The 235,949-nt window shown below is 48.5% G+C and overlaps 7 protein-coding genes across 10 annotated transcripts; 3 read left to right on the top strand and 4 right to left on the bottom strand.

Moving 5' to 3' along the window:
- Positions 1-1,470: 1,470 nt before the first annotated feature.
- On the top strand, positions 1,471-31,614 carry FIBCD1 (fibrinogen C domain containing 1; the record flags this gene model as incomplete). Its single annotated transcript, XM_082657305.1, has 7 exons — positions 1,471-1,542; positions 10,795-11,274; positions 14,967-15,126; positions 15,537-15,673; positions 25,397-25,493; positions 30,565-30,744; positions 31,355-31,614. 7 exons carry the CDS (start codon positions 1,471-1,473, stop codon positions 31,612-31,614), a joined length of 1,386 nt encoding a protein of 461 aa, XP_082513431.1.
- A 15,017-nt stretch (positions 31,615-46,631) lies between these two features.
- On the bottom strand, positions 46,632-181,033 carry ABL1 (ABL proto-oncogene 1, non-receptor tyrosine kinase). 3 transcript variants are annotated; one of them, XM_082657392.1, is made up of 11 exons: positions 180,630-181,033; positions 75,935-76,105; positions 75,095-75,390; positions 67,828-68,100; positions 59,736-59,820; positions 58,898-59,075; positions 56,901-57,085; positions 54,363-54,515; positions 53,077-53,166; positions 52,568-52,732; positions 46,632-50,340 (listed from the first exon to the last, which is right to left on the bottom strand). In XM_082657392.1, exons 1-11 carry the CDS (start codon positions 180,763-180,765, stop codon positions 48,629-48,631), a joined length of 3,444 nt encoding a protein of 1,147 aa, XP_082513518.1. In that variant the 5' UTR covers positions 180,766-181,033; the 3' UTR covers positions 46,632-48,628. The 3 variants fall into 3 exon arrangements, with proteins under 3 accessions (XP_082513518.1, XP_082513517.1, XP_082513519.1); XM_082657391.1 differs by having other exon boundaries at positions 75,935-76,108; XM_082657393.1 differs by lacking the exon at positions 180,630-181,033 and adding an exon at positions 91,057-91,152 and having other exon boundaries at positions 75,935-76,108.
- Positions 118,634-119,556, top strand: LOC309824325 (S-adenosylmethionine decarboxylase proenzyme-like; the record flags this gene model as incomplete). The annotated part of the gene is made up of 2 exons (XM_082657143.1): positions 118,634-118,771; positions 119,125-119,556. 2 exons carry the CDS (start codon positions 118,634-118,636, stop codon positions 119,554-119,556), a joined length of 570 nt encoding a protein of 189 aa, XP_082513269.1.
- Positions 129,742-132,333, top strand: LOC309824281 (WW domain-binding protein 11). Its single transcript, XM_082657037.1, has one exon. It carries the CDS (start codon positions 129,889-129,891, stop codon positions 131,812-131,814), a length of 1,926 nt encoding a protein of 641 aa, XP_082513163.1. The 5' UTR covers positions 129,742-129,888; the 3' UTR covers positions 131,815-132,333.
- A 240-nt stretch (positions 181,034-181,273) lies between the features above and the next one.
- Positions 181,274-181,477, bottom strand: LOC309824570 (uncharacterized protein; the record flags this gene model as incomplete). Its single annotated transcript, XM_082657522.1, has 1 exon — positions 181,274-181,477. One exon carries the CDS (start codon positions 181,475-181,477, stop codon positions 181,379-181,381), a length of 99 nt encoding a protein of 32 aa, XP_082513648.1. The 3' UTR covers positions 181,274-181,378.
- A 4,261-nt stretch (positions 181,478-185,738) lies between these two features.
- EXOSC2 (exosome component 2) lies at positions 185,739-200,154 on the bottom strand. 2 transcript variants are annotated; one of them, XM_082656746.1, is made up of 9 exons: positions 200,027-200,154; positions 198,581-198,682; positions 196,784-196,829; positions 196,470-196,559; positions 195,326-195,391; positions 189,167-189,235; positions 187,830-188,006; positions 187,301-187,429; positions 185,739-186,779 (listed from the first exon to the last, which is right to left on the bottom strand). In XM_082656746.1, the coding sequence occupies exons 1-9, from the start codon at positions 200,146-200,148 to the stop codon at positions 186,699-186,701; spliced, it is 882 nt and encodes a 293-aa protein (XP_082512872.1). In that variant the 5' UTR covers positions 200,149-200,154; the 3' UTR covers positions 185,739-186,698. The 2 variants fall into 2 exon arrangements, with proteins under 2 accessions (XP_082512872.1, XP_082512871.1); XM_082656745.1 differs by having other exon boundaries at positions 195,278-195,391.
- A 9,079-nt stretch (positions 200,155-209,233) lies between these two features.
- On the bottom strand, positions 209,234-222,718 carry PRDM12 (PR/SET domain 12; the record flags this gene model as incomplete). Its single annotated transcript, XM_082656402.1, has 5 exons — positions 209,234-209,646; positions 211,030-211,141; positions 218,892-219,047; positions 220,532-220,722; positions 222,496-222,718. The coding sequence occupies 5 exons, from the start codon at positions 222,716-222,718 to the stop codon at positions 209,234-209,236; spliced, it is 1,095 nt and encodes a 364-aa protein (XP_082512528.1).
- Between the last annotated feature and the right edge of the window lie 13,231 nt (positions 222,719-235,949).

Consider the following 235,949-nt stretch of genomic DNA (forward strand, 5'->3'; position numbering starts at 1 on the left):
GGCAGGGAATAGGGGGGTCTATTCTGAAGCTGGGGGAGCAGAAGATAAGGGGCCGCAGAGAGGGACGGGCGTGGCAGTCGGTCAGGCCTCCGAGGCGGCCCGGGGAGGGGGCGGCCCGTCAGGAACGCGGCGTCGGGTCGTGTGGGCGCCTCCCGGTCAGAAGCCACAATGGCAGCTCGTTAACAGCGCAAATTAAGGACTTTGTCAATTACCTCTGAAGGCTGCACCGGGCGGATTAAATGCTTTTAAAAGTGCTGCCGATGGAAAGGGGCGACTAAGAAACCTCTCCCGGCACAAATCCCTCCTCTACCGGGCAGAGGAGGAGGCGGGGGCTGAGGCAGCACGGGGCGCGCCCGGCAAACGCGGGCGATCGGCCGGGAGCGCGGCAGAGCGCGGAGCCGCTGGTACTCGAGACCGCGGCGCCGGCGGCTGCCGCGGCGGCGGAGACCCCCATTCAGCCCGCGGGCCGCCTGGGCTGGGAGGCGTCGGGCCGGCTCACCGTCCGTGAGCGCCGGGACACAGGTCTACCGACTGTGGCCGAAGCGTCCCCAGAGCCGGCTCGCGGGTCGGGGTCCGGAGGGGTAGGTCCCTGGTGGCTGGAGACTCCGGGACTGGGCGCACTGGCCCCGGGGTCCGGACTCAGACCTCGGAGACCGGCAGGGGACGCACGCCGGCCGGCCCACACCCCAGGCCCAGCCCGGGTCTCAGGGTGAGCCCAGCGCCCTGAGGGGGCCAGGAGGAGCGCGGCGCCGCTCCTCAGACACGCCCGACGGCCCATCCCGGGCGCCCACGGGGCCCGCCCGGCGCCGCGCCCCCAGCGCACGGTGAGTTGGCGAGGGTCCGGCCCGGGAGGAAGTTTGCGAGGAGGCGGCCCCAGGGGCTCTCGGGCCCCTCCGGAGCCGGCGAGGGCCTGGCTGCCCGCGGCTGTTTACTGCCCTCCGGGCTGGGCCCGGGGGTCTGGGCCGGTCTGCCTCCTCTCTATTAGGCTTTGGGGAGGTGGAGTTTATCGCCGTCCGCAGTGTGTGCGTGTGTGTCAGAGGGAGACCGGGGGAGCAATAAAAGGCAAAGAGAGTACGAGACAAAAAAGACACGGAGATTGAGAAGGAGGAAGGGAGGAGGGAGGAGGGAGGAGGGAGGCGGGAAGAGGGAGAGGAGCGCGCAGGGGGAGGCGCGGGAGGCGGGAGCGGGGACGGCGCGCAGCGCGAGCGGCGGGCAGGCGGCTGGCTGCCGGCGGCTCTCGCGCTTCCGCTCCCGCTGTCGCCCGCACACACCCGCGCACACGCCGGCAGGCACACACACTCGCACACCCGCACACGCACGCCCGCTGGCCCGGGCCGCCCCGGCGCTGGGCACCGAGGCGGGAAGCCGGCGAGCAGAACGCGCCCCTCGTCCGAGCCCGCGCCCACGTCGGCGCCTTTGCGCTCCGCAGCGGCGCGCCTCGCCCGGCGTCCCCACCAGTCCTGCCGGAAGATGGTCAACGACCGGTGGAAGACCGTGGGCGGCGCTTCCCAACTTGAGGACCGGCCGCGCGACAAGCCGCAGGTACGCGCGGCCCGGATCGCGGGGACATGGGGCGGTGGGCGAGGCAGTGGCCTCTCTGGCCTGCGGGCTGGGCACCCGGGCTGGAGTTTGGGGCGTACCCCCGTGAGGCTCGACAGGCCCGGGTTGGGGCGGGCACCCTCCTCTCCTCCTCCTCTATAGGAGGCTTGAACTTGAGGTTCGGGCTGTGGATGGGGGCGGCACCCCTGCAGAAGCCCCTTTGCTCCACAACGGACTCAGGTGCACATCTGCGCAGAGGCAGTAGGGGACCTACGGAGTTTACAGTGTCACCGGCCCTTAAGTGTGAGTCTCCGTTTCCTCACCTCTACAATGGGCATCTGAACCACTAAAGTATTCACCCTGAGCACCCCCTGTGCTAGGCGGCTGGCATGCGCCCCATCACCCCCATCTCCTCTGAATCCTCACACTTTAGCCAGCCGACCCCCGACCCCATACAGTAGAGAATCAATAAGTATTTGCCTCATGTGAGAACCCTGGATATTGTGATTCTCCAGCTTTAAGACAAGGAAAGTAAGACTCAGCGAGGGTTGCTTCTGCCCGAGGCTATGCAGCTCTGCTGGGATTTGAACCTGGATCCTTGGGCTCCAGGTCTGTTCATTCCACCCTTCCTGCTGCCTCTTCAGGGGCAGTGGAGGGTGCCCAGGGCTGTGGCCTGGAAGGGGGTGAGGGCAGAGCTCCAGGGCTGGCCAGAGAGGGGGCTGGAGATGGGAAGCTGAATGGAGGGGCAGCCCTGAGGCTGCCCCAGGCTGGGCTGCCAAGGGACTGGGGCAGGCAGGCGAGATGAGGAGTCCGCTCGGCAAGGAGAGGAAATAATGGAGCTGCCCGTTTTAAATTTCAAATTTCTCCCAGACAGATGTCATTGGGGAAGGAACAGTTCTTGTTTGCAGTGGCAGGAAGGGGGTGGCAGGGGCGGGCCTTGGCGGCCCCTCACTCCCAGGAGCGGCAGCCTGCGCATTCTGTCTGGAGTGACACTGCCGTGGCATGCCTCCACACTTTGCAAAGCCCTTTCCCAACCGTCTGCACAATCTCACTTTCTGCAGCAGCCTGGGGGCTAGGCAGGGATGCACATGCCCACGTCACAGGGGGATGGTAGCTCAGAGAGGTCGAGGCATGCACCCAAGTCACACAGCATGTTAGCAGGAGAGCAAAGATTCAAAGCCAGGTCTGACCCCAAGCCTCTCCCAATGCCTTCCCGGGCTGGTCTATTCCTCTGTTAAATCAGGTGCACACCCAAGCCAGCCCCAGACAAAAAGTCCTCTCCTGCTGGGATCTGACTTTCTCCCAGCTTAGCAAGAGCAGTCTTACCTCCTCGACTTGTTCAAGCCATCTCCAGCCTGGCCCGCTCTCCCTTCCCGTTAGTTTCCTTACAGGTACTGGTTGCTTGTCATCTTGTCCTTTGCCAGCCTCTGGTCCCACACCAGACTGCCCATTTCCAAACCTTTGCTGTCTCATCTTCCCCCAAACACACACACACACACACACACACACACACACACACACACACACACACTTCACTCAGGAAAATCCTACATATACTTCAAAACCTACTCAGATGCCACCTCCTCCAGGAAGCCCTCCCTGATGCCTGGTGGCTCTGCCTTGAAGTCCCAGCAGCATTTAGCCTGTGCTTCTCAGCTGCCTTTATCTCTCCCTGCCATGTTCCCTAGCCTTGAGTCCCTATTCCATCAGGAGCTCCCTGTGGACATGCACTCCTTCTGGGCCCCCATCCTGGGGTCTCCCCCTGAGTCCAGTCTCCTGTCCTTCCATGCAGCTCAGGTTGGGAGCTGAGGGATATTTGCTGAATTGAACTGCATGAAGCCCTGCCAGGAGGAACTGTGGGAGAGGAGCCAGCAAGTGCTGATGTGTCTCAAGGGGAGGTGGCTTCAGGGGGATCTATTTGAAATGTGGCTTTAAGGCCTCCTGGGTAGGCCCCAGCCTCTCCGCTGCTTCCTGGAAAATATATTCCAGCTGACACCAGGCCAGAGCCCAGCCGTCTGCCCCTTGGCATTGGAGGCTGCCGAGCGCTTGTGGTCCTAGAGGCCTGGGCCAGTATCAAGCACCACTTCCCCACTCCACTCCTTTGGTGATCCAGCATATAGACAGGCTGCCCTGTGCCAGCTCCAGGCTTGCCTGAAGATTCAGATACGAGACCAGGCCTTTCCTGTGCCCACTGTTGGAAGAGAGAACCTCACCTGCCCTAGTTCCCTTGGGCCTGGCCTTCTCTCCTCCTCTGCTTCTCCAATAGTTTCATCTTGACTATTGACATGCTGTGTGACTCTGGGTAAGTTACTCCCCCTCTCTGAGTCTGGGCTTTACCATCTGCAAAACAGGAAGAGCAATCCCTGCTTCCTCCTCACTTCACAAGGGCTGTTAACGAGGGCCGAGTGAAATACTGGTGTGCTTTGCAAACTGTAAAGCTCTGTGCACCCTTGAGGAGGGTCGCTCTTAAAGTACCCTGTCCCTTTTTACAGGCTGTCAGCGTCCCGATCCCCCCTTTGCCCACCAGGGAAAGCAACTTGACCACCCAGTTCCCTCCAGAAGGGCCTGGCTGAGGTTCTTTAACAGGGCACTTCCTCCAGAAAAGACGCCAGTGCCACACTCTTGAGTGCCAGCTGGGTTCATTTGCAGATCTCTCCTTTCTTAGTCAAACCACCCTGGGAGGTTGGCGGCAGGAACGATCAACCCATTTGACAGACGAGGAAACTGAGGCTAAGAGAGCCGCAGCCAGGACTCGAACCTGGGTCCTCCAGGGTGGCCGATGAGCCTTATTGGGAAGATGCAGGGAGAGACGCTGACTGCCCTTGACTCAGCTCACTCAGGCATATTATGTAATTCCCAAGGAGAGGGCTCCAGCGCCCAGTGTGTGATCCCAGGGCATGCGCGGCACCCAGTGCCATTGAAGGGCCTGCATCCAAGTGTTGCTGTTTCAGGGACAGCCTTAGGCCGGCTCTGTCCCAGGCCTGTCTGGCCTCAGCTCCTTATTGGCTGGGTGACGTTGGACAAGGTGCCAACTTCGTGAGAACGTCCCTTCTCCCCTTGCAGAATGAAGGGGCTCTCACAGCCTTAGGGCAGGAGATTACGGTGGAATATTTGCCAGGAGTTTGGAGTTGCTCAGATAAAAGGATCTAGAAATAGACATGATTCTCCTAGTCTTGGAGTGTGGGGCAGGAAGTCACCCTGTAACCTTCTCCCCTGTTGCGGGGAAGGGAGGGCTTTTTTCTGAGCAGTCCCTGAGTCAAGCCACTCCACAGGGAGGTCGACCTCTGAACTATCCCAGGCCATGTCTCCTAATATTTTCAAAACTTTGAAAAATATTCCAGAAAGGAAAAAAAAAATTCTCGTTGGGAAGTTCTTCTTGATGTCTAACCTAAAGCCTGCTGCATTTAATTCACTTAGTGACTATTTATAGAGTCCCTGCTTCATCTAGGAGACGTAGCTGTGAACCTGTGCCTCGGGAGCTTAGAGTCTCATGGGAGGGACAAACTCACATCGTGGGATTATTACAAACCACGATGGGCACTAAAAAGGAAACAATACACGCCTCTGTTGTCTTGTTGCCTGGGGTTTGGGCTGAGGTCACTGTGCCTGGGTTGAGAGAGAAGGAGGGTGAAGTAAGTGAAGAACAGGGGCTACAAGTCAAGGACTCCTTCCTTCTCCTATTTCCTGCGCCCCTCCTCTGGCCACGGGCTGCCCCACGGAGCTCACCCGCTAGCCCAGTGGTGTGGCTGTGATGGGGAGGCCAGGAGGCCAGGGGAGGCCAGGGGTGGGAGTGCAGAGACCACTTCCCCGGGGAGGTGATGCTTAAGCTGAGCAGCATTTGCCAGATCTGTGCTCCAGGGACACCAAGGTGTGTTGGGGGAAATGACAGAAGCCAGGCAGGTGCAGAGAATCACCAGGCGGAGGCTGGAGGAGGGCAGCTATAGCTGAGGCTGGTATGGGGGAGGCGGGGTGGGACCTGGTCCTGGGCCTCCGCAGCCCTGGAGGGGTCTGAGCACGAGTGTCCTGGGCCCTTTGCCATCAGGAGCGTCCCTGGCCGCCAGGTGGGGAATTGGTTGGCGGGGCCGGGAGGAGGCAGGGGGCTAACGAGGAGATGGTTGTGGTGATGTAGGAGCAGATGACGGGGCTTGGACCAGGGCAGGGCTGGGGGCGTGGGGACAGAGGGGACCAGGGGATTAGAGGAGGTGGAGTGGACAGAGCCAGGTGCTGGCTGAGCGCGGGGGTGAGGGAGGGGAGCACAGGGAGGTTTTGGAGGGGGCGGCTGGTGAGGCTGGTACCATCCCCGGGTGGGAATCGCAGGAGGGCTCAGGTGTGGGGTGGAGTGAGCCTGGTTTGGGGCTCTGTGAGCTGGAGGCCTGGAGCTGTGGGGGGTGGGGAGGGTGAGCAAGACCCTCACAAGAAACACCTGGAGACCCTCCCGCATCTGAAACGGACCCGGAGCTGAGTGCTGTCGGGGGAGTGACCGAGCTTGGGTGGCTTGGAGCCTCCGGGAGGGGGCAGATGTGAGCCGCTCCCAGACCCTTCTCTTTGTCCCCTAGAACACCTCTGGCCACTCCCCCCAGGGCCTTCCCGGTGGCCTGAGGCTTCAGATGGCCCTCAGCATAGGTCACATTAAGAGGCAGGACAGGGCTTTCCTGGTGGTGCAGTGGTTAGGAATCCGCCTGCCAAGGCAGGGGACACGGGTTCGAGCCCTGGTCCGGGAAGATCCCACATGCCGCGGAGCAGCTAAGCCCGTGCACCACAACTACTGAGCCTGTGCTCTAGAGCCTGCGAGCCACAACTACTGAGCACGCGTGCCTAGAGCCTGTGCTGCGCAACAAGAGAAGCCACCGCAATAAGAAGCCCGTGCACAGCAACGAAGACCCAAGACAGCCAAAATTAAATAAATTAAATAAATGAATTTATTAAAAAAAAAAAAGAGGCAGGACAGGGCACTCTTCCTCAGGGCTCATAGAACAAGTCCCAAGTCTGGGACCCCAGAGTTTTGAGCAGAACATCCAGCTCCTCATTTTAAGGGGTCTCTGGGATCCCCCTTCTGCCAGGGTCAGGGGATCAGAGTCCAGCCCAGGTCAGGAGTCATTTGCCTGGCCGTGGGAGCAGATGTGGGCTCCTGGGGAGAGGCGAGGAAGACTTCCCCAGGGGCTCTAGGCTGGGCAGGGGCTGGGCTGCCTGCCCCCTACATGATCCATGAGCCCATGTGCAGCTCTGAGTCCCTGCTGGGCCCAGAGCACACACCACGTCCCCCTTGGATTTCCCAATCCAAAGCCGCACAGTGTGTTTCTGCCACGATGAACAGCCATGCTGCCAGTGGCTGGGGTGTGCCTAGGAGATGGGGGGCTGGGAGCAGCCTTGCCTGGCCTCCCCCAGGGGGGAGACTTTCTTCTTCCCCCTTTGGTACAAGGAGTGTAGTCTCAGCCTACCCAGGGGACCACGACCCAGCTTCCTTAAAAAGCAAAGAAGAAGAGGGGGTGCGGGCTGGGCGGAGCACGGTGGCCGTGAGCCTCTTCCTCCAGAGCTCTCCTGGCCTCCGCCAGACCCCATGGCCACCTCTGGAGGCTGGGAACTCGGAGGAGGCAGCTGGGACGGACGCCACCCCTCCACCGAGGCAGCTCTGGGGCTTCCTGCCCCCCACCTCCCCGGGCACGAGCCCATCTTGTCCTCCCCTTGGCTGGGACTTCCCGGGCAGCCTTGGACCGGGGGCCAGCACGGGGGGTCACACAGGGGACAAAACCACACCTCTCCAGCCGGGAGCTCACACGGGTGTTTAGTACCAGCAGTGGGTCTCAGACCCTGGTTCCTCTGAGGCTCACCGCCTGCGATACCTTCCCGATCTCCAGGCACCTTGCCCCTGAGAGGCGGGGGCCCTGTGTGCATCCTCCCGCCTCCCGCAGATCCCAGGGGTGTGGGCACCCAGTCTTCCCCAGCCCAGGGCTGATGAGTAAGCGCCAGACCCCCGCACGCTCCGCTGGGCTGCTCACGCCTGAAGCCCCCCCTTAGTATCTCGGGCAGATTTCTTTGCAAGGCACGTAAGCGGCAGCCTATAAAAGCGAACAGCACTTCACGTTTAAGGTGATCTCTGAAGACTGATTCTCCTCTGCTGAGTGGCCTGTTTCATCTCCAGGCTCGTCGTCCCCCTGCCCCTCAGGGGACACCTTGTAGCCTTCTCCAGCCCCTCCCCTCCCTTGTGCCCTCTGTCTTCCCGCCAGGGACCAAGGGCCTGGGTGGAAGTGGATGCCGAGAGGGCTGGGATCCCGGGACACAGGAGGGACGAGGCCGGCCACTCTGCCTCGCCAGCTGGGGACCTTAATGCTCTTCAGTGGAGGACGTCGCTCAGAGCAGCTCGGGGCATGGTGTCTCCCAGCGGACTCCGGGAGGAGCCTGACAGGGACTCACTTGCTGACACAGGGTTTGTCTCTCAAACCCCAGTCACACTTCTGGCAGAGGCGGGAATGGGGTCAGATGGCTCAGCAAACAGTCTCGGCACAGATGGGCGATTCCAGAGTCACCCGGGCCTGGGTTCAAATGCTGGCTCTACCGCTTGCCTCCCATGTGACCTTGGGCAAGGGTCTTCTCTCTCTGAGCTTCAGTCTTCCCATCTGCAGAATGAATCCAGCCACAGCAGGGGGGTGTTGGAGGTTTCAGTGGCAGGAACACAGTACGCGCTCAAGGATGAGCAGTGATAAGGCAGTGCCTGCCCGTGTGGAACGTGCTGACTCGCAGTGACAGGGATGGGGCGGCCTGGAGGTGGCCTTCATTCTCTGCCAGGCCATCCCAGGTGGGCACAGGGCTCAGCGTGGAGGTTATGGCCTCTGCCCTGCCAAGCACCGTAGGTCCCAGGGCCTTTGCCTCCTCCCCAAGCCAGCAGGGTCACAGAGAAATGACCTGGTCCATCTGTCTGTCCCTCCGTCAGTCCAACAACCAGCCGCTCTGCGCCTTTTGTGGGGTGGAGGGGCTCATGGTCTAGGGCAGGTTTCCTGGACCTGGGCATTGCGGGTCCCCAAGTCCCAGATTTCCTTGTATCCACAGCTTTCATCAAATCCCCAAGTCCCCAAGGGGATCCGTGCCCCCAAAGAGGGTAAGAATCACAGTCTACGGGACATGCGTTCCCTCAGGGCAGGGCTGGGGTGATTTTCCCTCCTTGTCCCCCAGTCAGGGACTGGCTTGGAGCCTGGCTCACGGGGACCCCGAGGAATATTGAACGGGTGTTTGAGTGAATGAATGAAGTCAAATTGGTAAATGCCACCGTGGGGAGAGGGGGGGCTGTGGGAACACCGAGGGAGAGCCCCACCCATACCGGGAGAAGGGCTGAGGAAACAGTCCTGGAAGAGGTGACATCCAGCTGAGCCCTGAAGGAAGAGATCAAGTTTAGGCCGGTGGAAGAGAAGCAGAGGAAGCGGATGTCTCGGGCTGGGGGAGCAGCCTGTGCGGAGCTGATGACACCTTAGGGTCTGGCTGGAGTAAATCGCGTAGGTGTGGGGAGCCCAGGATGGAGGTGCCCCCCGGGCCTGGGCAGGGGTGGAGAGGGCAAGGGTGGAGTGTTGAATCCCATCACTGCAGCGACAGGCTAAGGAATCCTCTCCCTCATGTTGCCAACAACACAGACCCCCTCCTTCCTCCTCCTCTGGTGCCAGGTAGGAGATTCAGGAGTGACTTGTAGAGTTTGAATTTATGGAAAAGAAGCTGTTTGCTCTACCATATTTTCTCATAGTAAGACGCGCGATGTAAGAGGCTATTTTATATATCACCGAGAAAGAAAGGAAAGTTGTCAATTACAATTGTAAGATTCCCCCCAAACGTCGGAGACGTTAAAATACGAAGGGAAAGAAAATAAAACAGGGAAGGTACGTCCTAGCATCAGTGACACAGAAATAGCACTTTGGGTGGAAAATAAAAAACCCAACACCTCCAGATGCTCTGTGCACATTGATCATGAGATAGTAAAAGCCGCTAATATTTATTGCCTAAACACAGCATGACAGGCACGGCTCCAAGTGCTTTAATATACTAATCCGTTTAAAGATGTGTCTTGGATTCAGAAAGTTGAAAATGTGGGGGAAATTCAGTGGTAGGAGTTGCCTGGCCCTGGGGAGGAGGCAGGAGGCTGAGGGTCCAGTCTGAGCTCTGCTTCTAATCTGCTGTGTGACTGTGGGCAAGACCCTGGCCCTCTCTGGGCCTCAGTCTCTCCGTGTGTCCAATGCTCAGTGATCGCTTTGCAAGTTCCTTTTGGGCCATGCGTGATTCGGTCTAGCGAGTCTGGATTTGCTATACATCATGGTGCCTCCCTTACTTACAAGCTGCACTGGGTTCCAGCTTCCTTTGTACTTAGTCCCTACTGGGTCTGGGGGGTGGAGGGGGTGCTTTGTGAAGAGGTGGGGGGAGGAGGAGGAAGGAGAGGAAAGGGGGAGGGGAGATGCTCAGGTGGCCACCCTCTGCCTGGGGACTTGTGGCAGCCTCGTGCGCCTGCAACGGCCTCAGGACTCAGGATGTGGGTGCTCTGGGTTGAAAGGGACCTTCAGTGACGGGCGCCCGTGACCCCAAGGCACTCATTCTGCTGAGACAGCGCAGTGATTTGTAGCATCGCTGCTGTCACTGTTACAGCTCTCTTCCTGAGTCTGCACAGCAGGTACCTGCATATGGGGTGGGCATGTCATTATTGCCCCCATTTTACAGATGAGGACAACAAGGCTTGGGGGGGTGAAGTCCCTCACCCAAGGTCACCCCGCAGGAAACGACAGCTTGGGGACCTGAGTCCAGCCCGTCTGGCTGCAGAGTGGGAGTCTCTACCTCCCGCCCTTACCAGACCCAGGAGGGCTCCACGTGGGGAGATGTGCCTACCCCAGTCGGGCCACGTGGGCCAGGACAGGGGCAGCGAGGGAAGGGTGCCTCTCTCTCCATCAGTCTCCCCGGCTCTGCCTCTGTTTCTCTTGTCATCCTCTCCATCTTTGTCTCCCTACAACTTTCGCTCTCTCCATCTTGCTATCTTTGGTGTGTTCCTGTCTCTGTCTCCCCTCTGGGACTCTGTTTCTCATCTCTGTGTGACTCCCTTCCCCCGTCCCCAAGAAGGGGACCCTCTGAGCCTCGTCCAGGCCTCACAAAGGCCAGAGGCCCCATCCTAGGGCTGCCTGGGCCCTCCTCACCGGGCAGAGCTGGAGGCCCTGGTCTGCCCCTGATGCTGCCCCCTCTCTCTCCCGTCTGTCCCTCTGTCTCTGTGTCCATGTGCCTCGGGCTGGCCCACAGCGGCCGAGCTGCACTTACGCGCTGTGCACCGTGCTGCTATCCCTGGCCGTGCTGCTGGCCGTGGCCGTCACCGGCGCCGTGCTCTTCCTGAACCACGCCCATGTGCCGGGCACGGCGCCCCCGCCCCTCGTCAGCACCGGGCCAGCCGGTGCCAACAGCGCCCTGGTCACCGTGGACAGGGCCGACGCCTCGCGCCTCAACATCCTCATCGACCCACGCTGCCCTGACCTCGCCGACGGCTTCGCCCGCCTGGAGGGCGCCCAGGCCTCTGTGCTGCAGGCGCTGAGCCAGCGCCAGCCTGAGCCGTGGCTGGCGGGGCAACAGGAGCGGGAACTGCTGGACACCTTGGCTGACCAGCTCCCCCGGCTGCTGGCCCGGGCCTCGGAGCTGCAGGCGGAGTGCGTGGGGCTGCGGAAGGGGCACAGCGTGCTGGGCCAGGGGCTCAGCGCCCTGCAGAGCGAGCAGGGCCGCTTCATCCAGGTAAGGGTGGGCTCTGTGCCTCGGGGTCTGGGCAGGGGTGGCGGGAGTCAGGGGCACGCCGGCCCGCTGGGTGCCTGAGGCCCGCGGCATCACTCAATCCCCAAGTGCCCCGGGGCCAGGGGCTGTGGCCATTCCCATCCACGGACTAGCAAATGAGGCCCAGGCAGGTGAGAGTGTCATCCGAGGCCACACAGCTGGTGTGGCCAGGATTCAAACCTTTACCTGAACGCCTTCCTGGTGACCTGGGTATTTGTGTAGCATCCATGGCGTCCAACAGTCGAGTCAAATCCAGGGCTGCAGGGGCTTCCCAGGCGCTCCAGAGCAGGTGAGACACCGGCAAGGCAGGACGTGGCCTCCGTCAGGCTAATGGAGGTTCAAGGTCATGTGGCTCGTCAGTGGCAAGCCCTCCCCCCAGTTGTGCCACGTGGCCAGAGAGAGCTGCACCCCCTCCCCAGATCCCCCCGTTCGCTGCCATTTGATGCCCACAGCTTTCCAGGGAAGGAGGGACCAGTTGAGGAGCTCAACCAGACCCGCAGACTGTCCTCACCACCTCCACCCCACCCCCGCGCCCGCCCCCTCCCAGAGCCGAGCCAGGTCCCAGCAAGCACCAGGTAGATCTGGGTGAAGGTTTCCAGCACTGACCACGCCTTGTGCACCAGCAAGAACTTCCCCCTTCATAGGATTGGAGATCCAGTATCATCTCATTGGCCCTCTGCCATTTTCCAGAAGAGAAAACTGAGGCCCAGAGTGGGGCAGTGATTTGTCCAGAGTCAGGCCTGGCATCTGGCCTCTGGAGCGCCGCCCAGCCTCCAGCCCTGTACCCCATGCCCCCCGTGACTTAGGTCCTTCGGGACTGGGAGGTGAGCCCCACCCCTGCCATTGGTCCCAGCCCCTTCCAGACACCCGGGGTGACCGGGCCTTTGGTCACCCAACAGCTCAAGAGCAGTGGGCCTTCTCCCTCCCTCTGAAGGCTGCAGCTGGAGAAATTACAGTCTTCCTCATCCTGTCTGTGACTGATGGGAAGGCGGCTTCCCCATCCTTGGGTGGGGTGTTCAGCTGCCCTCCTGCTGCCCCCCGCTCCATCTGCAACATCCTCGCCCTCGTCTGCAGAGCTCGGGGAGACCTCCAGACGTTTGGGGGGCTCTGGGTGCCCCACCCCACTCTCCACATGGCTCAGCCCCTGGTCAGCCAGACCCGCCCTCAAACGCTCACCCTCAGGGCAGGGGTGGAGGATTGGGGGCAGGGGCCCGGGGTCTCCCACCCACCCACCCATGCGGAGGCCTAGAGCTGCTCCTGTGAGACTAACAGTTCTGGGACCCAGCAGTGCCTTGGCTTCCCTGATATACTTACTTCTCACAAGAATGTTTAATTTGACTCATTTCCCACAGACTCCAGGTGATTTCAGAGACCATGTGTCTTGCACAGTTAGGTCACCATAGCTCCTAGTTCCCCTTCTACAAGCTGCCCAGACCCTTAGCTGATCAGCGCAGAGCCAGGTTTTTCAAAGCAATGGCCGGAGTCTCTTTTAACATATCTTGTTAAAAGATATGTCCCTAGACCTCACCCCCAAACCCCGCCAGGGCCCCAACAGTTCAACAAGCACCCACCCGGGTGACACATGCGCACGGATGTCGGAGGCCCGCTGGCCCAGGAGCGGAAGAGCTGAGAGGTTCTGTCCTCACGATTGGAGTCAGCACAGTGAAGGCTCCACCAAGTACCAGCTGTGGGACCTTGGGCATGTCAGGTGCCCTCCCTGGGCTGGGCCTCCTCACCTGTAACACAGGGATAGCACAGTCCATACCTGATAGGTTGCTGGAGCTCGTGGCTGTACAGGGCTCGGCTGGCGTATGGCACGTGAGAGGGGCTGTTTGCATATCAGCAGCTCTTTCATTATGATGGTGGAAATTGTCTGTAAACTGAAGTTTCAGCCCATGGGGGACCGCCACTGAAAATCTTTTTTTGGGTCCACACCGGGTGTTAATAAGCGCTGTGCAGCACAATAGCCCTAGGAGGTGGGGATCATTACCCCATTCTACGGAGTGACAGACTGAGGCTTGGCGTGGCGAAGTGCTTTGTTTAAACTCAAACCACTGAGAAGTGCTGGAAGCAGCAACTCCGATTTCACTGCCTCTAAAACCTGCCAATCCCTCTTTAATGCATCTGTGCGGCTCAGCGAGCAGGGACTGACTTTCCCCATTAATTCCGGGCATGTTTATATGTACATTTTCAACTTTAATCATTTGCTGGTTTAAACTGAGGTCTTCCTTGCCCGTTAGCAAGAGCCAGCCGTGCCTGAGTTTCTCGAGCATGTCTGCATTGTCACAGAAGGATGGGCAGTACTGATTCGACTTAACCAATGCACCCCGTGATCTTTGCTGCCCACACCCTGCAGGGTAGCCCCCTGCCCCCTGCTCCCTGGGGCGGCCCGCATCCCTCTGCAGGGCTCCCCCAACAGGGCCTGTCTACTGGACCCTGCAATAGAGCCCAGGGAGAAGCCCACCACCCTGCCCCGATGCTCCCGCCGTCCCTCTCAGAGCCTCTCCCCGAGGCCTCAGCCCCACTGAATCATCTGCTCAGTCGAGGAGAAACTGACAGGGCAACTAAAAGCTTTGCAGGGTCTCTGCTTCCAGACGAGCCGAGAATCATATTTTGTAAACTGCCGGCGCTGTAAATTTCTGCTTTCCTTCTTCCAACGAGCTATTATTATCTGACAAGTGACGGATTCAGTGTGTAAAACCCAGCATGCTTCCACGCTCGCTGGCTGCAGCCTGCCCGTGACCCTGTCTCCCCTCCTCCGGGTCCCATAGCGCTCCTTTCCCGCCAGGCAGCCCCGGGGGACCTCTCCTTCTGGGCCTCAGTTTCCCCATTTGTAACAAGCGTATGACGCCTCAAGCCCTCCCTCCTGGCAACACTGTGGGGGGCAGGTGAAGGGGTGGACGCCAGAGGGCCCTGGAAAGTCAGAGCCATGGGGCATGGGTGGGAGTGCAGTCCCCAGGGCCCCACCTGTCCAGTGCAGACCCATCACCCCTGCCTTCACAGCCTCGCTGGGGGGTCAGAAGAGACGTTGGGTGAAGGTGTTTTGTAACCTGGAAGGTGCCTTGCAGTGAGGTGGGCACCCAGGTACTGAGTACTGAGTGCCTGCTGTGGGCCCCACGCTGTGCTAGGTACTCCCCACGTTGTCACCGGTCCCCATAGCACTTGGGCTCGGGAGGCCAGGTTAGCCCCATTTTGAGGCTTGGTTAATCACTCACCCGCAGCTGTGTAACTGGCCAGTGGGTGAGTTGGGGTTTTGAGCAGCAGGGCCCCCTTTAGTCAGCTCACTTGGGCTGAAGGCACAGAACTGGATGAAAAACAGGGCCTGGGGGCAGCGGGGGCACAGGTGTCTGCTGAAGCCACTCTGTCTCCTCCCACCCGAGCCCCTGCCCTCTGAGCAGTGGGGCTGAGACAGCCTCAGATGGGGGCCAGAGTAGGGCAGGGGCTGCCATCCCACCAGGAGCCCACCTCCACCTTTGGGACAGCTGTGTGCCCACCAGAGCCCCTGCCACCCTGGCACTCCGCCCACCCCGGTGCTCCACCCTCCCAGAGCCCCACCCACCCGGAGCTCCACCCACCCCTGTGCTCCACCCTCCCAGAGCCCCACCCACCCGGACTTCCACCCACCCCTGTGCTCCACCCACCCCTGTGCTCCGCAGGTTCTCTCCGAGAGCCAAGGCCACATGGCTCACCTAGTGAACTCCGTCAGTGACGTCCTGGACGCCTTGCAGAGGGACCGAGGGCTGGGCCGGCTCCACGTCAAGGCTGACCTTCAGAGGGCGCCTGCCAGGGGATCGCGGCCCCGGGGCTGCGCCAACGGTGAGTGGGGTGGGGCTGCCTTCCTTGGGTGACCTGGGTACTCAGGTTCGTCCCCACCTGCCCCACTAACAAGGAAACACTGCTGCTGTTTGCTGAGGACTTCCTGCTGCTGGGCAGCACTGAGCGCCCTACCTACACCCTCCTGTTGACCCCTCTCCCAGCCTGATGAGGCGGAGCTCATTGTACCCATTTTCCAGATGAGGAAAGTGAGGCTCAGAGAGGGTGCTCACTCACCAGATTCACCCAGGGAGAGGCAGGACCACGGTCTGACCCCAAGCCCAGTGCTCTAGAGCCCACTTGACATTGCTGGATGGACAGACAAGTCAGAGAGACCCGGGGACGGCGCGGGGGGCCGTGGCGAGGGGACACGGGTGCCAGGCCCAGTGCCCTGACGGCCTTCCCTGTCTCAGGCTCTCGGCCACGCGACTGTCTGGACGTCCTCCTGAGTGGACAGCAGGAGGACGGCGTTTACTCTGTCTTCCCCACACACGACCCCGCTGGCTTCCAGGTCTACTGTGACATGCGCACTGACGGTGGTGGCTGGACGGTGAGTCTCCGGGGCTGTGTGGCCAGCTCGGCCAGGCCCCGCTTCCTTTGGGCCCTGCAGATGGTCAGGGCAGACCCTGGGGTGACCCAGGAGGCTGTGCACATGAACCTGGGGTGCTCTGAGAGGCTTCTCACCCAGCCTTCCACCCTTGGCCTGAGCAGAGACCCTGGTGGTCTCCTGGCAAGGAGCCGTCGTGATTTCCTTGCACCTTCTGGTTCCTGCCTGGGAGGGAAGTGGGAGCAATGGAAAGGCAGGGGTGAGACAGCCGTAGGTGGCCCTGAGACCTCCCCTGTGCCAGGAGAAAGGGGTGGAGGTGGTGGGGCAGAGGCCCTGGCTTGAAGACCTAGGGGTCATCAGATCTGCCAGCTGGGAAGCCCCTTCTAGAGCAGGGTCGGCCCACTGGTCTCCCACGGTCTCTGTCGCAATTGCTCAACTCTGCCTTCGCGGGGGCGGGGAACGTAGCCACAAAGCAAAAACGCCTGGGGGCTGCATGGTGGATGCAAGGGTGAGGGCGACATCGTTCACCATGCAAGCAGGAGGCGAGATGGGGAGGCCTGAGCGAGGCGGGTGGGCGGGGGCAAGCAGATTCTCTCGGGGGGCGGAGCCTGCTGTTAGGAGCTGGTGGGAGAGCCGCTGAGAATCCCCCGAGGACCCCGAGACGGATACACCTCTAAACCCCTCTTCGAGCTCCAGAGGAGAGAGTTTAAGTGTACTGGATCACATTCTGGGCCTAAAAGCGCTTTTGTTTTCCTAACTCGGAACATCTGAGTTATGGCCTTTGTGTCTGGGAACCCCTCGGCGGGCAGAACGGCTCCAATGCACCAGTCAGAGCCCAGAAATCAGAGTTAAGGGTTAGGACAGGCTAAATGAAACACCAAGACGCCGGCCTGGGCCATGCATCTTCCACTCCAGTGGACTTGAAGCCAGTCTCCTGGGAAGTCAGTCAGGATCGGGGCCGGGAGGCGGGTAATTCCTCGGGCCCAGGCTTCGGGGCCGATTAGAGGGGAGTCGATGAGCTGCGCCGGCCTGCTCAGCCCTCCCTCTAGGACATCTGGATCAGCTGGCCTGGAAGAAAGGCCATTCTCAGCTGAGAAGTGCTTGCGAGGCCGAGAGACGTTCATATCCATTTGGGATTCCATCAAAAGCAATCTCGTCCCAGATACCTCTGGGCGTCTGTCAGGCTTACCTCCCTGCCACACGGAATCGCTCGGAAACCCAATTGCTTGGGAGGGAGCTGGCCGCCGCCTTGCTGGACCCCGATACCATCCATCCTCATTAGGCTCCACATCCAAGCTGCCAGGCCTCAAGTGCCAACACCGGTGGACAGGACGCCTGGGGCCGCACACGTCAACCGGAGCCTGCTTCCCAGAGAGCCGGCCGCGCCTGGGCGAGGATGTGGCTCGGCGTCCCTGCCCCCTCAGGGACACTTTACAGTTCATATACCACGGCCCTGCCTGGCACTGCGCCAGCCCTCCTCCAGCCCCTGGAGGCCAGCCGGGCAGCCTCAGAGAGGGCAAGAGCCACCCAGCAAACACGCAGCCCAGCCTCACGCAAGTCCGTGGGACTGACTGTCACACGGTGTCACTTGTCAGTTCATGGACTCAACCACAGGGCGCCAACCACAGGCCAGAAGATTCCACAGCAAGCTGCCGGCCGGGCGGGGAGCTGGGCGCATCCGCTGACTTGTGTGAGGGCTGTGGAGCCCCTCACGCCACCTGGGGTTACCAGAGAGGCTTCTGCACTGGGAGTTTGGAGCTCTGGGAGATGAGGCAAGAGCAGTGTTGCAGGCAAAGGGAAAACGTGCGGGGTCAGCAGGGAGGTGGCAGGGCTTGTTCTGGGACCGCGGTGGCTCCGTTCTGCTGGTGTGTGGCGCTCGCGGGGCCAGGGCCAGGTGGAGAGGCAGGCAGGGCCTGGGTCGAGTGGCTTCTGCAGGTGCAATAGGAATCGGGCTTTTACCTGGGGGGCAGAGTGGGCTCCTGCTGCCCTCAGAATTTCCCCACGGAGGGAGTGACCCAGAAACGAGGGGCTGAGGGGTGGAGGGGGCGCGTGAGTTCCGCGGGCCCTGAACCCTTGCTGAGGGCGTGGGAGTCGCCACGTGGGAATGAGGTCGGGGACAGATGGACACACGCCTCAAGGTGGCCTTTCTGCTGATGTGGCCACTGGCCCTGGCTGAGCCCCAGCCCTGCTCTACACTCACCAACGACCCCAGTGACCCAGGCCACAGAGGGTCACGCTGATCAGCAAGGCCACTCCTGAACCTAAGACGTACACCCAACCCCACCCCTGCCCCAGAAAAGAAGGGGGAAGGCAGGAAGGAAAGGCCGGCCCCTGCTGACCTGTGACCCTGGGCAAGGGGCCCAGCTGGGTCGCCAGGTCCTTTGGTACAAGGCCTCCCGGGTCTACCCCTCATGCTCCCTTTTTGTACCTGTCACAGGTGCAGCTAAGCAATCGCTGCCCAGGTGTTACCTGTCTGTGTCCCAGCCAGGCTTGCGCTCCGCAGGGCAGCGACTTGTCATCTGGCGGCCACTGCAGCTCAGGGGTCTGCGCGGTTCCCGCACACCATCTGTGCTGCCTAAATACTTGCCGGACAGGTGACTGTCGGCATCTTCTGGCAGTGTAACTTCACCTTACGGATCCTCACTTTTCTCATCTGTTAAATGGGTTAATGTAGTGCTCTTCATGGTGGGAACAGTCAGAATCCTCCACAGGGTGCTCACCGGTAGGGAAGGAGCAGGGGAAGGGGGAAGGGACAGCAGGGGTCCACGGGAGCCCTGAGGAATCTGGCTCCACCCTGCAGGATCTTACAGTCAAGCAGTGGTTTTTTTTGTTTTTTGGGGGTTTTTTTGCGGTACGTGGGCCTCTCACTGTTGTGGCCTCTCCCGTTGCGGAGCACAGGCTCCGGACACGCAGGCTTAGCGGCCATGGCTTACGGGCCCAGCCGCTCCGCGGCACGTGGGATCCTCCCAGACCGGGGTACGAACCCGCGTCCCCTGCATCGGCAGGCGGACTCTCAACCACTGTGCCACCAGGGAAGCCCTCAAGCAGTGTTTTTAAAGGGGAAGAAGATTCGTAAAATCAGAGGCCAAATTTCCTCATTTGGAAGGTGACGCATGGGACGAAGCAGCCGTTTCCAGCTCATCTCCCTGGCCCTGTGGGACTGGGAAGGTCACCTTCCCTCTTGGGGCACCCCCTTCCTCGTCCAGCCAGTGGGGTGGCCCTTGTATGTCACGTGGCCACATTTCAGGGCCTAGGGAACAGGGTGACCATGCCCAGGGCCCCATGTGTGTTTTATGGTTGGAAGGAGGGTCCAGCCCGGCCTCAGCAGACTGGGTCCCCTGCTGTCCTGCCCCGAGGCACAGCCTTGTCCCCACCAAGATCCGCCTCCGCTGTGCGGCAAACTGGGCCTGATTGCCAAGCCCTCATCTTTGCATAATCACCAGTTGGGGCCAGAGAAATCGGGTCCAGTTCAGCATCTTCCACAGTGGGGACCTGCGATAGGATTGATTCTGCTCTGCGCCCCCACGCGGATCCACCGCAAAGCCAGCTTCCCCAGCGCCATGAGCGAGTGGCCCGAACCTGCGTCCTCTGCCAGGCACTTCACTGCCTTGTGGGGTCGGCGGCTCAGATAGGCCTCTAATTGGCCCCACTGCGAGAGAAACCCTCCCCTCCCACCGTGCCCATTCCTGCCCTACCTGAGCTCCCCAGGTGGGAGGAAAATCCTTCTCTCATCTAAGAAGCCGCCACCTGAGCAGAGCCCAGCCCAGCTGGGGGATCAGGCTCCGGACAGATGAAAAGCTCCCCAGCCCCAGCCAGCATGCCTCGGGATGTGCTGGGGGTGCCGGGACTTGGGAGTCCACCGGGGGTGCTGTCTCCTCCCTGTGTCCCACAGGCTGTGGTGGCAGGAGGACCTGCCGTGACATCAGTGCCCCAGGCTGTTGTCGGCTCCGAACTGCTCTGGGGAGTCCTCGGAGGCCTGCACACGCTGACAATGACCACGGCGACTGGTGACAGCACCCCTCTGGTCCTTGACCCATGAGGTCAGAGAAATCTGCCTCTGTCCGGAGCAATTTGGATTTCTCAAGCTTTGAACGTAGACGGGGTGATGCACGTGGAGCTCGGCCCAGGGCCTCGGCATCTGATAGATGGCAGCTCTGAGCGGTGTTTGCCAGGAGCCGGCAGGCACCGACTGCCAAGCCTGGGAAGCATGGCGGGGAGCCAGGCCCAGGGGTACCATTTGCAGTCAGAAACAAGGAGTGGGCCCACTTCCTTCTGGGCTTGGCACCTGGTTCTGAAGGGGAGGGAAGGTAGACCTACTGTGCTCTGTCCCCCTCACCCGCACCGCGCGTACACCTTTTTCTTCATTGAGTCTCTGCCGTGATCCTGCAGGGGTCACCAAGGCGTTGCTGGTGGGGCCTTTCTACAGAGAGGGAAGCTAAGGCTCAGAAAGGTCCGGGACTTGTGCGGAGTCACACAGCCCAGGAGAGGTAGAGCCGGGATATGAACCCAGCTCGGCCTCAGTCCAGAAAGCGTGCTCTTGCCGCCAGCCCAGGCAGCGGGGCTGGGGGGGGCGTGCTATCCAGAGGTGTCCAGAAGGGATTTGAGGGGTCACTGTCTCCCGGGAAAGCGGGCAGAGTCTCCCCAGGGGCCGCCCTTGAAGGGCTGCGTTTGCTCGCCTGTCCAAGTTCTCTACGCTTTAGAGACAAGAACCCGCCTCTACCACAGCCCGCCGCCCCTCCTCACGGGATCGCCTGCTCGGGAGGCCTGGGAAGCTGGCGGACGCCGCAGCCACACAGCCAACACGATTCTGCCCGTAATTGGTTTCTGCAGCAGCTTCACCAGAGTTGAGGGAAAATCTCAGATGCTGCTTCGTGGGGACACTTCTCAGGCGGCAGAGACACACCCTCCCCATCTCGTAGCGTTTGGACCCACCCCGCCTCTATCTCTTGCGCCTCAGCTCCTCTGACCACCTACCAAGACCCTGCTCAGTCTGCAGTTCAGCTGAGCATCTCCTCCTCCAGGAGGCCCTCTAGGAACACCCTCCCACCCACCCCAGCAGGTGGCTCATCCTCCTCTGAGCTCCCAACAAATGTAACAACAATTGTTACCCTTACGGAATGCCCCCTATCAACCAGCACATTTATCCTTGCGGGTTGGAGCTGTCATAATTCCCGTTTTACAGATGAGGAAACGGAAGCACAAGGATCAAAAGAACATGCCAGGTTGGGAGCTGCTCTACCCTGAGACTGCTGGCTTGTGCATCCGTCCATCTCTCCTGGGGCTGTGAACTTTCTGAGGGCCAGAGTCCCGCATGAGTCCAGGCACGCCGTACGGGGTCTGGAGCAGCAAACCCGTCATTTTGCAGAAGACAGAAGCCAAGACTTAGATGCTCATCCTGCCTGTTGGCTGGAGTCTGGCTAGAACTCGAGTCTCCTGAGTGCCAGCCCAGGGCAGTTTTTGGAGCAGATCTGGCTCAGCTATGATAAGGGCCACGGGGGCTCATGGGTGTAGGGGAGCAATGTCCACCCGCTCAGCCGTGGGGTGCCCCTCGGCTGCTCTCAGTCTTTGTGTACCGTCAGTCTCTCCTCTTCTGGTCTCAGTGGGCCCCCACCTTGAGGCACCCCCATTCAGCAGAGGTCACCCCACCTCTCCAAACCTTACTCTTCTCATCTGCCAAAAGAGGGCACGAGCCGCTCCCTCCCGGGCTGTGGCGGGGAGGGCTGTGACTGTCCTTGAAGGCACCGGGGTGACCACACAGCCGGGCCCCGACACTCGGGAAGACTCCACACTCTGGGCCGCGTGGCAAACAAGAAGCAGGTCGGACAGGGCCCGTCTGAGGAAGGGGCCCCCGGCAGAGACCAGACCTGCAGAGCACGAGACAGGCCCCGGGAGCCCGTCTGACACACACGGGAGAGTCAGCCGCTCTGCTGCACCCCCTGTCTCCTGCCGCCCCAGTGCAGCCGCTCCTTCCTTTGAAACCGCCCGGCACCATCTGCAGGACCGTGTGGGCCCAGCGCGCCCCTGGCAGAGCCTCACGAAGCGGCACTTGGAAGACGCCGGGCAGCAGGCTGCTGGCTTCTGAGAATCCGCACCAAGAAAACGCACCCCGTCTGTCTTCCCACTCGTGGCACCTGCCCAAGAGGCCGCGGAAGCGTTTCTACATCAATCACTTTGCAGCCGGAACCCTAGGGAGAAGGCCCCAGGAGCCAGACTGATGAATGTTTTAGCCCTAAAATTAACAGTTAGTTTCCCTACCTTTCCCCCACTTTTTGCCTAAGTGGGGACCCCTGTTCTGTGGGCAGCGTGGAGGAGGGGGATCAATCCTTTCCTCGCTTCCCTCTTCTTATCTGGCTGATCCTTGCTCTGTGGCTGAAGGCCTTCTCGTTGGTGACATCCTGCCATCTGGCGTCCCCTGAAGTCCAGCTGGTTTCCAGGAATCTGAAGCCACAGCTGCAGTTCACCCTGAGCCTCTGAATCAGAGGAAACACGCTCCTGGGAGCCTTGCAGGACCCGTGGATGACCTGTGCCCTGTGCTCACTTGGAACATGCTTCCGCTGACCACGATGCACTGCGATCGGCTCGAGGGCAAGGCCAGGGTTTCGAGTCTGAGATCCCAGCCAGGGCCCAGCATGCTCTGTCACTCAGCGTTTGAACCAAGGAATCAGGGCAGCCCGTGGCAAAGGCCGGCAACATCAAACTGCGCGTTGTGCTCCGTGGGCAGGTGGGGAAATCAATTTAATGGGTTGTGATCGACATTATTTTTTTAATCAAATAGAGTGGAATAGAATAGAACAGGATAGAAAATATTAGTGCCTATTCATCTTAAAGGCATATATCCTTTGGGAAGCTTTTGTTTCAGATACGAACAGCTGTGAGTGTATGTGTCGTGATGAGAACTGCATTTCCCTGGACCACGGTCCAAAAGTCTAAAAGCCACGCGGCGTGGATGTGTCTTCAAGGGGTGGTTCATGCTTCTTTACCACTCAGGGTAAAGCGCCCGTGTTAGCAAACGATGCTGTGGTCTCTGAGCTGCTGCGGACTCGAGCCATCTCGGCGGGATGCCTGCCGCTCGTGGCTGACTGCAGATACCTTCCCAGGTGGAGGAGAAAGGCAGGGAGGCCCAGGTGGCCTTGAACGTGCGCTCATCCCCTCTGATCATACACCCAGACCGAGCTCCAGCAGGGGCCCTGCCTGTTACTGGCGCCCAGCCCCGCAGGGCAGAGGGAAAGAGGGGCCGAGGACGGTGGCTTAGAGGTCAGCTCTTGCCTTGAGAGGCCTGGCGAGGAGGCAAGGGGGCAGGCTTGGGAAGCCCTGGCCAGTGACAAGTGAGAGCGTGGACGTGGGGGTAGGACATTGGCCTCCGGGTGTCCAGCCTGGCCTCAGGCTGAGGGGTGAGGTGTGGCTCAGACTGCCCACTCACGGCCACCTAACTTCTGGCCAGTTTCTGTCTCCTGTAACAAGGAGGGGGCCCAGGGGACACAGAACCAGCCTCCCAGGGTTGGGGTAAGGACGTGCGTGTTGCCGGGCAAGGAAGACTTACGCCGAGCATATGTTGTGGTCAGCTCTCAACCCCAGCCGGTCTTGGCCACTCTGCCCGTCCGTCCCCATTTCTGGGGTTCGGGTCCTGCCCGTGCCTGGAAGCGTGGTAACCCCACTTCTACTTCATAATAGCGGGAACAGGAACAACAATACCGATGGCAATACTACTACCAGCCACTCGGTAATTTATTCCTCGCTGAGGTCCCGGGAGGTGGGCTGGTCAGTAGGCGAGGAGAGCGTGGCCCGGGGCGCGGGGCGGCGGAGGGAGGAGTGATTCTCCCAGACCACACCTTGGGAAATGCAGGGCCCAGGACCCGGCCCTTCCTCAGGGCCACCCTGGATTCCTTCCCAGATGCCGGCCCCGCTGGCCACACGCCACTCGTCAGACCAGTCCTACTTCCCGCCTGGGTGGGGGTCCCCTGAGCCAGGCCTCTCCCCGTGCTCCTCTGCCCCGAGGGCCCTGACTTGGTCTCCCCACCCTGCTCCTGACATGGAGATGCTCAGTGGAACATTTGAGCAAATGAATGAGGCTTGGGGACGTGCCCTGGGACAGGAGGCTCGGGAGGAGAAGGGCCCAAGTCTGGAAGGAGGGACTGGGTGTGGCCTGGGGCAGGGGCCAGGGAGGGGAAGGAGGGGTGGCCCTGGCCCCCTGAGCTTACTCTCGGTGGGTCACCGATGGGGGAGGTGCTGCCGGGGCCCCCATTTTACAGATGTGAAAACTGAGGCTCAGAGAGGTGGGGTAACTGGCCGGTGCTGTAAGGGGCAGAGCCCGAGCTCTAGAGCCCAGGTTTGTAACCACTGCCCCCCCATGCCCCCTCCCCGGCCCCTCCAGCCCCCCTCTCCCCCGCCTCCTCCTGCAGAAACAGGCTCCGCTGTCCGATGTCTTCTCGGGGGAGCATCTGAGCTTCTGCCAGGATCAGGCCTTTCAAGGGGCGCGTGCTCAGGGTCCCGATCTGCAGCCATCAATACCTCTCTCCGCCGGCTCTCAGATCTCCGAGCCTGATCAAATTTCCTTCCGCGCCGGCCCTTCTGAGGGCTTTCACGTGTCAGGGCTGGGCCAGGTTGCAGGTAGCGGAACAAGAAAAAAAGGTGTCACCTCCCTCCTGCCACCTGAGGTCAGAGCTGCCCAAGCGCTGTGACGGATGGGTCCCCGCGGACAGATGCGGAGCTGCGGGCAGACGCAGCTCCGGGCGGCTGAAATCCGGCTGCTTAGGGATGAAACGGGCGGCTCGCGGGTGCCGCGGCCAGATCTCTAACACGTCCGGCGTGGGCGCGGATGGGGTGCTGGGGGCGGATGCTGCCTCCCTCTGCAAATGAGCAAGAGAAAGGCTTGTTAGAAAGGGTTGGGGGGCGGGGCGGGGGGCGAGCTGGGAACAGGATTGCCAGTGGATCTTGTAGAGACTCGAGGCAGCTCTGGCCTGGACCAGCGTGGTACTTATTTCAAAGCAGTTTAACCGATGGGATTCCCGACTCCCAAACCAGCAATGTTATTAAAATGAAGAACAGAGGCAGCCGGGCTGCTTGTCAGTACCCGAGTCACACCCCCGCTGGCTGTGGACCCCTGGTCCTCCCCTGAGAGGTGGCCGGGGCTCTGCTTTCCCAAGCCCCCATTCATCCCCTGCCCGGGCTCTTTATAAGGGGGGATGTGCAGTGCGTGACTGCAGCAGGGGCGTATCGAGAGACAGAGCTCTGGCGGCCAGGCCTGTGTGTGTGTGTGTGTGTGTGTGTGTGTGTGTTAGCGGGTTTTAAAAACTTGAGAATGGGGTTTTGTTCAGTTTTGTTTTGACCTGGGAAAAGATATAGGGACCCTTGCTCACCCCCTTATTATTTGACCAGTGAGGAAACTGAAGCCCCAGAAGGGATGGGACCCATCCAGGGTCCCACAGTGGGGCGGCAGAGGTGGGCCTGGAAGCCAGGCTTCCTCCACTGCAGCCCAGTCCACTCCGGTTCCCTCTTGAGGGGACGTTTCAGGGCCTGGGGGCATTCGGTCTGTCCCCCCTCGGGCCACCACGAGACTCCCGAGTCCCTGCTCTGCTCTGGGGCCCGGTGGGAGCTGTGGAGGGAAATGGAGGCCCAGCCCCTGCTGTCCCCAAGCAGGCAGGTGAAGGGAGAGTGTGGAGCAGGGGGACGCACGTGGGGTCCTGGGAAAGCTGGCGCTAGCTCTCCATCCTCCTCCTTGCTTCGCAGGTGTTTCAGCGCCGGGAGGACGGCTCCGTGAACTTCTTCAGAGGCTGGGAGGCGTACCGCGATGGCTTCGGCAAGCTCACGGGCGAGCACTGGCTAGGTGAGCCTCCTGATGCCCAGCCCGCGGGGTGGCCTGCCCTCTCCCTGTGCGCCACGCCCTGTCCCGTCCGAGCCCCGTCCTCATGTGGATGCCGTCCGGGCCTCCCTGGTGCTCCGTGCAGAGGGGGTCAGCACGTCCAGTGTGAAGGAGCTCCACGAGCATGAAACCAAAGGCGGTACGCTCGCGGGGGGGCGTGTCCCACAGAGACGTGTGCTTTTCCTGCCGGGGACGCCCTGGGACTTGGTCGCTGTCCCGGATCAGGCAGCTGTGGCCAGTGCAAGGGCCCTGTTCCAGGTGCTGGAGGACCAGGACGACCCCAGTGCTGCCCTGCGCTTGGGAGTCAGCACTGCCCGATGCTGTGCTCTGGACACCGCGGGCGCATCTCCCCAAAGAGCGGCCGGTCGGCGCTCCTGGCCACAGCTCCCACGGTCCCGGGGCCGGCACGTATTCCTTGCCTGGCACAAAGTAAGGGCTCAATGAGCTTATGTTAATATTATTATTATCACTATTATTTACTTGCTATTTATCTTGAAATTCACTCAGTATTTTAAAATGTAAATATCTCACATAATTTCATTCTAAAGAATGACATCTGTAAACATCGCAGGTCGGAGGTCATGTATATATTTGGGAACAAGCTGTGGCCTGAGGTCAGGTTTGGGGCTTTTTTGGTTTGTTTGAAATATCATTCACTATTTTAAAGGGCACAATTCAGTGGTTTCCATTATCATTATTTTTTTTCTCCTTTGGCCGCGCTGCGTGGGGGATCTTAGTTCCGCAACCAGGAATGCCCCCTGCGTTGGAAGCGTGGAGCCTTAACCACTGGACTGCCAGAGAAGTCCCTCTGGTTTTTAGTATATTCACAGAACCGTCACCACGATCTAATTCCAGAACATTTTCTCCACCCCCAAAAGAAACCCTGTGCCCCTTTAGCAGTCATCTCCCATTTATATTTTTAACATAAAATAAACACATGTCATTGGAGCCACGTACCCCCCCGCCCCCCGCCCCACCCCCGAGCATCGTTTGAATGACCTTGATCACCTCACGGCATACCTGTCCCCCTTCAGCTTTCTTGGGCACGGATTTCGGAAGTCTTCCCCAGCCAGGCAGGAGGGGAGAGCAAGGGGGAGGCATGTGGCTGGCCGGGAGCACTAACCAGGGGGCGCTGGGTGCCAAGGTCTGGGCTCCAGGTGGGGGTCAGAAGGGTCCCAGGTAGCCCAGGAGAAGGTGGGTCCCAGGGGCGGGATGCAGATGCGTGCCCACTCTCCTGTGCACAGAGGCACCTGCCTTGCACTGTCATTTGCTTAATGTCTATCTCCCTCCCACCTGGAGTCCATGAGAGGGTCAGGACCCTCTCTGCCCTGACCTCCACTGTGTCCCCAGTGCCCAGGCGAGCACCAGCCACAGGAAAGGCCAGACACCCCAAGATGGACCTTGTGACCTCAGCCCCTACGTACCGCACTCCTGCTGTGCGCTCAGCCCATTTTATATACATCAGCCCTGACACCGCATGCCCACACAAGGGGGATGGGACTGCTGTGTCCTCTCCTTTTAGGGATGAAGATACTGAGGCCCAGAGAGGTGGCAAGTAACCCAAGTCATAGGCTGGTGTGTGTGTGTGTGTGTGTGTGTGCACGCGCACGCGCACGAGTCAGGGAAGCCTGAGCCGGATTCACGCGCTGGAGTCCATCCAAGCTCTGAACCATACTCTGAACTGAGTGAATGAAAGCAGGGCAGGATAGGGGTCAGGGGAGAGAAGCTTCCAGGTGACGAGTCCCTTCCCCATCCCCTACACCCAGGTGAGTGTATAAAGATAGGGAGAAGTTGGCCAGGTGGGGACCCTGTTCCTGCAGCACCACCCACCCACTTGGAGCAGCACTGGTGCCTCTGCCACTCCCGGCATCTTAATTGAAATCTGTCGGCAGCCACCGGGTGTGGGAGAAGCATTTAAGCGGGGCCCTGATTAGCTCCTGACAGACAGGGAGCCCTGACGAGAATGTCAACTTGAGCCCAGCCCTCGACTGCCCTGCGCTGTTCCCTGCCTCTGCTTTTCCACACTCTCCTGTCACCTTCTCATCGTGTGTTTTGTCTTTTCCTATTGAGTTATGGGAGCTCTTTATATATTAAGGTTATTGATTCTTTGTCAGATACACATGATACGTAGTTACTCCTGGTCATTTGTCTTTCAGCTTTTTTTTTTTTTTGGTAACATTATTGCTTATTTCCTAGAAGTTTTCAATTTTTATGTAGTCAATGCTGCTAGTCGTTTCCTTCATATCTTCTGAGTTTTAGGCCCTGCTTTCCCCTCCTAGTTTTATATCAATAAAAATTTTTTAAATAGGAGTATTTTTAAAATGCTTTTTCAGTGTTAGGTGGTAGGTTCAGGTCTTTAATCCATCTGGGAGCTCATTGGGGTGATGATGGGCATCTCAGTATTCTTCCACCAGGATCTTCCTCCCCACTGTCTGTGATCTGAACTCTGATAGATGATGGGGTTGGATCTTGGCTCACCCCCAGGGCTGTGAGCATCCTGGCAGATCAACAAGGGCTGGAGAAACCCAGAGAGTAAAGACTGAGGGGGAGGTAGAGGCAGGGAGGGAGGTGGCCTTCAGGGGAAGAAGGGTAGAGGCGAGGGGGACCAAATCCCAGAGGAACCCGGCCCTCCCTCAGGGCACCCTCATGGGCACTGGGACTGCGCATGGAGCCCTGATTCGCCCGCAGGAGTGGGGTGCTAATGATGGGCACCAGCGGCCACTCAGTGGTGGGGAAAGGAATCTTCCAGCATCCCCACTGGGCTGCTCTCCCTCTTGCCCTCTTCCTGGATCAGATTACTTGTCCTGGGCAAGAACTGAAGGACATATTTTTGAAGTCTTGGAGTACGTCAATCAACTTGTTAACAGTGGTTAATTCTAAATAATTGTTTACAAAAGATGATGGGTTGGGAAGATACATTTTCACTTCATTGTTCACGTACTACTGGATTTTGTTCCTTTGTTTAAAGACCATGCGTTATTTTCATGATGATGATGTAAAGCAGTGTCCATTTTGAAAACATAAATAAATAGAGTTCTAAAATTGGGGAAGAAATACCTTAAAAACAAAAGTACTGAATGAGAGCACAGAGTCTGGGCAAGTCTGCCTGGGTTCAGATCCCAGATCTGCCACTTACCAGCTGTGTGACCTGGGCCAGTTCCTTAACCTCTCGGTGCCTCATTTTCCTCACCTCTAAAACAGGGATAATAATAGCACCTGCCGGGGCTTCCCTGGTGGCACAGTGGTTGAGAGTCTGCCTGCCGATGCAGGGGACGCGGGTTCGTGCCCCGGTCCGGGAGGATCCCACATGCCGCGGAGCGACTGGGCCCGTGAGCCATGGCCGCTGAGCCTGCGCTCCGCAACGGGAGAGGCCACAACAGTGAGAGGCCCACGTACCGCAAAAAATGAAAATAAAAATAAATAATAGCACCTGCCTCATTGGATCCTGACAGAAGCAGCAAACGCCTGGATAATGTGTGCAATGGGCCAGGCGCTGTTCTAAGAGCTGTACAGGGACACTTCAATTACGCTGGACTCGTTTTCATCCCACTGGCTTCACGAATCCACGTGCAGCGCTCACAGCAGTGCCTGCACTTGTAAGTGCCGTCCAGGTAGGGCGGCAGCTGCTGTCCTTGTTGCCTATAGTCTTCCCTTTACAGCTTGGAAAGCCCTCTGGCCCTCCCTCCACGGGTGTGCAGCCTGGGGCCCAGAGAGGGACAGCAGCTGGCTGTGAGCCTCCCGCCCAGGGAGGAGCGAGAGAGGCAGGGAGACGAGGCCCTTATGCTCCCCAGGCCGGGTCCTCGGTGAGGAGCGCGGGTGGCTGCTCTGAGGTGCTGGCGGGTCTGCTGTCTGTACGGCTGTTGCTCTTCTCATGGCTCCTTCTCCTTCGCCCTGGACCTGGACCCTGGACCAGAGGCTTTCCTCTGGGCTGGGTGGGGAGGGGGGCGCCGCACAGCCCTCACACCCTAGGGGCGTGCACACGCTGACCTGCGCAGGAAAGGAAAGCGGGGTGGGGGGGCGGGGGGGCGGCTGATGAAATGTCACTCAATGCTGATAACTCGTAAGGCATTTAATTAAATGCCCTCTTAATCAAGAGGTAATCAAACCGGCAGGGAAGCACCTTGAGTGTGAGTGAGTGTGGGGAGGGGGAGGGGGAGGGCCTGGTGTGAGACCCCCCAAGGAGGGCGCAGGAGAACTGAGGAGGGGAGGGACGGGGGCTGCGGTGGGGTGGGGGAGGAAGGGGGCCAGGGGTGGTGAGGGGCCATCCAGAGCCAAGCCCCAGAGACGGCAGAGGGCACGGTCTTCTGCCTCTCATCCACGAAGCCAGCATTTATTGAGCACCTACTGTGCGCTGGACCCACCCTCAGATGCTGGGGTTCTACAGTGAGCGGGACAGTTGTGTTGCTCTCTCATGGAGCTTCCACACGGCGGGGGAGGCCCGACAAGGAGACAGGCGGCCAGGACCAGAATGATAAGCACCGATGGGGCCACCTGGGTTGGCAGAGGTCCTCAACCTCCACAGGAGGTCAGGCAGCCTTCCTGAGGAAGTGAGACCTGAAAATGAACAGAAGGTAGCCAGGTGAGGAGTAGGGCCAAGTGTCCCAGGCAGAGGGAACAGCATGTGCAAAGGCTCAGAGGCCAGGGAAGTGCATGTGAGTACCAGATCCCGTCTGGCTGGAGCCCAGAGTGTCAGAGAAGATAAAGGTGGCATCACCCCCAATCCAGAAGAGTTTCCAGACTCTTCCTGATTCCTGCAGTCTTTCTACCAGCCTTCAGCTTAAAACATTTGGAAGGCACAGTCTGACTTAAAGCGAGCACAGAGAACACGAAACATGAAAAGCTGTCAGTCCTGTTTCCTGCCAAACACAGGCCTGCAGGAAGAAGGAAGTAGCCCAGGACTGACAGCATACACTTGGCGGTGGTTGTCTTTCTCTCAGCAGCCACGTGAGCTTAACTCGTCTCTCCTTGGTTCTCTCTGGGGAGGTCGCTTCCTAGGCCCCCCCAACGTCTCCCACCGTTCTCTCCCTCGTTCCAGGGCTCAAGAGGATCCACGCCCTGACCACGCAGGCAGCCTACGAGCTACACGTGGACCTGGAGGACTTTGACAACGGCACAGCCTACGCCCACTATGGGAGCTTTGGCGTGGGCTTGCTCTCCGTGGACCCCGAGGAAGATGGGTACCCGCTCACTGTGGCCGGCTACTCGGGCACTGCAGGTGGGGCTCCAGGCTACGGCGGGGATGGGGAAGGGCAAGGGTAGCCTAGCAGTCTCCCCAGCTGGGAGGACAAAGGCGGTCTTTCCCCACCAGGATCAAGGCTTCTCACTGCCACCTCCCAGTCCCCACTGGTCCTCACACCAGCCACATGAAGCTTGCAGGGCCTCGCCTGCAAAACCACCCATTTTGCAGATGAACAAAGTGAGCCCAGAGCCAGGAATCAGGACAGCTGGAGTCTGGGCTCTGCTGAGCCTCTAGACCCCCTCTGGGCTGTGTCTCTCCTCTCAGGCCAAGGCAAGAAAGCAAGGAAAGGGAGTGTGTGACAAAGCTAGGAGGAGGGAGAGGCTGCCTAGACGCAGGGACAGCCTTAGGGACCACCAAGGCGGCACCGTGCGTGCCTGTGAGCTGCGTGGACACCGAGCGTGGCGGCGGGGCAGGTGTGCACGCACAGGTGTGCACCAGTGTGCCTGTGGGGGGGCGCGCGTGTCTGCATGTGTGCACGTGCACAGCCTGGACGCACGTCCAGGGGACTGCATTGTGTATGGGAAGCTGTGACGCATGCACGCCCCTGTGCCCCCGTGAGTACACACCTGTGTGTGCACCTGCGCAGGGGACTCCCTCCTGAAGCACAGCGGCATGAGGTTCACCACCAAGGACCGAGACAGTGACCACTCGGAGAACAACTGCGCGGCCTTCTACCGCGGCGCCTGGTGGTACCGCAACTGCCACACATCCAACCTTAACGGGCAGTACCTGCGCGGCGCGCACGCCTCCTACGCCGACGGCGTCGAGTGGTCCTCCTGGACCGGCTGGCAGTACTCACTCAAGTTCTCCGAGATGAAGATTCGGCCGGTCCGTGAGGACCGCTAGACGGGCGCGCTGTCCGTCCCCGCCCACCGCCCGCCCCCGCCCACCACCGCCCACCGCCCGTCTCCGCCCCCGCCCGTCCCCTCGCCATCCCCACGCCCACCCCGAACTCCGCTCCTGCTCAGACGCCCGCCCGCCTGCCCGCACATGACTGACCCACTCTCGCGATGGAGTGGGCCAGGCCAGCCCCGACACTAAGCACCCCCTGAACAAGTGAGGCCACACATCACCTTCGCACTGTCCCCACCCACAATTTGCCCGGCTGCTGCGGGCCGGGCGAGTTTGACCACCCCAAATTCCGCCTGCCCAGACTTTGGCTCCTGGGCTGTTTGCCTTCCCTGGGCCAGGAGTCTGCCACGTGCTCCTGGCAGCCCTTCCACTTTGCCAGCCCAGACACCTGGAGTGATGGGCACACAGAGGAGGGGCAGATGGTACCCCTGGAGCCCTTTGAGCAGAGGGAAGGGTCAGATCTTTCTGGGTCACGTCTGAGGCCAGCCTCCCTGGACCTCCGGACCCCCCCCACCTCGTTCCTCTGGTGCCTGGAGGTCCGCCCTCTCTCCCAAGGACTGGGGAGTGGCTGCTGCTAAGGGCTGCCTGTGCCCATGGGCTGGGTGGCCACATCCCGCCATGCCCCTCGGCCAGGCTGGGGTGCAGCTGCCTTCGGGAACTCGCTCCCCAAGGTGACTGAGATCAGTTCCCTGGAGCCCTTCCCCACCCCCGAGCCAACCCGCTGTCTCTGCAGGCCTGGGACGTCCCCAGTCCCCTTGGCCGTTGTGCCCGCCCGCCTCCTGTCTTCCCCGGGCGGCTGGAGCCCCGCCCCACCCCACCCCGTTCCCCTGCCTGTGGAAGGCAGGGGCGGGGCCTGCGCCGCTGGGCTGGGCTGGGCTGGGGCTGGGCTTGTACCACCCGCCCTCCGATTTCCAGGCAGGGACTCTGGGACCCTAGGACCTCCTAGGAGCAGGCCTGGAGGGTGAAGCCTGGACCCAGATGGGTTTGGTGGCTGTTACCGGGTCAGCCCGGACACTGCTGTCTCAGTGGGGAGGTCGGCCCCTGCTGGTGACTGGGGGTGTTGCCACCTGGAGTCGGGGGCAGGGAGGGCCTCGCCGGGCAAGTGGGGAGCCTGAGGTGCCCGCCAGGCACTCAGAGACATTTCTCACTGAATCCTCTCAACGCCCGATGTACTGTTACTGCTGCCCCCAACAAGAAGCACAGGTTCCCAAGGCCAGCGGCCAGGACGAGCAGGGCTGCTTTTCCACGTTCCCGCCTGAGGGGACCCGAGGGGGCCAGGAGGTCAGCCTGGAGAGCCGCCCAGAGGGTGGGCAGCCCAGCGACCCCTCCTCAGGCAGGGGGGAAGCCCTCCTCTGGCTTCCGATACAGGACACCTGAAGGCAGCCAAGTGGGGGAGTGCGGGGTTCAGCTCTCCCTTCCCCTCCCCCCAAGCTTTGTGCTTCAATAATAATAATTCAGAGACGGCCAGGGAAGCAGGAAAGGCCCCAGGGGAAGCAGGAAAGGCCCCGAGCGCCGCTGGCTGGCCACGTGACCTGGCCGGTCCCCTCTAGCCCCACCTGGCTGTCGGCGTTTGGCAAGGTTTGCGGGAGGAGACGCCATCCCTGCCCTCCTGGCCCTCAGCTGACATCAGAGACGGCCAAGGAACAGGTGATGACAGCTCAGTGTCACCAGGGCGGTGACGGGAGCACACAGGCGCGGGCGGGTAGGGGCAGTGTGGCAGGGGTGTGTGTAAGAAGACCCCAGAGACCTCCTGCTGGCTCCTTTCCCATCCTCTAGAAGCCAAGAGAAGCAGCCCACCTGGGCCGCTGGGCCCCAGCCACGAAGCAGAGGCTGGATGGGCCCTGCGTCCTCATCCCGGGAGCCCCTTTTCCCCCTCCCTCCTGCTCCAGGCTGGGGCGAGCCGCTGCTGCCAGCCTCACAGTGCCAGCCACTGTTTAGAACGTGCCAAGCGCTTCCTGATCTGTCATCAAACACACTCCTGGTGAGCGTGATGTTCATGGATTCACAGATGCGCATGCACATCAGGAAGCTCGGGCGTTCGTGCCAGGGCTTGGCCGAGGAACAGACGTGCCACCGCTTGGGCCTGGCAGGGGGCTGGGTGAGGGTGTTTCAGGAGCGTCTGGCCGACCTGCAGACACTGGTTCCTTCCCGCCGGAGAGCACCAGCCCCGGTCCCAGCCCAGGCCTGGCACCACTGGGGACACGGCCGGACCAGATGCTGGCTGAATGGGCACAAAGCCCGTCATGGTGAGGACAGTAAGGCCAGCGCACCCCCCTTCCTAAAGGGCATCCCTTCACAGGCTGGCGCTGAGCACACACAGTACCTGGGCCGGGAGGCTGAGGGGAGCGAGGCAGGCCTGGGCCCTGGCCTGGAGGAGCTCCCAGTGTGATTTCAGCGCAAATGGCTATCACTGGAGATGGGAGCGACCACAAAGGGAAGGGGGCCCTGGGAAAGCCGGGGGGAGCGGCAGCTCTGCCGAGACCGAGGGGTGACAGATGGGTGCAAAGGTCACCCAGGACCCATGGTCACTGCACCCGAACCCTGACCCACGATGCCCGAGTTGATGGCTTGATGGTGGGGTACCTGCGGCCCAGTTGTACCACGTGACGGGGCTGACACCCCACCTCCCCTTTCCTTCCTTCTCCCATGAGGAGAGAGCCAAGCAGGGGAGGGGTGCGCTCTACACTGGGATCCTCAGGCAGTGCATTTATGCCCCCAAAGCTTCCGAAAGTTCCTTTCCACAAGCACAGGTAGGTTCTGTGGGATCAGCCAATGGCCGCATTCCTTGTCCTGCAAACTTCGGATACATCTCTGGGGCGCCACCCAGCTGGCCACCCCTGCTCCCCGAGTCCAGAGGAGGGACGGACGCTGGGTTTCCACCCTGATGGCCTCAGCACAGTCAGCAGTTGAGGACAGAGCTGTGGGCAGGTCTCAAATTGCATGTTCCCCCCGCAGCCGCATGTAAATAGGTTGTATAATGTTTGCCTTGGGGCAGAAGGGATATCCATATCCCAGGGCCCACCTCTTCCTGGGTCCCCCACGGCCACCCACCCTCATCCACGCAGGCCTCTGGCCTGGAAGGTGGGAGCCCCGCCACCCAGGATTCGGAGGATTCGTGGGGTTCATCAACAGGACTGCCAGCTGCCTCTGCTACAGCAGAAGGGGAGGGCGGAGGTGGGGGCACGGGAGCAGGGCTCGGACCGGCGGGGTTTAAGGAGCCACACGCCCACCAGAGGACACATTAGAGGATGTACAGACAAGGACATGAGGCTTTGGTCCGAGTGCTGGGGCCTCCCCAGGGCCTGTCTCTTCATCCGCTAGCAGGGAGAGGGCCGTCCCCAAACCCTGAGTGGCCACGCAGCTGGCAGGACTCGGCAAACCCGGAGGGCTGAAGTTGGACCTCGGCGGGACTGGGGGGCAGGGAGTGGGGAACCGGGCTCTGACCTGCTGTGCCCTCAGGCTGCCTGACTCCACACAAGACCTGTGGTGGGAAGAGGGGCGGGGCTAGGAGGGAGCTAGAGGCCAGCGCAGCTTGCGATGGACAGATGCTAGTGCGGCCTGTGTGCACTTGTCGTGTGTGTGGTCCTGTCTCCAATAAAGTCTCGTGGTGACCGACGCGGGCCTCTGCCCCCCACCCTGCTCAGCGCCCCACAGGGTGGATCAGACACCCCAGCGTTCCAAGACGCCTCCTGTACCATTTCCCCAGACTCCCCAGCGCCTTTATTTCTGCATGGGAAAGTGTTCCCTAGACAGCTTAGTGCCCCCAGGAGCTGCCCGAGACCCTTGGGCAGAGCCGGCTCCACACCTGGCCAGCAGCCCCGGGGGTTGGCGTGGGTGGAGGGGAGGCCGCTTCCCATCACGGTCCCCAGGGTCACAGTCGGTCCCTGTGGGTCTCCCTTGTGGCCGGGGCTGCAGTCCTGAGGAGTCGAGACTCTTTATTAAGAAAAACAGTCCCTGATGCCTGTTTATTCATAAAACCAACGTGAAGCTTAAGGACGAAGCAAACTCCTGAGGTTATGCGATGAAATCCAATATTTATCGAGTGCCCGTGTGCAGGGCCAGGGGAAGGGAATGTGCCCCACGTCCTGCCTCGGGCCGACCTGCGAGGGCACCCGTGGCTGGAGCGTCCGCACTGCCCGCCTGTGCAGACAGAGGTCTCTGCCGTGCGGCCCGAGGTCTCCCAGACCATCCTCAGCACTAACTACTCCCCTCCAGAAAGTGTTCTCACCAACAGGCGTGCCCTCCTGCCCACGGATGGCTCGTATCAGGCCCCCCGGGACGCCTGGGGGTGACACCACTGAGCCAGGCCATGGGAAGTCACTGAGGTAATTGTGGCCACCCTGCTCCCCAGGGGCCACCCCCTCCCCCCCAGGTGGGTCCCTCTCCTGCCGCCGCCAAGCCAAGCTGCTCTGGCCCGGTTCACGGAATCTTTCCCAGATCCAGTGAAGTGCGCTTGCAAACCACCTTTTGGGTCAGGAGTTCTGGAGATCACCTGGCAGCCCCTGGAGTTGGGAAGCTTGGCACCAAATCTGGCATCAGACTTGGCTCCAGGTGCCCCTACTTGAGGGCTGGGGCCGAGGAGTCATACTCGCCCCCAGTCTTGCCCCCCCAGGCAACCCATGCCCAACGCTTGAGACCTTCTATGGCCACTTCCCAGAGCCCCAGGCCCCCGTCCTGAAGGGAGCCAGGCCAGTGGTGGTTTTCACAGCAGAATTTTCTTGGGGTCCAATGTGTCAACGGCCAAGCGGAGCTTTCCTCCTGGGGGTGTGTGTGGCCCTCGGGGCTCGACCTCACCTCTGCCCTCCCCACGCTCCACAGCTGTCCCTGAGGAATTCTGCAGAGCGCAGCTTGGGAACCAAAACCTCTCATTTTACACCCGAGGGAACGGAGGCACAGAGAGGGCAAGCGTCTGGCCCAAGGCCTCACAGCGACTTGGTGACCCACTGCAGGCTGCATGCCATCGTTAACCAGCACCCGGTGTCTCAACAAACCAGCACTAACCAGGGAGATAAAATGACACCGCCCCTCCCATCTCACGTGCACGCATGCACACACGTGCGCACACGTGCATGCACGCGCACGCCAGCCCCTCAGAGGCAGCCCTGGCTCTGCACCTGCTCCGGTTGGCCCATGGGTGCACCCTCTGCCCTCACCTGCTCTCAAAGTCCTCACCCTTGCCAAGGGAGGCCAGAGTGCACGCCACCCCATCCCGAGGGGTCCAAAGGCAGCCCACGCTCTCTGCCTGTTCCTGACCTCATTCCTGCCGCAGACAGGGCTGGAGAGGGGAGCGCAGGACAGGGCTCTGACTTGGGGGCCTCGGTCTCCCCACTCTCTCACCATGAGGGGGTGAAGACTCCGGCCCCTCCCTTAGGGCACTGGGGGTGGGGAAGGGTCTCCGAGGCCGTCTATTCCCGTGGGGGGTGATTTTCCGCCCCTCAGTCCCTCCACTGCCTCAACCCCACAGGCAAAGGTGACAGGCCAGCTGGATGGGGGCCCTGGAGACGGAATGCTCTGTGCTCAGTCCCCGGCCTGGCCTGCGCAGCTCCCCCCAGACAGCTGCAGGGCGGCCGCAGCCTCACCGAGCACCTGATCACTCTCAGCGGAGGGAAGATCCAGGCCCGGCGAGCAGCAGAGGCTGGGGCAGCGCTGGGCCTTCTCGGTCTGCTGCTGGCCTCCCAGCAGCGGTGGGACAGGAGGAGGGGATGGGCAGGGGAGGGGCGCTCCTGGACCAGTCAGCAGGGCACCCATGGGCAGCGCTTCCCCATCCTGGGCGCCGGCCCTGCCCCTGGGCTGGTGGCTGGAGAACACTCTGCTGAGCGCTCCGCCCAGCCGGGACCCGCACCCTGGCTTAGCCGCACAGCCCCCTGTGCCCGGAGCAGACTCCAGGGACGCTCTGCGATCACACGGGTGCAGGGGGAGGGATGCAGCAGACTTTGCTGTGAACAGTTGGGGGGTGGGCGCCCTGAGGCGTGAGCGGGATGCACGGCCGTGGCCACGCCTGGACCAGCGTGGATCCCACAGGGACTCAGCGCCCACAGCACAGCCCCCTCCAGCCCCAAAGCCCACTGTGGGGGTGCGGTGCAGGAGACAACTCGTGATGCGCCCCATCCTGGCCCGTAAGCTCACCTGGGGAGATGACAAGCGCTGGTGTCCTCCGTGACCAGGACCTTCACCCAGCCCTTGGCAAACCCCACAGTGGGTTAACAGCCTCATCTCCGTGAGTCACATCAGAGAGGCAGAGGAGTTTTGAAAACACTCGCTGGTCCGTCTGTCCTTTCCCAAGTGGGCCGCAGACACCGAGCCAGGCCCTGGGGCTCTGGTGATGGGAAGACTGAGCTTCCCTTCTAAGGAGCAAACCTACCACGGCTCGGGGGCCATGGGCTTGAGGGAGGGGCTCGCCAAACCCCTCTGCGCGCTCTCCCACTGCCCAGCTCAGGCTCTGGGCACCGGATGCCCCTCTAAGGCTCTAGAGCAGGTGAGCTACGGCACCGGACAGAACTTCACACCGAACCAGAGTGAAAGGCCAGGGCCGGCTCCACAGGCATCTGACCTCCGGAGCCCACGGCAGCGGTGGTGCTGGCTGGGCGGCGGGTGTGTGAGCAGCGAGCGCAAGGCGGACCCCACAAAGGCAGATCCCTGTTAGGATTCTGCAGGGTGGGCTCGGATGCCTCTTCCAAGGGTACTCAAGGGCCATGCCTGTGGCTCATAGTTAAGGATGCTGCCTGCACTCCTCCGAACAAGGCGGGCCTCTGGGCAAAGGGCAGCCCAGTCTGGCCCTCTCATCAGACCACATCCTGTTTGTGTTGGGTCTTCTATCAATGTGGTCCACACTGCGCCCTCCTTCACCACCAGGTCCCCAATGGAATCCCAGGGTCAGGAATGTGCAACAGTCAGAGCGCGCCACACAAGTGCACCCAGGGGGCCTCTATGAAGCAGGGAGAACCCGGGAGCCACACCTCCTGGGCAGGGAATCCAGAGCAGCTCTGCCCAGCCCAGCCCAGGGTCCAGCGGCCCTCCTGGCAGCAGGCCTACAGCATGGTGAGTACAGCCGCTCCATCCCCAGCAGGAGCCCCACTCAGGCCCTCCTCCAGGTCAGGAGCTGGGCATGGGCAGTAGGAACCACGGGGACCCACCGGGCTGGGAAGGCCCAGAGAGGCGGAGACCAGCACCTCATCTTGCAGCCCAGGGCAGCACAGAGATTGGCCACAGGTGCCCTCCAGGGCTTGGCCCCTGGCCTTGTATCTGTGCTGGGGCCCAATTTTCGGTGTTGAGTGTCCCAAGCTTCCACTAGGTTCTTGAAGAGGTCCATGGTCCCCCCAAAGGGGAGAAGTGTCACTTCCGTCTGTGTATCAAGACGCCCCCCTTCTCGAGACCCAGAGGGCATTCCCAGGTGGGTTCATCCACCAGACGGAACCCCACCCAGTCCAAAAGCTGTCTGCATTGCTTTCTATGGGGAGGAAACACCTTGGGAAAAGCCCCCGCTCCATCCAGGCTCTGAAGGAGAGGCTCCCCTGAAGCAGGTGAGAGGGGATGAGGGAAGCTTAGGACTGCATTTGGGAAGAGGAGGGCTGCCTTTATGAATTTTTTTTTTTTTAAGCTTTCTGGCTGCGTATACTTCAAAATGTCTTCAAGGGAGCCGCTTCTGGAAAGAGCTCTGGGGGGTCTGCGCCATCGTCTCCAGAACCCACTCTCTTTATTCTAGCCTCGGTTCTACGCCTCAGAGGACCAGCCAGCATAGGCTCACCGTGGTCGTTACCAAAAAGGCTTCCTTTGCAAGGGAACGAGCAATTATTGCCAAGGGAGGGGCATTTTGGGAAGCTCTATTTCTGTTTCAAATCCCCCATGGACCGCCATCTTTGGGGTAGAGCGGCAGTTCCTGCATCAGGCCCAATTAGACCTGGGCTAGCATCCCAGCTCTGTCACTTACAAGACTGTGACAAGTTTGGGCAAGTCACCTGTTTTGAGACCGCTCCCTCCTCTGTAAATGGGGATAAGGGATGCCCTCCTCTAGGAGGGACGGTATCAGGTACGGACGGAAAGCACTGCCCACAGGCCTGGCACGCCAACAAGCCCCCTGGCCGTTAGGATCAGGAACCCTAGAGCCCCCACTTTCTAGCTGTGTGGTCTGGGCACAATCTCTTAGCCTTTCTGACAGTGCTCTTGCCTGAAAAAAATGGGAATAACCGTGCTTAAAATAAGGTTTATCGTGAAGATAAAGTGCAACCGTGCACGTAGAGGTTTCGCTCACAGCCTGGCACACAGGTGGTGCTCAGCAGGGACTGGCGGCCACTCCTCTCCAGGGGGACGTCTGAGTTAGGCCTGCTTGCAGGAGTAACTCGTTTCCACGTCAGGGAGACATTAGCAGAGCGTCCCGGCTAAACAGCTTAACCAGACCCATCCATTATCAAGTTGAAAACTACGAGGGATTGATGCTATTAATTTTCTAGCCCACGGCTCTGAGATGATATGGCCCAAGAATCAGTAATTATAATACAGGAAGAACGAGCCCAAATTTGCTTGGCTCTCCCAGGGCTGTCTGTAAGCCATCCCAGCAGCAGTGGCGTTCCAAGTGTTCAGTTGCCAAGGCCGTCAAAGACTGCAGGAGAGGCAGAGCCAGCCTAATTGGTGCGCTGGGCTCCTGAGCCTGCGAAGACACCCGACAGGGTGACACTTCCTCTCGCTGCCTGCGAGCGGGGCTTAGCCGAGCCACCAGCTTCCGCCGTTGACGGCTGCCTGGGCCCTGGGAAGTGTGCTGCGGCCCAGGAGTGCAGCATGTAACCCTCCCCTCTCTCCCCTGGTCCAGAGGGCGAGCCCTTACGCGCTGCCCTACCTCCTCTTGCTGCCGCTGGCTGCCTGTTTTCCTGTGCTGGACACAGAAGAGCCTGTGGACGCCGTGGGTAGCATCGGAGGTGAAATATGCTGGGCCGACCCGGCAGGGGGACGCCACTTCCCCTGGGGCTCCCCTGGGTGGCCCAGAGTGCCACACCCACACGCCCTGCTTGTCATGGCCGAGGAGCCACCGACGTTGGGCAGAGCGTGTGCCGGCTTCACGCTGAGGCTCAGGAGGCAGCAGGACGATGGCAGTGAGGCCACCGGCTTCCTTCTGGGTGACGGCGAGAAAGCTGGTGGCCTGTTAGGGACCCTGGCAGAGGAGCTCGACGGCTACAGTAGGGAGAAAGGCGGCTTCAGCTTCTGCTTCGGCCGGGGATGAAGGGGCCACAGCACCCCAGAAAGGGCTCCTCTGCGACCCGCACCCCCCCCCCCCGCCGTTTCCATTCCCATCTTCTCCTCGAGCCTCAAAGACCAAGACGCTGAGAAGGTGTAGGTATTAGTGTAATGAATTATAACAGGAATTATAATAGCGGTGGGTTTGGTTAGGTGGGTGCTTACTTTTGATTGCCAACTTTGCTGAAGCAAAATTCTGGATGGTGTCAAAAACGAGGTGACCAAAAGCAAGTCCCAGTTAAGAAGAGAACACTGCTGCTGGTGTAGCTCCCTGGCGGACTGTTGTGTTTCAGTCCCGTCCGCTGCGGCGCTGGCTCTGAGCAGTCCCCTGGCCGGGGTGGCATGGAGCCGAGGATGCCTGAGGATGCCGTTGGGCCGTCAACATGAATAGGCAGAACTGGCTGTGCTGGCCCCGAGTTGAAGGTTGGTGGACCGAGCGATTACAGTGGGATAATCAAAGTTTTGACCGCCTCCATCGGGACGTCAGTGGTTGACATCCAAAGTGCAACTGTGAGCGAGCACGTTCCGCTGGGCACAGAGTATGGTTCTGAAAGTTAACAATGGAAAAGAGAAATCTTGTTCTCCATTCCATTACCACAACATCCCCCGGCAAGAAAACCTCATCCCGCTGGTGTTGAGATGCCATTCGGAACCACCTGCCCATCCCCTTCTGACAGCTCCCCTCCTCGGTGGTGTAGCATTTGCCAAGCCAGGAGTCCCGTGGGAGATGGACGAGGAAGGAATACGTTTTTGCTGTAGCAAGGTTGCATTTCCAATGTTCAGACTATGAATGTGTTGTATCTTTTGAAATAAAAGTGGTAACAACTGCAAAACTGTAATGGAAAGCCTGCCTGACTCTTGGCTACAGGTCCTCTGTGCCCCAGGAACTTCGCTTTCCTGAGCTGCAAGTGCCTTAACTTTGGGGAGATGGAAATCGTGTTGCATGTACCCACACACTGCTCCCAGCATCCCCTTAATTGGCAGTTGGTAAAATACCCATGGCCAAAAGTATAGGGAAACACACAAAGTGCATTTTCCTCTCCCACTAGATTGCTCTCTCCCTGGTTTTCTCTAAGCAGGGAGTATTCTGAAAACAACTTCTCTACCCTGAGGGAAGCCGGCGCTGGGCCTGGAGTGGCAGCAGCCCGGGGCGGGGGGCGGGGCCAGAGCACCTCTTTCAAACGCTGCTGCTTCGGTGTGTCCTGCATCCCATCCCGAGTCAGATCCAGCAGTCTGATGCTGTTCACTCCTAGGCTGGCTTCAACTGCTGAGATGAGAACCTGTATTGATGTTCCCATGGCAACATCTCCCCTCCTCCTTTAGAGCTATTGCTTGCCCCTGGTTCACAACTGAGTAATTTTCCATTGGGCTGTCACAATTAATTGGTAGATTTTTATTAGCCTTTTAGAACCACAGCAGGCAGGGCCCAGCTTGGCACCTTGGAGCATTTCACAGGGTTTTCCATTCTATTAGAGACTTTTCCCCAGTAGCAGCTCTCAGTCCTCGACAGCCAGAAAGCCACTTCATTAAGGGGTGACGGGTCTGAGCCACACAAGAGGCGGGCTGACTGGGGAGCAGTAATGGGCTGGAGAGACGGGACGGGAACACAGGAGTCAGAACATCACCTTATGCTGAGGCGAGCCGCCTTCTCCTGGGGCTCCTCCCTGCTCCCCCCCCCCCCATGCCTTGGTATACGGGCCCTGGGGCTCAGGGCCACTGTGACAGGGGCCAGACGGTGACACTGAGTCTGGGAGGCACATCATACTCTTTGTCCTCTGCCACTGTCGAGGAAGGGATGATCCAGGATGCCTCCTGCCAACGTGACAGACAGGGGTGGGTCTTTGTCTGTTGGTGAAAGAGGCAAACACTGAGCCCTCCAGCCACGGAAGGCAAATCTCAAGAAAACGAGCCCCAGGGTGTCCATAAAGGACAGCCCTGGTGCTGAGACTGTGCACTACAGGGTGGTCGGATGAAGGAAGTACGGTCCCAGCTCAGGCTCTGAGCCAAGCATGTGCTCATTTCCACTCTGTAAAGGGCGGTGCGGGGGCAGCAACCTGGATTACCCCACCCCTTAGCTCATCTATACACACAAAGAAGCCAGAGAACGTGCTCACGAAAGACCAGGTGAAACAGAACAGACCAGAGGCCAAGGGCAGAGGGACGCCCTGTGGCAAGGTCCCCTGGCTGACGTTCTCTCGCCAACTTCTACTCTTAGGACAAAAGGAGCCGCCCCTGTGGTCACTAATTGTGAGAACTCGGAGGTCACCGAGGTGGAGACACTCCTGCATGTGTTTACAGCCACTCTGGGTATACACGGGCTGGTTTTTAATTTAGTAGGATTAGATTAACCTTGATGGAGAAATCTGAGATAAAGCGGGGAGGGGGAGAGCCTTCAAAGCAGAGGATATCCTGTCATTAGTCTTTCATCATTGAACAGAAATCAACAACAAAGCTGTTCTTTCCAGTTGCTTGTATATTTGAGCTCAATAACCCTGGAAGTCAGAGCAATCAAACTGCTGAGGGCATTGATCTGTTAGATCCACTCCCACTACATTTGGCTAAATTTCCTCTTTACCCCCCCCGCCCCGCCCCAGCCCTCTCCACCCTACTGGCTCTGTCAAGGTTTGGGGGCCTCTCGTGCCACCCCACACCCTCGCTCTCTTCTTGGTGGGGAAGTTTCCTCCCCAGATTAATGAAGGTGAGGCTCTTCGGAGAAAGCACTTCTTTTGGAAGCGGGGAGATGAAGCTCCCCGGGGCCGCCAGGTCCGCTCCACCTGGCGTGGCAGTGCTCGCTCCTCCAGCCCAGGTACCCGAGAGCTCTTTGCATTCGCCCATTTTATACATTCAAGGCACAAAAAAGGCTTCATCTTGGTGTGTAGATCTCAAGGTATTTAGCTATTAAAACGGACAGGGAATATTTGTCTATGTTTTCTTGTATGTTTGAAATGTTAATAAAAATGTCTAAGAAAAAAAGAGATTCACGTGGCCAGCAAGCCATCAGGGCACTGCTGTAGTAAACAAGAGGCCACCTCGTCCTAACTTGGTGCTGGTGCCCAAGATGCTGCACGACACACTCCACTGGAGACCCCGACCCAGGCAAGGGGCTTTCACCCTCCAGGCAGGGAGCTGGGGCCCCGCCCAAGATGGTGGGCGACCAGGAAGGAGGGCAGACATGGGCAGGGGATACGGTGGTTGGGCAGTCTTATCCCACCTGATGTCTTCTGTACCGAGATGACATTTAGAAATCGATCCCCCAGAGCACTCAGTTGGGGAACCCTGTCTATTAAATATCCCCGACACCCAAAAAGCTGGGCTAGCTGTAATTCTGAATTCTTCTCTTCCATGATGAAGGGAGGAGCCTGGCCCTGGAGCCCAGGTCTCTGCTAGTCATGCTGGGGCCATCTGGACCATCGACAAATTCGTCTGGCACAGCAGATGTTAAGCTGGCACGTGCTGTGTGACCTCGGGCAAGTTGCTTCACATCTCTGAAGCCAGCTTTCTCACCCATTAAATGAAGACAGTGACAGAACCTCCCTCATTTAAACAAAAAAAAAGGTGTGGGTGTTCCACGTAGTAATGCAGAGCGCGTCTATAATATCTAAAAGCACTCACGTGTGAGCTGTAATTCTAAGAAAACTTTCATCGCGATATAACACACATCCGGAACGTGCCCCAATTCTAAGTGTCGTCTGATGGGTTTTCACCCAGTGACATACCCATTAGCCAGCACCTCCCAGACTAAGAGGACATCGCCTGCCCCCAGAGCTCCCTTGTGCCCCGACCAGGCACGAGCCTCCTTCCCGCACCCCGATCACCCGCCCCCTGACTTCTACACCAGACTACATGCCTGTTGAAGTACGTGGGAGCTGACGCATCACCATGTCGCCTGGCGGCTGCCCGGCATGACACACCATGGAGTGGGGCGAGTTTATCCCACCCCACTGCTCCCCGACATTCCACGGAGTGAACACCCCGCACGTACCTATCCTCCCTGCTCTTCATGACCTTGGGTTGTTTCCCGTTTGGGGTTCTTCAATGTTTGGGGTTCTTTTTTGTTATGTGTATATATATATTTTAACATCTTTATTGGAGTATGATCGCTTTACAATGGTGTGTTAGTTTCTGCTTTTTAACAAAGTGACTCAGCTGTACGTATACATATATCCCCGTATCTCCTCCCTCTTGAGCTCCCTCCCACCCTCCCTATCCCACCCACCCCTCTAGGTGGTCACAGAGCACCGAGCTGATCTCCCTGTGCTATGAGGCTGCTACCCACTAGCTAGCTATTTCACGTTCGGTAGTCAGAAAGAGCAAGTGTTTTGTTTTTAACACTCTGACACTCGAGGCTTGTATTTTGCGGTAGCGCCAACAGCGGCTGCCCGCCTGCGGGGGGCGGGGCCCTCGGGTACTCACTCCTCGGTTCTGCACCTTGAGGGCGGGACTCAGAATCCTCTGAACACCGTCGTGTGCGCACACGGGTACGTCTTCCTGGGGCTAAATCCGCAGTCCTCATTTGGTCCTCAAGGGTTTCTCTGACCTAAAAACAGGTTAAGGACCGCTGTCCTAGAATGGCTAGACCCAAGAAAGTTTCTTGGGCTCGGGTGACGTTCATGGAAGATTCTCACTTTGGAGAAGAGTCTTCTAAGACCCTTATTTCACACCGGCACAGCCGCCACGTGGCGAGCGTGTACACGAGGCTGCGTCCCGGCCTCACCACGTGTGAGCTGTGGCTGGACAGGTAAACTCCAGTCATAGAGCGTGGGGAAAACGGGACAACGCACCCTGCCTGAGAGGCTGCTGTGAGGATTCCGTGAAGGGCCCACGTCAGTGTGGCTGTCAACACAATCGCTCTACGCCCTCTTTCAGATTGCGAGCTGTCACTCAAGGGAAGAGCGCGTTGCCTGTGGAAAAGCCCTGGACTCGGGAGGTCTGGTGTCAAGTGATGGTTCAGCCACTAACAGACTCTGCGGCCTGGGCCTGGGTCCGGGTCCTGCCTCTGTGAGACGAGGGAAGAAATGGGTCCCGGGGGCCGTCTGCAGCTCCGGCTCGAGCGCGCCGCCTGACGTGCAGCACAGCCCGCTGCCGAGGTCTCCAGGGAAGAGGCTTCACGGAACCGTGTTCTTCAACGTGCTTTGGTGGACAGGATCTGTATCCTCTGACAAGGCTGCTGGCTTAATAAGTACCATTATCAGAGGGTGCTACTCACTCCCCCCGACTTCCACAAGCTGCCAGCTGGCGTTAAATGGAGACCAAGACGAGGACTCGTCAGCACCCTCCTCGACAGTCCCCTTGGGAGAGGTCACAGCCCAGCCCGGGCCAGCACACCCTTTTCTTCCTCATCCACACAAAGAAATAAGGTGCCCGGGGCGTGGAACACAAGCGAGGGGCGCTCTGGGGACTGATGACAGTGGCTCAAAGTGAGCTCAAATGTAAAGAGAAAGAATGCACGTGGGGAGGGATTAACCCTTTCAGGCCAGAGAGAAATCCGGGACGTGACCTCCCTCCCCCATTTCAGTGACACCGTGACGGCCTAACAGGTGGTACAGCCCACTCTCAGTGCCGCCGCCAAGAGCCAGGCTGCTGGCAGGTAGGTGTCAAGGGCACAGGAAGGGCCTGAGATGAGGACAGGCTTGTGAAACGGCCGACGCGGGACCGCTCTATTCTGTAAGACCCAACACGGAGACCCCGGCCCCTTTGGGAAAGCCTGACTCCTTCCCTGCCCACACGCACGCCACGGCTCTGAACAACAGGGAGGAACTGCAGACCAAAGCAACCTGCCCATGTGCTAGTGTTGTAAACATTTATTTAAAAAATACTACGGAGGAGAGACGTGGATTCAAAAAACAGAGTCACATACAGAAACAAAATGTATTGGACTGAAAAAAAAAAAAAAAAGACACCATAGGCATTCCGGAAGGGAGGACGGTGGAAAACTATTTACACATCATTTATAAAAGAGCAAGTCTATAAAAAGAGTGTAATACCAAAGTATAAATGCAAAATATAGTGGCACATCATGTGAACAGGAAGAGACCAGTACCTCACAGAAACAGGCAGCGGAGGGAACCTGGGTGGGCTTTGTTCTGCTTTGTCTGCAAGGCCACTGGCGGTGCCCTGGCGCCTCCCTCGGTCTGTGTAGCACAGCAGTCTGGGGGGCAAAGAGGTGACGTGCTGTGAAAACAGCGTAAAACGACTCAGAGGACACCACCTCTACCAGAGAAATAAAATACAAATTTAGGTGATGAGCGTAAAAATCGGGCCTGTGCAGGTCACGGGCCCTAGGAGCCCTGGGGAGCGGAAGGTGGTTTCCTCCTGGTTTCTCCAGGGGGCGCTCCTGAGCGCGCCGAGGCCCAGACAGGTGCCCGACGGCCTGCTCTTCAGCAGCCGCTCTAGGTCAAGGTCAAGGACACCGGGCTCCTCCTGCCCTACGAGCCTGGTCCTGGACAGCCTGGGGGAGATTACGCTGCTCTCTGAGACCCTTTCTAGGGGTTCATTTGTTTGTGATTTTCTTCATCCCTGATGAGCCCAACCGAAACATTAGGTTAAGTGTTGCTCGTGGTAATTAAATAAGACATGTGCCCGTCAGGGTGCAGCCAGCGCTGGCTGGGCTTCGGTGCTCCAGTCCCTTTCCTCCTCTGCGTGCACTGGCGCCCAATGGCAGCTCCTTCTGGATCGGAGGCAGCTGTGCTGAGGGCCGAGTTCTGAAAGGCTTCAAGAACTCCAGAAAGCTGAAGACTGGCTTGTCACCAGGGAAAGAGCCCTGCAAGCATCTACTTTGCCTTAGAGGAGGACAACAGAGCGGAAAGAGGTCAATCGGAAAGCGAGAGCAAGCGCCTCTCCAGGGCACCTGGAGATTCGGAAGGAAGGTAACCCTGCGCTCACCGCAGACCGGCCCAGCCCTGGGCTATCTCAGCAGCAGCTGCTCACCCACCGCCACCCCTCCCGCCTCTGGAGCCCCCCTACGCTGACCAGCGACCCTGCTACCCTTAAGACTCAAGCTTTCTATCCAGGATTAGCAGTGCATGTCACAAGAGAGCCGGGAACTGGGCTCTAAGGACACGGAGAGAGTGGGTGACAAGGGGCCTCTCCCACATCACGGGCCTCCTCGGCTTCCCCACCTGTCCCGGGACCCGGAGGCTGGTTGGTTTTAGCACCCTGTTTTACCCCCCAAATCAAGAGCTGTCCTTCACGTGAGGAAATGGTGAGGGCACCAGCCCGCGGCAGCAGTGGAGGGGAGGGTGGCCAGCTGGTAGCACTTCCCAAGATGCAGTTCTGCAAACGTGTCTTCGGCACAGGAGGCACGAGGAAGGTGAGTGCACAACCTCTCTGCGCAGGGTGAGTGGAGGCGACCGTTCCCAAGGCCTTGGTGACACAGCTCCCATGCAGGGTACTCGTTCTTGGGGTGAAATGGAGGCGAAGGCATAGCCAGGGGAGGTCCTCCAGAAAGATGAAAAGGAAGTGCTCATCCGCCTTCCCACCTGCCCCCAAGAGCTCAGTTTTGAAGCACGATGTGGGAAAGACGCTGGCGTGCAGTCCACAGAGCAGGAACTCCACAGATAGAACTCGGACAGATGGCTCAGGGAGCCCGGGCTGAGGAGAAGGCAAGCGCAGGAGAACGGCGGGGCCAGGACGTAGGTAGTAGGGCTGCACTCCACGGCGGCCTCGGCCCTGCCCAGCGCAGAGCTCCTGGGCCAAGGTCCCAGCTCGCCGGTCCCGTCTCAGCCACCGTCACGGGCACGGGGGGAGCCCTCACGCGCTGCAGGCTCCCGACGCCCGGCTTCTGCTACCTCTGCACGATGTCACTGATCTCTTTCACGGAGCTGAGGAGTTTGCTGAAGTCCTGGGTGGCCGCCGGGCCGCTCCCTGCCGTCGCCGGGCAGATCTGAAGCTCCCGAAGATTGTTCTCCAGTTTGTTGATGGCCTCGCGGAAGGCGAATTTGTTCCTCATTTGCTGGATGGAGTCCACATAGCTCACGCAGAACGTGTAGAGGTTTTTGCCGGCTTCCAGCACGGCGCTGTGGCTGGCCATCTGCTCAGAGTTCTTGGAGACGGCCAGGCACAGGGCCTCGGCGCCGCCCAGGACCACGCCCCTGGTGATGGTGCCACTGGCAATCCGCTCCGGAGGCTGGCGGGTTTTCCGAAGAGACACGCGGGTCGATATGAGAGGGATGAAGGCGGTGGAGGACGGCTGGTCCCCTGCCAGGGCAGAGGATGCTGACGGCAGCGCGGAGGGAGCAGGGGCTGGGCTGGTCGGGGTCCCCGCGGGCTTGGCGGACGACTGGGGCTTTGGCATGGACGGGAGCGCGGGCTTTTTGACGCCCTCTCCCAGCTGGCTGGGTTTGGCAGCGTCACTGTTCACGGCATCCACAACCAGAGCCATGGGTTTTGCTTTCCCACTGGCACCCATCTCCCCGGCTGCTTCCTGGCTCGGGCTCTGGGAGGCCTTCCCGGCTTTCCCCACGGAGGCTGGAGGAGGGGGCGGCGGGGCAGGTTTGAGCTTGGACAATTTCCCCTTGTCTCTCCCTGGGGACTCGGAGGAGGCCTTGTGCCTCCTCACTCTGGACTCCTCGGCAGGGGCCTTGCTGGTCCCTCCAGAAGCACCTGGCCCCGCCCTGCCGGTGGGGGGCACCGGCTCAGCAGGCGTCCCCAAGGCACTGGACTTCCCAGCCTCGTCCTTGTGGGGAAGGCTGGAGGAAGGCGCGACCACAACCTGCCTACGGAGGAGTTTTGGGGTCAGGCTGGGAGGGCTGGAGCCCGGGCTGGACTCGGCCGTGTCTTTGAAGACCTCGTCGGCCACTTCCTCGGTCTTCTTCACCAGCCTGGGTGGGGGAGTGCCTGTGCCTCTGGTCACCTGGTCAGACCTGTTCTCACTTGCCCGCTTCCGAGGCAGAGCTGGCTTCTCACTCTTGTGCCCTCCAAACGTGGACGAGTCAAACTGTCTTCCCGTGGACTGCAGATCCCGAGGCAGCGTGACCGAGCGCCACTCGGTGTCCTTGGCCCCGTGGGGCACGCAGGAGGCGGAGCAGGAGCGCAGGAAGCGCTTGCTGGAGCTGCCGCCGCTCTCCTCCTCACCGGCCGCCAAGCGGCTGCTGGTCAGCGTGCTGGACTTTTTCCACAGGTGGGGAGACCGGAAGCCTGCACCCCCCGACTCCCGGAAGGCTCCATTGGGGACGCCGGCCCCGCTGCTGGGCTTCAGGGACTTGGCTGGCTCGGCTGTGTCCGCGGGCGCGAGCGCCAGCGCCCCGTTGCTGATGTCTCGGCCTTCTTCCTCCGGGGCCCCCTTACGCTCCGGCTGGCCGTCCATCTCCCGGAAGGAGCTGCTGCGTTTAGGAGGGGTTGGGGCTGTTTTCTTCTTCTTCTTGATCAAGGCACTGAACAAGTTGGTCTTCTTGTCTTTGGGGAGGAGGCGCTCGTCTTCGTTTAGGCCGCCATCCTGAGGACCGCGTTCTTTTCGCGGGAGCAATGGAGACACGGTGGGCTCGTGGTCCAGAGGATCTGAAACACATGGGGAAGAGTTTAGTGACTCCAGGCCAAAGGCGACTGAGCGAGCGGGGAACCCGCCTGGATCGGCCGGCCTGTTCCTACAGGGCAGCCAGGGGTCCGGGCACTGGGCTCTGACAGGCCTGCGTGCGCTCCCGCTGCCAGCCACCGGGGCGAGTTAGTTCTCTCTGCTCATCCCCGGCTTTCCCATCTATAACACGGAGGACATTAAACCTATCCACAGCGCTGCTGTGAGGACGTAATGCGGTAACGAACGTGGAGCAACCACAGCTCTTGGCACGAAATTTCTCAGTGACTGTTGTCACTGTTGTTGGTATTATTATTAGGAAAAGCTTAGGTCTCTCTCCTTGAAGACAGCACAGCAAAAAGCGGGGACACCCCCAGTCCCCTCATCTCTTTGCTGGTTTCCTTTAAAGTAGCAGAGTCCCCTCAACACCACTATCTGGAGAGTAAAAAGCACGACAAGGCCAAGCCCAGGGTCAGAACCTGTGCCTCTCGGACCAGTCAGCCGCTTGAGGCTCCCACGAGGACGGTCAGGAGGGAAGGGGCCACGTACCACACGGTGCAGCGACAATGGGCCATTATGCTTGGGAAACAAGATGGGTGACCTTTTAAAATTTTTAAATGGTCATTCTTTAAATATGAATAATAGCTCCTAAGAAATCTTTCTGCTGTTGCCAAGCTCCCCGCGAGTGAATGACAGAACTCTCCCTCCGAGGGCGGCTGCGAGCACGGTTGCCGTCAGCGCCCTGGAACTCAAAGCTGAGGTAGCGGGGGCCTTTGTGAGAACACCAGGCGGCACACAGGGCTTCCGAATCAGGGGAAGCCAAGGACCTCCCCAAACCCTCATCCAGCGGAAGAAGGTGAAGAAAGTGAAACTCTAATGAATTATGCACAGCTCTATTTCAGGGCTTAACAGCTAATTGACACTCCTGGCTCACCATGAGATTACGTCTCAAAATACCCGTCAGATGAATACTGATGGGCATAAATGAACACAATTGCTTATCAGTGGGCTTTTATAAGCTGCAAGTTTTCATAGCAGCCTCTCCTCCCCACACCGTTCCACGACCTGAAATCAGGGCCACTAACAGAAGGACGTGGGGTCCAGATTCTGGATAGTCTACATGCCATCAAAGCGGGGTGAGCTAGGTGAGCTAGACGGTCTGAGGGCGCGCCAAGAACGCACTCGAATTTAGGTTCATTTCTTATGTAAACCTTTCAAGTGTATACTTTTGCTATATTTTATAGTATACATGTCTGTGCAGTAGTACATACACATACCTATGTATAAGACCTGCACACTCAACTGTTTTTTTTTAACATCTTTATTGGGGTATAATTGCTTTACAATGGTGTGTTAGTTTCTGCTTTATAACGAAGTGAATCAGTTATACATACGTCCCCATCTCTCTTCCCTCTTGTGTCTCCCTCCCTCCCATCCTCAACTTTTTAAAATTAATATGGGTACATGATGAAAAAAATTGGGAATCATGGGGTCCACAGATTCCGGCTTTGTCCTGCCCCTTCCCATTCACCCAGCGTGTGGCCCATCAGAGCATCACCCAGATGCTGGGCCTGCCTCAGACACCTCCTTTCAGTTGGTCTGCTGTAGAACCGAGGCTTCTGTATCTTTTCTTTTTCTTTTTTTTTTGTTGGGGGAACTGCTAAGTCAGAACAGTCTCGCTTAGAGTCAAGCCCGGCACGTGGGAAGCACCGGATCAGTGTTTGCTAATGTGACCCCCGATAGCACCTTTAGAGCCCTTTTTCACCACTCCCACCGCCCTCGCTAGTCTAGGGAAGAGCCCACGAGGGGACACCAGCTCTCCAGCTCTCCGCAGGTGTCTCCTGGCTCCGTGGGTGCCAGTGAGTGTCTCGTATCAGCGCTTTCACAACGAGCTGCTCTGCGTTTGGTTCAATATTTTATCATTGCTGTATCTGCCGCAAGAGCAAGCACAAATGCTGCGAATGATACACGAAAAGGTGGGTTTGTTCTCAGTAGGTTTCATAAGCACCACCGCCTATGCCAATGGCTCCTAAATGACGGGGCAGGGGCTTGCCGCAGGAAAAGGAGAACCTTCCTCTTTTCGAAGCTGGACCACTAACACGGGGTTTGCCTGTCTTTCTGCGCAGTTTCCACTCACTGCTTCCCATCTGCCTGCACTGGCCCTGAGGGCCGACTCCCCCAGGCCTCAGGCGGGTGCGGGTGGTGAGGACGTACCAGTCTCTCCTGGGCCCTTGGAGTGGGGCGTCTCGGGCACGTCGGGGGCGTCTTTGTGTTCGGCAGCTCTCCTGGAGGTTCTCGTCTTGGTGGGCAGCTCTGGGGCCTGCAGCAGAGTACCTGCAACCCCTCGCATGCCTTTCTTCCCCAATTCCTTTTCCACTTCTAAGAATCACCAAAAAAATCAACAACAAAACCAGCAGTCATCAGTAACGACGTCATTTTGGTATGTTGGTTTTCTTTTTCTTTTTAAGACAAGAGTAGTCATCTATACACAGTTACAGGAAAGAGATACGCATCCTGAGGAAACAGTACTTGAGTAGTTTTCGGAGCCCTGGCTGCGAGAGACAGAGGGCCACCCCCCGCCCAGCCTTCTGGTCTCAGGTAAGCTGCTGGCCCATGCACTCTAGCAGGAAGTGGACTGAAGGACTGGGCTGGGTCCCACACGGCCGTCCCTCCCATCCCAACCTCTCTCCCCACTGCAGGCACCCTAAGGACCAGCACTTTACCATCTGATATGCTGGATTCCTGGAACATTGTTTCAAAGGCTTGGTGGATTTCAGCGAAGGAGGGCCGGTCAGAGGGGTTCCACTGCCAACCTGGACAGATGAGAACCAAGTCAGACTACCCATGAGGCCTTGCTAACAAGCAGGGGATGAGAAGTTCTCAAGGAAACGTCCGGAAATTAAAGCAGCATTCCAATCCTGCTAACCATCTTTTGCTATGACAAGTTAAAGTGACAAATGCCATTGTGCCCTGTTGCAGACATTAAGCATTTGGGAAGACTTTAGATACTGGCAGGAATATGGATTATAAAATCCCAGGGATACGCTGACAGCAACAACTACACTTACAAATATATTCTTCCCAACCTGCCTCCAGCAAATGCAGAAAATTACTCAACCAAGTAGCCTGCTTCCTATCTCACCCTTACGTCATGGTTATCGAAGTCCGAATTCCTCATCAGTAAAGACGTGCTAATTAAAACAAGTTGAAAATGAGGATTAAGGACTGACTGATAAGCCCAGTGTAGGTGAGGACGTAGGGTCCCTCTCACATGTTTCTGGTGAGAATATAAATTCATATAAACTTTTGGGGAAAACAATTTGAGAAAATCTATCAAAACTTAAAATGCACATGGCTCTGAACCAACAGTCCAACTTCCGTAAGTACTAGCATAACGCACAGAGGTATGTATGTGTGAGGGCGCTGGTTCCTGCCTTGTTCATAACGGCAAAAGACAAACCAATGTCCATCAAAAGAGGACTGGATGAATGAATAAATCATGTAATAGATGCCAGGCAGCTACATAAGGAAAGACACGAGGCGAGAAAGTGGGAGAGAGAGCGAGAGAAAGAAAGAGCACAAGCTCTGAATTACGGACACGGAAAGACACGCCTGTTACACTGCTAAGTGCAAAAAAAAAAAAGTTGAAGGAATAAATTTTTATACATATATATAAAAAAACGAGTGGATAAAAGTCACCTGGAATGTTTGCCTACTATACCAGAAATTTGTATTTATTAATAAGAAACCCAGGTTTGGTATCTATCAATCTCATTTTTGCATTAAAAACAAAAAACACTCACACATAAAATACTATGGGTAAATAAAGGCATACTGAAAAAGTGAAAAAAAAACAGGTAGCAAACTGTTACATTAGTTGCTTCTGAAGAAGGGGAATGAAGAGAGGAAATGGAATACTTCGATATTTTTTACTTTACATATATCCTCCTGCCCTGGGTATATGTAAAGTGCCCACAGAGACTTCTAGAACTGGCGGGGGAAGGCTCACATGCTCGCATGAGTTCGTAGACCTTCTCTGGGCAGCCTTCCGGGCGCTCCATGCGGTAGTCTTTCTCTAGGAGTTCATACACCTGGGACAAGTCAATTCCTGGGTAAGGTGACATGCCGTAAGTAGCAATTTCCCAAAGCAAGACTCCAAATGCTAAAAGAAAAAAGAAACAGCAGGATCGTTCGAGATGTGTAAGATTTAACTACACTGCATTTAAAACTGGTGAACTGTGCAGCAGACATCAGGAGTTACACCCTCAGAAGCAGGTCAGACACTGACATTCTACCCGGCTCTTAATTACCAACAGCCCCGGATAGAACAGCTCAGAATGAGGCTTTCCGTTTACTCACTCCCACCGACTAAAACAGAAGGAGAGAAGAGGCCTGGGTTGCTCAGCCGCTCCAGGGTCTTTTAGGGAGCCTAGCCATCTTGTTGGGAGATGTGGTGGAAGGAACGTAGGACTGGAATTGAGGAGGCCATGACTACTCATGGCTCTGTGAGCAACTAGTCATGTGCCTAAGACAGGCCACCTCTCCTTTCTGGGCACATGAGATTATCTCTAAGGGCCCTTCCAACTCCAAAAATTTCATTAAAATCTTACAGAATCGTTGAAATTCCAGGTCCCATTTAGGAACCAGAACTCCTTGGAGAAACAGGTGATTCAGGTCTGGGGCAGAGAATGAACCTGGAATATTTATCATTCCAGATAGCAGAGATGCTATAGAAGGCTACAGGGTTTTGTCAAAAGGACCAGGAACCATTTGAAGTCCCCACTGGCCAAAGATGAGACAATCTGAACGTCAATTTAACAAACAACTGCAGTGGATTAATCAATAATATACTCAAATATATTAAAATCCAAGAGCTTATAATAATATCACAAAAGAAAAACAACAAAAACCTGGTCACCGTTGGAAGGTATTAAGAAACCAATTTGTTATTGTGGAAACCGGTAAATAATGGCAAGGAAGCAAACATTTATCCTATCTTTCCTGTATGAACTGTACCTCTACTATAGCCAAACAGTAGGGGAGAAGAAGTTTCTTCTTATAGAAGCATTGAGCTAATAATAAATGCATAAGGAATGAGAATTATCATTTGGCAACCCCTAATAAATCAGCGGATCTAGACAAAGGGAGAAAACTAAGAATTATGGGCCTACTGATGAAAATGTACACCCCTTCCTATGAAGTACTCTTACTAAAAGAAAAACAAGTCAAACTCGAATGTGATCAAGCTGTCTCGATCCCAATACCCATTATCTAGGGAGAGTGAAGACTGAAGAACATGATGGATCTCACCACAGGGGTACGGTGAGCAGATACCAGAGTGTGGGAGACTTTAAAGGACAAATGACGGGATTTCTTCAACAAATAACTAGCAAGGGATGCAGAGGGATAAAGAAGGAATTTACACTGCAGAGGAGACCTAAGGGCCACTGTCAACTAACAGCACTGTGAGATTCCTATTTCCATCCCAATTTAAACATACTGTTTAAAAAAAAAAAAAGGGGGGCTTCCCTGGTGGCGCAGCGGTTGAGAATCTGCCTGCCAATGCAGGGGACACGGGTTCGAGCCCTGGTCTGGGGAGATCCCACATGCCACGGAGCAATTAGGCCCGTGAGCCACAACTACTGAGCCTACGTGTCTGGAGCCTGTGCTCCCAACATGAGAGGCCGCGACAGTGAGAGGCCCGCGCACCGCGATGAAGAGTGGCCCCCGCTCACCGCAGCTAGAGAAAGCCCTTGCACAGAAACGAAGACCCAACACAGCCAAAAATAAATAAATTAAAAAAAAAAAGAAAAAAAGCATGACTTTCATGATTTCATTGGAAATTTGAACGCTGACTAGATATTTGATAATATTCAGAAATGAATCTCAACTTGTGGTTATACAAATAAAGTCATCTTTAAGAGACTTATATGAAATATTCATGGACAAGATATTATGCTGTCTGGGATCTGCTTTGAAATAACAAGGGTCGGGGGTGGTGGGCAGGTGTACAGGATGAGAGGCACCACGAGGCGATGACAGCAAAGCTGGGTGATGGGTGCCTGGGGCGCATTAGGTAACTCTGTCTTCTTTAGTGTATGCTTACAATTGGCATAATAAAAAGTTCTTTTCAAAAAAGTAAAAATAAAATACTGTCACACGAGGCTTCAGAGGGTAATATTCTACTTGAATCCCAAACCAAACTATACAGCATTCTCTCCACAGAGGAAGACTCTGGGTGCCTGCAGGGTGGGCCGGCTGCCCCTGCAAACCTAGGCAGCAAACTAAGAGTGAAGACATAAAGATGGTGAGTGGGGGAAAAAAAGCTAATCTGAATTATTTTGGAAGAAAAAAGCTCACTTTTACTTCCTTTTGGACAGAAAACAGGGGAGAAAAGACTTGAAAAAGAAGTAAGGAAGAGAATTAAGTAGTGAAAAAGAAATGAAAGAGCAAGAAAGAGGAAGTGAAAAAGCAAGGAGAGAAAGAAAAACAGGGAAACAGCCCCACCCTGCACGGCCGAGGGCGAAACCGGAGCAGCAGCCCTTACCCCAGACATCCGACTTGATGGAGAACTTGTTGTAGGCCAGGCTTTCGGGTGCCGTCCACTTGATCGGGAACTTGGCCCCGGCGTGGGCTGTGTAGGTGTCCCCTGTCATTAACCTGCTCAGGCCGAAATCAGCCACCTTCACCAAGTGGTTTTCCCCTACCAGGCAGTTTCGGGCAGCAAGATCTCTGGGAAAAGAAAAAGTTAATCTGTGAGAGTTTCCGGCTAGCTTTCCAGCTTCACAAGTCCACCACCGTTGTCTATAAAGGTGCAATAATGACAATGGGAAAATGGAGTCCGGGCCCCCTGGGGAGCAGCGCCCGTCCCTCAGCACCCACCGCGCTCCCACGCGCAGAGGGTGGCACAGGGAGCAGCCTCCCCGGCCCCATGACCTGGAGCAAGTTAATCACCCTCAGATTCAGTTATGCCATAAAACGAAGGCGATAATGACGGCGCTTACTTCTTAGGGTGGCTGTGGGTGGTAGTGAATTAACAAGTAAAGCACTTCGAATGATGCCTGGAGAACAGTGTCATCTAAGCGTCTGTTCAGTTATTATTGCTCCGTGCCAGGCACGGGGCACAAACGCATAGGCCAGGCCTCGATCTCGAGAAACTTAAATCAGACTGAGCCTCGTTTGTCCTATTCAGACTTGATAGGACAAAATTTTAAAAAAGCCCACGACATCCTTTACCCAAATGTTATTTCCCACTGTCCTATTTCTTCCTGATGCTTATCCAAATGCGTCCTATAAATTCTCCCCTGTGTAATCAGCTTCCTCTCGCCTCCTGACTCTCCCTGGGAAGTAGGAGTCTAATCTTTGGTTCACGGACATTAACCACGAAATCGCAAGGCAAACTGGAATGAGGGATGAGAAGACGCACCAGCTTAACGCGATGGCGGCGTAAGATAGCCTGATCATCAGCGATCAGAGGGGAAGGAAATACAGGAGAGTTGGGCCTAATAGGATTTTGGTAAAGCACTTTAAGTTTGCTTGAACGAAGAGAGAACGAACCTAGCCGTGCAAGGCAAACCAGGAGGCAAGAAATCCCAGTCTGCAGCCTCAGAGGGTTCACTTTCTTGAGTGACAGGAGCATCTGAAGGAGGCTCTCGTGGAGCAGAGAAAATCCGTCTTACGAGGAACCGCCAGCACTTCACACATGCTACCCTCACTCCTCACTAGGAAGTCTCATGTACAGGTTTCATACTTGAGTTAATTGGGTAGGAAAGGTCACCACGGTGGCGGGGAGAACGTCTTGTGTAACAGACTCCGGCAAAGCCCATCAGGCTCTGTCCTGCAGAGGCCGTCACTTTGCTAGGACGCCATTTCCACCAGCAAAGAATGCAAAGACCAAGATAATTGTGGCACACTTGAAGGTCAAAACACTCCAGGCTTTAAAGCAGCAAAGACGCTTAATTCAGAACTACGTATACACAATTCTGACAGTAGTGGAAACGTCCCTGAACCAGATGACAGCAAGTTAAGCGGAGAATGAAATGATAATAATGAAGAGAAGGAAAACCACGCAGCACAGAAACAAAACCCACGCACGGCTGTTACTGAGCGCTTGTGTAAAAGCAATGCCAATGGCTCCCAGGAAGAGGTCATAACTGATGAACCCCGGCCCTGGAGGAGCAATGAGCGCTCTATTCCAGAGGGAGCCGTGATGAGTAGAAGGGGCGCCTTTTATAAACTTCATTCAATATTCCTCTTAGCCCAAAATGGTTCCGAAGTGAAATATTCAATACTTCTCAGGCTGGGGATGAAGCGCTCTGGCGGTCCAGGGGCCAGGCCGGGCTGAACTTAGTCCCGGATGCACGCCCGAAGCTGGCGGCGTCAGGAACCTGGCGTCTGCCTTTGCTCCAAGGTCTGATGAGCTGCCAGCACTGAAGAGAGAGGCTGAGCCAGAAGACCTCGCGGGTTGGGGCTTTGCGTCGAAGGATGCCCGCGCCCCACGCGCGCCCCGCAGGCCCGCGGCGGGCAGCTTGGCCCGGCTCCTACCTGTGGATGAAGTTCTTCTTCTCCAGGTACTCCATGGCCGACGAGATCTGAGTGGCCATGTAGAGCAGCACCACGGCGTTCACCTCTTGCCGGTTACACTCCCTCAGGTAATCCAGCAGGTTCCCATAGGTCATGAACTCAGTGATTATATAGAACGGGGGCTCCCGGGTGCAGACCCCTGCCAACAAGACAAGGCTTCAGTGTGCTGCCCTGCTCCCGACTGAACACATATCACAGGAGACGAGCCCTGAAGAACTAGGCTTCCGAAACGGATTCGGACTCTGCCCCTGCGTCCTGGGCCCAAGTTCTAAGATGGTTCCATGCACTGGTGCGTTGAGATTATGTTCCTGTGGGAGGGACGTGGCCCCACTCTTTCCTTCCTCTCAAGCCAATGAACTTCAACAGGAAGAGGCTGCCACTGAGTTCATAAACAAAGGCCGGGCCACATCAGACAAACTCAATCACTGTTAGTTTAACACCCACCGCCCACCCCCCCCACCCCCCCAACCCCGCAATCGGATATGTCTACGTACAGAATCACTTCCGAGAAGGAACTCTTGAAATTCTTAGGTTTCAGATGCCAATTTGCATTTGACTGCTTTGGGTATCAATTTAAAGTAATAACGTTCTCCCTCGCTCGCGTGGGCACACGGACGGACACACACACGCCTCCCTCCCACACAGGCCTCCTTTTACCAAGGGCTGGATGCTGGTGGGGGGCAGATGTACAAATCAGAAACCTCAGTGCGGTGAGCCACCCACCTCTTCTCTAACAGCACCCGTGTCACCCCAGAGGGTTTAATTAAGAGGCCCTCTCTCCAGAGCTCCACGCACTCACCGAGTAACTGCACTAAATTGGGGTGCTTGATCTCTTTCATTACTGCGGCCTCTTTCAAGAACTCTTCCACCTCCATGGTATCCTCCTGCAGGAAACAAAGAAGTGATGACATTATCTCAGCAGGGCAAGTGCTGAAGTGGGGAAGTACGACCTGAATGGTTAATACAGACAGGAGCTTCCACGAACCATCATCCCGGTCCACCAGTCTCCACCACGACATCGCTCTGGACAGGTTCCAAGGTGGCCCGATCATCACCCCCAACAGCACAAAGAATTTTCCACTTCGGTGCTGAGCTTTGGAACTCTCACCCTGAGCACCACGTCAAGGCTGGCTGTATATGCTGGGGACTTGCCCTGGTGGCTCTATGCAGACTATACTTGTTTCCATCACCCGTGGAGTTTGTGGGGAGCAAGGGAGGTGTGTACAGGCAAATACCACAAACTTGGTGCCCCTTCCCTAAGGAACAGCTGGCTTCCAAGGCCTCCCAAAATGCTTAATATATAAAAAAAGAAAAATCACTTGAAGAATCCGAAATGTACTTGATTTAAGAGAAGAGACCTTGGGGCTTCCCTGGTGGCGCAGTGGTTGAGAGTCCGCCTGCCGATCCAGGGGACGCGGGTTCGTGTCCCGGTCTGGGAAGATCCCACATGCCACGGAGTGGGTGAGCCCGTGAGCCATGGCCGCTGAGCCTGCGCGCCCAGAGCCTGTGCTCCGCAGCGGGAGAGGCCACAACAGTGAGAGGCCCGTGTACCGCAAAAAAAAAAAAAAAAAAAAAAGAGAAGAGACCTTGATGACACAAAAAGATGTATAGCACTACTGAAGAACGATGCCTCAAGATATGGCAGAAAGAGAGGATGTTCAACTTCTTAAGAATGCGGTCTCATGGGGCTCTCAATGAAGCAATCACCACTACCTGTCAGGTCAATTACTCACAGATTCTAAAGTAACCTTCACTAGCAGCTCCCCTAACAACGGCTTCACAAGTATCATCAGTACACATCACGTTTTAGGCAAGTTCACAGTATTTAAATGCCAAGGGGAGACAAAGATATCAGCAAATGCCCAGAGCAAAGGCGATAATGTTTCTGCATTTCCTCACGTATCAGTCTGGAGTGCTGTTGTCGGCTCTGTTTTCAGGAGCCTGGCTGTGGGTTTACGTCGGGTAAACCTCTTTTTGACTTAAAGAACCCGCTGTCCTCTCAACTGACCATCAGAGCAAGAAGCAGGTGGGTGATACGTGACACAGTCTGTTGCTATAAAAAACCAGCAAGGGAAGCAGGACCCCAGCCTCCACGTTTCAACATGGAGTCTGAGTGTGTCTGAAGAGCAGGCCTGCACGGGAGATGGGGAGAGAGCTACTTGGAAACTAGGTTCCCCAAGAGAAGCTTTATCAGCTGTACCTTAAGTGTGGAGCCGTATTTCCACCGTACCTGCCCCTTCGGGAAACAAAGCGCTAAAGTGTCCTACTCACTGCGGCTAGTCGGTCCCTACCTGGCACGTGGGGAAGGCTTCCAGAGGACGGGCCGCCCTGTACTTAGTGCTGTCTTGCTTTGGTCAAGCGTGTTTACAAGCGAAGCGTGACCAGTGAGGAGATGTGTCAGCCCGCTATCACTTAGCTTAGGGCTCGACGGGACTGAAACTCAGACACAGTTTATTGCTCTTTAGAAATGGTGAGCTGCTCCTAATGTCAACTGAACATCTTGGGTAGTCTCTGTGTCAAGCTGCGCGGGCGGGAAAAGAACACATCGCTGCCGCCACCTCACTGGCTGTTTACTTCTTTGGAGACCTGCATGCCCCTGAACATGCTCAGCAGACCACACCGTTTCTGGCGTTCAGTGCTCTGACCCACCAGGTGCCGCTACTGTCAACGGCTGGAGAGCCAAGTGCCTGCCGGAACTAGAGGATTCAATGCTGCTCATGGAAGGACCAGGGCCTTTAAGAACCTTGCTCAGCCAACAGTATGTTCAAAGAGTAGCTCTCAAATGAAGCTTTCTACATTTGAGGCACCACACAATGAGCCTCGCACAGTGAACTCGTTTCCGATATAACACTGCTCTTATAGCTACTGACTCTTCTCTACAAGAACCATGTTCTAGGTCTTGAGAGGCATGGACATGCAAAAGGAACACTATGGCTCTCAAAGGCATCCCTCTTCTGCCTTTCTCTCTTCATTCACACACACACACACACACACACACACACACACACACACACACGAACCGCACGCACATGATGTGTGGACAGTATAAATAATTCCCTGTTTTTTCTTTCAGGACAATCAGTGTGAACTTGTCTCCCCCTGCTGGAATCAGACCTGGTTCAATTTATAATTTAAACTACTAACAGCATCCTACATTTCTAGCTGTGTTAAACTGGAAATATCCCTGATGCTGTTCTCCCTGTTATATTCCTTTACTTTTATTTTTTAAATTTCCATCATCTTTTTGAAGAGGATTCTTCCACTTACTTAGTGAAACAGAAGTAATTCCATATGATTTGGGCAAAGGCAACGCTCTGAACAAAAGCTGTGAATTTCAGTCTGGTCTGTCAGGGGGGAGTTGGGTCAACTGCCCTCTCTTCATGAGGACTGACTGGCCTGGCCAGATGTGGACCAATGCTTTGGCTGGCACAGAGGTTAAGAGGATGATTGTGAGTTATACCGACCAAGCTCTGCTGCTGCGAAGCCATGGTAAGTTGCCTACGTAATAGATAACAGATTACCTGCGAACTTGTTTTCTCATCTACCAAATGGAGAGAACAGCGGTATCTGCCTCACGCACAAAGAGTGCTGAGTGCAGTGCCCGGAACACGGTCAGCACCCACTCAGTGGGACTCACTTTTATTATTATTAACACAGTTGATCTCTACTCCTGAGAAGCAGACTAAACATATTGCTTGTATGGAAGACAGGCCGGTTCTTTAATTAACTCTGGCTTTTTGGTCTTTCTCAAAGACACATTCTTCCAGACTCAACATCTCACAGGTGTTTTCTAACCAGCTTCGCCCTTTTTGCTCACTGGCCTCATCCCCAAGAGTAGGAATTCTACAGCATAACAAAGAACACTACTTTTAAACACAGCTCAGCGCCCCGCTGCCGCGGCACAGCTTTTAGAGCTCTCCATGCCTCCTCTCAGCAGGGACCCCTGGCCGCAGTGCTGGGCTCGTGTCTAAGATAGATCAGTTTCCACATGTTTCCGGTTCTTACCCGATGCCAGGGGAGCAAGGTTACAAGCACAGCGAACTGCCACCCTGCACCTATCAGCTCGACCAGGGTCCACACACTGGAGAGATGGGGCAGTTTCCGAGCTAGACCGAGGGAGGCGGATGGTTCACAAACCAGGTGGGGGACTTGAAGCTCAAGTGAAAAGGCCACAGGAAACAATCTCACAGAGGAGCCCCCATGACTCTGGTTCCCCAGTACTGCGGCCGTATCCAGCTCCACGGCCAGAAGGGAAGCCGCTGCCCGAGCGACTGAGACATGGCAGTAGCCTCTCTCCCCAGCGCACACCCCCCGTCCCGCCGTGAAGTGAGAGCCACCGCGTGCGACGGCCCAGTGTTCATGCTGTCCAGGAGCCCTTATTTCCTGCGGGGGGAAAATAACAAACATAAAACCCAAACCAAAACATACTGTGTTGGTGAGGGTAGGGAAAACAGGCCCTTCCTCCACACCAGTGGTGGAGTGCAAACTGGTTCGAGCTCTTTGACCCAGCAGTTCTACGCTGAGCTGACCTAACAGGACACTCTCCCACGTGTGCCAACAAGGAGAATCCCTGTGCACTGCCTGTAACAGCAAAGTAGTGGAAAGAAGACAAACGTCTACTGAAGGCTGGTGAGATATTAAAATAGATCCATACAAAAACAAGGCCACCTTACACGTACCGTCAAGGAGTAACTGCCAAGACACATTAAGTAAACGACAGAGGGCACAGAGCAGCCGTGTCTACAGCACTGCCACACGGTTAAGAAAGATACGTGCGTGTGGACTGTTTCTGTAAAGACGCCAAAATCAAGGGTAGTTGAAACTATCTGTCTATATTACCTATTGGAAAAACAGGTAAAGAATTGAGTACAGTGCTAAGTTTTAACTTTTTTCAGCAGCGTTAATTTCTGCTATTTTAGTAAATTTGTCAGCTAGCTTATGAGTCAATTTTAATAACACAATTAGATTAACAGTAGACCTATCCAAATTCTATTACGTGCACAACTGTTTCAAGAAAGAAAACTGACTTACAAACTTACTATACAGCTCATCTGAAACTTGGGGCTTCTTGTACTTGACAGTTCTCTTAGGCACATCCTGCCTTTAACAAAGAGAGTACGTGCCTACGACCTGCTGAATAGTGTCAAATTCAAACTAGCCGGTCCCCGTCAGGGCGCCTTTGTTGTAATGCCAGTTTCCCATCCACAGGGGTCAACCTAGTGCTCCCTTTTCTTCTCTTCGGGTCTTCCTTTTGCCCTGAAGGTACAGGGCCCAGTGGTGGATAAAAGTAGGGCTTCGCTCCCCCTGCTGGTTAAGGAGAGTCTGGTCCTGACCGCTGAGGGTCCGCAGTGCCAAACACCAAGGACAAGGAGGTCCTGCACAAAGAGGGGCTCAGTGAGAACCGGCTGAACAAACAAAAGCTTGGGCTAGAACTGCAAGGGCTTCCCAAGTAGTCCTCAAGAGAGGCAGATCGCAGCTGCAGCCTGTGAGGGGAGTGAACGGGGGCGGGCGGGAAGGTGAATTTTAAAATGCGTAACTGTGGTTTATGCTTATTTTTCATGCTATGTGAGAAATCAGAACCAGAGGAACAATTTAAAAAAAGACCTGGGCTTTGGAGCGGGATGCCTGGGTTCAAATCCTGGCTCTGTCACTGCTGCCATGGAACTAACGCTAGGTCGGTTACTGAACCTCTCTCTGCTTCAGTTTTCTCAGCCTTAAATGGTGGTAACATCAGTAGCCTTCTCTTAAGGTGGCTGGAAGGATTAAATGAGATGCTCTACGTAAAGCCTAAAGCACTCAGACTCCGGCACGCAGTAAGAATCAATAAATGTTAGCCATCACTGCTACCTGGAACCCACTCAAACCCTCAATGTCTGTAGTGGAGACGAATGCCCCAAATGTTGATACTAATCTTATTTGCCAAGTGGGAAACATACTGTACAGATGTTTTTTGTGCAGCGTGGGGTGGAAGGAGGGATAATTTATTTAGCAGTTGCTCAGTACCTTATTTTGGGTTAATATACCTCTAGAAAATGACACAGTCCCTTGGGACTTCCCTGGTGGCACACTGGTTAAGAATCCACCTGCCAATGCAGGGGACACGGGTTCGAGTCCTGGTCCGGGAAGATCCCACATGCTGTGGAGCAACTAAGCCCGTGCGCCACAACTACTGAGCCTGCGCTCTAGAGTCCGCGAGTCACAACTAGTGAGCCCGTGCTCCACAGCAAGAGAAGCCACCACAATGAGAAGCCCGCGCACCACAACGAAGAGTAGCCCCCGCTTGCTGCAACTAGAGAAAGCCTGAGCGCAGCAATGAAGACCCAACACAGACAAAAATAAATTAAAAAAAAAAAAAAGAACCACGTTCACAAGTTAAAAAAAAAAAAGAAAGAAAATGACACATTCCCTTTTCCCTAATTAGCTACCACTTGGAGTGACCATTCACAGAAATCGATGCTACTATATTCTGTAATTTTTTTAATGAACTATGGGATCACAAGTTAATAAGGCTCTTAGGAAAAATAATTAAACGTATAATAAAAAGCTTAATAACACATCTATGTTCTAGAAGGCACCCACTTCCAGATAATAACACATCTATGTTCTAGAAGGCACCCACTTCCAGATAATTCTGATGTATTGGTATAAAAAAAAAACCACCACCGAGCTCCACGGGGTCCCTCCTCTAGAATCATCTTATTCAGTTATTTGGAAAATAACGGCACAGCATCAGCTACCAGACTCCGGACGCGCAGGCTCAGCGGCCGTGGCTCATGGGCGCAGCCACTCCGCAGCATGTGGGATCCTCCCGGACCGGGACACGAACCCGTGTCCCCTACATCGGCAGGTGGACTCTCAACCACTGCGCCACCAGGGGAGCCCTCTACCTCTTTTCAAAGTTTTCCAACAAGCCTTTCCTGGACTGCTATCTACTGTATTTTGTACTTTTACTCTTGTTTTGTTTCTGCAAACCCTGGCAAACGTGTGGGTAGCGCCTGCGCCTTTAACAGTTCTGCAAGCTGGTCAAGGCCCAGTTTCCCTGGGCCTGGTCTTCGGCCGAGTGCCGCCCTGGGACACTGGAGCGCACGCCTCCCCGTGCCCTGGCCTGGGCTCTGGGAAGTGGGGCAATGGCTGTTCAGCTCATTCGAGGGCTCGCCAACATAGGCGTCCCCGAGAACAGCGAATCCGACCACCTTATTCCCGTGCGTCAGACCCTTCAACACGCCCCACTACCTCCGGGACAGCGTCCCAGCTCCTCAGCCGGGTTCAAGGCCTCTGTGACTCGGCGAGCCCTCTCTGCCCTCTACTTTCCTTTCCTGGCCCCGTTCCCTTGGCCAACTCCTGCTCGCCCCGCTCACAACTCCCGTTCTGCTTCCTCCCTGCTGAGCAGAGCTCACCCGTCCTTCCTCTCGTCCCCATGTGGTGCCACAGCTCTGAGCTCGTGCCTCTAACACAGCCCTTGTCACACCACACCGCAATTATGGTCATACTTGCCTGTTTCTCCTACTAACTAGACTACTACCAACCAGATGATTCTAACCACCTAGACTAGCCTGAGGTGAAGAACTCTGTCCAATTTGTTTCCAAAATCCCAGTGTTAAGCTCAGGGTCCGGCAAATAAAAGTGAGGAGCTTGATAAATGCTTATTAAGTTAAAGAAAATCCTATCTGAAAAATATCCAGGGGTCCTCGAAATACCCAGGCCACCACCATTCCCCACCCCCCTCCCCAAGCGTCAGTCCTGCCCCAAGGACCAAGCTAGCTAAGGGGACACAGTCAACATGAAGGGCAGGAAGCCACCTTTGGTTTCTGGGACTAAAGAATGCAATCTTTTCTCTAAAATGTCACTTCCTATCAACCAGAGATCACAATTTCCATTTTATGGTGCCTTTGAGTGAGGGCCGCAGGGAAATGACCGAGGCCCGGAAAGGTGGGCTCTCTGGCTGCGTGCACCTGACCGACCTTCAAGGAGCACGCACACACTCAGGTTCATTTTTCCCAGTGGTGGGTGTTGCAGTCCTGCTTCTTTGTTAACGGCTGCAAAACGGGGCTCCCTCTCTCAATTTCTGTGCACAGGTCAACATAATGGGAGTTCATTTAAAGCAAGCGAAAGCCACACAGGGCAACACTAGGGGACACTCTCACCACAGCTAACAACACGGCTCACAGTTTGAAGGAGGCGAGGCCTGCAAACCGAACTTCCTTCCCTTGGCGCGCCAACAGCCGCTAGAGACTACAAACGCCAGGCGTCAGCTGAGAGTGGAAGCCGCGGTGATCGACAGCGGGCAGGCAGCATCCGAGGCCCTGCGAAGCTCCCATGTCTCCTTGGTGCCTTCCTAGAGGAGGCAGCCCACGCCTGTGCTTCCAGAAGTTTGGACATACGATTTGGGGAATGGGAACGTGCTAGAAACACCCAATGCACCTGCCTCTCAAATCCACCAACAAAAATCCACAGAAGAGTCAAAAGCATTTTGGTTCCATCTCCTACAACTCAGAGACCCGCCCCCCCCCCCCCCCCCGCCTTCTCTTAACTCAGTAAGAAGCGATCCAAAGGCCAAACAAAACAGCACAGAACCCCACGGCTTTAAAACACCCTGCCACAGAGTGAAAAACTCCTCCAAGTGACTAACCTTTTTACACCAAAAGACCCACAGCACTCCTCAGCTCTCGGCATATGTGGAAACACACTGAGAATAAGAGGATGAGTCAACCCGTACACAGAAACACAGCCGGCTCGAGCTGCAGAGTGAGGCCCCGGGCTGCGTGCACAGGCAGGCGTCGCTGCGCCCCAGCGGGCAACGGGCCACCCTGAACTAAGGTGGTGCGCCACCTTGAGGCGCTGTGAGCAGCGAGGCTCTCACTGGACGGACAGCTGGGCGGTCCCGGGCTTACCTTCAGGGTCTTCACGGCCACCGTCAGGCTGTACTTCTTCCACACGCCTTCGTACACCTCCCCGTACTGGCCTCCGCCCAGCTTGTGTCTCATGGTGATGTCCGTGCGCTCCATCTCCCACTTGTCGTAGTTCGGGGACACGCCGTAGACGGTGGGCTTGTTGCGTTTGGGGGCCGGATAGTGGAGAGTGGTGATGAGCCCGTCGGCCACCGTTGAGTGGTGATGAACCAGCTCGGCCAACGTGTTGAAGCGGCTCTCCGAGGAGACGTAGAGCTGAGGGGACAGGGACGGCCTTCAGCCACAGAGCGACACACACGCCAACCACCCCGGAGGCCAGCTTCGCTGAGCCTTAGTTTAATGCACAGCAGAACCTCAGATAAACGACTCTCCACACAGGGCCGAGTGTTCAGAAAATCACTTATGTTGTGTTCCTCCATGACCTCCTCCACCGGCCTAATAGTCACATGTCTGGCTCTCTGTAACCATTCTGAGCCCAGCGTAAATGTCCATGACGTAGTCCCTGACCACCCAATGTGCAGTCATCACCCGGCACCAGTTAGTCATCATATCACCTGCCTTACTTCTCTGCGTTGCACTTACCACCAGCTGACAACTCCGTGTTTATCTGCCTGCTTACTGTCTGTCTCCAGCTACTAGAATGTCAGCTTCATGAGAACAGAGTCCTAAGCTGTCTGCTTTTATCCTGTATCCCCAATGTCCAGAACAAGAAATGAGCACATAACAGGTACTCAATAAATGCTGTTGAGTAAATTAATAAAGAGTAGAACTTAATAAGCGTTTGCTGACTGGAAAAGAAAGTAATTTTTAATTATTATTACCTAAAACCTATAATGATATCATTATCTAGAACTAAACAGTGATCAGAGATGAAAATCACTATAAAACATAAACCTCCTTCTCATTCCTGCTCCCTCGATTTGGGCTGAGTACGAAGCATCGGAGGGCAAGACTTGCAAGTCCCAGCACTATGCCCACGTGAGATGCCCCCGCCAGTGCTCTCCCAGAACAGGGTGGGGACTGAGAGAGCTGCACAGAGGCCGTACAGCCTCGTCCAGCACAGGGAAGTCAGGAGAAGGGATATGAGACACAAGTGCACGTGAGTCTCTAACTGAGACCTACGGCGGGTGAGAACCCGTGCAGGGAGCCCCTCCCTGGGTCATTCGCGTCTGGACGCTGCGAAGGGGAGGAAGGCAAAGGTGCAGGCCGGCAGAGAGCAACAATGTGGATGGTGACGGCTACCTTTCTTCTCCTCTCCTTTTTGTTTGGTTCGGTGATGTGGTGAAGGGATACTTCCTTACCAAAACCAGGTCACATTAAAATTCACATAGAACATCTGGACTCCACGCACATAACTGAATCTGTTGGCTCACTAAGGGCAGCCCATGATCGCTGAAGGTGGAAAGGATACTAAGAATCACGACTAGGTGTTCATTTAAGACGTGCCCAAACTGCAAAGACACGGGAAGGAGGAAACAGATTTGGGACAGTGGTGATGCCTGAGGCCAGAGGGACAAAAAGGGACAGGATCAGTCAGCTGTAGCTGTAATATCTTTTACTACTTAAAAAGAAGAAACAGGAAGAAAAAGCCTGAAACACATCTGGCGGGGCCAAGGCCTTGGCTGCTGGCGATGGCAGGCTCCATTACCTTCTGCATGTTTGCAATGGGAGATAATAAAAATACTTCAGAAGAAGGAAGTAACAACAAATATACAATCTGAACCATCTGTAAGTCTCAAGAGGGTAAACAGGAGTCTTTAACAGGAGATTTTTTTTTTTCCTTTTTTGCTTGGGGAGATGACAGACAAATTTTTAAAAATCATGCAAGCCAATGGCAAACTCTGGCTTAGAGATTTATAATTTACAATCTTTCTGTAGCAATCCTACTAAAATAAAATTCTGAGCAACCCAAGAACTGTCCAGAAAGATTCTGCAGCCCTGGGGACCTCGTCCCTCTGGAAGACGGTGCCTCTGAACAACGGCAGGACCTTTCAGGGTGAGGAGGCAGCCCGCGAGGAGGCCCTACTTTTAGACCTCAGGGCACCGAGGAGAGACCTCTAAGTGAACCACTCAAGGGAGAGGCCATGAGCCTCACTCAGGCCCCTGAACGTGCCGGGGGCTGGGTCGGGGTGGGGGGCAGAGGCGGGCACCGCTGAGCCTGCCCTTAGCTTAAGGCCCGCACGTGGACAACACGGCACTCTCCTTGGTGTTAGTCACCAAGGCACGTGCAATTCACAAAGATGATGGAGTGGGGGATGCAGGGAGAGTTCCAAATCCTCGCCCCTCTCTGGAGAAGACAGCTGTCCAACTGCTTCACTACAGGCTGCAAACGCTCCAAGCCCTCTTCTCTCTGGCTACTCAGCTGGTGGGCACTCTTCCTACTAAGGAGGGACGAGAGGAGAGAAAACCCACTCCAAGAAGGCACCCGCTGGAGCCACAGCACCCCTCCCCCCTTGGAAATCACGGGCACAGTACACGCAAAAGAGCCTGTTTCACTTGCTGGGCTCCTGGGGCAGGTCGCCTGGGAGCAAGGCTCATTACCTACTTCTCCCCGTCAGCCTGAAAGGAGCACTCCCCAGCCCCAAGATTAAGTTCACTCAACCGCCCAGAATGCTAATGGCTCCCGGAAGCCCTAGTTTATGCAGAGTTTGTTCTTGGTCTCAGCTGATTCCCTCTCAGGCTCCTTTATTAGAGGTTTCAGAGTTATGGGAGGTTTCACTGAATGGGCAAACTTCATCTTTTTCAATAATTAAATTTACAGACCCCCAAACTTAGTTCATTTTTCAACATAAAATACCAACATACCAACACGTTAAATATTGAAACTCCCTTAAATGTACTGCGCAGCCATCTTCTAACAGTCAAGTCTGGTGGCTCCCTTCTGATTACTGCTAGTTTGGGAGCAGCATTTTGCTAGCGAACTGGGTAATCTTCATCAGGAATTCACGGCATGTTCACAGAAGAAAGTGAAATTAGTGTTATGAATGGCATGTCATTATGCTATGCACCCAGTTACATAAACACCCTGGGTGCTCAGCCAGGGTGTGCCTCTTCCTAATCACGCAGGGACCCGAAAGATACGACCTGTCAAAGAAACTCACCAGAAACAGCTTTCCCCCTGACAGCCAGACTCACAGGCTTATCGGACGTGTGCAACCTTTGGCTGCCTCAGACCCTGGAGTCCCACCTGGGACGTAGTATGTACAGGCTGCAAGGCCAGGAAGTGACCCCCACCCCCCAACCAACCTCCAAGCTACTCAAATACCAGCAGGAAGGCAGTGTTTAATAATGAAGCAGTACTTAGTAATAATGCTCCCGGTCTCCTCGACAAGGGAAGATCAGCTACGGTTTAGCAGGCTTTTCACCAGATGCCTGCACCTGCTGACCAGTGTCCTGCCACCTCTGCTAAAGCTGATGCCCGAATTCCACTCCTGTCAACTCAAACCTGTCACTTTAGGAGACCATGAAAATCAACGTCAACTGCACCTCCTGGAGAAAAGGAAGGACAGGAAAGACTATCAAGGGCTATAATCGTGGGGCTTGGTGGCAGCATCCCACCCAGGTACATACGATGCAGGCACAAATAACCACAACAAGTGAAGAACGACTGGGGGTGGGGGGTGGAGGAGGAAAATCAGTCTTTAATTCCACTACATTGGCAGAGGATTCCAAACTTTAAGAAAGCAGTAAGAATGAAAACCAAATCCCAGGGTATCTGAGGGCTGCTAAGACTCTTGGGACACCTAGGAAACAGCAATGGCTCAGTTTGCTATGGTGCTTTCAAGAGTCTAGCCTGAAACTCCCAGAGTCCTAGGCTCTGGGCCCTGAGCCGGTGGCCCCGGGCTGACTGACCAACTGACAATGGCTGCTGAAAGCTCAGAAACATGGGAGGGAGGTCAACCAGAGCCAAGAGGGTGGAGGCAGAAAGAAATCCTTTGGGGCCTTAGAGAAGAATCTTCTAAATTCAGTTGTTTTCTAAAGATTAGCTAATTTGAAAATAAGAATTAAAACTTATTCAACCCCAGCCTATTCCTCCCACCAAACTTTAAATTTTCCCTTTCGAAATCCAAAAAGGATTGCATCAAAGCTCTGCTATGTGAGCAGCTTTTTTTCAACGCCAGGCCACACTGTCCCATGCGTCGTTATAATACCCCCGCTTCCCGATTCTGACACTGTTCCACTCATTCCAGGAATATAATCCCACCCAACAGAGCCCCCTCGAGTGTGGCCTGATGACCCCGTGGGTTGAGAAATCTCCAGGTGCTCGGACAGCTGAAGGGAGAGTCTTTGCCGGGGAGGGAAGGAGGAGGGCAAGATGCCCAGGTCACTTTGATGAGTAGCGGATACAGCCTGATCAAATGGGTTCCTTGTGCTCTACCTGGAATGAAGGGAACCACCTGGCACACATGAGATTTTAGACAGAGGGCTCAGCTTCCTCGTCAGATGACTCTCAAATTCTGCAGATCATGTATCCACGTAGGCTTTGCTCTCCCCCTTTTAACCATATTTTAGACCAACCCCCAGCTAATGAGTTGTCAGACTAGATCATGCTTGCCTGCATCCGTTCCAAGGATGCTGATTAAACAACTCCAGGGAAAAGGAACCATTATCCTGTTCAGGACAAACCTCAACTGATTACCGTGGTGCAGCGGGGCTCGCCCTGGATAAACGGCACAGATGGGAAGCAAGCTGTCAGCTCCAAGAAATCACCTCCCTCATGGGCGGTGCACTCTGTTGTTCTAATTCACTAAAAGGGCACCCTTGTGGTCTGAAGCCAAGGTTTCAAAGGGCCCAGCACCCTGGAATACATCCCCCAGAATGGAGGACCTAGTTTCGCATCGGGGATGAGAACAGTGACCTGAAAAGCACGCTGATGAGGCCGACCTCTGGTCACACGTCAAAGGCAGACTATGCTGTCCGTCCTACAGACTACAGTGCTGGTATAAGGACACGTGCAATGACGAAAAGGATCAGATACTGGCAATAAGGACTCTAGCCAGGAGACTTTGAGACATGTGGAAAAAACAACAGATAAGAACACTGAAAAAAGAAACGCATCGTGCATTTGTATGGTACAAATGAATGTGTGAGGAGAGCCATGAAAATGCTAGCAAGATTAAGAAATGGGAACTAGGGACTTCCCAGTCCCCAGGAGTTCCCACTACTTCCCAGTAGTTAGGACTCTGTGCTTCCACTGCAGGGGGCGTGGGTTCGATCCCTGGTCATTGGGGGGTGGGGGGGCTAGGATCCTTCATGCCCCCCCGCATAGCATGGCCAAAAAAAAAAAAAATAAGGGAACTAAACTAGCCCTATTAAAACATATTATAAAGCCATAACAATTAAAGGTCTGATTCTGGCATATGAACAGACAGACCAATGGAAGAGAGCAGACCTAAATACATATGCAAATTTGGTGTACCTCAAATACACAGGAAAGGATGAGTTTAGTAAATGGCATAGGAAGCACAGGTATATTAAACATAATGAGATGCCATCTTTACCAATCAGTGACAGGGATGTTTTTACAAGTCTGAGAATACACTGCTGATGAGGGGAAGGGGAAACACGCACTCTCACAGCATTGCTGGTGAGAAAACACATCTGTACAATTTCTGAAGAAAGTAATTTGGCAATATCTACACAAGCTTTAAATACACATGAACCCCAATCAGTTCTAGCAACTTACCTTGCATATGCTTGGACTGTACACAAAGAAGTATGTGCAGTGTATTTTCAAAATGCCAGTCGTGACCCACGAGTGGGTCTATGAAATAAACTCAGTGCATTCTGACCAGGAGTTTCAAAAACAATGAAACAGAACAGAATGGTATATAAAGTATCAGAATGCGTTACGTACAGTAAGAGTAAGTAGGGTTTCGTGAACCTTCTGTTCCTAGTGTGTGTACCGGATGGTGATGTAAAACTTTTTTTTTTACAGTGGGCTATTTTTTTTAAAGGTTTGAAATCCACTTTCCAACAGCATTATTTATAATAGCAAAAGACTGGAAACAGCCTAAAAGTCGGCCGGCAGGGGACTGCTTAAATAAGTGATGGTCCATCCGCGCTAGGCAGCCATTAATCAGAGTGCGGCGGCTCTAACTGTGCTGCCGTGAAACAACCTCCCAAATGTATTACCAGGCGGGAAAGGCAAGAAGCAGACAGTGCGCATTATGCATCGTTTGTGCTTTTAAAAAATATAAACATATATATACTGGGGAACTCTGGGAGAAACTGGTCACAGAGGTTGCCCCTGGGCAGGGGAACTGAATTAGGAGACAGAATTATGTTTCACGGCAATTCATTTTTTTTTTTAAACCATGTGCATGCATTACATATTATTAAAAAAGTACATACACCATGTGGGCCCATCCCGACAATCCACCTATCTGCACCCTCAACGACAGCGTGGTGCAGCGGAGCAGACAGTGGAATCGGAGCCTAGTTCCCATCAGTTACTCACTATGTGATCTTCAGCAAGAAATTTTATCCCTCTAAGCCTTCATTTCTTTAATGCAAAAATGCGGCTGAAAGCAGTATCTGCCCTGAGGACTAAGGTGAGGTTTAAAAGAAATGAAGGTTGAAAAATGCCCCAGCAAACAGTAGGAACTCAGTACATGTTAATTTCTCCCTTCCCTTCATGGACTCTTAATGACTGTTTATATGATGACCACAAAATCATATATATCAGCTCCTTTACAAAACTACAGTTTGGGTTTGGAAATACACGGGTATGACGTGATCCCATTTTTGTTTAAAAACTGTGTGTATATATGTATTATATACACACACACACACACACACAAATGTGATTTTATCTATAGAAAGAAAGCCACGTACCAGACTTGTTTTGGGGAGGTGCTATTAAGGTGGTCTTTCACTTTAAAAATAACCATCTACTGTGTGAATTTTCCTCACTTAGGATAAATTACTTTCATATAAGAGATTTTTTTTAAAAAGGAAGAGTCTTAGTGTAAGAAATATGTCCAAAACCCAACAGACGATCCACTTGTCTTATGAACCTGCTGATAACCAAACTCCAGCAGGACAATCAGAGAACCACATCAGCCCGTGGACTTGTAATGTCACATGATCGGTCCTCAACGGAGGGTCTTTAACAAGGCTAGTGGGATGATGCCTGCTGTTTCAAACATCTTCTTGGTTGAGCTTTGTCGCAAAACCTTATCAACCTAGCGGCAGGACCTCTTGTCCCCACCCTGGCCCATCGGCTCCCCTGCCTGGGGCCCCCTACCTTGCCATCAGAAGCAGTGTTGATCCTGTAGTGGTACACCCTCCCTTCGTATCTCAGCGAGATGGACCTCTGCCCAGGACTGCTCTCGCTCTCCCGAACCAAGAAGCTGCCATTGATCCCACTGCTCAGCAAGTACTCAGCGGCGTTGCGGGACACGGGCCCATGGTACCAGGAATGTTTCTCCAGACTGTTGACTGGCGTGATGTAGTTGCTTGGGACCCACCCTTGGCCATTTTTAGTTTGGGCTTCACACCATTCCCCATTGTGATTGTAGCCTAAGACCCGGAGCTTTTCACCTTAGAAGAAAAGAACCAAATCAGACATATCAGTTTTAGAAGCTAATTCGTTCACTCTCATGTACTCTTCTATGATTACTAAAGATCTCCAAGTTCCTAAATACCCATTTCATTTTAACAAGTCCACATAAATATATGTATTTACAAGCGCATGAGTATGAAGCTTCCTGTTTATATTGAATATGCAGGTAAATATATAGCCTCAGTTTTTATAAATCTATTACTCAAGTGCTTTGTTGCTAATATAAGGAAGCTTTTAGTGGAAAGATACTTTTTCTTAAAAAAAAAAAAGTGTTTTCAGTGTTTGGTCCAGATGTCTTTTTCAATATAAAATAGGGAAAGCTCTGTTTTTGCCAAGAACTATGCAGGAACTCTTCTCCTTAAGGAAAAGTGACGCTTGTAAGGATGCTGTTAGTTTTTCGGGTCTCTCTGCATTCCAAACTAAAGCTGCTCTTTCCGCCAGCAAAGGGGCAGCCAGTCCGGCTCCGGCTTCCCCGGATTTCTGTCTCTTGCAACGATCACCAGCTGCCCACAGATCTTTTACCTTTAGTTATGCTTAAAGTGTTATCCCCACTGGCCACAAAATCATACAGTGCAACGAAAAGGTTGGGGTCATTTTCGCTGGGACCAGCGAGAAGGTTTTCCTTAGAGTTCCAACGAGCTGCTTCGCTCAGACCTTGGGGCTCGAAGTCAGATGCTACTGGCCTCTGAAGGGCTTCTGGAAGAGAAAGAGAGAAACAGAAGAAAGAAACAGGGAAGAAAGTTTTATTCTCAGGAGCAAAAAAGTCTGTGTATCCAACATTATATATATTCTTAATTTATTTCATTTCTTAACATCTGCACGTATTATCTATTAATCAGAAAGGTGATTTAAAAAAATGGACTCTTCCTTTCCCAAATCTTGTGAAAAACCCTAAATATTTACATTCCGGAGTGGTAACTACTATTCCCAAATGGTTTAAACTTTTTAAGTTTACTAATTCAAAAAATTCAACTAGAAATAGAGACAGTCCATCCTCACACGTCTTTGCCGTTGCTTATGTTATAACATGGAGCAAAAGTTTCTTGCTTTAAAACATTTTTAAATGTAGGAAAGTTAATAAACGTGCATAATTTAAAAGTCAAATAGTGCTGAAGAGCTTATAATGAAGGACAAACAGTTTCCATCCCACTCCCCTCTACACCCAGAGGCAACAGCTGTTTTCTTGGTGACCACCTCCATCTCTCTGAACAGAAGCTATATCATTATAATCGCTGTTCCCTCTCGCCCCATCTCTCCTGCACCAGCCTCTACTGGTCACCTTTGCATTTTCAGTAACAGACTTACACTTTTATTTCTTTTTCTTCCTGCTAGAGACCGCATCTCTCAACTATTTACCTCACAAGATAAGGATATTAACATCCTACCCTTCCTTCCAGCTTTCCCCCCTCTACGCTCGAAGTACGGCCTTCTTTACATTTTCTTCCACTTTGTGTAAAAGAAATTCTGTTCTTCTATTCGTTAATAAAGTCTTTCATTTTTGTCTATAGGTAGATTCTAAAGGTTGAAAACCAATCTGCATCTTTTACGTTAGGAATGTGTGACTATTACTCACTACAGGGTTAAATACAGTTCAATATTTTTTCCTGAAGTTTTTTCTTGTCTTTTTTTTTTTTGAACTATGTTCAAACTCTCCATGGGTCCTTTCACACCAGCAAATCTACTCCAAGTAGACCTTAACAGTTATAGAATATTATGGCTAAGAAATCAAACTTTTAAAAAGGGGGAAAGGGGAAAATTCTAATTTGAGAAGAATGGAAAGACTTACCATCTGTTTACACCAAACATAAATGGCAACAGAACAAAATTGTTTCAAATTTCCCTTTTTATGGATTTAGAGGACCCCCAAACATCTTTTCCTGGGCAGTAACACCCAGCTCAGGAATGGGCGTGATTCTGCAGTACTCACTTCAAAAAAGACACTGGAGGCACCTGATACATCTGAGAGACTAGCCTAAACTTCCGGAAACACAACTGGAGAACTTTCAGAAACAAACATTGTTTAAACTATCTCTTTGGAATAAACCAATAGAACATAAATAAGAAGGCCTCCCAATTCTAGCTTTTGTACTACTGACTATAGTGAACCTTCAGGAATTGTTTTTCTAAAAGAGAAAATCTCAAATTATGTCACTACTATGCTTGGTAATTTTGTTTTATGAATCTTGAGGGCAAAGATAATTTCAAGGAAGAGCATCTTGTAACACTACCATTTCCTAGAATGTGCAAAAGGCTTAGTGATGCGTTAGGCCCTGTTCTCTGAGTACTTACTTACAGCAGCTCTAAAAGTGTATCTAGTGCCATCGTGATCACAGACTGACCGATTAACCAAAAAAACCTGGTCAAAGCAGGGAATTTTTGAAAATTAAAATCTGTGATCCCCTAACCCCACCTGAATGTACACTGATTTGCTAGTCTTGACGACAGGGCCAAGGACTGTCCTTTTGAGTGTGGGTACGTGTTTACAGTTGGATGTTGTCTTACCATCCTACCTATAATGCATCATCTCACTTCAGCTTCCTACAGGTGGAAGAAGAAGCTGGAGCCATTCGATATGTCAACCCAGTACAATCCCTTCCAATGTTTACAGGTGTGTCACTCACACCTAGTCCTGTAGCAATTTTTAAAAAGTTACCGGCGTTTACAGAGGCTATCTAAAACATTCACTTAAATTTTCATAGAGACAAATCTCTGTTCACATTTGGATTTCACTGGTTGCATATTAACCAAGTAATTAAAGCAACAAGTGTATCTGAAATAAAGAGGTGTAGAAAGAAACACAAGTGGCTCTGGGTGTGGCTGTGACTCAGGTGGTGGGAGCAATGTGTGGTAGTGGAGTGGCTGCCCTACCCCGTGGGCACCAGAGAGGCTTGTGTTATGAAGGAAGCCGAGCTGCTGGGCGCTTCAGCAAGTCAGTTCGGTGAAAGCAAGTCAAAAGAGCTTCTACTGTCGTTACGTCGATATTAAGTAAAATTATTAGGCAAAGCATTCTTTTTTTTTCTTTACTCATTTATTTTTTTTTAACATCTTTATTGGAGTATAATTGCTTTACAATGGTGTGTTAGTTTCTGCTTTATAACAAAGTGAATCAGTTATACATATGTTCCCATATCTCTTCCCTCTTGCGTCTCCCTCCCTCCCACCCTCCCTATCCCACCCCTCTAGGTGGTCACAAAGCACCGAGCTGATCTCCCTGTGCTATGCGGCTGCTTCCCACTAGCTATCTATTTTACGTTTGGTAGTGTATGTATGTCCAAGGCAAAGGATTCTTAACATAGAAGAACTCTTGCATATCAAAAGGAAAAGATAAAACCCTCCTCTATGGAAAAATAGACCAAAACTATGAATAAGCAGCACACGGGAAATTTAAATTACCGTTAAACACGGAAAGCATGTCTACCCTCCTAATAATCAAAGAAATGCAAATTCTCCATGAAATTGGGCAGGGACATTTTCTTGAGGCTAACAGGGTAAAACTTCAATGAAATGGGCACTCTCATACAATGCTAATAGTTAGTATAGATATTGCTGTAACATTTTAGGAGAAAAACTGGAAATGTGAACCGAACTGAGTCTTTAAAGAATTCCATCACCTTTGACATTCTGCTAGGAATTTATCCCAGGAGACCCACACAATGATTTGTATATAGTGATTTTTAAGTAACAGCACAGAAAAGGAAAGGTACACAATATTTAGCAACACGAGATAAGTTAGTTCGTGGTCCATCGATAAAATAGAATACATTCGTAAAGCCATTCAAAATATTTTTGGAAAAAATATCTAATAACTTGGAAATATACTATAACAATCCCCCATTTCATAAAAATTGAAAAAAAGTCCAGAAGGAACTATATCAAAATGTGAACAGTAGTTAATGCGTGGTAGCATGTTAACAAGTACCATTAACAGTAATTTAACTTGGGGTGGTGGGATTACGAACATTTTAAGTTTTCTTTATTCTTTTCTGTATTTTGGCATATGTCTCACAATGAATGTGGATTGTTTTTATAATCAGAAAACAATTACAAAAATAAAAAAACCTGTCATATATAGAAGCCAGCGGACACTTACATAATTGATCATCTAACATGAAAAAGTACACAGGGTGGGGAGGGAATCTCCTCAAGCTGTCCTGAGAAAGTATGTGTGCATTCCCCTCCAGTGTCCCAACTTCGTGGCCATGAGCACACGACTTGCGCGGACCAGGCCTACACAGGAAATTAAAGCAAAGTCATGAATACAGAAATGCTTTTCTTCTCAAATGCCATTTGACCTCTTCTATCAAACATTCTGCAGCATCTGGATTTGATCAAAGTTACATAATCAGGGGAAGTAGCCTGGAAAACACCTGGAATAGGCAGAACACAGATACTGGCTCAGGGGTGACTGTCGACTTAAAAGTATGGGTTAAAGAGGGACTGTCCCTAACGTGGAGACAGATGCTGAGAATCTCATGTGAGGGGATGAGGCCTTTGTCAGGAAGGAAAGGGCCTCCCACAGCTTTTTGATTCAACAGGACGTCAGGAAATCCAAGGCAGCCTTTCAATTTTCCTCTCCAATTCTTGCTCCATTCCACAAATTAATGGCCAAAGCCCAAAGGGAAGTATTGCTCATGCTTGCCTCTGGATCGAGACACTGAAGTGTAGCCACAGTCGAACACCAAAACCTTCCAGTGAATTCCCAATCCAGGCTGATGTCAAAATTGACTCACAATGTATAAATGCCAAGTTCCTTGCTTCATTTCACAGTGAACTATGCTTGTCAACCTTAAAAATGATCACAGTTTACAAGGCCAAAGTTGCAGAATGTACTTAAATCTTCCTTGCTTAATACATGAACTTCCTGCCAGTCCCAGGTTAGACCCCCTAAAGAAGCTCAAAGGATTCATTAAAAAAGGATGCCCCAAACAGCTCCCCTCTTCTGTTCTGCCAATGGAAAAAGGAATCTTAGCATCTACTATTCTTAAAAAGTTTAGTTAACGTTTTCTGCAGCATCCTGAGTTATATTTTTAAAATATTTTTTATATCTTCAAAAATGTCTCCCATCTCACTGAAAATCCTTTTGTTATTTCACCACATCTTTAATGAAAAGGTTCCTACTCACCAACAAAACTCAGGAAAAGTCATATACCAAGAATGGTGCTATCTAAAGACATGCCTCCAAAGCTCTAAAAAGCTATGGCTCCAACTATGAGAATAGCAAACTGAAAATTCTGTAAGAACAACGCCACAGAATGCACTGGATCTGTGCGTGATTAACTTATTTGGACAGTATTCTAAGAAAATAGCTTGGGTCTTTAAAGTACAATTTAAAGAGCATTTTATACAAAGATAATCCTTTCTTAAAGTTGTGAGTCACTGATCAAAAATGTTTACAAAAGATTCTCCCATATGGCATATCTGTCTAGACTTTCAGGGGCTGCTGCTGGAGCTGCCACTGGCAAAAAGCAGGAGGAAGTAATGTGCTACTGCAGTCCCGAGGGGACGGGAGGGGAGACTTCACCTCCAGGAAAAACATCCCTGGGAAGCTTCCTACCTTCCTGTTGGCGCTCGTGCCCAAGGTCACGGTTCCTTCTAGAGTGAGAGCAGCCAGCTCCGTGGCAGTCATTACTAGCCACACTGGGGCTCTCACTGGGGTTCAGGGTGGGGGAGGGGCGCGAGGGTGGGGCGTGTCGCGGGTGATAAACATTCCCTTCACTTTTGCTCACATTCAATCATTGAAACCCTGGTTGCTTCAGTCTCATTTCCTTTGTGGGCCCTGCATTATTACGCTCTAGCTCAAGGAATCTCTGTAATTTAAAAATCTATAAAACAGATCCTTCAGAAAAGAAGGAAGCCTTCGTGTTTTATTTCATACTCGGTTCCAGCTGATGAGATCACGCTCAGACTATTTAACAGTCTAATACAACTTTTTATGATATGAGCTTAGAGGAAAAGTATTATTTCCCACAATCTGAACTCGATGAAAGCCATTTTATCTACATTCTACATGGTCCTTTATTTTGTAATTTACACCCTCACCCGGAGCAGTTAAAATTATTAAAAAAAAAACAAGTTTAGCTGAATATAGCCTTGGCATTAAGTTCTCACTCTGAACAAAATGTTCCCAGAGCCCCAAAACACTGTGTCAGCTGCTGGGGAGCAGGGGTAGGGCAACGTGGTAACGATGCAAGGAATCATCACACAGCCTCTGCTCCTTGTGGGAGAAACACAGTTCATGAAAACTGACACACCCTCAAAGCAAAAGTCTAATAGAAGATGGGCGCTGTCCTGCGGATTAATTGATAAGGACACAGACACTGAGGGCCAGGAGTTGTGAGGGGGGCGAGCTCAGTAGGAAGGAGGTGGACCCTGAACGAGACCGTGCCTGGCAAGAGAAGCAGGGTTATTAACACAGGGACCCACGGCTAGCCTGACACATCAAGGCTACTAAGGGAGGGGTCTTCAGTTGGGCTGTGTTGTGGACCCTCTGGTGATGCCCAGGGACTCCTTCCCAGAATACAGTTTGTAACTGCATCAAATACATATGCAGCACTGCAAAGGAAAACAACTCTATTGAAACAGTCCTCAAAATATTTTTAAAGAAGTAATTTGTGATACGGTGCTTCTTTATTAATGCATTAAATATATGCTCCTTTATTAACACCTTAAATAACAAGCTCTAGTAGTAGCTACTGTCAGTTCAAAGTAGTGATGAGTGTAAGTAATAATTACAATTGTTACATGATATGAAAATATCTGATTTCTACTGGTGGCAAAGTCACAAGTACTGCTAATATTACTGTGGTTTGTTACCTACGTTCTCAAAAGAATAATATACTAATTTTCAGTTATGTTTAGTGAAATAAAGTTTTAATATTTTTCCATCCAAGGACATGGAGGCTCCGAATTCCACGCCAGATCCCGAGGGCCTTGCAGGTTCACAACTGCTACACGACAGATTTGGTTCACTAGAACCCCAGTAACCTGCCAGGGAGAAGGGCCTAGAAAGGGCGCTGCAATAAATTAGCGCAAAGCCCGCATTATTCAGTTTTCTTTTTAGATAAATGCAGTTGTATTACTTCCCACTTAGGGGCATTGTAGGTAATAAATTGAATGGGTTTCTTAGAGAAATCTCCTTTAAAAAATAAAAAGTTAAAAAATAAAGTTATTTAAATTAGCCCAAGGTCTAACTGTGTCTGGGAATCTTTTTACATTATAATGTTCTAGCCAATTTTAGAAAACAGAATTCTCCATCCTAACCTCTGTCCCCATCGGCAGTCCAGATACACAGTGCTCCCTTCTGAAGGTACACAGTCCCTGCCCCCCTCCCTCCACCAGAAAGCAAAAAAATAAAAGGAATTTTGTGTCACCTTCTAAGATTCTACTGTCAAAGAAGTCTACAGTTACTGCCAATGAAGTATAAAGACCACTATAAAATAAGACCCTACCGTCTTCAAACCATTCTCAACCCCATCATTCACACACACCCCCTCTCCCTCTCATCCCAGTAAGTGCACACCCACAGCCTGGCCACTTTCCCTCCTAAACCTCTGATCAGTCCCGTACTTTTCACGCCCCACCACACCCTTGACTGGTTACCCCCTTCGACCCCCCCCCCTTCATTCCACCTCCACACTGCCACCAGAGCAGTCGTTCTAAAATGCAGATCTGACCAAGTCACTCTTCTGTTAAAACCCACTGAGATGGCTGCTGGCCAAGAGGCAGAACAGAAACCTTGGGAGGCAGCTCTGCCTGTCAACGCTCAGTCACATTTATCAATACTAGCGCTGTCACCTGTGGCAACAGAAGGAACAGTGCTATCATGTGCCTCGCAGGATAGCGGCAGTTTGCCCATAATGCAGGCGACACTGCTCCTAGCGAGTAAAACGGGCCCTCAGAAAACGGCTGGGCTTGTTACTGCCACCACCTCTACAGGAGAAGTCGGCGCTCCAGAAGCAGCACCTTCCCCCCGCCGACACCCACTCTTCACCCAGCCTCCCCAAATGCCTTGCAGTTTCCCTGCTGCTGCCTCAGCTGTGTGCACCTGGACAAGGGCCAGTCACTCCCCCTGGAATGCCTTCCCAGCCCACTCCGTATCCTGCGCCCTCACGCCCTCTAGGAAACCTCTGACGGGTCCTTCTGCCTCCCTACCGCCTCTCCTCCCGTTGACTACTTCCCCTTCACCTCATCTGGGGAGCACTTGGTGTCTGATAGGGACACAGTAAGGAATCTGTTCCCATGTCCCTTGCAGTACAGTAAGCCTGGGCTCCAGGGTGGACAAGCCTTGTTCAAATCTCAGCCCACCATGTCTTTAAGATATTAACTTCTGAGCCTCAGTTTCTCAACTGCACGATGGTTTCAACCTAGCTGGGCTGTCAGGAGGGGTCAACGCATACCGCATGCAGAGAATTTTTGCACAAATGCGGGAGTGGTACCTGGCACCAGGGCACTGCACTACAGGATAATTATTCCTTCTCTTATTATTGTTACCACAATAATGTGAATTCCTTTGGGGCAGAGACCAAGCATTCTTATCACAGTCTTCAGCACCTGCCTAATGCAATGCAGGACATACAGCACCACCGCTCAGTGTTTCTTAAAATGAACTCAGGTGTAAGAACACCCTGTACTTGTTTGTCTTTAGCAAGAAGGTAAAAATATTAAGTCATGATTGAAGAGTGCACCTTAATTATCTGTTAACCTGAATTAAGAAAAGCAGAAATGACAGACAGTAAAGATGAAAAGCAAATGCAACCTGACCAGGAAAACTTATAAAGATCTAGGAAATACAGTAACTTTTTAATGGAATGTAAACCATGGCCAAGATCCTAAAACAAGATGTAACAGGAAAGTACATTTCTCTGGGCTTTCAAAAGAAATAGGATTTGTTACAGTCTCCTAACAGGCAGACACCCGGTGAGATCCGATGCGTCCACACACTTCTTGTCTGTGGGCGAAGAAAGGTTCCATGAATCCCTGTACTGGCCCAGATGCAAACTGTCCACAGTGAGCCTGCTAACCATAAGAGCATTTTTATTCTGTCACAGGCCATTTGCAACAGACTGAAAGCCTTCCCCTCTGCCTGCCAGGCCTGGGATGGTTTGCAAGCACTCATTTCACAATGCCTGTTCTCTTTTGAAGCATCATCAAGGCTCCTGGGCCAGTTTAGACCCGACTTAAGTGAAGGGGCTGCCCAATGGCAGGCAAGTTCCCCAGAAGGTCTCATTAGCCATTATTATTCCTATTGCTAACTGGAATAAGTGAACATGACCCCCAAACAGGCATTTTGGCTCCAAAAAGCAATGGCTAATTCTACTCATGGCCCGCCTTTAAATTAAATTTTAAGGTATTCAATGTACAATGCTATCAGGTAAATTTGAGGACTGGTGAGACTGATAAGGATTAGGTCTCCAAAGAGAATTTAAGAGTAATAAGGCTAAAGTTTATGTCACCGAACGTGAGTGAATAACAGCTAGTACCGAGTGCAGTTGAGAGGGCACGAAGTGGAAGCAGAGGTGAAGTGACTCACCTGCTCTCCCTCCAGTTACTCATCCACAAGCCACCTGTCTGTCTGTCAGTCTGTCGGTGTCACTCAGTCTCCAGCACTGCTCTCTCATGATCTGGCTCTTTTTCCTTCTCATCTCTGGATCTCTTCCCTGCCAACCCCCATCCCCACTCTGCCCCTGTCCCAGCCCCCACCCTTTCCTTCCCTCTTATCTTGACTTCTTGCCTTTGTCTCCCAGTCTGTCTGTATCTCTCCCCTCTGTCTGTCTTCTCTATCACCACCACCCAACATACAGTATAACAAAGTATCGAAGGTGTGGATTAAGAAAGAAGGATTTGAGGGCTTCCCTGGTGGCGCAGTGGTTAAGAATCCGCCTGCCAATGCAGGGGGCACGGGTTCGAGCCCTGGTCCGGGAAGAGCCCACATGCTGTGGAGCAACTAAGCCCGTGCGCCACAACTACTGAGCCTGCGCTCTAGAGCCCGCGAGCCACAACTACTGAGCCCGCGTGCCACAACTACTGAAGCCCACGCGCCTAGAGCCCGTGTTCCACAACAAGAGAAGCCACCGCAATGAGAAGCCCACACACCGCAACGAAGAGTAGCCCCCGCTCGCCGCAACTAGAGAAAGCCCGCGCACAGCAATGAAGACCCACCGCAGCCATAAATGAATGAATGAATGAAAAAGAAAGAACGATTTGAAAACCAATTTCAGAGAATAACAACTGTCATTATCCGAGGACGAAGTTAGTCTCGCAAAAGTCAGTAACTAGCAAGCTATTCTTCCAAATGGTTTAGGCAAGAAAACAAGACTGACCATAAGTGATAAATGTTAAAGATGGGCGATGAGTTCAAGGAAGTTCATTATGCTGTCTGCTTTTGTTACAGGTTTAAAAGTTTTCCACTAAAAAAAAGTAAAAAACAAAACAAGCGTTTCCCTGGTGGCGCAGTGGTTGAGAGTCCGCCTGCCGATGCAGGGGACGCAGGTTCGTGGCCCGGTCCGGGAAGATCCCACATGCCGCGGAGCGGCGGGGCCCGTGAGCCATGGCCGCTGAGCCTGCGCGTCCGGAGCCTGTGCTCCGCAACAGGAGAGGCCACAACAGTGAGAGGTCCGCATACTGCAAAAACAAAACAAAACAAAACAAAACACAACTAACCTAAGAATTTATTTTATAAGTCATTCTTCTGGGTGTTTAATTATGATTCACCATTACAGAGGAAAAGTTAAATCCTTCCAATGTCTCATCTGATCTTCAGTTCTTGTTATACATATTTTTGGTTTTACTTTTTTCCAGTTTTACTGAGATACAATTGACATACAACATTGTATGAGTTTAAGGTGTACAACATAATGATTTGATATATGTATATATTGTGAAATGACTACCACAAGAAATTTAGTTAACATCCATCACCATACATAGTTACAAATTACTTTCCTTGTGATGAGAACTTTTAAGTTTAAGATCTACTCTCTTAGCCATTTTCAAATAAATAGTACCGTACTGTTAACTATAGTCATCATGTTATACAATGTTATGGATTTTAAAAACCTACCCATCAATAATTTTTCCTGTTTCTATTTCAGACCAGTGATTACACTGGCAAAATTACTATTTGATTTTGCAATAAAGGTAATAAGTAGTATGAAATTTTCAGTTTTAGTATGTTTGGAGCTGTGGAAATACTGCCTCTAGAGAGAAGAAATAAGATGCCAACCATGAACCAATGGGATTTTTCTTCCACAATTAAAATATTCACCATGGGAATAAGAAAGGGTCAGAGGACTTCCCTGGTAGCGCAGTGGTTGAGAGTCCTCCTGCCTATGCAGGGGACGCAGGTTCGAGCCCTGGTCCGGGAAGATCCCACATGCCGCGGAGCAACTAAGCCCATGCGCCACAACTACTGAGCCTGCGCTCTAGAGCCCACGAGCCACAGCTACTGAAGCCCGTGCGCCTAGAGCCCGTGCTCCACAACAAGAGAAGCCTGCGCACCGCAACAAAGAGTAGCCCCCACTCACCGCAACTAGAGAAAGCCCACATGCTGCAATGAAGACCCAACGCAGCCAAAAAATAAATAAATTTATTTTAAAAAAAAAGCGCCAGAGGAAGGGAAGATACTTTCCCTTAAAACCAAGGACAGGGAGTATTAATTATATGCATCAAAGCAAACTTGGAAACAAATTGTTTTCTTAACAACAAGAAAAACTATGGGTGGGTTTAGCTCTATTCTACCATCACACTTCAGCCATTAGAGAAATTGGCAATGCCAACAGTTTAGACTGTGAAATATTTACTTAAAATGACAACAGTTAACATTTGCAAACATCTTGCTCTGTGCTAAACAATTTAAATGAAATCTCTCATGTGAATCTCCCAACTCAAGAAGGTAGGGACTACTCTGAGCCTTATTTTAAAAATGAGAACACCAGGCTCAGACAGCAATGTGCCCATGGTCACCAGCATCTGGGCCCCGGCTGGCATCTGAGCCCAGGCGGGCTGGCTCCAGAGCTGCGCGCTTCACGTGAGAATGGGACCTTGGCAATATCCTGGCCATAACACTGCCTTGATTTAAGGACATCTCAAAAGAACCTCACATCAGTATAAATACATACGTTTAGCACTTCATTGGTCTCAACACTTTCCCCTGAATCATCTCCTAGATCCTCAAAACAATCCTTGAAGGTGGGCTGGACAGAATGTTTGTTCTCTCGGTCTTTAGAGGTAAGAAAACAGAAAAGCTGAGAGATGAAAACTGGGATCGCCTGACTCCAAATTCAAAAGTATTTCCAACCAAAGTGAACTGGGGCCCTTCTTCCTCCTCTTCTCTAGAAACCTCATAGCGTTGGTATGAGAATGAAGTGAGCATGTCTATGAAGTGCTTGGTGCCAAAGAACTGTCGCATCATAAGCGCTCAACAATTTCAACGTAACCCCAAATGAAGAGGACTGACTGGCTTTCTATTTGGTTACAGAAAGAGCTTCAGATTTTCTTTGTTACTAAACAAGGGAAGTATCTGATGACCTCAGAAGAGAGCATTTAGAAAGAGAGCTTAAGCTTCTCTGAGGCATAAGTTCTAAAAGTGTATCTGCGTGGCTGGCGCCACATAAAGCATTCACCAGAAAGTTAACTGCTGAAAAGAAGCGTTTAAAAGTGGGCCCTTAAAATAAATTTTGAAAGTTCAGGAAGAGTTCACTTCACAGACATTAGTTTTTGATTCCACAGTACAGAACTAGCATGCCCATGTACAACATTCATGCACAATATATGCAAACACAAATACATGAATAAATAAAAGTAAACTGGAAAAAAAGAGAATTCAATTGGCTAATGTTCATGTTTTCTTTCACACCTCTAGGAGAGGGAAGAAATAATCAGAAAATTCAGTGCTTGAAGTAAACCTAAGATTGTAAAGCAAAATGTGGTCATGGTGAATACTTACTGCTATAAACATATACTTTCACAAAGTTGGAGCACAAAATTTACATGCTATAAATGCTTATATATGCATAAAATGTTTCTAGAAGGACACACAAGAAACTCAAGTGAGGCTGCTGGGTAGGGAAACTGGATAAAGGACAGAATTTTCTTTTCACTCTCCTATTTAGAATTTTTTATGATGTACAGCTATTTTAATATACATCTACTGCTAAAGGTAATCATTTTTATCAGTATTAGGCTTCTAGAAGAGAAAAAAAGAATATCCTTGTTTCAGGCTTTAGAGTGTTTCTGAAGATACCATTTTAACATCCACAGAGAGTTCCAAAGGATATAAACAGTCACAGCTGGTAAAGCATATACTGGCTAAAACTGGGCTCTTTGGAGCCAGACAGCAAGGGTTCAAATCCCAGCACCACCACGTGCTAGCTCTGTGACCTTAGACATGTTTCCTAACTTTCAGATGCCTCAGCTTCCTCATCTATAAAATGGAAGTAACCAAAGGGCCATCATGAGAAATAAGCAAATTAAATCATACAGAATGCTGAAACAGTGCTTGGAACACAGTAAGCATGTAATAATTGTTGCTTTGACAGCTAGGCCCAAGTAGCAACAGATGCGTGATCAAGTTGCATTTATGGCTGAACTTTCTCTGATAGAATGGAAAACTTGACCATATTCAATTTTCTCCGTGACTTGGGATGCCTGGGTCCCTAGTGCATGTCAATTAAACACTGACTGATTGATTGAGGATGTCAGTAAAAACAAAAAGCCTGGATTACTTATCCAGATGTTGGCAAGTGTTTTTCCCAAGCGGCTAATAGCACATCCAGTCTTTAAGAAACGATCACTGAGGTTTGTTAAATTCTCTCAACTACAAAACAGTAATTCCGTTTCCTTTCTCCGATTAACCATAACAATGAAAGAAGGAAAACTCAGTCACAAAAAAGAATTCCTAGAGTGATACCTTCCTAGATGAAGCCTTAATGCAAGGCAGTCTGCTGTAATCAGGATTTTTTTTTTTTTTGAGACTTGACAGTCAACATTATTTCAAGACATGCTGGAATAAGCATTGGATTTTGTCTCCCCTCCCCCAAAACAACAATTAGACCAGCCAGGTAAGAACTAAATCTCCTGTTTACTCCCAGGAAAACAAAACAATGTCACAGCATCGCTGTGACCTAACCTTTCTTCCATCACTGCAGTTACAAAAGCCCATTCATCTGCTCTGCCTTAAGTATCCATCTGCAAAATGGAGATGGTAATGCCTCACACTAACTCGTTACAGATGTAAATGAGAATGTGTCCAGAATTTTGAGCAACTTGGAAAGTAAGCAACATATTAACTGAAGATGATTTTGGCTGCTCAGATGCCAACTTTTAGGGACAAATAAACCATCTTCCCCTCTAAACGCTAGATTTTGTGAGCCCACTCCATCTGGATGCATCTTCTCCAAGGGACTAACCTTGGGCTAACAATATACACATCTCATGGCAAGAGGGGCACCTGTATCACTGGAGTTTATGGTTTGAGCTGCACATGTATGTGACTTCAGGCAGACCCTCAAGTCAAAAAGTTGGAAAGAAAAGAAAACTAGGTTAGACGATTAACAAGGCCTCCGTTTACTTCGCCTTCATTTTAAAAAGAAAAACATTAAAACTTCATGGCACTACGGCAGCAGAAATTCTACTTGTTCTAAAACGAGCTTTACACTTCTATTCCTATTTCAAGTCCTGAATGAAAATGACAAACAAATGCAAGCAGGATTACATCTCTGAAGTACAATTAGCCTTTCTGCTGAAAGCAAGCAGTCTGGGATGACCAGTCCCCAAATCAGATAAATTTCAGATTCACCCTGAAGCTACAAAATGAGGTCCACTCATCATACTCAATTGGCGCTTTTTTTTTTTTTCCAGTTGTCACCTTACTAAGACAGAAAACAAAGACAAATAAACAGGAAAGAAAAAAATGGGATTAGAGAAGAAAAGGAGAGTAGAATGGAAAGAGGGCGAAAGTGAACCGCTCCGGGCTCTGAGGCTTTACCGAAGGAACTTAACAGGAGGTTATCCTCCTCCCTCCCAAGTACCCTGGACTCATTCAAAATACCTTCTTAAAATGCGGTGTAACTTTTCTTTTCGCCCCGCAAAAGTGAGAGAATTCCTAAGACCTCTTCGTGGTCCGTAGATAAGGGTGGGGGGGGGGGAGTAGGAAGATCACTTGAAATTCTGTATCCATAAATGGTAGAGCCGTGTGCTCTTTGTACACGAGACTTAATGAAAATCATATGTTTCACAAACATGGGTTGACCTTTTTGACACATAATTCCTAATTAACGGTGGAAATTCCACAACGTGGGCTCACAAGGCCGTTCAGGCCTGTAGAGTTTGCTTTCCCCAACTTTCGGGCAGAGCCCCGCAGCCCGGGGCCCGCGACTTCGCCCTCCCGACATGGGCTCTGCCGCGGTGAGTGCGCGGGGGCCGGAGCCCCGCACCCTCCCGGCTCGCGGCAGCGCCCAGGGGCGGGCGAGGGAAAGAAAAAGAAAGAGAAAGAGTGAGAAAGAGAAAGGGCGAGAAAGGGAGAGGGAGGGAGAGGGAGGGAGAGGAAGAGGAGGGAACGCGCGCGGGCGGGCGGGCGAGGCCTAGGAAGGCCCGGCGGCGGACACGCGGCCGCCTAGACCCAGTCCCGGCGACGGCCCCGCGCTTACCTTCCAGGTAACAGCTGGAGGAGGACGAGAGCCCCTTCTTGGATTTGCAGCCCACCAACTTCAAGCAAATTTCCAACATTTTCGCGTGCCGGCGGCGTCGAGGCCGGCGCCCTGGGCTGGCTCCGCGGCGCGGCTCAAGCCCGGCTCTCCCGGCTGGCCCCGCCTGCCCTCCCGGGCCCCCGCGGCCCCGCCATGCCGCCTCCCCGCCGCCCCGCGCGCCCGCCCGTGGCCGCGGCCGCGTCTCGGTCTCCGCTCCGGACGCGCCTGTTAACAAAGGGCCAGGAGCCCGGCCCGCGAGGCCCGCCCCCGCCGCCTTAACCCTCTCCGCGCCGCGCCCGGACCCAGAGCTTCCCGGCGTTCTCAAGGCCTAGGCCGGCCCTGGACCGTTACCGCGGTCCGAAACCGAGGTCCCGCCAATTTCTAGGTTAAGGAAAGAGAGGGTGGTTATTTTAAGCGCGGCATTCACGGGTTCTCAACGTTGGGAAGTGCGGTCCTAACACCCCAAGAAAGACACCGACAACTACGGCCGTTGGGGAGGGCAGGCCTGCATCTCTGTGGCAGGAGGTGCCCCCAACCTGCACCACTTAAGGCCAAGTGAGTTCCACTGGGCGCGGTGCCCTGGCGAACCCAATGTCCCTAGACTGTTGGTGAATAATGCAAATTCCTCTGGAATTATCAATTCTCGTCTCATTTATACTCAGTGAGCTTACTGTGATTCAGGCTAACTCAATGGGTGTCTGAGGAATGAATAATCAGAGCTGCAACCACATTACAGCTACACAAGTTTGCAACACATCTGTCAAATCGCACATCCAGACTAGGAGACAAAAGAGATGGGCAAGTTCAAATTCAAACATAACTTCTGATAATTTGTAAAGGGAGCTTAGTCTCCACAATGAGATCTCATCAGGGTCATGGCCTGTGTCCCTTCTTTAAGAAGCCTCATGTTCTTCAACAGAGAAGTCTTCCCTTGTTTGGTGTGTGCCACGGGGGGCCATTGTTTAAAATCCATTTCATTGCTGTACTTGGCTCAAATCTTTTTATAACTAATGATAAGACAATATCATAAAATATAACAACATAATAAACAACAGTAATCACAATAATGTGTTCCTTGGCACAAAACTGGAAATCCAGATCAGTGGGAAACCATGTGGAATCCAATCATATCAAATAATTTAATAAAAATCAGATAGGGACTTCCTTGGTGGCGCAGTGGTTAAGAATCCACCTGCTGGGATTCCCTGGTGGCGCAGTGGTTGAGAGTCCGCCTGCCAATGCAGGGGACATAGGTTCAAGCCCCGGTCCAGGAAGATTCCACATGCCACAGAGCAACTAAGCCTGTGGACCACAACTACTGAAGCCTGCACACCTAGAGCCCGTGGTCTGCAACAAGAGAAGGCACCGCAAAGAGAAGCCCGTGCACCTCAACGAAGAGTAGCCCCCGCTCACCGCAACTAGAGAAAGCCCGCTGGCAGCAACGAAGACCCAATGCAGCCAAAAATAAATAAGTAAATAAAATCAGATAAATTTCAGTAACTATAGGAAAGTGAAGTTATCTAAACAGTGTTAGATAACTAAATTGCAATAGGGAGAAAAATGAAGTTAGTACACATCTTAGAGCACATGAATACTAAGAGCTGACATATACTGAGATCTTACTATGAGTCAGACTCTTGTGAGAAGCACCCTCTGTTCATTACCACATTGCATTTGCACAACTGTCCTGTGAGGAAAACAGAATTATTATCTGATTCTTCAGGTAAAAATCTGAAGTTTAGAGAAGTCAAGCACCTCGCCCAAAGTCCTATGGCTGGAAACAGGCAGAGCTGGACTCAACCCAGGTCTACCTAGCTCCAAGGATCAGGCTCCTAACCAGTGGATTATGCAGCCCCTTCCCTCCAAGAATAAATTCCAAGTAAATTAAAGCTTTGGATATCTGTATCTTTGGTTAAATAACTAAGGTTGTCATATGTTTCAGAAGCAGCCTTGGTCAAGAGACCCCAGCTACGGTGATCAGCTCTAGAGGCAAAGCTGGACTCGTTCGTGGTCTAGCCTAACCTGCAGTGACAAAAACCTGGGTATCTTCAGTACACCAGGAATGGCTAAGTAACAAGATCTTCACTCAGGTCTGCCAAAACTAGTACAGGACAGTTCAAGATTAGACTGGATGTGACTAGTGTATATCACAGGGTTTCTCAGCCAGGGTGTCATTAACTTTTTAGAGATGTCCTGTCAGATTCTGATGCATGTACAAAATGTGTTTCTACTGCAAGTAAGGGACCTATGGTTTGTGTTGTAGTACCAGGTCAGGCCTCATAGGCACCTAAGAAGACACAGCAGTTCCCATCGCCTGGAGACACAGGGCTACAGGGCCACCAGGTGACAAGTGACTGTGGATGCTATCTAGATTCTGGGAGACATTATCATTCTGCTAGAGAGCGTGTTTGTAATGATAGCCAATTTGTTTAGTGTTACTTGAAACTTTCAACCTCCAGTGTAATGCCAAAAATAAAACCCCAAAGGGTGCCACCAGTACAAACAAGCTGAAAACTACTGTGTTGGTGCCAGTTTAGAAAGTTAAAGGTCTTTGGACCAGACTATAATAAAGTCTGTCATTATATAGCATTTAAGATTTAATGGGCTATATTCAAATAGGCACCTTAATGCAAAGGATTATATGTTAATGGACATTTTTGCAATTCTAACCATATCCTTGAATTCTATCAATTAATACAGGCCCAGGTATTTGTTTGCATGTGCTGTACTTTGTATTAGGATGTAAGTTTATTTTAAAAAGCTAATGACTGTTACTAATATTCTACTCGAGTCTAAAATGACCATAGCCCTTTGGGGACTTCCCTGGTGGTCCAATGGGTAAGACTCTGCGCTGCCATTGCAAGGGGGCCCAGGTTTGATCCCTGGTCGGGGAACTAGATCCCGCATGCATGCCGCAACTAAGAAGTCCGCATGCTGCAACTAAGAGAAGCCCTCATGCCACAACTAAGAAGTCTGCATGCTGCAACTAAATAGATGCCGCATGCCGCAGTGAAGGTCAGGCGCAGCCTAAATAAATAAATAAATAATCAAATCAAATAAAATGACTTTATCCCTTTAAAAACTCTTAAAATGAGTAATGCTTATAAACTGTGTCCAAATCTTTTAAAACTTAGTTATAAAACCATACATGAACAGGTCTGGCAAAACACTCTGAATTACCAGCAACGAATATTGAAAACATCGTCAAGCTGCACAGCACCAAATTAAACCAGTACTTTTAAATTAAAATTAAATTTAAAATTTAATTAAATTTAAAATTAAATTTAAAATTTAATTAAATTAAATTAAACCAGCTCTTTCCAGATCTGGCTTTTGATGCTCTTTGAAGCTTATTCACAAGATACAAAAACCATTCTGTTACAAGCAAATAAGAGAGCTTCAATCTCCTGACTAGAATGAAGAAAGGCCTGAGAAGGATTCCCTCTAAGCAACCTTAAACCTAAAAGCCATTAACTTAAAGAAGAAGAAAAAAAAAAAGGAAAACAAACAAAGAAATTAAAAAGACTGTGAACTAACGTGTTTGCTACATTACATTCAGTTTGGGAAAGGAATAAACTTTTAATATGTGCCTAATATGTGCCAGGGACAAGCCTCCCCAAAACCCTACGAATTTTGTGTAGTTTAACTTCATTTCACAGGTAAGGAAACAGGGGGGTAAGCAGCGATCGGGACAGGTAAGTATTCTGTCCAGGTTCACAGACCTAGAAGTAGTAAGGTCTAAAGCCCTTGAACTTTCCAAAATGGACATAATTTGCAATTTACGTGAACGGTGGATAACTGTAGCAAAGCCAGAGGATGAAATAAAAATCATTAACTATTGAAAAATAGGTCTTAAAACAATTCAGGGAATTAGAACTATTGATATTTAAGAATATTTTAAAATATATTAAGAATATTAAGAAAGAAAGAATAAAGGTCCTTAATTACATTAAAGTATGGGATCTGAGCTGTATGTTTCTAAAAGTCCATGGACAACCTATTTTCAATTGCCTGGGGTACTTACTTAAAATGCAGACTCTTGATCTCCGTTCTAGACCTACACAATCAGAATATGTGGAGCGGGCTGTATCTTAACATGTTCCCCAGATGATCTGTGTGCATATATTAGACATTTAAAAAATTATATTTATTATTTTCCTTCTTTCTTCTTTTTGGCTGCATTGGGTCTTAGCTGTTGCACGCGGGCTCTCTTGCTAAGGCGCACAAGCTCAGTAGTTGTGGCGCGCGGGCTCAGTTGCCCCGCGGCATCTGGGATCTTAGTTCCCCGACCAGGGATCGAACCCACGTCCCCTTCATTGGAAGGTGGATTCTTTACCACTGGACCACAGGGAAGTCCTCACACTTAAGTTTAAAAACCACTGTTTTGGAAGTGGGAAGAGCTGCTTCTTATTTTCTCTGGGAATAGGACAAACAGGGACGGATATTTCTAAAATTTATTCATTTGAAAGCAATTTGTGAGTTAAAGAAATTGTATAACTCTAAACAAGTTACCAAAAGAGAACTCTTCTCTGAAAATTTTGGATACAGATTGAATTTTTTTAAAGTTTGGAGTTCAGTCCTATTTTTTTAAAAGCAGGGTGGGCGGGTGGACAAGGGCCCACCACAGAAGTTGGTCAAGGGAAGAAAGCAGGACACAGATGCAGGATGCGGAATCTCCACCTGGGAGCAGCAGGATCGGGGTGGGAGTTTAAGGCAGACAGATGAATCTGATATGGTGCCTGGTTTGGGGCCCCCAGGACCAGATGGTCCCAGATCTGACTGATCCCTTCACTGTTTCCAGCCCAGTTAATAACTTTAGGAGGAAAGAGCAAAGATCTTGAGGTATGTGTATGCTGTTTCACATGCCAACAAAGCCCACATCCTCTGATTCTGCAGACACTGTCCAGTGAGAGACTGCCAGGCTCCCTAGTGATGTGGGCTCAACCCACTGGAGAATGCAGCTTAGAATATCACATCAATCATACCCACTTTCGCCCCCGTAAAGGGCATACATGCAACCCTTTAAGTATCATACATTTTCAGTGAGATAACACTGTTTATTGGTCAAGTGTCAGAAAGGTCCAGGGACTCTGGTATGGGGAAACCAGGTGAGAGGGGGAGGCAACACAGTGGAGACTGAATGAGGTATGACATCTCGCAAACTTATTCTCAGTCTCAAACTTGCCACTCACTGTGATAGCTTGGGCAAGTGACTCAATTTTCTAGTCTGTAAAATTGGGGGATGGTCTTAAGGGTAGCTCTCTCACTGGGTTATGAAGATTGGAAATAATGTATGGAAAGTGCCCAATGCAGAGAAGGTGGTCAATAACTATTGTTATTTCCAAAAGAGGCCTCTTAACTATATCAGGTCTGTTTACCTGCCTAAGTCTTACTCCCATAAGTCAAGAACTAAAATTAACAAATGTGATATGTGCAGCTGCTTCCAGAAAGCACAGTCTGAGGGAGTGAAAGCAGTCTGGAGGTTTTCCAAGGGACGAGGAAATCAACTTATTTTATTAAGGGAAAGAAACACTAGCTGTGGGGTAAGAGTAGCAACCAAGGTTCAATGTCACACAGAGTCCTATCTTTAATCCTAAAGCCAAAGTTTTACAACCACAGCTTTGTGGCAAAACACAAACTCCACACCCCACGTCTTTAGTGGGGGCCTATTTCAGGCCCAGAACTTAATGTGCAGGCCACACATACGACTGTCTTTCATATAACACTGCTTGTTTTGTTAGGCCCTTTGGTATTTACAGAGCTACAATTCTTTTTTTTTTTTTTGCGGTACGCGGGCCTCTCACTGTTGTGGCCTCTCCTGTTGCGGAGCACAGGCTCCGGACGCGCAGGCTCAGCGGCCATGGCTCACGGGCCCAGCCGCTCCGCGGCATGTGGGATCTTCCTGGACTGGGGCACGAACCTGTGTCTCCTGCATCGGCACGTGGACTCTCAACCACTGCGCCACCAGGGAAGCCCCAGAGCTACAATTCTTAATGGGGGGGGGGGGGCAAATCTAAACTGCTTTAGAGTAATTACATCCACTTTCTAGAAAATCTCATTTTAGTCAGATTTTACTATATTTTTTATAATCAACAAGTCAAACATAATGATTAAACAATTCTTCTCCTGGAAGAAACCAATATTGTTGGTATGCCCTAAATATTTTTTATTAATTTTTCTTAATCAAAGTAATATATCAATACATACATGGTTAAGAATCAAATAGTACTAAAAGTCTTATAATAAGATCAGTAGTCCCCTGACTCCATCCCCTTGTCTGTTTCCCCACAGGCAGCCTTCTTCAGCTTTTTAATATCCTCATATTGTTGTTTCTGATTCATCAGCTTTCCACATTATATATTAACTTATTATAGTAGTATTATACTATCACCATCTCCAACCTCCCATAATAAAATCACAATTTTTGGTTAAATCATTGGTCAGTGTTGATATTATTATGATGATATAAATATTGTTCATTGCTCCACCAATAATATACTATGAATGTCTCCTTTATTATATAACTTTGTTTATCCTGGGGATATTAATTGCCTTGATTTTTTCATTTGATTAGTCTTCTCTATGCCTATTACTGTTTTTTCCCCAAACATTTCAAATATCTGCCAAACACCTAGTAGAATTTTTTCCAAATACTAAGACACTTAAAATATCCTCAGTTCTGTGTACTGACTTACATCCTTATCTTGCTGGAATTCATCATCCAGTAGCTTCCTGGGGGGGTAAGGGGAGGTGCATGTCTAAAAAATGCCTTTCCATTCCACTCAGTTTGGCTGGGTATAGAATTCTAGGTTGAAAATCATTTTCCCCACTTAATTTTGAAGGCATTTCTCCACTATCTTCTAGTTTTCAGTATTGTTGTTTAGAAATGCAATTCCACTCTGACTCCTGATCCTTTATATATCACCTGCTTTTCTCTTTGGAAGCTTTTAGGATCTTCTAATATTCTTGGTGTTCTGAAATCTTACAATGATATGGCTTGGACTCTCTCTCTCTCTCTCTCTCTCTCTCTCTCTCTCTATATATATATATATATATTCTGTGTACTCAGGGAGCCAATGCAATTCAAAGATTTGTCATTTAACTCCAGAAAATACTCACTTCACTAAGCTCTGGAATTTTTCTGATACTTATTGTCTCCTAAATTCTCCTCCATTTTCTCTCTTTCTGGAATTCCTACCAGATGTATACTGAAGCCCTGGGATTGAGCTTCTAATCTTCTTATGTGTTCTCCTTTGTTGTCTAAGTCTTTGTCTTGTGTTTTGCTTTCTGAGATGGACTATTTGCCAAGTCTTGTGTTGAATTTTAAATTTTATATCATGTTTTCAGTATTAAAGAGCTCATTTTATTCTGATTGTTACTTTTTAATAACACACTGTTGTTTGATGTTTGCTGTATTTTTCTCTGAGGAGAGCAGTGAGTAGTTCTTCTGAACTCTTCTTCTGTTTCCTGCATTGTCTTTATTTCCACCACGTTCCCTTTCTCTGTGGATTTGTTTTACCCTCTATCTATCATGTAGAGACTTTTAATTTGGCTGTCCATTCATTATACATGAAAGAGGAACTGAAAAAATATGCATGGAAGTGGCACAACATGTGGACTTCAGTGAAGGGAGGTGGTGAGCTTACTTTTCCATCAAGAGAACCCCCAAATGGGCTTTTCTCTGGGACCATTCAATTTTATTTTTTTGTTTTTTTTCTCTAGAAAAGAATCTTTCCATCTCTTCTCTGTTAGGGCTCTGGCTACCAGGTATTGGAAGAGGCCTGAGAATCTCACTATTCAGCACGCAGACTTAAAAAAAAAAAAAAAAAATCTGCTCTTGCCCACCCCACTGTTTTCAGTCCAATGGCTAACCTGCACCCCAGCTGGGGGTAATATCCGTGAGTCTGGAGCCTTTATAGGGTAATTTCTCAATAATACTTCTCTCTCACGTAGGTGGGAAACAGAAGTGGTCATCTGGCTGTACAGGGATGGGGAAGGGTGTGAAGAATCTAAAAAGTCCTTTACAGACTTCCAACTGATCCCCTTGATTTCAGTTAAGGCCTCACGACCCCCTGCTTTCTGTGGTACTAATGCCCCTAATTTCTGACTTTTTCTCTCAGGTTCTTACAAGTAAACTGGCTTACTTCTAATCAATGTCTCTCTTAGAAGAGGTCAGGCTTCAGCTTCTTCGATTCTGCTAAGTCTATTACCACGCTTTTGACTGCCTCTCATTTTCGAAAAATGTGTTCACCTTTCTTATCTACTTTCCCCTTTGGGTTCATTTTGTCCTTATGCATTTTCACTTTTCAAAAAATCTTTTTATTATCATTCCAGTGGGGCTTGGGGGAGGTAATAGAAATAAAAACAAGTCTGCAAACTTTAATCATTTTAAATTAGAATCTAGTTTTGGGACTTCCCTGGTGGCACAGTGGTTAAGAATCCGCCTGCCAATGCAGGGGACAAGGGTTCGATCCCTGGTCTGGGAAGATCCCACATGCCACGGAGCAACAAAGCCCGTGTGCCACAACTAATGAGCCTGCGCGCTAGAGTCCGCAAGCCACAACTACTGAGCCCGCGTGCTACAACTACTAAAGCCCGCGTGCCTAGAGCCTGTGCTCCGCAACAAGAAAAGCCACCACAATGAGAAGCCCGTGCACCGCAACGAAAAGTAGCTCCCGCTCGCCACAACTAGAGAAAGCCCACGCGCAGCAAGGAAGAGCCAACACAGCCAGAAATAAATAAATAAATAAATAAATTTTTTTAAAAAATAAAAAAAAAAGAATCTAGTTCGACCATTTTACAGATGAGACAACTGAGGCACAAACAGGCTAAGAAAACTTGTACAAGGTCTCATAGCAAGTTAGTGGCAGAGCCAGGAAAAGAGCCCAGATCTCCAAACCACCTTGCTAGATTTTTTCGATTATGTGACACCCACTAGGCACCCATAATGAAGAGCTGACAGACTAGTTTTAGGATACCAGGCTGAAAAAGTATTTAAAATTTGTTGCAAACTACAGGTCTCAAATCTTAATATTGCTGGTGGTGAAGAAACAACCAAACCCTGAATTCTTAAATCCAGTCACATAACTTAAAGTCAAATTATAAACAGTTATGTTATTAAACAAAAATAGTTTGAGATATTCTTATTAAAATCTAAGTGCTTGAATTTAGCTTAAAGAGGTTTTGCATGATTTCATGAATTGTCTTTGTCCCTTTTACTTTGGTTAACTTTTGAAATAAATGCCACAGAATTTTATTTTAAATCGTGGAAAGTCTTGTTTGTTTGTTTTAATCTGAATACTGAATAAAGATTAAGATATCTACAAAACACACAAGTCAAAAGTAGCAATGTTGCAAAAATCTAAAGGCGATAAACTATCATCATTATAATAAGGTAAATTTAATCTGCCTTAAGTAGAACTGGTTGATAAAAGAAAAGCCCAAGCACTGGTTATCTACAAACAATACTTTTATTTTCAAACACTGGTACTGCTTTTGGCTTTTATAGTTTTGTTAAGTCTGAACTGGAAAACCAATGGTTAATTTTTTTCCTCTCTTTCTCTAAGACTAAAAGAATCTGCCAAAGCAGCAGACCAGGCCTAGGAGATCACGTTACTTTGGGGGTGGGGGAAGGAAGGCAGCTGGAGGGGAGTGTAGAGAGAAGGGCCAGAAGGGAAAGAAAACAAGTTGTCTGAACCTCCCCACAGTGTAAGACCCAGCAGGGATTAGGAGGTACGTGGAGGAGCCCATGTTTATCCAAGTTATCTCTGGGGCGGCTGAAGTGGGCTGTAAAAGTATGGGCTCCTTTGATATTAAAATCTTCTCAGCAATAGAGCTGCACCCGGGAAAGCAGATTTCTTGGTAATGTTACCAAGGCCTGAAAACCTAGAAATGAAACACTCAGAGAGCGTTAATGTTTGTTTCTTCAAAACATTCAGTACCAATTTGTTTTGTTGTCAGGGTTTTAAACATACAAAGGACAAATGGATCCAGAAGATTGCTTCCCTCCACGTGTTAGAAATTACTGTTGTCCTTAGACAAGTAATGACATCTCTAAATGAAACAGTACTGCTCTTTTTCTTCCTAAAGAGACAGATCTGGCATATTGATCCAGAACTACATACTAACCAGACAAGAACAGCTACGGTTAACATTGGAGAAACTGCTCATTAAATGGCACTGTCAGGAGGAAAGAGCCACTTGAAAAGAAAACTGCAAAACAAAGTCAACCTGGCAGAAGCTGTCCTCTTGTTTGCTACCCTTCCTACGAGCTGGTATATAAAATCTGTATTCAGTAAAGCAACTCCAGAATTGTATTTAATCACTAAGGTATCTTCACATTCCCTAAGCAATAGTAATTCATATTTATGGCTACTTCACCACTAAGAACATTCTAGTGCAATTCTAAAACAAAAGTAAAATGAACTGCTCCAAAAGGTTTAGGCCAATAACCTCATATCAACTAGACTTTCTTTGATGAAAAAGTAATGGGAATCCCACAGAGACTAGTTACAGGAACTGCCAAGCCCAACAATGTCCCCTAACATCTGTTCTCCTCTCTCACCATCAACCCTTAAGTTTTAGATGGACATATAGCCCCAGAATAAAGACCACATTTCCTAGTCCCTCTTGTGCCTAGTCATTACCATGTAACTAAGTTTTAACCAATGATATGGCGAGCAGCACCGATACATGCAACTTCCGGGTCAGGTTCTTAAAAGGAATGAGAATGCTCTCCCTCTCTTTTCTACTTCCCACTGCCTGCAAGGGGACAAGCTTGCTGGAGTGGCCATTTGGATCCTGAGGTAGAATCCACACCTTAAAAGTAACAACATAGCAGGTGTCTGATTCTGTGGAGTCCCCGTACACATGCAGGACTGCTAATGTCAGCCTGTTAACAGAAGCAAGAAATAAACATCTAGCTGTTTTAAACCGCTGGTGTTCTGCATCTGTATAACAGCCATTTAGTCTTTACGGTAATACTAAAAGACCAGTTTTAACTCCCGTAAATCTAAGAATTTCCCAAATCAATTGTTTCTTTTCTTTATCTATTAGAAACTGTTAATTGAAGAGCAAGCGTTTGAAATTATCCTATAACCTTTAGAAAATGAGAAAGTGTCTTAAATAATCGCTGTGAAACACACAGTCCAGTATCCAGCTCATAACAAAGACTCAAAAATTACACATTAATTATTATTGCTACCTTAACTGTCCCTTCCCCTTTCCAGCGTCTCTGGTACTGGTGTGAGGAAGATTAAAAAATTCTGTGTTCTATCACATATCTGATAAAGAATTTGTATCCAGAATACAGAGAACTCAACACACAATAATAAGACAGTAAGCAAACCAATTAAAAAATGGATAAAAGATTTAAATTGATGTGCCACCGAAGAAGAAATATGAATGGCTGATAAGCACATGAAAAGACGCTCAGCATCATTAGTCATTCCAGAAATGGAAACTAAAACCACGAGGTACTTCTTCACAGCCACTCAAATAGTTATGATCAAAACGACAGACAAAACCAAGTGTTGGTGAGGATGTGGAGAAACTAGAACACTCATACGCTGCTGGGGGGAACATAAAATGGTGCAGCCCTACTACAGAAAACACTGTGGCAGTTTCTTAAAAGGTTAAACATAAACTTACTATAAGACCCAACAACTCTACTCCTAGGAATCTACCCTAGAGGAATGAAAACATATCCACACAAAGACCTGTACATGAATGTCCACAGAAGCATTATTCATAACAGCCAAAACTGGACACAATCCAAACGTCCATCAGTTGATGAATTAATAAACAAAATGTATATCCAAAGAATGGAATAATATTCAATAATAAAAAGGAATGAAGTACTGATATGTGCTACGATATAGGTAAACCTCAAAAACACACTGTGATATGAAAGAAGCCAGTCACAAAGACTACATATTGTATAATTCCATTTATAGGAAACGTGCAGAAAAGGCAAATCTATAGAGACAGAAGGCAGGTTTAGCGGCTGCCTGGGCATGGGGGTGGGACTGACTGCAAAGGGGCACAAGGGATCTTTTTGGGATGATGGAAATGTTCTAAAACTGGACTGTGGTAATGGCTGCACACTATATAAATTTACTAGAAATCACTGAATTGTACACTAAAATGGTAAATTTTATGGCATGTAAATCTTACCTCAAAAAATGTTAATAAAAAAAGGGAGAAAGCAATGTGTTCTAAGAGTTTGACCCCATTTCCTGATTGGATGTCATAGAAAGGATGAGACAGAGGATTAGAAATGCAATACATTTGGCTGCTCAGTTCCATGCTGTGAACCTAAAAAGACCATACTCTATGTGTTGCAGGTACGTGGCATCTTATTTAGAGATGCTTCTAATAAGAGCCACATTCCCGGAGAGAAAACATGCACCAGTTCCACCCAGCCCTGACACCTCTACTGACTCCCAGCATACTCCTGGCTAAGGAGTGTATGTGAGGGGGAGGACTGTATATACAACTAAGATAATCAAGACCTGGGTGGGAGTGGGAGATGTAGCTCAGGTTGATTAAAATAGAGACATCTGAGAACGCTGGCAGCCTGGCACATCAAAGGCTGAAAGGCACAGGAACACATCTCCCACTCATAGGAAGCACCTGGATACTCTCACAAGTAACTGCAGCTCTCCAGTCTGCAGCCTTCACAGAGGCCTGAAGGGCTGCAACTTTAAGAGTTCCCAAATATACACCCTGGCGCCACCCATCTTCTGGACAAACAGTCCAAACTGTTAAACTTCTCACAGAAACCAAGAATCAGAGTAAATTAGTTGAGATCAAAACGTTAAGAAGAATATTTAAGATCTATTGTAGGAAAATTTCTAGGTAGCAAAATTTCTAGGTGGTAAATATTATGTTTCCAAAGTACTAGGGGAAGGAGAAGCAACCAATGAAATACTGGAATTAACAATAAACATTTCATGAGTCTTAGGGTTCTGATAAACAAATGAATTTCAAAGGTTAATCAGTCAATAATTCTCAATACTGCCCAGCGTTTTCCCTTACTTTTTCTTGTCCGATCTCCAAAACAACTCAAGGGAAGGTAGTTGTATTCCCAACAAAGCCACAGTGACTGAAGCCCAGCATGAAAGAATCCCAAAGGAAGAGGGACTCAAGAAGCCAGGCATGCTCTGAAGCTGAGATTCCACCAATAACCCAAATGTGCCTGGTATGACAGACCCACCCTACGCGTCCCTGGCAAAACAGAGGTCACATCAAAGTAGAATAAGAAACAGCTCCTGCTTTAAAGAGAACTGGGTCTTTATCTTCACTTCTTGGTCCTCATCTGACTGGTATAGCTCTCATAAAGCTCTTGACTTGTCATCACTTGTCAATCAAAGATGTGACTTGTCAGAGATTTGAGAATGGGCCATTCATTCAACAAACATTATAGAGCCAGTGGTGATGAAGATGATAAAAAGGAAGAAGACACACTTCTGGGCCTCCAAGGATGCTTGGTCTTGAGAGAGAGGTGGGAAGGAGAGAGGAGCAGACCCTGAAACAAGGAATCATAAGGGTGAGAAAAATTCCATAATAAGTGTATGCATCATAGCTATAGGAGCCCAGGGAATGCCCTGGCAGTCCAGTGGTTAGGACTCTGCACTTTCACTGCCGAGGGAACAGGTTCAATCCCTGGTCGGGGAAGTAAGATCCCGCAAACTGTGCTGTGCAGCCAAATAAATAAGTAAATAAATAAATAATAATAAAAAGGGGCCCAGAGAAGTGGATAATTCTGCCTACAGATGTTAGGAGAGGCTTCCTAGTGGAGAAATCAGTAGTATACAAAGACTGGAAGATTCTTCCTTTTACCGTTCTCCTTTTAGAATTTAGAAATCAGTTAAAAGCGTAAAGGTCGCCCACTCATATGTGCTGAATTGATTCTCCACAAAGGTGCAAAGACAATTCATTGGAGAAAGGATAGTTTTTTGAACAAATGGTCCTGGAATATCACGCATCCATATACAAAATGATGACACTTGGTCAGTATGCGCCACATATAAGATTTAATGCAAAATGGATTATAGATCTAAATGTTAAATAAAACTTCTAGAAGAATATCTTTGTGATCTTGTGTTAGGCAAAATTTCTTAGGTACAATACCAAGTATGAACCTTAAGAGAAATAACTCATATATTGGACTTCCCTCAAAATTGAAAATTTATGCCATTCTTTTTTTTTTTTGGCCGTGCCATGAGGCTCGCAGGATCTTAGTTCCCCCCAACCAGGGATTGAACCTGGGCCCATGGCAGTGAAAGCGTGGAGTCCTACCCACTGGACCGCCAGGGAATTCCCAAAATTTATGCTCTTCTAAAGACACTGTTAAGAGAACGAAAAGAACAAGTCAAAGACTGGGAGAAAATATCAAGTGCTGGTAAAAATGTGGAGCAACTGGCATGAATGCAAACTGGTAGGAACTGCTGGTGGGAATGCAAAATAATACATTCACTTTGGAAAACAGCTGGGCAGTTTCTCATAAGTTAAGCATACACTTGACATATGGCCTAGCAATTCCATTCCTAATTATTTAATCAAGAGAAATGAAAATTAATGTCTACACAAAAACCTATATGTGAATTTACAGCGGCTTTATTCATAATCATCAAAAACTGGAAACAACTCAAATGTCCTTCAACAGCTGAATGGCTAAACACACTGGGGTATCTTCATACAACAGAACGCTACTCAGCAATAAAAAGGAATGAACCACGTTGACTACATGCAACAACACGGATGAATCTTAAATGCATCCTGACTCAAAAGGTTATACACTTTATAATTCTATTTATGATACTCTGTAACAGACAAAATCCTAAGCACAAAAAACTGAAAAGTGGTCGCAGGGGCTGGGAGGATGCATTGGCGACCAAAGGAATTAGGGCTGGCGGGGGAGGGGCTGGGAGTGATGGGACAGTTCTAGATTTCAAGGGTGGTGGTAGTTACATGACTGTAAGCACTGTCAAAACTCATACTCTGAAAGGGGCAAACTTTACCATATGTAAATGATACCTCAATAAACGCACTGTTTTCCTTCTTCAGATGTCCCATTCCTCAGGGGAGCCCACTCACCGCCAGAGCCCCTGCTTGGTGCTTCCCTGTGAATGGGCCCCCCTGGGGCTGTGAGAGGGCACTCCATTGCGGGACTGGATTCGGCTGGTGAGAACGATATTAGTGGTCCTAGAGTGAGTACAGTCTGGACAATTCGGTTTCTTTCCCTTTGCTCCTTCTGCTCTACAAGACCCCAAGTGGAATGTATATCAGAAGCACAAACAGCACCGATAAGTAGCTTTACCCATTGTCATGCCAGGTGGTAGAAATCCATGCTAAAGGGTTGTCTTTCTCTAATGCAAACCTCCCTGTACCTGGATAGGAAAGCACTGGTGACCGTGGAGGAGAGGCAGCTGTGGGTGGTAGACAGAAGCCCTGCAAGAGGGCAGGGCCCTGGGTTCCAGTGGGAGGCTCGGGGAGGCACTTCCCCCACTCTGGGCCTCATTCACCTGCAAAATGGAGGCTGAGCTAAATGCCTGTTACCATCCGTCTAGGCTCTCAGTCTGTGAGCTGATTCCAGGTCTAAGGCAAATTTTTCTTTCTCCTTGTCAAGGGCTTTTAAAAAATGACATTTTCAGGCTTCCCTGGTGGCGCAGTGGTTGAGAGTCTGCCTGCCGATGCAGGGGACACGGGTTCAGTCCCCGGTCCGAGAAGATCCCACATGCCGCGGAGCGGCTGGGCCCGTGAGCCATGGCCGCTGAGCCTGCGCGTCCGGAGACTGTGCTCCGCAACGGGAGAGGCCACAACAGTGAGAGGCCCACGTACCGCAAAAAAAATAAAATAAAAATGACATTTTCCTGACTAGAAAGAGTAAGTTTGCTAACTTACAAATGCCAGGACTTGTACCAAAAAACTGGCTTCCCTTATCTACACTGTGCCCACAACCAACCAATCCTCACAAATGGATTTAGGAGCCTTTGGGCCACAGGAGGATGAGGGGCAGGTCTCCAGCAAACCACATCAAGAACATGGACAGTCAGCCCTGGCTGGCTGCAACTGATTCCTGTCTCAACATTTCCAGAGCAAGTGAGCCAGAAAGCTTTATGAAAAACAGTGTCCAGAGCCCTGGGTGTTCAACTTCCTGCCAGTGAGTTGTACGAAGACAAGGGGCGGGGGCTTATCAGGTTTGTACATGGTCTCCTAAGGACTGAAAGCAGCGTTTAATTAATTCTGCAGCGTTCCACTATTTAAGGTGACAAAATTGCCTTTAACTTTGTTCTATAGTTGCTAGCTCTTGACTCTGCCTAGGATTTGCATATCTGATTCCTGGTTCTCAAAAAGTCCCATAAGTGAAATGTGGCAATATTCAATATCTCTCAGAACCTCACATCTATTTACCCTTTGACCCAGCAATTCTATTTCTGGGAATTTACAGACTTGCCTACACATACACATACAAGTGAATATGAATACACATATATTCACTGCAGATTGTTTAAATAGCAAGGATCTATCATTAAGTTAAATAAACTTTGGTCTTAGCCTTCAACATGGGGTACACCGATGCCTGGATGGGGGTTCACGTAAGCTTTCCAAGAAGTATGCAAGTACTTATTTAAAAAGGAATCAACTTTCAAAGCCTCAATCTCATACGTCAACCTTTCTAGAACTGATCTGCCTAAGGACTCCTCTGACAGTTCTCCTTTCCTCATGTTGCTTTCGTAATTATCCCTCTCCTTCCCCACAAAGGAGAGGAACACCTCTTGTAAATCCATGGGTTAAAAAATTCCTGGTCATCAAACTATGGGACAATCTGAGAATATATCACTTTAGACAGGAAGGTGGTTTTCTTTTTCTTTCTCTTTTTTTGAGAACAAAGCAAAGAGAGCACCATTAAGAGAGAAATATTCTGCAAATGTTTACAGAGTACATACTAAGAGCTAGGTACTGTCCTACGCTCTAGGGTTACAACAGGTAGAATATGGGGAAAAAATCCCTGCCCCCTCGATAGTTCACTTTCCATTGGGGGTAGGGGAGACAGACAACAAAATAAATTAAAGAATACATAAGAGGGTAAAAACCACTAGGGAGAAAAAGCAGGTAAGAGGGATGGAGTTGCTGAGGTTGAAGAGTGGGGACTGAGATTATAATTTTAAATAAAGTTGTCAGAAACACCATCACTGAAGATGACAATTGAGCAAAGACCCAAAGGAGGTAGCGTGAACTATGGGGGAAGCACTTTCCTAGTATAGGGAACAGCAGTTGCAAAGTCAGTGGGGCAGGGAGGATGACTGGGGGAGGTCCAAGGAAGAGCAAAGAGGTCAATGTGAATGGAACAGAGTGGGTAAGAGGGAGAGTAAAAGGACATTAGTCAGAAGCTGCAGGGAGGTGGGGAGATCTTGTCTGCCTGAGGTGATTGCCAGGGCTCTGGCTTTTACTCTGAAGGAGCTGGGAAGGCACTGGAGGTTTGGGGCAGAGGAGAGACTGGGATTTGATTAGATTTAAAAGGATTACTCTGGCCGCACAGGGAGAAGAGACTAAGAGGGAACATCTGCGCAGTAATGCTTACCTGGAAGAATGAGCTGGGAAGTGTTTGTCCCCTCTTTTTCTCATTTCTGGAAAGGCAGTATAGAATTTGTAATATTTCTTTCTTAAATGTTTGGTAGTATTCACCAGTAAAACCATCAGGCCCTGGCATTTTCTTCGTGGGAAGGTTTTTAACTACACTACAAACTCAGTTTCTTTAATAGATTTGGGCCTATTGTGGTTGTTTCTTCTTGAGTGAGTTTTGGCAGTTTGTGTGTTTCAAAGAACTTGTCTGTTTTTTCTAGGTTGCTATTTGGTTTACTTATTAAAATTTTTGTCTTCTCTTTTTTCCCTGATTGGTCTGGCCAGAGGTTTATCAATTTTATTGCTCTTTTCAGAGAACTGGCTTTTGGTTTCATAGATTTCTTCATGGTTTTTCTGTTTTCCATTTCACTGATTTCCACATTGACCTTTTTTTCTGCTTAATTTGGGTTTCACTAGCTTTCATTTTTCTAGTTTCCTAAGATGGGATCCCAAGGTCAGTTATTTGAAGCTTTTTTTCTTTTCTAATACAGCGTTTTAGTGCTAAATATATTTCCCTTTAGCCCTATCCCCAAAATTTTATGTTGCATTTTCACCTTCATTCAGTTCCAAATGCTTACTAATTTCACTTTTGATTTTTTTTCTTTGACTCATGGTTTATTTAAAAGTGTGTTATTTCGTTTCCAAATAATTGAAAGCTCTTCCAGATATCTTTCTGTTACTGATTCCTTATTTAATTCCCCTGTGGTCAGAGATCATACTTTCTATGACTTGAATCAGCTCACATTCATTGAGACTTTTTTAATGGCCCAGAAAATGATTTATCTTGGTAACAGTTTCATGTGCACTTGTAAAGAATGTGTATTCTACTGTTTGGGGTGGAGGGGTAGAGTGTTCTATAAATGTTAATTAAGCCAAGACAGTTGATTATATTGTTCAAATCTCCCATATCCTTATTGATTGTCTGTCCATGTGTTCTATCAATTGAGTGAGATGTGTTAAAATCTCCAAATATAATTGTGGATTTCTCCTTGCAGTTCTATCAGTTTTTGATTCATGTATTTTGAATCTCTAATACATATATAAACACTTAGGATTATATGTTCTTATTGGATTGACCTCTTTACCATTACGAAATGACTCTCTTTATCCTTGGTAATATGCTCTGTTTTGAAATCTACTTTTTCTGATATAGACATTCAAATTAATCTTTTGATTAATGTTGACCTGGTACAACTTTTTCCACCCTTTTGCTTTTAATCTATTTGTATCTTTATATTAAAAGTGGGTTCATTGTAGGTAACATATAAATGGGTCTTACTTTTTTATCCAATCTGACAGTCTCTGTTTTTTATTGGGACATTTAGACTTTTATATTTAATATAATATCAATATGGAATTTAATCTACCATCTTGCTATTTTATATATATCCAATCTGTTCTTTTTTAAAAAATAAGTTTCAGATGTACTGCTATGTAATCTGTTCTTTGTTCATTTTTCCAAGTTTTTCTGTCTGCCCTTTTTTGTATTAATTAAATATCTTCATTATTATAATTTATCTCTGTTGGCTTATTAGCTATAACTCTGCTGCTTTAGAGTTTATCATATACATCTTTAACTTATCACAATCTACTTACAAATGCTATATTACTTCACATATAGTATAAGAATCTTACAACAGTATAATTCCATTTTCCCACTCCCATTTGTGCTACTGCTGTCATAAACTTTACTTCTACATAAGCTGTAAACGCCAGTGTGTTATTTCTGCTTCTGTTTAAAAGACATATCTTTTAAAGAGATTTAAATAATGAGAAAAGGGCTTCCCTGGTGGCGCAGTGGTTAAGAATCTGCCTGCCAACGCAGGGGACACGGGTTCGAACCCTGGGCTGGGAAGATCCCACATGCTGCGGAGCAACTAAGACCGTGCACCACAACTACTGAGCCTGCGCTCTAGAGCCCGTGAGCCACAACTACTGAAACGGTGTGCCACAACTACTGAAGCCTGCATGCCTAGAGCCCGTGCTCCACAACAAGAGAAGCCACCGCAATGAGAAGCCCACGCACTGCAACGAAGAGTAGCCCCTGCTCTCCACAACCAGAGAAAGCCCGCGTGCAGCAACGAAGACCCAACACAGCCCAAAATAAATAAATAAATAAATAAATTTTAAAAAAAATAATGAGAAAAAAATGATATATTTACAAGGTAGTTACCCTTCTCCAGTGTATCCCTTTCTTTTTGGAGCTCTGGTTTCCACCAGGTATCATTTTTCTTCTGCTTCAAGGACATTCTTTTACATTTTTTTTTAGTGCAAGCCTGATGGTAATGAATGCTTTCAGTTTTTGATGTCTGAAGAAGACTTTATATTGCCTTTGTTTGTGAAAGATACTTTCACCAAGAAAATAATTCTAGGTTGATGATGTTTTTCTTTTGTTAGTTTAAAGATGTCGCTCCACTGTTGCCTGGCTTACACTGTTTTCACAGAGGACTCTGCTGTCATCCTAACCTTCATTTTCTCTGGCTGCTTTTAACATTCTTCTCTATCACTAGTTTTATGCAATTTGAGTATAATGTGCCTTGATACCAGTTTTCTTCATGTTTCTTGTGCTTGGAGCTCCTTGAGATTCTTGGATTTATGGGTTTATTACTTTCATTACATTTGGAGGGGTTTTTTTCAGTCACTTTTCTCTTCTGTTATTTCTTCTATCCCTCACACTTCCTTCCTCCTTCAGACACTCCAATTACACATATAATTGGCCCCGCACTTCACTGATGCTTTGTTCATTAATTTTTTTCAGATTTTTTTCTTTCTGTGTTTCATTTTGGACAGTTTACCTTGTTTTCAAAATCACTAATCTTTATTTCTACACTGTTTATTCTGACATCGATTTCATTCAATGTATTCATCTCAGCAATTGTAGTTTTCATCTCTAGAAGTTTATCTTCCGTGTCTCTAATTAACACAATCTTTCCTCTAGCTTCTTAAACATATGGAATACAATTACAATAATTATTTTAATGTCCATATTTACTAATTCTACCGTCTGTGTCATTTCTGGTCAGTTACTGGAATATTTCCTACTTCCTTACATACCTAGTAATTTTTGACTGGATGCAGACATTGTGTATTTTACCATGTTGGGTCCTAGATATTTTTGCATTGCTAAAAATATTCTTTAGCTTTGTTGTGAGATACAGTCTGGAAACAATTTGATCCTTTTGGGTTTTGCTCTTAAACGTTGTTAGGCAAGACCAGAGTAGCATTAATTCTTCCATTAATTGGGGCAGGACCCTTGTGATGGTTAATTTAATTTAATTTAATTTAATTTTATTTTATTTTTGCTGTACGCGGGCCTCTCACTGCTGTGGCCTCTCCCGTTTTGGAGCACAGGCTCCAGGGCTCCAGACGCGCAGGCTCAGCGGCCATGGCTCACGGGCCCAGCCGCTCCGCGGCATGTGGGATCTTCCCAGACCAGGGCACGAACCTGTGTCCCCTGCATCGGCAGGCGGACTTTCAACCACTGCGCCACCAGGGAAGCCCATGATGGGTAATTTTATGTGTCAGCTTAACTGGGTCACAGAGTATCCAGATATTTGGTCAAACATTATTCTGGTTGTTTCCATGAGGGTGTTTTTGGATGAGATTGCCCTCCTTAATGTGGGTGGATTTCATCCAATCAGTTGAAGGCCTGACTAGAAAAAAAAAAAACGCTGATCCTCTCCCAAGTAAGACAGAATTCCTCCTGCCTGACCACCTTTGAACTGGTATTCTAGCTTCTGTGTAAGAATGGGATTTAAAAGTATATGAATTCATTTTTGCTTGTATTTGCACAAAGAAACAATGGAAAGACATCTAAGAAACTGATTATAGTGTTTATTCATGGGAGAAATGAGAATGCAATAACAAAGTAGATATGCACAAGGGTCAGAGTAAGACTTCTCAATCTACACTTTTTTTTTTTTTTTTTTTTTTTGCGGTACGCAGGCCTCTCACTGTTGTGGCCTCTCCCGTTGCAGAGCACAGGCTCCGGATGCGCAGGCTCAGCGGCCATGGCTCATGGGCCTAGCCGCTCCACGGCATGTGGGAGCTTCCCAGACCGGGGCACGAACCCATGTCCCCTGCATCGGCAGGCGGACTCTCAACCACTGCGCCACCAGGGAAGCCCTCAATCTACATTTTTATATATTAATTTTTAAACTAGTGAATGCATTATTTTATTAAAAAAAAAAAGTCATCACAGAAAATAGGGCTGGCCTGGCTTACCAACATAAGAACAGGAATCCTAATATCTTGCAGCATGCTGGAATCCAGTAGGGGGGTTCTCTGGAATTTAAGTCTTATTGGTGTAACTATTTCACAGTAATTAAATCACCTTGGATCAATTCCAAGGCAGATTTATCCTACCATTAAGGCAACAACTTAAGCAATATTTTGCTCAAAAGAAGAGCTAGACTGTGAGCTCCCTAGGCAGCTGAAACTATGTCTTATGTCTGATCCATCTTTGTATATACCTACGGCCAAGTCCTGTATACAGTCGCTCATTATTGATTGCTTGGGTTGGCTGAATTAAGAACCTAATTCCACCGTTAAGCAAATGGTGTTAAAGTGAATTTCCACAAGCCCTGTTTTCTAAGGGTAGTGATAGACATCAATTGTTGGGGAGTTCATTGGAACTCCACTTGGTGACTCCCTGGCCTTTGACCAGATTCTGGAGATACGAGGTTTGCATAAGCACCAGTCTCTCTCTCTTTTTTTTAAATTGAGGTATAGTGATTTATAATATTATATTAGTTTCAGGTGTATAACACAGTGTTTCAAATTTTTTTATAGCTTATACTCCATTTAAAGCTATTATAAAATATTGGCTATATTCCCTGTGCTGTAAAATATATCCTTGTAGCTTATTTATTTTACACATAGTAGTTTGTACCTCTTAATCCCTTCTGCCTTCCCTCTCCCCACTGATAACCACTGGTTTGTTCTCTATATCTGTAAGTCTGTTTCAGTTGTTATATTAATTCGTTTTATTTCTTAGATTCCACATATAAGTGACAACATACAGTATCTATCTTCCCCAGTCTGACATTTCACTAAGCATAATACCCTCCAGGTCCATCCATGTCACTGCAAATGGCAAAATTTCATTCTTTCTTATGGCTGAGTAGTATTCCATTATACACATATACACACACATACACCCCACATCTTCTTTATCCATTTGTCTGTTGATGGACACTTAGGTTGCTTCCATATCTTGGCTATTGTAAATAATGCTGTTTTGAACATTGGGGTGTGTGTATCTTTTCAAGTTAGTGCTTTTGTTTTCTTTGGATATATATCCAGGAGTGGAATTGCTGGATCATATGGTAATTCTTTTTCAGTTTTTTGAGGAACCTCCATATTGTTTTCCATAGGGGCTGCACCAATTTACATTCCCACCGGCAGTGTACAAGAGTTCCCTTTTCTCTACATCCTTGCCAACAATTGTTATTTGTGGTCTTTTTTGATGATAGCCATTCTGACAGGTGTGAGGTGATATCTCACTGTAGTTTTGATTTGCCTTTCTCTGATTAGTGATGTTAAACATCTTTTCATGTGTCTGTTGGTTATCTCTGTGTCTTCTTTGGAAAAATGTCTGTTCAGGACTTCTGCCCATTTTAATTGGGTTGTTTATGTTTTTGATAATGAGTTGTATGAGCTATTTATATATTTTGGATAATAACCCCTTATCACTCATAACATTTGCAGATATTTTTTCCCATTCTGTAGGCTGTCCTTTCATATTGTCGATGGTTTCCTTTGCTGTGCAAAAGCTTTTAAGTTTAATCAGGCCCCATTTATTTATGTTTGCTTTTGCTTCCTTTGCCTTAGGACAGATAAAAAATATATTGTTACAATTTCTGTCAGTGTTCTATGCTTTCTTCTAGGAGTTTTATGGTTTCTGGTCTTACTTTTAATCTGAGTTTTTGTATATGGTGTAAGAAAATGTTCTAACTTTATTCCTTCATATGTAGCTGTCCAGTTTTCCCAGCACCACTTATTGAAGAGACTGTCTTTTTCCCCATTACATATTTTTGCCTCCTTTGACATAGATCAGTTGACCATTTAAGTGCATGGGTTTATTTCTGGGCTCTCTATTCTGTTCTACTGATCTATATGTCTGTTTTTGTGTCACTACCATACTGTTTTGATTATTGCAGCTTTGTAGTAGTCTGAAGTCAGGGACTGTGATACCTCTAGCTCTAGTCTTCTTTCTCAAGATTGCATAAGCACCATTCCTACTGACACCATTCTTGTGAGGTCTTCTTTTCCTGGCCCTTTGGGCCAAATACCTGCTCTCTTCATATTTGAACGCATATGTATCTCTCTCTAACTGGTGTAATTTTACCAATCTGAAATTGCAGTTGCCATTTTGAAAATTTTGTTATGAATAAGGTTTTTCATTTAAGAGACACATTAAACACAGAACAAAAAGGGAAGAAACCTCATGAGGAGAGTCTCTGTCTTGCCCATCTAAAAGACAGACCACCTTTTTAAATTGGGAGACCTCCTCTTTTCTACCATACTTACTAAATGCCAGCTTTTAAAGGACATGACTTAATAGGATGCCAAGAATCTGAATTACTATTTAAATGAGCTGTACTGACTTTAGCTCTGGTAGTTTTTTTTTTTGGCCATGGCTCACGGGCCTAGCCGCTCCGCGGCATGTGGGATGTGGGATCTTCCCGGACCAGGGCACGAACCTGCATCCCCTGCATTGGCAGGCGGACTCTCAACCACTGCGCCACCAGGGAAGCCCTAGCTCTGGTAGTTTTGAGTGGGTCTGTCAAAATGGGTTTTGCCTTGTCTAAGTCTTCTCCTCTCCTTACACAGAGAAGATAATCAGCCACTCGTATCTATCTGCAGTCAGCTTGCTCTCACTTCTTTCTTCCTTCCTTTCCCATATTTTCTCTTTTCTTGGGAAAGTCTGGAGATTAACTAATTATAAATAGTTTTTCTGTCCTTATGTTCAGACTCAAGAAATACTAGTACAGATTAACAGTCCAAAATTTCCATAAGAAAGAGAGAAAAATTAAACTATTTTTGCTTTTACTTTTCCTTGCTGAAATTATAACCCAAAAGTTTAAATGTGGGTTTGGGTAATAGTTTTGTTTCCTATACCTAGGCTTAGTATATCCAAGAGTCTTAAAAATCTTTTTGGATATATGACCATAGGAGGTTTATTTATATTAAAATATTTATGTAATATTCCTGATAATTAGATGATTCTTTGGACTATATACAAGAGTGAGATAAAATTAGCTTAAAAATAACTATGCCTCCTGATTTTATCATGATATAAAAATAATGCAATAATTAAATCAATGTAAGATTTGGGGTTAATTTCTCATGGTTTAAACCTTCTAAATTAACTTTATTAGTTCTATGGATCCAGTAAGTTATCACTGTTTCCACAAATTGTTTAAAATTATAAAAAATAAAATTGAATTTAGTTGGAAGAACTTATATGATAAAATATCTTTTTTAAATGACTTAATCTCATGAATTCTTATAATGCTTTAAATCATAAAGATTTGATGTGTTGGTCTAAGTTTCAATTTCCAGATGTTTAGTCCACTTAAAGATCTCTTAGGGCTTCCCTGGTGGCGCAGTGGTTGGGAGTCTGCCTGCCGATGCAGGGGACACGGGTTCGTGCCCCGGTCTGGGAAGATCCCACATGCCACGGAGCAGCTAGGCCCGTGAGCCATGGCCGCTGAGCCTGCGCGTCCAGAGCCTGTGCTCCGCAGCGGGAGAGGCCACAACAGTGAGAGGCCCGCGTACGGGGAAAAAAAAAAAAAAAAAAATCTCTTAAACAAATGATAAATTGAGTTAATTAATAATCTTTGGATATATGGATAATTTCTAACTAAAGGAAAAGATCCAAACATTGGGCACCACGTATAGTTTTAAATTACCCTTTTTCCTTATTTTTATATAAAAATTACCTATAAATTGATTAACTGGATATGTAAATTTCTCTAAATGATATATCCATGCTTATTTTGCCACTTTAAAATTTGTTAAAGTGATATAAAATGTATGCTCATAGAAAAATTTGCTAGACAGTTATGGTTTCCAGTCTTCTAGTTTTCTCTTGTGTCTAGAAACTTTAACTTTAAAGTTGGCTAATATAAATGGTTACAGAGAAATAGGAATAGGTACATAAGATAAATGTGGTTTGTCTGTTTTTTTCATTAAGAAAATTATTAGTTTATTAAGACAGTAAACCAATATAATCTATGCATTGTTTTATTTAATGTGATATAATCAGTTAAATTTTACAACTAGTTAAGAGGTTTAATTTTATCATCTATGGGACTTCCCTGGTGGCGCGGTGGTTGGGAATCCGCCTGCCAATGCAGGGGACATGGGTTTGAGCCCTGGTCCAGGAAGATCCCACATGCCGCAGAGCAACTAAGCTTGTGCGCCACAACTACTGAGCCTGTGCTCTAGAGCCCGGGAGCCACAACTACTGTGCCCACGTGCCACAACTACTGAAGCCCACGCACTTAGAGCCTGTGCTCTGCAACAAGAGAAGCCACCGCAATAAGAAGCCCGCACACTGCAATGAAGAGTAGCCCCCGCTTGTCTCAACTAGAGAAAGCCTGTGTGCAGCAACAGACCCAAGGCAGCCAAAAATAAATAAATAAAAAATTAAATTAAAAAAAAATTTTTGTCATCTATTCATAAACACATACCTAAGAAGGTATATTAATTAATTCCAAGTTTTATAAATGATAAAAGATACCAGAAGACAAATTTGATGATAAACTATTAATGGTAAAGGTAAAGGGTCTGAGGAAAATAAACTGTTTGTCTAGATTTATAATGCCTACAGATAGTGAATTTGAAGAAAATATTGAATTGTGTTTAAAAATACTGGAAATCTTGGCTCAATGTTAATAAATTTATTTATTCATTAAGAAAGGGACTTATAAATCTTTATTGCAAAATTTTAAATGAATGATAGAAAAAAGTAAAATCAGAATTTGGGTTTTCTTTCTGTAAAGTGACCAAGTTATTCCATTGCCAGATAAAAGATTCCTTTCCTTTTTATCAACAAAATATTATGTTAACTATCTGAATTTTCTGTCATTACTCAAGAATCATTTTGAAAAGAAGTTCCCCCCCTTTTTTTTTTAAGTTCCTATAATCAACAATTTCTTGTCTTTGGATACTATGACATGTCATATACAGAGAGGGTTGGAACATGCATAGAGAAACTCACAGCATTTCTGACTTGGTGAATCAGAAAAGTGAAGCCAGGAAACTACGACTGCTGAAGAGTGCAGAGTAATCTTAGAAGGGACAGAGGCGGGTGATCTCCAAACTCTGTACACTCATCTCTCACTGACCCTTGAACTACTCATACTCATATGTGGGACAGACTTAAAACAGCTCAGCTAAAGACAAAAGATCTAAAGATAGAAACAACAACAAAAAACTCCGAGTGTTTGGAGAAAACCCTAAGCAACACACAAAAAAGCTACTAGAACTGATAAGTGAATTTAGCATATTGCAGGATACAAGTTCAGTGTACAAAAGTCCTTCTTACTTCTAAACATTAGCAATAAAAAGTTAGAGGCTTCCCCAGTATGACCGGCGACATTAGCTAGTGCTCGCTCTACTCTCTCTAACGCGGAAACAGCGGACTACAAGGGACTGAGCTGTATCTGCCTCTATTTCCAACAGACTCACGTTCAACTTTCGCTCACACACACACAAAAAAAAGCCGGGAAAATTTTATTAACCCTTTAAAAAAAAGTTAATATAAAATTATAGCAAAAATGGGACCTGAACTTTAGTTAACACAGCTGGAAAAATTCGCAGCTGCGGCAGCACCGGTGGGAGAAGAGATTTAATTTAGTTGATTTTCTGTGGTTGTTGGTTGTTCGCTAGTCTCATGGTGATGGAAGTTGCACATTTTTTCGAAGGGACCGAGAAGCTGCTGGAGGTTTGGTTCTCCAGGCAGCAACCCGGCGCAAACCAAGGATCTGGGGATCTTCGCACCATCCCAAGATCTGAGTGGGACATACTTTTGAAGGATGTGCAGTGTTCAATCATAAGTGTGACAAAAACTGACAAGCAGGAGGCTTATGTACTCAGTGAGAGTAGCATGTTTGTCTCCAAGAGACGTTTCATTTTGAAGACATGTGGTACTACCCTCTTGCTGAAAGCACTGGCTCCCCTGTTGAAACTTGCTAGGGATTACAGTGGGTTTGACTCAAAGCTTCTTTTATTCTTGTAAGAATTTCATGAAGTCTTCTCACCAAGGGTACCCACACCGGAATTTCCAGGGAGAAATAGAGTTTCTTAACGCAATTTTCCCACATGGAGCAGCATATCGCATGGGAGGCATGAATTCTGATTGTTGGTGCTTGTATACTTTGGGTTTCCCAGAGTCGGGTAATCAATCAGCCAGATCAAACCCTGGGAATTCTGATGAGTGAGCTTGACCCAGCAGTTATGGACCAGTTCTGCATGAAAGATGGTGTTACTGCAAAGGATGTCACTCATGAGAGTGGAATTCGTGACCTGATACCAGGTTCTGTCATTGATCCCACACTGTTCAATCCTTGTGCGTATTCAATGAATGGAATGAAATCGGACGGAACTTATTGGACTATTCACATCACTCCAGAACCACAATTTTCTTATGTTAGCTTTGAAACAAACTTAAGTCAGACCTCCTATGATGACCTGATCAGGAAAGTTGTGGAAGCCTTCAAGCCAGGAAAATTTGTGACCACCCTGTTTGTAAATCAGAGTTCTAAATGTTGCACAGTGCTTTCTTCACCCCAGAAGATTGAAGGTTTTAAATGTCTTGATTGACAGAGCACTATGTTCAGTGACTACAATTTTGCTTTTTTCCCCCCAGTTTTGCTAAGAAGCAGCAACAACAGCAGAGTTGATTAAGAAAAATGAAGAAAAAACGCAAAAAGAGAACACACATAGAAGAAGGTGGTGGCTGCTTTTTAGATACTGATACCAAGGGCCATTCTTTTCATAACCACCACCTTGTAGTTGCAGAAAGCCCTAGATGTAATGATAGTGTAATCATTTTGAATTATAGGCACTATTATATCAAGGAGTTAGATATCTTGCATGAATGCTCTCTTCTGTGTTTAGGTATCCTATGCCACTCTTGCTGTGAAATTAAAGTGCATGTAGAAAAAACCTTTTACTATATGAAACTTTACTACACTTGTGAAAACAATTCAATTTGGTTTCTGTACAGTGTAATATTTCTCCAGGTACCATCCAAAATTCCCCACAGACAAGGCTTTCATCCTCATTAGGCGTTGGCCTCAGCCTAGACATCTGGGACTATTCTATTAAATTGCTACCAGGATTTTGCATCCAGTTACCTCCACTTACTAGAACATACTGTCTACTAATGTTACTGAAACCAATTTCTACTTCATACAGATGTTTTTGCAGCACCAATCAAAGTTCTTTTTCCACGAGTCGAGTCCTCTAAGAAAATGACTGCAGTTATCCATTTTGTGTATTACGGGCTTCCCTGGTGGGGCAGTGGTTGAGAGTCCGCCTGCCGATGCAGGGGACACGGGTTCGTGCCCCGGTCCGGGAAGATCCCACATGCCGCGGAGCGGCTGGGCCCGTGAGCCATGGCCGCTGAGCCTGCGCGTCCGGAGCCTGTGCTCCGCAACGGGAGAGGCCACAGCAGTGAGAGGCCCGCGTACCGCAAAAAACAAAAAAACAAACATTTTGTGTATTACTATCTCACTGCTTCCTATACTTGTGTGACTTTAATTGATTCATTCCTCACCATGGTTTCTCCCTCCCAACCACACCCCCGCCATAAAACAATACACTGTTACACTGTGGGTTTACATTAACCTTATACCCCAGAGGGGGAACGGGGTGGGGGGGATGGACTCTGGGCTTAATTTTCTTTTAAGGTCAAGGGAGTTTGGCATTTTTCGTTACTATGAGCTCTTTTGGAATAAGCTGGTGTTGATTAGCAAAGAAGGTGTAGATTGATACTAGGGAATATTGGCAGAACTGTATGGAAACCGTATGCCATTCTGTGCCCCCCGTTAAATGAGATTAGCCTCTCATGAGTACCATGGCTTTATTAACTTGCTAAGTAGTAGTATAAATGAATTATCACTAAATTTGTTAGCAAGGAGATTTAAGATAAAGGTTGTATTGGATTCAACAAATCAAGTCAGCTCAGATGATGCAGCCTTTTCCACTAATTTCTATTAATGGTAATGCCATAAACTTTGGTTCAAAGCAGAATCGATGTCTTTGCCATCTTGTGACTTAAAAAGTTCTGTGACTTTGTGATGCATGTGATAGTGTTCTGACGGTTCCTCTTACTGGTATTTCTTTCACCGTGGAGTAACATCAAGTGATGAATGAGAACTGTTCAGATTACTCAGACATACTACACAGTGAAGCAGAATGCTATCCATAAAACATAACATACAAAATTCCAAAATGGTCAATGGGAAATGACTAGAAATACAGGCTTAAAAGACTTGGCATCTTTTAGCTGTATTTGCTAATATGGACATCTAAGCAGCTGAGAAAAGAGCAAAGTTGACTCAATTTTGTATTTCTTCTTGTCCTCAAACAGTTTTTGATTCTTTCTGGATTGATGCAGTGATGTTTTTGTTCCTTCCATATTTATAAATGAAACACTTTTTTTTTTAGTGTTTCTAAACATAAATTCTACTTGGTTTGAAATCAAGTGGTTGGAACACTTTTGACTTTTAAACATGTTGTTGATTCAGAGCTTCACTGAAGAAGCTTTCGATCAATGGATCAGTCCGATTCTGTAATTAGCGCGCAGTACCTAATGTTTTGGTGCTGTTATGAGGACCAATGCTCAAAGTGGATTTTCTTCTTGAACAGTGTCCCAGTAGATTTGATGAACATTTATTGGCTTGAGGTCTGATTCCCCCCACCCCAACAGATTCAAGATTTCTATTTAATGTTGAAAAACGGCACAAATTTGTATGGAACAAAGCCTAGAAAAATGAAAACTAGATTGAATGGTAATCTAAATTAATCCTAGTGTGTATGACAGAGGAGGGAAAATTTTGGTGCCATAATTTCTCTCTTCGTGGTGTTGGACTTAAATCAGTTGAAATGTATTTCTGTACCACAATTTAAGCTTCAATAAAGGTTTGCTTAATTCATTGTCTAGCGAAAAAAAAAAGTTAGAAAGATTAAATGACAATTCTATTTACAATATCGTTTAACAATACTATTTATATACTTAATGAAAGATGTGCAAGCCCTGTACACTGAAAATTATTAAGACATTGGAAAGGGAAATTATAAAATACTTAAATACACTGAGAGACATACTCATGGATTGTAGAATATTGATTCCTCATGAAGCCAATATTAAGACGGCAAGCCCCTCCAAATGGATAATAGACAATGCAATCTCAATCAAAATCTTCACTGGCTTTTTTGAAGAAATTGACAAGGTAATTCTAAACTTTATAAGGACAGGCAAAGACCTAGAATAGCTGAACAATTTTGAAAAAGAACAATAAAATCTGATGACACCTTAATTCAAGATACATTATAGAGCTACAGCAGCCAGGATAGTATGACATTGGTAGAAGAGCAGACACATACCAACAGAATCAGAATAGAGTCCATCTGTAGGTCCATATTTACACTTGTCCTATGACCCAGAAACTCCATTCTTAGGTATTTCTCCAGCAAAAACAAAAGCATATGTCCACACAACGACAAGTACAGGACTGTTCATAGCAGCAGTATTCATAAGAGCCCCAGCAACGGAAGCAATTCATATGTTATCCACTGATAAATGGATAAACAAACTTAGCAAGGAAAAGAAAAGAGACAGTATACACAACAACATGAATGAATACCAAAAAGTCATGCTATGTGGAAGAAATCAAATACAAAAGTCTATGGTTTTTGTATTATTCCACTTACATGAACTTCTTGAAAAGGCAAAATTACAGAGACAGAAGGCAGATGGATAGTTGCCTGGAATCAGTGGTTGGAGAAGGGAATTAACTGGAAAGGGGCACAGAAAAAATTGTTATAACGAGGGAACTGTTTTATAATCTCAGTTGCGACAGAGGTTCCATGATTACGCACCAAAATTCATCAAAACGTACACTTAAAATGGGTGGACTTTATTACATGTAAAGAATACCTTAATTTTTTTTTAATTACTTAAAAAAAATCTCCCAACCCAGGCCCTAATATTCTATACATATCCTCGCCTGACTAGGACTCTGTCAAGGTGCTGTTCAGTGTTCTCCATTTACTTCACTAAGATTTCCTTCCTTGACAGGCTTCCCTGAAGGTCTGTGAGGAGTTGATGTTAACAAAGTTCAACTATATTTCACTTACAAAAACCATTATGTTACAGATTTTCTCATCACGATATCAATAATGGTTGACACGTAACTTTTTACTTACTGTATCAAGCACTCTATATGCAATATCCCACTGAAATCCCATCAAACCCTTTAGGGAGGTGGCATTATGATCGACTTTCTTACTGAGGCCATAAGACTAAAGTTATTTGTCCAGGGTCACAGCTAATACATGATAGAATCTAGATCAGGACTCAGACTGGAGTATGTGTACCCCTTGGAAGTAAATGAAGATTTTCCAGGGGTTATTAGACACGGATCACTTTTAAGAGAATAAACTCCCAAACCTCAGCCTTCCTGTGTACTCTTCGTACAACCAATCTGCCTGAGCCAATGCACCTGCAACCCTCCCAGTAATTCTTTCCCATGGCCCTTTCACTATCACCTGTCATGCACTTTACAAAGGCAAAGCTCACCCTCACCACGGAGCACTGCTTACCAGTACGAACACCTCTGGGAGGACAAACACAGCTCCAAACATTGGCGTTACTGAAGCCTCCTTTCCTTATGGCACCTTAAACCCACAGTTTTATGACTCTCCTGGCTGCATTCACATTACTGTTAAGGGTGAAGCATGGGGCTGGAAGAGGGGCCTTGGAGGTTGCTCTGAACTCATGTACATCACAGAATGGGCTGGTATGTGTAAAGACAATTTTTGTTTAACCACCTTGCTTCTTCTATCCCCCTGCTATTCTTAAAGAATTCATTGTTATTATAGGAAGAGGCAGAGAACAAAGTCAAGAAAGGGCTGGTAGGAAATACTGAAGGCACAGGTTTCTCATTTCATCCAGGTAACAAACCGTGGCAAAGTACTGTACAATTTTCAAGAAATAGGAAAAGCACGCTGGGAAATACCAAGCAATCTCATGGCGCGTCTCCTCTGCATTTCCACTATTCTCAAGTGGTGTGAAAGAGCTTGGTGGTTATTCTTTTCTTTTCTTTTTCTTTTTTTTTTTTTTTTAGAGATTCTTATTTTTACTTGAAAAGTAAAAATAAAAACAACAACAACAACAAAAAACAACTAAGGTACACATTGGGAATTGAACTACTATAGCTTTTCTTTCTAGAGATGTGACATCCATGTTTTCTGGTCAGTAGTGTTCTACCAAATATTGTACTAAACCAGTGTACCAAAGCCAAGCAGACAGATGACCAGTAAAGCTGTTTGCTATTGGTGATCATTCTTGATTTGCCAAAAGATTCTTAGATGCTGTAAATCCACATTTATTTTTTACTTGGGCACAAGTCTCCTGCTCCTTGTTACTTATCTACCTTTTCTGATTATTGGAATAATACACTTAGCAATTTGAGATTAATTTAACAGGAATATGTTACAGGTTCCATTGCGAGCAATAACTTAGTAACAGTCATTAATATACGTTTTGTAAGTTCCACACTTAATGTTGGGCCCAGTGTCTTCTCTGCCTTTCATTAATAACATCTACAAAGTAAATTAAATTGTACTCTGAGAAGCAGAACATCCACTTTAACATATGGTGTAGGATACAGTGTTTTCAAATGCAACCTTCTTCAACATGCAAGAAGCCAGGAGAAAAAGGTCTGATGAATATTCAACAAACAACAGGGGTTACTCCTAAGGGGGGTGATCAAGAGAAAGAGACATTTACTTATTTTAAAATAATGAGTAAATACTACCTTTGTAATAAAAACAATTACAACCAAAAAGTATTCATCAGAATAAGAATTAAAAGGTAATCATTTGTTTACTGGAAGCTTCTGGAAGCTGTATCAATTCTGACCTGCTGAAGAGATGAACACCAAAGGGCGGGAAAAGGAGAGAAAAAAAGAGGGAAAAAATGAAAAGGTACCTGGTCTAATCTCTTGATGTAGTGTTTGAACTTTGAGAACAGGTCCATGGGTTCTGGCAACAGAGATTTGCACCTGGAATCACAAACGCACTAGTCCTGGGAGTGGGAAGAACATCCTGTGTTCTTTTATTACCAAAATATTCCTATATGGAAAATGCCTGGAATAACTGTCAAACACAAATAAGAATGGTTTTGGCAGCAAGATTTAAATGTTAACCATCACGTTGTTGAATGCTTTGTATGCAGTGACCACCCAATACTTACGGAGTACATAAAGCACTCAGAACAGGGTCTGACATAGTTAAGAGTAATGTAAGTTTGCTATCGTTATCATTATACTGCATTCTAGTAGTAGAGAAAGGTGAAAAGCATTTCACTGATTCATTCATTCACTCAATAAGTTTCTACTAAACATCTACTATGTGCCAGGTAATAGAATATGTACTGAGATTTAATAAAAGCACAAGATAGGCATGTTCCTGTGCTAAGCGAGCTTACAGTCCAGGAGGGGAGGGGCAGTGAACAAAGTATCACATTAATTAAAGTATAATTATAAATCAGAATAAGTTCTCCAAAGACAAGAATAAATCCTATGAGAGAATACAACAAAATGAAAGTTTATATAAAAAATTCTTGATGACTTGCATATGTTTTATAAATTCCTGTTTTTAAAAGATTCTCTCATTAAAATTCTTTTGATAAAGTAAAAGTCAGAGTAGAAACTACCAGTATCTTATTTTTTATTTCTATTCAGTTTTTTTAAATTTTTTTAATATTGTGGTATCATACCTAAACTAGAAATTTATATCCCACTTGAAAATATACTGATTGCTTAATCAGCCCAGCCATGGCTTTTTGTTAAGAATTTTTCATGTTTACAAAGTGAAAACCACTTATTCTCTAATTTATCTATTTAGTCAGTCAGTCGTGATTTCTAGACATCAGAGTCCCTTAAAGAGAAATATACCTAAACAACAAAAAAATGTGGCCAGTTATGCAAAATAAAGGTAACAAATTAAATCTTTAAGCTATGAATACGATAATATATCATATCTGGACACAACTCTATTCATAAGTGCAATAACTTTAAGCAAATTTTTTTTTTTTTTTTTTTTTTTTTTTTTTTTTGTGTTACATGGGCCTCTCACTGTCATGGCCTCTCCCGTTGTGGAGCACAGGCTCCGGATGCACGGGCCCAGCCGCTCCGCGGCATGTGGGATCTTCCCGGACCGGGGCACGAACCCGTGTCCCCTGCATCGGCAGGTGGACTCTCAACCACTGCACCACCAGGGAAGCCCTAAGCAAAATTTTTGTATCTGTCAGGCTCATGCGCTTATGATATCGTTGGGAAAACATTTTTAAAAATAAGAGCAAAGGAACAGCTACAAGGAACAGACTATTCCGAAACCACTTCCAGGAACAGGGTTTGTTTAAACAAAATGTATTAAGTGAAACCAGCTGCATTAAGGGTCGATGCCATCTGAAGTGGAATTCTAAAACCACCCACTTCATAATATCTGGGTAATTATTCCTTCCTGTTGCTATAAATGAAATACTCAGTGGCCAACGAGCTACATAAGACAGCATGGCAAGGAGCAGTTCACCAATGAACAAAAAGCCCAATTGTAGTACAAGTGGATGCTCACAAGAAACCCTTGGGTCCTCTAGCTAGTCCAACTAGCTTTACGCTTCCTTATCACACATTGGACAAAGTGCTAAAGCAATGTGAAGAGAGTCGCTCTTTTGAGGGTACCAGGAGAGAGGTGCCTACAGTCAGGGGTAATCATATTCTGCCAGTGGGTCAACTGATGACGCTTTCACACAAACTGATGATTTAAAAAACAAACAAACAAAAAAAACACTCCAGGAATTAAAAATATGCTTTAGGGAATTCTAAAATGCATACTTTTTTTCCAATCTGAAAACTAAAACAGATCTGAAGAAAAATGGAGCCTGAATCATAACCAAGGTTTCATTATTTAAAATCATTTTCCTTAACTTATAACAAAAGCATACGAAACGGCTTGCCCCTTTGAAGACTTCCTGGTGGCAACATATCAGGGGAACCCTTCGGGAAGTCATGTGACCCAGTCAAGAAGATCATCCATTTTGAAAGTGTTTCCCAGTGTATCATCAGTACTGGCGGTAGGACTGTAATCAAAACAATGCAGTTGAGAAACGCAGCCATTAATCATTTTATTTTGGAAACCAATTAGGGGATGATGAAGGAAGAAAAAACAGTGATTCATTTGTTTTGATGAAATCTGGCCTTCAAAAGATAGAATGGGCCAGGAAACACACATATTTTTATGTTCTAAGGTATCTTAAACTTGGCCTTTAAAAAAAGATTCTTCCCAAGCTCAGTAAATGAACAAAATAAATCAGCTAGTTGATGAACTTGACTATGATATATTCTGCTAACTTTATGGATGTAAGCTTGCAGGTAAAAAAATATATATGACCTAAGGGCAGTCACAAACTTTGCTGTTTGAAGCACCAAACTCAACAAGATAGCGATGGACCATGATCCAAGGTCACCTGCAGGATGATGGTGGCTCACGTTTGAAACTGCATCATTAGCTGTGTTTACCTGACTCTTTAAAAAGCAGGCAAAGCTCAGTACTAAAACTCAAGTCAAAATGTGCAGTTCACAACACAGCTTGTATGGACCAGATCTGTTTCTTAGAAGAAACAGTCTGAAACTTCTAAAATGCACGGAGAGGATAATATAAACAATGCTCGGAAAGGTTTAAGAACATTTCAATGACAGGAAATCCTTATTATTATGACTACCACCAGTTAAAAATGCAAGCACAACTACGTAGACAGTACAGTATTATTTGAAATATCTCTTAAAATATCCTATTTCTTTTTAAAATATCCTTTTTTAAGTTTTATTGAAGTATAGTTACTTTTCTCTTAAAATATCCTATTCAACATTTTCCACACACCTTAACCCATCTTATACCCTCCCCCATTCAATACTTCCACTCTTTGTGCTTCCCAGGACCCCACATCAGAAATCTTATTTGACATGGTTACTGGTTTGTTATAGAGAAGGGGTACAAGTGGAGGGCTGGAAGGATGAAGAAGTTCTTGAAGGACCAGTCGGTGCAGGAGGTAGCTGATGGAAACTGGAAAGGAAAGAGAAGAAAATCAAGAGACAAGCAGTGACATGAAAGGGGTCACCTCACTGGAGAGGCTTTCGGTTACTTGTGGCCTCAGGCTACCATGTGGCCTCTTGAAGGGCAGAATGTAAAGTTCTCAGTTTGACCAACCAACTCAGTGTCAGGAGAAAGGAAAAATGACACATTAGCAATGGGAAGCTCAGAGCGAATTCCCAGAGGCTGTCAAGACTCAACCTAAGTGATGGTGTGTCCTCGCACAAATGCAGGGCTTACCTCAGAAGTGAACCCCGAGGCAGCCTAGGTCTACTTCCTAGATGAAAATGCTATTCTATTTTCAACTTCATTTCTTACTTTCATTCTGTCTGGATGGAAGAAAGATGATTTGGGGGTTTAAGTCCTGGCTTGGTTCTAAACCAACTGGGATATTTAGGCAAGTTAATCCACATCTCTGGGTCTATTTAACTTCTTAAATTCTAAACCTTCTTTCTTAGAGTCATTTCCCTTCTTGAAATATATCCTTGAGAATGTCCTTTCATGATGAGTTCTCAGTGGTAAATTCTTTTTGTTTTTATTTATCTGAAAATGTCTTTATTTCATTCTCATTCTTGAAAGACTGTTTTATGGCTATACAATTCTAGGTTAATAGCTATTTTCTCTGCCTACTTTGAAAATATTATTCTACCGTTTTAGGGCTTCTACTCTTGCTGTAGAAAAGCCAGCCGTCACTCTAATCCTTTGTAGGTGATCTGTCTTTTCTCTCTAGCTATTTTAAGAGTCTTTTCCGTCTTTGATATTCTATAGGTTCACTATGTATTTAGACATGGGTTTCTTTCCTTCTTTTCCTTTCCTTTTTGACTGTGTTGGACTTTGATGGGTTTCCTGAACCTGAGAACTTTTATCTCTCTACCACACTTAGAACTTAGGACAAGAGAGGACCCCGTCCTCAATTCCACAATTTAACAGACTGCAGCTCTCCCCACAAGGCAAGGGGTCTGAAGGCTCAGGGGATGTGCCCACCAAGAGCCTAACTACCATATTCTAGGTATCCAGGACCCTGGAATTCCCTACCTAATCAGCTCCAAGCCCACATTCAGGGCTTACATGGATCTCTTCCCAGGTCTACTCTGAAGGTGGAATGCACCAGCAGTGTGGGGGGCAGATTAAACATGCCAGAGGTGTCCTCTAGTGGCATGTTTGTGAGAAATGTGAACAGAGATTATATAGGCAGGCTGAAACATCTATACATGTGTGCTTGAGGCCCCTCACAGTGCACAAAAAAGCTGGGGGAAGAAAGAGAAGAGGGTCAGGCCATAGGTCAGGGTCTGGCTCAGTCTGTGCTGCTACATGCCAGTGCAAAACTCTGTGAAGTTCAAACACTCTAAATTTCTAGGTTACTATGGTATATTCACCAAGGCAGGAGTATAGAACATATTTTATTTAGTAATTTGTTACACTTGTAACTTTTAAATATTTAGACATATAGTTTGTGGGCCTCCATTTATACTGATGCCCTAACTTCCACAAATGACAAGGGATGGCCTGCTGTTTATCAATTATAAAAATTCTCACCAGTTATCTCTTTCAATATTTCCTCTTTGCCATTCCCCCTAGCATCCTCTTATGTTCTTGGAACTCCAATTAAACATAAGTTGGGAGAGGCAGAGGTGAAGGGCCCTACGAAGTCAAAGAGGCCGAGAATCGTCCCCTCCCCGCTTCTCATAGCCCCAGGAGCCCAGCAGAAGTGTTTTTAGGTTTTGTTTTTGTTTTGTTTTTTAAACAAGCAAGTAAACCACACAAATTGTCAACATGGGACGGAGATCTACATCATCCACCAAGAGTGGAAAATTTATGAACCCCACAGACCAAGCCAGAAAAGAAGCTCGGAAGAGAGAATTAAAGAAGAACAAAAAACAACGCATGATGGTACGAGCTGCAGTTTTAAAGATGAAGGATCCCAAACAAATTATCCGGGACATGGAAAAATTGGATGAAATGGAGTTTAACCCAGTGCAACAGCCACAGTTAAATGAGAAAGTGCTGAAAGACAAGCGTAAAAAGCTACGTGAAACCTTTGAACGTATTTTACGACTCTATGAGAAAGAGAATCCAGATATTTACAAAGAATTGAGAAAGCTAGAAGTAGAATATGAACAGAAGAGGGCTCAACTTAGCCAATATTTTGATGCTGTCAAGAATGCACAGCATGTGGAGGTGGAGAGCATTCCTTTGCCAGATATGCCGCATGCTCCTTCCAACATCCTGATCCAGGACATTCCACTTCCTGGCGCCCAGCCGCCCTCCATCCTTAAGAAGACTTCAGCCTATGGACCTCCAACTCGGGCAGTTTCTATACTTCCTCTTCTTGGACATGGTGTTCCACGTTTGCCCCCTGGCAGGAAGCCTCCTGGTCCTCCCCCTGGTCCACCTCCTCCTCAAGTCTTGCAAATGTATGGCCGTAAAGTGGGCTTTGCCCTAGATCTTTCCCCTCGTAGGCGAGATGAAGACATGTTATATAGTCCCGAACTTGCTCAACGGGGTCATGATGATGATGTTTCCAGCACCAGTGAAGATGACGGCTATCCTGAAGACATGGATCAGGATAAGCATGACGACAGTACTGATGACAGCGACACTGACAGATCAGATGGAGAAAGTGAAGGGGATGAATTTGTGCACCGTGATGATAATGAGAGAGAAAACAATGAAGAAAAGAAGTCAGGTCTGAGTGTGCGATTTGCAGATATGCCTGGGAAATCAAGGAGGAAGAAGAAGAAGAACATGAAGGAGCTGACTCCTCTTCAAGCCATGATGCTTCGAATGGCAGGTCAGGAAATCCCTGAGGAGGGACGAGAAGTAGAGGAATTTTCAGAAGACGATGATGAAGATTCTGATGATTCTGAAGCAGAAAAGCAGTCACAGAAACAGCATAAGGAGGAATCTCTGTCTGATGGCACATCTGCTGCTGCCTCACAGCAGCAGGCTCCTCCACAGTCTGTTCCTCCTTCTCAGATACAAGCACCTCCCATGCCAGGACCACCTCCTCTTGGACCACCACCTGCTCCACCTTTACGGCCACCTGGACCACCTACAGGCCTTCCTCCTGGACCACCTCCAGGAGCTCCTCCATTCCTGAGACCACCCGGAATGCCAGGGCTCCGAGGGCCTTTACCCCGAATTTTACCTCCAGGACCACCACCAGGTCGACCCCCTGGCCCTCCCCCTGGTCCACCTCCAGGTCTGCCTCCTGGCCCTCCTCCTCGGGGACCCCCACCCAGGCTACCTCCCCCTGCACCTCCAGGTATCCCTCCACCTCGTCCTGGCATGATGCGCCCACCTTTGGTGCCTCCACTTGGACCTGCCCCACCTGGGCTTTTCCCACCAGCTCCTTTGCCGAACCCGGGGGTTTTAAGTGCTCCACCCAACTTGATCCAGCGACCCAAGGCGGATGATACAAGTGCAGCCACCATTGAGAAGAAAGCCACAGCAACCATCAGTGCCAAGCCACAGATCACTAATCCCAAGGCAGAGATTACTCGATTTGTGCCCACCGCACTGAGGGTACGTCGGGAGAATAAAGGGGCTACTGCTACTCCCCAGAGAAAGTCAGAGGATGATTCTGCTGTGCCTCTTGCCAAAGCAGCCCCCAAATCCGGTCCATCTGTTCCCGTCTCAGTACAAACTAAGGATGATGTTTATGAAGCATTCATGAAAGAGATGGAAGGGCTGCTGTGACAGCTTTTGATGCTAGAACAGGCTTCTGTTCACATCAGTGGTTCATGGAGAGAGAGGCCCTTATTCAACTTAGGTGAAAGAGCCACTTTCACTGTCAGGGTATTTTTAATTTCAGTTCAAGGAATATCCTAAAGTTTAGCCTTGTTCAGAATTTACTGCATATAAAAGAGGGTATTTCATTCAAAATAGATTGGTTATTGAAGCAGTGCTGCTAACATCCATCCCCTTTCATACCACCATTTTCATCCCACTTCTTCCCCTACTCCAGTTCCTTGGAAACTTGTCATCAAGGGGATCTTTGTGACTTATTTGTTTTGATTCTCGTGTGCTGTGGACACTGGAGTAGAGATTTCTAAAAAACCAGTTTATTTCACCCCATCTTGCCTTTCATGTTTGAGTTATTTTTAATGTTTTCTTGTAAATATTTTGTAATATTGTAGTGAAATGGGTCACAATGTCATTTCCTAATACAAAGCAAGATATGTGGGAAGAAAATGTACAATTCTTTGATTAAAATTATTTCCCACTGACCTAAAAAAAAAAAAAAAAAAAAAAAACATAAGTTGGATCTTCTCACTATATACCCTGTCTCTTAACCAATCATATTTTCTATCTCTTTAAACTGCAAGCTGTGTTACTTCTTCAGATTTATCTTCCAATTCATTAATTCTCTCTTCAGCTATATCTATTCTGATATTCAACCCCTCCTTGAATTTTCAAAGATTACACTTTTCACTTCTTGACATTATATTTGGTTTTTAAAATAAATTTGCCTGGTTGTTCTTGATGATATCTTTTTCTTTACTCATATTTTCAATTCCTTCTTTTTTTCCAAAAATTACTGAGTGATTTTATTTTATATTCAATATCCAGTATTTCCAGTATCTGAAATCTTTAGACGTCAGAGTTTACTATGATTTCTATTGACTCTTGCTCATGATATCCTGTCTCTGTGTGTCTGCCTGTCTCTTTTGGTGTGTTCATTTTAGTTGGAATGATCCATGGGAATTCTTTGAGTCCAAAGAAGACTTCAATTTGCTTCTGTCATGTGCCCACGGACACTAAAAACCTAGGTCCACTTTAAATCAAGATTTCCAACTTGCAATCATGGGGGAGCAGTGTCACACAAATAGTATAAAATCAATTTCCAAACCCATGTGAGAGCTAGTCAGTAGCCACAAGTTCTCATGTGACTTTTTTTTTTTTACTTTGTCCTCCACCCAAAGCCAAAAGTGAAATGGAAAATTTTCTTTGCTGCTTGATACTGTGTAAAGTACTCCTCTCCTAGTCCACCTTTTCTCTGAGAGTGTAACCTCTCTGAAGTCTTGGCTTTACAAGAAATCGTCTTGGATCAGCAAGCCCTTCCTCCACCCTAAGAGAGCCCAAGCTTGTCACAGGCACACTACTCTCCTCCCTCACCCCACCAGAGTTCTGGGTCATTTGAATCTGTATACCCAGGGCATCATCAATTTCTGGGGTTAAAGTTTTGTGAGGAGCAGATTATTTACATGGTCAGGGAATGTCTTCCCCACAGATTGCTTTTTAGTTGCAAGAGGAAAACTAGCAACTGATTATCCAATGGAGGAACCAAACCACACCCTTGACTAGATAATCAAAATTAATGTCACTAATGACAGGCAGAAGGACACTGTGTGCACCTGGATGATACCATGAGAAAGAAATAACATCACTCCTGTAGTATTCTAACCAAGAATGTGTAACCTGAATCTAATAGTAGGGAAACATCAGACCAAAACTGAAAAACATTCTATAAAATAACTGGCCTTTACTCTTTAAAAATATCAATGTTATGCAAGACAGAAATACTAAGGAACTGTTCCAGATTACAGGAGATTAAAGAACATGACAATGCAATCCATGATCCTGGGCTGGATCCTACACTTGGGGGTGGGGGTGGGGGGATGCTATAAAAGGCATTACTGTGAGAAAACTGGAATATGGATGGTAGATTAAACAAAATTATTGTTATCAGGGTTAAATTTCTTAAAATTGGTAATTATATGGTAGTTAAATAAAAGAATATCCTTGTTCTAAAGAAATACATTTGAAGCATAAGGGACAAAATGTTACAACCTAATCTCAACTGACTCAGAAAAATGAATTTTCTATCCACATACACATACAGAAAGAGAGAGAGGAGCGGGGAGAATGATAAAGCAAATGTAATGTGGCAAAATGCTAAAAGTTGATGACTCTAAGTAAAGAGCATGTGGGAATCTCTACTATTCTAGTAAATTTTGAAACAATTTCAAAATACAAAGTAAAAACCACGGTTGGTCAAACTTGAGCCAATGGTAGATGTGGAAAACAGAAGAAACAAACATACAATGTTTGCATTAGCAAACTGTACTGATCTATGAGGAACCTAGAACTCCATTTTACCAAATATTTCTGCTGAGGAACAGGTGAAGAAATAATACAGAGTTCTGCTCCTGCTTAAGACATAGAAAGCTGTAAGAGAACATCCATCCCAACCTAACAAGAAAAGGCTAGATAATCTATAAAATCATAACATTTCTTGAGCTAATCAGAGAGCTGAGGTCACAAGGTAACCAAGTGAACAGAATTCTAAAGAGTGACAAGTCCCTCCAAAGAGAGACAAGACATACAAACTGTGTGACCTTTCACAGAGCACAGGAGGAACAGGTGGCTGCCATAAAATTAGGTAAGAGGAAAACAGCTTAAATTTTAATAAATTCTTATAAAGCCGAGTGTGGCTTAGTATAACATATCGAATCTCTGGGAGTTCCAGACATCACAGCTGTCTGAACTGACTTGCAAGCTCTTTTCCATGGGGCCTCTACTAGATGCTCATGATAAAGATTGGGAGCAGAGAAGGAGACTAGAGAGAGCCCCCCAATACTGAACTGGGATTAAACCTTGCCCACTTGCGTGAAAACTTTAATCCATTGGGGGGAGGGCAGGAAACCCTCCCTGCCCCCCAGGATCCAGGCAAAGATCTACTGCTTCTGGGGGTGGAGGAGAAGCAAAGCCATTGTCAGCTGGATCGTGCACTGATACAATATAGAGGTCTGCTATTGCTGGGGAGGAGGGGCCCATGAGAAATTCTATCCCACCCAACCAACACCCACCGCCCCCGGAAGGTAGAGTTTGGGTGACACAGAGCACCGGTGGAAGTGCTGGAATGCTAAGAGAGCCCCACCACAGGACATGTCTAAGACTAAAGACTAAGAGGATCGAGAAAGTCTCTGCCCCGACCAACCATGAGCCAGGCTCCAGGTAAAAAGCTACAGCAGGGCTCCCCTGGTGGCGCAGTGGTTGAGAGTCCGCCTGCCGATGCAGGAGACACGGGTTCGTGTCCCGGTCCGGGAAGATCCCACATGCCACGGAGCGGCTGGGCCCGTGAGCCATGGCCGCTGAGCCTGCGCGTCCGGAGCCTGTGCTCCGCAATGGGAGAGGCCACAGCAGGGAGAGGCCCGCGTACCGCAAAAAAAAAAAAAAAAGCTACAGCAATTTACCACTAGGGTAATAATAAAGGTAGGTTAAAAGTAAAAGAATGGGGAAAAAATATTACGCAAGCATTATCAAAAGAAAGCTGAACTGGCTATCAGAACAAGAAATATTACCAGGGATAAGGAGGGATGTTACATGGTGATAAAAGGGTCCATTCAACTAAAAGTCTTAACAATCCTAAATGTGTATGTACCTAATAACAGAGCTTCAAAATATAAAAAGAAATAATATAAATAAAAGTAATTTAGTCTTCCCTTTAATCCTGACTAGTCATTTCTTTGCTTTTCCTCCATCCTTACTGGTCCAACTTTTATTACTTACTATTATATGATAACCAGCTTTTAAAGCTAATTATTTACATAATTGTTTACTTATTATTATATGATAACCAGTTTTTAAAGCTAATAACTCATTTCAAAATATGCCATATTTTCACTGCAGCACTGTTTGTGTTAGCAAAATAACTCAAATGTCCTTCTATGACAAATCGGCAGAGATGTTTACTGCATTAGGGAAGAGGGAGCAAATGATATGAGAGGAGCTCCATCCCACCAGAAAGAAGTAGAAGGTCCAACCCTTCCATCATATCAAAGTGTGAAGAGAAGAAGAGAGGAAGAAGCAAATAGTCAAACAAGTGTCATTACTTCCCCTCCCTGCAAAATTCGGAGGGAAGAGATGATGTATCAGTCAGGGTCCAGTCAAGAGATGGAAACCAAACCAGTAATTTGTACAGGGAAATTTTAATATAAAGAATTAACTAACAAAAAGTTGTTAACTAATAAGAGGATTTTCTGACTGTGTGTTCTTAGGAGTCCATATTTGTCTATTTGGCCTCCATTAATTACAGGGCCAACTTGCTTAGATCTGCCCTGTGGTCCAGAGCCAACACTCGAAACCACCCCCTTATCCGCGTCTCCTACACCCAGCCAGTACTTCCCCTGCCCTAAGTCATCCAGGGCCAAGCACCAGACAACTAGGGCTGAGGGAAAGCAAACAAGGAAGGAACTAAAGAACTCAGAAGCACCTCCCCTCCACTCCAAAGACTAGGTTCAGATCCTGCAGAGAGGTCGTGCTCCGCAGGAACACACAGCCTGCTGGCGGCAAGGACGCCTGCCAGAGCGAGTAATCCACAGAGGTCTATGAAAGTGGCCCACCGTGCAGTGGAGACATTTGTTGGAGGGTGTGAAAGGGTTGGCGTCAGTCCACAGTACGGCCTCCCGGGTGGTCTGTGAGGGACGCTGAGTGTCACTGGGCATAGCCCACTGAAGGACATACCCCACTGAAAATCAGCACACCGGAAATAGGAAAGGAAACCCCTTCTCCCTCGATGGCCTTGCAGTGTCCCTTTAACACTGTCCCTCTGTTGACAAAGCCTAACATTAAGCCAGCTGGCAAGGGAGAAGTGCTTACGGAGTCCAGATCCTACGTCACAAAGCAGAGCGAAGAAAAATGGATTTGGAGATGAAGGGCAATAAACTGGTAACTGGCACACTGAGGGGAAGGGAGGGCAGACTGGTAGATTGAGGGGGAAATAATGAACTTTTGCCCCACCTCCTAATTGAAACTCCGAGAGAAGATCACCTTGCGGGATGCAACCTCCCATCCATATATACACGGATGGCCACAGAATAAAAGTTGGGAGTAGCACGGCAGGTAAGGTAGAGAGACCTTGTTAATTAAAACGCTTCTCTTTACTTCTCCCCACTACAACATGGCAATTTATGAGGAAGGCAGATAGGTGACTTTTTTTTTTTAGACTATCATAGCTCTGCACAGCTGGGTAGTAGAGTAGTATACAAATCTATGACTCTTCTACGTTACTGTATGTCTTAAAAAAAGAGGAAAAAACCAAAAAGAACACACAAACTTGTAAATGCATAGAATATTGCACTTCATCAAATCTAAGATGCCACTGTGAGACACACCTTTACTTTATGGTCCATTACACCATGGCATTCTATTATAAGAGAATTATTATAAGATCCACCCTGATTTTAGAGATTTTTTTTCTTTTCAATTTTTAATTTTTTAACTATTTTTTTAAACTGAAGTATAGTTGATATATGTTCCAGGTATACAATATAGTGATTCACAATTTTTAAAGGTTATATTCCATTTGTAGTTATTATAAAATATTTGCTATAGAGTTTTTTTAATGTGAAATAATGGACATTTTGGAATTAATTAAAGTAGCTTTGAAAAAATACAGAAGAAACCAGTAAGGTAGACCTTACTTCTACTGAATGCCTGCCTTTGTTGCTTTAATCTTCTTACTGTGTGTGTATGTGTATTTAAAAAACACACAGGTAAAAAAAAAAAAAACACACACACATGTACAAACTTCCATACTATTCACCTTAAATTCTCTCCTTAAAAAACATCCTTGTCATCCTCAATTTGAGGGAAGAACTTAAATTCCTACCTGGACACATTCTAATCCCAACAAGTATGTGTTTCCAATTCACAGCCGTTTAAATTCAAATGTAACCTACTGCTCTACCACTTTGCATTCCGGCGGGTATCTTCTTGGTGCCTCATTTTATTACCAGAACACATCTGTGTGAACCGGCAAAGTAAAGGATGCAATCTCTAAAGCAGGTGTGTCGACTGTCCCACACAGAGGAGACAACCACAGCCTCCATCCCATCTCACCAGCTCTCTAAGGTTCACATAAAAGGATGCCAACGATTGATTTGATATTCCACGTGAGAGTTACACTTTTGGTGGTTACTTTCAACTTCGCAGGAGTCTTCAGCTCCATGAGGAACTTCATAGGCCATCTAGTTCATCCGAAACTCTTTGAGGGGTTCATGTTTAAAACATTACTGAGAGCTGGGGAATTCTGAATATGGACTGCATGTTGAACAATGTTATTGGGTTAATGCTGGTTTTCTTATGTGCTGCAACGGTGCTGCGGTGGTGTAAGAGAATGTCCTTATTCTTGGCTATCATGAGTCTACAGCCAATTTCCAGGTGGTCTGGTAAAAGGGAAGTGTTTTATGTAAAGAGAGATGGAGAGCGTGTGGCAAGTGTTAAGAGTTGGAATCAAGGTGAGGGATAGATTGGTAGTTCTTTGCACTATTCTTTCAAGTTTTTATACGTTTGAAATTTTTCATAATAAAAAATAAAGAAAATAAAATAATTGCTCTTGATAAATACAATCTATCCTTCTTAACATCTTCAGGAAAGGAAATTCCACGACTTCCCATGAAGCCAATACAGCTACAGCACCTTAGTAAGGACAGTCACAACTACCACTGCAGCAGCTACAATTACTGGGGGTTCTCTGCAGGCACCGTGCTAAGAGCTTCAGTGCACTGCCTCTTCGCATCCTCTCAATAATCCTTTGAGGTGGGTGTGTGTTATCTCCATTCCTATCTCACAGGAGTCAGAGCCAAAGCTTTCAAGGGCCAATCCAGTAACTGTGTGATCCCACTCAAGTTATGGTAGAGTCAGGATTTCTGGATAGAGAAACTCTGGAGCCCACACTCTTTGCACTACCATCTCTTCAAACCTAGATCAGGACTCATTCTTGCTCATGAAATCCAGCAGTAAGTCACAGCCAGCATTTTTCAATATGAAATAAAAAAGAACAATCACTGTGCTGTATAATGAGTATATGTATTAATTCAGAGACTTTCTTCAGATACACACACACACACTCACTCAAAGTAGAGTATTCCCCACGCAGGTTGCAATGCTTGAAAACCACTGCATTATTCTATATTGCCTCCTTCCACCTCTTTCATTTCCTGCCCAGAAGGCTCACTGTTTAGGAGACTAGAGGGAAAAAAAGCAAAGCAATGCAGATTTGTATAGTTAAGGGAAAAATTCTATTGAGAATTCTCTAATCTCAAAGTAAGCCAAAATAATTTACTTGTAGTGCACACTATCAGATAATCATGCAGCTGGCAGATTTGCTAATATAAAAGACATTTGCAAGTAGGAATCTGGATAATCCCCTTGATGTTTATTATAGGAAGATGCTATCTGCAATCCTATTAAATAATATCAATTTAAAATCCTGGCTGAAATAGTACCTATAAATATGCTCAATTGGTAAAGGTAAGTGAGGATTCTTCTCCGGCGATTCTTCCCCACTGAAAATCCCACTGCACGTCAACATGACTGAGGTCAAGAATGACCAGGGGAAACCATACTGAGAAGTCCAAGTTGAGGAGTGTATGTATGTGTCTGTGCTGTTTGGGGGGTGGGGGGAGGTGGGCAGGGCAAGTGAGCGGTAGAGAATTTTATCAATAGAGTCTCCCCAAACCAAGCACCCAACTAGATGTCCTATTTTTAAAGGTTAAATGACAAAAGTGAAGGGAAAAAAAATTCCATATGGGTTTAAGGCCCACCGTTAAAGGAGGGTTATCTGAATTAATCTTACCATTACCAAATGAAGTCATAGGAAGAAAGTACTATGTCTTTAAATCCACAGCAATTTTTCATTCCAAGTTTCTGTTTGAGGCCATTACTGCTCCCTTGGGACTGTGTTGACTCACTGCATCTTCAGAATGACGCAAGTGAGCTTCTCTGTACAACTTCAAAACAGACTGTGAATATATCCAGGCAAAGGCTGTCTTAGGAGCCAAGAGATCAATCAGGCACCCATTCACAGAACCGCTAGGACCGGGCAGGCGATGAGAGTGTTGCGCTCCGCATCTTCAGTTTCATCACAGTCTAATCACTTTCTTCAACTGGTAAGATGGCTTGACCATTTTTTCTAAATCTTTTCTTAACTTGCCCATCCTCTCTGGGACCTCACATCCATCTTCACTGCCCATTTAGGGGCCAATCTACTTTCTTGGACTTACTTGATCATGTCGTAAGAAAAGAATGAAAACAAGAAATCCACTTCAAATTTCTCCAGTGCTGGGTATCTCACACATCTCCAGTTCCCTCCTCTAATTTTTTTCTTTATCTAAAAAAAGAAAACTCATTGTGGGGGGTGGGAGAGCAACTTAAATTATCCATGCTCTCCTGCCCCATTATTAGAAATAACTGAGAGCTGGCTGTAAGTCTATATTTCTTCCAGCACTAGTAGAGATGACACCGAATGGCTCACCTAATCTCCTAAATCAGTCCCCATCTGCATCCACCAACCATGGGCATAGTGGATAACGGAAAGGACTGGCAATGGCAGACCTCCACCCAGCCATTCAAAATGAAGAGCCTCAGCCCATGGCATGTGCCAGGCTCAATGCAGGCGCTGGGGACACAGCAGACTGACTAAGACAGTCACAGCCCTTCCCTGCATGGAGCTGACAGTATAGTGAAGGAGGAAGGCTTTACATAACTGCCACACTAATAGGGTTCATTATAAGTAAGGAACATGCCAACACAGACTAACACGAGTGCTAGAGAATCTGAGAGCGGAAAGGTCTCTGTGAAAGTGACAGGTAAGATGAGACCTGGAGGAGGAGGTGATGTTAGCCAAGGAGAGGAAAGTGTGAGATATGGGAAGTGGGGGGAACAGTTCACCTAGAAATAGCAGGTACAAAGGCCTGAGGCAAGGAAGGACCTACTACGAGAATCAATATGAGGTGAACAGAATCCAAAACTGAAGCTTCAAGGTTTCATCTGGGGACTGGTCAGATACACACAGTCCCAAGATCACCACCAATATGACAAAGGCAAATAAGGCTGCACCTGCATGGCCTGTAGCCAGATAACTCTGGTGGCACCTGGTTCACCACATTTCCAGCCCTACAGCTTCCTTCCCAAAACACACAACCAAAAACCAGAGACTGAACCAACGTAAATGTGTCTGCTTTTTAAAAAAGTGGTTTACATTTGGGGCTGATCATTTGCACACAGTGTTCTTTTGAGAACACTCAAATTATAAAAGGTGTCATCCGTGGTGCCAGAAAGCAGAGTGGGCTCTTTTAGTACAACAGCTGAGCAGCTGTAGATAATAGAACCTCTAGCAATCAAGCTAAATGTCAGGCTTGGCCAGTAGCATCTCAAAATCAAATGCAGCTTGACCGTATTTCAATTTTATCCTTACCAAGACATCAGCCACCTGTAAGTATCAAAAGTATGACATTGTTTTAAACCCAAAGTAACTCCCCACATAACTACTCATATGAGATACATATTGTTGGTTGCTTAGTTGAGGCATTTCACTATCAAACGCACCACTTCAAACTCATTTCTCTATATAAGCTCCCCCTCTCCAAGCATAAAGGGATAAACAGTACAAGATCCTTTCGTGATTTACTGTTGGGGACTAAAGTCTTTAATGTACCTCGAGACTTTACAGACTGTGCTTCAGAGGTGAAATTGTACCACATTATGCCATAAATCAGCAAGCTCTAACATAAAGTAAAAAATGGCGGAGGGCCGCAAAGAGGCAAAGGAGGATGGAATTTTTATAGTAAACAACTTTGCCATTGTGAATAATGACTGTTACTAAAATGTGCTGCTGCTTTTCCAGCGTCTCTCTTTTTCCCTCTGTTGATCTTCGTTGCCATAACTACCATGTGAATCATTTTAACAACTGCATACACATCTCCAGTGCTGTTACTGCCACTCTGTCACTCCAGGTCAGCTTTCACTCACCTGGCAGCTGCTTAGACCAGAGGCTGTTCTCACATCACACAGGGGGGCTGTTTTGTGAACAAGTAACTAGAAATTAATTCTTAGATTTTTAAAAAAGTCATAGTTCTCAATATATGATAATATTTAAATCTCATTTAATCGTAATTCTCAATTAACTAGAAAGTTTTTTCCTCCCAAATTACCAGAAACTTTTTTTTTTAATTTTCAAGGGGAAAATGACAAATTTTCAAAATATAAGGAACTTAAAAAAAATTCTAAGCTCTGAATAATACCCTAGAGGTTAATATATATTTGGCTTCATGGTCTATGTTTTCTCTATCTTAAGTAATCCATAATCATCAAAGGTGTTAAAATAATGACTGGGTTTCTGGGGAAAGATGGTGGACTGAGCACATGTGCTTATCCCCTCTCCTGACTGTGACTCCTTTAAATTACAATAAAGGAATTTTTTTTAAGTCTAAACCCACAACAGTGAAGAGAAAAGAAAGGGGGTTGTCATCATACAACAAATTTCGACAAATTTTTTGGAATCTGAAAGTGGATGGGTGCACATTGCCTACTGAAGCAGAGTGGAGGAAATCCCTGCTGCAGAGTCTTGAAAGAGTAGAGTGATAGAGGGAGCCCATGTGCCAGGAAGAGCTCCAAACATGAAGACTGCAGGTGGAATGCAGGTGGAAGTGAGACAGAGGGGTGAAAACTGATGATTCTACATCTGTTCATGAAATGGTCGACGGCCAAAACACACACCTGACACACCTCTGCATGCCCAGACATTTACCACCGGTAAGGAGGAATCTCCTCTAAAGAAATAAAAGGAGGGACTCCCCTGGTGGCGCAGTGGTTAAGAATCTGCCTGCCAATGCAAGGGACAGGGTTCAACCCTGCTCCGGGAAGATCCCACATGCCGCGGAGCAACTAAGCGCGTGCGCCACAGCTACTGAGCCTGTGCTCTAGAGCACCTGAGCCACAACTACTGAGCCCTCGCTCCTAGAGCCCGTGCTCCACAACAAGAGAAGCTACCGCAATGTGGAGCCCGTGCACCGCAACACAGAGTAGCCCCTGCTCGCCACAACTAGGGAAAGCCCGTGCGCAGCAATGAAGACCCAACGCAGCCAAAAATAAATAAATTAATTAATCAAAAAAAAGAAATTAAAGGAAAGTCTGGAAAACACTAATGCAGCATGTTGGTGCCCCAATGTCATATAAGCCATCTGAGAAGATTTCTTAATTCCCCTACTCGTTAATCCAGAAATGGAACCGGCCAAGCTACAATCCCACCCACATACATAGAACTCCTAATCAACCTTCCCATTCCCACTTTCTTAAATAGGAATAGACAACAAGGATCATCAGACTTTTAAGGAAAGCGTAGAACATCACAGAAAAAGACCAAGACGAACAGATTAACCCTGAAGGAAACAGATAATTTTGGAAACTGGAGAAAATTTTTTAAAACACCAAAAAACAAACCCCCACAACTCCTCTAGTTTATATCCTCAGAGAGACTCATAAGGATTATATGTTCAGAAATCAAGAATGTCATGAGAAAGATTTTTAAAATTAATAATAAAAAAAAACCTCTGGTAGTTAAAAATGTGACTGCCAAAATAAAAAATTAATTTAAAAAATGAATGAAAAGTAGTCAAGGAAATTTCCCAAACAGCAAAGGAAAAAAGGCAAAGGTCCAGGAGGGCAAATGTTAAATTAATACAAAGAGCCCCTTCTAAGAAACGTGACCCTGTTTCATCGCTCTGTAGCTGTTGGCACTATCCCTGCCTGCAACTCTGCCCATCCCCTCCAGGGCTTTCTCCTGCATACCATCCTTGGCCATCAATGTGCCTGAAAATCAGTTTCCAAAACTTCTTAATTTAGGTTAACTTAGAGCTCACTTGATTCAAATTTCACAGCGGACACCTAGAGCAGACTGACAGAGGACTCTCACGTTTAACTCCTTTATCTCAGAGTGGCTTTATCATTCAAGGGCTAGTCTCCTGGGTATTGCACAGACATTCTCTTTTGCATTGCAGACATTCTCCCTTTTGGGGTCATTTTCCCTTTTTTTAAAGTATAAAAGTTCCTTTGTGAGTCTGTTGGAGGTAAAAGCTCAGTTTTTGTTTAACTGAAAATGTTATCATTCCCTCATTATTAAATTATATTTTAGCTGAGTTTAAAATTCTAGGTTGGCGATAATTTTCTCTCAGCACTTTAAGATACTATTCCTCTGTATTCTGGTTTCCATCGTTGCTGCAGAGAAGTTTCCTTGCAGTCAAATAGCACTCCTTGGGAGGTAATCAGTTTCTCTTTGATGCTTTAAGATCACCTTTATGTCTCTGGCGTTCTATTATACTCCAGTTTGTCTGGATACGGTTTTTTTTAAAAAAATTCTACTTGGGATTTACTCTGATTCCTAAATCTAAAGATTTCTGGTTTTCAATATTTTTGGAAATTTTTAGCATAATTTCCTCAAATACTGCCTCTCCCCTATTACCTCTATCATCTTCTGCCTCACCATTTTTTTAAAAATATTTATTTATTTATTTATTTTTGGCTGCATCGGGTCTTAGTTTCAGCATGCGGGATCTTTCATTGTCGCGTGTGGGCTCTTCGTTGGGGTGTGAGGGCTTAGTTGCCCTGTGGCATGTGGGATCTTAGTTCCCCGACCAGGGATCGAACATGCGTCCCGTGCACTGGAAGGCAGATTCTTAACCACTGGACCACCAGGGAAGTCTCTCACCATTATTTTAAATCATCTCATTCTGTTCTGTTTCTTTAGATTTAATTTTCATACTTTTCATCTTTGTCTTTCTATACTGCATTCTGTGTAATTTCTTAAGCTTTATCCCCAATTTACAAAATCTCTCTTTAGCTGTGTCTAACTCATTGTTTGGCCCATCCATTAGGGTTTAAGTTCACTGATTATATATCTCTGTTTTCAATTCTTCCAGGTCTTTCTTCATAGGATTTTAGCCCTCACTTGTTTTCTACTTCACATTTTACTTATTTAAATGTTTTTAAGCCATTATTTTATATTCTGAACCTGATAATTCTAATATCTAAAGCTCCACTCTAGTTCTGCTTTTTTCTCTCTCTCTCATTCATAGTTGTTTATTTCCTTGTGTTTTTAAGTTTTGGATTATGAGCTCATGTTTGGCGAGGATTTATCTGTGGGAATCCTGGGCTAAGGCTGGATAAAGGCAGGAATATCCAAAAAGGATATGTTATTGACTACTGCCAATATCTGGGAACTCTATCAACCTAGCATCTCTTTAAGATAATTTCTCTTCTTGGAAATACCCAGACTACATAGGTCAGGTAAATTCAAACAAAGTTCAAGAGAAGGCAGGCCTAGGGTAAAAACTACCTGAGGAGACTTTTTTCCCCCATTCAAAGTACAGGCCAAATCAGACAAGTTTAAAAAAAAAAAAAAAATCTGCCAATGGGCTTATTTTCTCATTCTACCATTTTGCTAGAGATATGGACAGCACTTCAAAAGTCCCAGCTTTATATGGTAGTCTCAGTTCCACCTCCATGTTTAACACAAGCCCAAGACTTTGTCTCCTGTGCCCAAATAGCCTTTAAAATCCAAGTCTCACAGACACCCACCATATGACTGAACTGTTCCACTCCTAGCTCCTTACCAAAGGGAAATAAAAGCATGTGTCTGCACAAAGACTTGTTCACAAATGTTCTGGCAGCTTTATCTGTAATAACCCCAAAATGGAAACAACCCAAATGCCCACCCACAGGTGAATAGATAAACAAAGTATGGTACATCCAGACAATGAAATAGTACTTGGCAATAAAAAGGAACAAACTATTGATACACACAACACAGATGAATCTCAAAATAATTAGGTCAGCAGATAAGAGTATATAGTACATGACTGTACTGTCTAGAATTTTATATAGATGAAAACTAATGTATAGGGATAGAAAACAGCTAAGTGGTTGACTGGAGATGGAGAGGTGTAGATGAGCAAAAGACTGCAGAAGGTCATAAACTTGATCATAAACTTGGTCATAAACTTGATGATTGATATTTTCATTATTTTAATTATGGTGATGATTTCATGGGTATACACACGTCATAATTTATTAAATTGTACACTGTAAATATCTGCAGTTTATTGTATGTCAATTAACCTCAATAAAACTATCTGGGGGGAAAAAAAGCCTCTTGGTTACTGAAATCAGCAAATGACTCCAAGACAGCTGTAGTTTGAGCTTGCACCTCAAACTTCCAGTTTGTCCTTTATTTTTTAGGCCTTGAGGAGGTCCCCCTTTTCTTGCAAGTTCAGCTATTCATTAAAAAGATGTCATATATTTAGGCATCATGCCTAAGTGTTTTTATCAGGTGGATTTTCAGAACAGTTAATCTGTCATATCGCCAGCAAAAGTCTCCCTCATATCTGTGTTTGAAGGCAATGCTAAATCTCCCCGAAGTTCTGTCACATTGTCCCCATTTTATCCCAAAGGCTTCAACAACAAAACCCCTTAGGCGAGCATACAGAGTTGGATCACAACCTAATTCCTAAGGACCTTGTATTTTCCTTTCCTCAGACTCTTGTACAGGAAGGACATGCCCTCTGCCCGGAATCTGTGTCACTGTCCTGTACCCTTTACTCCTTTTAATAGTCAGATTTGGGGTGGGGTGAAATCCTACCTCCTTACTCCTGGCCTCTTCATATGCCCAAAAGCTCTCCTCATCTCCCCCCACCAAATACCACTCCCAAGTTTCTCCCTGACCATTCACCCTAGTGAAGAGCAGTCTCTCCTTCTCTCAACCACTGTAATTCTTCTTACCTATATTATTAATGTGAACAAAATAAGGCGTAGCATTTGAATTAAACGTTTGGGTGTTTCATCTCAATTTGATCCCTGAAAATTAGGACCATCTTTTTTTTTTTTTTTTTTTTTTTGCAGTACGCGGGCCTCTCACCGCTGTGGCCTCTCCTGTTGCAGAGCACAGGCTCCGGATGTGCAGGCTCAGCGGCCATGGCTCACGGGCCCAGCCGCTCCGCGGCATGTGGGATCTTCCCGGACTGTGTCCCCTGCATCCGCAGGCGGACTCTCAACCACTGCGCCACCAGGGAAGCCCAGGACCACCTTTGAACCTCCCACAGTTCTATAGCACAATGCCTTGTGCTCATGTGAGCAAACAATAAATACCTGGCAAGTGAATCACTGAACACAGGCGGGAATGAAAATCCTGAAGGGAAAGTAGTATAATGGGAGGTAGCTCCCAAAGGTGCAAAGGTCAACCAGCCTGACATTCTGATGTAACTGCTTAGAACTGCTTAGAAGCAACCATTTCAAATCTACAAGGCATGTACCCTTTGCTTCAAGAGAACGACACCTAAAATGTTAAAACTGCACTCCCTACAGTAATTATCAGGCAGCATTTTTAAATACCAATTCTTGAAGGAGAAACATTGGTGATATTTTCTTTACAGATGTACTTTTTTCCTGCTAAGCACACAAGCTTCTGAGTGAAGATATCCGCAACACTTTAAAAGTATAGCATTGGTTAATGTAACATGAATATGTCACACTGTTTAAGAAAGAACAAATGCGCCTATATTCTGACATCTGCATAATTTCCTGAGCCAACAGAATGCAAGGATTCTATGTCCCTATTTGTCCCCCCAAATTCAAGGCACAAATGTACAGAACATAAACTGGCACTCTAGCTGCCTGTACTCAATTCCATGCCCAAACCTATAATGCTTTAAATTTCATTTTTTAAGGGAGTGCCACCATGTGGTGACTAACTTTAGTACACTTTTAACATAGATACCAATAGGATGTGTTATGTACTTGAAAACAGTAGGGGAAGGAACAAATTACCCAGGCCACATTTTATAGGATATTTTATAACATATTACTTTCACAATGATCAAACTTTAGAGTTAAAATATTAGAGTTAAGATATTATCTGCTCCTTTCAGGAGGATTCAGATTGGGACCCTTATTTCATGTTAGTGAGACCCAGAGTCAATTAATCACCCACGGTACCAAAGCCTGCAACTGGGGCAGGGGTGAGAAGGGGAAGGAATATCGCTAGGGCTACCACCCTGGTCTCCTGCCTCTCTGTACTATCCCACAGCCCTGCTCTTATATATAAAATGCAAGTTAGGGCTTCCCTGGTGGCGCAGTGGTTGAGAGTCCGCCTGCCGACGCAGGGGACACGGGTTCGTGCCCCGGTCCGGGAAGATCCCACATGCCGCGGAGCGGCTGGGCCCGTGAGCCATGGCCGCTGAGCCTGCGCGTCCGGAGCCTGTGCTCTGCAATGGGAGAGGCCACAACAGTGAGAGGCCCGCGTACCGCCAAAAAAAAAAAAAAGCAAGTTATTTGGCAACTTAAAATTTTTTATTTATTTAACAAGCATATATATAGCACTTACTATGTGCCTGCAACTGTTGTAAGCACTATATGTGTCAAATAAACAAAAAATTAAAGCCTCCAAATAATTTGTATTTAATGCAACTCTTCTCATCTGAGGATTCTGAAATAACACCTATATTATAAAATCTCAACAATCTTCTAGGGTTAAAAAAAAAAAAAAAAGGAGGCACAATTGGCAGAAATAAAGCTAACAGCAAAAGCCAGAAGTCTGTTTGTGCTCCTAAAGGCTGGAGCACTGTCCTTCAACTGGTGACTGGATAAACAAGCAGCGGTACATCCACACAAGGGGACACCACTCAGAGATATAACAGGAGGAACTGTGATAACATGTAACACTGTGAATGACTTGCAGTGCACGATGGTAAGTGAAAGAAGCCAGACTCAAAAGGCCCTGTACTGCATGATTCCATTATATGTCATCCTGTACATATAAGGACAGAAAACTGACTGTGGTTGCCAGGAGCTGAGGAGGGGTTGAGGAAGGACGACTATAAAGGAGCAGCACAAGGGAATTTAGGGGGTCATAGCACTGTTCTGTATCTGAATGAGGTGGTAATTTCACACCTGTATGCATTTGTCAAAGTCCAGAGAACTGTACACTAAAGAGTAAGTTTTATACTAATAGAAATTATAACTCAATAACCTGACTATAAATAATAAGATAAAATACAATAAAAGACTAGGTCCATAGTTTGGCTTTCCAAATTAAAAACTGGTTATGCTTTCAGAAGCTAAAGAAGTTGCATTCCATAAAAGTTAAACAAAACCTGATTAGATTTTTTCTCTGTAAGTGACCTACTCTAATGAGACCTCTAGCCTTTATTAACTTTATAACTACCCTTTATAATAGTTATAATTTAGGGGCTTCCCTGGTGGGGCAGTGGTTGAGAATCTGCCTGCCAATGCAGGGGACACAGGTTCGAGCCTGGTCTGGGAAGATCCCACATGCTGCGGAGCAACTAGGCCCATGAGCCACAACTACTGAGCCTGCGCGTCTGGAGCCTGTGCGTCTGGAGCCTGTGCTCCACAACAAGAGAGGCCGCGATAGTGAGGGGCCCGCGCACCGCGATGAAGTGTGGCCCCTGCTTGCCACAACTGCAGAAAGCCCTCGCACAGAAACGAAGACCCAACACAGCCATAAATAAATAAATAAATATAAAAAAAATAGTTATAATTTATTGAGCTAACTATGTAACAAGTACTATTCTGTTTCTTTAGGTTTACTGCTTAATTTTCTATGTCAGTTACAGATGTATGTAAATAAAGAGGGAAAAATGCCCCCTCACCTCTCCACACCATGCTCCACCATCCAATCCACTCCCAAGAGATAACAGCTATCAATAGACTTTTTTCTACACGCGTACAGACCCACAGCTTTCCCTGTAGTATGAATGGCACTGGAGTACACTTGCTTTTCTATTGGATGCTTTAAACATCTCTCCGTGCCAATCCACGTAAAGCTCCCTTCACCTCCTTAACAGCTGCAGAGTGTCACACAGAACCCTGGCCACAGTTTATTTAGCCATTCCCTAATGATGAATATTCAAGTTATTCCAAATGCTCTAAGCTAGGTTCCTCACAGAGGGTTTAATTCCCCCAACGACCCTGTAGAGTGGACCTGTTACAGGTAAGTCCCCCAAGACTAATTCGTTCCTTCAACAAATACTACTCTGTGCCAGGAATACAACAGTGCACAGGGTCAGATACTCCCGGGCGTCATGTAACTCACTACTTTTCTTCTTCACTGGCTGTAACAGGCAACAACCCTCTCAACCCCCCTGACCATAAAAGCCAGGGTTGATGAGAGGAGGGCTCTGGGGCCTGCAGAGGGACTCTCAGCCCGGACTGGGCGCAGAGTGACCACCGGGGGAGGGCTTCCTGTTTCTGCTACTTGGTGCTGCCTCTCCTCCATCCCCATCAGATTAAGGACACACAATGAGAGTCAACACTGGCTCTATCCTAGAGAGGCTTTGCTCTCGAAAGGAAAGGAAGCATAAGCTGCATGTTGCTGCTAAATGCCAGTTCACACCAAGCCTCCGAGGAAGTTGTATACTCAGCAAATCGTGAATTATTTCACATGTTCACAAATGTAGCCACCAAGTAAATCCTGCCACCAATCTTTCTATCAAGAAGGAAACTTCCCTGGTGGTCCAGTGGATAAGACTCTGCGCTCCCAGTGCAGGGGGCCTGGGTTCAAGCTCTGGTCAGGGAACTAGATCCCACATGCATGCCGCAACTAAGAAGTCCACATGCCGCAACTAAGAGTCCGCATGCCGCAACTAAAGATCCCACACGCTTCAACAAAGATTGAAGATCCCGAGTGTCACAGCTAAGACTCGGCGCAGCCTGCCTAGATAAGTAGGTAGGTAGATAGATAGATGGATAGATAGACAGATATTAAATTTTTTAAAAAGGACACAAAAAGAGGAGATCGTAAGCTCTGACAGTTGTACACACGAATGAAATGTACAGGGAGAGCTCTTCCATTTTAAGAGATGCTACTTAAGAGAAAAGCAGCCACTCAGCTCCAGCAGACAGCTGCAAGTAAAAATGCAGGGGATAAAAATCTCCCAGTTAAAAAAAAGGATTATGGAATTTAAAAAATATATCTCAAAGTAGAAGAGCATCAGAACCTCCATGCACTCCACATACCCCAGGTACCCATGTACCCATGTCCTACTCTTCCTGGCTTCAACAAGCATCGACTCATAGCTCACCTTCTTTCACCTAGACCCCCACCCACTCTTGCGGCCCAAATAATTTTGAAGCCTATGTCTAATATTATATAATTTATGGATTTCCAACACCGCAATTTTTATACTTTGTTTGAATTCAGATCTTAATAAGCTCCATATATTGTGATTATGTCTCCTTTAATCTACAGGTTCCACTTAATTTTTTTCTTCCAATTTACTCATTAATTAAACCAAGTCATTTGTTCCAGAGTTCCCCTCTGTCTAAATTTTGATGACTGAGCTTAACATGGTAGGAGCTATATTTTGATGTTTCCTTTCGTGGCAAAACTTTCCTTGCTCAAATGCAGGTGACAGTTTCTGTTTAGAAGAGATGCCTTACTTCTGCGGGGGGTGGGGGAGGAATGGGTGTACGTGTGCACTTTAGTTTGGAAGGCTGTGCCGTGGCTGGTTTGAGGAATCAAATGTGTTTCTCATACGACCTGCAGCTCTTCCGGAACTAAAATTTGGTATTTCCTCATGAGGTCAGACTCTCCAGGGCATTCGGAGGCCAGGTGAGCCTTCAGAAGAACAGGAGTATGAAGGGATCCTCGGCGCTCCAGTAAGAGTGCAAACAACTACATCCACAACTAAACAAGGTGATTGCAGACGGCATGAACTGCGAAGAAATTAAAGGGGGACAGCAGATAAAGAGCTGCTGCCGGCATGGGTACTCTGCCAGCACAGGCACTCTGGACTAGGTCGTCAGGGGACGCCTTTCCTAAAGGTGCCACATGAGCTGGGGCCTGCACCAGATCTGGTGTAACAGTACCCAGCAGCGGGCAGGGCAGGGCCTGGGGCGGGCACTAACAGAGAAGAGCGCCCCAGTAGACAAAGGGAGTGACGGGAGGGGAAGTCCAAGAGGGAAACCAGGTCCAGATCTCACAGGGTCAACAGGCTGTGGAGAGAAGTTGGGAATTCTATTCTGAGATGAGTACCCAACGGAGGCTAAAAACTGGGTAGTGAAAAGGTCTGAGATAAATGTCCGAGGAAAGGTCTCTGCTGGCAAGAGAGCAGACATAGATGGGAACAAGACCAGGCTGGAAGGCTGAGACATTTTTCAGAACAGAGATGGCGGTGGTGAGGGGCCAGGGTGGTATTTATTTACTCTAGCATGTTTTCTAGGACTCCAGGGTTATCCTAAGATTTACTGTAGGATTCATTATTCTGGAGTGTTTGCTGCTGCATCAGATGTGGGAGGAGGAGTCAAGGATGACACCTACGGGGGTGGCAGGGTACCTGGGGATATGATGCCGTGGTCACAGGCTGTCACCCTTTCCCCAGGTCCTAAGCCATCCAAAAAAGGGCAGGACGACAATGTGAAGACCAGGTTTGGTGAGAACCCGTTAACGCGAAAGAAAAAGCCCCTGAAAGACCTGCCCTTCCTCCTCGTCATAATCACAGGGCACATTCTCATCCGTGCCCTAATGAGCCACGTCCAACACAGCGACCCCGGCGGCCTACCTACTCGGCCCTACAATTTCCTATCAGAAGCCACCGTTGGCTGGGGCTGCCGTTCACAACGGGTTTTGCATTCTTTTCTCAGGGTCCTTCTCAGAAGTCTGTCTAGGATCATCCTTTCTCTCCCTGAGCCTGTAACCGTGAGGCGTCTGTCCTGCCCGGCCGGCCCCACTTTCCATGCTGTGGTCACACGGCTTGCTCTGTTTATGCAGCCTGACTGTGAGCAAGTGGCAGGAGGCGCCGGGGGAGGCCGAGTGTGCTCGGTATGTGCGGGTGGAATGCCACGGCCACGGCCGCATTCCTCAGAGCACACCAACGCACTGGAAGCCCCGGGCAGTCGTTTCTCCACAACCCTGGGAAACTTGTCGTGGGCGATGACCCGCACCCACTTGGTCTCCATGCTGCCAAATACAATCTGATGAATTGACCCAATTCTTTGCTTTATCTTTTCTCTCCTCGGAGAAGTGCTCAAAAGGAGACCAACACCCAGTCCTGTGACAGTCTCCTTACCTAACTCTGCTGACCAATGGTTTTTCCACCAAGCCACCGCATACAACTGATTTTTTGGTCAGTTTTTCCCAGGATTGGGAAAATGTGCCAGACTGTGATGCCCTATTGGATTTATAACACTTTCAAAAATTTCAACATTTGTTAAAGCATTAAGCTATGGTGTTTAAAAAAAAAAAAAAAAGCAAAAAGGGTTCTTGGTGGCCTAAGAGACAGATCAGAAACACAGGGGCTGTCAGGTGGAAGTATGGCTCTACGCCACAAACTGACTTGGATTTCCTCCTTGATAAAGAGAAATACATACTGATCTGTCCTTGTCAGCGCGCAGGTAAACTGTTCTACTGGACACACCTTCCAGAGGGGCAGTTCGCAGTATGTCTCTAAATCCTTTAAAGTACCTATTATTTCAATGCAGAAATCCCACTTCTAGAAACTTATCCTAAGGAAATAATAAGAACATACAAAAATGTATCATGAAGAAGATTCTGGGGAGAAAAACTGCAAACATTGTTAAGTGTTCATGAATAGGGGATTCGGAGAATAAATCATGATATATCCACATCTCTCACATGGCAGATTTCCATTCTGCCACACGTTTGTATGGCACTCCCTCCTCCTGCAAGAACTCAGCAGAGAAGCAGGTGAGCAGCACACAGGTGGCCCCAGGCTGCTGGCTGCAGCGCTACCATCACCGCGCCAAAGCCTCGCCTAGCATCTCCGGCAACCGCCTTGAGAAGCCGGTAAAGGCTATGGACCTTCTCACCAAAATAAAGGTCAGCAACGGAGTTTAGTCTGAACCAGAAGACCCAGATATACATTCCCCCCAGGGTAATGAAACAAAACCACTTAAAGAGCTCTGGGGAGATGCATGGTACACAAGAACCTCACTTTGCAGGATAAATGCAATCCAGAAAGCTCGGCTCTTATTTTCTCCACTGGTTTCTGGATAAACTCAGCTATACTCCTAGAGAAGAAGATCTCCCTAAAGAGCATGGTGATGACCGCATCCTGGCCTCGGCAGCTGGGCATGACGTGATCTCTGCCGCCTCGTGGCCACTCTGCCCTCTCCACTCAGCAGCCTGCCCGCTCAGCACCTTCGCATATACTGCCCCTCGGCCCGGAATGTTCTTACTTCTCCAAAGCCTGCCCCTTGGTCCAGTCCCGGCTTAAATGTCTCCTCCTCTTGCCCTCCCCACCCCCCGACCCCATTACGTTAGGTTCATTTCCCATTGGGCTGGCAGAGGAGGTAGTAGTGATGGTAATGACAACACACAATTGCAACTAAGATTTCTGGAGTGCTTACTAAGTACCAGGACTTTTCCTCATTCACTTTACGTGTATTTCTCATTTAATCCTCCTTATAAACCAAGGATGTGGGTACCACTGTGATGGTCACCATACAGCTGGTATAGCAGTCAGCCTCCAAAATGGTCCCCAGTGATTCCCATCGCACTTGTTTAGTCCTCTCCCTCACTGAATAGGGCTGACCTGTGTAACCAACAGGATACTGCAGAAATGACAGTGTGACTTCCGCCGCCAGGTCATAAAAGACAAGGTGGTTTCTGCCTTGTGGTCTCTTGGATTGCCTGCTCTGCAGCCACTCAAGCAGCCTGTGGAGAAGGCCATGTGGCCAGGAACTAAAGCCTCCTGCCGACCGTCAGCACTGCCTAGCCAGCCCTGCAAGTGAGCCTCCTCGGAAGCGGACCCTCCAGCCCCAGTCAAGCTGTCAGATGACTGCAGCCCCAGCTGACATCCAGCCTGCAATCTCAGTGAAGCCCACAAGCCAGACCCAGGCAGCTAACCCACTTGTAAATTCCTGGCCCGCAGACACTGTGAGATAACACATATCTGCTGTTTTAAGCCACTACATCGTGAGGCGATTTGTCATGCAGAAATAGCTAACTAGTACTGATGGGAAAACTGAGACTCAGAGTGTAACTAGCTTACAGTTACACAACTTCTAAGTGGTGGGACCAGAAGTTTTGAATCCTGCTAGTCTGACTCCAGAGCCTGAGTTCTTAACCATTACACTAGGCAGCCTTCTCCACAGCAGGATTAATGCCCCCAAAGACCTCACAAGGCAAGAATCATGACTGTCTTTTTAATACTGTAACCCCACCAAACACTAGTACAATATACCTGGCATATAGCAGATATTTTGTCAAAAGAATGAATAAATGGAGTGAATGAAATGAAAAGAATCACAGAAATGTTAAGAGTCAATGGTGGGATTATAGGTGACATGTCCTATTCTATACTTTGCTATATTTTAAAAATTTCTACAAAGTACATGTATTATGGGGTTCACCTCACTTGAGTTCAATTTGAACTGGGATCTGAAAGAAAAGAAAGCCAATCACCCAAATGCCCCAGGGCAGAAGAACTAGAAGGCAGTGCAAAGACCCTATGGTTGAAATAGATTTGTCATATTTAATGAATAGAAAGATGGGCCAACGTGGCTGTGAGGGGATGCTGGGGACACAGGCCAGATCTCAGTTAGGCATTTGGCTTTTAGTTGAAGTGAAATGAGAAGCTACTGCAGGGTTTTTAGCAGAGGAGCAATATGATCTCATTTGCATTCCTGAAAGATTATTCAGGTTTCTGTATGAAAAATAAGTTGTAAAGCAGAAAGTCTGAAAGCAAGAGGAGGCCATTGCACAAGTCCAGATGAAGTGAGGATTTGATGAGATGATTCCTAAATAAGTGCTTAGCACAACGCCTGGCAGACTTTAGGCACCCAACTGTTAGTTTTTCTTTGCAAATGCTCAATTTGAAAATCACTATAAACATATGCAATCACTATAAAGTACACATGGACGCAACACAGAATAAAAACTTACCATATTCTACATTCAATGGCATGGAAAAATGTTTACAATGTATTGTTAAAGGTCTTTTAAAAAGCAAATGAACAGTTTCTATGCATGAGGGGCATGGCTCTAAGCAGAGAAATAAATCTGAATGGTTTCCACAAAATAAACAGTGGTTACCTCTAAATAGGATGAGAGATCTCAGTGCAGTTGTGGGTGATTTTTTACTTTCTTCGTTATCCCTTTCTATACTTCTGAATTCTCTTTTTTAATAATGAACATTCATTTATTTAATAGAGATAAATATAAAATTGTTTTCATTTGTAGGAAAACACTTAACTTTCCTGTATACTTAAAGAAAAAGAAAGAAATCTGAAGAAATGGCTGGATCGTCCACTAAATGAAGATTTATGTCATTTCAAAGGAGAAGTAATATTAACTGGGAGAATCTTCTGATCACATTGCAACAGTGAAATGCAACGTTCATGATAGAGCAGGGAAGAAATGATGCTCTCGATGCTGGATAACAGTGAACGGCTTCTTGTCTGTTAACGTCTAATGATGACTTTTAAAAAATTAAAGGGGGAGTTGGTTAAAACAGGATATTTCAGCATTTCTTGATTTTTGTTCTCCTGGTTCTAAAAATGCTTCAGAACAAAGACCTTTCCTTCGCAAAGAAAAAAGGCTGTGAGAGGCTTCAGGGTGGGGAAGAACTGACAGGTTGGAGAGAAGATAGATGTCACTTTGCTAACCAGAAGTCAATTATCAGATTTTAGTAATACGCCAGACCGTGACTAGTCACAGAAGTAGGAAGAAATACATTTAGCCACCAAAAGAAACTTGTAAGAGAAATTTTCTTCCTTAAAACGTAGAGAAGCAGTATAATGATTTATTATCCTAACATTTAAGCAAAAAAGTCATCTCCTAGTATTTTTGGGTCTTTTTACAAGGATCAGTTATGCAGCCCCTTGGAAAAGATCAGAATATTTCCTGCTTTCAAGAACCCCTGACATTTGTAAGACTGGGAAGGGTGTATGTTAAGTGAACAGAAAGAAATCCAGGAACAACAGGCCTCTTGTGACAGGATGGTAGTGTCTACTACAAACCCAAGAATACCAGGAATCCATTTGATAACAATGTTCCAGTCCTTAATAGTGCGAGTCCCCACACCAAAGGACTGCCTTTAAGGAGGGGGGAAGGGACCAAACACAGCAATTGCTTCTCCCTGGTACAGCAAAATGACATCCCAACGGCACCAGGGAATGCAAGCAAGGCAATGACAATTGGTTCGTGACCCAAGCGTAAGGAGACCCATTTCAGCCAGGTTCAATCATGAAAACTAAACAACTGCAACGTGGCCTGGGGTGAGCCTTCCAAGTCTGCAACAGGAGCCTGGGCTCCCGTCCTGGCCTCACCACTAAGTGAGAAGCGTGGCTAGTGAGTAATCCTGGCCCTGCAGTGCTATTGGGAGGATTAAGCAAGAGACTAGGAGAATCCCAGACACACAATATACTCAACAATTATTACGATAATGGCAGATATCCTGGGAAACGCTCACCCCTTGCTCCTGTGCCTGCAAGTTGTACAGGTGCCACAGCTCTGGAGAACGGCTGGAAGGCACCTTACCAGGCCTCCCTCTCCTCTGATGAATGAGAGAATGTCCTCTCTTAGTCACCCTCCCAAACCCAATGAAACAGGTATGATTTGGCCCCCACGCCACAATGAAGAGTAGCACCCCGACTCTGCAACTAGAGAAAAGCCCATGCACAGCAATGAAGACCCAAACACAGACCCGAAAAATTAAAAAATAATAAATAAACCCATTCTTCTTCATAAGAAAAGCAGTTGCCCCTTTTCTCACGGAGAAGTATTATACTAAATGGCTTACACAATGGGCCAACTACAATGTTTACAAATCACTTCTAATAAATAAGAAGTGTAATCGACACTTTTCTGTATTTTGACAAAAACTTATCCTGACACTAAAGAGTGCTCTTTCTGTACAATCAAAGTCCTGAAAAGCATAGGTCCTGGAGCGTGTCCTGGTCCTCCTCAGTCACCTGAAGCGGACATCTACAGATGGCAGGTCATAGACCCCATCTCTGGGGACTAGGCAGAGGCCCCTCGCGCTGGGTTTGCGCAGAGTGCCCTTATTCCACAACCCCACGTGCGCAGGGGAAGGACCTCCAGGGCTGGCGCCAACGACTCAGCAAAACAGAGCTTTGTTTGGCTTTTCCAAGATAGCAAAAAGGGGAGAATGGGTCAAAAGGGTCTCCGAACTTACCCACTACTACAGCTAGCACATCGAGTACACCTTATGAGTGAACAGGAAAACCACATGAAGGGGTGTGTCTTACTGAACCTACGGGAAATAAGTTCTACCAGGCGCTTACTCTCATCATTACATTTGATCCTGTCTAGAGACCCAGACTTCCAAGTCATGGCGAGAACCGTGAATAACATGGAAGTAAGTGAGGAGTGAGTGACACATGCGTACAAACTACAGTGGGAAGAGTGGATAGACATGGTCAACCCAACACCATTACTGAAGCATGTCCAGAACCAAAAGCCTTGCCTCCTGCTTACATAAGAACTACAAGAAACCACCCTGTTTCTGTGAATGTCACTCCCATTTCTGGTCACCAGACTGAAGTTCAGAGAATCATTTTTACCTCTTCCCCATCTCTGCCCACTTGACCAGTCCAGTCAATCCCATATCCAAGATGGCTCTTGGTGTCATCTTCCTTTCTTCAGGCTCTCCTTACTTCTACTTAAGTGTCCTCCCTTCCACTTGCAACCTAAACTTACAGATTAATTTTGCTAAATCATGGCTCTGATCTTTTGACAAACTCCTTCAACAAATATTTATTGAACATGTACTATAACTGTTCTAAGTACTGGGGATATTTTCATGACGCTAACATCTGTAACTTTCATTGGCCACCAGATATCTCTGGAATCTCTGGCTTGGCGCTCAAGGTCATCACTGAAGTAGACCGAACGTGCCTTTCCATTTTAATCCATGTACCCTGAATAACCCAGCCAAGCTATTCCTAACATACTTTGCCCTTTGCCACCTGAAGCTAGCGTCTCTCCCTTACTAGATAATAACCTCCCTGAGACTGTTCCCTAGTGTACTCAACAAAGATACTCAGAGAAGGAAGAGCCCTGAGAAGCCCCACTGTGTTCAAATCCCTCCTTATTGTCATATCTTGCCTCCTCTTGAATATCCCCAGTGACAGAATAATCATGGTCTTCCAAGGCACCATTCTATTGCTTGCCTGCTCTCCTCGTCTGAAAGCTCTTTCCGCGCTCAGCTCAAACATGTCTTATTTTGTGACTGCCATCCACTTCTCCTAATTCTGCTTTCCAAAGCAGTGCAGGGTGAGACCAACTCCCTCTTATATGACCATCCTTTAAATATTTTCAGACAGCTAACACACCTTCCCTTCGTCTCCTCTTCTCCAAGCTCAAAACATCACCTAGTTTCTTTAACTATTCATTATGCATCCATTCATTTAATATTTACTGAACATCCTACGTGATAGGCACTACCACACAATCTCTGCTCTAAAGGCATTTAAGAGGAAGTGACAGGGAGGCAATTATAACACAGTGCGATAAATACCATAGTGATAAGCAAAGAATGCTGTGGGAGCAGAGGAAGTGATACCTCTTTGGAGGGGGCGGATTCTGAAAGGTAGCAAGGAAATGACAAGTAATACCATTTTCTGAGCCATGACCATTTTTAGGTTAAATAACGGGTTCTTCAATTTTCAGAGCCTGAAACTTGGTACTACTTATTTATATTAAACCCCAAATGTCATATTAAAAAGAGCACAATTAGAATAACTTAATAATATAAAGATACGTCATTTACTTTGCATCAGTTCATTTATCCTACTCTGCCATGCCTTTCTGAACCAAGGTTTTAAATTCTCAGATAATGGTTACCAGCATTCATTTAATTGCCCATCATAACTCAATAAGAACTCAAGCATCAGAAGCTACTGTGTTGGACTTAATCAAGGACCAAAACACAACTTAGCACAATTTATTACTATAAACCACTGCTTCAAGAGAAGATAAATGGTCAGGACTTCAAATCTAGTCTAAGTGATGATTAAATGTCCCTAAAAGTGATCTACAGCAACATTAAACCAGCGTGAACTGCAGCCTGACAGCAGCAAAAAGATAAGCCCATATCATGCTTGGGATCATGGTGGTGGTGAGGCTTGGTAGAGATTTTTCATTTAAAAAGATAATGTGGTAGAGAATCAGCATGATTTAGATTTTTTATTATTCATTAGAAAGCTATATAACACTTGCCTCTTAAAATAGAACCAAGCATATCAACAACTCAGATAATACTTTATTTTAAAAATTTAAATTAAAGAAATTTAACAGAAGACAGATTAAATGGAATAAAAGAGACTTGGAACGTGTTATGGTACTGTACTGTATAACAATGCTGTTAGGCGAGATTCTGCTATAAGACTATAATGTTCTTCTTTCTTTAGCTATGATTCAGTTCACGCTTTTCTTCCCCATACTTATGAAGGCAACAAAAAGACAAAAATTAAAAGGCATGAATTTTTCTTTTCTTTCTTTTTTAAAAAATAAATGTATTTTATTTATTTATTTTTGGCTGCAGTGGGTGTTCGTTGCTGTGCGCGGGCTTTCTCTAGTTGCAGCGAGTGTGGGCTACTCTTCTCTGCAGTGTGCGGGCTTCTCATTGCAGTGGCTTCTCTTGTTGCGGAGCATGGGCTCCAGGCACGCGGGCTTCAGCAGTTGTAGCACGTAGGCTCAGTAGTTGTGGCTTGCGGGCTCTAGAGTGCAGGCTTAGCAGTTGTGGCACACGGGCTGAGTTGCTCCGCGGCATGTGGGATCTTCCCGGATCAGGGCTCGAACCCGTGTCTCCTGCACTGGCAAGCAGATTCTTAACCACTGCACCACCAGGGAAGCCCCTGAAGTTTTCATATGGAAAGATGCTCATCATCATTAGTCAGCAGGGAAATGCAAATTAAAACCATAATGAGTACTCAACAAGAATAGCAAAAATAAATAATAATGATAATACCAAGTGCTGGCAAGGATGCCAGGAATTCTGGCATGGAAAAGTGCTGGTAGGGATGTAAAATGATAGCCACTCTGCAAAATAGTTTGGAAGTTTCCTATAAAACTAAATAAACTTATCACAAGAGCCAGTAATGTCTATGCCCAGAAATAAACCCATGCACTTATGGTTAATCTACAACAAAGGAGGCAAGTATATACAATGGAGAAAAGACAGTCTCTTCAATAAGTGGTGCTCAGAAAACTAGACAGCTACATATAAAAGAATAAAATTAGAACATTTTCTCACACGATATACAAAAATAAACTCAAAATGGATTAAAGACCTAAATGTAAGACCAGAAACCATAAAACTCCTGGAAGAAAACATAGGCAGAACACTCTTTGACATAAATTGTAGCTATATTTTGGGGATCTGTTTCCTAAGGCAAAAGAAGCAAACACAAACACAAACAAATGGGACCTAATTAAACTTAAGATTTTTTGCATAGCAAAGGAAACCAGTGACAACATGAGAGGACAACCTACAGAATGGGAGAAAATATTTGCAAATGATATGACCAATAAGGGGTTAATATCCAAAATATATAAACAGCTAGTAAAACTCATTATCAAAAAAACAACCCCATTAAAAAATGGAAAGAAAAACTGAATAGACATTTTTCCAAAGAAGATATATAGATGGCCAACAGACACATGAAAAGATGCTCAACATCACTAATCAGCAGGCAAATACAAGTCAAAACCACAATGAGACACCACCTCACACCTGTCAGAATGGCTATCACCAAAAAGACCACAATCGACAACTACTGGCAAAGATGTAGAGAAAAGGGAACTCTTGGACCTTGTTAGTGGGAACGTAAACTGGCCACTATGGAAAACAATATGAAAGTTCCTCAAAAAACTGAAACTAGAATTACCATATAATCTAACAATTCCACTCCTGGGTATACATCCAAAGAAAACAAAAACACTAATTCAAAAAGATACATGCACCACAATGTTCATAGCAGCATTATTTACAATAGCCAAGATATGGAAGCAACCTAAGTGTCTATCAACAGATGAATGGATAAAAAAGGTGTGGTATATATACATACAATGGAATACTACTCAGCCATAAAAAAGAATGAAATTTTGCCATTTACAAGGACATGGATGGACCTCGAGGGTATTTTCCTTAGTGAAATGTCAGAGAAAGATAAATACTGTATGTTATCACTTATACGTGGAATCTAAAAAATAAAACAAGCGAATGAATACAACAAAACAGAAAAAAAAACAAGAGGGAGGCTGGGGGAGATGTGACTACAAAACAGGAGAAGAAGATGTAACAATGGAAGTGAGAGGCTGGAGGGATTCAAGGAAGGGGTCACAAGTCAAGGAATGCTGGTGGCCTCTAGAAGCTGGAAGAGGAAAGGAAGAGGTTCTTCCCTAGAACCTCTGAAGGAGCAAGGCCCTGCTGACACCATGACTTTGGCCCAGCAATACTAATTTCAGACTTCTAGTTTCCAGAATAGTGGGAAAAGAAATTCCTCTTGTTTTAAGCTACCCAGTTTGTGGTAATTTGTTACAGCATCCATAGGAAACTAAGATGCTAAGTGAAATGAAAGTGTGTATTCCCATAAAAACTGTACACAAAGATTTATAACAACTCTCTTCATAAGCATCAGTAACTGGAAACAACCCAAATGTCCTTCAACAGGTGAATGGATAAACAAACCGTGGTACATCCATACCACAGAATACTACTCAGTAATGAGAAGGGACAAACTATTGTTATATGCGACACTCGGATGCATCTCAAAGGCCTTATGCTCAGTGAAAGAAGCCGGTCTTAAAAGGTTATACACTTCGTGGTTCCATTTATATGACATTCTCAGAAAGACAAAATACAGTGACAAGAACAGATCAATGGTTGCCAGGGGGCAGGGGTGAGGGGAGGGAATGACTGTAAAGGGATCACATGAGAAAGGTTATTGGGGTTATGGAAGTATTTTGCGTCCTGTTGTGACGGGTGGTAGTTACACAAATCTTTAAGTTTTATTTATAGTCTATTCTATATCTTCCCTGCTTAAATCAGCACTAGCACAGTAACAAAGGAGAATTAAGTAACTTCTGAGCCAGAAGAATTCTCCAAAGACGTTTGCGTCAGCCCACTTTCATTGCACAATTAAATATAAACTTAAGGACTATAAAGTCAAAAAATGCTCCTACAGGGGAAGAGCCTCAAAGAAATTCACCTGTTCCCTTCATCGTATGGGTAGTGAAGATGCTGGCAAAAAATAACATGGCTAAATGGCATAAGAAGGGAGGAGACTGAAAGCAAGGGCCTGGAAGACCAATCTCCAAATGACCGGCACAGAGCGTAAGGTTTACTTTAAATTCCTATAAATTTCTTTAAATTGACAGATTCCCAGAAAGTCACGAGGAGAATTAGCCGTCACAACAACATAAAGAAAAAACACAAATACTCTGGTAGACCAGTAAATTTCTTAGGCTATTCTCCACACAAGAAATCCTTCGGACCAAGGAAAATTAAAAGCTTGCCGGGTTGGTGACCACACACACTTGTAAACCTCAGAACTCACCTCTAGCCAACTAACCACAATATATTACACCAAACTGTGCTTCACGAATCTGTCGTCTACACAGGTTCATAAATAAAACCTATGCAGACTGTGAGAAAAGAGCTGAAAGAATGTGTGCTGAACAAGCAGCAGTAGATTTAAGGATCAGGTAACTTTGTCCTGAAGAAACAATGAATTACACGAGGAAAAGAAAAGCAGCCATCTGGCCGGAGGATGCTGCCTCTCGCAGCAAGAACTGCCTGAAGACCCAAACGACATGGAAATCCTCAGGGCAAGTCATGAGAAGCCCGGACTTCATGCAGCAGGGGTGGAAAGATCTCTACAGCTCACATCCTCCAGTCACCCTATAGGAAGTACTTTGAAAAAAAAAAAAGTATTTACAGTTTAAGCAGGGGTTTTCTCTAGAATTTTCTTGAGGAGTTGCATTCCAGTGTCATCAATGTGTTCAGATATAACCCACGGGTTTTATAGATAATCCATAATTACCAACACTGTACAACCTTGTCTCAGGCAAACTGCTCATCACGTTATTACTACTAGAGTTTCTTTCTTTTTTTTTTTTTTTTTTTTTTTTTTTTTGCGGTACGCGGGCCTCTCACTGTTTTGGCCTCTCCCGTTGCGGAGCACAGGCTCCGGAAGCGCAGGCTCAGCGGCCATGGCTCACGGGCCCAGCCGCTCCGCGGCATGTGGGATCTTCCCGGACCGGGGCACGAACCTGTGTCCCCCGCATCGGCAGGCGGACTCTCAACCACAGCACCACCAGGGAAGCCCTAGAGTTTATTTCTCAGTCTTTCTCTGGTGTACTCTCTTTTGGCCTGCTCCTTATTACTGACAGGTATATTATTCTAGAATTATAAATAATAATAGCAGCAATAATTAATATTTGTTAGAGGCTAAGTGCCAGGCATTGTTAGATATTTTTTACTTATTATTTCATTTAATTCTCTCATCAACAGCACAATCAAGGTAAGTACTATATTCCCATTTTGCAAATCAGGAACCAGAGACTCCGAGAATTAAAACGACTTCTTGTACTGCCAGTTGCTAGCAATGTGCTCAACTAGTATCTACTACGTCAGTCCTGATGCCTGCGGTCACACTGCTGTTAAGTGGTAAACTGGGATTTGAATTCAGATAAAACCATGATTTCAATATCACCCCTGTCTCCATTGGACTAGGAGATAAACACAGAAGCAGGAAACTGTCAGGGGACAAAATGACTATACATTCTACAGTCTGTACTTGCATTTCTGGGAAGGTTTGGTTTAACATATACTGTCACACTGTCAAGCCTTACTTTTCCAGGTCCAGTTTTATTTATTAATTTGATCTTCAATTTGCTGGGAGCACATTCTACTCTTTTAAAAACAGAATTTAGCCACAACCAAACAAGCAGGAATTTAATAATCAGCCAAACTGGGAGTTTTATGAAATCAAAAATGCTAAATTTCAACACTGATAAACATTTTTCCATATGCACTTCAAAGAACAGAGCTAAGGTCTGTTATCAAGAGTTCAGGCTGAAATCTGAGGGAAAGAACTTTAGAATGAGAAACCTAAATGTGAAAGTCATTTCCCGCTCACTCCGGGAGTTTCCATTTCCTATCATAAGCCGGAGTATGTAGGCAGAAGGAAGGGAGAAACGAGGAGGTTTGATTTTTATTTTTCCTTCTACCGAAAACTGCAAATCAAAACAGCAGAGTGCTCTATTAGGTAGGCCAGCAAAAACCACCCACACACTAGACAATTAAAGGTCCCAAGGAAGGGTAGTACCCTCTCACCTCCCTACCTTTACTCCTTGCCCACTTGGTCTCCATAAAAGCAAACAGGTGAGAAAATTCAACTCCAAAACTTTAAACACAACTTTGGGAAAAAAAAAAATATATATATATATATATATATATATATATATATATATATATGGTTTGCTTGCTCAAAAAATTTTCAGATGAGTACATAATTTTGGGGACTTCCCTGGTGGTCCAATGGTTAAGACTCTGCACTTCTACTGCAAGGCGCGTGGGTTCAATCGCTGGTCGGGGAACTAAGATCTCACATGCCACATGGCAGAGCAAAAAAAAAAAAAAAAAAGAGTACATAAATTTTTACAATAGAAACTGCTGCACTATATAATGGGAACCACCAGAAGTTTTTGAGCTACAAAATGCCAAACAGACTGCAAATTAGCATAAGGGCTCTGACGTTAATTGGTAACTATAATTTGCTTGCTCAAAAAATTTTTAGGGATAAAGGTATGTGATGTTTTACAAAAATAGAGACTGTTGCTCCACACAGTGGGAACCACGAGAGGGTTTTAAGCTACAAAACCCCAAACTTAGATTGTTCTTAGCATAAGGGCTCTGGCATTGTTTGGTAACTTTTAAAAATAATATGCCAAGGGCTCTGCACAGAGTCTAGCCCAGAGAAAGCACTCAAAGGGCAGCTACAACAGGTAAGGAATGTATGACAACACCTGGTGTCTAAGATGGGTTATTTAGATGCAACCCATTGTCTGTGAATCAGGGACAGCCTCCAGTTTTCCTAATGCACTTCAGAAGAGATGGAAGTGCTTTTGCTGAAATAGGGCTCAACCTCTGGCCAGCGGAGGAAAGCTTTTAAATGTAGTCACCAGTACTTCTCAGAAGTCTGTCAGGAGAGTGCACTGTATTGGGTTAATAACTGAAAAGCCATGTGTGCATCCCAGCTGACTCACTGCCAAGCGTACATCCTCAAAATGACATCCACTGCAGCTGGAGCACATAAGTGGTAAAATGTACCAATATTCCTCACAAATGGCCATCCCTTGAGTTCAGCCAAAACCAAAGACAATCAGAGAACACACATGACACTGTAACCTTGGTGGGCCTAGGAATGAGACTCACACCACAACAGAGGACTTAGACTAGGGGGCAAATGGCCGAGTTCCTCCCTCTTGTCTGTAAAGCTTTTGATTTCTCCATCGAATCTGAATGAGATCCTTGCCAGTTAGAGTAATCTTGGTTGTAGGTTCTTCCCTTTCATCACTTTAAATACATCAAGCCACTCCCATCTGGCTTATAGAGTTTCTGCTGAGAAATCAGCTGTTAACCTTATGGGAGTTCCCTCGTATGTTGTCGTTTTTCCCTTGTTGCTTTTATTAATTTTTCTTTGTCTTTAATTCTTGTCAATTTGGTTACTATGTGTCTCGGCGTGTTTCTCCTTGGGTTTATCCTGCCTGGGACTCTCTGCGCTTCCTGGACTTGGGTGGCTATTTCCTTTCCCATGTTAGGGAAGTTTTCAACTATAATCTCCTCAAATATTTTCTTGGGTCCTTTCTCTCTCTCTTCTCCTTCTGGGACCCCTATAATGCAAACGTTGGTGCGTTTAATGTTGTCCCAGAGGTCTCTTAGGCTGTCTTCATTTCTTTTCATTCTTTTTTCTTTATTCTGTTCTGCAGCAGTGAATTCCACCACTCTATCTTCCAGGTCACTTATCCGTTCTTCTGCCTCAGTTATTCTGCTATTGATTCCTTCTAGCGTATTTTTCATTCCAGTTATTGTGTTGTTCATCTCTGTTTGTTCTTTAATTCTTCTAAGTCTTTGTTAAACATTTCTTACATCTTCTCGATCTTCGCCTCCATTCTTTTTCCAAGGTCCTGGATCATCTTCACTATCATTATTCTGAATTCTTTTTCTGGAAGGTTGCCTATCTCCACTTCATTTAATTGTTTTTCTGAGGTTTTATCTTGTTCCTTCATCTGGTACATAGTCCTTTGCCTTTTCATTTTGTCTATCTTTCTGTGAATGTGGTTTTCATTTCACAGGCTGCAGGATTGTAGTTCTTCTTGCTTCTGCTGTCTGCCCTCTGATCTGGGTTCCTCTCTCTTGACAACTGGTCTGAAAAGGGCACAGAGTCCCGTGCTCGAGAAGGTCTGGGTCAGATGTACTGCAGCCCCCAGAGCCCCGGTGCTATGCAGTGGCAAGTAGCTGGGCGTCACCAATCCTAACCAACCTACTTTATCCCTTTTCTTAGGCCCTCATCCAATTTCCTTTTTACTACATTTTTCTTACCTCTCTCTTGTTTTTCTCTGTACTGGATTGTAAATGCCTGAGGACAGGTGTGGTCTTGCCCTCTTCTGGGTAAGCCACACTTCTTGGCCAAAACATGCTCTCCAGTGGGTTAACTGGCATCCCTGCTCATGGGTCTGCAACGGCATCTGTGGGCACAGGCAGACCCATGACTAGCACTCACACAGAGCAGAGCAGCCGCCCACTTAGCCTTAGCTTAGGAACTTTGTACCTGAGCACAGAAAAGGAGGCAGTTTCCAGTTCTTTCCAGCCCTGCAATGAAAGGACATCCCAAAGAGCAAGGACATGGCTCTTTGGACTGTGTATTTGTGACCATTCATTACGGGATTCATTATGAATTTACTGATAAGTTCTCCAACAAGCCAATTTAAACAAACACTTCATTTCTATTAAAGAATCGTAAGTTACTGGCCCTTCTGACTCACTATCAACATCATGATTACACATTCTTACAAAGCAATGATGTGAACTTACACAGAAAGTCATACCAGGATTTGATCAACTTATAAAAATCCATCCAATAACTATGACTTCATAAGCTGGAAACACTGTAACCCAAATGCACCCTGAAAACTGCTCTTAGGACACCTACATTTTTCTTACTTTGATCATGTATTACTTTTACTAAGAAATGATTACTTTTCATTTGAATAGGAATTAAAGTAACACTGATCATGCTGACTGAACTTCGAATTACTTTCTGAATCAAATCTTCTTTGAATAATTTACAGAAATGCATGTTTTTTAATAAAAAACAATGTATCTATTTTAAAAATAATACATCTTTCTTATATTTCCTGAAGGCTTTTCTCTATTACGCCCCTATCTTAATTAAACTTAAAAAAAGCCTCAAAAATTGTTTTCAGGAAACACTACGCATTTAACTGACAATGACATGGTGGCATGTTCGTGAATTAAGCAACACCAAGGAGGGCGCTACTAATTAAACGTCACATGTCATGGCTCAGCCGAAGTAACGCAGGGCTATGCAGGCAGCTTACTGTGAACACATAACAGAGGCAACGCACTTTTCTGTATTTCAAGAGCTCTGTTTTCCCTGCTACACTGAAAAGGCTCACATATCACCCCCCCACCCAAAAAAAACCCAACACATTTCTCTGAGGGTAAAAATTTTTCCTTACCTTGTAGCCACTGAACAATATATTTTGTTTTGAATAGTGGGGGTGGAGAGTAATAACTGTTACTATTACTCATAATAGCATGTTTTAACATTTTTATGTTATCGTTCATTCACACAAACCACCAGATCCCAGCAACTACCTCCAATGCGATTCTCAAACAGAAACAAACCTTCCAGACTTGCTAGTAATGATCACTTCTTAATTTCCATTTTTTCGTTGCTGTTAAAAATATCTGAGGGCTTCCCTGGTGGCGCAGTGGTTGAGAGTCCGCCCGCCGATGCAGGGGACGCGGGTTCGTGCCCCGGTCCGGGAGGATCCCACGTGCTGCGGAGCGGCTGGGCCCGTGAGCCATGGCCGCTGAGCCTGCGCGTCCGGAGCCTGTGCTCCGCAACGGGAGGGGCCACAGCAGGGAGAGGCCCGCGTACGGCAAAAAAAAAAAAAAATATATATATATATATATATATATGAAATTGTTGTTGTATTAAATAACTTAATATATTACAAGTAATTGGACTAGTGCCTGAATATAGTACGCACTCATCAAATGTCACCTGTTAGTATTGTTAGCCTCCGGAAGGAAGGGCAATTGAAAGACAAACATTATCATGACATTTCTTTCCCCTCAGGCAATGTTCTGACTATATCTTAGGCTATGAGGTTCTTAGCATTGGGATTTTTTGTTTGTTTGGTTTTCCTCCTAATTGACCGTCATTCCTCAAGAACAGACACTGTTGTGAGGTAGAAGCTGTTTTAACATTTAGGCAAACAGGAGCCAGAAGCATTCTTCAAGGGAGATACCGCAACTGAGCTGAGTCCTTGACCAGTCTTTCCCCCGGGGCACTCAGCACTTACCACTCTCCCCGTGGCTTCCTCGCAGCACAATCTGGAACAAACATAAAAGGTCCTTAAGCCAGAAGTCCTGCGTTCTTCAAAGCGGCCTGGAGTTCAGCACGTTAGCTGGAGATGCCAACTGCAGGACAAGCCAAGCTGTAGGGGCACAGGAGGGCTGGCAGTGGCTGATGCAGTCAGTCCCCGAGAAGTGGCGGCAGCCAGGCCGCACTACCAACCCAGGACTGGGTTTTAAGACAATATAAATAACGCATTATCTTTAACAAAGTGGTGCTATAACATGGCAGTCCAGCAATACACCTCAGGGATATAATTAGTACCCTGTGGTAGGGAGAAGTAAGAATATCCTTATAACACAGGATTTTGCCAATTTTACAAAACATAAAAACAAGTGTGAAAGTAGTATGTAAATTAAGAGCCTAACACATGTAAAGAATTATAACATCATTTGTCAATGGAATCTGTCATTTTTCTCTCAAAAGACGGAAAGGTGAAATAATTGATCGAGTTAAAATGTATTGCTTTTTCAGCGAGAACACCAGTGGTGCAAGTAATAGTAAACCCAACACAAAATGACTTAAACTATAAGGAAACATACGACGTCACATAATTCAAAGTCCAGAGGCAAGCTGGCATAGCAGCCCCACATTGTGCCCACTCCCTCCCCCCACTCCACCCCCAACACCAACCCCGCCCCAAGGCTTTCAGGCTCCAGCCTGAGGCTGGCTGCCCTCTAGGTTTACATTGATGACCAGAAGCAAAGATGGTCCACCCCCAGCTCCAGGGAAGAAAAGGCCTTGCTTTCCATCAGACTGGGTCAACTCAGAATGCTATGATTGTCTTAGACCAGGGGTGCTCAATCCTGACTGCCTGTAAGAATCACCTGGAGAGTTAAAAACAAAAACAATGGGACACTTTGCAGCCCTTACGATCAGAGCGTTCTCTCTATTTCAATAGTCTCTTACCCTCCCTCGCAATAATCTTTTTGAATAAAATCTCTCGTTAATAGAAAAACAGGCAAAAAACATGCTCGGGCACCTCCCCGGGCCAATTAAATCCTCCCCAGGGGTGGAACCTGGACAGAAGTCTTTTTAAAGCTCCTGAGGAGATTTTAATGTACCGCTAGGGCTGAAAACCACCTAATCAGGCCCCCTCCCAGAGGCTGGGATGGGGCTGTTTCTTGTGAGACACACGGGCAGTGACAGATCAGAGGACAGTGGATGCTGTGCAGGCAACCAACCTGGCCCTGCACAGTTCCCTACTTCAGCATTTGCCACATAATGGACCTGGTGAGATGGTTCACAGCAAGATAAATATGTCTGTCCATTAAGCATCTTCAAAATGCTCAAGGTTGCTCATAGGAGAGCTACTAATTAAATCCATAGTAAATCCAAAATACTATCACTTACTTAAAAGTCCCAAAACTTGGTAACACTCTCTCAGCTAGGCTCTGGGGATATAATCACTCTTGTGCATTACTAGTGAAGGGAATGTAGCCATCAACACAGTATCCATATTAATATCTATCTATCTGCTACTACTATCTACTAAGTAATATCTAGCTATTAATAAAAATTACAAATGCATTTACCCTTTAGCCCAGTACTCCCATTTTTAGGAATCTCTCCCACAGCTATACCTGCACAAGGATAAAATGACAGGTATAAGGTTATTCTTGCAGCTTTGTCCGTAATAGCTAAAGACAGGAAACAACGCAAATATCCAGAAACAGAGGACTAGTTGAAAAACCAATGGTACTTCCAAGACAGTGGGATACAACAGAAGCCAATGGAAAGGATGAAGATATCTATATTCCAATATGGAGAGATCCTAAGGATACATTAAGTGAAAAAGTTTAAAGTGCAGAACAGTACATACTGCATGCTACCGTCTGTTTAATAAATATATATTTGCTCACATTTGCAAAAGAAACACTGGAAGGCTAAGAGAAACTAATACAACTGGCTTCCCAAAGGGAGTAGCAGAATAAAGAGGATAGAGGACTGGGATAGAAGCAAGCTTCTCAGAACAGACGTTTGTAATATAGTTTTATAGTTTAAATATATGTAATGTAGTTTTGTAGTTAAATCATAAATTGTATTGTCTATTTGAAATTATTAAAAATTTTAAAATAAAATTTAAAACTGTCACAAAGCATGGAAAATTTACAGGTTTCTAAAATTATGAATAATAAAATTAAATTTATTAAAGCATAAATTGTAAGTTATAAATGCCTAAATAAGGTATTTTGTTATGTACTACCATCCCCAAACACCCAACTACCAAAAGGTAAGAATATTCAATATAGTGTCAAAAACATATTCCACAAAACAGTAAAAAAATAAACTTCTTGATTAGATGCATTCTAAATCTAAACACCCCCCCCCGCCCCATTTCAACATTGTGAAGATTTTCAAAAGGCATTAGTCCATCTTCAAAAAAGTAATGTTTTTGACAGAAAAAATACTCAAGCTATCAAAAAACACTTGATTTCAACCCCAGCTCTATAATGAATCAGCAATAGAATCCTAAAAACACTACTTCACCACCCTGAACCTCAGTTTTCTCTACTGAAAAGGAGGAATAACATCTATCCTATCCACATTATAGATTTCCCCAAAAAAAGTATATGAAAGTGCTTTTAACATATTTAGATCTTTACACATCCATAAGAAACACCCTCTGTAATTCAGGATTCTACAGAATCACCAATAAAACCATGAATTACTTAATGATACTACAGAAGCAGAAAGTACATAAGTTAATGCTGAATCTACACAATACCAGGGCAAATTCAGGAGTTGTTTGTTTTGACCAAATTCTTAATACTGGAATGGCTGCCTTTCTTTCTTTCTCATAAAAGTGAAAATGCCAAAAAATAAAATCTATTTAAGTGAAGGTTCCAATTAAGTTTAGGTATTACTATAAATTCAGTCCAATACTCCTGTACTATACTGTATTTCCAGATTCAGTTAGTGGCCACAAGCAGTCCTTGGCATAAAAAGATAAGAACCTAGGTGAAAGGTACTATTGGCTCCAGCAGGGAGCTCCCCACCACTTAACCACCAAGATCAAATTGAACAAGTACCCCCTTACTTCAGCCTGTTTATTGGACCTATCCCACACTGTTGATTCAAAGGCAATAACTACTTTCCCAAGCAGATGGCCAATGGTGGTCCTCAGGATTGTAAACTAGACACAGAGTCTTTTGTTGGCTAGCTACCTTGTCCCCTTGTTCTGGGGTAGTCTGCTGTCCTACCCCAGACTGACACAGTTCATGATACAGAGGGGGCATTGAGAAAATCACTTAACTAGATTCAATTCCATATTTACTGAGCATCTAGCCTGTAAAAAATATAGTGCTTGACCCATGAAGATGTATGAACTTGGTCTCTACCATCAAGGAACCAAGTACTAAGTATCAAAGAAAATCTGAAAGAAAATTTTTAATTTAGAAGAATTTTAGGACTTCCCTGGTGGGGCAGTGGTTAAGAATCCGCCTGCCACTGCAGGGGACATGGGTTCGATCCCTGGTCCAGGAAGATCCCACATGCCACAGAGCAACTAAGCCCGTGCGCCACAACTACTGAGCCTGCGCTCTAGAGCCCATGAGCCACAACTACTGAAGCCCATGCACCACAACGAAGAGTAGCCCCCGCTCGCCACAACTAGAGGAAGCCTGCGCACAGCAATGAACACCCAATGCAGCCAAAAAAAAAAAAAAAAAAGAATGCCCCCTAGAGTAAGGGCCATGCTTCTGGACTAAGGATAAGTCCAAAATAGACTCAATCTAACAAAACACAAACCAAACTTCAGGGTCAAAAGAGTATGTCAGTAACTTAACTTCTGTCAGAACAAAACGAAAACCTCTCTAACGTAAGACAAGATCCAAAAATCCCTACAATGTAACATCCACATGTCTGACATATAATAAAAAATGATTAAACATGCAAAGAAGCAGGGAAATGTGATTCATAATGTAAGGAAAAAGCAATCAATAAAAATAGACCCCAAGATGACCCGGATATTTAAATTAACAGACAGATCTTTATCATAAATACCTTCAAGGATTTGGAGGAAAAGATGGACCTAATGAGTGAAAAGATGGTGAATCTCAATAGAAAAATGCAAACTATAAAAAAGAACCAAATGAAAATTTCACAATTTAAAATGACAATATCTGAAATGAAAATTTTAAAGAAACTTAAGACTGGAAACTGCAGAAGAGTTAGTGAACTTGAACACAGATCAACAGAAAGTATCCCAACTGAAAAGCAGAAAAAGAAAACTAAGTTTTGGTTACATAACAGAGCTTCAAAATACATGAAACAAAAACTAACAGAATACTTATAGTTATATTTTCATTCTCAATATTGCTCGTGTATGCCTTTATCAATCTTGCTAGACGTTCGCCTAATTTACAAATTTCTTTCAAAGTCAGCTTTTGGTATTTTTATCATTTCCATTTCTTAATTTCTGTTTTTTTTTGGCTGTGTCAGGTCTTCATTGCTGCACACGTGCTTTCTCTAGTTGTGGCGAGTGGGGGCTACTCTTCATTGTGGTGCTGGGGCTTCTCATTGTGGTGGCCTCTCTTGTTGCGGAGCACGGGCTCTAGGTGCGCAGGCTTCAGTAGCTGTGGCATGTGGGCTCAGTAGTTGTGGCGCATGGGCTTAGTTGCTCCATGGCATGTGGGATCTTCCCAGACCAGGGCTTGAACCTGTGTCCCCTGCGTTGACAGGCAGATTCTTAACCACTGTACCACCAGGGAAGTCCTTTAATTTCTGTTTTTATTTTTACCATTCTCTTCCTTCTGTGTACTGTGGGATTACTTTGTTTTTCTAGCTTCTTTAGTTAATTGCTTAGCCCCCCTCCTTCCCCCACCCCTGCCATCTTTGTTTTCTAACAAACACTTTAAAAGCTAAACAAATTTTAAGATAGAATTAAAAGCAAAGAAAACCCAAAATCTATCATCACAGCTGTGATTTTTAACACCCCTGCTCAGTAACAAAAGAGACCAAAAAGAAACTTAGCAAAAGTACAGATAAAAAAGTATACAAAAAATAACTAAGGCTGTAGAAGATTTTAAACAGCACTGTCAACCAACTTGATCTAATTCACATTTATAGAAAATTACAACCAACAACTGCAGAACACATATTTGTTTCAAGTACAAATGGAACATTCAGTAAGACAGGTCATAGGCTGGGCCATAAAATTAATCTCAGTAAATGTCAAAAAACTGAAATTTTACAGAGGATGTTCTCTGACCACATGGAATTAAGTTAGAAATCAGTAAGATATCTAGACTCTCCCAAATATCTGGGAAATCAACACTCCAAAAACAACACATCAAAATTTGTGTTCAAGAAGGAGGTGGGACCCAAGCAGAGTTTTGAAAGGTAGGTGGGTTTTGAACCCACAGAAGAGTGATGTCAGGGGCGCAACCACCAAAAAGGCAAGGAGTCAGGGAACTGCAGAATACGCACACAGAAGACCTTAAGGGAGTGCTTCTTTTTACTGATACTCATCATCTAAGTAGCAATTTTAATCTTTTTACCCCGCAGACCCAGATAATATGCCTGACATACTCCTATGGGTATAATTCCTAACTCAATCATGTTAGCTCATCCTTTTCCTCCCACTCATAAAGTGTATCTCTTTGCAACACACTTCACAACACACCAGTGGTTATCACACGGAGATCTGAAGCACAGATCTTAACCAATACAATATGATTTCTTGTTTTCTCCAATTTCTATTATTTTCTTTAACAGGATGTTTCATTTAAATAAGGTAAAAACTCTTTTCGTTAAACCATCTTTGATCATCCTCCATTACTTATCCCATGACTGAAATTTCTGTATTCTTCTATATTATAAGCATATTTCTTAAAGTGGCAATAAGATTTCATGAAAAACAAGAAAGCCATACAAAATGTATTAGACTATGGAAAATAACAGGATGCCTTAAAAAAAAATGTACAAACATAAAATTTTGCATTTTCTTAGTTCATGTACCACAACCCAATACCTAATAAATACAGGGATATAATCTTTCCAAACAACCTCTTTTTAAGGATCTGATTGAACTTTAATACCTATAAGACTCAATAGCTGTACGTTCTCCCACCTCCTGATGCGTTTGAATGCTTAGTATAACTTAACAGTGATGAGAATTACAGTGTTGATCTATCAAGTTCCTATTCGATTACCTTGAATAAACTTTTATTTGAAAAGAGTAGTTTTAAATCGAGAGTAAACAATTTCTTAAAATCATTTTTCAGTTAAGGTCATAGCAAAACGTCTGACATAAACAAATTAAATAAGTAATACCTTGAAGGACATAGATGTACTAAGTTAAAATTAGAAAATCCAGAAATAATTTATAGAGAAAAAAAAGCTTCAATTTTTTAAAGCATTAACTAGAAAAGAATTACAAAACTTTAAAAATTGAAATGGTTTTATATTAAAAATATTCACTACCAAGAAAAATAGGAAAAATTGTGTGCAATTTTTTTTTAACTCTGAAACTTTCTGATTTAGGGGGAAAAAAATCCACAGAGATATAGGATTTAAAAATCATTCCCACGCAAAATTTGAATGTCGCCCCCCCCGCAAAAAAAAAAAGATTCAAACTAATCCTGTATAAAAATGTAAAGTCTTAATATCATAAACTACTGAATAGCACCTTACTTATATGAAAGACACATACATGGAGATTTCCCTTGGGGACGTCATCCATTCTCCTAGCTTTAAATACCATCTAGAACCTGGTGACTCCCAGGTTCTCTCACCAACCTGGATTGCTTCCCTGAATTCAGACTTGTAGACTCAACTGTGTATCTGTCACATCCACCTGGATGCGTAACAGGCACTTCAGCTCCAGATCTTCATTCCCCAACCCATTTCCCCAAACCCCGCGCCTCTAGTTTACATTTCAGTAAAAGGCAACGCCATTTTTCCAGTTATTCAGTCCAAAAACCCTCCACTTCCCTCACACCCCACGTCTCATATCGAACATAAGAGAAAACCTAGTCTGCCGTGCCTTCAGATATTCCCAGAATCTGACCCCTCCACCACCGCCACACCCTGCGCCAAGCCTTCACCATTGTCCTCTAGGGTACTGCCATCAACAGCCAAGTGGAATCCCTCCTTCCTCCTTTGCTTTCCTTCAGAACGCAGCAGCCAGAGAGATTTTGTTAAAGCGTAAATCAGGCCCTGTTACTCCTCCCTCAAAATTCTCCCAACACCACGAGTAAAAGTCAAAATTCTTGAGATGGACAACAAGGCCACATTCTTCTGCAGCCGCCTGCCCCCACCGCCCATCTCATCCCCTACACCTCTCCTTCTGCCCTCTCTGCTCCAGCTACTCTAGGCCTCTCCGTGAGCCTGCTATGCACGCTCTGCCTAGGGCCCTGTGCGCCCTGACTCCCCTCTGCCTGAAAGCCATTATTTCCATGGCTTGCTCCCTCACCTCCCTCCTCAGGTCTTTATTCAAACGCCACCTTCTCAGTGGGGCCTCTCTAGCCACCCTAATGAAAATCACCCCCCTCCAATATTCCCTGCCCCCTTTCCTATGTTATTCTTCTCCTCAGCACCTACCACCACCTAATATACTCTATATTTTACTTATTTAGCTTATTTATGGTCTGTCTCCACCCACTAGGATTTAAGTTTAAGGAGGGCAGGGAAGTATTTTTATTCACTAATATATCACCAATGACTAAAACACTACCTGGAACATAGTGTGAGCTCAATAAATATTTGCTGAAGAAAGAAGGACACACTAAGGTGAACAGATTTACTAGTGAATGCTTTCAGGCCTGCTTTACCAGCTTTCATAAAAGTGAATTTTCTTAGTCAAGACACCGAAATTTGGAAGGAACATATGGTCCCTGAAATAATATCATGGTTTCCTTTTTTTTCCCCTGTACATATGACCAGCCCTTTGACCCTGAAAGATCCCAGCAAAAAGCTGCCATCTGCCCACTCCTTTCAGATTCACCACCACCACGCAACATTATTCTTGGCTTCCAGATTCATGTCTGGTTCAACGTTGTATGTTATGGCTGCAAGTTTTTTAATCCAATCTATATGGATGTTAACCAACTCTAGAAAGATCAGCCTGTGAGAGATCAAGAACCATTTGTTCCCCTAGAAAAAGTATACCCGAAGTCCAAAGAAATTGATTTGTCTTCAGTAAAACATGATCTAGGCAACTTCTTTCATTAAAAGGTGCTACAAAGAAGTGATTATTTGGTTGGGCTCCCATCGATTTGGTTTTTAAACCCTCATAATTTGGGTATTACAAAATAAAACAAATTTGCTGTAAAAGGTCTGGAATATCACAAATGCAAAGTAAAAACTGAAAGTTTTCTGCTGTTCCACCTAAATCCCAATTCCCTAGAGATTAACAACTATGTCAGTCTAAATCCTTCCACACTTTTTTCTGTGCATGTACAAATAAATAGTTAATTTTTGTTTTACAAAAATAGGGCCATACCATGCAGACTGATCCCCAAATCGCCTTTTTCCACTTACCATTACATGGACATCTTTCAGTGGTGGTACTTTACAGTATGCTGGCAATAAACATCTTTATATGACTTTCCGGGCTTTTTTGTTCTTTTTTTGCGCACACCCTTATATGACTTCTTGATAGACTTTCTGTAGCAGCAGTTCTAAAACTTTTTTTATCTCGTGACCACTTTACTCTCTTGAAAATTATATAGGACCCCAAAGTGCTTTTGTTTATATAGGTTATCTCATCAATATCTACCACAGTATAAATTTAAACTGAACAAGTTAAGTCATTTATTCATTTGTTCACCTAAAAATAAACAGTTTATTATCACTGGAAAATAACTTGTTTTCCCCTGTTTATAAATAATTGTAGGTATTGTTCTTTGAAGCTACACCAAACTCGCCAAGTGGTAGTTTCTTAAAGATTAGTTTTGAGTAGAATCTAAAACTCTATCAATTAATTTTTGTATTCTGTTACATTAAAATCCAATGGTCCATCTTGCACCTTGAATGAATCTTTTGTACCTGTGCCTGATTTTATAACATCATGTGTTGATCATTTAGAAAATATCAGTTCACTGAACTATGCAGATTTTCCAAATAATACATTCCATTATAAGATATCAAAATAGCACATTTGTAAATACTACCACCAATCTCTACATCACAGTAGCAGATACAAGTTTTCCAAAATCCTAATTTTCGCTGGAAAGCAAGCAAAAATTTTATCATTGACAAGAGACACTACCAGTTGTCTTCCTTGAAAGACTCTGTTATACATTTTTTAATCTGAATAACCATAGTTTGTTGGTAAAAATGGTAGTCCATGAAAAAAGCGGCAAGTTCAGCTTGCAACTAACCACTGCCCAAGCACTCTTCCTAGAGACAACCGGCACACAAAATTACTTCCCCGTTCATCCACAGAAGATGAACAAGATATAAACACAAGAGTCAAGAGTTAGTAAAATTAATCATTTTTGCTGCTTCACCAGGAACATTAAGTGAAAACCAAAAAAAAAAATTTTTTTTTTTTTTACTATGAGTGCACAGCATGAAGAATACAACGGCTACTATAGTTAGTCGCCACAGCCTCGATTCATGCTTAGGAGCCTGCATTACTTTTGCACCAATAGAGCAGAGAGTGCAAATAACGTCTTTCTTAGTGTTGTGTTAATACGAAAAGTTTTAACCTCTGGACCCCCCGGAGGGGTTTAAGGCACATGTAAGGCACTACAGTGTTCTATACCAGGACAGTTTCCTAGAAGTGAGATTACTGGGTCACTGGTATGTACATTTTAAATTCTGATAAGTTTGGCCAAAGCTCTCCAAAAACTCTGTACCAATTTTCACTAAGGCTGCATGATCATCACTATTTAAAAATGTAAACAATTCACTTTATAAATCCTGAACTTGGGAAGCGCCGTAACATATTACTATATTTGCCTGTCTAAAACCAATGCTAAAATATAACTAATGTTTCAAGGCGAGGTAAAATCCAAGTACTCAGGTTATTTAGATGACGATTTCCGTTAAGAAAATCAACCTCAACTGTCAAATGCAAGTTCACTGAATAGAGAACTTCGTTCGTTGTAGTCACCCACTGTTAAGGGCATTTGTGATGGAATTTCAAAGTATATGCGACTTGCACACGTCCTACGTTTGCTTATAGGGTGGGTGGGCTCAGCTGATATTTTAATAAAAAGTACACAGTCTGAAAAATGTCAGGCTGTGACAGTACAAACAGGACCCTAATTAATTGGTGCATGGCTGTCCCCTGTCCCAGACATCAGTCTAAGCTGACCCTTAGCTTTAAAACTTCACGCAAAATTACTGGACATGACCAGTATAATATGTACTGTCAGCACTCAAATGCCAGTGACGTTCATAAAAATGTCAAAGACAACCTTTCTTGTCCCAAATGTCATATGAAACAGGGAGAGAGGAGGAGGAAAAGGCTCCGTCCATGGCAAAGGAATACTCCTGGTGTAAGGTGAAATAACTAGAAGCTGGGGATCCTCAACTCACAAGGAATGCTGCCTCCGCCGCCTCGACTGTCCCCACATAGCTCCAAAGTGAGTATTTTCAAGTTCTACTTATGATTGAAAAGGTCAAGAATATTCGTGTCAACTAGGACCTGTGGTTTTTAACTTTGAGGGGAGCACAAACCCCTTCGAGGACATGGGAAAAGCTCCCTGTAGATAAAGCAGTAAAAGATCCCCGCGCCGCAGGGGAAGGAAGACCCCGTGCGTTAGATCAGAGCAGAATCGTGGACTACGGGTCCTGAGAAACCACTTAAACCCAACCTCCTCAGGAAGGTGGAATAGTAAAATGGCTTGCCCAAGGTCAACAGTGAGTTAGAAGGGGAATCAGGCAAGAAATAAGCAACTCAAAGAGATTTTGAATAAAGCCATCCAGTGTCACCAAGTAACTTTTTCTTATACAAAGAAAGTTCCACCAGAAACTAAGAGATAACTACAGAAACAGAAGTTTTAAGTAAAACTGGAGAGAACTGACACAAGTGCTGTGGTTCAAAAGTTCCTTAGGCATTCCCGAAGCTGAAAACAGGACCAGAAAGCTTGAAAAGCACTCACCATGTTCCACAAAAACATTGCAGTGTGGACCCCCATGCCTCGATGATTCTTTCTTGCCTGCTCCTTTGATAAAGTGCAGGGCAGGCAAACTTGGCCTTCTCTGGTCCCCAAGAACTTTTCCAGGCTGCTGCCCCATAAAGTAACGATAGGCACCCCTTTCCAGAAGAGGGTTCAAGATCTTTCAGAATGATCAGGGAGCTTAGAAGGAAAACGATCTATATGTGGGATTTCACATTCACCGCATCTCCACAAGTCAGTAATTGAGGTCAATCACAAGACATCTTCCATAGTGAAAGGAAGCGAAGATTTTAGGTTGACATGTGTAAACAGAGGAGTTCAGATTATATTCGCAGTTTATCAATTCGAAGTAATGTAATTGCGATGTGATCCCAAAGTTTCTTGATTTTAAGTGTCTTTTACTGGCTGAGTAAGTTTCTTCCCTTTCAAGCAGAAAAACCTAAACAGAAATATTCACAGGGTATGCTGTACAAGGGGCAGTAAGGCTAAAGTCAGGTCGATTTCCACACATCAGGGAAACGTGGATCGTGTTTGAACGCTCCTCCAGAACTTTTCCTGGGGAAGTCACCCAACCCCTATCTTGGTGTCTTCATCTTCCGACAAACTTCCTGCTGCCCTAGCTGCCGCTCCTGCTTCTCTACCCTGCTCTCCGGAAAAGGACACGGGTCACCCCGACTTCAGCGAGAGCTGGCCCTCCACTCAGACGAGAAGGAATGCATTGCCAGCAACTTTTAAGTCCGCTTTTTAAAAGGCCTGTGAAACCAGTCCAAGCTTTTCCTTTGCATTAAAGTTTTTGGCTGGGCTGAGACTAAGGGGGCCGTAGGTGACATTGGAAGAAGTCAGGGCATTAGAGGCTCACGGGAGCAACCTGAGGGGAAGGGGAGGCCCCTTGACAGCAGGGATAGGATTTGAATGGGGGGCTCCGAGGCCAAACCTGGGGCCGGGAGTCGGAGCAAGGAGCGGCTCGGGGGCAAGAGAGAGGCTGCCGGGGCGAGGCACGGGTGGCTTACTCCAGGGGCGACGCTCCTCCACGCCTCAGGAAACGGGGTGTCCCAGGTCTGGGGAAAGAGACCACCCCGAGGGTCCCAGAGCCCGGGCGGGGCTGTAAGGGACGAAGGACTCTCGCGGCCCCGAAGGCGGGTCGCGGGCAGAGGGGGAGAGGAGGCCCGGCCGCCTCAGCTGCTCCGAGCCTGGGGGTCTCTGCCCGAAACACCCCCTCCCCCGGCCCCGGACGTTGCTTCGGCCACCGCCGCCAGGCAGTCACATCCCCCGGGCTCCGTCGCAGGACCCGACCTCCCCCCGCAGGTAGGGGCCGTGGACAACGGAAGGGCTCCTCAGCCGCAGGACCCGGGAACCGGCTCCGGCTCCAGCGCTGTTCAGGGACGGTCACCGACCCCCGCGGCCGCCATGATGGATTACGAGCCGCTCACAACGAGGCCAGGCCCCGCCTCTGGCCCCGCCCCCGGTGACGTCCGGTGCGCGCCGCGAGGTGACCGGGACCCTCCCGGCGCCGCTTTCTGGGACGCTGCACCTTTTGGCTCTAGTCTCCCTGCCCGCCGGAGCCCAGCCCCGCACGACCTGTTAAACGTGGTTTTTCCGAGCGCAAGGTGAGTGGTAAGGAAGCTCCCGCCTCCCCTGTACTGCCATTGGTCTCCGAAAATCCGGGTCAGATCACTCTCCTGCATCCCATGGGCCGGTAGGGACAGTACGGCTAGAGCCCCCAGCCAACCACTTTTGGCGTAGCCCGCGGAGCGTGCTGGGAGTTGTGGTCCTGCGGCGCCAGCCCCTGTCAGCGCTCGCCGGGGACTTGCCTTCTACTCCCAGCTCCTGAGCTTCGGTCCGCCCTCCTGGGAGCCGGTGGACTCTATCCGGCCGCGCGTAGGGCTGGCCGATGGCTCCCCTGAGCGGGTAGTTAAGACCGGCGAGGAACCAAAGCAAGGGGAAATCTGCGGATTGGATTTCCCCAGAACTGGAGTTGGATTACTTCCTTGAGCCTCTTTAGGAGAGAAAATTTAGCTCGCTCCTGGAAACTGAGGTATTTGGTGACTTCACCGCCCCCCCTCACCCCCAGCTTCCACCTTTACTCCAAGAAGCATAAATATTAGAACCAGCGAAAAATAGACAACTGGAAAGCGTCCGACATTCTGCTAACGAATTCTTTCTTTGGAGTATCAGGAAGCTCACCCATTAAAGAAACAGCATTTAAGAACCTTTCGGAGGCAAAACCAAACACAATCTTAGATGTCTGGGTGAGAAGGAACCTTTGAGATTAATCTCAAACTCATACAGTGAGGTATGTTAACTTCTGGGGGCGGGGGAAAGATTAAACAATCTAATTTCAGAGGTGTACACATATTTACATGAAAACATGTTAGCCGAGATTGTTCAGTAGGCCTACAGAGCTAGCCGATGACCCGGACACAGCAAACCCACACCTGCCATAACCCATTTTATGCAACTAAAATGCACCCTTGTCCCCAGTTCTTCACTCCATGTCTCCCCAGAGCAGTGCACCTACCTTCCCCGGATATACCCATTCCTAAGAGGATCCACTCATCACAACACCTAGTCTATACTATGCTGTTATGCTTTTCATAAACTGTATTCTCATTTAATCCTCACTCTAGCCCAGTGAGGCATGGATTGCTAACCCCCATATACAGATGGGGAAACCGAGTGAGATGTGACTAGGTCACTGGCCTAGTGATGTGTGACAAAGTCACTGTTTTTCCACTGTACCATTCAGTATCAAGTAACTGTTGACTTAATGTCAGACAGTTGATTTTTTTGTGTGTGTGGTACGCGTGCCTCTCACCGCTGTGGCCTCTCCCATTGCGGAGCACAGGCTCTGGATGCGCAGGCTCAGCGGCCACGGCTCATGGGCCCAGCAGCTCCTTGGCATGTGGGATCTTCCCGGACCGGGGCACGAACCCGTGGTCCCCTGCATCGGCAGGCGGACTCTCAACCACTGTGCCACCAGGGAAGCCCCAGACAGTTGACTTTTTAGAAGTTGCTACTGACAGTAGAGGGAAACCAGTTGCATTACAGGTGGTGTACATTCAGTTACCGAGTTGTGTATTTTAGAAATACTTTTGCTGGATTGGGAAATGGTGCTAATTTTATAGATACTGGCTTGAAGAAAAAATAGTCACTTGGAGGTACTGAATGTGAATCATATGAAAATGTGTGCCCAAATTTAGAAGTGGAATTTATATTTACATGTTAATTGGGTTAGCTTTGCTCTATCACTAGTCTGGCTGACAGACTTGGTCCTTGGCTTGTAGAACACTCTTCAGACTTCAACAACTTTGTTCCCTTTAACTCACCCCTTTTTTTTTTTTTCTTTTTTTTTGCGGTACGCGGCCCTCTCACCGTTGCGGCCTCTCCCGCTACAGAGCACAGGCTCCGGACGCGCAAGCTCAGCGGCCATGGCTCACGGGCCCAGCCACTCCGCGGCATGTGGGATCTTCCTGGACCGGGGCACGAACCCGCGTCCCCTGCATCGGCAGGCAGACCCTCAACCACTGCGCCACCCGGGAAGCCCTTTAACTCACCCATTCTTATCCTGGTCATCACCCTAATCTTTCTCTTTGAATTTGGCTTTTTATTCCTATTAATGCTTTAATCATTTCCTACACATCTTCATTCTTCTCTCTAGTTTAGCTTAAAATTGAGCAATCAAATCAGAACTCTTACTAACCCACACTTCTTAAACTAATAATTCATTCACAAGCATTGTGGAGCCCCTGTGTACCACTGTCCTGGGTGCTGGGATAAAATTGAGCGGGGGACACAAACGGATTCATCCTTGTCCTCCCAGAGCAGACATGGGACGGACAGGCAATAAGTAAAATGAGTAAAATCCGAAGTATTGGTCTCAATGCTGGAAATAATATTTCTGGACCCCATAACCTTTCACAATCAGTCCAACCCATTCTCTAAAGGGCTGCTTTATGACGCCTCTCTAGAGCTTAAACCTACAGATTCATAGTTGCTAATGAGCTTTAATGAAGTCACTTTAATTCTGTGAATGGCTTTCATTTATAAATGGGGGTCATATCAAACTTTACAAGGTTATCATGAAGATCAAATGGGATCTTGTTTCCCACAAAGATTGAGACTATGCTTCCTAAACTCTGGGTAGAAGCCAACGGCACTAGTTTTAGGTGAACCCCAAGCCCAGACTGTAATATTTCCTTCCACAGATGCACGGTATAACACTGTAGAATGATACGCTCAAGGACTTAAAACTAGAATCCTGAGCCCAGCAAATGCCTGACAGTCAGAAGTAAATAAATGTTGCCAAATTTGAATAAATCCCTTTAAGCTCACATATTCTATTAAAAGTGATTCAGTTCAGTCTAATTTTGTCCTCATGTTTATAAAGCAAAGCAACCCACAAGTTGCTACAGGGATTCAGTACCCGTGTAAAAACTTCAGCTTTTTTTTTTTTAAAAAAAAAAACACCTACTGGAATTACACTTAACAAGGGCACCCTCTAGTGGGCTACAGAAAGTGGATAATCACCAAAAGGTGCTTTCAGACCTTTATATATTTCCACTTAGTAGGTAATCACTATTCAGAATATACTGAATGAACAGCAGGGGCTGGCAGCTTGGGAGACCAAGTGAGAAAGATAAACTTTCAACGAACCTCCATATGTCCTGGTCAAAACCAACCCAAACCAGGGATGCAGGCTCCCATCCTTCGCCATTGCCTTCTCTTAAGGGGCACACAACCTGGAATGTGTTTCAGAAACAACAAGGGAGCAAATCCAAAGTTGCAACATAGCCTATACAGTATTCAGTTGTCTGCAAACTCCTCAAAACAGGTGATACACTTGGGATAGGGGAAAAAAAAAAGATAAAATTTGTCTGAATAATGTTATAAAGAAAAGACATACAATTTAACAAGAAAGAGCTGAGCTATATTTCAAAACTGTCAAATGCTCCACCTTACTCCTGAAACTGTCCTAGGTTTAAATTTTACTAGGTGACTCGAGTAGTTAGGTCTCTGTCAGAAGAGTTCCTATCTCCCAAGCCTGCCTTCAACTGTACTCAGTTCCCACGTATTACACAGAACACAAGAACAGAAACAGTGATGCCACATTTATAAATATAAAAAAATAGTTCACCAAATAGCACTCTCATATACTGACTTTAAAAGAATGTTTCCCCAAAACCCAAATCAGGGCATCATTTTTAGATAGTCATCCGAAAAACAATGCACAGACATTCTAGCCCTTTCCACTGAGAACTAAAACATCTTGTTTTTACCTTTTAACCCTGAATTATTGAAAAGTTAATGTGTTACTCCTTCAACTGTAGGAGGAAAAACACCTTTTCTTTTCCCATCTCCATTTTTCTTACTTTGTTTTCATGTTTATCAGAGCACCCAAAACATTCATTCTCTTTTATCAATAATTCAACTTCTTACAAATCATCCTTGAAGGCAGGACAGATTAAGGCAACCTGGCGGGAATATACTCGCATCTATCACTAGGAGGAACATGCAATGGGAAATAAGATTCCAACCAAGCAAAAGGCTGCTTGGTTGCTTTATTCTTCCATTTGATTCTTGGGTTAACTTTACCAACTATATTCTTCAGTGCTGTACTCGCACTGTAGGAGAGGTGGGAATGGAGGCCAAAGCAGACAGTTTGGGGGTCAGGGAGGCCATGTTTTCTATACAGGCAATTTCATGGGGCATTGTGCCTGGTGACGGTTGATGGTAAGTACAGGACAAAAGATTCCTTGTATTATTCCAGGATAGGAGTCCACTCGGCTGGAACACTGAGTGCTTTTAAGGCCTGAAACTACCCCAAAACTCTGTGGGCAACCCAAAGGGCCGGCAGTGCTGTTCACCTTCCCCCAGGCTTTGCCTTAAAACAGGAGAAAGCAGGTCTTCAGGGTGGAGGCAGCCCCTTGCAGGTAAAGTGATGAGCTCCCCAGGTCTTCACTGAGCTGCACGTGGGGACCACCAAGCAAACTGTTCACTTTCAAGGACTGCTCCGGTCAGGTACACACAGTCCTGTCCTTCAGGTGTCTCTCCTTATCCCTCCTGTTCTAAAAGCCTCTGGCGTGTTTCCATCACAATTTCCTCCATTATTTCTGGCTTTAAGATGTCTTTGATCTGAAAAAGAAAGGAAAAAAGGTACTTGTTCTAAGCACACCATCAAGCCAATCCAAATGCAGAAACCAAGCATGGTTAACATGAACCTTCTGTTTTCCTTTCGTGTATCAGAGGCTAAGTATTTGCAAGATATGATCTGCTAGAACCAGCTTAATAAATCAGCAAGGTTCTATGAGATATAGCTGACAAGAACAAAGATGTTACTCTGGCAGTCACTAGAAAGACAGCTAAAACTTGGGATGGGCAAGATGAAGTCCAGGGGGTTGCTGTTGTAAATTAGCCTCACCTGGCACCTCCAAACGCCCACAAATCCTTACACTGATGTTAGACATTGAGAACATTACTAACATCTTGCGAAACTCTCCAGACACTCAACAAGGCTGTCCACCAGATCAGTTCACACCGATGGACATGGTTAAGGTATGTGGGAGACATGCTTGCTGTCTGAGGAAACATGGAGCAGATGACACTTAAGGCTGCTCACAGATCAACAAGGAAAAGGGAAGCCCCGGGGACAGTACCTGATGTGGAAGGGACGCTTCATAGCAATACAGGATACTGGTATCATACAGCATCATTCTCTGAGTTGCCAGCGAGACGATGCAGTTCCGAAGCCGGGAGATCACCTCTCGATCAGCAAGGGAGACAGGCTACCAGGGAATGCCAAGGGGAAGGGGAGGGAAATAGAATCAGGACCAAAAGAAGCAAATGGTTACAGCAAATCCCGGGGATCATTTATAACTGAGGCAGCATCACTCTGGGACTCCAAACCAATCCAACTGCTAGCTCCAAGAGAGATTAAAAAGGACAGCTGCTTCAGTGGCTCTTAGGCTACTACCCTGCAACTTTGCCATCTCTGCCAAGAAAGATCAAACCAGGCGCTGATTTCATCTCTTCAGAACAAGAGAGGGCGACACAATGTTTCGATGGAAATTCAAACCAACTCAAACTATAGCAATGCGGCAGATAGAGAGCGTCCCCACCTGCCACAGAAGCACAGCACCGACTAAGTGCCACTCCATCCCAACAGTGACAATGGCGTTTACTCGCCTCCAGGTTTGCAATGAAGCCCCCTGCATCCTCTTCTTTGTGCTCAGGTGTTGGGTAGATCCAGACGAAGCCGTTGTTGCCCAGAATCACTGAGGCACCGCATGGCAAGTCATGGAAGTGAGTCTTCTGCCGTTTCACCAGGGAGGGGGAGACCTGAACCAAAACGCCCTGACCTAGCTAAAGAAGTATATCGTAAATTAAGTCACTGTAGGATCATCAGTGAGGCAACTTAAAAGCAGAGTACAGGATGTGTCCTAGTTAGACTGGAATCAGGGTCCTTCCTGTTGATAACCGCCCCTACATGCACATACACAGTAAATACACAGAACACTGCCGGATGCATTAAGCTGTTTACATATCCCAACAGAAGGTAACTTTCCATCTCTTCTCTTCTCTACCATTTATTTTCCTTTGCAGTCGTCTTCACATTCTAATCCAGGGCTGGTGCCACAGCTGTTAGAAGCTGGAGCCAATGAGGACGTGGGCTCGAGCCTCCTGTGGGTCAAGGAGCACTATTCTGTTCCACCTTTACCTCAACCACCCATCCTGCCCACGAGATACGCCATTGGACAAGGTGACTGGCCTAGGGCTGGGTGCCAATCCATCCCTGGTCCCGGCAGGTGAGCTCAAGCCCCACATCCCGCTGAGGGGGCGTCTATTACAGGACCCGGGCCCACGAGGGTCCGCACGTGCAGTGCAGCTGTGTCCTCTCCTGCTTCAGGGACGTGAGCGTGATTGGCTGTAGCCACTCCACTGAGGAGAGAGGTTTTTGTTCCACCCAGAAAATGAGAACGTTCACCCAGAGAAAGGCAAGAGACTGATAAATCATAATTTGTTTTGGGAAGTATGCTATCATTAAAAAAACAAAGAGCCTCCACGCTGTCACCTTATATTAGAAAAGCGGTACAATTTCATTTAGAGGCTCAAGAGACAAGCCCATCTTTCCCAACAATAATATCCATTTTATTGACTGGACACGTGTCTAAGGGCTGAGGCCATCCTACTTCATCAGTCCATGACCTCCCTTTGTTCTCAGCACAAATGCAAGGCGAAGCTGCCACGCCCCTTGGGAGAGAGCAGAGACAGCAGGGCCGCAGGGCCCAGGGCCCAGGGTCATAGGGGCTCTTCTGCCAGAACAGTCTCCGCAGAAAAAGGGTTAGAGTCGTCATCCTTCATGATGCTACCGGCCCTCACTGTGTGAATCAGTGTGGAGGATGCCAGCCTGTTAAGGCTTGACTTCTGGGAGGCTTTAGGTCAGCATTCCAGAGAGCACTGGGGATTGGGAAATGGATCTGAAGTCCCAGTCAGCAAATGAGAAGAGCCAGAGCCCAACTTACTTTCCCGTATTTGAGACTCCTCGTGTGCAGAGAGACAGCTCCATCGGAGAACACTGCCTGGACCTCAGCCTGGCCGGGTGATGAAGGAACAAACACTTGCACGTCACCTGCGTCCCTGGTTCCCCCCTCCATCCTTTCCTCTAATGGCCAAGAGTCCCGCCCAAAGTCGCAGACGGACCCGGAGGTCACACTGCTGTGACCTAACCTCTCCCCCTTGGCTGTCATGAATACTCTGACATGAACACCACCTTTTCTACTCCCTCAGATAAAAGTTAACATCGCGGCTGGGGTTAATGGCGGGCTCTGGGAGGGCTCACACCAAGGAGTACTTCCCAGGACTTCTGCTGCCAGCGTCCTTGTCCTCACGGTGAGACACAGCCACCCCCCGCCTCTGCAGGAGACCCTCCAACACTAGCAGATCGAGATAGTCTCATCCACCAGAGGGCAGACAGCAGAAGCAAGAAGAACTACAATCCTGCAGCCTGTGGAACAAAAACCACACTCACAGAAAGACAGACAAGTTGAAAAGGCAGAGGGCAATGTACCAGATTAAGGAACAAGATAAAACCCCAGAAAAACAATTAAATGAAGTGGAGATAGGCAACCTTCCAGAAAAAGAATTCAGAATAATGATAGTGAAGATGATCCAGGACCTTGGAAAAAGAATGGAGGCAAAGATTGAGAAGATGTAAGAAATGTTTAACAAAGACCTAGAAGAATTAAAGAACAAACAGAGATGAACTATACAATAACTGAAATGAAAAATACACTAGAAGGAATCAATAGCAGAATGACTGAGGCAGAAGAACAGATAAGTGACCTGGAAGACAGAATGGTGGAATTCACTTCTGTGGAACAGAATAAAGAAAAAAGAACGAAAAGAAATGAAGACAGCCTAAGAGACCTCTGGGACAACATTAAACGCACCAACATTCACATTATAGGGGTCCCAGAAGGAGAAGAGAGAGAGAAAGGACCCGAGAAAATATTTGAGGAGATTATAGTCGAAAACTTCCCTAACATGGGAAAGGAAATAGCCACCCAAGTCCAGGAAGTGCAGAGAGTCCCAGGCAGGATAAACCCAAGGAGAAACACGCTGAGACACACAGTAACCAAATTGACAAGAATTAAAGACAAAGAAAAATTAATAAAAGCAACAAGGGAAAAACGACAAACAACATACAAGGGAACTCCCATAAGGTTAACAGCTGATTTCTCAGCAGAAACTCTACAAGCCAGAGGGAATGACATGACATAGTTAAAGTGGTGAAAGGGAAGAACCTACAACCAAGATTACTCTACCCAGCAAGGATCTCACTCAGATTCATTGGAGAAATCAAAGCTAAGAGAATTCAGCACCACCAAACCAGCTCTACAACAAATGCTAAAGGAACTTCTCTAAGTGGGAAACACAAGAGAAGAAAAGGACCTACAAAAACAAACCCAAAACAATTAAGAAAATGGTCATAGGAACATACATATCGATAATTACCTTAAACGTGAATGGATTAAATGCTCCAACCAAAAGACACAGGCTTGCTCAATGGATACAAAAACAAGACCCATATATATGCTGTCTACAAGAGACCCACTTCAGACCTAGGGACACATACAGACTGAAAGTGAGGGGATGGAAAAAGATATCCATGCAACTGGAAATCAAAAGAAACCTGGAGTAGCAATACTCATATCAGATAAAATAGACTTTAAAATAAAGAATGTTACAAGAGACAAGGAAGGACACTACATAATGATCAAGGGATCAATCCAAGAAGAAGATATAACAATTGTAAATATTTATGCACCCAACATAAGAGCACCTCAATACATAAGGCAAGTACTAACAGCAATAAAAGAGGAAATTGACAGTAGTACAATAATACTGGGGGACTTTCACACCTCAATTACACCAATGGACAGATCATCCAGACAGAAAATTAATAAGGAAACATAAGATTTAAATGACACAATGGACCAGATAGATTTAATTGATATTTATAGGACATTCCATCCATAAACAGCAGATTACACTTTCTTCTCAAGTGCGCACGGAACATTCTCCAGGATAGATCACATCTTGGGTCACAAATCAAGCCTCAGTAAATTTAAGAAAATTGAAATCGTATCAAGCATCTTTTCCGACCACAACGCTATGAGATTAGAAACGCATTACAGGGAAAAAAACGTAAAAAACACAAACACATGGAGGCTAAACAATACGTTACTAAATAACCAAGAGATCACTGAAGAAATCAAAGAGGAAATCAAAAACTACCTAGAGACAAATGACAATGAAAACACGACAATCCAAAACCTATGGGATGCAGCAAAAGCCGTTCTAAGAGGGAAGTTTATAGCAATACAATCCTACCTCAAGAAACAAGCAAAATCTCAAATAAACAATCTAACCTTACACCTAAAGAATCTAGAGAAAGAAGAACAAACAAAACCCAAAGTTAGCAGAAGGAAAGAAATCATAAAGATCAGAGCAGAAATAAATGAAATAGAAACAAAGAAAACAATAGCAAAGATCAATAAAACTAAAAGCTGGTTCTTTGAGAAGATAAACAAAATTGGTAAACCATTAGCCAGACTCATCAAGAAAAAGAGGGAGAGGACTCAAATCAATAAAATTAGAAATGAAAAAGGAGAAGTTACAACAGACACCGCAGAAATACAAAGCATCCTAAGAGACTACTACAAGCAACTCTATGCCAGTAAAATGGACATCCTGGAAGAAATGGACAAATTCTTAGAAAGGTATAGCCTTCCAAGACTGAACCAGGAAGAAAAAGAAAATATGAACAGATCAATCACAAGTAATGAAATTGAAACTGTGATTAAAAATCTTTCAATAAACAAAAGTCCAGGACCAGATGGCTTCACAGGTGAATCCTATCAAACATTTACAAAAGAGCTTACACCCATCCTTCCCAAACTCTTCCAAAAAAATTGCAGAGGAAGGAACACTCCCAAACTCATTTTATGAGGCCACCATCACCCAGATAGCAAAACCAGACAAAGATACTACAAAAAAAGAAAATTACAGACCAATATCACTCATGAATATAGATGCAAAAATCCTCAACAAAATACTAGCAAACAGAATCGAACAACACATTAAAAGGATCATACACCACGATCAAGTGGGATTTATCCCAGGGATGCAAGGATTCTTCAATATACACGAATCAATCAATGTGATACACCATATTAACAAATTGAAGAAAAGCCATATGACCATCTCAACAGATGCAGAAAAAGCTTTCGACAAAATTTAACACCCATTTATGATTAAAAACTCTCCAGAAAGTGGGCATAGAGGGAACCTACCACAATATAATAAAGGCCATATACAACAAACCCACAGCAAACATCATTCTCAATGGTGGAAAACTGAAAGCATTTCCTCTAAGATCAGGAACAAGACAAGGATGTCCACTCTTACCACTATTATTCAACATAATTTTGGAAGTCCCAGCCACGACAATCAGAGAAGAAAAAGAAATTAAAGGAATACAAATTGGAAAAGAAGAAGTAAAAAAACTGTCACTGTTTGCAGATGACATGATACTATACATAGAGAATCCTAAAGATGCCACCAGAAAACTACTAGAGCTAATCAATGAATTTGGTAAAGCTGCAGGATACAAAATTAATGCACAGAAATCTCTTGCATTCCTATACACTAATGATGAAAAATCTGCGAGAGAAATTAAGGAAACACTCCCATTTACCACTGCAACAAAAAGAATAAAATACCTAGGAATAAACCTACCTAGGGAGACAAAAGATCTGTATGCAGAAAAGTATAAGACACTGATAAAAGAGATTAAAGATATACAAACAGATAGAGAGATATACCATGTTCTTGGATTGGAAGAATCAATATTGTGAAAATGACTATACTACCCAAAGCAATCTACAGATTCAATGCAATCCCTATCAAATTACCAATGGCATTTTTTACAGAATTAGCACAAAAAGTCTTAAAATTTGTATGGAGACACAAAAGACCCCAAATAGCCAAAGCGGTCTTGAGGGAAAAAATACGGAGCTGGGGGAATCAGACTCCCTGACCTCAGACTATACTACAAAGCTACAGTAATCAAGACAATATGGTACTGGCACAAAAACAGAAATATAGATCAATGGAACAGGATAGAAAGCCCAGAGATAAACCCACGCACCTATGATCAACTAATCTATGACAAAGGAGGCAAGGATATACAATGGAGAAAAGACAGTCTCTTCAATAAGTGGTGCTGGGAAAACTGGACAGCTACATGTAAAAGAATGAAATTAGAACACTCCCTAACACCATACACAAAAATAAACTCAAAATGGATTAAGACCTAAATGTAAGACCGGACGCTATAAAACTCTTAGAGGAAAACATAGGAAGAACACTCTTTTTTTTTTTTTTTTTTTTTTTGCGGTACGCGGGCCTCTCACTGTTGTGGCCTCTCCCATTGCGGAGCACAGGCTCCGGACGCACAGGCCCAGCAGCCACGGCTCACGGGCCCAGCCGCTCCGCGGCACGTGGGATCCTCTCGGACCGAGGCACGAACCCGCGTCCCCTGCACTGGCAGGCGGACTCTCAACCACTGCGCCACCAGGGAAGCCCGGAAGAACACTCTCTGACATAATCACAGCAAGATCTTTTTTGATCCACCTCCTAGAGTAATGGAAATAAAAACAAAAATAAACAAATGGGACCTAATGAAACTTAAAAGCTTTTGCACAGTAAAGGAAACTACAAACAAGACGAAAAGACAACTGTCAGAATGGGAGAAAATATTTGCAAACGAATCAATGGATAAAGGATTAATCTGCAAAATATATAAACAGCTCATGCAGCCCAGTATTAAAAAAACGAACAACCCAATCCAAAAGTGGGCAGAAGAGACCTCAATAGACATTTCTCCAAAGAAGACATAGAGATGGCCAAGAAGCACATGAAAAGCTGCTCAACATCACTAATTATTAGAGAAATGCAAATCAAAACTACAATGAGGTATCACCTCACACCAGTTAGAATGGGCATCATCAGAAAATCTACAAACAACAAATGCTGGAGAGGGTGTGCAGAAAAGGGAACCCTCTTGCACTGTTGGTGGGAATGTAAATTGATACAGCCACTATAGAGAACAGTATGGAAAAACTAAAAATAGAATTACCATATGACCCAGCAATCCCACTACTGGGCATATACCCAAAGAAAAACATAATTCAAAAAGACATGTGCACCCCAATGTTCACTGCAGCACTATTTACAATAGCCAGGACATGGAAGCAACCTAAGTGTCCACTGACAGGTGAATGGATAAAGAAGATGTGGTACATCTATACAATGGAACATTACTCAGCTATAAAAAGGAACGAAATTGGGTCATTTGTAGAGACGTGGATGGATCTAGAGACTGTCATACAGAGTGAAGTAAGTCAGAAAGAGAAAAACAAATATATTAACGCATATATGTAGAACCTAGAAAAATGGTACAGATGACCGGTTTGCAGGGCAGAAATTGAGACATGGATGTAGAGAACAAACGTATGGACACCAAGGGGGGAAAGTGGTGGGGGGGTGAGGGGTGTGTGTGATGAATTGGGCGATTGGGATTGACATGTATACACTGATGTGTATAAAATGGATGACTAATAAGAACCTGCTGTATAAAAAAATAAAATTCAAAAATTCAAATAAATAAATAAATAAACAAAAATATAGATCAGTGGCTTTCAAACTTTTCTTTATACAACCCACAGCAAGAAGCATATTTTACTCAGAGTACATGTATGTGTGTTTGTGTAAGCAACTGAAACAAAAGTTTTACCAAACCATATCTTTCTTATAGTTTCATTAAAAAAAAAAAAAAGTTAACATCGCTAAGAAAATTTGAGCTAGCTTAAAGCATGGGCCACTGTAAGTTACAAGACCCAAAGACACGACTGAGCAGCAGCAGGTCTGAACAAGAGCTGGAGGGTCAGCTGGGTTAAGGAGACAGAGAAAGGCTGTAGCAGAGCCCTTCACACTCAGTCAAGGACTCAGATCCCTGCCAGGATTCCATGTTTCTCGTGTGGGAGACCTACAGTTTAAGCCCCAATTACCAGCTCCACAGCAAACATAAAGATGCTGGAATGCAAGGTACAGGATACACTGATAAGGTCCCCTTCCTGCAAGAAACCTCTCATCGCCAGCTCATCCTCTGCAGATCTTCTCCTCTGAAATACACAAAGAGATGGCCACGTTATGGAAGTCAGATCCTAAAGGAAGATCTCTCTCCATCCGTCTCTTCTCTTTCACTTCCTCCCGAGATCTCTGAAGGCAGCCACAATGTTCACACACCAGAGTAGGTAACCTGTACCACTGAAGGAAGACAAAGTGACAACCACTACTTTCCGTCTTACAGACCTTCCCACGGCTCCTCTTCTCCTTCCTCTGAATGATATTCAAACTCCTTACGTGATATTCAAAATCCTCCCAATCTAGACCAGGCCTTTTCCGCGCTTACCTTCTGTGGCGGCCCTCCACGCTCCAGCAGAACCAGACTGCCTCCAGCGTGACTGTATCTTTGCTCACACATTTCCCTTTATCTCAGATTCCCTGAACTCATCATTAAAATTCTACCCATCCTTCAAGGATCAACTCCAACACTCATCTTTCCTATGAGCTTCTCTCCAGGAACTTAATCACTCCTTTTGTACAATCACACGCCTGTCTATTCTTGGACTGCCGGGTATTCAGACCAGTTATCTCATATCCCCTGCTAGTCTAAGCTCTTTCAGGAACTCAGTCGTGCCTCCTGGATCTTGGCATTCTCCAGACAGCCTAGCACAGTGAGCCTCTCTATAGATAGATGCTGGCCTGAAGGTAAAGCGGAACCACTGCGTTTTATAAAAGGAGGCAGCTCAGGTCCTGTGGTTGTCTGGAATAATCAAATGCCACTCAATTCATGGAAAGCTAATCTAAACACAACTTTTCAAGGAACACTTTCATTGAGCAAAGCTGATACACCCAGAGAAGGAAAATTATTAGCACCAAGCATCTGAGAGCTTCTCTCAACTCTCTTTTGGGATCGCTCCCCATGGACATTCCAGATCCTACCATATACCGGTTGCTGCCTAAGTTGGGAGGCCTGGGCCAAGTGAAAAGCCTATGTGTACATCAAGGCAGCAAACTTCACAGCAGACAAACAGGAGTAAAGGTGGCAACCTCAGGGTAAAGCAAAGTTCTCTGGTGGAGCAAAGGACCCCAGAGCTCTCGCCAGCAAACTATACAGTCCCAGCCGCAGACCCTTACCAGCTCTCCTCCGGGAAGGTTCATGGATGAGAGAAGCAAGACTGAATCCAGCCTGGAGTTGGTCTCCACCTTCCACCTCTTCTGTTGAACCTACAAACAAAGAAAGCCCACTCCTGGACACATACGCCAGGGGCCAGAGCTCACACTGTAAATGACCAATAATTCCAAACGTTATTAACTGTTTACATCAAAGGTCCCAGGAGAGCCAAACACAACGAATGCCTAGTTCGCATAAATGCATGTAGAATGACTATGCCATTCGTTAGATCACCAGCCTGCTTTTGCTTTGTAAAAACCAATCAGATAGACTTTACCTCTGTGATTCTCCCCACTACAATGTCTCCCACTTCACCATTGTACCTGAAAGATGAAACAGAAGGCCCTCCATCAGTGAAAAGGCTTCATTACAAGACTAAGTTACCATCTGAGATTTCAGTTAGACAGGGTGGAGGCCTTGATGAGGCACCACATTTAGTCAATTCACATAGTTATGCCGTTTGGACTTATTCTCAGGAACTGATAACGTCAAACATCCTGTATGTATAAAGTCTCCATTAACTAACTATTCTTAAACCATTTATTGCAAACAGTTCATCAAGCCTGAAACCCCTATTTTGTTAATTACATGAAAATGAGGGACTTCCCTGCGGTCCAGTGGTTAAGACTCTGCCTTCCGATGCAGGAGGTGCGGGTTCAATCCCTGGTCGGGGAACTAAGACCCCACGTGCCATGGGGTGTGGCCAAAAACTTAAAACAATAAATAAAAAGAAAATGATAAGCATGGAATCTTTTCTGGTGGGCTCTGGAACACAGATGGGTTCTGCGTCAGCCAGAGGAGTAGAAAGGAAAATGAGACAGGACGCCGCCCAAACCAGCCTGCTCACTGTACCCCCACCCACTGGCTGCCTATCTCAGGCCCCTCTGCTAGTTCCTCATCCCAATTCTAATGACGACGTGTCCCATGTCGAAGGCGCAGTCCCTGGACCTCTTCTCTTTTCAGCCCATACTCACTTGGTGAGCTCATCCAGCCTAATGGCTTTAAATACCACTGATGAGTATACCACTCCCCTCAATTCCAGAGTCTAGTCAACTGCTGGCTACCCAGCACCTCCATTTACGTGACTAATAGGAATTTGCAAAAGTAACACACCTACAACAAAGCTTTCCAGCAGCCCCCTTCACTCCCCCATAGCAAACTGAAACTCTCCCAGTTGTCACGAGCTCAGGAAATGGCAACTCCACCCCTCCAGTTGCTCAAGCCACAATCCTTGGAGGAACCCTCGATCTCTCTCAATCTCTCGCTCTCTGTCTCTCTCTCTCTCATGCTCCAGGACAAGTCCAGCAGCAGATCCTACTACCTCTAACTTTACAATATAGGCAGAAAATAAAAGGCATCCAAATTGGAAAGGAAGAATATCTCTTCTCACAGACATGGTCCTATATATACAAAATGCCAAAGAATATAAAGTCCAACAAATTTTCATGATTAAAAAAACACTCAGAACACAAAACATACTCAAAACAGTACATTAATCTGTCTCCCTAACCCTGTCCCTATCCCCCCACCTCCCCGGCCACCCACAGCAGCCAGAGTGATTTTATTAAAACAGAAGTCAGATCATGTCCCTCCTCTGCTCCACCTCCTCCAGTGGCTTCCTAGATTACACAAAGTGGAAGTCGAAAACGTTTACTGTGGCTACAAGGCAGACAGACTGCCCACCTCACCTCTCTGTCTGCGTCTGCTCCTACCCCACTGGCTTACATTCTGGGGCTAACCTTCATTGAGCCCTTCTAGGTAGGAGGCTCTGTGTAAGTACTTTACATGCACTGTTTCAATGAATTCCAATGAAAATCCTACAAGGTAAGTCATGCTAGGTCTCATTTTGCAGAGGAGGGAACCAAAGTTTGGAAAGGTCAGGAAACATAGGGAAACTTCTGAAGCCCGCGCTTACCTGTAGCCATCTATACCCTTCCTATAGCCATGTTCCCAAAATCCCAGACCTACAGAATGGTACAGCAGGCCGGGATGGGGATGGAGGGTATGTCGTGGCAGAAAAGACCTGGCTGTGCAACTTGGATGCCACAAGAGAATACACACCTTTTGTTCTCACCTGGTTTTCAAAGCTTTCACGCAGACCAACTTGTTTACTCTCTCCACAGAGCCAGCCACAGATGCAATGAGCTTCTCTTCCCCCATATAGGTCCCATGGCCCCTGTTGCAACAGGAAGATACAAAGAATACCAGGGTAACACTTGAGGTGACCTCTCGCATCAAGACCAATGTGTTCCTCAAACCTAACAGACTCCTCCTGCCTTAAAGGCAGGCTTTTGCCCTGGTTGCCATCTCTTCCTAAAACACTCCTTCTTTAGACAGCTACATGGACATCTCCCTCATTCTGCTCAAGTCTATTCAAATGTCACTTTCTCCACCAGGCCTTCCTCGACTATCTCATTTATAATAGTCACCCACCCTGCTGCTGCCACCACTACCATATCCCAACTACGCTCCACTCACCCTGCATGGCTTTTAATTTTTTCTATTGCATTTATCGCCAAACATTCTGAATAACGTATTTGCTTGTTGTGCTTATTGTTATCTGTCTCTCCCAAAGAGAAAATAAACTTCACCAGGACACTGATTTCCACTTTGTTCACTGTTGTACCCCAAGCACACACATACTGAATGCATGAATAAAGGACTGAATCTTAAGATTTCCTGGGATCCAACAACCCCAAACTAAGAGATTAAAGGGCAACAGTATAAATGCTGTACCTCTCCTGTATGTACAAGTGTACCCCCTCCCCCCAAAAAAAGGCTGAGATAACCACTAGTATTTCTCTATGATGGTGACAGAACGGTGAGTTTTGCTTCTTTTCGTAATCATTACCTAATTTAATCCTCACAGCCTTATCGAATAGTTAATGTTATTATCACTAGTTTACGGATGAGGAAACTGACCTCGGAGAGACAGTACAGCCAATAATATTTGTGATGGCAGCAGGACTCGAACTCCAGCTGTCCAACTCAAGAGCCTGCCCTCTTAACGACCACATACGGTACTGCCCTCAGTTTCAAAGGCGGGTATTTGAGTGCATATAACAATGTATTTGTACGCCTAAGCCCAAACAATGACTCGTTCCAAAACCGTAACCCCTGGCTAGGAGACGACGCGGAGGGATAAGGGGCCCAAGTCAAAAACGCCCACCGTCTCCCCGCCGAAAACTGTTAAGAGGCCCCAGCTCCTAACCCACCCCAGTTTTCCAAGTCCTCAACGAGGAAGGCTCAGGATCTGGGCCTCAGGCAGAGGACCCACGAGTCGCGGCCACCAAAGGTCAAGAGAGGAAGGTTTCGGGAGACTGGGGCAAATGCAGACAAGGACACACAAGATGCAGGGAGTAAGAAGTCCGAAGCCTAGAAACCTAGGCGACCGAGATGCTCAGCAAATGTGTCCCGGGTACCACGGGAACTTAGATGCAAGAGAGCACAGGCCCGGGTTTCACGTGGAGAGCAATGTAGCCGCCCCTTGTGGCCCAGAGTCCCCCACGTCCCCACGTACCGCATGAAGCCTGTGTCCGTGGTGATCGTGTCCCCCGGCACTACCAGGTGTTTTTTCGTCTCACGGCCCAGGCTCTCGCTAAGAGGTTTGCGAGCGACGGGAAGCCTCATCTCCATCGCCATCTTGACGCTAATAACCTGCGCAGGCGCAGCCCGACTCGGACTCGCAATATCCGCCTCCGCAATTCCCGTTCTTCGCTCTTAGGGGCGGGGAAGGGCGGGGCCTCAGAGGAGCGGCCAATGGGAACTCACGGTCTGGCTGCCATATTGACTATTGTAAACCATTAGGTTAACATGAAGGGAAGGAAGGAGTCGAGTTGCCATTTTTATTATTGGCAAGGCTGCCTTTGTGGAGTAATAAAAATCTCAAGTTGTATGATGTATTGACTTTTCACCAAAACTCTCTTGTACTCATCATCCCAGTTATTGTTTCACAGTGTTAGTGATAATTGAGAAATGGGCCTCAGAGTTTCCTTCCAACTCTAAGCTGCTAAAATCTAATTTTGGGAGGACTTCCCTGGTGGTACAGTGGTTAAGAATCCACCTGCCTAATGCAGGGGGACGCAGGTTTGAGCCCTCGTCCTGGAAGATCCCACATGCCGCAGAGCATTGACTGTGAGACAGTCAACGTCACAAGCCCATGTGTCACAACTACTGAGCCCGTGTGTTGCAATTACTGAAGCCCGTGAACCTAGAGCCTGTGCTCCACAACAAAGGGAAGCCGCCGCAAGGAGAAGCCCATGCACAACAATGAAGCTTGTTGCAATTAGAGAAAGCCCGCGGGCAGCAACGAAGACCCAACAAGGTCAAAAATAAATAAATTAATTAATTTTTTAAAAGTCCTTATCTTTAAACGAAGACCCAACGCGGCCACAAATAAATTAATTAATTTTTAAGAAGTCCTTATCTTAAAAAAAAAAATCTAAATTTTTGGGCATGAGATTGCCCAGAGGATCAGGAGGGGGGATATACAGAAAACACCATTTGGACAGAGAGAAGAGCCCCTTTTCATACTGTTACTAGTGGTCCCTGTGTTCTACATACTGCTGCCTCGTGGGCGCTGGTTCAGCACCAACTATCACCTACAACCCCAAACAACGCTCCAGGTGCTGTTTCCATTCTTTCTTAAGTGAGCTGATTTCCCTAGTATTTCTTCTGAAAGAACAAAGAACCATCTAAGACGTTCAAACCTTGCCAGAAGGGTGTATTTCGCAGGGAGGACAACTGCACACATGATACGAAGATCTTCACTTGTATTTACTCAAACAGTGAATTGAGCCAGGAGCTGTTCTAAGGGTTCCGTGATGAACAGATAGATGGATGTGTGGCTTTATCTATGGGCCAGGAGCATTTCCCTCATTTCTCTCCCTGCTTCCCACTACCCTCTCCATCACCTTTCCCCTGCATGGTTTATAGCATCCACAACAGACTGAGTTTCAACCTCAGGGAACTGGAGATGATAATTCTTCATGCACAGAGACTCTAAAGGGGATTCAATGAAGTAACTTGTGTCAGCACCACACACTGAGCCCAGTAAATCAGGTCTGCTGCCTCCTGACGGTCCAACAGACCAACAGATTGATAAATCTTCAAAAGGACAGCATTTCTTTCACCTAAGCACGGCTCACAAACTACACTTGTCAAGAAAGCCAACCCTGTGAGACAGTCAATGATATAAATTCTAATGCCCCACAGGTCATGGGTAAGTGGACAGACCAGACACTTGCCCTCCTCCTTGCCTGGAGGAAGGGGCTAGAGCCAAGAAAGCATGAGAAGGGCCCATATGTGGAGTCTGGCCTCAGCCAGAAGAGGGCGGTGCTGTCCTTTGAACCAGCATAGCTCTGTCCGCTAGGCAGCTAGGCCTGGAAGTGCCCCTAGACCAAGGCTGGGGTATAGTCTTGACATCATTCAGTTTCCAGGAGGGATGGACATAACGTGAACCCCTCCCATTCTCACAGCACTTACATTTAGGGAGCTTGTCACAACGTTGGGATTCTGGATCTGTCTTTGTGTAGTGGCGGATTCAGTGTCTGGTGAGAGCTCACTTCCTGGTTCAGATAGCTGTCTTCTCCCTGTGTCCCCACATGGTGGGTGGGGCTGGGGACTCTCTGGGGTCTCTTTTATAAGGCACTAATCCAATTCATGGAGGCTCCACCCTCATGACCTAATCACCTCCCAAAGGTCCCACCTCCTACTACCATCACCTTGGGGTTAGGATTTCAGTATGTGAACTTGGGGGGGGGACATAAACATTCAGTCCCCTGTAGGTACCTTTTTAAAGAGGAGGAAACCGAGGCCCAAAAAGGACTAGAATTCATACAGCAGTTGGTAGCCGGGCCATGTTCCTTCAGACTGCACCTGCTCTATCCTAGAGCCCGCACGTCCTGAGGGACGGGTCCTTGGCTGGATGCTTCACAAATATTACGTTACGAACTCCTTATACTCAACCCATCTTGAACGTCCATCCTCGACGTTGGACGTCCATCCTCGATGGACGTTTGGGGCCACTGAATGCACATCCTTAAGGGGCTTTTTAGAAATACAGATTCCTGAGCCCAGATTTAGGCACTGGGGCTCTGCAAAGTGGGGTCCACAAGTCTGTGAGGGTGTCTTAACACCCAGTGTGATTTTTTTTTTTTTTTTTTTTTTTGCGGTCTCACTGCTGTGGCCTGTCCCGTTGCAGAGCACAGGCTCCGGACGTGCAGGCTCAGCGGCCATGGCTCACGGGCCCAGCCGCTCCGCGGCATGTGGAATCTTCCCGGACCGGGGCACAAACCCGTGTCCCCTGCATCGGCAGGCGGACTCCCAACCACTGCGCCACCAGGGAAGCCCCTCCCAGTGTGATTTTAATTGCTGATCAGGTCTAACATTCACCACTTCTTCCCATATCCTTCTACCTCCCCATCTGTGCATGTCCAGGGCCATCTCCCCAAGCCGATCAATGTCATCTCTCACCTGGGCATCACCACCTAACTCAGCTCCCTAATTCTGTGTTTGCCCCTCCTACCACCCAATGTCCATACAGCAGCCAGAGGGAGCTGAACTTATCTACGGAACAGGAAGAAACCCACAGACATAGAGAACAGACTTGTGGTTGCCAAAGGGGAGGGGGAGAGTAGGAGAAGGATGGGTTGAGATTTGGGGATTAGCAGATGCAATCCCCAGATGCAATTATATATAGAATGGATAAACGACAAGGTCCCGCTGTATAGCACAGGGAACTACATTCAATATCCTGTAATAAACCATCATGGAAAAGAATAAAAATTAATAAATAAGTCTTTTAGGATACTCATAAATAAATAAATAAATAAAAACAGATCAGATTAAACCACTTCCTTGCTTAGAACACTTCTGGCAGCTTCCCTGTACACAAGAATGAAATCCAAACTCGCATTTCCCTGGCCCTGCCCATCTCTGACCTAATCTGCTCTATTACTCACCACAGACGCTGCAGCCAGAGGCGCTGGCCCCAGGACCTGCGTGCTTTCGGTGCTCTCTGCATGGAATGCTCTTCTCCCAGTCTTTGTGTAGCTGGCTGCTCTTCCTCACTTAGATCTCCGCTCAGATATCACCTCCTCAGAGAGGCCTTCCCTGACTACCTTATCTGGAATAATCCTCAGTCCCTCTTTTACCACTTGATCCTGTTTTATTTCTTGTCACTGAATTTTCTTTTTGTTTGTTTGTTTGTTTATTGCAGTCTTCCTCCACTAGAATGGGAATACTCTGAGAATAGGGCCGTTATCTATTTTGTTCATCTGGTACCTAGAGGGCAACCGTAAAACATTTGTCGAAAAAATGACATATATTTACTCACCATGTATCTTCCCCACAGGGTATAAGCCCTGCAAATGCCCAGACTTCTTGTTCACTGTCCAGTCCCTAGCACTGTCTGGGTACAGAGTAGGCTCTTTTATTAACCATATCTTCCATGGTAGTCTGATGTTTGGACATTTTGGGGCTTCCCAGAGCCTGGAAGGACTGCCCCTTCCAGGGTTAGCTGATCCCTAGAAATGGTAAACAACTGGCCCAGGAGTGTGCCTTTTGAATGCAAACCAATCAGTCCAGAGCCCATGCCCTCCACCACCTCTTTTACGGGGCTCTCAGACTCTGGACCCCTATGCGCCTGCCCTAACCCCCCCAGGGCCCTGTACCAGACAACTAGGGACAGGCCCTGTGCCTCAGAGCCTACTGAGATTATTCAAACCAGCCAATCCTAAACCTGCTTCCCCTGCTTCCCCTGGTCCTTCCTTTTGGAAACCCCAGCAAAGGCTCTTTCCCACATTTTCTCCTCATTCCCGCTGCCTTCTGATCGGCCCCCCGTGTGCTTCCCCATGGGCTCTGCGTGGTGCGCCGTGCCTCCTGTTTCTAGGCAATCTTAAGTATGCTGAACTTCTCCCTTCAGGACAGTCATTTCCATGTTTGCATGTCTTGCCATCCTTGATTAAAACACATCCCGGGCACCCTTAGAACAGCACTCAATAAATGTTTGTGGAACGAATGAATAAACTTATTCGGCAAGCATTTCTGGAGCATTTCCTGCCCCAGGCATCAAGGTGCTCGGTCAGGAGCTCAGGTTTGGGGGGTGGGGGGCGGGGAGGACAGAAAAGGCCTCCTGACAGCAGCGGCAGATGAGTGAGCCTTGAAGGAAAGGAACTACTGACACTGGGGAGCGGGTTGAGAGGGACAGATGAACTTCAAGTGAAAGTAAACAACAAGGAAATCTTGAAAAGTGTGAAAACAGGCAGCAGGAACGCTCGGGCCCTGCGCTCTTGCCCGATCCTGATCTACCCACTGGCTTCACCTTGTGTTCCATGAAATGGTAAAAGTAACTGCAGAAGTTTTCTCTTTTTTTTTTGGTCGTGCCACGTGGCTTGTGGGATCTTAGTTCCCCGACCGGAGATCGAACCCATGCCCCTGGCTGTGGAAGCATGGAGTCCTAACCACTGGACCGCCAGGGAAGTCCCTTTTTTTTTTTCTTCAGAAAATTTCTATTCAGAGATGTGCACAAAGATTTCTGCCCAAGGACCCTCATCAGAGTATTACCTTCTCCTGAAAACATAGAAATAGCCTTGATATCTGCGGCAGTTTTTATACACGGCCACAGAATTTTTGCTGAGTCTTCAATTAAGAAGTGCAGTCAGAGCCTCCTCGTCTTGCATCTGGGCAGGCTTGTGACTGCTTCGATAGCTAGCGCATGTCAGAAGTGCCTCTATGGGACTCCGAGGACTGGTCAGAATAGATCATGCAGCTTCCACCTGGTTCTCCTGCAAACACCTGCCCCTGAAGCCCTGAGACAACATGCGCGAAGTCTGACTTCCCTGAGGCAGCCATGTTGTAGGAAGCAGTCAGGATGGGTGCTAACCAGCTACCAGCCATAACCTTTCCCACCCCTCGCGGCCACACATCCCAGCAGACCAGATTCAAGGTGGGAAGGAAGCTGAAAGCTTAGGATATTTGTTCTTCCGCTTCAAGAGATCTGAGGATAATGGCTATAGGAAAGGGCAGGAGAAGAGGAGATGGACAGCTGCCTTAGATGCCCTCTGGGGGATGTCCAGTGAGGTAGGCGATAGAAGCAGCTACAACCCTTCTTACCCACCAAAGGCATCCATATGCTAACAACAGCTCCCATTTATTGAGCACTTACTACGTGCCAGATACCGAGCCATGTACTTTATTCATTAATTTATATTATCCCACCTAATCCTCACAGTGTCCTGAGGAGCTAAGTATCACCCCATTTTTCATTTGAGGAACTTGAGACACAGAGCCATTAATTGACTTGCCCGAGGTCACACAGCTAGTGAACGGCCGAGCAGGGTTTCAAACACAGACCAGTGGCCTCTATCTAGAATCCTCTACACCTGGAGGTCCTGAACCATGCAATAAAAAAGGCATCTTGATTGAAAAGGAAGAAATAAAACTGCCTTTATTCACAGACAACATGATCATGTACATAGAAGTCCTAAGGAATCTACCCCAAAAACCTACGAGAATGAATAAGTGAGTTTTGCAAGCTTGAAATATACAAGGACAATTTACAGTGCTGGTCTACACTGCATCCCTATGGCATACGCAGCAAGCCCTTCTGGCCGAATCTGCAGGCTGACTGGGCGGTGGTGTGGCCTGCTGGTCATGAGCATCGCTTCTAAGGTCAGTTGCCATGGTGAAACCTGCTCTGCCACTCATTGGCTGAGTGACACGGGCAAATGACTTCCTCTCTGCCACAGTTTTCTCATACTTCAAATGGACTTTAATAGAGCATGGGGGAGAAACAAGAAAAAAGAGTACCAAGCTCATGGGTTCACGGGGAGGATTCCTGGAATGCACGCATGTAAATCTCTAAACCCCAAAATGACTGTGGCTGTGTTTGCATGCCTTTGTGGGGAGGAGGGGGCGTGCACTCTTGGGAAAGGGGCCCGAAGCCTCTTCTGGGAATGGGAGCAAGGTAGATTAGGCTTTGAGTACCAGGCCTCCCACCAGCGTGCAATTCTTCAGAATGATGATTCCTATCTGCTCATCCTAGCATCTCCAGCGCCAGCACACTGCTGGAGGAGAAACAGGTCAGCAGCCAGCAGAGCACGTGCACTTTCGTCTGCAATTACAGCCTGCTGCCACCAGGTGGGTTCTGGAGCCCGCGCTGCGGCCCTGTGAACTGTAGCTGAAACTTCACAGAATTACCTAGAGAGCGATTTAGATTTTTGATCAAGGGCCCCACTGACTTCTCTGAAGTCTGACACCTGCACTGCAGTGAGAGAAGGGTAAGGCCAGGGGCCACCAGAGGCATCTGAGGCCTCATGGTGAAGAATCAAAGGAGAGGCAAGATTTGTAATGGGAGGAGGGGCAGTACCAAGGGTAACATCCCCCACTAGCCCAAGGAGGAAACCCCAGACCCTAGATGGGACCTACCAGTGGACACATCAAGTGTACATCTCTGCCTGTGCCCCCATCTGCCAGGGTGCAACACCAGTCCCCCTGAAGCTCCAAATGGGAATACCTGAAGCTCCAAATGGGGATGGTCTGTGTGTACAAGTGTGAATTCCAGTGTCTTCAGGGGTGTGTGTGTGTGTGTGTGTGTGTGTGTACAGCTAGATGAGGGTGCACAGAGAGGTGTGCCTGAGGGATGTCAGTGGGTTGGAAGGGTGACAGCCTCACAGCCTTACATGCCGGAGCACAGGTGAGAACTCACACTTCCCAGTTTGTACACCTCCTCCTGGTCAGGAGGTCCTGGAGAGGAGAGCCAGGGCCTGGCCCTACATTGATGGCCTCCTTGCTCTTTGGTCTTCCTCAAGGAGGGTCTGGAAATGGGTGCCCAGAGCATTTGGAAATTCTAGGCTTTGGGAGTGCACGTGGCGCCCATCGTGGTCCACCCACACTGGCTGCTTGGATTCCTCAAGTTGTCCATGAAAATGAAAAAAAAAAAAGTAAGTAAAGATTTGGGGCAGTAACAAAGCAAGACACTGATATTTGAGAGTCAGCTGGAAACCACGAGGAATCTGCCAGCCCCGTGGGAGATTTCTGATTGCTCTGTGCTGTGGTCATCTCTCTGGGAGCTGACACCCAGCTGTGCCAAGGGTGACTTTCAAAACCAGTAAGTGGGGCTTCCCTGGTGGCGCAGTGGTTGAGAGTCTGCCTGCCGATGCAGGGGACACAGGTTCGTGCCCCGGTCTGGGAAGATCCCACATGCCGCGGAGCGGCTGGGCCCGTGAGCCATGGCCGCTGAGCCTGCGCGTCTGGATCCTGTGCTCCGCAACGGGAGAGGCCACAACAGTGAGAGGCCTGCATACCGCAAACAAACAAACAAATAAACAGTAAGTGGAACAACTCTTCCTGCCCCCTCTCCAACTTCTAGACATTTTTCCTTTTCCATATTTCCTTTTCCTTTTCCATATTTCCTTTTCATGCAGACAAAAGCGTCAATCCATTCAGATGCTAAGTGATAAATGTTCCAAGTAATTTTTATTTTAGAATACAAGAGAGGTACAAATGTATTTACAGTTGTACATATACAATCAAATAATATATATCACAGTTTCGTAAATATCATTTTAGATAAATATTTACAAAGTTAAAGTGACCATTTTCTGGAAGTAGAACACAAGTTTTTGAAAATTCTATACATTTTGTACTTTTCATTAATATTATAATGGTTTATTTTACAAAACGCCCTACAGGAATTCTAGTAAATGACTGCAAGGTGGGAAAGGCGACACCAGAGGGCGCCCACGGCCGGAGCTTGGGGAAACTTGGGACAGAACAAGGGCGGAACCTCCCGGGATCCCGCACAGCTCGGAGATGCTTTCCGGGCTGAGAAGCCAGTCTTGGCCTCCTCGGGTCGGAGAGTGGCGAGCAGGAGCAGGAAACTTCCTCTTTCCAAGCTTGATGTCAGAGCTGAAGGGGAGGAGGCATTGGTCCAACTCTCTCATTTTACAGACGGGGAAATGGTAAACGGAGGCCCAAAGAAGGGCTAGGCCTTTCCCGGGGTCCCCATAGTGGATTTCCGTTTTGCCTTCATTCTCAGCCTACCTGGCACATTTGTGCCTCGTCCATCCCCAAGGAGCCGACTTTCGGGGGAAGGTGGCCCGAAGGAGAGAAGGGCCCGCTTGGCAGGGAAGGGCAGGTCTCTCCGGCCTCTTCTGGCTGCCCCTGAACCCCTTCAGTCCCCAGATCTCAAGGTCGCGTCCTTAAGTTCTGACGTTGCAAGATACCAGTCTCAGAGGCGGGAGGAGGAGACAGATGCGCGTAGTGCCCGGGCCCGCTGCCCACACTGGGACAGGGAGCTCCAGCCCAACACGCAGCTCTCTGTGGGGGTGGTGAGGGCCCCCTTTCCCCGCTGAGGGCCCTCGGAGACTTTCGGTCCCCTCTCCTGGCACCCACCAGGGGGCTATCAGCCTGGACAGCCGACTCCACAAGAGAAGGGAGACTCAGGGGTGAGGCCGAGCATGGGGATCCCCTGAAGAGGAGGCGGCCGAGCAGCTGCACCAGCTGCGCGGCCCGCGAAAAGGACGTCGCCTCTCAGTGTCCTCATCTGCGAAACGGGGCGAAGAGTGTATGCCTGGGCGTCATTTCTGGGGCGCACCTACAGCGCCGCGTCCGGCGGCCGCGTGCCGCAGGGAGCGCGAGTCGCGAGGGAGAGCAGCCCCGCCGCGCGCCCCGTCGGGCTGGCCGGCGGAGGCGCGCGCGGGCGGGAGCGGGCGCGCCGCGGCGCTCACAGCACCATGGCCGGCAGGTGGTGCGCGGCGGCGGCGGCGGCGGCGGCGGCGAGCGCGGGCGCGTGCGCGTGCGGCGCGGGCAGCGCGGGCGAGTGGGCCTGCAGCGCGGCGCTGGGCGGCCGGTGGCGCGCGCTCTTCTGGTGGGCGCGCAGGCCGGCCAGCTGCGAGTAGGCGCTCTGGCACACCTGGCACTTGTAGGGGCGTTCGCCCGTGTGCAGGCGCACGTGGTTGCGCAACGTGGACGACTGGCTGAAGCGGCGGTTGCAGAAGCGGCACACGAAGGGCTTGTCCAGCGTGTGGATGCGCATGTGCGAGCGCAGGTTGCTGCGCGAGTTGAAGCCGCGGTGGCAGATGACGCAGCGCATGCGGCCCGAGGTGCCAGCCGCCGGGTCCGCCGGGTGGAAGTCCTCTGGCCGCGCGGGCGGGGCCCGGGGGGGTCAGGCGGGGAGGGGGAGAGAGAGAGCAGCCTCGTTAGAACCCGCGCGGCCGCGGCCTGGTCTCCCCGTACCCCTCCCCCACGTGCGCCCCTCCCAGGGCCCAACCGCCTCCGATCGTTGGGTGGCCACTGCTCAGATTGCTGGCGCTGGCAGAGGGGTGGTAGGGGCAGCAAGAGACCTGGCCTGGGATCACATAGGAGCTGGACTCCAGACCATGCTGCGAGATCTCAGGGACTTAGTGACTTCGCTTCGGGAAACCTCAACCTTCTCATCCGTAAAATGGGAAGCTACTACGACCTCACGGGGCTGTGCACGACTACACGAGATGATCACAAAAAACTGACGTCTTTGAAGATTACTCTGTATTGATCACTTTACCTGCCTGAGGCCGGATATGGGGAAGTACCAGGTTTATAGTAACCTTCCATCAATGGTAGTCACTGTTATAACTCCTCCTCTCTCCCCAAAACCTTTCATTTATTCATCCCACAAATATTTACTGAATGCCAACTATGTACCAGTGAACTGCACCTCACTTTTCTCATCCCTGAAATGGAAGTAATAATAGCATCACGCCCAAAAGGTTGCTGTAAGGATCAGAGAAATGGTTTGTGAAACATTAGCTGCAGAGCAAGCTCTGGATAAACAGTAGCTCCTGAGCCTCAGGTTCATCCTCTAAAAATAAGGATAACCAAATATCACAAGGGTTTTATGAGGACCCATGTGGGATGACACCTGTAGAAGGTTTAGCCCAATACTTGGCAGGAAATAGGTCTTGAGCAAATGGTCTCTACCGTGATACCAGCGCCCCACCCCACCCCGCTGCAGCACACACACAGGCACACTCTGCTCTGCCTTCATTCAACAGGTTTATACTGAGCACCTACTCTGGGCCAGGCTCAGCACCTGGGACAGGGCAGGGAAATGTGGACTGTGAAAGCTGGAAGGGAGCTTAGAGATCATCGCGCCCAACATCCTTCCTTTACAGGTGGGTAAACTGAGCCATTTCCTAAGATTGCACAGCAGAACTGGGACTCAATCCAGTCTCCTACTGCCTGGCCAGTTGCTTCTCCACCACACGCTGCTGCTGCCTCCACCCAATCTGCCCCCAGACAGTCTGTCTTGTCCAGAATCAGAACTGTCTTCCATCTATGCCTGGACCATGGCAGCGGCTCCAGGGTCATTGGCCTCCTTGAACCAGTAAGTCCCATGTGCTTGATGCTGCTGGACGAGGAACCAGGGTCCCCAGAGGCCAGGAGCCTCCCTGCCAAACACACACACACACACACACTCACTGTCTCTCTCTCTGGCTTCCGTGGCTCCCTTGTCATTGTGGCCTCATGGGGACTACCTACCATGCTTGTTCTTTTTCTGCTCCTCCCCCAGCCCGGGCACACCAGGGATCCCCAGGAAGGTGTTGTGTGAGTTTCCATACCACACCAGCAGCTCCTGGTCTGGAGGGATCATCTGTAGGGAAGGAGGCAAAAGGAGATCAGGAAGGCAGCAGCCCGGGGTCGGGGGGGGGAGGTTTCCCTCACAGCCAGGAGGGGCTGTCCTGGTGCCCACCTTGGAGATGTGGATACAGTCTCAGCCCCAAGAAAGGCACACTTGGGTCCCTTTCCTCCAAGCTATCCCCGGCAAGCTTCACAGACATGGAAGGCCTTGAGTTGCTCTGCCCCTCTGCCCCCCTCTGCCAGGACTTCTCACTGTCGCTGTCCTGGCTCTGCTGCTGGGACCAGAGCTGTCTCCTGGCCACACAGGAGCTCCCAAACTGACAGCAATGGAACAGAAACCTTGCCGCAAGCAGAAGTAAAGGAAGAAGGAAAGCTAGAAAACTTCTCATTTCTCTCCGAGGGGAAGCAGAGTCAGCCAGCCCTCAGGTCTGTGGGGCTGAGCCAGACGTTCCCAAGGATAGTGGCCTGCGGGGCACCCTGTGGTTCTCGGTTACACCCTGCCTGATGATGTTCTGGAAATATCTCTTATCCAGAGCAACCACGAGGCAGCGCCACGTCACATACCCTTCTCTCCCCATCACAGGGCTCTGACTCCCTGTACGCAGCTAAAAAAGAAGCATTCAGTTCCGTGAACACCTCCACCTCCGGAAATACTGGGGCACACAGCCTTAAACAAGATTCGTTTGCCATGTCCTAGGTCTACGGCAGAGAACTCCACAAATGGTGACAGGGCTTTGCTGCTCCCAGGGGAGGACTGCCCCAGGGAAACGGTGCCCGCGGTCAGGAGGGAGGGCTTTGCAGTGACAATCCAGGGAGGCAGTGGAAGGCCTGCTCCTGAGGTGAGGCTGACCCCGCCCTCTGGGACAGCCCAGGGGCCCGCCACACCTTTGGTGGAAGCCAGTTATTCCTCAAAGCAAAGAACCTTCAGGCTCCAGCCAGCTAGAGCAAATGAGAGAGGGGAAGGCCCATCGCCTCCCAAGGCCTGGACCCCGGAGGAGCTAGCTGTGGCACCCACCCTGGGGGTCACTCTCTGATCTGCCCAGAGAAAGGTGGATGCCGCCCCCCCCCCGGGCAATGGCTGGCTTGTTTTCCTGGTGGGTTTTCTTTTAGTTGAAGTACAAAAGGTCACACAGGACTCCATCTAGGGCTGTCTGAAATCACACCAGAATAGGGCCCTTCTCCTTGGCCTCCACGGTCACAGAGAAAGCCCCCGCCCCTTCCCTTTTTTTCTGGCCTGAAGACCCCCGATCTGCTCGCCACACCTTCCTTCCTCTGGTCAGAGCCAGGAAGAGCCTCAGAGCATCACAGCCAGCCAGCCCTGCTGGACCCTGAAAGGAGAGGGAAGCAGAGACAGGAGGGGGCGGGAGAAGGGAAGCTCCAGGGGGCCTAGGCAACGTCCATCCTCATAAGACTCATCCAGGGGTCACTGTGCCCCTTCCCAACAGACCCTACAGCCCACGGGGTGTCACATCAAGCCTCAGGGACAGTGAGTGACGAAGAGCCGGGCGGAGGGTGCCACACCAGCTCGGACTGACGGGGTTTAAATATGGAAAAACCAAATGCAGCCCCGGAACCCAAGGAAAATCAGGCAGCGCGTCAGAGAAAGCAGGCAGGTTAGAATCTGGCCCCACAGCGAGAGTCCTCGAGGCCTCTCTGGTCATTCATAGTCACGGCCGCTGTAAAGGAGGCCAGCGGGGGTCAGAGCTGGAGGCCCTGCTGGAGAAAGGGTGGAGCTGAGAGAGTTTTGTGAACCCCTTAGAAAAGAGGGTGATGGAGCTAAAATATTCAAGGTAAATTCACCGTGAAGGAAGCTGCTGAGAGATGGTGCCGGTGGGCCCTCGGTCGCCAGGTCCCTGGGTGACCCTAGGCAAACACTCTGTCTCTCTAAGCTTGTCTCCTGAAGTGAAGGGGGGTGGAGAGCATGATCCCTGAGGCTCCCCCAACTCTAGGACTCTGATTATGTCACCTCTGACATTGTCCCAACCCCTGGCTTCAATTCTCAGACGACAACAGATATTTATACATCACGGTTCTTCTAAAGCAATCAACCCCTTGTCCAACTGTCTGTACACTCCCCTTCCTTCCGGAGACTGTTCTGCTGAGGTTCCTGGCTCAGGGCCTGGGCTCACACACGTCGGGGTCCACTTGGGCTCCCCACCTGCTGAGTGTGTCACTTTGGGCAAGGTGCCTTCTGCCACTGGTCCTCAGTTTCCTCAACTGCAGAACAGGGACAGCCCCTTCTGTAACCTCACAGGGCGCTTGTCCGGGCTCCACGGGGCCACGCACTTAAAGCTGTTTGTCCTATTTTCCGAGAGCTCGTCAACCGCTCAGAGAAGCTGGCAGCCATCTCTGGGACATAGGGTCCTTCAGTGACCATCAAGAGCGCAGGCTGGGGACTTCCCTGGCGGTCCAGCGGTGAGGACCCAGTGCTTTCACTGCTGAGGGCCTGGGTTCAATCGCTGGTCGGGGAATTAAGATCCCACAAGCCGCGCGGCGAAAAAAGAAGAAAGAAGAACAGGCTGGGCCCACATGCTCCCAGGACACCAGTGCCCCTCCGGTGCCACCTCTTCCCTGGCCCATCTGCCCGGGGGGCGGGGAGCACAGTTGTGGGATGACAGGTTCAGCAAGTCGCCAGTGGGAGCTGCATCTCCACCCCCAGACATGCAGTCTGGGAATCAAGTATCTAAGTCAACACCGGCCTTTTCATTTGAATTGACTAACAATTATTATGAAATATAAAACAGATATAACAGCAACAACAATCACGGTGGTGAATGAGAAGCCAAGAACGAACTCTGAATATTATTATTGAAAGTGATGGTTGGGAATCATATTTTTAAAAGAAGAACTTTAATACTGACTGCTTCAATATAGGCTGAGCCATGTATTTACTAACACATTTTTCAAATGTACTAAAAATTTTACTAGTGCATGTTTTTGTTGTTGTTGTTTGCAGTACGCGGGCCTCTTGTGGCCTCTCCCGTTGCAGAGCACAGGCTCCGGACGCGCAGGCTCAGCGGCCATGGCTCACGGGCCCAGCCGCTCCGCGGCATGTGGGATCTTCCCGGACCGGGGCACGAACCCGCATCCCCTGCATCGGCAGGCAGACTCTCAATCACTGCGCCACCAGGGAAGCCCGCTAGTGCATTTTAAAAATTAAAACAGTGATACAGACACAAAGCAGTATATAAGGAAAAGTAACTCTCTCTCCCACTCAGGGCACCCAGCCACTGTGGCCGGTTTTCTGCACATCTTTCCTCAGAAGGGTTTGTCGTTTTGAGACCAGTTTTTTTTTTAATGATGATTTAAGGTGCATGAGGAACAGCATGACGGAGCGGAGTGACTTTCATTTTCTACAAGATGCATCTGATTTTTTAAGAATTAATGAGCACATATTACGTTTATACAAAAAAATATTTTTTAAAGAGAGAAAATCTATTAAAAAGAACCTACTAGAATTGAGAATGACACGCATCCCCAGACAACAAGAAGCCTCCGGCTGTAAGGCAGCGCTGGGGAAGGCGGCCTCACCCGCACAGAGGCCGGGCACTAGAGTCTCTCTCTGCCCTTCAGAGCTCTGGGAAACCAGCAGCAGCTCCTGGCCTGGACCTCTGGCATCTGCTTGCTCCCAGACACCCCTCATGCAATGACCCCAGAGATGGAGACCAGGAGTGCCGGGGAGACCCACAGCCTCTTCCCTGAGATCTTAGTACCGTTGTCCAGAGGCTGCCAGGGTCTCATCAGCCAATCACCTAAGAGCAAAGAACGGCCACGGTCCCGTGCAGGCCTCCTCAGTAGCCCTGTTTCTTTATGGCCAACACTCTGGCCTGGCCCAGCCAGGGCTTTCCACGGGGGCTCGGAGAAGGAGAATCAGCTACTCATCTACTTTTCTGGGGATCCGAGACTGGCTCAGGGTACACAATAAACACAGCAATTGCCAAAGAAATGAATCCTGTCCCATAAAATCCACATCGTCAAGACACGGGGTGAGTATCAGCGCCTGACTCCTTGGTTGACAAATTATATAATCTCCCAACTGGTGCCTCTTCACCTTCCCTGTTGGCCCAGAAGTTCTGTCCTGACCCTTTTCTGAATTTTTATTATCAGTTGAAAACGTTTGGGGGTTTTGGTTTGTTTTCCTAATAGAAATTCATGTCACAGTATTGAACGTGCTCCCAGGAGGCTCTGATGTCCTCCCCGTCCTCCCGGTGGTACAGAAGCCCTCGTCTAGAAGGACCTCAGTGTCATCTGGACGAATATCAATTTCCATTGTACCACAGATGTCCCAACACACCAATTAATAGAGTTCCAGCAAAGAGATATTGGCCAGGGAGGTCCCATGGCGTGGTGACCAAGGGCTCCACCGTGGGGTCCCACAGGTCTGGATTCAAATCACAGCTCAACAGTCTCCCAAGATCTCCCTGAACCTTAGTTTCAACGTCATTAAAACAGGGATAGTGATAGCACCAGACTGAGTGGATTCGATTTTTTCAAAGTCGCTAAGACCCTTAGCACAGTGCTGGCACGTGGTAACTGCTCCGTAGACGGTAGCATCATTAATTATGCTTATTATTAAAAACCGAAGTGCCTAACTGCACCCATCGGTGAGTAAGATCAAAAGGAAAATGGTGCTTTGCCCTCACAGAGCTAAGAAAAAGAGAGATGGGGCTATGAGGCTCCAGGGGAAAAAAAAAAACCAAAACAAACCTCAATTGCCTGAAATGAGAAGCAAAGCAGCTGAAAGAAAAAGCCCACGCTTCAGGGCACAGCCATTTGCCAAAACCTCGGGAGGGGAAAAGCCTGGGAATTCTCTTCCCAGTTCCAAAATGCAAAATTTTCATAGCTTATTCCTAAATCGTTTTCTTGTGTTGAGTTTTGGGGTCAAAGTTCTTGCTTCCCTGGGGCAGCTGGTTTCTTTGCCGGTTTTGTTTTCTTGGGAGAAAAAGGTCCGTGGGTCCATTTTCAACCCAGCCCCCATCACCTGGAGAAAGACTTATTCATTCAACATTTAGTGCCCATTTGCAATGTGCTGGGCACTTTCTAGAAATGTCATTTTAGGCACCTGAGGTTGAAGATAGCGAGGGGAGAGCCTGGGATAACATGTTGGTAGATCTGCCTAGGAATTCTGCACAGACTGGCCGGCCTGGAGAGCCATCACCCTCGTCTCCCTTTGGACGGCTGTTAATTTCGTATTTGTGGGAAATCTTAGCGCAGCCGTAGTATATTCTGCTTGCTGAATGAAGATGTTTCTTCTCACTTTTTTTTGGCAAGCAATGGGTTACTGTTATGAAACATACACAGTGGTTCTGAGTGACGGAAAGATTAAGAAAACAGGTCATGGCACAGACCCTTCTTGGCTCACACACACGCGCAGAACAAACAGCCCACGAATTCGAGAGGCGTCCGGGGAGTGGCCTGGAGCAGCAGAAATGTCTTCTGGACAAGCCCTGCTGCACGGTGCTCACACACAGCTGGTCCGGTAAGTGGCATCTGACATTTTGACACACGGCTTTAAGAAAGTTGCCACCAGGAAAAATGTACCTAACTTCACTTATTAAAAGTAAAGTGGGCGGTATTTTGCGTTTCCTTATTCGTCACTCCGGCACTCGGCTTGCTAACTCTGTGAAAGCATGAAGAGCTAAACCGGTGGTATCTACTTATCTTGATCATATATGGTAGATTTTCCCAATCCTCTTTTTTCAACTTAAATTCCTGATCAGATGTCGATGACTTTTAAAAAAATCTTATAAACTTAGATTCCTCCATGGAGATGCACTTCAGCCACCTTGTCCTCCGACTCTGAATCTCTGTACAAACGTCTATTAATATTTCCTGACTCTGTTCAGCTCTCCTCAGCCATGTGACCTGAACAGCAAGATGAGACTCAGGCCTCCGCATCCGACGCCGTGGGGAGTCCTTTTGCCAAAATCATACCAGCATCCTTACCCTCTCTCCTGTGTGTAAGCATGTGTGTGTGTGAGCGTGCGTGTGTCTGCGTGGAGGGATGGAATGATTGGGTGTCCCCCATCTCATCTGTTTCAGGGGGGCCGGGAAGCAGTGTGCAGATGTGAGGACATGTGTGAGGTGGAGCGGGTAAAGGGGGGCGCTCTCTGCCAGGGGTGAGGTTCAGTCACACATGAGGCTGACCCTAGGATGTCTAAGGGGAGGCCCTTGCTCCCATAGGGTGGCAGCCCAGCCAACAGTCTCAGGAAACACCTCTGTCCTCAGCCTGGGCCACCGTCAGTCCTATCCTCGCACTGTCCCACCTCACCTGAACCCCAGTCCAAGAACGGCTCACCTTTCTTTTTTTTTTCTTTTGTGCCGCACAGCTTTCGGGATCTTAGTTCCCTGACCAGGGATTGAACCCAGGCCCCAGCAGGGGAAGCACCGAGTCCTAACCACTGGACCTCCAGGGAAGTCCCAACCTTTCTTTACCCCTCTTGGTTCTCCTGAGGTCCAGCCCTTGGCTGGACCACACCAGGGCCCAGGCAAAGGCCATTCTGTTGTCACTCCTGGAAGATTCCCAGGGGCCTGGTTATTGAGGGACAACTGTCCAGTGCCCCTTGGGGCCTTAGAAAGACATGGGGCTCTGAGTTACAGGAAGAAAACGGACTAAAGGAAAGGAGAGTCATCCTCTGGCCTGGGGCGGGGGGCTCCTTCAGAACACCCCCAAACTCAGCCAAGCCTAGCCGTACCCCAAGGGGCACCGTGCTTCTCCCTCCACAGAGGAGCAGAAGTGTGGGGTCCAGAGGACTACTGGGGGAAGAGCCCCACCACCCGTGCAGAGCACTCGCCACCAACCCGCCACAGGGAAGCTGGGCTGCCTGCCCCGTCCTGGGCTGGACGCTGAGCAAATGTCCTGCCAAGAGACAACGTGCAGGGAGGGTCCTCACAGCATGGCTGCCTCGGCTACCGCCTCCCGGCTACCACCACTCGGCCTGCTCTGTGCTCTCATCATCTCCCCGAACACCGTGAGCCTGTCTGCCTCTGCCCGAGCGTTTCCCCACTGGGGACACCTCCTTTCCCCATCCCGCCTGAACCTCTCCCTGCCCTGGGCCTGGCCAGCTCCTCTGACAGCCCCTCCCACCCACCCCGGGATATGCTATTTAATCTCTCCCTCTCTCTCTCTCTCGTCTGAGAAGCTTCGCCCAGCTCAGACATTAGTGTTAGCGTCCCTCACAAACGCCCATGGAAGCCGCTGAGTCTGCCACTCATCAAGTGAGACCCAGCACACTGGAGGTAATCACAGAACCCTCCCTTGTGGATTCAACACGTGAGGATTAGATACGGTAATGCGCATACAGTGTCTAGGAAAAGCCTGACAAGTGATCAGGATGCGATAGCTGAGGTTAGAGTCGCGCGTGGTCCACCCGTCACTGGTGGCGGGCAAGGCACAGCCAAAATGCTGCCGACACAACGCCCTCTCTCCCCCCCAGATGCTTTCCCTGGGCCGCCTTCTGGTGTCTTTCCCTCTGTATTTCTATGGCTTCTCAACCCCAGCACCCCCTCAGCAGTTATCCGGGGACCCCAGTGGAGGTGCACATGAGATTCACGATGGCATAAAGTGGAAAGTTCTGTCCTTTCTGATCTACGGCAGAAAGCTTGCCCTGGAGGTCGTGCTCCCAGAGACAGTGATGCATGGGCCTCAGTCCTCCAGCCTGGGCAGGGCCAGCTGGGCCAGCGCGTACGCCCCTCTCTCCACCTCAGTCCCCCGCCCCCGCCAGCTGCACGCGCCGCCCCCACATAGCAGCGCATACACTCACCTCAGCGGCTTTGTAGAAGATGCTGGTGCCGATCTGGACCACCTCCAGGTTCTGCTCTTGTTCGTTACGTGCGCACTTGATGTAGGTCATCCAGCTTCGGTGGTCCTCCTGGCTGGCGTCGATGAAGTAGCGCACCGTGCCATCCTCGTTGAACACCTGCGCGCAGGTGAATCGGGGGCCAGGTGAGGCGGGGCTGTGTCCTGTGTGCCGCCCGTGGCTAGGGCTATGGGCCCCAGGCTGGGCACATCCACACGCTCTCTCTCTCCATCCTCACAACAGCCCCAGGAAGTGGACGCAGCTATTATTGTCTTGGTTTTCCAGCCGGTGAAAGGGAGGCTCAGAGCAGTACAGTGACTCGCCTGAGGCCAGCTGGCTAGAAGTGGCCAACAGGGAGTCAAGTCTCCAGGGCCCCACAGGCTCCTGCTGCCACGTCCTCCCCATCCCCAGATGCAAAGCATCTCCAAGAGATCACTGAGCGCACAAAGTGACGTCCACTCCAGCTAGTTCTCCGGGGATGCGGAGGTGCTCCCCAAAGCCGCAGAGAGCACTGGCCAGGACCTCAGCGGGGGACACAGAAGAGCCTAGAAAGGGAAGGCTGGCTCACTGTGTCACCCTGGCCTGGCCCAGGCCCCCTTTGTGGGAGCTACCAATAGTACTCAGAAACCAAACTGGACCCCAACTTCCTAACCCAGCAACAACTGGAGATGGGAACCACGGCCCAGGCCTCCAGAGGTGGGAGGAGGTGAGGTTAGGAGAGGCCTCATGGCCCTCTGCTCTCTTCCTCTGATCCTGTGACCAGGTGCAGGATTTGGCCCATTCCTCTCCTTAGTGGCCTGCCCGGTGGTGGGGAGCCATGGAGGAAGGAGGAGAAATGACATTAGGGAGAGGGTGCCTCAGCCTGGCCTCCTCAAGGTGAGACCCCCGAGAGGAGGAAGTGCTCTGGGCGGGGCTTTGTCCCGGGGGGGCCGTCCCTGGCATCTGGCACCGTTGTGGGGGAGGAGGGTCAGAAGAGCCTGGATGGAAGGTCAGTTTCCGTCTGTAAAATGGGAATAATAACTCGTGGGGCTGCTGAGAACATCTGGTGGAGAGAACATCTGGTGGAACGCAGGCCCGCGCTCAGAAAGCCGCTTGCCGGTTAATCGGTGCTCATTTCCAATGCCGCTATTCTGCTTGGCTTGGGAAGCCCGACTGCCAAGGAGCACAGGCTCCCTTCATCCTTCCTTCCAGCCACCCTCACCCCAAGGCCAGGGCTGGCTTTGAGGGGCTTTCCTTGCTGCTTCTGGAGTGAGGGAGAGAATGCAGGTGGCTGGGCGGTGGCTCCCAGGAGTGGCTTGCCAGCTCTCCGTGGGACCCTGGGCAAAGGACATGGCCTCTCTGGGTCTCCGTGCCCTCCTCTAAGAAGCGGACCTAACAACGGACGTGATCCCTAGGGCCGGCCAGAGGAGAGCGCCTTCGCCTCGCGATTTGGGGAGGAACCTCCAGGCATCAGGCGGTAGGATCCGGCCTCAGGGAGCGTCAAGGCCTGGCCCAAGGCGCCCGCAGCTTCCAGCGAGGGCGGAAGTAGCGGCCGGACGCCAGGGCCCCACCCGAAGCCCGCAGCCCGCAGCCCCGCAGCCTGCAGCCCCGCAGCCCGCGCGTACCTCCCACATGAGGTTGTTGTTCTTGCAGATGTCCACGTGCTCCGGGGCGATGACGCGGCCGGTGAAGGGGCCCATCTCTGTGCCCGCCTTGATCCACGTCTTGGAGAAGATGCCGAGGCCCTCGCCGGGGATGGAGCTCTGCGCGATGATCACCTCGGCCGGCAGCACCAGGCTGGACAGCTTCTGAACCTCTGCGGCCGCCGGGCATGGGGACTGGGTCAGAGCCTGAGGCAGGGGAGGCCCGGCTCTTCCCCGGGGGTGGAGGCTCAGCGACCCGAGTCTCGTCTGATTGCAACCCGGGGACCCTCCGAAAGCAAGGGGTGCTTTGGGACTCATTTCGAGGAGAGCTTTTTGTTTGTTTGTTTGCGTTTGTTTTTGTTTTTAGTCTTTCCACGAATTCTCAAAGCATCCACAACCTCCCCTGCCCTCCACCCTGGCAAAGTTTAAGAACTACTGAGCCGACCGCAGTGCGTGGCTTTACCAATGGGTAAACTGAGGCCCGCTCCCACGAGGGGGTGACGGCCCAGCCAAGACTCCTTCGCCCTGTCTGGTTCTGGGCCGATCGTGCGTCGCACGGCGCTCACTGCGCGTCGCGGCACCGAGCACAGGGCACTGTCGGAGGACCCAGGACGCGGTCAGGGCTTCTGACTCCTTTCGCGGTGCGGGGTGGGGCGGGCCTCGCGCCCGGGGCGGGCTGGCAGCGCCCGGAAGGGAAGTCTAGTTTCGAGGCGGCGGAAGCTCAAAAGAAACGCGGGCGACGGCGGGCCGTGTCTCGCGCTCTCTGGGTGACCCCGGGCGCGCCTGGGTCCCTCGCTGCCGCCAGGATCCGGGGTGCCAGGAAGGGCAGTGCCCGGATCGAGGCGAGCCGCGCAGTCGCCTCTCTGGGCGGACAAGAGCCGGGGCGGCCCGCAACCTCCGGGGGTGCCCCCGCCTGGTCGCGCAGCCGGAGTGGGAGCGGCGAGGCGCACAGGGGCGGCCTCCGTGTCTTACAAGGTCCCCCTCTAAGCTACCTGGGAAAATACCCGGCCAGCGGGCCAGCTGAAAGGGGGGGTTAAACGGTGTCCATTGCGGCGCGGCCGGCAATTTGTCACGCTGTTAAAGTGATCGCATTCATTCGGCTCCATTCGAAAGAAATTGCTAATTCTAAATTCATTAGCCCTGGAAGAATGCTGTAGCAGTAAATTGTAGCTCAATGCGGAGGGGACTTGTTTAAAAGGGGCCGAGGAATTCCCCTTACAAAAAGGGGGGATTAGATGGTTGACATAGCGTGAATGGAAGTGGAATTAGTCTGCACGGTAAATTAAGAGAGGAACAGAAATCGTAAAGGGGGAAAAGGGGGCGACGCGCAGAGATGCCAGCGCCGGGGAAAGATATTGTTTGCGGGTTGATGAATGAGGAGTAAGAACTTGAGACATCTTAAAGAAAAGAAACTTTTCTTACTCTCTCTTTCTCTCCGTCGCTCTCTCCGCGGCTTTCTCTCCCGTCCGCCCGCCCTCCGCCCCCTCCCCAGCCCCCGCTGCCTTTTAAAGTTCTTGGTTTAAGTGGGAACTTTCGCGGGTCAAGCCCAAGTTAACTAAATGAATTTAAAACCCCTTCTTTTTGAGTCAACTGCTATTACACGCCTAGTAAGGCTTTAAATGCCGGGAACCCGCCGGCTCTAAGCGGTGAGGGGCGGATGGGGAAGCGCGGGGGCGGCGCGCCCGGCCGCCTGGACGCCGAGATCTCTTCACCGTGCCGCGCGGGGTGGAGGTGCTCCCCGCCCCCGGCCCCTCCCCGCCCGGGCTTGGCTGCTCGCTCCCTGGTTCGGCTCGCGGGAAACTGAGTCACACGCAGCATCTGGAACGCCCAGATTGGCGCGAGCTGCTGCGACGCCCCGTGTCCCCGCCGCGTCCTGCGCGTGTGGGCCCGGGAATCAGGGGCCGCGGGGAGGAGGGGACGCGATCGGCCTCGACGGCGCGACTCACCGCCCGAGAAGGACTGCGCCAGGACCTCGGCGGTGAAGGCTGTCTTGGGGCTGGCGTGGTGGCTCTTGTCTTCGAAGAGCTGCTCGCCCAGCACGTTGCGCCAGCGGCCGTACAGGAAGCTGTGCAGGATGTCGGAGGTGATGACCTCTGCCAGCGCCAGCCCCGGCGCCTTCAGCCCTGTCTTGAGCACCAGGGCCTCAGCCGGGAGCACGGAGCCCATCATGGGCGGCCCGGGGCTCGCCGGCGCCGGGGACGGACGGCCGGACGGCCGGGCCGAGGCGGGTATGTGGTGGGCGGGTGGGGAGCACAGGGGCGAGAGAAGAGGGCTGTGATGGGGGAGGACGAGGACGCTGGAGGTAGTGGGAGGCGGGGGGCGGGGTGGCTGGGAGGAAAGTGAACGAGGGGGAGCGAGGCAGAAATGAAGAGAGAGATGGAGAAATCTGCGGAGATAGCAGAGGCGGCGCGGAGGGCTGGAGAGCCAGGGGTGGAGGCGGAGGCGGGTGCGAGGAGGGGGGCGGTGCGGGGTGGGTGGGAGGCGGGTGGCTTCAGAGAAACGGCGGCCAGGGGCTCTCGGCCGCGCGCTCGCCTCTCGCACACCCGGCCCGGACGGTCTTCCCCTTGGCAAAATCTCAGCGCCTTTATAGGAGCCGCAGTGACCCTCCTAATTGGTTATTAATGACCCCCTGACGTCGGAGGACAGACTTGTTGTACCCGGCCCGGCTCGAGGAGCCTCCGCCGCGAGAGCTCGAGGGGCGGGGGCGCTCGGGCCGCTCGGAACGTTCCCCCCTGCGTCCTCCCGCCCCGCCCCGGCCCTTCCACCCCCCTCCTCTTCCTCCTCCTCTCCCCGTGGGAAGTGCCGGGCAGGGAGGGAGGCTCAGCCCGGGGCGAGGAGAGGAGGGGACAGAGCAGGGCAGGGGGAGCTGCGAGGATCGCTCGGACTCCGGGGACCAGAATAGGCCGGAGGGGACGCCTGGCCTCGGGCCCCGCGCTCAGCCGCTATCCTAGGCCGGCTCTGCGCTCAGCATCCCTGGCCGGCCGGGCCGGCATTCACCTCCCCTACGCTCCCTGGCCCGCCCGGCCCGCCGGGTCCCGCGCTCTCCCGGGCTCCACGCCCCAGACTGCGGTAGTCGCCCTGGAGCCAGCAGGCCCGGCGCAGGCCGCGCTGAGCTCCTTCGCAGCAGGCGCTGCGGAGGCCTGCTCTTCGCTTCAAACGGGCCGCTGCAGCCGCCCTGCTCGCTGCCCGTGGCCGGCTGTCAAACTCCTCCCTGGGCGGACAGGGCTGCGGGGCGGGGCTGCCGTCGGGGCTGAGCCCGGCCTGAGACGGCTTCGTAGGCAGGCGACCGTCTCCCGGTCCTAGGGGGCTAGGTCGGGGTCGGGAAGGACAGACCGAAATCCGAGATAGCCGCGGGTCGCTTGGAAAAGGCTTTCCTTACGGAGGCAGGGGGACCGAAAGGGGTCTCCGGGCCGTCGTGAATGGGAGCAGCGGCTGTGCCCTGGAGCGAACGCCCTCCGAATCTGCAGGCAGCCCCGGACCAGGCTGCTGTGCGCCCTCGGCTTAAGGCTCGAGCCTCCAGGCTCGGAGGCTCCTTCGCTCAGCTGCGACCTAGGGAGGCCCGCTGCGCCCTGCACTCCTTCCTTCTTGCCTCCTAGCTCTCACCCTGTCTCTTCTGGCCTCCCTCTTCCTCTCTCCCCTCTTCCCTACTCGCTTCCGCACCCCACCCCACCTCAACCTCGTCCCACCGGTAGACTTTCTTCGTGGAGGTTCCGAGGTACCCAGAGTGCCAGCGCGGTCTTTCCCCGGAGACAGGGAGCTGCTGAGCCCGGAGCCAAAGCGGGAAAGGTCACCACTTCCTGCGGGCTTTGCCGCCTCCCAGGGTTAGCCTCGTCCCCACCTCAGCCCCAGACAAGGGATGGGGAGCACAGGGACATCTCCATCTGCTGAACTCCTCAGCCCTCCCCCACTCCACCCCCCACCTCCCTGCAACGTCAGATTCCGATAATGGAGCCGGGTTTTCTGGACGTTCAGGGCAGTGCGTTGGGCTCACGGTTAGCTGGAGGAATCGGACTCCCCAGGCCTTGTCCTCAGAGAGGGGACTTGGATGGAGGGGCAGGGGGCCTGGCCTTCCTACAAGGAGTACCGTCCTCAGGCGCCTTGGCAAAGTGCTCCCTCCATCGCGGGATCCTGCCTTTGCTAAGCCAGCCTCACACCTGGCGGCCGCAGACACCCGGGCTCTGCGTACCCCGTTCCGGCCAGTGGTCTCCTGGCATCCCGGGGTCCGCATCGGGGCGTAGAGTAAGGAAGGCAGCAACCACTGGCCTTCAGACCCAGAGCCCGGGTCACCTCGAGTCTGATGCCCGGGAGAAGCCGCACTGGGCAGCAGGGGCGACCGTCGGGCCCGGCGCCAGCAGAGGGCAGAGCTGCGGAGGAGCGAGGGCAGCCCACGGGTTAGGGTCCCGGAAGCTCAACTTTCTTCCAGACGTCGCCGGAGAGTCACACTGGTTCTGGCTTGGGCCCAGAGTTCGCGTCTGAGGAGGGCGGATGGACTCCGGGCATGGGAGCCTCACCCGCGCCTGGGCCTCGGCTTCTACAAAGACTTGATGTAGGGGAAGAGAGTCACCAGGAGCCGCAACCAACCTCAGCACCTCCGGGAGACCAAGGAGGGATGAGGACTGCTGTGCGTCCTTGGGTCGGCCCTTCCCCTCTCTGAGCCTCACTGTCCTGATGTGTGCAATGGTTTGGGTTGGACTTTGTGAACTGAGGTTTCTTCCCGCCTTGTCCCTCTGGGTCAGGTCACTTTCCTCTGAAAGCCCCGAGGATTCCCAGCGCACACCCCACTGAGAAAAAGTCCTCAGCTCTGTGCGGTCCCTCCGTCCTGCGGGTGCAGCATGTGGGTCCTGGACGCTAGCTCGGGGTCAGAAGATGAGAGGATCGAGGGTCCGGACTGCGGCCAGGGAGCCCTCTTCTTTCCCCTGGACCCGCAAACCCCGGGAGAGGTGCTGGGGGCGGGGCAGAAGCGGAGCCGGCCGCGAGCGTCTCCTCTGCGCCCTCAAGTTTTGTGCTTCTGTTTTAGCCGCAGACCCACCCGACCGCGCCCCAGGGAAAAGGGGATCTGTAGGGAGCGCCCCAGTCTCAGGGCCCATTGGAATTGGGGAGCAAGGCCCCCCGCGCTGGCATCTCCCCTCGCTGAGATCGCGAGGGAAAACACCGCACGTTCTGGGGTTTCTCCGCGGATGAGCCGTGTAGATCTCCGCGGGGCCCGGGCGCGGAGTGTACCCGCGCCAAGCCCCCTCCCCTAGCCCCGGCGGCCTGAACTCGCAGGCGCCGCCCCCCTCGCGGCCGCGGGCCGCCGCTCCGAGCTCTCTTCAATATTCATGGACGTTAATAGAGAGGCCCCCAGTATATCGGTCCATTGTGGGCGGCTCGTAGGGCTTGAATAGGCCCCGGCCCCCTTTCTTCGGCGCGGCTTCCCGAGGGGCCAGGCCAGGAGTGAATGGCCCCGCTTCCCGCCCCGCGCCCCCTCCCCCTTGCGGGAAGAACATCTTTATCCCCGCCGCCGCCGCCGCCGCCGCCCGGGCCCCCATTCACGCGGCCCGGGCTCCGGGCGGAACGAATCAATCGGCCGCGGCTCTTCGGAGGTCAGCCTCATAGCCCTGGCACCCCCGTCTCCTCGCGCCCACGGGAGTGGAGAGAGGGAGGCGGCGGCAGGCCGACGGACCCACGGGCTGAGGGGCACTGGGTGGGTGGGGAGGTGGCAAGGGCACGGGGACATCGGGAGGGGTGGCCGGGCCGGGGCAGGTGAAGAGGGCCTCAGTGCCCCGCGGCCGCTGGAAGCCGGCTGACCTCTCCTTGTTGCCCTGCGCAGGGCGGATCGCGGAGAGAACCGGGGCCGCTGCCCAAGCCCGGAGACCTGTCCTACCTCCCCTCGAGGCACCCGCACTGGCCCCTTCGGGTCCGGCGGCTGCACCCGCAAGGCCCAGGGCACGGGGTGGGGGGCAGCCTAGGGCTCCCCAGGCCACGCTTCTCGGCCCGCAGGGCACGTCCGTTCTCTCCTGTGCGCCCAGGTCCGGACAGCGCTCTTCCAGGGGCGTTCGGAGGGGAGGCCGGGTTCCTGGCTTCCGCGCCCTCGCTCGGCGTCCCGGCCCAGGTGGAGGGGGCGCTCGTCGGTCAGGCGGGGCCAAGGAGCACGGGTCCCCGCCCCTCCCGCCCCGCCGGCCCTAGGAGGCGCAGAAAGGAGCCCATTGTCCGCCGGGAAATACATTTTTTGGGGCCGAGTGAAAGCCCGTCTTTCTTTTGAACTTTAGAAGAAAGTCTTCTGCCTCGCCCCTCGGAGGGAAAGATTTGTTCCCACCTCCCGGGGGCCCCGCGCGCCTCCTCCTCCCGAAACATCTGCCAGGGGAAAATCCACCCTGGAGGGCAGATCGCGCTCGCTTTAAGCCCCTCGAACTCATTAAAAAGTTATTAGCGGCGGGGGCAGGTCCCGCGCAGGTATCGATCGGCCAGAATGAGCCAGAGGAAGAAAAGGCGAAGAATGTGGACGAGCGGCGCCCCGACCCCCTGCCCCGGTCCCCCGGCCTCCGGCGCTTCAGCCCCAAGGTGGGAGTGGGGCCCCTGCGCCGTCCGCGCGTCTCGCGGTCCGCATGTCCGGCTGCCTCCGGCGGCTACTCGCCCCTCCCCTGCCCGGCGCCCCCGCCCCTCCTCCCGCACGCGAGTTCCCGTCTCCTCCCGCCACTTCCCTCCTCCGCTTCTCGCGCCGCCGTCGCGCGTCCCCCATCCACTTCTCTCCTCCTCTCCCTCCTTCCTCTGCGCCTCTCCTTTCTCGCGGGCGCTCCGGCTCCCGCTCCGGCTTTCTCACACCCTCTGGGCTTCCTCCTCCCATTTCTCTGTGTTGCTGTCTGAGTCTCAAAATCTGTCTGGTCCCCACGCCCGCGTGGTCTAGGGAAATTCCTTCCCCGCGTGGGGCCCGTGTGCCCCCTCCCGCGTTCCCGCGGGACGCTTCGGGGCTCCGGGGGCGCCCCGGCTCGCGCGTACAAAGGAGCGACCGCTGCCGAGGTGGGGTGGGAGGCGCGGGCCGCAGAGAGTTTCAGTCGACGTGACTCGGGCCGGCCAGCGCAGGGCCGCCGGGTGGAGTGGCGGCCGCAGCGCCGTGAAGGGGGACAGCGCCCCTTCCTCAATCTAATTAGCCTCCGCGGCCGCGGAGAGACAAAGCCGCGCCTCGGGGCGCCCACGTCGAGCGCGTCGGCGCGGAGCCGGCGCCCCGGCCGGCAGGTGACTGCCACGCGAGCCTCTCTGGGCGCTGAGGCCCGGGTGCCCCCTCTCCTGAGCCTCCGGGAACCTCCTCCAGCGTCTCCCAAGCCCGGACCCCCAGGCCCACCTTTGCCACCGCTAGAGTCCTGGCCGATCAAGGCGGCGGGACGGAGGGGTGAGGCATTTGGGGAGGCTGGACCTCCAGGGGGACGCGGCACGGCTTCGGGAGGCATAGTGGGGCCGAGGTGGAGGGAGACTGAGGCAGAGACGCCGAGATGGAAGGATCCAGATAAAAATCAGTCTGAGACCTGGAGACACAAGGACACAGAGAAATGAAGGGAGTGGAGGCAGGCACTCCAGAGGAGCCCGAGGCTTGGGGAGATTTCTTTGAGAGTCAGAGAGGCAGGAATGGGGAGGAATGGGGGTGCCTCAGACAGAGACTGGGGAGGGTGTGGGAGTGGGGGAGGGGCGATGAAAACAGGCAGGAAAGATGAAGGGGGCGTCGGGTGGGGTAGGTGGGAGACGGGCGGGCCCCTTCCCTGCCCGTCTTTCTCCAGGCCCTCTCGCCTGGCCCCTCGCCCTCACCAGCTCTCTGCCCCTCCTGTGAGTCTAGGGGCAGCCAGAAGGAACCATCCCTGACGCACTCATGCCCCTTCCTTTCTCCAGAGGCCCTTCCTACCCCACACTCAGCCTGCTGGCCTTCCTCCTCCATCTCCGGGCCCTTGCACCTGCTCACCCTACCCCTGGGATGTCCCCAGAGCAGAGAGGGTTGGCACAGGAAGTTGAGCCCTAAAGGCGCGGCTCCCTGCCACCACCACTGCCACCCACACCATCTCCGGCCTCATGGGGAATCCTGGAGGCCCTGGTCATTCCTTTGTTCCAGAAATATTTATTGAGTGCCTATGTGTGCCAGGCTCTGGGCAAGCCCTGGGGGGAGCAGGTGACCAGGGCAGACCCAGTCCTTGCTTTCTCTGACCAGCTTCCGGGGTGGGGCACACTCCGGTGGGGCCAGAGGTGGTGGCAGCCTCTCCCAGGCACCTCTCTGGCTCTGATGCCTCTGTCCAAGTGGCCTCATCTGTAAAGTGGGGACAATCACCTGCCTGTCTCATGCAGCCTGATGTGCCCGGTGTGGAGCTGACACTGAGGAGATGCCTGTGGCTGTCATCTCCATTCTCGTCCCCTCTCCAAAGACCACTTGGCCCATGTACGGGTCCACTGACCCCATCAGGAGATGCCCCAGGCACCAGAGACCTGAGGATGCGAGTCCAATTCTGACTCCAGCAGGTACTGTCCGGGAGCCAAGGCACTCACTTTCCCTCTCTGAGCCTCAGTTTATCTGCAAAATGGGGATAAGAATAGAAACTCCATTGGGAGAGCTGTCATGAGAGAGAAAAGACATCATGCGTGAAAAGCTCATAGGATAGAGAATGTACTTGATATATCGAAAACATTAGCAACTTATTACATTTAAAAGTAACGGGCTTCTCTGGTGGTCCAGTGGCTAGGAATTGGCCTGCCAATGCAGGGGACACGGGTTTGAGCCCTGGTCCGGGAAGATCCCACGTGCCTCGGAGCAACTAAGTCCGTGCGCCACAACTACTGAGCCTGAGCTCTAGAGCCCGCGAGCCACAGCTACTGAAGACCGCGCACCTAGAGCCCGTGCTCTGCAATAAGAGAAGCCACCGCAATAAGAAGCCCACACACCGCGACGAAGAGTAGCCCCCGCTCACCGCAACTAAAGAAAGCACGCGCGCAGCAACGAAGACACAAGACAACCAAAAATAAATAAATTAATTAATTAAAAAAAAAAGTAACACATGTCCATGCTTGAAATTTTGGGAAATATAAAAGTACAAAAGTGGGTACCAAATACCGCCTACAAAGGGACATTGGAAACCATATGCTAAGGAAGTTGATCACTATGCTAAGGAGTCTGTGTTCCAGTCCATGTCTTACAAAAAGCAGTTGGAATGAAAACCACAACCACCACCACCACAATAATATAATTAACATTTGCTGGGCACTCACTAAGTATCAGTACTTTTAAGTATTTCACATGGATGTTTCTCAATCCATCCTCACCCCAACACACTGAGGTAGCTGCTATAATTATCTCCATTTACCAGAAGGGCAAACAGGCACAGAGAAGTTTTAGGTGTCTTAGGAACACTTCTGGTCCCATCCACAGTGGACCTGACCTCAATGGCTCCTGTAGGAAGTGGGTTATTTTCTCACAAAACAGATTGCAGAGGTAAGTAGGCATAAGTTTGCTTAGCATGTCAAGGACGAGAGGCCTGAGGTTCCCTCTGTTCTCATGGTCACAAGGTGGCTGCTGCAGCCCTGCCATCACAGGTGAAGGTGAAGGGGGCAGTGTCACTGACATGCCCATGGTCACACACAGTGAACGAAGAGCAGAGCTGAGACTCAAACTCAGGCAACCTGACTCTAGGGCTGGGCCTCCACCACTGTCCCGTACAGCCTCCTGGCTGGGGCGGCTAAATCACAGTCGTGACTTAGACGGACCCGTGCGCTGTCTGCCAATGCCGAGAGGCTGTTCCCGTGGTCAGGGAAGCACCTTTCACTTGCTGCGGAGGAACTAGGCATGAAGTGTACAGAGGTGAATAGGCCTGCTTCCAGGCAGGATGGCGTGAACAAGCTTGAAGGACGATGGGGCCTCTGGACTTGCTTACCTTCTCTGGGCGGCATGAAGGAGCTTCTGTGTCCCAGCAAAGTGACATCTGGGGACAGCCAGCCCCTGTCAAGCTGGCACAGCCAACAAGCTAGGGGAGCCCAGATCCTCTGAACCCTGGGGCCCGGTTAGGATGTGGGAAGAGAGGCCGAGGCCCAGCCACAGATGCTCCCACCTGAGTAGACATGAGCCAGTGGGACCGGTGTCCTCAGGCCTGAGAGGCTGAGCCAGAGGGACCCACTGCTGGGGACCAGGTCCGCCCAAGGCTTTTCTTTTCCTCCCATTTGTCCCAGCCAGGGCCTCAGACTCCCTGGGCCTCCCTGCCTCCAGCCTGTATCCTGTCCACAGAGAGATGCCTCTCCCGTAGCACCTGATCACCACTGCTGTCCTAGTTCCAAAACCATCGGCAGCACTGAGGATAAAGTGGTTCTGGCTCCCGCTGAGAGCTCCTTTTGCTCCTCTGCTGCACTGGACCAGGTACACGCACACGAGACTATGAACAGCTCATATAGCAACTCTGCAAGATAGGTCCCAACATTCACCCCATTTTACAGCAGAGGAAATGGAGGCTATGCGAGTAATGGATGCTCTCCAAGCCTGGGCCCTTCCCTTCTATGCCTTCCCTGCTCTCTACAGCCAGAGAAGAAAGCCCTCGGGGTTGTATCATCATATCCGTGCGCCCCATGCAAGCCAGACAAGAAAGCCCTCCACGTGCCCCCATGCAAGACTCTAGAGGTGTCAGGAAATGAATGTTAAACTGGGTTGGATGGAGATTTTTTTTTTAATTAACTAATTTTATTTTTGGCTGCGTTGGGTCTTCATTGCTGTGGGCGGGCTTTCCCTAGGTGCTGTGAGCAGGGGCTACTCTTCGTTGCGGTGCGCGGGCTTCTCATTGCGGTGGCTTCTCTTGTTGTGGAGCACGGGCTCAAGGCGTGCGGGCTTCAGTAGTTGTGGCACGAGGGCTCAGTAGCTGTGGCTTGCTGGCTTAGTTGCTCGGCAGCATGTGGGATCTTCCCGGACCAGGGATCGAACCGATGTCCCCTGCATCGGCAGGTGGTTTCTTAACCACTGCGCCACCAGGGAAGGCCAAGATTTTTCAATGTTAGACTCATTTACATCCTCCCACCTCTTCCCTCCTCTTTGTCCAATGGCAGACGTTGGGCAATCAGGGAGGACAAACTCACCTGAAGACCAGCTAAATAAGGTATAGTTACAATGAAAGGGAAACGTGCTGCTCCAGGTGTCCAGTAGGTCACAAATTGTATTTATTCTGGAGGCTTCTGGACACCCCAGACTCTCAGAACATCATGTATTTATTTTAATTATGCAAATATTTAATGCACACCCACAGGGTGCCGGGCTGGACCTGGAGGCTGGAGCATCAAGCAGGGGAGTGTCGTGTCCTGCAGCGTCAGTCCAACCCTGGTAGCTTCCAGTCCCAGAGACGTTAGTTAAAGGTTGTTTAGTTCAACCAGTATCCACGAAGAACTTGCACTGTGCCAGCCCTGTCTGAGCACTGAGAGGCTGAAAAGGACCCAGCTGGTCTCCACCCTCAAGATATTGATGTTTTCTGAGCAAGCCAGGCATATCCTCGTGCCCAGGCTGAGAGATACTAGCTGGAGTTGTAGAATTCTTCTCCATGGGATTTCAAGGAGAAAAGTCTCGCCTCCTTGATCTCCAGCTGCTTGGAATGTCCTCTTCTTCTCTGCAGCTCTCATGAAGGGGGTGCTTGGAGACACCAGCCAACTGTGCCCGGCTCTGTGACAGCTCTGTGTCCCCACCGTGAAGTGAGAAGCTGCACTTTCACATCCCTGGACGGGGGCGCTTCAGATGCTGGGGGAGCGGTGAAATGCTTTCTTCGGATGAGATCTTAGGAAGGAATCTAATTAGAAAACAGCTGTAGGACTTCCAGGTACAGCTCCTCCATGTAGAAAACTTGGAAGTCATCACCCTCACCTTTACAAATGGAAAATCAGCAGTTTTTCTTGGACCCATCAGAGCATGGAGGTTGCAAGGCAAACTGTCACGCTGCCATCTGGAGGGAAGGGGAACTCTGGAGGATCACAGCTGAGATCTGTTCGCCTGGAGCAGAATCCCTGGAGTCACAAACTGGTAGGAACACTGAATGGCATTTTTTTTTTTTTTTTTTTTTTTTTTTTTTTGCGTACGCGGGCCTCTCACTGCTGTGGCCTCTCCCGTTGTGGAGCACAGGCTCCGGACGCGCAGGCTCAGCGGCCATGGCTCACGGGCCCAGCCGCTCTGCGGCATGTGGGATCTTCCCGGACCGGGGCACAAACCCGCGTCCCCTGCATCGGCAGGCGGACTCTCAACCACTCGCCACCAGGGAAGCCCCTGAATGGCAATTTTGATGAATTGCTGGAAGGCAGAGTATGGACTGGCATCAGGGTGAGAAACTCCTGGGGTGCCCAGTCTTGGGGGAGAAGGCTTTTGCACTTTCATGGGTCTTACCACCAGGAACCCCACCAGGTTCTCCAGGAGAAGATCTGAGAAGACCTCCTAGTGTCCTTGGTAGGGGGACAGGAGAGAAATCCTGGTGAAGTTCACCCAGAGCCTCATGCCACGTGGGGGAAGGGAATTCTCTCCTTCCAGCCCCCTCCAGACTTCCTGTCTCACCTAAGGGAGAAACAAACAAACAAACAGGGAACAGGAATTTGCTTGGAATTACTGCAGCCAGAGAAGGGAGGGGGAGGCAGAGGGGAAAGCTCTACCACTGGAGAAGCAGCCCTGAGACACAGGCGCACTTAAAAGACTGACATTTAATTGGAAGATGATAGGATACTCCCCATCTCCTGCCCACCACCACAGCACCAGCAGGGCCCCAGTATACTAATGGTGCATTACAGCTGGAAGAGCTGCAGGTCTTAGACTCTATCTGAGGAGGAGCATGTAGGGAAACCCAAAGTCAAGAGAGGAGACAAAAAAAGACACTCGAGAATTTGAAGCTTCCGACACCTACAGCTACAAACTCCTAGGCAGGTTAACATGCATCTAAAAGCCTATTAACCTCATTTCCTCTCATCTCATACAACGTGTGCAGCTTCCAACAAAAAATTACAAGGCATTCCAAAAGGCAAGGAAAAATACGATCTGAAGAGGCAAAGCAATGATCAGAACCAGACTCAGATAGGACACCAAGCCTGGAATTATCAAAAGGGAATTTAAAATAACTATAATTAATATGTTAAGCGCTGTAATAGAAAAAGTGGGCACCATGCAAGAACAGATGGGTAATATAGGCAGAGAGATGGAAACTCTAAGGAAGAATCGAATGGAAATGCTAGAGATTGAAAACACTGTTACAGAAATGAGGGATCCTTTTGATGGGCTCATCTGTGGACTGGACACGGCTGAGGAAAGAATCTCTGAGCTTGAAAAAACGTCAATAGAAACCTCTCAAACTGAAGTGCAAAGAGAAAAAAGAATGAAAGAAACAGCAGGATAGGTAACCAAGAACCGTGGGACAATCTCCAAGGGTATAATGTTTGTGAAGTTGGGAAACCAGGAGGAGGGGAAGAAAGAGAGATGGAACAGAATATTTGAAGTAATGATGGCTGAGAATTTTCAAAAATTAGTGAGAGGCACCTTATTTATCCCTCCTAATTTAGGAGCTTGGGATAAACAACTACTCACTATTGTATATAAAATAGATAAATAACAAGGTCGGGGACTTCCCTGGTGGCGCAATGGTTAAGAATCCGCCTGCCAATGCAGGGGACACGGTTTTGAGCCCTGGTCCAGGAAGATCCCACATGCCACAGAGCAGCTAAGCCATGAGCCACAACTGCTGAGCCTGTGCTCTAGAGCCCGCGTGCCACAACTACTGAAGCCTGCACGCCTAGAGCCCGTGCTTTGCAACAAGAGAAGCCACCGCAATGAGAAGCCCGCGCACCACAATGAAGAGTAGCCCCTGCTCGCCTCAACTAGAGAAAGTCCGCACACAGCCACGAAGACCCAATGCAGCCAAAAATCAATAAATAAAAATTAAAACAAACAAAAAACAAAACCCCAAAACAAAGCAAACAAAAAGAAACAAAACATTTATAAAGAAATGAATGAAATAAATTAAAAAAAAAAACCAAGAGACGAAACAAACAACTACAAAAAAACAAACACACAAAAGACGCCACACTTTGGCATAACATATTCAAACTGCAGAAAACCAAAGAAAACAGATACAAGTGACATTTAAATAGCAAGAGATGAATAAGTTCACATCTACATCTTACTTGCCAGTCAGTTCACGACATCAGTGAGGCTGGTGATAGAATCAAAACAAGGAGTTTGGGGATGAGTTTCCCGTGAGCCACAGCACCCACGTTATTTCTGAATCGGTTGCACCCTGTGGGTGTGACCTCGATTCAGACAAATAAGCAGGTGCTAAGGACAACAGTATTAAAACTGCTTTTACCTTGTTTGTTTTTTTTTGCGGTACGCGGGCCTCTCCCTGTTGTGGCCTCTCCCGCTGCGGAGCACAGGCTCAGGGGCCATGGCTCACGGGCCCAGCCGCTCCGCGGCATGTGGGATCTTCCCGGACCAGGGCACGAACCCGTGTCCCCTGCATCGGCAGGCGGACTCTCAACCACTGCACCACCAGGGAAGCCCTACCTTGTTATTTTAAATAGTCTTTAATAAATTCAGAAGATTCAAAGGGAAGGTGTAGGAAGAACTTTTTGTCTCAAAGCTGAGTTGCTAAGTAGCCACTGCCAGCTTTCCTGGATGGCAAGCTCCGTAAGGGGAGAAGTGGCTTTGCTTTACTCCCCAGGGCCAAGCACAGTGCCTTGAGTACGGCTGGTGCTCTAGCGATATTAGTTGTGGGTGTTAACTGCACAATGACCACTGGCCATGGTGAGATGATCTGCCTCGCTTCTAACTGAGCGTGGAACTCAGTAATAAACGGAGTGATGAACTTTTTGGTACGATTGTGCTGGAGCAGATACCTGCAGGCCTGAATTCAAAAAGCAGCCCAGAGCGAGAACGTTCCTCATCAGGAATGTGAACGGTGGTGGCATCACCCAAATGGAAATGGGTTAAGCTAGGAGCATGAGTGGGCATGTCTCAGGTCTTCAGTGGGTTAAATTATGGTGTCGATTATAGACCGATTGTTCTCATGAATACACACGCAAAAATCCTAAACAAAAATATTGGCAAATCCGTCCGATGATACACGAGAAGGATAGGTAACACATTACAACCAAGTGAAGTTTATCCTAGGAATGCAAGGCTGGTTTAACATTTGAAAATCCATCAATGTGATTCACTATATTAAAATTAGAAAGGAGATTATTCATGTGATTCTGTCTATAGATGCAGAAAAAGCACTTGAAAAATTCCACAGCCATTCATGATAAAACTTTTGGCAAACTAGAAACGGAAGGGAATTTCCTTACCCGATAAAAGGTATATACGACAGATGTACAACATATAATTAATGGTGAGTTATTGAAAGTGTTCCCTTAGAATGCAAACGAGACCAGGATGTCCACTCTCACTGTTTTCAGT

This window comes from Grampus griseus (assembly GCF_964374135.1).
Source record: "Grampus griseus genome assembly, chromosome: 6".
NCBI classification, from domain to species: domain Eukaryota; kingdom Metazoa; phylum Chordata; class Mammalia; order Artiodactyla; family Delphinidae; genus Grampus; species Grampus griseus.

Coding starts and splice junctions, on each gene's coding strand:
- LOC309824281 (XM_082657037.1), top strand. CDS start 129,889: ATGGGACGGAGATCTACATCATCCACCAAGAGTGGAAAATTTATGAAC.
- ABL1 (XM_082657391.1), bottom strand. CDS start 180,765: ATGGGGCAGCAGCCTGGAAAAGTTCTTGGGGACCAGAGAAGGCCAAGT. Junction 59,076..59,735: donor CAATTTAGTGCAGTTACTCG/GTGAGTGCGTGG, acceptor TCTTGTTGGCAG/GGGTCTGCACCCGGGAGCCC. Junction 52,733..53,076: donor GGAATCCAGCATATCAGATG/GTAAAGTGCTGG, acceptor GGTGATTCTTAG/AAGTGGAAAAGGAATTGGGG.
- EXOSC2 (XM_082656745.1), bottom strand. CDS start 200,148: ATGGCGATGGAGATGAGGCTTCCCGTCGCTCGCAAACCTCTTAGCGAG. Junction 196,560..196,783: donor TAGTGGGGAGAATCACAGAG/GTAAAGTCTATC, acceptor CTTTGTTTGTAG/GTTCAACAGAAGAGGTGGAA. Junction 187,430..187,829: donor GCTTCATTGCAAACCTGGAG/GCGAGTAAACGC, acceptor ATTCCCTGGTAG/CCTGTCTCCCTTGCTGATCG.